General features: G+C 41.0%; 30 protein-coding genes, 1 non-coding gene and 2 pseudogenes across 40 annotated transcripts; 16 read left to right on the forward strand and 17 right to left on the reverse strand.

The window, feature by feature from the left end:
* Positions 1–842: 842 nt before the first annotated feature.
* LOC102711136 (probable nucleolar protein 5-2) lies at positions 843–4,642 on the reverse strand. Its single transcript, XM_015835209.2, has 10 exons — positions 4,555–4,642; positions 4,374–4,458; positions 4,217–4,258; positions 3,555–3,734; positions 3,317–3,481; positions 2,840–3,040; positions 2,447–2,746; positions 1,971–2,171; positions 1,745–1,879; positions 843–1,460 (listed from the first exon to the last, which is right to left on the reverse strand). Exons 2-10 carry the CDS (start codon positions 4,449–4,451, stop codon positions 1,170–1,172), a joined length of 1,593 nt encoding a protein of 530 aa, XP_015690695.2. The 5' UTR covers positions 4,452–4,458; positions 4,555–4,642; the 3' UTR covers positions 843–1,169.
* A 3,683-nt stretch (positions 4,643–8,325) lies between these two features.
* LOC102711412 (probable nucleolar protein 5-2) lies at positions 8,326–12,196 on the reverse strand. Its single transcript, XM_006650017.3, has 10 exons — positions 12,105–12,196; positions 11,917–12,001; positions 11,770–11,811; positions 11,021–11,200; positions 10,782–10,946; positions 10,311–10,511; positions 9,928–10,227; positions 9,423–9,623; positions 9,197–9,331; positions 8,326–8,958 (listed from the first exon to the last, which is right to left on the reverse strand). Exons 2-10 carry the CDS (start codon positions 11,992–11,994, stop codon positions 8,563–8,565), a joined length of 1,698 nt encoding a protein of 565 aa, XP_006650080.1. The 5' UTR covers positions 11,995–12,001; positions 12,105–12,196; the 3' UTR covers positions 8,326–8,562.
* A 4,744-nt stretch (positions 12,197–16,940) lies between these two features.
* LOC102722946 (zinc finger protein CONSTANS-LIKE 13-like) lies at positions 16,941–19,698 on the forward strand. The gene is made up of 4 exons (XM_040521947.1): positions 16,941–17,672; positions 17,790–18,023; positions 18,685–18,974; positions 19,110–19,698. The coding sequence occupies exons 1-4, from the start codon at positions 17,082–17,084 to the stop codon at positions 19,201–19,203; spliced, it is 1,209 nt and encodes a 402-aa protein (XP_040377881.1). The 5' UTR covers positions 16,941–17,081; the 3' UTR covers positions 19,204–19,698.
* A 21-nt stretch (positions 19,699–19,719) lies between these two features.
* On the reverse strand, positions 19,720–21,515 carry LOC102699390 (divinyl chlorophyllide a 8-vinyl-reductase, chloroplastic). The gene has a single exon (XM_006651313.3). The coding sequence runs from the start codon at positions 21,324–21,326 to the stop codon at positions 20,082–20,084; it is 1,245 nt and encodes a 414-aa protein (XP_006651376.2). The 5' UTR covers positions 21,327–21,515; the 3' UTR covers positions 19,720–20,081.
* A 3,918-nt stretch (positions 21,516–25,433) lies between these two features.
* LOC102699673 (inactive beta-amylase 9) lies at positions 25,434–27,448 on the forward strand. Its single transcript, XM_040522800.1, has 2 exons — positions 25,434–26,209; positions 26,303–27,448. Exons 1-2 carry the CDS (start codon positions 25,526–25,528, stop codon positions 27,143–27,145), a joined length of 1,527 nt encoding a protein of 508 aa, XP_040378734.1. The 5' UTR covers positions 25,434–25,525; the 3' UTR covers positions 27,146–27,448.
* A 1,116-nt stretch (positions 27,449–28,564) lies between these two features.
* Positions 28,565–33,617, reverse strand: LOC102699947 (tubby-like F-box protein 6). The gene is made up of 6 exons (XM_040521967.1): positions 32,080–33,617; positions 31,468–31,555; positions 31,242–31,371; positions 30,640–30,819; positions 29,804–30,278; positions 28,565–29,107 (listed from the first exon to the last, which is right to left on the reverse strand). The coding sequence occupies exons 1-5, from the start codon at positions 32,437–32,439 to the stop codon at positions 29,810–29,812; spliced, it is 1,227 nt and encodes a 408-aa protein (XP_040377901.1). The 5' UTR covers positions 32,440–33,617; the 3' UTR covers positions 28,565–29,107; positions 29,804–29,809.
* Positions 33,618–46,914: 13,297 nt separating this feature from the next.
* LOC102711681 (superoxide dismutase [Cu-Zn] 1) lies at positions 46,915–50,128 on the forward strand. Of its 2 annotated transcripts, none has more exons than XM_006650018.3 (8): positions 46,915–47,045; positions 48,077–48,164; positions 48,259–48,360; positions 48,479–48,574; positions 48,771–48,802; positions 48,907–48,982; positions 49,685–49,738; positions 49,847–50,128. In XM_006650018.3, the coding sequence occupies exons 2-8, from the start codon at positions 48,089–48,091 to the stop codon at positions 49,867–49,869; spliced, it is 459 nt and encodes a 152-aa protein (XP_006650081.1). In that variant the 5' UTR covers positions 46,915–47,045; positions 48,077–48,088; the 3' UTR covers positions 49,870–50,128. The 2 variants fall into 2 exon arrangements, with proteins under 2 accessions (XP_006650081.1, XP_015691168.1); XM_015835682.1 differs by lacking the exon at positions 46,915–47,045 and adding an exon at positions 47,052–47,143.
* Positions 50,129–51,316: 1,188 nt separating this feature from the next.
* Positions 51,317–51,388, reverse strand: TRNAP-UGG. The gene has a single exon. It is a non-coding gene; the product is annotated as a tRNA-Pro (tRNA).
* Positions 51,389–58,868: 7,480 nt separating this feature from the next.
* LOC102700228 lies at positions 58,869–65,524 on the reverse strand. Of its 2 annotated transcripts, none has more exons than XM_015834202.2 (5): positions 65,155–65,524; positions 63,546–63,655; positions 63,104–63,475; positions 61,504–62,227; positions 58,869–59,833 (listed from the first exon to the last, which is right to left on the reverse strand). In XM_015834202.2, the coding sequence occupies exons 1-5, from the start codon at positions 65,372–65,374 to the stop codon at positions 59,760–59,762; spliced, it is 1,500 nt and encodes a 499-aa protein (XP_015689688.2). In that variant the 5' UTR covers positions 65,375–65,524; the 3' UTR covers positions 58,869–59,759. The 2 variants fall into 2 exon arrangements, with proteins under 2 accessions (XP_015689688.2, XP_040378105.1); XM_040522171.1 differs by lacking the exon at positions 58,869–59,833 and adding an exon at positions 60,946–61,411.
* Positions 65,525–76,799: 11,275 nt separating this feature from the next.
* On the reverse strand, positions 76,800–78,671 carry LOC102711955 (probable E3 ubiquitin-protein ligase RHC1A). Of its 2 annotated transcripts, none has more exons than XM_006650020.3 (2): positions 78,588–78,671; positions 76,800–77,878 (listed from the first exon to the last, which is right to left on the reverse strand). In XM_006650020.3, exon 2 carries the CDS (start codon positions 77,820–77,822, stop codon positions 76,974–76,976), a length of 849 nt encoding a protein of 282 aa, XP_006650083.1. In that variant the 5' UTR covers positions 77,823–77,878; positions 78,588–78,671; the 3' UTR covers positions 76,800–76,973. The 2 variants fall into 2 exon arrangements, with proteins under 2 accessions (XP_006650083.1, XP_006650082.1); XM_006650019.3 differs by having other exon boundaries at positions 78,511–78,669.
* Positions 78,672–86,226: 7,555 nt separating this feature from the next.
* Positions 86,227–90,106, forward strand: LOC102712427 (SAC3 family protein C). Its single transcript, XM_006650021.3, has 8 exons — positions 86,227–86,540; positions 86,747–86,847; positions 87,373–87,594; positions 88,283–88,504; positions 88,646–88,731; positions 88,923–89,019; positions 89,644–89,736; positions 89,850–90,106. Exons 1-8 carry the CDS (start codon positions 86,303–86,305, stop codon positions 90,003–90,005), a joined length of 1,215 nt encoding a protein of 404 aa, XP_006650084.2. The 5' UTR covers positions 86,227–86,302; the 3' UTR covers positions 90,006–90,106.
* A 579-nt stretch (positions 90,107–90,685) lies between these two features.
* LOC102712705 (nucleolar protein 56-like) lies at positions 90,686–93,590 on the reverse strand. Its single transcript, XM_006650022.2, has 8 exons — positions 93,306–93,590; positions 92,983–93,197; positions 92,551–92,708; positions 92,173–92,360; positions 91,836–92,088; positions 91,577–91,725; positions 91,355–91,495; positions 90,686–91,268 (listed from the first exon to the last, which is right to left on the reverse strand). The coding sequence occupies exons 1-8, from the start codon at positions 93,508–93,510 to the stop codon at positions 90,940–90,942; spliced, it is 1,638 nt and encodes a 545-aa protein (XP_006650085.1). The 5' UTR covers positions 93,511–93,590; the 3' UTR covers positions 90,686–90,939.
* A 3,809-nt stretch (positions 93,591–97,399) lies between these two features.
* LOC102700513 (nuclear/nucleolar GTPase 2) lies at positions 97,400–102,161 on the forward strand. The gene is made up of 11 exons (XM_015834410.2): positions 97,400–97,704; positions 98,134–98,267; positions 98,612–98,741; positions 99,083–99,243; positions 99,373–99,474; positions 99,573–99,677; positions 99,760–99,888; positions 99,975–100,115; positions 100,603–100,703; positions 101,079–101,136; positions 101,425–102,161. Exons 1-11 carry the CDS (start codon positions 97,452–97,454, stop codon positions 101,707–101,709), a joined length of 1,599 nt encoding a protein of 532 aa, XP_015689896.2. The 5' UTR covers positions 97,400–97,451; the 3' UTR covers positions 101,710–102,161.
* A 5,695-nt stretch (positions 102,162–107,856) lies between these two features.
* Positions 107,857–119,452, forward strand: LOC102700789 (chromatin-remodeling ATPase INO80). Its single transcript, XM_015835408.2, has 22 exons — positions 107,857–107,936; positions 109,161–109,245; positions 109,366–110,150; positions 110,225–110,425; positions 110,549–110,659; positions 110,936–111,318; positions 111,427–111,535; positions 111,626–111,706; positions 111,943–112,109; positions 112,196–112,321; positions 112,476–112,637; positions 112,716–112,773; positions 113,237–113,467; positions 113,609–113,755; positions 113,946–114,500; positions 114,728–114,985; positions 115,250–115,357; positions 115,795–115,889; positions 115,981–116,137; positions 116,667–116,867; positions 117,806–117,934; positions 118,626–119,452. Exons 1-22 carry the CDS (start codon positions 107,859–107,861, stop codon positions 118,896–118,898), a joined length of 4,500 nt encoding a protein of 1,499 aa, XP_015690894.1. The 5' UTR covers positions 107,857–107,858; the 3' UTR covers positions 118,899–119,452.
* Positions 119,453–129,859: 10,407 nt separating this feature from the next.
* Positions 129,860–130,716, forward strand: LOC121053792 (annotated as a pseudogene).
* A 3,786-nt stretch (positions 130,717–134,502) lies between these two features.
* Positions 134,503–135,305, forward strand: LOC121053793 (annotated as a pseudogene).
* Positions 135,306–136,322: 1,017 nt separating this feature from the next.
* On the reverse strand, positions 136,323–142,140 carry LOC121053794. The gene is made up of 3 exons (XM_040521585.1): positions 141,174–142,140; positions 136,729–136,997; positions 136,323–136,667 (listed from the first exon to the last, which is right to left on the reverse strand). Exons 1-3 carry the CDS (start codon positions 141,568–141,570, stop codon positions 136,323–136,325), a joined length of 1,011 nt encoding a protein of 336 aa, XP_040377519.1. The 5' UTR covers positions 141,571–142,140.
* A 927-nt stretch (positions 142,141–143,067) lies between these two features.
* On the reverse strand, positions 143,068–145,096 carry LOC102712973 (acyl carrier protein 2, mitochondrial-like). The gene is made up of 2 exons (XM_006650023.2): positions 144,765–145,096; positions 143,068–143,464 (listed from the first exon to the last, which is right to left on the reverse strand). The coding sequence occupies exons 1-2, from the start codon at positions 144,987–144,989 to the stop codon at positions 143,288–143,290; spliced, it is 402 nt and encodes a 133-aa protein (XP_006650086.1). The 5' UTR covers positions 144,990–145,096; the 3' UTR covers positions 143,068–143,287.
* A 4,601-nt stretch (positions 145,097–149,697) lies between these two features.
* On the forward strand, positions 149,698–151,062 carry LOC102713251 (protein EARLY RESPONSIVE TO DEHYDRATION 15-like). 2 transcript variants are annotated; one of them, XM_015834822.2, is made up of 3 exons: positions 149,698–149,820; positions 150,086–150,408; positions 150,531–151,062. In XM_015834822.2, exons 2-3 carry the CDS (start codon positions 150,096–150,098, stop codon positions 150,686–150,688), a joined length of 471 nt encoding a protein of 156 aa, XP_015690308.1. In that variant the 5' UTR covers positions 149,698–149,820; positions 150,086–150,095; the 3' UTR covers positions 150,689–151,062. The 2 variants fall into 2 exon arrangements, with proteins under 2 accessions (XP_015690308.1, XP_015690309.1); XM_015834823.2 differs by lacking the exon at positions 149,698–149,820 and adding an exon at positions 149,835–149,903.
* Positions 151,063–154,289: 3,227 nt separating this feature from the next.
* On the forward strand, positions 154,290–156,524 carry LOC102713530 (ribosomal RNA-processing protein 17). Its single transcript, XM_006650025.3, has 4 exons — positions 154,290–154,612; positions 154,688–154,793; positions 155,848–155,965; positions 156,065–156,524. The coding sequence occupies exons 1-4, from the start codon at positions 154,431–154,433 to the stop codon at positions 156,343–156,345; spliced, it is 687 nt and encodes a 228-aa protein (XP_006650088.1). The 5' UTR covers positions 154,290–154,430; the 3' UTR covers positions 156,346–156,524.
* A 683-nt stretch (positions 156,525–157,207) lies between these two features.
* On the forward strand, positions 157,208–172,726 carry LOC102713808 (protein ABERRANT POLLEN TRANSMISSION 1-like). 2 transcript variants are annotated; one of them, XM_006650026.3, is made up of 22 exons: positions 157,208–157,536; positions 157,661–157,772; positions 157,879–158,175; positions 158,498–158,760; positions 159,929–160,139; positions 160,693–160,863; positions 160,938–161,015; positions 161,794–162,039; positions 162,427–164,538; positions 164,791–166,570; positions 166,783–166,886; positions 167,416–167,775; positions 167,873–167,991; positions 168,553–168,817; positions 169,053–169,277; positions 169,455–169,594; positions 170,185–170,257; positions 170,459–170,560; positions 170,675–171,034; positions 171,218–171,385; positions 171,540–171,924; positions 172,339–172,726. In XM_006650026.3, the coding sequence occupies exons 1-22, from the start codon at positions 157,388–157,390 to the stop codon at positions 172,455–172,457; spliced, it is 7,839 nt and encodes a 2,612-aa protein (XP_006650089.1). In that variant the 5' UTR covers positions 157,208–157,387; the 3' UTR covers positions 172,458–172,726. The 2 variants fall into 2 exon arrangements, with proteins under 2 accessions (XP_006650089.1, XP_015690856.2); XM_015835370.2 differs by lacking the exons at positions 157,208–157,536; positions 157,661–157,772; positions 157,879–158,175; positions 158,498–158,760 and having other exon boundaries at positions 159,977–160,139; positions 160,698–160,863.
* A 14,441-nt stretch (positions 172,727–187,167) lies between these two features.
* LOC102701069 lies at positions 187,168–191,739 on the forward strand. Its single transcript, XM_040521589.1, has 8 exons — positions 187,168–187,617; positions 188,030–188,098; positions 188,189–188,312; positions 188,773–188,969; positions 189,060–189,304; positions 189,388–190,177; positions 190,265–190,363; positions 191,257–191,739. Exons 1-8 carry the CDS (start codon positions 187,168–187,170, stop codon positions 191,323–191,325), a joined length of 2,043 nt encoding a protein of 680 aa, XP_040377523.1. The 3' UTR covers positions 191,326–191,739.
* Positions 191,740–203,040: 11,301 nt separating this feature from the next.
* On the reverse strand, positions 203,041–205,886 carry LOC102701624. Of its 2 annotated transcripts, none has more exons than XM_015834797.2 (2): positions 204,303–205,886; positions 203,041–203,189 (listed from the first exon to the last, which is right to left on the reverse strand). In XM_015834797.2, the coding sequence occupies exon 1, from the start codon at positions 205,719–205,721 to the stop codon at positions 204,315–204,317; it is 1,407 nt and encodes a 468-aa protein (XP_015690283.1). In that variant the 5' UTR covers positions 205,722–205,886; the 3' UTR covers positions 203,041–203,189; positions 204,303–204,314. The 2 variants fall into 2 exon arrangements, with proteins under 2 accessions (XP_015690283.1, XP_006651383.1); XM_006651320.3 differs by lacking the exon at positions 203,041–203,189 and adding an exon at positions 203,863–204,140 and having other exon boundaries at positions 204,303–205,884.
* A 4,015-nt stretch (positions 205,887–209,901) lies between these two features.
* LOC102701905 (U4/U6 small nuclear ribonucleoprotein PRP4-like protein) lies at positions 209,902–214,328 on the forward strand. The gene is made up of 5 exons (XM_015834902.2): positions 209,902–210,698; positions 211,606–212,059; positions 212,771–212,968; positions 213,051–213,132; positions 213,895–214,328. Exons 1-5 carry the CDS (start codon positions 209,977–209,979, stop codon positions 213,984–213,986), a joined length of 1,548 nt encoding a protein of 515 aa, XP_015690388.2. The 5' UTR covers positions 209,902–209,976; the 3' UTR covers positions 213,987–214,328.
* A 7,067-nt stretch (positions 214,329–221,395) lies between these two features.
* Positions 221,396–222,534, forward strand: LOC102702181. Its single transcript, XM_040522794.1, has one exon. The coding sequence runs from the start codon at positions 221,431–221,433 to the stop codon at positions 222,325–222,327; it is 897 nt and encodes a 298-aa protein (XP_040378728.1). The 5' UTR covers positions 221,396–221,430; the 3' UTR covers positions 222,328–222,534.
* Positions 222,535–223,557: 1,023 nt separating this feature from the next.
* LOC102714080 (beta-adaptin-like protein C) lies at positions 223,558–229,580 on the reverse strand. The gene is made up of 15 exons (XM_006650027.3): positions 229,323–229,580; positions 228,057–228,254; positions 227,826–227,939; positions 227,485–227,735; positions 227,262–227,397; positions 226,724–226,903; positions 226,546–226,638; positions 226,081–226,292; positions 225,904–225,967; positions 225,656–225,835; positions 225,259–225,351; positions 224,769–225,166; positions 224,461–224,650; positions 224,175–224,378; positions 223,558–224,045 (listed from the first exon to the last, which is right to left on the reverse strand). Exons 1-15 carry the CDS (start codon positions 229,407–229,409, stop codon positions 223,749–223,751), a joined length of 2,697 nt encoding a protein of 898 aa, XP_006650090.1. The 5' UTR covers positions 229,410–229,580; the 3' UTR covers positions 223,558–223,748.
* Positions 229,581–240,590: 11,010 nt separating this feature from the next.
* Positions 240,591–244,427, forward strand: LOC102702459 (protein IQ-DOMAIN 14-like). Of its 3 annotated transcripts, none has more exons than XM_040522669.1 (6): positions 240,591–240,872; positions 241,569–241,707; positions 241,826–242,143; positions 242,377–242,634; positions 243,488–243,619; positions 243,715–244,427. In XM_040522669.1, exons 2-6 carry the CDS (start codon positions 241,624–241,626, stop codon positions 244,405–244,407), a joined length of 1,485 nt encoding a protein of 494 aa, XP_040378603.1. In that variant the 5' UTR covers positions 240,591–240,872; positions 241,569–241,623; the 3' UTR covers positions 244,408–244,427. The 3 variants fall into 3 exon arrangements, with proteins under 3 accessions (XP_040378603.1, XP_040378606.1, XP_040378604.1); XM_040522672.1 differs by having other exon boundaries at positions 241,829–242,143; XM_040522670.1 differs by lacking the exon at positions 240,591–240,872 and having other exon boundaries at positions 241,341–241,707.
* Positions 244,428–244,766: 339 nt separating this feature from the next.
* LOC102714357 (probable diphthine methyl ester synthase) lies at positions 244,767–247,141 on the reverse strand. The gene is made up of 7 exons (XM_040522673.1): positions 246,895–247,141; positions 246,673–246,797; positions 246,338–246,567; positions 245,776–245,815; positions 245,438–245,529; positions 244,995–245,201; positions 244,767–244,858 (listed from the first exon to the last, which is right to left on the reverse strand). The coding sequence occupies exons 1-6, from the start codon at positions 247,042–247,044 to the stop codon at positions 245,014–245,016; spliced, it is 825 nt and encodes a 274-aa protein (XP_040378607.1). The 5' UTR covers positions 247,045–247,141; the 3' UTR covers positions 244,767–244,858; positions 244,995–245,013.
* Positions 247,142–249,323: 2,182 nt separating this feature from the next.
* Positions 249,324–252,494, reverse strand: LOC102702742 (protein TIC 62, chloroplastic). Its single transcript, XM_006651323.3, has 9 exons — positions 252,032–252,494; positions 251,594–251,706; positions 251,454–251,507; positions 251,260–251,344; positions 250,719–250,824; positions 250,517–250,603; positions 250,340–250,437; positions 250,142–250,251; positions 249,324–249,686 (listed from the first exon to the last, which is right to left on the reverse strand). Exons 1-9 carry the CDS (start codon positions 252,492–252,494, stop codon positions 249,621–249,623), a joined length of 1,182 nt encoding a protein of 393 aa, XP_006651386.2. The 3' UTR covers positions 249,324–249,620.
* Positions 252,495–261,654: 9,160 nt separating this feature from the next.
* Positions 261,655–264,161, reverse strand: LOC102714629 (50S ribosomal protein L6, chloroplastic). The gene is made up of 3 exons (XM_006650029.2): positions 264,040–264,161; positions 262,644–262,952; positions 261,655–262,162 (listed from the first exon to the last, which is right to left on the reverse strand). The coding sequence occupies exons 1-3, from the start codon at positions 264,072–264,074 to the stop codon at positions 261,826–261,828; spliced, it is 681 nt and encodes a 226-aa protein (XP_006650092.1). The 5' UTR covers positions 264,075–264,161; the 3' UTR covers positions 261,655–261,825.
* Positions 264,162–265,727: 1,566 nt separating this feature from the next.
* Positions 265,728–266,759, forward strand: LOC102703024 (uncharacterized protein At3g28850-like). The gene has a single exon (XM_040522363.1). It carries the CDS (start codon positions 265,826–265,828, stop codon positions 266,432–266,434), a length of 609 nt encoding a protein of 202 aa, XP_040378297.1. The 5' UTR covers positions 265,728–265,825; the 3' UTR covers positions 266,435–266,759.
* A 1,497-nt stretch (positions 266,760–268,256) lies between these two features.
* LOC102714901 (E3 ubiquitin-protein ligase DIS1) lies at positions 268,257–271,864 on the reverse strand. 2 transcript variants are annotated; one of them, XM_006650030.3, is made up of 4 exons: positions 271,727–271,864; positions 270,080–270,311; positions 269,315–269,701; positions 268,257–268,875 (listed from the first exon to the last, which is right to left on the reverse strand). In XM_006650030.3, exons 2-4 carry the CDS (start codon positions 270,275–270,277, stop codon positions 268,555–268,557), a joined length of 906 nt encoding a protein of 301 aa, XP_006650093.1. In that variant the 5' UTR covers positions 270,278–270,311; positions 271,727–271,864; the 3' UTR covers positions 268,257–268,554. The 2 variants fall into 2 exon arrangements, with proteins under 2 accessions (XP_006650093.1, XP_040378571.1); XM_040522637.1 differs by having other exon boundaries at positions 270,080–270,314.
* A 2,209-nt stretch (positions 271,865–274,073) lies between these two features.
* LOC102715189 (mitochondrial fission 1 protein A-like) lies at positions 274,074–277,889 on the reverse strand. Its single transcript, XM_006650031.1, has 5 exons — positions 277,690–277,889; positions 276,461–276,590; positions 275,437–275,558; positions 274,871–274,934; positions 274,074–274,404 (listed from the first exon to the last, which is right to left on the reverse strand). Exons 1-5 carry the CDS (start codon positions 277,780–277,782, stop codon positions 274,286–274,288), a joined length of 528 nt encoding a protein of 175 aa, XP_006650094.1. The 5' UTR covers positions 277,783–277,889; the 3' UTR covers positions 274,074–274,285.
* Between the last annotated feature and the right edge of the window lie 2,515 nt (positions 277,890–280,404).

Raw genomic sequence — 280,404 nt, forward strand, 5'->3', positions numbered from 1 at the left:
TTAAGAACAAACTGCAAATAGAAAATCTAAAGGTAGTTTTATACGACAATAACGCTTATATCAAAGCACAAAATACAACTATTTGTATAGCACATGCTACCTTCAAATGCAAATAGTACTTCAGACAAGACATGCTGTGTAACCTGAATATAGCAATGCACCAAATGGCCATCCATTGTACAACTACTGCCTATTACTACTAATGTTACATTATCAGGCAAATGGCTTGATTTAGCTATGGAATTAAATTGTGCTCATACCTGAAAAGAAACAAATAATTTGCCTAGCTATACAAAACAAAAAAATGACTTAGGTTTAGGAAGTATTACATATCATAGAAATGAGAATTCATATTTTTGGGATATGTTCTCCCAAATCAGAGGATCAGAACTCCAGATTCATGCATCATGTGAGGAAGGCAAGCCTGAGATTATGTAAAAGGGGATAGAAAGGTTGGAATCAACAAAGATTGGGTGATTGGTTGGATTTTTCATAAAGAAGTCAGAATAACATTTGCAAACGAAAAATATTTTGTAAATAAAAATATTATATACGTATTTCTATCATCTAAAAGTCCAGACTGAAAATTGAACGTCGGGCAAAAAGACTAGAGAGCTGCAAGGCCCTTAGTTTTGGAAGGTTTCTTAATATTACTATTCAGTGTGACATGATGACAGATGTCCACCGCTCACAGGCCCGCATATCATCCACCACAACACTCATACTTTACGTTAAGAGGATCCCAAACCAAAAAGATCACTTCATATTCAGAAGAAAGAACATAATTTTACTGCAATGAAGTAACCTTAACCACCATTGCCTCAACAAGATCTGCGCAGCCAAAAGGGGAAGAACTTTAGTTGAAATATAATGAACAACCATGACAAGCTTCCTAATTCAAAAACTTGGTTGCTGCTTCAATCCAGTTCAAGGGTAAACAAGTCTCAACAGTGGTGCCTATACTACGGCTAATCGGCATGGAATAGACCGGATGTTCCATTTTACAGAACAGCTGAGTTCTCAACCCAATGCAAAACACTGTCCTCTAGTGTATCCCTCATTCATCAGTCATCACTATGCTTCTTCTTCTTCTTCTTTTTGTCTTTCTTACCGGACTCTTCAGTTTCCATGGCAACATCCTCAGCATCATGTGAATCAGTTTTCTTCTTTTACTTCTTCTCCTTCTTCTCACCTTCAGATGCGGCCACAGGTGGCTCCTCGCCCTCCTTGGACTTCTTTTTCTTTTTCTTGCCGCCATCAGCATCTGCCGACTCCTCGATCTCTTTGGACTTCTTTTTCTTCTTTTTCTTCTGACCCTCCTGTTCACCATCCTCCTGGATGGTCTCCTCTGCAGGTGCAGGCTCCGCCTCATGTTTCCTCTTCTTTGATGCACCTTCAGGCTTCTTTGGTGTTTCTTCAGTAGATTGTCCAAGAACCAGATCAGCCGCAGGATTGTATGTCTGACAAATTCAAGTGCAAAACACCAGAATGAGATGAGTTCTAAATTACATATACTAACACAAGTAAAATGAGCGCCTACCAGAAAACTATTAACAGATACTCGCCTATGTATATTGTAAGCAAAATATAAAAGACATATTGCAGTGAATGGGAAAATCATTAGGTACCTAGCAAAGCACTACAGTCTTCACAACTACTTTTCTTGATATAATTGTCAAGATTAACAGAAAACATGAAGCTTCCTCAAAATATTTTAAAGAGAAAATAACGTGATACTACCTACCTTGGCAGCAGTGATTAAAGCCCCAGCACCCTTCTTCCGGTCCTTCTCATACACTTCTATCTTGGGCTTTCCCTTAGCGGAACCTGCAGACCTGCCAAGTTCTTTACCCTCAAGAACCCGAAGCCGCGTCTCAAGCTGCTCAAATGGATCACATGTCAATCCAATGACTACCAGGTCAGAAAAAATATTGAGGACAAAGAAATGGTATTTCCACCAAGTAAAATACCTTTACTCGACTCTCAAGACCAATGGAGTTATCTCCACCATCACCAAGCGCATCGTAACGAATGGCAAGGGCAGTTTTTGCAGCAAGAGAACGGGAAATCTTCCCCTTGTGCTTTGGAGCTGCTTGGCCAATCAAGGATGCATGGTAGATGAGACCATATTTTGGTGTGGCATGCTTTGTCTTGAGAGCTCTGAACAAAGCCTGGAGAAAGATTGTGTTAATTTCCTTCTGAGGAAGGCAAATTCTAACAGCTTGCAAAAAATATTTTCTTGAAATAATGGCATTCATGGATATCAACACAACATAAAAATGCAGTATCATAAATTGTACTTATCGCTCAGACCTAGACTGGAATATAAGAAGACAAACAAAGTAAAATTACAAAAGCGCCTATTAAGTTTCTACTTCAAATGTTTGTCGAGAACTAATCTGAGCAAAAAAATCAAATCTTTCAAGGATCATAAATAGAAACTAACCTTCTCTGCACCAAGTATCTGAATTGTGCTACCAGGCTGCTTTGCCAGATTTACCAAACTGCCACCGTGTGCAATAAGTCGAGCACCAACCAATTCGCCCACAAGGGCAGTCAAATTTGGTGCGATAGTGTTCATCCTGCTTCTCAGATAATCAAACAGCTGAGCTCTGTACTCAGAAAGTGCCAACACTTGATCACACAGCTCCCTGATATTTAGCAAGTCAAGTTCACTAACTTCTGTTCCCATGGATATTACTGCCACCTCTTTTAACTGTGATTCGACATCATCATCTGAAAGTATCTGAAAAAAAAAGTATTTGCTTCTTATTGAAGAACCAGTGGTGTGCTTACTGCATAGTCACAGCCATTACATCCAGATACATCCAGAATTTACCTCAGAGAAATCAAGGTCAACTGCATTAGTACGATCGCCCATCATCTTCACAACTTTTGCGTACTGTATGTTATCAGCTACAATTTTGGTGAGCTCTGGGAAGTGCCACCCATACCATTCACGAACTCTCATGGCATAAGTGTTAAGCTCCTTGTCAAGATCATCCAATAACCCAATGGCCTGAATGATCATAGTATCAACCTGCATGTCCAGAAACAATAAGTAATTACCTTATCATGTCATGGAGGGGTTATGTACAAATAAAAATAGTAAGACCTCTTGAATATATAACCATCATGATGCTGAAAAATTACTCGCGATATGGAGCTAGATATAATGTTAACAGAAGCATGGAAATGAAAAATCTTAGTATGCATATTAAAATAAGATTATGATGTTGAATCATATGACTAAGGATCAGGAAGCACTGCAAAACATGAACGATAAAAAGGAACATTCGCATAAAAGGAGACTCACCTTTTCAGGGCTGAACTTCAGCTTATATCTAGACAAGCTGTGTGACAAGCCAAGGCTCATTGGACCAAGGTCTTGTGCACCCAACCCAGATATAAGTTCAGTAAGCTGGTTGCGTAACCCTCTCATGAGCTCCATCACAGCACTGTTATGAAGGCAGTCAATTTTCTGCAGAAGACGTCAAATTATAAGTGTGATCAGCAGTTCTACATAAATAAAGCCACCAAGGAGTCTAACTAACCAGCTTCTCCTTTATAGCATTTCCAAGTTTAGAGTCAGCCACAGCTAATGTTTCACCCTCACAGTGCTTCTGCAAGAACTTGCGCAAACCCTTGGTAAGTTTGCTGTCAATAATGAGGGTTGCAGCAGAAAGGGCATCAGATGTGTTCTCAAACTTGTTGAAAGCCTTCAGCTCGACAACCTAAATATAGTTAATGGGTTTGATCAGGAAAGAAAACCAACTGAAAAGAATAACAACAAATAGCATTAAGCAGACGATATGGGTAGCCTCATTGCAATTCCCAGCAAAGTAGCATGGCTTCCGTATGTGACATAAACTCAATGTGCAAACACAAATTTATTTCCCAAGACTTTATAGGCATCGAACAGACAGAACATGTACAGTATATAAGACCGAACTGACCATCGCCCTCTTTCTCTTCCCCAGACGAATAACACATTCAAAACAAAATTGCAGTTCAAACATCGTACAATTGGTTGGTGCTTTTTTTTTGGAAAATCACTTCGCATCTATCAAAATCATAAATCCACAACTAGCAAGGCAATCGGCTAAGCTAAAACATGTGTACTCACCAACCTACTGAAGTCATGTGCCCTCGCTTGTCTTGACTCAATCAATATGTGAGAAATCGTGTATTAACGGTATTAAAGAAAAGCACAAACCTTTCTCGCCGAGTCGGACGTCGTGAACTCCTTCCACAAATCCTACAAAACAATAGCAGAAAATGCTCGGCACGGTTAGCCCACTGCACACTCCACAGAAAACAAAAAAAATAACAACAAACTCAGAGCTGAAGCGGCGTTCGCCGTGAAGACTCACCTCGACCTTGTCGAGCTTGCCCTCGTCGAGCACCTTGAAGAGGGCGAACCCCGCGGGCGTCTCGAACAGCACCAGCATCTCTCACCTGGCCAACCCCAAATCAGAACCCAAGATCGAAGGCGAGCAGCCAGGGGACACACGGAAGATTAAAAACCAAAAAAAAAAAGGAAACGGCGCAAACCTTGGGTCGATTCGACTGCGGCGAGATGGGGGAGGGGGGGGGAGCACACGCCGCCGCCGCCGCCGCCGCGGCGAGGGTTTAGCGCGAGGAGCTGGGCTGCGGCGAGTCGCGCGGTTGGGGAGGGGGGAGAGGTGCCGGCGCCGCAAGGGTTTTAGGGCTGGGTGCGCTTTGGGGAAAATTTATAGTGGGCAGGAGGCGAGAAATGGTGGCCCATCTGACCGTTGGTTTGGCGAGGCGGAGATCGTGGGCCGTTGGATGGATCTCGGTCTCAGGTTGCAGCTGCTTGATGACTAGGATTACGACACGACGACACACGCGCCGGTATGTGTATCGGCTTGCAAAAATGGGGAGTGTGTGTGTGCAGAAATTGCTTTTTTTTATTTTTTGGTTTATGTTTATGTTTGTAGGTTAAAATTATTTGTATTTGCTATTAATCAGACCTTTCATCTTCTGATGATACCCTGGCCACGACGGCGAACTCCACGTTTTACTAGTGATGGAGTGAATGGAGGGAGCAGCAGTGTAGTCAAGGGAAAAAAACATTTTGGTAAAATGGCATATACAGACCTATTTATTATTCATGTCTATTATTATTTAAAATAGTATGATCGATTCAAATATTACTTGTATTAATATTTATATAACTATTTATTTTGTTAATGTTAACTAAGCATATTATTTTGTTTGAAAATATCATTATGAAATTAACCTCATCAACACAAATACGGAAAGATAACCATATCAACTCGTTCAAATTGTATCTCTCATCCACACATGTTACATGATCACTATAAAAAAAAGTTAAACTAATCCTTTTGATAAAAAATAGAACCAAGTCATCCCATAATAATGTATTGCCCGAAGTTTTCCTTCAAAAGCCAAACGATGTCAGCCTACGATGACCGCCTTGCATTACTCACACGGTGTAAATGAATGATATTAAATTGTCGCGTTTCACAAACTCCATATATGTATGGAGACTTACTTGATTTTTACATACCTTGGCTTTTTTTTTCCAGACTCTATATATGTCAATTCCACTAGTTGACCATGGGTTAATCGTTGGTTTTATTTTAAAAAAATCTTATTGCTCTTGGCATATTACTAAATGGCGTGTTTGGTTAGAGTAGCTGTCACAAGGATTTGGTACTCTATAGGGATAAGGCTAATAACTCCTTCGTCTGTGCAGAGAATATATGCACCCCCATTTTTTGGTTATGTTTATAAGTTTAAATTTAAAATTTCAACTCTAAATTTGAGTTGTTTTTTCACCAAAACTTATTTTTCCGTCTTGGCTTTTAGATTGCTAAGAATATGTATATAAAAGTTTATTCACAAATTATTTTTTATTTGTAAATATGTCATTTAACATTTTCTACGAAAAACATAGGTTTTGGGTGGAGGGACGAGGAATTCTCTCATTTTTAACACATGAGGTGGGATAAGAATTTAGAGGGAATTTAAGATCAGTGTCTATCTCAATCCATTAGTACTATTTCTCTCAACTTCTGCCAAACAATGGACTATGACAAGAAACCAAAATTCCTTCTAAATCTCACTATTAATTCCCCATCTAAACTCTTAGTTCACTTCCCCAAAGTTGCCAAATACGCCTTGAAAGTTAGAAGCATTTTACATATGAATTATTTCGTTTATGACAAAGATAGCAATGGGTAAACTACTGAATACGCTGTTCTAAATATCAGTTTTGTGAAGTTTTGCATCAAGTTTGAAAAGTAATCTTTTAATGAACATGCATTTTGAAATGTTTTTTCTTGATTTTGTCATAACAATGTATTCTCTTCCGTCGTCATTGTCACTTCACGCAAAAAAAATGTCGAAATTTGTTTCTTTTTTAAATTTTCATTTTCTTATTTGGAGCAAAATTTCAAAATAAATTAGTGTGTATTTTAGCCACTCTAATATATTTTGTAACTAAAACTCAATATTTAGTGAAAATGTTTGTCATTCTGTAATATATATGTAATATATAAAGTAGTAGCAGTATAATTAAATAACGAAATGGACATATAGAAGACCAATATAGAAACTCGAGGACGTGAAAGGGATTGGATACACTCAATGGCATAGCGCAGTGGACACATTAGCGATGAGAGTACGCCACATATTCATGTGTGACATGCAGCTTGTGTTCAAGGAGAACATCGTGGGGCACACCTTATTCAAGGCGCATCTATAGCCAGACGTGCATCCATTTAGATTTCTTTGACCACGTGATCTATGGTCTATTTGGGTAGGCACATGCACTGGTAGAAACTGTGGGTTTCTCTTTTACTTTTTCTATCCAACGAAAAATAGAGGACAACAAAGAGGCGGGTGACAATGCATTTTTGAGACCGCATGCGTGAGGATCAAACTCACAACAGGTGTTTACAAGTGTGCAACACTAACCTTACGCTTGTGTGTGTTTTGTACATATAACAAGTTATTTATTTCCTAATATATTGCTAGAGGGTATCTAGATGTACTAAAATCTTAGTGTATAACTTTAGTACCTTGAAATATATAATACCTATAAGGTATTAAGTTCTATACGTTACCTTGAGGTCTCTTTTTAAGTATGGTTTAAGAAGTTTATATTGCAACTTATATTATAGCTATAATATAATTACACCAAAACCATCATAACTACAGATATATTTGGAAGTTTCTGAAGGGACATATTAGATGCAAAAGAGGGGGGAAAAGGCTGTGTAACAAAGAACACATACGAAGATAACAGAAGACGAGAAATGAAATGAAACTTTACCCGACAAAAGTGAAAACAAAAATTACAATTAATCAGTCGATTTCTTCTCGATTTTCAATATACCTACAGTATTGACATGATAGCTCCACAAGACAGTCCGCTGCTTCTCCGATTTCTTCTCGGTCCTTTGATGTGATGTTTTTGAAAGAAAAAACTTTTAGGGAACTAAACATACCCTCTATAGTCGTAGCTATATGATACGTTTGTCGAAAATCCAACTATTTATTACTTTACATAAGACATGGGCACATGCTGCAAAGCCAATTAGGCCATGCCTACACCACTACCCTTATTTCCAATTGGTCATGCCTGCCCATTAACCTTATCTTTATGTTTCACTGTTTCCTGAAATCAAGAGCTCCAAATGGATAGGTGGCATAGTGTTGTCTCTAGGGCTAGGCAAGTATCACAGTGTGGGTCGACCATTGCTTACTTGACATGTTCCCCTTCGAACGAAGCCCAGCCACAAAGATGCTCATTTTTTGCTTTCCCGCGAAAAAAGGTAAATGGTATTATAAATGAAAAGTAATTTATAAATAAAATTTTTATATACGTGTTCTTAACAATATAAAAATAAATGCTAAAAAATAATTATGCTAAAAAAACTATCAATCATCTTTAAGATTTAAGGTTAAAGATTTAAATTTTAACTTCTAAGTAATAAGTAAAAGAAAAAAGATGAGTGTTAGATCTCTTAACGGTTACCGTCAAGTTGCTGTAAATATATTTGCGCTTGATAAGTTGGTGTGACAGGTTAGTGCAATTATATTTGCCAAGACGAAGATGTTTTGACCTTGCTACAGCTGCAGATACAATCTTGTTGAAAATGTTAATCAAAGAGTGGAGTCACCCATACAACCATGCACGATGCATGTACAGTGCTGCCTTGACGACCAAACAGATCACTTGAAAGTTTAGAATCAGAAGAAAGAACATCAGTTAGCAAGAACCTGAAAGACCTCAACAGCAATTGCAAGAACGGGAAGTTGGCCAGCCAAAAGGATCAGAAATTTTAGTTCACATAGAATGAGCAAGCATTATGTGCTCTCCAGATCCAAAAATCAATCACTAGGCACTTGCATCCAAAATTCACATAGATCTATGAGTAAACAAGTCTCAACATGATACCTATACTACAGCTAACCGGCATGGAAAACCCGGAATGTTCCATTTTACAGAGCAGCGAATGTTCAATGCAATGCCACTCAAAGATGGCATGCTCATCTCTGGTGTACCACTCATTCATCGCTATGCTTTTTCTTCTTTTTCTTTTTGTCTTTCTTACCAGACTCTTCGATTTCCATGGTAGCATCCTCAGCATCTTGAGAATCAGATTTCTTCTTTTTCTTCTTCTTCTTCTCACCTTCTGCAGTAGCCACAGGTAGCTCCTCGCTCTCCTTGGACTTCTTTTTCTTTTTCTTGCCGCCATCAGCATCAGCCACAGGAGACTCCTCGCTCTCCTTGGACTTCTTTTTCTTCTTTTTCTGACCCTCTTGGTCACCATCCTCCTGAATGGTTTCCTCTGCAGGTGCAGTCTCCGCCTCATGTTTCCTCTTCTTTGAAGCACCTTCGGGCTTCTTTGGTGTTTCTTCAGTGGATTGTCCAAGTACCAGATCAGCCGCAGGATTGTATGTCTGTGATAAATTCAAGAGCAAAACACAAGGTTGAGATGAATTCTGAATTGCATACACAAGTAAAGAACGCCTAACAGATGCTTGCCCAAGTAAATATATTGTAAGTAAGATATACAAGATGTCTTTACAGTGACTGCAATAAACATTAGCAACACGGCAAAGCACATAGTCAAGAATAACAGAAAATATGAACAAACCTCAAAACAATTTCAAGAAAAGAAAATGTGATACTACCTACCTTGGCAGCAGTGATTAAAGCCCCAGCACCCTTCTTCCGGTCCTTTTCATACACTTCTATCTTGGGCTTTCCCTTAGCGGAACCTGCAGACCTGCCAAGTTCTTTACCCTCAAGAACCCGAAGCCGCGTCTCAAGCTGCCCAAATGGATCACATGTCAATCCAATGACTAACAGGTCAGAAAAAATATTGAGGACAAAGAAATGGTATTTCCACCAAGTAAAATACCTTTACTCGACTCTCAAGACCAATGGAGTTATCTCCACCATCACCAAGCGCATCGTAACGAATGGCAAGGGCAGTTTTTGCAGCAAGAGAACGGGAAATCTTCCCCTTGTGCTTTGGAGCTGCTTGGCCAATCAAGGATGCATGGTAGATGAGACCATATTTTGGTGTGGCATGCTTTGTCTTGAGAGCTCTGAACAAAGCCTGGAGAGAAAAGCTGTTAAGTTTCTGTTGCGAGTAAGGCAAATTGTAACAGATCACGGAAACAAATAACTTGTAATCCTCATATTAATCGATTTCAGCACAACACAAAAATACTGAGTTGTGCAAATGCGAATTATATACTTACCTCCCAGACATAAGACCAAAATATAAGCTCAAACAAAATAAAAATACAAACACCACCTATCAGGCATCTCTTCCCCATGTTTCTGGAGGACAAACCCTTTTAGCATTGAACAGTCTGAGTGTAAATTACAATTTTCAAGGATCACAAATAGAAACTAACCTTCTCTGCACCAAGTATCTGAATTGTGCTACCAGGCTGCTTTGCCAGATTTACCAAACTGCCACCGTGTGCAATAAGTCGAGCACCAACCAATTCGCCCACAAGGGCAGTCAAATTTGGTGCGATAGTGTTCATCCTGCTTCTCAGATAATCAAACAGCTGAGCTCTGTACTCGGAAAGTGCCAACACTTGATCACACAGCTCCCTGATATTTAGCAAGTCAAGTTCACTAACTTCTGTTCCCATGGATATTACTGCCGCCTCTTTTAACTGTGATTCAACATCATCATCTGAAAGTATCTGGAAAAAAAAGCATTTGCTTCTTATTGAAGAACCAGTTGTGTGCTTACTCCATAGTCACAGCCATTACATCCAGAATTTACCTCAGAGAAATCAAGGTCAACTGCATTAGTCCGATCGCCCATCATCTTCACAACTTTTGCATACTGTATGTTATCAGCTACAATTTTCGTGAGCTCTGGGAAGTGCCACCCATACCATTCACGAACCCTCATGGCATAAGTGTTAAGCTCCTTGTCAAGATCATCCAATAATCCAATGGCTTGAATGATCATAGTATCAACCTGTATAACCAGAACAAAAATAGTGTTTACCTCAGTTATCATGTCAAGGAGGGGCTATGTACAAACCGAAATAGTAAGGCCTATTGAATATATAAGCATCACCATGCTGAACAAACTAATTTCAAATGGGAATTTGACCTAAAGCTAACAGAAGCATGCAAAGTTACAAAATATAATGATGTTGAACCATATGACTCAACCAGGGAGAATGAGGAAGAAGGGAATAACATGATCAATAAAAAGGAACAGGAGCATAAATAAAGGACTAACCTTTTCAGGGCTGAACTTCAGCTTATATCTAGACAAGCTGTGGGATAAACCAAGGCTCATTGGACCAAGGTCTTGTGCACCCAGCCCAGATATAAGCTCTGTGAGCTGGTTTCTTAACCCTCTCATGAGCTCCATGACAGCACTGTTATGAAGGCAGTCAATTTTCTGCAAATGAACTTCAAATTATAAGTACTACAGGTGGTTCTACATAAACAACGCAACCAAGGAGGCTAACTAACCAGCTTCTCTTTTATAGCATTCCCAAGTTTAGAGTCAGCCACAGCTAATGTTTCACCCTCACAGTGCTTCTGCAAGAACTTGCGCAAACCCTTGGTAGGCTTGCTGTCAATAATGAGGGTTGCAGCAGAAAGGGCATCAGATGTGTTCTCAAACTTGTTGAAAGCCTTCAGCTCGACCACCTAAATAGTTAATTTGTTTGGTCAGGAGACAAAATACTGTGTAAAGAACAAAAATTATATTAGCATTAACAGGAAGATATGAAGAAGCTCATTGTAATTCTCAGTAAAGTAACATGGGTTCTGCATATGACATTGTTCTCATATAGATTGAGTTCCCATAAACTCAATGCGCATAAAGAAGCAATGTTCAGCAGAATTTATTTCTCAAGTCTCTGTATTGGCATAGGACAGAGTAGGTACAGTATAGAAGACTGAACTAACCATTACCATCTATCTATATCTCTCACCATACGCAAACACATCCAAAACAATACTGCAGTTCGGAAAACTGTAGAATTAGTCAGCTTTTTTTGGGGTTTCTGCATAACACATTCAAAACAATACAGGTAGTTCCGAACACCGTAGAATTAGCCTCTCTTTTTTTTTTTTGCTTCTGGAAAATCACATATCCCCACTGGCAAGGCCATGTCTAAGTTAAACTTGTGGAACCTAGTGAAGCCAAGGGCCCTCGCTTATTTAATAAAAAAAGAGAAACATTTTTTTGCCATGTAGAAGAAGAAAAACAAAACCTTTCTCGCCGAGTCGGATGTCGTGAACTCCTTCCATAGATCCTACAAAGCATGACCAAACAACGTGCATCGCAATCGATTAGTCCACTGAACACTCCACCGAGAGCCAATCCAAGAGCTGAAGCTTCGGCCGCCGCGAAGACTCACCTCAACCTTGTCGAGCTTGCCCTCGTCGAGCACCTTGAAGAGGGCGAACCCCGCGGGCGTCTCGAACAGCACCAGCATCTCTCACCTGTGGCCCAGAACCGCAGGCGCAAACCCCCAAATCAGCTTCGGTTCATACACCGAGCAGCCGGCCAGGGGACACACGAAAAAGAGGGAAAAATTGCGCAAACCTCTTTGGTCGGCGTACGCCTGCGGCGGCACGGGAGGGGGAGGGGGCAGGGTGTGGGGAGCTGGAGACGCCGCCGCCGCCGCCGCCGCGGTGAGGTTTAGCGCGCGGCGAGACCGGGGGGGGGGGGGGGTTGGGGGAGGGAAGGCGGGGCGGGGAGAGGGGTTTAGGGCTTGGGCCTGTGGGGTTTTTATACGGGTAGCGAGTGAGATATGGTGGCCCATCTCACCGTTAGTTCGACCGGGTGGAGATTTTGAGCCGTTGGATGGATTTTTAGGTCGTGGGGGAGGGTGCCTGCTGGGTTAGTAGTAGGCTAGGCTGCCTAGCTCCTGGCCCGCGCCAGCGAACCCGCGAGGGATGCGGCGGCCGGCAGGGGCGCACGGCGGCGCGAGCTGTATCCTTCGTCGGTGGCGATGGGCCGACCGACGGCGGAGGAGAGGGCGAGCGCACCCGCTCTCTTTGGACAACTTTGTTCTAACATTCTCGTACAATCGTTGTTTTGTTGTTCGGTGGATAATCGAAACTGTTTATTAACTATTACAAGATGATTAATAGATGGAAATTTTATAGGTATATTCCTAATAATCTAAACGTATTGGTTGAAAATTTAAAATATGATAAAAAACACAAAATGTAAACTATAAATATAAGTTTCAGAATTTAAAATTTAGCTTATAAACGTAAGTAAGAAGATAGGAATATAGTTTGCAAATCTTCGGCTAAAACATGGATAATGAGCTTTGGTGAATTAGTCCCCATCAAATTGCAACTTAGGAAAAACATGTGAATGGAAAAGACGTAGGAATTAAACCAGAAGTTATCTAATCTCATAGAACTAAAAACACAAAAACATAGATAGAAGTCCATGGATTACACTGCATGGAAAAATAAGCCAAAAGCACTGGGCTGATGTGGTTTGGAGCTAAAAGTAACCTTACCATTTCTTATCAATTCCGAATTTTGGCAAGTTTTTGTATGGCCGAATTTGATGAGGTGAAGTTGTGTTTGGATTGAATCCAAAATAGCCAAAGTTACTATTGAAGTGGCATATTCTTTCTAGGCTTGCCAAATTAGTTTCAATCAGAAGGACAACAAACACTATTAAGGTCTTTTTTGTTTCAGCTTAAGATTATTGTAGTGTAATTTATAGAAATAAACTAAAAGAAATGCTCGGACTATTGTAATAGCTTATTATAATCTAAAGCCCAATTTTTTGTAATCTGATAATCTCCTATACGGATGCTTTATCCAGGTTATTAGATGGCTAAATGCCCAATACCCTCAGGAGCTTTAAGATAATTACCTATATTGTCATCCATTATCTAATTCAGTTTACAGTAATCTAGTTTAATAATCTAGCTTACAATAATTCTAGGTGGAAACAGACAGAGCTTAAAATTACCAAATATTGCTAAGACCAATTTAGACCACAAATCAAAACGTTGTCGGTGCAGGGTGTAGAGGGTGTAGAGAGGACATCGGCGACCGCAAGTTGTGCAACGGTGGCGAAGCGACAGGCTTTGCTGGCGTGGGCATTGGATAGCTGCGCCTTTGCCGGCGCGGAGAAAAGAAGAGCAACGTGGATGGATGACAGTCGCATATGGGGATGAGCTTCTTGGGCGACCATGTGCGATGCCTCATGCGTGGATAGGCCCAGGAAGGTAGCGACCATGGGCTGATACACTGGTGGGCCGGCGTGCGGATAAGGAAGGAGGTTGTGGTGGGTTGGACCATAAGGAAAGAAAGAAGAGAGGAGGAGGAGGAGGAGGAGGAGGAGGAGGAGGAGGAGGAGGAGGAGGAGGAGGAGGACCGGTTTTAAAAAAATGATTGTGTGATTTTTTAAAGATGTTTTGGAGAAGAATATTTGATTGGATTTGAGTTCAAATTTAAACTCAATTTTGATACTTAAGCTGTGTGGAAATTGGAGAAATATGTGATGACTGGAGATTATAAGGATATTTGAATTCCAAAATTCAACTCCCAGGACTTGAAGGATTTTTAGAAGTGGAGGTGACAAACATTCAAATTACAAATTTGGGACATGATTTTAGATAGAATTTGGAGTTAGGGTGGGAAGGATCAAATCGAGATCTTGGTACTTAGTTCATTAAACTCACACAAAGAAACAATATTTTCACAAATAGGGTTTTTATTCAAATAGTTTTTAACGGTCCAAAATTGGCATGTTATATATGCTTGCATCGTCGGATTGAGAGAGCAGGTATTTGGAACCATCGTCTTTGACATCTTGCAAATAAAAAGTATGAATAAGGTCTTTGGAAATCGCTACACTTGAGTGCTTGTTATCCGTCTACCATGGAGTGTTTTCCTTATTCAATCGTATTGCACCGTCGTCAACGCATACTACCGTGTAACATCAACAAAGTCATTACTGAGAAAGTTCTAATTTAGAACCCGAACCCGATTTAGAACCATCGATTCGTTCCAATCTTGTTTTGTATTTTAGATCTATTAGTATGCAATGTTTTCATATAATATCTTTCATACGAGAGAGTTTTGTTACTTTATATATTCAATATTGATATTTATTTATAAAATAAATTAAATCTACGTATATTTGTATTTTCAATCGAATCACGAGGTTTTTTCTTCCTCTTTCACGGTGTACAATCTACACCATGTCTTGGTGATGCACCATGCTTCGCAGTGCCAATTTTAATCGACCATTGTAGGTTGCTCCCTGTTGCATGATCTTTTTTCCTCTGTTCCTTATGCAGGTTTCTTCCTCATCTGCAAAATTGGAATTCAGACTCTCAGAAGCAGCATCAATACGTGTTGATCTCCCCAACAAAAATAAAACAAAAAATCTATGTGGCCAACAAATCTACGTACGTGTTGGCCTCTCTCTGGAATAGAACAAAAGAGGGAAACTAGAGAAGAAAAATCTCAATTTGTTTTTGGCCTCTTCGAAATAGAACAAAAACTATCTAATTTTTGGGTCTCCCTTCGAAAAAGAACAAAAGAGGGAAATTAGTGAAGAAATTTTATAGGTACCCATGCATTTGAACTCTGGACATATAATGCATACATGCTTAATTGTGTTCTGCGGTTCGTACGTGGTCCTATAATCAAGATTCTTTGCTAAGAGATGAGATTTTGATTCAGAGCTTGATTTTCAAATAACAGCGGAGATTTCTTACTTGCCGAGCTATTGCTGCTGATTACCAATGTAGGTTTTGGCGTAATATTAACCGCCACAACACTTGGTCCCACTTGTCATTCTTTGAGGCTATATGGAGAGTACTAACATGGTAATAGCTAGCAATGTTTTGACTTTAACCACTAATTTAAATATAAATTTAAATTTAAATGTTTGCTTATAAGCACGACTGGAACCGAAAAGATGGGGGTGTCATTAACTACCTTTGGATTGAATTAATGATGCCGCCTATAAACGAACTCCTCCGTGCATTATTTTTTAATTATTTAAATTTTTAATAAATAATTTTATTATTACACCTCAAATGAAAATATTTTTAATATAAAAACCTTTTATTCATGCCACCAACAACGAAATAGCAATACAACTCTATCATAACAAGCCTTACACGTCAATCATTATATATGGTGACAGTATTGTTTTACCATGCCAATGTTGATGGCGTAGCGAAAAAGTTCATACAATAAAAATACTTTTTAAAGGTGAGTAATAAAATTATTTATTAAAAATGTTCAAAAAATTAAAAAAAATCACCGTGCCTCCTAGTACCGTGACACCATCTCGCTCGGTACATCGACGGCGTTCTCTCGTCTGACAGCTCAACGCGATCACCACCACCCGAAGCCATTAGAGCAAGTTCAATAATATAGCCAAATAATAGTTAATAAATACGATAATTATTTATAAAACATATACTACCATATTCTACCTGTCATATGGCAGTGAATGCGTGCGTCGTGGACTGGCAACGCACAGTGCGGTGGTGGCATGCGAAGGAGACGGAGTCGATGTGTGTGAGTTGCACACGCGTGCGGTTTGTGGATGATAAACGGAACTTGGACTCTCAAATATAGGCACAAATAAGGAGATACAGCAAATTGCTAAATGTAGAAAATCATATGGTAAACCATTGAAGAGTGTTTTTTTAAATTTACTTAAAAAAAGATGGAGAGTATGGATAGAAAACTCTTATGAGATGCTTTACACCGTAAACCTATATCATTCCTCGTATATGAAACGCGAACCCGTTGATTAATATTTCTTACAGTTTGTTGATTAATAATATTTCATAATAAAGTTTTAAAGTCAGAGATAGACTTTGAAAACACAATACTTTATTTGCGTCAAGTGGAGTTCAGAAAATCTGTGTTTCTACTTTCTGCGAGACCGGAAACCATCGCTTACCTCACCCCGGACGTCATCCACGGCCGCCTCCGATCACCAACTGCCGCGACAGCTGCGCCGCCGTCGCCGTCGCCGTCGAACCATGGAGAAGCCACCCGCTTCTCCCCTCCCATCACCTGTCATCCCCGATCCTGAGATCCTCCCTCCCCTCCTCGGCAACTCTCGCCGGAATACGCCTCGACAGCGACTGACCACTCATCGCCATCTCATCTCCCGCCGCTGCTGCTGCCACCAACCAGCCTCGCCGCCGGCCGACACTGACTCGCCGGCCCCACTCCCCGGCCGCCGTCTTCGTCGTCGTCGGCTCCAACCAACAAAGGTCTCCCAAGTTGCGGTCGCTAAGCTCGTGACCTGACACCTGTCCGGTGGGAGGCCAGACGGGGACGAATCGGGCATAGCGAGTATCTTCTTGCTCGCTGGTCTCTCCTGTCCCTTTCGCCATTGCCAATTCGTTTACTTCTCTTTCCCCTCCCCATCTTATCGCGCAAGCAACGAGGCGTCATCTCCTTTTCCACTTCTTAATCATCTTCTTCTTGTACGCTCCACTCACCCACCGAGCTTGACGCTGCTCTCTCTCCGCGGCGCGGCGGCGGCGGAGTCGGAGTCGTCGGGAGGATGGATCGAGGTGACAGGGAGGTAGCTGAAGAGAGGGTGGATCAAGAACCGGAGGTGGAGGTCGAGGAGAAGGAGGAGGAGGGGTCCAAGGCGGGAGAGGCCGACACGGGCACGGGCACGGCGGCGTGCGACTACTGCGGCGGCGCGGTGGCGGCGGTGTACTGCCGGGCCGACACGGCCAGGCTCTGCCTGCCGTGCGACCGCCACGTGCACGGCGCCAACGCGGTGTGCTCCCGCCACGCGCGGGCCCCGCTCTGCGCCGCCTGCCGCGCCGCCGGGGCCGTCTTCCGCCGCGCCGCCGCGGGCGACTTCCTCTGCTCCAACTGCGACTTCGCCAGGCACCGCGGCACGGCGCCGCTCCACGACCGCTGCACGGTGCAGCCGTACACCGGGTGCCCCTCCGCGCTCGACCTCGCCGCGCTCCTCGGGGTCGCCTGCTCCGACAAGGCGGCGGCGGCGGCGGCGGAGGGGGGAGACGGCGGGTGGTGGGCCATCTGGGAGGAGCCCCAGGTGCTCAGCCTCGAGGACCTCATCGTCCCGACCACTTCCTGCCATGGATTCGAGCCTCTCCTCACGCCATCCTCCCCCAAGGTTTTAATTTCACTCTTCTACTGTTCACCGTCCGAAAAATTCACCCAAATTTCTTGATCACCTTATATTGACCCCCATTTATCCGGCTTAATTCTGGCTCATTTTCTACTCCAAAAGAATCAAAGCTCGTCGGATCTGAAGGTGAGTGAGGAGATCATAAGACAGCTAACGGAGCTCGCCGATTCGGACGGTGGCGCGCTCGTAGAGGCTCATCGTGAGGCGGCAGAGCCGGCTGGTGATCAGCAGTTGCCTTCATGGGCAACATCACAGCAACAGCACATCGCTGGACATGGCAATTTTGGTACTGAGAACACCAATGATGTTACAACCATGCCGACACCTGGCTATGAGGTTTGGCCCCCTCAAAACTTCAAGTCTTCATTCAGTGCACCTGACTGAAATTTTGTCTACTGTTTTCCAACCTGTGGATGTGCTTATTAGCTATTTGCAATTGTTCACCAACCAACAAGAATCTATGCTGATTGTGTACCACATGTGATGAAGTTGCTCCTTAGCATGATTTGCAATGGCCATTAGTCTGTAGCTATGTTGATGGGGCATATATGTTCTATAGTGCCAAATGTCGGCAACTCAAGATACGTCCCCTTAGTCATCAGAACCCCTCAATTATTTCCTGTTTATCTTTTGAGAGAATAAGCCCCAATTTTGACATTGACAAGAAGAATGATCTCATTCTGTCGTTTTCTCCTATATTGTGATATTCATGTAAGATAACTTCTACACTTACTGATACATGGATAATCTTTTAAACCGGGACAAGGATAGTACTAGTATTATTTAGTAACACACTAACACAGTCCTGTCCAGATTGTGGGAACTTTAATCTAAATCGAAATTATCCATGGAAATGCAGAGTAGGACAATAGGTCTACTTCAGCAGACAAACAGCTAAGAGCTATAATCATCCAAATCTGCACTATTTTTCATCGTAAATTCTTTTGTGCATAGTATTACTTGGAGATCTAATAGCGCCAGTTTATCTGTCTGTCAGAATGCTGGATGGGACAACAGTGATTACCATGTGCTAAATGATTCATGCAAGATCGAGTTCACATATGAGCAAGCTCCAGTCAGCTCAGCTGAAGCATGCCTTTCATCATTCGTTCAGATATCTCAACTTTGTCCCAGCATGAGCAATGGTGGCAACATGGAGGACACTCGCCAGACAAATCCTGAAAATGGCACACCAATGCAAGTCCACCCCAAGAGGCCTGAAATAGTTCCTTGCCCCGACAGGAACTCCGTCATTTCACGCTATAAAGAAAAGAGGAAGACAAGAAGGTGAAACAAGCTTGTGGCGTCACATGACATTTTTTTTCTCTTGAAACTTCCTTGGACAGTTACAAAGGATTTTCTTTTTGGGATTTGTCTGTGTTCCGAGTTCCTATCTAACTGTCTCACAATGGATTCTTGCAGATTCGACAGGCAGGTCCGGTATGAGTCTCGAAAAGCTCGAGCTGATAGCAGGCTGAGGATTAAGGGCCGTTTTGCGAAAACGAATCAGATTTGAGCCTTAATATATTTTGCATCTTGTACATGAGAATACTAAATAGGACCAAACCATAAAGTACAAGAAAATCTCAGTATTTTGTATGTACCCAGCAACCCACCCAGTGGCCACACTATACCGAGGAGAATCTGTTTTTTATGTACCCAGCAACCCACCCAGTGGCCACACTATACCGAGGAGAATCTGTTTCATCGAACTCAGTATTATGAAGTCAATGATACTTCTTACATGCAAAGGGTATTGACATTATGGTTGTTTGCCCACAGCTTTACTGCACTCTATCTCAGTGTTACTGCAAGGAGATTTGCTCTAGTCCAACAAAAAGTACCTACCAAATCGTTTTTCACTGTTGGATTTAGCTGAATAGGATGTGCACTGTTAGATCAATAATCATAAGTGATTTGGTACCTCGAGAGGTACCTCGAGATACTTTTTGTTGGACCGAAACAAATCTATATTGCAAAAGCTTATGATGACCAGTTTAATTGTGTCACATTTGAGTTGCAGATTTGTTGACATGGAAAAGGACCGTTGTCTATGATGAACTTACGTGGAATTGCATGTCAATGGCTGGATTGCATTTGGAGTGTTTACAAATCTGGAAACCGATGAAATTGCAGATACGATATTAATCTCCTATAAAGGAGTCATCTTTGATTTATGTCTGATTTGAGAGAGCAAAACTAACACCCTCCTTTCAAATTGGACGACACATTGTATGGTACAACTGAACGGCTAATGGCGTCTGAAACATCAAGAACTCGAAGCCTCATTCACCTTTCTACAACACTCGAATCACTCATGGACGATGTGTAATTTACAAGCACCTTGCTGGGTTGCCAAGAAAATGGCGATGGCAACCAAGAAGGCGAGGAGGCCTAGAAGATGGTCTGCTCACCGAGCTCCTGCCCGGCCATGCCCTCCCTGATCACCCGCTCGAAGAACTGCTCGAGCGTGTCGTTGCCGTAGCTCGGCGTCTTCTCGTCGCTGTACTCGCCGGTCTCCGGGTCCAGCACCAGCATGCTCTCCGACGCGTAATACCTCCCGATCTTGCCGAACTCCGCCGCGTCCTCCAACCCCGGGAACACCTTGGCGAGCCCGTCGAGCACCCAGATGGCGGCGTCCATGATCTGGATCGGCACCTTGATGAACTTGGGCTCGCGCCCCAGCAGCCGGAACAGCATCTCCCCCTGCTCCAGCGGCGTCAGCGCCTTCCCCGGCCCGCCGATGGGGAGGATCTTGTTGGCCTTGTCCTCGTCGAAGATGCAGTCGGCGATGTAGGCGGCGAGGTCCTCCTCGCTGATGGGCTTGCAGGCGCAGAGCTTCCCGTCGCCGAACATGACGTAGGGCTGGCCGTTCTTGACGGTGTCGACCTGGCCGCCGAGGGACTTGAAGAAGGCGGTGGGGCGAACGATGCTGTAGGTGAAGGACGGGTCGCGGGACGCCTCGGCGGCGAGCTCGTCCTCGAACCTGAGCTTGGCGCGCTGGAACTCGAGGAGCGGCTTCTGGACGCAGACGGCGGAGAGGAGCACGAAGTGGGCGGCGCCGAGGCCCCGCGCGGCCTGGAGGGTGTGGAGCGTGGCGCGGTAGTCCACGCGCCACGAGTCCTGGACGCCGCCGCCGCGGCTGGCGAGGCAGCACACCGCGGCGTGGATGGGCCCGTGCGTGGACAGGTCGGCGAGGAGCGCGTCCGCGTCGGTGACGTCGGAGAAGACCACGCGCGCTGGGGCGAGGTCGGCGACGACCTCCTCCGGGCCGTTCCGGCCGCGCAGGCCGCTCCGGGAGCGCGCTACCGCGACCACGGGGTGGCCGCGGCGGAGGAGCTCGCGGACGACGAACCGGCCGATGTAGCCCGTGGCGCCCGTGACGAGCACGGTGGTCTCCGACGGGGCCATTGAGCGGAAGGACCGCGCCGATGCCGCTGCAGCTGCCGGTGCGGCAGGCGGCGGCGAGGGCGGGACAGAGGATGCGACGACAACGCCGCCCCGAAGGCCACCCTTTGGGGCGGCAGCGCGGAAGGAGACGAGGCGGTGCACCGGTCGAGCAGAGGCGGAGCTAGTGGAGGAGGAGGAGGAAGAGGCGGCGGCGGCGGCGAGGTGGGAGGAGAGGAGGAGGCCGGCCATGGCGGGGCGGGCAGGAGGCGTTCGACGGAATGCGGGAGACGGAGGGCGACGTGGAGGCCGGCAGGATCAGGAGGAGGGGAGCCGGCCGGCGAGCGTTTGTGGTGGTGGCGTCGCGACCAAATCCGGGAGCGTGATTGCGCTGACGTCACTTGATCTTTTGGACAAAACGATCAAACCAAACCAAAAATTAAATAAAAAAGCCCAATAAAACTCAGCACTGGGCTTTAAAACTTCCCAGCCCAATGGGCCTCCATGAGAAGAATGCCACAACAACATTGGGCCCATCAGGAGCCCATCTTAACGACGCTTTATTAAAGATCAAGTGACTCGATGCCCCACCGAACAAAACCCTAGCCTCTCCTCCTCCTCCTCCTCCGCCGCCGGCATTGGCGAACGATGCTTCTCCAATCTTTCTTTCCGTCGTGTTCTTTGTTTCTCTATTTAGGTCGTCCTGGAACCGCTGATCTTTCGCTGGCGGCTGTTCTCGCGGTGTTTCTCCCTCTGATTTTCGTGTCATCTTTGAGGTGTGGCTGATGATTACCACCCTGTGTCTTGTGTGACGAGTGACGTTCTGTTGTTGCAAGGGAAGTTCTTTGATTTGGGCTTTGCTGATCGTTCATCGTGATTTCGATCGGACTTTTGAGATCTTGATGAGTGGTGGTGGTGTTGGTTTTGGCCGGTGATGACAAGCTTATGGTATGAGCGTCAGTAACTAATGTGCGCATCGGGTAGAGAGATAACCCGAGTTACTGACGGCCAAGATTCATGTGCCAAAATGCTAATCTGAGGCTAAACCATCATCTCCTTGATTAGGCCTGGGCATAAAAAATCGAGACCCTTAACTAGGCCTGGACATAAAAAGACCCAGACCGAAAGACCGAACTGAGAAGACCCAGACCGAGAGACTAAGACCGAGAAATTCGGTCCCGGTCTCGGGTGAAGGAGGTGAAAAACCGATAAATTCGGTCCGGTCTTCGGATATAGGGCTCGGTACCCGAAAAGACCGAATTTATCTTGTTTTAGTTTATTGTCTCCTTGTCCTTGGTTAAACTATGGTTGAATTGTGATTGGACTTTGGTATTTGTGACTTGAGATTCTGTCTGTACTTCTGTGAATTAGTTAACTATGAATTGTGTTGTCTAATGAATTGTGTTGTGAAATATGAAATTGTGCGATGAAATTTTCTGTGATTTTTGAACTTTATTAAAATTTAGGGCACTTCGGTCAGAACCTAAGACCGAACAAGACCGAATTTCTCGGTCTTTCATTTTTTTCAAAACCGATCTTCGCTAGAGACCAAAGACCAAGACCGAATTTCTCGGTCTTTCATTTTTTTCAAAACCGATCTTCGCTAGAGACCAAAGACCAAGACCGAACCGAAACCGAACGCCACGCCTACCCTTGACAAACAACTAATTGACCCCGTCTCAATGTTCATATCTATCGAGCGTAAGGACTCTCGAGCTGTAGTAGTTTGCTACCTTTGCTAATTGGGAGCAGACAACAATGAGCTGTAGGATCATATCGTGTCGCAGCTAGCACGCTTCCTAAGATTTAAATTTTACTCCCGGTTTAATTTTACTTAGAATTATTATAAAGACAGATACTGGACACTTAATTATTACTATAAGCTAAAATAAGATGATTCTAGGGGCGCTGCCGTGCTGAGTCCTTGGCCACTTAATAATTTAGAAAAACATTTTTATACGAGCTTACCAGTTTACAATAATTTAGACTACGGATTATAATAAGCTAACACAATAATGTAATTATTTATTTTAGATTATTTTTATAATATATATTACAATAATCCGAAGCTGAAACAAAACAAAAATTTTTGTTTTTAAATCGCTAGGCATGTTTATATAAAACCTTTATAAATAAAATGATGGGAGTTGTAATAGTTACAAATTACTAGGAGCAGACTCCACATTGATGTTAGTTGCACATCAACTTAAGAACAAGTATAGCCAATTACTAACGATTAATTTATAGTCAATCTAATAGCCAATTTATAGAATAGTTACTTATAAATATCACTGCATGGTCTTACATGTGATATACATATTTTCTCTTGCAGCCCGTGTGCAATTGGCTACAAATTTGTAGCACACCTCTCTTCTCTCTCATTTCTTATCTCTTTAAAATATGTTTATAGCTGTCTTATAGCTTGCTATTGTGCCAGCTCCAAGTACAAAACTCAGCACGGTATAAAAAAATTGTTCTTCGTCCAAAAATATTTACTTGTGTTTGAAAATAAAATATTTACTTATGTTTGAAAATAATCGTCGTAAAAGATAAACCAAGCCGTCACGCCCTCCATGATCAGGTCGTGGGTGAGTTGTTCACGCATTGCTGATTGCTGGTTGATTACTGGTGGCGTAGATTGGCATCTCAAGCTCTGCATGGTGCCCGAATCCTGAATCATGATCTGTCTTTGCTGGAACTGGAAGGCCATAGGTTGCCACCGTGAAACGGCCTCTTTCGCTGTCGCCTGGAACATCTCAGCCGTCACCACCATCACCGGACCCCAACAGTTAGTTTCATTGTCCGTGAATCATACGTAGGTAGTTCTGATCCTAAAGATTAGCAGCTTATCCGGAATGGAGGATCTAGCGCCCATCATTATCCACCGAAAGCATGAATTATACTTTCTTTCTCTTCTTTCTTCTGCATTACCAGTTTTTGTTTGCATTGTTCTTCTCTCTGGTTTGTCTCACTTATAGTTTCTTTTTCATGGGCCAGCGTTTGGTAGAGCATTATCTTATTCTTTCTTCTACATTACCAGTTCTTTTGCATTAATTTCACTCTTCTATGTCCTACTTAAAGTTAGTTTCTTTTTCATGGGCCAGCAGCATTCTTAACGGAAACTGAATTTTTTTACACTTATATTTTCAGTACAGGAAACTATACTAGATAATAATAGCAGGTACAAGCCAACTATAAAAATATTATAAAGAGACAAGAGAGAAGAGAAATATGTGGGCTACTAATTTATAGCTAGCTACAGCACGGGTTTCAAGACGCAATATGTGTATGACATGTGGGACCATATATTAATGTTTTGTAGGTAACTATTGTATTGTATGTATTGACTATTAGATTGACTATAGATAAGTTGAGGGGTTGTTTGGATCCATGGACTTTTTCGTAGTCAGTTATCATATCGTTAATTAGGAATATTAAATATATATTAATAATAAAACTAATTGCATAAATAAATACTATTTCATTAGACAATTTTTTAAGCTTAATTAAGTCACAATTAGCAAATGTTTGATGTAGCATCATATTTACTAATCATGAATTAATTAGGCTCAATATGTTTGTCTTGTAAAATAGTCTAGAATATAAGATAAATTAATTAATAATCATATTTAATACTTCTATTACTTCGATACGACAGATACTAGAGAATCATAGGGATTATGAGACGAGAGCCGGAGCCACGGCTCAACGGCTGCACCTGCACGAAACCAATTTCGCGCCTTCTTCTGACCAAACGGCTAAATTCCTCAGACCGAAACAAACCCACGTGATGATGCCAAGCCGAGCCGAGGAAAAAAAAAAAAGCCCAAAACCCACGCGAGCCGTCGCCCAATCGACGGCGCGCGCGCGGGGCCGTCGGTTTTGGCGCCGCGCGGCCACGCGTCGGCGCTCGCCGAGTCAGCACCACGTCCTCCAGCCAGATCCGCCCCCCACCCACCTCTCCCACGGTATGGCCGCGACCGCCACGTGGGCCCCACCCACCGTCCAATCCGCTGCGCGGCGCCTACGTGGCGGCAACCGCGTCCCTACGGTGCCGCCTCGCCTTATCCATCCGCAGTCACACCCGCCGGGCCCACGCGTCATTTGGTGGACGGAGGGTGGCAGGGGCCCACGCGTCATTGGGTCGAGGGGGAGCGAGCGGCGGAGGAATTCGTGCACGGTGAAAAAGGAAAAAGAAATTAAACGCGAGACCACCTGGTGCGCCCTGCATTATTGCGGCTGCTGGTCGCCGCCACGTGGCGCGAGCACGCTGGCGTTGGCGCCCTTTTTTCCCGGTTTTTTCCTTTCCTTTTTTTCTTTTTCTCTTAGCTGTGATTACCTCACCCCGCCCAATAAATACGCGGCGAGCAATTGAAAATTCAGTAGCACCAAACCAGTGAAGAACACAAGCATCCGAGCAAACGCGATCGAGTTAGGTGTAGGAGGCGACCATGGAGGCGGTGTTGATGCAGCAGGCGGCGGCGGCGGCGGCGAGGCGGCCGTTCGCCGGGGAGGTGGTGGTGTTGGGTGGGAGGCGGCCGGGGCAGGTCCGGCTCGGGTTTTCGCGGCGGCGGTGGTCGGGTGGGGCGGTGCGAGCGAGGCTGGGCCCCGCGCGGGCGCGCCTCGCCGCCGAGCGGGGCGCGGAGGCGGTGGAGGAGGAGGAGGAGGAGGTGGCGGTGAGGCTGTTCGTTGGGCTCCCCGCGGACGTGGTCTCCGACGGCCACGCCGTGAACCGCGCCAAGGCCGTGTCGGCGGGGCTGCGCGCGCTGAAGCTTCTCGGCGTCGACGGCGTCGAGCTGCCGGTCTCGTGGGCCGTCGTGCAGCCCGGGTCCGGCGACCGGTTCGAGTGGGCGGGGTACCTCGCCGTCGCCGACATGGTCCGCGACGCCGGGCTCTGCCTCCGCGTCTCGCTCGACACCCACGGCTCCGCTCTCCCCGGCTGGGCTGCGAGGGCAGCCGCCGCCGATCCCGACATCCTCTTGACCGACCGTTCCGGGAACCGCCGCGAGGGGTGTCTCTCCTTCGCCGTCGACGAGCTCCCGGTTCTTGGCGGCAAGTCGCCGCTCGAGGCCTACGAGGCCTTCTTCCGCAGCTTCGCCGCCGCCTTCCATGACTTCTTGGGCTCGACCATTACGGTAAGCAAAATCAACAGAACTTCTTCTTGCCTTCGATTCACCCCCAAATGTAAAAATTGACGTGTTCCTTACCGATTTTCATGTAATCTGTAGGATGTGACGGTGAGCCTGGGTCCCAACGGCGAGCTCCGGTACCCTTCGTATCCGCCAGGGAGCGACGGCTACTCCGGCGCCGGCGAGTTCCAATGCTACGACAAGCACATGCTGGCGCGGCTGAAGCAGCACGCCGTGGCGGCGGGGCAGCCACTGTGGGGCTTGTCGGGGCCCCACGACGCGCCACGGTACGGCGAGTCGCCGGAGACCTCCACCTTCTTCAAGGCCCACGGTGGGTCGTCGGAGACCGCGTACGGGAGCTTCTTCCTGTCGTGGTACGCCGGGGAGCTCCTGGCGCACGGTGACCGCGTCCTGGCCGCGGCGTCCAGGGTGTTCGGCGGAGAACCCGTCGAGCTGTCTGCGAAGGTGCCGCTCCTGCGGTCGCGCCCCGCGGAGGCCACCGCGGGTCTCCACGGCGGGTACGGCCCCGTTGCCGAGATGTTCGCGCGCCACGGATGCACGGTGATCGCCTCAGGCATGGACGGCGCCGCCGGGCCAGCCGCGGAGGCGCTCCTCGCCCAGGCCAAGTCCGCGTGCGCGGAGCGCGGCGCGCGCCTCGCCGGCGAGAGCGCGTCGCTCGCCGTGGCGCGCGACGGCGACGGCTCCCCCGCCGCCTGGGGCGGCCTCCTCGCCGCCGAGCGCACGCGGCCGTGCCACTTCACGTACCAGCGGATGGGCGCGGACTTCTTCTCGCCGGACCACTGGCCGCTGTTCGTGCAGCTGGTGCGCGCCATGGAGTGCCCCGACGAGGCGCACGAGGACGACCTCCCCGGCCGGTTCGCCGTGCCGTCCGGCGGCCGCGCAGCAGCGGACGCCACGGCGAAGCAGGCGCAGGCAGTGTAAGCCGCCGCCGCCGCTGGCTCGCCGGCGTCTCGTAGCTGTGCTGTACATATGTGCAGTAGTAATTACAAGTACTACTGTAATTACAGCAGTACAATTACTACAAATTTATCAGTAGGAAATCAGCGGTAAAATTCTTGGTGTTTAGCTGAGAATTATGAGATGGGATGTCCCTGTATTAGTGGGGGTCGATTGTATTTTGTCAAAATGGTATTTTGTAATGATCTTTATGATCGCAATTGAGGTTGTATTCTAGTGATGCTATTGCAGTATTACTACCTCAAGATGAGACAATTCTACTCCCTATAATATTCTTTTTTACCATGACGTTGCAATGCTTATACGATGATGATGATTGATGCATAATTGTATACGGAATCTGTATGATTAGCTCGCGTTGGAAATTGGATGACGAGCTTCTTATCCTGAACTGAGATTAGGTCCAACTAAATATTTCTTCATCAGATAACAAATACACGGTAGTTTTGAGTATTATTATGACGGTCTTTCAGATACATCTGGATACAATTGTAACCAATATCTATGACTTTCGAGGAACCAGTAGACATTGTAAAAATGTTTTAGTCAAATCGGTACATGATTGGCGTATGATATATCCAAAGATGGAAACCTGACGCTTACCCGCATCATGTAACCGTGATCATGCAATCATGCTTAGGTGGTGTTTAATATTAATTGAAACTGAACGATTAATGGATCATCTCCTTTCTACGATAGCTATTTGAGTATATAAAACTAAAATTAACTATTTCTTCGTCCGTTCAACATGAAATATTTCTGCAATTTAGATCTTATACTAAAATATAATTATCCGATCACTACTAACAAAATCCTTTCAATTTACCTTACATACCGTCCTATCTTTGTACATTCCTCATTTATTAGGGCACGATACTACATTTCTTATTTATTAGGGCATGTTCAAAGGTAGAGCTCGTTGTGGGCTCTATCTCAAGCCACGTCAGCAATATGAGTCTATTTTATAAAGATACGTATAAAGATAGAGTAAGGTGTGGTTTCTTCGTTAATGAAAAAAATATTTTTTATTAAAGATAGAGTAAGGTACGGTTTCTTCGTTAATAAAAAAAATATTTTTTATTAAGCTAGTTTCCTTTTTATACGTTCTCATGCAAGAAAATTTCTTTTAATAAATGCTAAGAGTCGACTCTAAACCGTTGCCATGCATACCAACAGCTTTCCTTCCCTCTCTTTCCTCCACATCACCAAATTTGCGTACGTGACGATTTGAGAAAGTCAGCTAATAGACACCTTTATACATGTCCTTAAGGTACATCTTAGTATTTTTTCAATCTTAAATCTTAATCAATGCTAAAACAACCAACAATACTTATAATTTAGAAGGAAGTTTTAGAAAGAAGGTAGCGTAAAATTAGACGAGGAACTTTTTTTTTTTCAACAAAAGAAGCGTGCCAGCAAAATCCAAAATCCTCTATTGGAAACGAATAGGCCTTAATACAAGTCAGAATGTGAAGTTCCTCTGTGTTTTATTGCTATCATATCAGAGCTAGTAACACTCAAAACTAACAACAAATCACAGCCCACAACACTGCCTTTTGACACTTTGTTCTCACTTCACAGCACTGCAGCCTCTTATATATTACATTAATTTAAAGGACTGATCAAGTTGGGAGGGAGAAGGAAAAAAAAACTCTCTAGGTTTGAATGAAAAGCCGACACCGGCTAAGAATGTGTAAATAACTAAGGAGAAAAACCAAGCTAGAGGGAGGATCACAAGCCGGGTGTCAGATAGATATCTGGTTATGTACACTGCAGCATCATTTGGGGCAGCAAATTCAGGAGATGGGCATTTTTTTTTTCTGTTTAACCAATCCTAAGAAAGCCTTGTGCTTTAATGTCAAGAGTGACTCGTGCACGCAGCGCCGGCCCAGCTTGGCTTTCATGCTTCCACGATTCGTCCAGCGCCTGCAGGTACATGAAGCCAAAATCTTGATTAGGATGCATAAATTTTGATTATGATTTAGCTGCATGCCTGCAGCTATACCGGGACAGTGATGGAATGCAACTGCACAACTGCAGCTTAAGAGATATTTGTATGCCCAGGATTATTTGTTCTTCGTTTCTAAAAGAAATATGATTTCCCGGGGGAAAAAAAATTCTACTACATTGTTTAGGCGACCACTTGTTCTAAGCTAATTATTAAGTTTATTTCTCAAGATGCTTAATTTATCCCTATACTCGGTGATAACTGTTTCACATTTTAATGTCAAGATTACAGAGTACTCTAAGGTGAAAAACAGTGTGGTTGTCATCTGGTGCAAGTTGCACACATGTGTTGCCATCTACTTTCTTATGATGTGACATATCAACAGAAATGCTCTATTTGCATATGGGCAGAGAGATGAGTTCAGAGATGCCTCAGACTCAGAGCCAGCTCAGACAGATTTTGGATCAACTACTCGAGTAGTGCAACTAATCTGACTATCTAGTGCCAGAATTTTGGAAGGTTCTGAAAATGTGCATCAGCTCTCATAAAACTTTTGAAGAAACTATTAGGCAAACTGAAGAGCGTCTAGAAAAAAGCCGATATTAAATGCCATTATATCAAGCAAGGGCAGAGTAATTAACCATGTGTGGCATGATAGAGAGAGAAATGATTACCTTGTCTCATTCACAGGCTATTTTGGTGTCAAAACTGCTCAGACAGATGGCAAATGATTGAAATGCTGATATTGGATAACGGTAGTCCATGGTGAACAAATCCTTTCCAATCTTTCCAAACTGGAGAATCACCTTGTCTTGCTCCTGGTTAGTTGGCCCATTTTCGTCAGACGCCACTAGCTGAAAGTTTTTCACTGAGGCAACAGTGACTCGTCCACGAAAGTTGAGGCACCAACACTGCAGCTGTTCATGCCACCTTGGAGATTTATTCCTCAGCACAAGTTTTTCTTCCTTCTGAGCGGATATTTGTGAAGTTGCACTATCAATCCGAGCTGATTTTGATCTGAAGAATGAGATCGACGGGAAAGAGTCGAGGCCACTAAGAGGAAATTCAGTCTGTGTGGGAGCTTTCCCGCCCTCTTCAACAGCTGATGCAGGGATGGAATCCATAATGCAGTTCATCCTTCTTGGACCTCTGTGACAAGCATGCAGCAGGAAAATAATTGAACTTTCATCATAGTAAGTATTATAGGCACACAAATCCAGCTTTCACCACGTAATGTAGATCAACATCAAAACGGTAATGCTCATGATATTATGACTGCTGTCTCTTCTATATTCATCTCTAGCGTTCAATTAACAACAATATCAGGGAAATGTCAAGTTATCACTAGTTTAACAAAAAGAAAGAAAGAAAATCTGGAGATAGAACATTGATCAACCAATACAATAATGAGGACTGAAATTATTCCACTACGAAGAATTCCAGCATTCCAGTAACATGGGTTTGATGACTACATTATTTACTCCACATAACAAAAGTGTTGATTACATACCTTGCACCCAAAACATTCAATTCGTACGAAATATGTGAAACTGGATAATTCCCAGCAGGAACCCTGGGAGAGACTTGGTTCAGACCAATCACACGTGCAGACCGACTCTTTGAAACAACAGCTCCATCATATGGTGGATGAGCGTCATAGACAGTAAACTTGGTTCCCAGAAAGTTTGATCTGTTAAAACGAAGTTGGTTAGCTGATTCTTTAAATGATTGTTGTAGATTATGTTTGATCTGTAAATAAACAATGCACAACAAAACATTAAGTTTAAATAATGGTACGATTAGACATCTGAGAACATGACTGCTTTTCCTGTGGAAATCTCTTAAGAAACAAGAAAATTGTCATCCAAATACATAAACTTTTTCTAAAGGCCAGTTGAATGAGCAGTTCTGATGTGAAATCCATAGCACATTATTTTCTCGTACTTTCCGTATTCTAACATGTAAAGCAAAAAAGAAAAGAAAAATGTCATGTGATGCTTTTATCTCAAAGAAACCTGTACTATATCTAAAGGCCTTCCTTACACTGACTGCTAAAGAAACTAGAAACAAATTTAGCTTTCACTTTTCAGTGATGAAATCTCAAAAGATCACCTTAGCTTGCCAATATAGGTATTGCTCCCCTTTGACATATCACTCATGTCAAGGGAAATCAGGTAGTCTGTGCATGTGGGCTTTCTGCATTTGCGTGCAGCAAGTAGGAACTTCCCATCATCAGCAAGTGCTGTAAAAGAAAGTTTCCAAAAATAGTAACCATATATCCATTATATGCAAGCATAGTTGTACTTAGCCTACCAAGTGGGGTGGGTAAAAAGCATACCTTCTGTGAGTCCAAGATACAGATAATATGTCTGAGTAGCCCGGTTTCTTCTTATGAAACATTTAAGAGTGCCGTCCCTTGGGCCAGGCTGCGCATCATGTACGGTAGAGAAAATTAGGACTGATAAAACACTGAAATAAATTCATTAACCAAACATTACAGTACAACAACCGGTTTGGAGCGATTTCACAGGAATTTTCGAGGAATTGAACCGTTTCCTGTGAAAATCACGTAAAATTCCTATGTTCTCAAGGAGCCCTAAACCTGTGAAACACCGCGTTAAAAGGGAAGCAGATTCATCGGTTAGCATTTTTGCATCTATCACATCTTCTTGATACACAGTTTGTTCTCTAGCCCAAAACTAGAGAAATTATATAAGAGTGACACCTTTCAAGAAACAAAACATACTAGAAGGCTATGTTATGGTTCACAACTTCCATCAAAAAGTTGATTCACTGCTTGCAATCCATTACTAGCAACCCGACATAGGGGTTTCATCCTTCACTGCTCCTAAAGACTAGTAACAATGAATCTTCAACACAATGAGCAACAATTCTTTAGCAGTCATACATTGCGAAACCGGAATTCAGATTGATCGAAAGCGGCGCGAACCTGCTTGAGCGAGATGGGGAAGGTGAGCTTCCCGGACGCCTCGGGGACGTGCACGATCTCCTTGGTGATCCCCCTCCAGCTCCGGCAGACGCCGGCGCATGCCACCACGTCCCGGCGCGACGGCCACCACCCCTCCGACTCCTCGATCCTCACCAGCACCTCCCGCAGCAGCTCGGGCGGCAGCTGCGCCCAGCAGCTCTGCTGCTGCTGCTGCTGCGCCGCCGCAGCCTCCACCGGCCCCACCGCCGCCACCCGCGGCGCGTGGCCGCCGCCGGCGCGGTGCGACCGCGACCGCAGGTTGTGCCGCGAGATGCTCCCGAACTCGTCCCGCATCTCCTGTATCAGGCTCCTGAACGACATCCTCTTCCTCTTCCTCTTCCTCTTCCCCAAAAAAAATTTCTCTTCCAACCAAATTTTTTTTTCTCAAATCTACGAGCAGCGAGAAATCCGCTTACAGAGTTGCCATCACCATTTCGATCAAATCCTCAGGACAGACCATGGCTGAAGAACTAATGGTGCCCTGAGCCCGACGGCGCCATGGCATCGCCGCCCGCACCGGAATCCATCGATTAGCCCAACAAGGCACCCGAACCGAGCTGGAAGACGACGTGGGGGGACCAAATATGGCAGCACAAAGGCCTCGAACAGAGGTAGGTATCTCTACCCGGTGGATCCCAGAATCAACCCAAATCCAAGAAACCCACCACCGGCAAGCAAGAACTCACGAACTCAAGCACCCAACATTCTATCTAATCTAGCCTGCCCAAAGCAGGCACCAAACCGAGCTCCAATTCCGCACAGATGTTCCTGGCTGGACGGAAGAGGAGAAACAACAACAAGAACAAGAAGAAAATGCAGAGGCAAATATTCCAAGGAACGAAAGGCAGCAGCTTTTTGGGGTGAGGAGGAGGAGTAGGTGCCTTGGGAATTTTTAGGTGGGGGTGGTGGTGAATGAATTGGGTGATTGATAGGTGGAGGTGGTGGTGTTGTAGGAATGGTTGGGGAATGCTACCGATGATTGCTGCTCCTACACAAAAGGGGGAATGGAGTTGAGAGCTGGTAGGATTAGGGTTCCTCCCTCCCTCTTGAGTGGCTGAAAAAGATGGGCATCCCTCCCTCACTCCATGCACATATACACCATCCATGTATCCATAATCCATTCATCCCACTCCAATTAATTAACCAATTAATTAGAACTAATTAATACAGTATGTGTTTGAGTACTAATACTAGTAGTAGTGAGTACTAGTGATTAACCTACATGAGAGGGTACACAAACTGGGGCAAAGAAAGAAACAAATTATCAATAATTTGTGGGCATGACACTCTGTCCCAGGGTCACTGTCATGCCACTACTATAGCCAAAGGGGAAGAAAACATCATTGCCCAAGCTTAAGTAGTACCACTCATGATTGATTGCTTCCATCTTTGTGCTAATCAAAGCCATGGAGTGCAGGACACTTGACTGTACCTGCCCTCTCCACGAGTGTGAGTGAGATTAAAGCGCAAGAAAGGAGATACTACCTCCTCCCGCCCATAATAATTTTATTTTTCGATTTCTATCTAAAATTTAATCATTTATTTTATTTAAAAGATTTAAAAAAACTTAAAAGTTAGTCATGTATAAAGTAATATTTATATTTTATTATATAGTAACAATAAAAATATTAATCACATAAAAATTTTAAATAAAACAAAGAATCAAAATATTATATCTAAAACTGAAAAATGATCTTATTTTTTCTTTCAGATACATTCTGCCAGTTTGGACAGGAAGAACTGTTGCTGTCATCCCTGCATCATTCAGATCCTTCACCTGCTGAAAAAGAAGAAAAAAATGCAGTACGAGTAGGCTGGTTCTTTTCATGTTCAGGTGAAAAACATGGGATGATTTATTGGGCTTTTTTTTTTTGCAATTTTCTTTCACCTCACATGTGTTTGTGGTCTGCATCAAATAACGGGAACTTTTTTTTTCTTTTTGCATGCATCAGCCCTTGCTTATGCAGGCAGTGGTACCCATTTATGCGGAGAATTGAGTAAGTAAATGACCGGTGTTACTCCATCTTATCCTAACCACAAGCTATCACTGGTCAATAATAGTATATACAGCAAATTGACTGTGCAAATATGTTGTGCTTATGGCATGATTTTCTGAGCTCATGGGCGATGGATTCTCACGGGGCGGCCATGCCTTTTCAAGCTCTAAAACATACGGTTTTTGCAAAAGCTTGTTTGGAAAACGTTTTTACACATTAGCTTTCTGACATTTAATTCATATGTTTATGCTCTCGAGAAGTGCTAGTATATGGTATTATTAGTTGAGTTAAGCTACAACCAATAAGCCATAGAAATATAAAAAAGACAACCAAAAAATACTTTATAGGTAAAACTTACGGTTGTATTATTAATGGCTTAAAAGGCAATAATTAAAAACACACTATGATTGAAAACCTCAAATTATATATAAAATTAAGTATTAAAAATTAATTTTTGGCTTTAACTGATGAGTCAATAAACAAATAATGATAGGCATAAACTTAGTTTCAACCATTGTCCACATCCACAAGCCGTAGGAAACGGTACCTAACCATTGTCCATGTCTAAAATTTTAAATTTAGCCAGGCAATTTAGGGGGCTAAGTGCTCCAATAAATTAGTTCGGGGGAGCAAAATAGATTTTTTTCTAAAAGATATACCTATAAAATCATAATTTTTACTATCTCCATCTTAAAATAAAATTATTTTTAACCATTCTTATTTGTCCCAAAATAAGTTCATTTTTTCAGTAATCATTGGACTGAAGTTTGCAAAATTAAGAAATTAATGTATTGAGAATCGATAAATAGGAGATAATTATATTATATTTATTAAAATAGAGATATTTTAATTTTTTAGCTTCTATATTGATAGGTTTATGATAAATGAAAATAAAGTTATTTTAGGACGAACGAAGTAGCCCATTAATTTTTCTTCATAATTTATCAGCTTTAGTGGATGTGCACGTGCAGGCAGATCATGGCCGTAGTTAAGACGATCCGTAACCCCAATCATGCGGTGTCGGAGAAATGGGCCCGAGGGTATCCTCCAAGCTCGAGTGGCGCAAGGCGACGATGGGACCATCTACTAAAACCCCTTGGGGAAAGGAGGTCAGGCCCTGGCAATGTCGTGCGCCCTTGGGAGGTCGGGCCCGGAGGCTGGCTCGGTGGGTGGACGCCAGAGGGGTCGGGCTGCTATCTACTCTCCTCAGCACCTAGGCCACCTGCTGCGAGGCCCACTTCGCGGCAGGCCAGGCGCCAGAGCCCAACCACCGTATTTATTGCGATGGGAGAGCGCCTGGCATGCCTTGCCGCCATCATGATGGGCACGTGCATGTGTCGCATTAAATGCAGCGTAGGCCCACGCCTCCGCCTCTCCTAGGAAAAGTGGGAGAGAGACCGGACCACCTGACTGTGCTTTGACATCTCTGCTGCGACAGAGGTGGCATGTCTCCCTCCGTTACCATCGCATTAAATACAACGAACGGCCGTAGGAGAGCCGCGGCGGCCCCCCGTTCGGACCGTTAGGTTCCAAGGAGTGTCGCCCCCTTCTACCTACCCCTGATAGATGGGACTGGACAAGAGCGGTGTGGAGCTGGGTTGACTAACGACAGGCAACCGCAACAGCCCCTAGGAGAATGATCACCTGTCAGCCGTGGACATAGAAAATAGTGGCCGTTGTGGTGTCCACTTGCAGTATAAAAGGAGACCCTGGCCAACAATGAAGAGGACAAGGAAAACATTCTCATATAAGCTTGTAAGACATTTACTCTCATATTGTGCAAGCAACAAAAGTAGAGCATTACGTCTCCCGGTGGCCTGAACCTGTATAATCCCTCTGTGTTGATTCGAGGGGGCTCGACCCCCCAAAAACCTTTAGTCCGCTAGTTCATTCGCTCGGACAAGGCTTTTGGGCCCTGTCCTCACACCCCTGAGCCGAACTCACTAAGAGGGTCCTATGTACTCCCGCTCCGGTATGCGGCATGCTACCCCTCCGTTTTCGTTTTTAAATAAGTCAATTTTTTAGTTTTTAGATATAATATTTAACCTTTTAATTTATTTAAAAATTTTTAATTAATATTTTTATTAGATAATAAAATAGGAATAGTACTTTTAAGTGTAACTATTTTTAAAAATAATTATAAATTTTTAAATAAGACGGATAATCAAACGTCTGACGTAGAAACTAAAATATATAGATCCTTGTGATGCAGAAAGTAGGATAAAAGAAGATGTCCCAACAGTAATATATACGTTCTTTTGACGCAGAGAGGCGAGGCGAAGATGATAGCAGTGCATCAGCCGCACAGTGCTAGCTAGCGGTGGGAGGCAAGCATGTTGCGTGATTTCAATGCTGGTCGGAGTGCTAAGATCTTCTCCAATAGATATCTATAAGCTATCTATAGGATGTATTATATAATTTTTAATAGAAAAAAGATAAAAGTTATCTCTTAATCAAGAGATATTCTCTTGCATATATTTTAATGTCAAGTGAGAATAAATTATTAGGTCATTTATATTATGAGCTATTTGCTAGGAACTAGACCATTGAATAAGTTGTCTTTTAAAATGGTGATTGTTGGAGGTGGCCTAACTTCGAAGGGGCAGCAGTCTGCAGACAGTGCAGCAATGGATGTCGTCCCGAGGCAATTTGTGGGCGCCGGACCCGTGTGTCGTCGAAATGGTCAAAAACCGAGGAATCCCCGACGCAACAGCCAGCCAAACAAACCATCCGGACAACGGAAGGACCTGAGCCTGACAAGAGAGGCCGCGGCACCCACGCTACGTCACGGGCTTTATCCATTCCTCCTCTGCAGTTAACGCTGGTTTTCACGCAAGTTCTCCTGCCGCTTTCATCGCCAGCTACCACTGTCAAACATGCTCCTACGTGGGTTTGTCTTGAATACTATTGTTAGGCCGTTGAAAGTGAAGTGAGCTGGCGAGTGGTTCTAGTGCTCCACGTCAGTTCGGATATGACCGCGCCCTCGTGCGAAGTCACTCGCACCCTGCAGAAGACACACGTTCCTTGTCACAGGTGCCGCTTAAGCAAAGTGCGTGTTCGGTCCCTCTAGCCCCATCCTCTTTCGTTGTCCCCGAGCACCGTTTGCCCTCGTGCTGTCCCGACCACCATCACCTCCGCCGCCCAGATCTCTCCCTCGCCACGGTTGCTCGAGCTCCGCCAACCACCGCCGTTAGGATGGGAGGGGTGCTGCAGCCCACCGGTGAAAAGGGATGGGAGAGGAAGCGGCGGGGACGAGGAGAGAGGGTGAGCACAAGCTGAATTGCCGATGAATGGTTAAGCTCATGAATTTAGTGGTGAAACAACGACGACAAAATAATCTAAGCAAAATCTAACTAAAAATGATGACAACTTCTGAATATATATATGACTAGGAGAGTTCTAGGATTAGCCTTAGGGGTGTCCATACCTTAGGCTAGCCCATGACTCAATAAGATGTGTGGCTTATTTTTGATGATTCTGGATAGTTCAAGAGAAATTTTTACGTGAAACCAAAACCATCTGAAAATATACTATACAAGCTTTCCAACAAATACTTATGAGCCCTAAGGTCGCGTTCAGCCGAAGTAAAAGAGATGTTAGTTATCCGACACGAAAAATATAGTAATAAATTAGTATATGATTAATTAATTATTTAAAAATATAAAATATATTAATACGATTTTTTAAAATAACTTTCCTATAGAATTTTTTGCAAAAAAATAACCGTTTAGCAGTTCGGGAAGTGTGTGGGTGAAAAACGAGAAAATCTAGGACAAGGAAGCGAGCAGTTGAACATTGCCTAAGAAGTCTTCTGGATCAACGACAAAGTCCATTTGAAGTTGGCACTATCAGAAGGTCCAAAATCGAATCCAAAACACGTGAAACTTTTATCTTTTGTCTTACATGAGCCAAAAGTGATGTGTGGATTTAGGATTATACTTGGAGAAGATCATGATTTGGTCTCAAATCAAGTTTATCAATCAACCACTCATTACATATGTTCACTCCTTTTTGTTTCACCCATGCCAGTAGTTTTGCAAATAATAATACATACAATTCATGATAAACATCATTTGTTCAAATATATTAAATACAATCTAATATAAAAAGCATGCACAATTGATTTATTAATATATAACGTAGGTTTGGTCATATCCAAGCCTATCATTTCCTCATCAAGATGGATGATTGGTGAGGCTGTGAACACGCCAAGCTCGAGTGAGCCTGCCTGTCTAGGCTCGAATCCGACACAAGCTTGGTTGAGCTCGAATCGAACCTACCAAACCATTGAGCTCTTAGGCAGGCTCAACTCGAGCTCGGCCTGAGTATATGATAAACATATTTTGTTGATACTTTTTTAGAAAAGAATTTTTTTAAGTCAATCATATTAAATAAATTATAACAATATTTAAAGTTAATATATTTATTCTTAATCTACTACCTCAGCAAATAAAAAAATAAAAAAAGCATATATAGTTAAGCTTGTGAGAAGCTCGAGTTTGGCTCGAGAAAGCTTGCGAGCTTTGATTATGCTTGGGCTCGGCTCGTTAGGAGCTCGAGCCAACCTCAAATCGAGTCCGAGACTAGCCAAGCTCAAGCAACTCACGAATTTCGAGCATGGTGGTGAAAAATGGGGACAAAAATGGTCCATCAAGACATCTCAAAAACAAAAGTCTCCACATATGAGACCGAAATTGGACGCGAGGTGAGGGCATACCATTTGTTTTCATTTTGTCAAAATTTAACATAACAAAACTTTGGTATTACTAATGCTACCAACATGTGCGTACGGACGAGTTTGCTTACTAGTTTTAGTTTGGCTTGGACTTTGATGCGTGTGTGATTCCGGTGTTTTGTGTTCATTTAGCCAATCGTAGAGTTTCTATATATAAGTTCATCTCTTATTTTTCTAAAATAGATTTTTTAACTTTGTAATAGATAATTTTATCGTTTACACCATTAAATAACTATAAAAGTCAAATAATCTTTCATCCTTTATCAAAAATCTCTAAAAGAGCACCGCCATACACTTGCATTTCCATGCTACCAACATCTACGTACGGACGAGTTTGCTTACTAGTTTTAGTTTGGCTTGGACTTTGATGTGTGTGTGATTCCGGTGTTTTGTGTTCATTTAGCCAATCATAAAGTTTTTATATATAAGTTTATCATCTTATTTTTCTAAAATAGATTTTTTAACTTTGTAGTAGGTAATTCTTTTGTTTACACCATTAAATAGCTATAAAAGTCAAATAATCTTTCATCTTTTATCAAAAATCTCTAAAAGAACACCGCCATACACTTGCATTTCCATGCTACCAATATGGCATTATCTTTCCTGGCTTGATGGTCTAAAAGAGCCCAAGCATTCTTGCAAGTTAGTAGTACAAGATTCCATCCTCCACTGTATCTAACATGAATCATTCATTCTGCATAATAAAATTGTGCGTAATAAAAAGGACGTACACAATTTTTTTTATAAGAGCAAGATCATCACCTACTTGACCTGCATGGGGACAATTTAATAAAGAAGCTTTGCGAATTAAAGAAGCGAGACAAACATGTGAAGCCTTTTCCTTCCAAAGAAAGAAAAAAAGTGTTGCAACAGTGCATTTATAACAGAAAAAAGGGGTTGCACAATTGAGTGGTACACATACATACCTTTTCCTTGCCTTGTTGCATTTTCTTACCTGTGTTTGTGGATCAAAAGGGGCACACTCAAAGAGGAGGAGTTTAACCGAGAATATTGCCACTGGTGGTAGTATATTACTCCATGATCCATGAAAAAGTGTGGATACACATTGAGTGTATCAAGGACTTAGGTAGGCAGGCTAGAAGAAAAGAAAGCAACAAAGTCCCCTTTCTATTTGAAGGGGCGGGTTCGCCTGTGTCATCACACGTCAATCTAATTGAAAGATATTGGATCATCTTTATAAATAAATATATAGTATTAGTTAACATTATACTTTGTCGGAGATTGTTAACATTCCACGTTTAGTTTGTTGTGACTATTATCAAATATCAAAATAATACTACTTAGGTTGCATTCTGGAGCACAAACGCATGGAACTAAATTTATGATGTTTGTTAGAGGACACAAACGAATAAATTAAACATTGAAGATTCGAAAATGTTGGTTTCAACAGAAAAAAATCTAAGAAATACCAAAGAAAAATGTTTTTATTTATTTATTTATTTATTTTTTGCAAAAAGAACACGTCCAGTTGTGGTCTTTGGGTTGGATTGGAAGGAAAATGCAACCGATTCATAAGAAGACGAGGAGATGCAGGTGCAGTGGTGCTATTGCTTACCCTACGACCGAGGTCGCCCAGCCGTTTCGGTTGGCGAGTCGTCTTCATCTTTTCATCTAAGGTGGTGTTTAGTTGCCAAAATTTTTTGATAAAAATATCATATCGAACGTTTGACCGAATATTAAAAGGGGTTTTCGGACACGAATGAAAAAACGAATTTCACAGTTATCCTAGAAACCGCGAGACGAATCTTTTGAGCCTAATTAATCCGTCATTAGCACATGGTGGTTATGGTAGCACTTATGGCTAATCATGGACTAATTAGGCTCAAAAGATTCATCTTAAGATTTCTTTCATAACTGTGCAATTAGTTTTTTGGTTTATCTATGTTTAATGCTTTGTCTAGGTATCCAAAAATTCGATGTCATGTTTTTGGAAAAAAATTTAGAAACTAAACGAGGCCTTATTCGTTTGCATTGCCAGCTGATGCAGGAGGCTGCAACCGGGTGAGAGCGAGCGAGACAGGGCAAAGCAGCGAAGAAGCTGCTGCTACGGCTGAACAAACCTGGTACGGCCATGGCCCCATGTTGATGTCCTTCTCCAACGCATGCAGCAGGTGCCTGACAATACAGCAATAACCAAAGCCGTGGCTATCCCAAAGTTGCTCGAGGAGGTTCTATGGTATTTGTCAGTTAAGGCTGATATGTCCAATAGTCAGAGGTGTAATTCAGATCTTTCCTGAATTTAGGATGATTGAATATGACATACCCTATCAAGTTACAAATTGGATATAAAGAAGGGGATTTATACGAGGGATGAATTTAGAGGATGGTTGTTTGACTTGTTCGAAAAAAAAGCTAAACGTCATAATTACAAATAAAAAATAATTTATAAATAAACTTTTTATATACGTATTCTTAGTGATCTAAAAGTCAAATCTAGAAAATAAACTACGGTAAAACCCTCCAAAACTACTCTAAATTTAAGACTAAAAATTCGAAATTTGGCTTATAAGCACGAGCAAAAGCGAAAAGATGGTGCTGTCAGACTAGGAGCTGTGTTTTTAGGCGGCTGGAATTCTCGGCCGCCATCGGACCAACCGCAAAGATGGGATCCGGTTTCTCTGCATACCGTAGAGGGACACTGTTCATGTAAGTGATACAGTGATTCAATAACATGAACAACGTTGGAACTCTGTTGAAACACTGTTCATTGCTGCAGCAAATACTGTAGCGCCAAATCTCATCCATCTATTTCGATCTAACGGTTGCGAGATATACCAAATACACATCACTGTTGGAGGATCTCATCCCACAACGATGTATAATACGCTGACGCTGGAAGAAACATCATGTACGCTAAACAGCTACATGAACGACATGAAAGATCCAGACCGTCCGTTGTCGATCTAACTACTTGGGCCACCGGTGCATTTTTCTTTGGTGCTGGTACTGCAGCGCACGGTGGCCCATGATGCCCACGGGATGGTTAGGGCCGGGCCGGGCCCCCGTGTGCAACTTTATGTTGTTGCCAAGATCCGATTCAAGAACACAGTTGGGCCGCCCTACCCTCCCTGGCAGAGAGAGAAGCTGGAGGCCAGCTTGGGCCTTGGGCCTCCTCCTCTCTGCTCTCTTCTCTTTCAATTTTCTCAGTGAATTTTGACACAAGCCGCCAAATTACAAAAATATCATCCACCATGTGTAATCTTGGCTCCAACCTTATCATCCAGTATCCTCGACTGTTCTCTGTCACAACTTCCTCCTCTAGTTCTACTTACAACTCACTATTGATGAAGATTAACTCCAAGTCCTAACAAACCTACACACCAATATAGCGAGCCAAGCATTTATGGGGATAGATATGCAACCTCACATATGTAAGTCAATAGTAGATGTAATGGTTACAAAACGTAATGGTTTTTGAAAGGCCTTCATGCCTAGAGAGGGTTAATAGATGTTACGTGAAATTACAAAAACTTTGCAGCAGAATTAGCACCGATCAAATAGTTCGGGATCATGCTTAATAGTTTGACTACACACAATGTCGGGCAATTTGACTAGTTCCGGACAATCCACAAACATTCACCGACTGCATAAATCTCACACTAACCTATAATACATAAACACTATCAGATTTTTGACTAATAGAAAAACCTGAAAACTACAAGAAAATAGAAACTTTGACGGCCATATGATTTAATATTTGGAGATCCCAACAACAATAAATACATAAAATAAACTACTTAGCCAGAGGATGGTATGAACGAAGATAGTGAAAAGGTTCTTCTTGAGGAGAAAACGGTCCATCGAGGCTAGGTAGAGCCCTAGGGATTTGGGGGCCACAGTATTTTAGCGGCTCTAGTTACAACCCATATGAACTTTATTTTTGAACTTAGGCCATTAAAACTTTTTGAAAGCTTTGTCTATAGGTTTATTAGAACAGATCTAATAGTAGACTATAAGTCAGGTATAAACATATTCTAAAAAGATAAGAGATGAGAAAGAAGAGCAATGATCTACTAATTTGTAGCTAGCTACAACACGTGCTACGCAGTGTATGTATGACATGTAGAACCATGTATTAATGTTTTGTAGGTAACTATTGTATGAATTGGCTATTAGATTGACTATAGATGAATTGGAGCTAGTAATTGGCTATACTATTGAACTTGCTGGTAGAGTTGCTCCTAGCGTTCCAAATGTAGGGCCCCATTTGCCTTTTGCACCGGGTCCTCGAATTCATAGGTATGGGTGGCCTAAATTTTCTTGGCCTTCACAACCGCGCATATGGCTTGAATTCCCAGATTTACATAAAAAATATTGTTTTGTCATCTGCTACTGCAATTGTTTTATTCGTCATAAAATATCATAACTTTCTATGATATAAAATTGTTTTGGAATATGGAACCATTTAGAGAGCTTTCGTTGTGAGGTTGGCACTTGGCGCGGAAAACGTAGTAATAGATTAATAATTAATTAATTATTAAAAAATATAAAATAGATTAATAAGATTTTTTAAAACAAACAGTTCGGAAAACGTACGCGCAAAAAACGAAGAGATAAGTTAACTTACATGGGTCATCGAACGCGGCCTTAGAAAGATAAGCAATCTTGAAAACATGTTAGTTAAGAGTACGTGAACCCAAGTGCTTGCAGTAGTTGCAGGGCATCGTTGCCTGACGAATTAGCGTCTGGTTAATTTGAGTAGGGAAAAATTGAGAGAGAAAACAAAGGTTTTTCTTTTCATCCCTTTCTTTGTCGTTGCCGACTTCGTGCGTTGTCGGCTCAGATCCGAGCATCCAGTTGGCCCGAAACACCTGTTGCGACCTTGGAATTGGAATTGGATCCATTGGCTGAAGAGAGAGAAAAAAAAAAGAAAATTCAATCGTATTCAATTTTTTCGGTGCGGTAGGTGAGCGTGCCGAAGATCCCTTCCACACCATAGGTGTGCTCGGTTTGAGATAAAAAGTGAAAATATCCGTTTTTTATAACTATTTAATAGTATAAATAATAAAATTGAACACTAAAAAAATATAAACGTAGGGTGATGAACCTCCATTTAGAAACAGTTTGCAAAAATAATGCTTATTAATTCAAAGAAACATGTGTGTAACAGCTGAGAAAAATACGAGAACAAACACGCAGCCAAACTACATTAGTACATCATAAAGTAGTGTCTAAAACTGGTCCATGAATTAGACCCTTGTCTTTTCGCTCAGTATACTTGTGTTTATAAGCTAAAATTTAAAAGTTTAAATTTAATTTAGAGTTGAATTTGTTTTTATTTTAGTTTATTTTTTAGTCTTACTTTTAGATCGATAAAAACACATATATATATACCTATAAATTATTTTTTAATCGTTAATAAGTTGTTTTGCTTTTGTTTACTAAAACCTAAACAATGAAGCTGGTCTGCGTATAACAAATGGATTATACTCCTATTTTAAAATGAGATCATTTTATTAGTTTTTATCATGTAACAAGATCAGCTTTGAAGCTATAATTATATTGGAGTTTGTAAAGGTATGAAAAAAATATATTAGAACTACATAAAGCAGAATTGGATGGCAGTTGTAATATGATTTGGTAAAGATTTTTTAGGAGAATGGAGTACCTACGTGTCCTAAGGGCATCCACAATACGAGTCAAAAGAGGTTTTTAACTCTATATAGACCACCTTGCCATTGTGAAAAGGTGTTAGAAAATATAATAGGATGAGCTACATTTAGCTATATGGACTACTCATATGATTTAAGATATATTATTTCTCTCCTCTCTTGGTAGAGACCTAGAACTATTGGATGTGATTTGTGGGTTTGCTATTTTTGCACATTATGCAAATTAAAACAACAATGGATCATCTACGTGGGTCTTATCTCTATGAACTAGGTAGTCAATATACATTAGCAATGTTCTAAGACGCGGGATCAAGAAATAAAGTACTTTTGGGGTGCGTTCAGTTCCTAAAAATTTTTAGAAGAGATGTCTTATCAACGCGTATGGTCATACATTTGAAGTAGTCTAATTACAAAACAAATTTTAGATTTTGTCTGAAAATCGCGAGACGAATCTTTTGAGTCTAATTAATCCGTCATTAGCACATGTTGGTTACTATAGCACTTATGGCTAATTATGTACTAATTAGGCTCAAAAGATTCGTCTCACGATTTGCCTCATAGCTATGTAATTAGTTTTAATGTTTATGTATATTTAATTGTTTATTTAGATGTCCATGTTTTCCGGAAAAGTTTTTAGAACTAAACGGAGCCTTGGTAGAGGGATTTTGTAATGTGTTTTTCAGCGTGTTCCATAATTTTCATGTCTGTACAGTCGTGTTCTAGAGTCTGTTCTTAATGGCTTCGATAATTTCCAAGCACGTGTGTAGACGATGAGCATGCATGTGCAGAGAAAAGATCGAACACACTAACTGTAGCCAGAAGATGATTGCAGAACATAAATATGCTTATAAAATATATACTCGTACTTCTCTTTCAAAATATACCTACATGGTTAAGTTAAACATCTAAACTTTGACTATTAATTAAAAATAAAAACATCAATCACGTAAGAACAGCGGTGGATATAGAAAAACACTACTAAAGGGTCTAACGAACTAAATAGTGTATCAACCCTCTTTTTAATTGATATTTGATATAAATTTTAGAACGAGTTTAGTAAGGGCTCCACTGTTCTAATGTGGCAGTGGGGCTCGAGCTCTTATACTCTCATGGTAGATTGACCCCTGCTTAATAATAATAATAGTAGTAATAATAATAATAATAATAATAATAATAATAATAATAATAATAATAATAATAATAATGTTTACTAAAATTATTATTAAAAACTATCATATTACAATATGTATTTCCTCCATACCAAAATGAAACTACCCATACCACTTTTTTCTTCAAAATCAAGCTATTTCTACACCCAGTTCCTCATCGTAACTAATCACAAACATTCTCTGTTTAATTTTCTACATACATCTCTTCTCAACCATGATAAGTTCACAACCTTTATTCAACCATTTCTACATACTTTCTTAATCTCCGTGCGTAGAATAATACACTTTGTTTAAAATAGCATCTCAAAGACCGCATCCAGAACCAAAGATATCTATATTCTAGAACGGAGACAACCTATAATTTCACTTTTACAACTAGTTATGCAGAATTTGAATTTAAATTTATTTGCATTAATTTACTAATTTTTCATTATAATTTACTTTACATCATTTGCATTTAAATTTTTGGACGCGTATATAAAAGTTTTATGCACGGAATATTTTTCGTTGGCAAGTAAGTAGTTTCACATTTTCTCTGAGAAAACGAAACGACCGGAGCAGGTGTGTTCATCTATGTGAGTGTGTGCACATTATCTTTAAATTTACTCCCAAAGTTTCAAAATCAACAAACCAGTTAATTCATAATAACTTCATTTAAAAATGTAAAACTTTCTAATATTTTCTAGATTTATATAGATGTTAATAAATATAACCATATATACCAACAAATCAATAGATAAATTTAGGTACAATTAAAATGTCAGTAATATAAAACGTATGGGTAGATCCTAGGCAACCGGGATGGGTCTGCGCGGAAAAGCAACGCTACTCCCTCCGCTTTTTTAATTAACACCAATGAATTTTAGATTCATGTTTAACTTCAACATAATTAAAAAAATATTGTGTTATAACTTATCTATTACTAGATTAAATTTAAACATGATCTATAATTTTATATATTTACAAAAAATTTAAATAATACGAAGTGTTAAACATATATTTAAAAATTAACAACATTAATTAAAAAATCGAAAGGAGTACTATCTGAGTCTTGTCTTTTCCTTCCGCTTATATTTATAAACCAAAATATGAATATCAATCCTAAATCTAAAATTATTTTGAAGTTTTCCATCGAAGTTTTGATTTTAACCTTTATTTTAAAATGTTTATTTACCTATTATCTTTTGTCTGCTCGCCCGACTGACGTCAGCCTGCTGGCCTTTCAACGCCTACTACAAATACGGAGCACCACCTACCCCCACACACCAGTCCACCCACGCACCGCACAAGAGTAGAGAGAGAGAGAGAGGAACCTTCCAGAAGCGCCAGATTCCAACGCACGCAGGCCTCCTCTTCCTCCTCCTCCTCCTCCTCGCCGCCGGGGTCACCTGAGGTAACAAACCCACCAACCCCCCTGCCCTGCCCTCCTAGCTCGCGCTCCTCCGGTTTCGCGTGGATCTCGGATCGGCGGCGGCGGCGGCGGCGGTGGTGGTGGGTTTATGATTTGTCTTCCTCCTCTCTTCCCTGGTTGGGGTTTCGCTCGCGTTTGGTCCCCCCGGGGGCGCGGTGGTTCGCCGCGTCGTCTCCGGTGCTCCGACGCGATGCGGATGCGGATGCCAAAGTAGTAGTATTAGTAGTAGTAGTTGTTGTTGTTGGAGCAATCGGTGGGACGGACGATTCGTCCTCCGTTGGCTCCCTTCGGTCGCGCGTGCGACTGATGCGATTTTAGTCCCGTGAGAGCGCGTCGTCTGATTGGCTGTGCCTGAACGACCACTTTTGCTTTGAGCGATGAATGATGCTGCTGCTGAGGAGACGGTCTCGATTTGTAGTTGCTCGTACTGCTGCGGGCTTTTGCGATATCCTGGGGGCGCATGATTAAGCAGGTTTCTGTAGGTGTCCGGCCATGATATGTTGAGGGGAAAGGGTGGGCATAGATCTGGGAATGCTTGGACTAGCCAAGAAACAGGTTTCTGCGAGTTTGGTGCCTTCGTGTACAAACAGCGAGCTTGTCCTCCTTATGCAGATCATTCCTGGGTATTAGAGACATTTTTTTTTCGGAATTTTAAAGCAGATCTAATGGTCCAAAATTTGAATGATAGGAGGTGGGATTTTCTGTCACATGATGTATAGGCAGCCCCTTTTTTGTTTGTCTGGGATCAGTGCCAAGTATGATGCGATCTTTTGTTTGCTCAATGATGCCTATTGTTTTACATGCTTTAGGAAAAACATGGATGATTGGGACATAATGTTGTCACTTGTCAGTGTGGCTAATAGTGAAATGATCGTTTTGATCTTCAGTACAAGGATGGGACGTAGTTGGATTATGTACTTTTGGTACTTGGTTGGGTTTTAGTACCTCTAGGCTACTTCTACTTCTACCCCATGCTAAGGAACTGTTGTTTACCTTGTGAAATTTGTTTACAGATCACATAAACAATGGTGAAGGCTGTTGTTGTGCTTGGTAGCAGTGACACTGTTAAGGGCACTATCTCGTTTGTCCAAGAGGGAGATGGTACAATTCATTAGTCATCGTCTCCTTCATGATTGACTTGAAATGAATTTTAGTCCCTGCATTAGTGAGATTTACTGGTCTGTTTGATTCTTAGGCCCGACCACTGTGTCTGGAAGTGTCTCTGGCCTCAAGCCTGGTCTCCATGGATTCCACATTCATGCACTTGGTGACACCACCAACGGCTGCATGTCAACTGGTAATTATTATTGTTATTATCACATATATTTCTTTCTCATTTTCCTATATGTACTAGCACAATTGATACAAGGCATCATCTATTGAATTTTCTACTTATGGTAAATTTCATAATGTAGGGCCACACTACAATCCTGCTGGCAAGGAGCATGGCGCACCAGAAGACGAGACCCGTCATGCTGGTGATCTTGGAAATGTCACAGCTGGAGAAGATGGTTTGTTTTTTTCCCTTTATTCTGAATTCTTATTTTCTTCCATACCAGTTAATGGGCCTATGGGTGGTTCAACATATGCTCTGACAGATATATAATGATGTTGTGTTCTTGTAGTCCTTGACTGCTACATCAATCAATTCGTAGTAATAATGTATTATTATTCTTATTACTGAAGAGTTTATTTCTCTGCTGTCAGGTGTTGCCAACATCAATGTTGTTGACAGCCAGGTAACCTGACACTCCTGATAATCCCCTTATTATTCTGATTTTACCCTGGTCTTTTCCTATTTTTTGTTAACACGGGTACATGGGTGACAATTTATTTATGGCAGATTCCACTTACTGGACCAAATTCAATCATTGGCAGAGCCGTTGTTGTACATGCTGATCCTGACGATCTTGGAAAGGGTAACAGACAACTGTTTATGCTCATTTATGTTCTATGTGTTTATGTGCTCCTTTTCTTCTCTTTTGGTAAGGAAGGATCTCTATTCTGTTAAGTCTGTTATGACAACGATCACTTTCTATTGAATGGATAACATAAATATGTTTAGTAGTCAGAAAAGTAGGACTGCCTTTGTCTCATCATACAAGGCAATGGTTCATGTAGTACTTTTGTGCTTCTATTAAGAGTTTAGATCACTATTGGTTGGTGCTCTAATCTAGTGGCGCCCACCTTTGATGAAGTAAAACATTACCTTCCTGATTCTTTCTTGTTCTTTTACATGCATTAACATTGTATTTGGGCACATTGTTAAATATTTCTGCAGATGATAACATTGTATTCAACCACATTGTAAAATATTTTCTGCGTACGATAACATTGTATTCAGCCACATTGTCAAGTACTTTCTGCGTACGATAACAGTATATTCAGCCAGACTGTTAATTGTTGCTACTTATTGTGGCAAGATTAATTTACTTGTTGAAACAAGGAAGCTACTAGCACATTGAATCAGCTGTTCCTGCTATGCCAGGCATTGTTTGACTTGAATCTCCTATCTGTGCACTTCATCGTAAACCCATACTTTCTTTGCTGATATATATCCCATTGCAGCGAGCCAGTTATTAGTGCAGCTTACTCACAATCATTGGTTTTTACTATTTTAGGTGGGCATGAGCTGAGCAAGACCACTGGAAACGCTGGTGGCCGTGTTGCTTGCGGTAAGTTTCGATGGCTGTACACTCCACCCCACCCGAAAATCAACTTCCTGCCATATTTTGAACTTCTCATTTCCTTCATCTTCGCACGTTGTTTTCCATTTACTCCAGGTGTCATCGGACTCCAAGGCTGAACTCTGAAGGTTGCCACCTTCATGTTGCCAGCAGCAGACCGGCCAACGTGAACACTCCCTCAGATCCGGTCGTTCCTTCCGTCTTTCCTGAGTGGCTAGCTACTCTAAAATAAGCACCTGGTCTCTACGCATGGTTTTGGTGTTCCCGTTCTGTCGCCCCCCCACATCACCCACTGAACTGTGTGTTGTGTTAAACCTTTAAACTGAAGTTTACCATTTGGAAATTCGATCTGTCACTCGGTGGGCTCTCTTCTCGGAACGTCGTTTGCATCGATCTGTTGCGTTTGTTGCCTCGTTTCCTCCCTTTTGCTTTTGCCAGTAACCCGCAAAAGAATCACCGGTTGGTGAATGGTGATGCTTTTTAAAATCGGCCATCGTCCTGTCGTCGTTGCGCTGCCGGGGTGACGAAAGAGAGGATATCGTATCGTGCTCTCGCTGCCGGGGTGACGAAGCGTTTTTCTGCGGACATATAACAGCTGTTTGGGCTACCAAAATTTTGGTAACTTCAATAATGCTGAGACAACATTTGGCATACCTTTATCAAATTGGAGAAGTATCCTACCTTATCAAATTTGGGCATATTTTAACATTGAACCAAACCAACCCTTTTTTTTCTTCATCGGGCCAAGCTACTGGTTGTGTTATTTTATGTGTGATGGATGAAAGATAAAATATTATAAGATTTTTAATATCTATTTAATTATACAAACGATAGAATTAACTATTATGAACTTAAAAAATCAATTAAAAATTTAATATGATAAAGTTATTTTTTTAAAGAAACCTCATTTAGTAATATCAAAAATACATCATTTAGTATCACCCAAAACTATGGTTGTTAGGGTAAATACCTATCGGGTATTGGTGCCTTAGACCCATAAAGTTTCATAACATCAAAATATATTCGTCACGCGTAGGAAAATTTCTCTAGATCTATACCCACTTGGGTAAACCTTACTCGTCGAGTCACCCATATACCTGCAACAGTTTAAAATAATCTAAATTACATAGTTTTCATATAATATATTATAATAGACACTAGATATTTAAGACATCACATTCATATAGTATGGTGAAAAATGTATGGATGATTTAAATATTTAGAGTTTTAGTTAATTAGGCTAGATTAATTTGATATTAGGCTATGGCATGCATTTAAACTTACGGGTATTTATGGGTAAACGGGTACGGGGATCATAAGAACATTTTCATACCCGTGTATTTATCGGATGAGTATTTGCCCAATTACTTAGGCACGAGTAATATATTTAGTTCATACTCATACCCTAATAAAATAAATATCAATTAGGTCTCGGGTCCCCATGGCCATCGCTACCCAAAACGCAGCTGTTTAGCAGGTTGTGACATCCAAATGAACGCAGCATAACGTGCACAGTGCAGTTTAAACGGGTCGAATAGAAAAGACACCACAAAAAAAGGATGGCCTGGGGCATTCCGAGAATCGAACTCGGGACCTCTCGCACCCAAAGCGAGAATCATACCACTAGACCAAATGCCCTTGTGTGATGCATTACAATTTCCAAGCTACATAAACATTTAACATCATTGTTTTGCATTAGTTTCGTTTAATTACTTAGATGTACACAATTAGCGCGTGCACCAGGTCCACACACTTGGATTACTGTTTTGATATGAATATAAGTGCAAAGCATATAATTGCATAACACGGGTTACTGTTTGATTAGACCGTAGATAAACATGAGAATTTTCGGAAAGATAAAGACTCGAAGAAAACTTCGTTTCAATAAGATCCAATCCTTTGTTTCAAAGAATTATACATGAAAATTACTATAGGACTGAAATACTACAAAATTCCTATACGTTTTCTCCAAATTAAAGGAGACCTTAACCTTACAAAATTCCAGCTGAAAATGCATATATGTGTTATATTTGTGGGTATCAATATTTGAATCATGGTAACTTTCGTTTACCGATGGGGTTTGAGAAAATGAGCTGGTGGCCGCTCAGTTGTCGGATCAAATCGGCATGAATCAATAAACCTCTCAAGTGAATCAATCAAGCCTGAAAAAAAATGATCTGAAATTCATTTTTGGGTGCTTTCTCTGTTTATATTTTAAAGATGTTTTGGTTATGCGTAATTGATCAAATGCATATTATTTATCTATACGACTAGATTTATTAGCATCCATATAAATCTAGGCAATATTAGGAAATCATATTCTAAAACAAAGATATATTTTTTTTCTTCAGGTTTCACTAGTTTTTGTCCATAGCCAAGCGGAAATCATGGTTATTGATAAAAAAAACTGCTCAAAAGTGATTTTCAGTTGGGTAATGGTTTTGTAAATTAATCATTCGATAAATGTTTAGTTTAGTTAAGTTTGTGATATGTATAACTTTATAATAAAATAGAGCCATTTGGTTAGTTGACAAAAATATAGCAAATTTATTAAGACGATCTGTTCTAACTAGAGAAGATTATGTTTAGGATGGTAGTCTACTCTAGTAACGGTCGTTGCCTTAGAGCTGTACAGGATAAGACTTGTAGTCCAAGAGCAAAGCCAATATTCTTGTCAACTTGGCTACCCTTCATTTGTTGGACGCACGGCAAGAATCACTCAACCTTTGATGAGCCAGGAACCTTCAGCCGTCAACCGTTAGTCAAAAAGAAGAGCGAAAAAATCACGCGAAAAATGGGCCAATCCTGCACTACCCTCGTGCGTACATGAGATGGGCATTGGCTTATACTAATTAAATTATTATTATGGCATCGTGCCAGCCGTGGTAAACTAAAAATGCCCAGAAAAATATTTGCATCTAGAAGGGCATGCAAGCACAAGAAACATTTCTTTCTCGCTCTGAAAATACCTTGTGTGTGTGTGTGTGTTTTTTTTTTTTAACTCAAAATATCTTGCGTGCACACGTGACTCTACTGACCCCGTCCATATTTTGGTGAAAGTATATGAAGTATAACGAAAACTGGCTAAGAGTTTATATAAATTTTACTAGGAGCAACTCAAACACTTCTCCGAGACGACGGAAATCCACATTTCCTCTTTCTTTGCAAGAAAAACAAATTATATATTTCATTAGAAAAACGGTTTAGTATGTTCGAATCAGGGCCGCAAAACTTCGTCAAAGACTTGTTCAAAAAAAAAATTCAGACTTGAAATTCACGAAACTCAGTCTCCAGCTCCTATTTAAGTCCCCAAAACAAAATTGTGAACCTTGGTCCTGTTGAGCAATAGAGGAGGGATCTATTATATTGAGTCTTAGGAGGCCGGTATATATAGAAGTACATGAGAAAGAGATAAAAAAATAATTACAGATATATAAGAACTCCACATAAATCAATCCTATCCTAATATAACTCTAACTACGTATCCCAACCAAGCCACTCGAACTACCAACAGTGCAAGCCCGTATTGCAAGCAATTGTGCAGGCACCAAAATTAATCAACTGCACACCATCACCTTTATCTTTTCGCTTATGCTTACACTAGCTTATAAGCTAAAATTTAAAATTTTAACCTTAAATAAAGTTGATTTTGTGGTTTTTTCATTGCAGTTTATTTTTCAACTTTTCATTGTAGTTTTTTTTTCACATGAATGAAACAGATCGTTTTATTCAAAATTATTTTTCATGTGTAAATATACCATTTAATTCTTTTCTATAAAAAAACAAACAATAAACCCCATAATTCAAACACAGTAGGACCATGCAACAACTTTGTGAATTACCAGCAAGTACAGTCACTGGAACAGTTCCAGGCCCATGACACCTTTTGCTTGCTTCTTCCTAATCGAACCAAAGATAAGGCACATGCTGGGCAGAAAAAAAAAAAGAAAAACGTACAACGATGGGACGGCGTAGTCCAAAGGGAAACGTAACCTTCCCATCGCCTTCTAGAAGGCAAGCACTGCACTTGCACATGGCCGGCGGTGGCCTTCTAGAAGGTGGAGATCGGGAGGAGGGAGAGAATCAAAATCAGCTGGCACCCTGTCTGTCTGCGTCACACAGCCTGCTGTTTTTCTTCTGCACTACTACTCCTGTGTCAAAAAAATTAATTCTTTGTTTTCGTATCCAACGTTTCACCCTCCGTCTTATTTAAAATTTTATTAAAAAATTAAAAAAATAGTCATACATAAATTACTATTCATAATTTATCATCTAATAAAAATAAAATATTAATCGTAAATTTTTTTAAATAAGATAAAGAACCAAACATGGTAGGTAAAACATGAAAGATTAATTTATTTGTGCTATCCAATTACGCATGCATATCCATCTAATAAAGGGCTTTGTACAGTTAATATGCACAGTGTCACGGCCGGTGTCTTCGAGATAACACATCCGCGAGGCCTCGTCTTTTTTCTATGTTATATTTATAAGCCAAAATATAAATTTTAAATTTAAAGTTTGTTTTAGGAATTTTTATTATAATTTATTTTTTACATTTAATTTTAAATCATCAATAATATATATATATATATAAAGTTTTATTTATAATTTATTTTTATTTCCATGATATGATATATGAAAACAACTTCACGAAGCTACCCAGAATCATCTTTTAAACTACATTTCAACATTTCGGCTTTTTATAGAAAAGCAGTGTGTACCAAACGGATCGAGCATTTTAATCACTAATTAAACACCTACCATGAATAACTTAGAGCAAGTATAATAACAAACTACAAGTAACTAGAAGCCTATGGGGAGATGAGAAAAAATAAAAATAAAGAGTGTTGGCTTTCGTGCAAAAACTAGCTGCCTATGTATTAAATATATAAGTGAGAAATGTAGGAGAAAAATATTGAAGCCAATTTTATAGCAAGTTTAACAGAAGAGTTCACTGCTAGTTCTAAAATCTTTTCGTGTCATTAAGAGCTAATATATAGCTAACTTATATAATAGTTATACACAAACATATATTATATCATCAATGTATGGTCCATCTCTCATATACAATCAAACTGTCTCTCTCTTCCATGTAAATATAAACTTTTTCTCTCTCTTTCATGTAAATATAAACTTGACGTTGCATATTTTTAAAGTCTACTTACCTCACTTATTGTACTTGGTCTATTGTACGTGTTGGTTATAATAGGAGATTATAGCTCATATTTGGCTATACTATTAAAGTTGCTCTAAAGCTAGTCTCAGTGAAAGTTTCTCATAAGAATTTAAAATTCATTAAATGATATGACACATAGGCAAAAAGAATGATGTGACTTAGAATTGATAATGAGAGAGGGGATTTGAGCTTTATGGGAGGATAAAACTTGGTGTACGCGGTTAACTAAATCATAAAACTAGATCGAAACATCCACTAAGATTAATTCATTTCATCATTACATATTTAATCAACTTATACTGGTCACCTAAATGTAAAATTTAATTGATATGTTAGCTATGAAGCTGTAAAATAAAATTTTGCATCCATGACGCTTGTTTCACGCATAAATATAACCCTATTTAAAATCGGACGATAGAATCTCGAATTGAGAATGACCTAACTGGTTCGCAGCTGCGGCACCAAAAACGGTGACTGATAATAACTATTCACCAGGATCGTTTTTTTATTATCATTATTTATCCGGCAAAACGTACATGCATGTGCACGTAGTACTACATATAGAATAGAAATACAATTATTCCTACTTGGACAAGCCAAGTAGGCTTCTCCACGTGCGTGCGTGTGTGTGTGTGTGTGTGTATATATATATATATATATATATATATATATATATATATATATATATATATATATATATATATATATATATATATATATATATATGCTCATATGCACACGTACCACCACCCCGCAGAAAACTTGACCGAAAGAAAAGCACAAAACCATTTTATTACCAACCAAATCGATTCGACCTCTGATCTCTTTCATGGCCACCGTGCGGCCGCCGCAGCCTCCGGCGCCGCCGTCCCCGGCGGTGGTGCAGGCGCCGGCGGCGCCCCCTCCGGTGGCCGCCGCCGTCGCGCGGGCGCAGCTGCCGTACTACCGCCATGGATGGAAGGAAGGCGTGGCGGAGTCGTGCTGGCCGACGGAGGAGGCGAGCGGCGGCGTGATCGACCTCTCGTCGGACAGCGGCGGCGGGGGATGGGCCGACGACGGCGACGAAGACGACGGGTGCGGCAGCTGCGTCGACGGCGAAGAAGGCACGGCCGGGGCTGGCCGCCGCCGCCGCGACGACGAGACGAAAGGGAGCCATCAGCTCGTCAGCTGGTGGAGCCGGGACAGCAGCAGCAGCTGCTACCTCTGGCCGCCGCCGAATGCGACCAGTGCAGGAGCGGAGGAAAACGGTCACGCCGTCGCCGGCGGCGAGCGCGACGGCGACGGCGACGACGACCCGGCGGCGGCGGCGAGGCGGCAGGAGGAGGACCGCAAGTTCTGGGAGGCGTGCCTGGCGTCGGGCCTTCCGTGAAGAAGGCTAGCTAAACACGCTGGCTACAAAGCTGACAGTTTCAGAGACGTATGTCTGTATTAATTTTTTTTGTTCCAGTAAATTGGTTTAAATTTCTCTGCTTTTTTAAATTTAAAAAACAGTTTCAAACGGTAACGACCTTTTTGGGAGGCTTTTTTAACGATGTTGCAAGCTGAGGTCCCTTGCTTAATTAAGCTGAGGTACCTCGCGCATCCGAATACAATTATGACTTATGAGTCGGGTGGGTGCGTGGGGTGATGGAAAGAACAAGGTGGTTACCTTGCTTAAGTTTGCTTTGGAACTAACCTTGCTGATACGTAGTGCGTGAGGGCAATCGTGTAGGGCAGATTGTTCTCTCCTCTTTTCTTTTCTTTTGTTATTTCTTTCCCTTCATGCACGAAAAGTACACTATTAGGAAATTTGTTGATATGTAATGCGTGTTAGCGTTGTGTATCCAGCTCGTCTTCTTATTCTTTTTTTAAAAAAAAAACTACGACTATTATTTCTACCTATGAAAATAGAGTTAAAGAGGCTTTTAACTTTTTATTATCACTCTTTATCAGTGAGTTTCATCCTACTCACAATACTGTGTGAAAGATAATCTTCGCTTATAGTGCAGAGTGACAAATCTATTATCACTCTCCCGTAAAAATGACAAGTCATTAAATTATATATCTCCCGAGCCATACTCAAAACCATAGTAGATTTTTATGAATAAAAATCCAGGACAATTCCGCGCATGTAGTCATATACTACTTGAACAAGAACGGTTGAACACTGGTTGGTCAGAAGTGGCAACGTGCAGCCTAGTCGTTGCTCCCATGACTCCTTCACCCACCGGGGCGGATGCTTCTTTGATGTTTCTGAATTGTTGCAACTGCACCTGGACATCTTTTGGTCTGAACAACTGGTAATCACAGCAAGGATGCGACAGAGGCGTCGGATTTACGACTCAAAACGTACAATGAGATTTGATATTAAGAAAAAAAACAAACCTTGGATTTACGTCATTATGCTATGCAAATGATGCAAGGGTAAGTTGAAATGAGCACGCTGCTTTGACCATAAACACTGCGCATGTAGGATCAGGTTACGTCGGCGCACACTCTCCCAGCGATGAAGATGCATGAAACGCAGAACCTCGCATGTGATGTGAGATATATCACATGCACATTTTTCACAGTTATAGCTATCGACAGCCTTACCTAGAACAGTACTGCAACCTAACAACTTGTACAATAAGCCACTCAGGAGCTGTGCAAATGCTGGAAAGTGTGTTTGTAGTATCAGATTATCAACTGGTAATAAAGAAACACATAGTAGGAAAAGATAGGATAGGATAGTACCATCCAAACGGCGTCAATTTTTGTGTATCACGGAAAGTGAAGCATCCTGGGGACAGAGTTGCTTGTGCCCTCCAAAAGAGGCTGGGTTCCTCTCACGAGCATGGATGATGGAGCCCCAATCAAAGAGCTCTCGCAAGTTGCCAACTCACCACAAAGCAGAAAATATTCTATGCATATCTGCTGGCTATCGCAGAGACGCTCAAATCACAAGCCCTGTCTTGAGATGTCGGTCGCCTGGATAGGACAAACCGCACATCGCTGTCGGTTGGAGATACTATTCTCCTATTCAGATTTCAGGGTCGACCAACTTGAATGACATGAACTGGCTACTAGAAAAAGGATGCCATGGACTTGTATCCGGCAAAGGTCTAAACAAGTCAGACAGATAACAGTCAGCACCAACAAACAAGCAGTTGAGCACTGCAGAATAGTACTATCTCCATGTATCATTACATATATATGCTGATATATATAATAAATATAATTATTGTTAATTGCTATTTTAGGAAGAATTTTTTTTACAATCTTTAGAATTGGTAGGAAGAGCTAACTTACCCTGTAATTTAATTTATTTATGCAAGAAAATTAGCAGAGAGGACATGCCAAAATCACTTTTATTCTATTTGTCATCAAGTATCACTGTTTATTCCATTTTTGCTATGCTTTTTCCATTGATGGCTCACCATTCAATTGGACCCTAATATAAGTTTTCTGCATTTTCTTGATTGGAACTTCCTTGTTCAAGCCTTGAAATTACCTCCCACTACCTACAACTAGATGTTGATAGTTTCTTTAATAACTTATCCGGTAGAAAAGCCTTCAGGGTTTCAACTGATTTCACGCCACAATTGGAATCAAAAAAAGGTTACTTAAGTGTTTGCTTGCTTTATTCTGCACAAAGGCTAGTAATCTATGATATAGCTAGAGTTTTATATCTGAAATAGGAAGGTAGCTTACACATATGTTTTGTTGGTTGATTCTGTTAGGCCATCAATCCAATATCTCCATTTCCGAATAATTGACAGCAATGACTATCTTGCTCAAACTCTAGCCAACAGCAATTTCTATATTATTACGTTTGGTATATTAATAATCGCATTGTTTAGGTTTATTCCACATTATATTTCCATGATAGTATCGTAGAGTTCCAAGTATATATAAATTTTTTGTTGAAAAAAACAGCGGTGAAAGTGTGAAAGTTTAGTCAACATTGCCAATTATTTAAAAGTAAATAGTATAGTTTAGTCACCTGCAATGGCTGAGAGCACACACTAGGAGCACAAATGATTTTCAAAGACGAAGCAAACCACTGGGCAAAATCATCATTAAAGCCACCATGGTTCTGCTATATTACTGATGATTCAGGCATTGGCATGAAGACTACTAGTAGACTTACCAGGCAGCTTTTGAGAAATTCAATGGATACTTGAAGAATTTCATAGGATTCTGTCCAAAGAGTCTTTTCTGCTTCTGTTTGAAGGGTCTCAGTCTCTCAGCAAATCTTTAAACAGATTCTGGCATTGATAGGCAGCTTTTCCAAAGAAAGTAGAATGATTGATTGCTCAGTGTACCAATCAAGAGACAAACAGTGATACTGTAGTACATCACACTTCTCTGCATTCACAAATACAAGTGAGAAATCATCAACATCAGAGATGTAAAGAAATTGTTACCCATGCTGCTGATATCTCCGTGTATGCTCCTAGATGAATCTTCCTGTATAGACTAAATTCTAAATTTAGCTGCATAACAAGACTTGAAGAATATCTGTTTCTTAATGTCTAAAGTGGAATAATAACATGATATCCCAGACCGCACCCATTCCCCTTTTGTGTTTCCAGTCTAGAGGAAATCTTGCTCATTGAATCTCAACAAAAACGCCATATCTTTATTGATCTGCGGCATGATTGTACAAAGCAGCACAGAGTTTGTGAACCGATTAGGGCCCGCCATCATTACGGCTTTGACCACGACCACATCCCCTTCAGCTGCATTATACATGTATTTACACGAGGATCACCAAAGAAATCCATCTAAAGTTTTTGACAGCCGATTCCATTTGCAAAATGGTGATCCAAGCTTTTCAGGAACTTCACCATCTTGGGAGAAACATCTCTACAGCAGTTGCATGCACAGGTATACAAGTGATGTAATGACCCACCAGTAAGATGATAGGCTAGAAGCTGATACTGCATCATGTTATTAGGGCAAATGTGTTAGAAAGTAACCACCATAGAGGCCTTTAGATTGAGAAGTGAGTGAAGAAGTCATCAAATTACATAGACAAAAGCTGGCATTCTTAGGCTCCATTTGGCATTACTGTGGGTTATGATAATATCGTCTGGTGTAGCTTTTAGACATTTTTGCCCCCCATAGTTTTGCTTATTAGCAAACAAAAAATAATTTATGGGTAAAACTTCTATATACATATCCATAGAGATCCAAAATCAAATGTTGTAAAATAAACTACAATGAAAAAAAACCAAAAAATCGACTTTAGAAATTTAGTTCTAAAATTCAAATTTTGGCTTATAAGCAAAAGAAGAAGCGAAATGATGGGAGCCTTTTAATTTATTTTGCAAGCAATACAGTTATTGTGTTCTGAAAATATGGAACAATTGGGATAGACATGGCATTTTTCCCTAACCAAAATTTATTCTGCAAAACAAAGTATAACGATCATTTCCATGACAACATAAAACAATTAAGTAGTGCAGCATCGCAAGCACAGAAACTACAAACTAAGCTTTTAACAAAATAACTTGTATATTTTTGTACTTGTTTCATTCTATCCAAGGAAGTTCACTTTATACACTACATTCGTATTTGAGGAAAATATTTATTATCCTAAAAGGGAACATAAGAATATTGTTTCACATAAGTTTTAGTTGATGTAAATAAGACATGTTTGCTGATTTCACAATTCCAGATGGTGTTTTGTGGAATTCTTGAAACATGCTCTACCGGCAAAAAGGAAAAATCAATCATTTTGGAAACAGGACAGTGTTCCTTGTCAGGATTTTTGTTTCATGGATATGAAACAAGTGGTCATGATTTTTCAATATAATTTAGGCAGGGTAGCCTACCTCAACATTCATCCTGCACTAAATAAAGTGTCAGGAGTTAAGACCCATCACAAATTCAGTTTGCAATGGCAAGGGATGTACCATCACCTACACTAGTAATGGCAAAACATCTATATCTGACTTTAGTTACTACTACTGAAAAGAAATTTCGAGGAATTTATATCAGTAGTTCAGCATCATGTTGGGAGTCGGAAAGACACTGATTTCAAAATGCCGAATTTCAGATGGTACTCAATTCAGTCATGTGCCCAAGTTGTCAGATGTCATAACCAGTCCTCAAGTTTTAAGGTCTATAAAAAGTTACAGAACTGGCAAATCCCTCAAAAGTTCTCGAAAAGGATAGTTTTTTTCATGATTCCTGGCCTTGTTATCCAATGCTCAATTAAGAAGATACAAAAGACAGAGGTAAACAAATAACTGTCTCTGAAATTCTGCCTGCAGGTCTTATGCAGTCCAAAATAGTTCACAATATCAGAACTTGAACAAAAAGTCAAAAAAAATATAGCAATGTCTATCTCCCTATAATTCAGCTGATGAGTAACAACTAACAAGCTTTGTTAATTATTACACGATTAGTGAATTCTAGAGGCTGTTCTTTGTTACTTAAAAACAGTTGAACTCCCCACTTCCCCAGTATGCATATGAGATCCAACATTCCAACCAGCATGCTAACTGTACAATCTATAGTTTCAAAACTTTTGTTCAGACTTCATGTTACAACATGTATACACTCTATGGATATATTATTGACAAATCAGGGAAAAGTGACTTACAGGTAGATGGTGCGGGTGATATTGACGAGAACTTGTAGGGATGCTCGAGTGTTCCCACACTCTCACTTGGTGGCATTGCATGAAAAACAACAGCAGGAAGTGGGGACAATGGGATCCTCGGATGAAATGACGGCGGATCCACATATGGACCTGAAGCTTCATAACTGTTTGGAGAAGCTACGGGCGTCACATGACGGAATGAAGGATCCATGTGAGGAGCTGAATGGTGTTTAGCATCACTATGCAATTTCTTGCGTGTACAGCTAGAATCACAACTCACAAAGGTTGGCATGCTGTGAAGAGGAGCAGGAGCAGGGGGCAAATGCTGCAAACCCTGATGGCTTAGGTCATGGTGGTGATGGTGGTGGTGACTGTGGTGATGATGGTGGTGGTGACTATGATGGTCGTGATTGTTGTCCTGGTGGGCTGAGTGTGGTTGATTATAAGGTTGAGGAGCTGGACTTGGTGAATGTGTACTGCCTGCATTGTTCAGTGAATGCTGAAGATAAGAAGACAGACTAATCTGTTTTACTTTGCCAAATACAGTGTGATTCAGACCCAAATTTCCTGAAGAAGAATTTTTTAGTGTTTGAGCCAACTCTTTCAGTCGTTGCAATGACGGTGGTTTTCTATCTGCCCCAACAGCAAGGAGAACAGATGTTTGAACTATTGTAGGAGGGGCAACTGTCGAACCATCCAGATTTGTCAATGTAACGTATAAGATCTGCATTCCAGAAAGAAAAAAAAAGGAGTTATCACCAGGAGTTAAGAAAAACATGTTAATCGTGCAATACAATGGTAGAAAAGAGTTTGAACAAAACATAACTGTAGGCAGTAGACTTTCTGCACTTAAAAATAAAATCGTAGTTACAAATTAACAGTATCAGAATTCAAGTGTTTGTATCTGGCTATCTGCTAGCATGGAAATCAACAGAAAGAAACACACTTTTCAAACACATGTTTCTTAGGCTCTTAGAACATTCAATAAGCATAGCACACAAATATTACTGGTAAAAGAAACAGTGATGATAAGTAATTTGTTGTGATCTCTTTGGTCAGTAAGCTGGTTTTTTTTCGGATGTTGTTGTTGATAAACGCACCAGGTTGCACATTTTGTATTAGAGGGAAAAGGCTTAGGATAAAAAGGTGTTAATCAGCAATGACCACAAGCTAGAGAGAAAAGGAAAAGGCTAGGGAACTCAGATTACACAAGAATTGGTTGTGCGACATGACATCATCATTGCTAGTATTTCTCGCAGCCTTCCAATGTGCGCCCTCTTCTATGATAGCTAACAAGAGTGAACTTTGAATTGATCAAGTGACAAACAGTAGCTGCCTAATCCATATCGAAGGTTTTTTCCCATTGGCAGTAGATAGAAATCAAGTTTCCGCAGCTAAGGCCTAACAGAAGTAGAAAGCTAAGCTGGTTTTATGGGTCATCCTAGTTGTGGTCGACTCAAAACACTTTATCCTAGAAATTAGGTTTGTATTGACCAATTTGATTGTAGTGAAGAATAAGAATCTCTCCCCCAAGACAAGATTGCATGCATAATGCTTTAGGCTAGGCATATAACGAACTGAAAGGCGGAGAAACACATACCTCAAGTTGACTAAGAAATAACCCAGATTTCATCTGGGCCTTCAATTCACTCACTTTGTTTTGTACCACATCAATGGGGAAGTTCAACGAGAAGTTAAACAAGGCATCGGGCTTCTGAGGAACAAAAGCATTTTGTGGAGGTATAATGGTTATAGCACCAGGAAACCTCAAAATCTCGAAAGAAGAAGAATTCCCGAATAGAGATGGCGTCAACTGAAGAGTGGATTGTCGTATCACCAAGGACATTAAATATGACCTTAGGATGCTTAACTCAGTGGTTGATATGGTAGAATTGCTTGGATACGGCCAGACTCCAAAAGTCACCACAGTCCAGTTTGATTCAGAGATGGAGTCGAACGAAATTACAGAAACCTGAAGTAACAGTCGCAAAAAATGAATACAAGGGCAACAGTAATGGATAACAAGAGAAAGCAGCACATACCGTAGAATTTCCGATGCCTATCTCTTCAAAAATATCATACTCGAGTTTTGGTTTATTTTCGCGGAGCTCCGAAATCATCCTTTGCAGTTTGAAGCTTGCAACCACATCAGCTGCACAAATGTGATACATAAGAATTGGAAAAATTATCGCTTCATAAAAGCTAAATGCATGCGAGCATTAGACAAATGGAGCAAGTGTCAAATGATTTCCTCGAGTAATGATTTGAGAACTACTCCGGTGAAAGAGAAGAATAGGTATCTTCGTATATTATAGGGCCATTTTAAAACCTGTCCTGGTTATCTTGGTAGCATCTACAGTATATTGTGAGAGTGAAACTGAAGAATTGGTATTGTGATGCACAACAGCTACCAGTGTATACCAATCTCTTTGGATGGTAGGGTTGTGATTTACATATTTTACAGCAGCACAAAGTGATGTATCTGTTCATTGGTTACATTATGGTCTTATCTCTATACATTAGAATCAGGCGATTAGGAGGCCACATGTTGCAACAGATAACTAGAATCCACATCTTTTCACTTCGGCTTATGCTTATAAGCCAAAATTTGAATTTTCAGCCTTAAATTTGGAGTTGATTTGGGGGATTTTTCATCGTTGTTTATTTTTCACCTTGGCTTTTAGATCGCTGAGAACACGTATATAAAATTTTTATCATAAATTATTTTTCGTTTGCAAATATGTTGTTTGGTTTTTTCTGTGAAAAAGCCAAAAGATCACCCTCTAGACCTATGAATTTCTGTTTGTGTTTCTTTGGAAAACAACTAGCATTCATCATCTAAACTGCTCCCAGAATCTACCAGATCACAACCTCAGATCAACTGATATTCTACAGTCTATAAAGTCATCAAATTATCCCTTCAAATATCAATCACCACCATTCCAGCAAGCTGACATACAATGCCCAGTAAGAAAATTCAGTTCCCGTGAATAAACATCAATTGGTGCCTCAACCACACAACCATCAATAACAATGCTATAACCTCAAACCCACCAAATTACATGCATAGTTTCCAATCAACCAACCAATTTGCAACACACAAATCAAGCACACAGAATTCCTATATTTACATATTTAACGACCAAACATGCAAGCACCCCTAATTTGGCAGTTCAACCCAACCAAACCACAAAATGTGTGCAAGTATGTCCACACGGCTCATAACAATCCTAACCAAAGCCTCTGAAGGAGCACAGAGCAGCTGAAATTAACTCAACGCTATGCAAACAACGGGAATTGTACGCCCACGCCACAAGTCCACAAGCTTTGCAAAGTCGCCAGCTATCAACCCCCCCCCCCCCCCCCCCCCCATGCCCAATACAAATCGAAGGCATCGCAAAGCTCATCTGAATGAATCCACCGCTACAATCCCAACCAAACTCCTAATTCAGCATGATGAACTGCAGTAGATAACCTGCATTCCGCATCAAACACCCCAACCCGCCCAATTAATGAAAATTCACCACCGCTAGTGCAATTCAATTCCCCTCAAGAGGATAATTGGGTACGGTTGAGCTAGTAGCCAACGCAAGTAAGGGGTAAAAAAAGTAGAGCACGCCCGTGAGCGAGCCGCACGGTGCAAGCACTCACCTCCACCCCACCGGTCCTCCCGCGCCACCCCGCGCCGCCGCGAGAACGGTGGCAGCCAGAACAGCGCCGACAGCACGACCGCGGCTCCAAGCAACACCGCCGCCACGCACCTCCACCACCTGCGCCGCCTCCTTCGCTCCTCCCCTTCTCCCACCATCCCATCCCGCGAGCCGCCGCCCCCGCCCGCCGAGTCCGGCGTCGGGTCCCCCGCCTTCCCCATCACCTCCACCCCACACACACACGGCGGGATCCGGTCACCGCCGCGCCTCCGCCTCCCCCGCCATTGCTACCGCACCGACGACGCCAATCCAACCAGCGACAGCGAGCGAGCTCGCGAGCGGCTAGGGTTTCCGCATAACCACAGCTTCACCCCCCCCCCCCCCCCCCCCCACTCCCTCCTCGGCCTCCTCTCGCGTGCTCCTCCAATGGTGGACGAGAGCGAGAGCGAGAGCGAGATGGGGGTGGATGCGCGTAGCACGCGTGAGCGCACGGGACAGTATCACTGCTACTACTGCCGGCGAGTTAAATCTCTGTGGCGGCGTGCGGCTCGACCCAGCCCGGCGCGACCACACCGCCAATGACGCATGGGTCCCAGACGGCGTGGGACCCAGCTGTCGGTGAGAGGGGGACGTGAGGGGGTCGATGACGCCAGCATGGGGGAGGAGGTGGCGGCCGAGGGGTTGAAAGTTTTTGACGAATGCGGGGTGGACGTGGACCGTGGCGCGCCACAGCGACGATCCCCTGCTGCGTGTATCAATGCGCTCACGTGTGGAATTTAATCTTACGAATTGAATCAGTGATTGTGATGTGTTTTTTCTCTGTTTCATAATGATAAAACAGATTATGTCTTCTTTTCAAAAATATCAGTTTGACACCAGGTTCTGTATCTTGAAATCAAAAGTATTTCAAGGTCTCGACATAAGCGAAATTGTGAGAATTTTATGGGAAAAAAATGTTTCTTAACGTAATTCGGTTAAGTTTCATGAAACCACGGTATGGAAATTTTAAACCTAATTAATTCGTCATTAGCACATATGAGTTACTGTAGTAGTTATGGATAATCATGCACTAACTAGCCTCAAAAGGTTCGTCTCGTAAATCCCTTCCGATTTATGTAATTAGTTATTTTTTAATTATATTTAATACTCTATACAAGTGTTCAAAGATTCGATGTGACACGTAAACGTGAAAATTTTTGGAAACTGAACAGGGCCTAAGCCAATTATAAGCCTCACAAGAGAAAAATAAAAAATTAATGTTTATTGGCATTCACGTTGCTCCGAGATAAATATATTAAATACATAAATAAGAGAAATATATATGAGAAGAATATTAGAGCCAACCTGGTAGCTAATATATTGTACTCCTTCCATTCTACAGTAAGCGTATTTTGCATTGTTTATATTTAACATTTGATGGTCCGTTTTATTTAAAAATATGATTAGTATGTTTATTGTTATTAAATATAAAATGACTTTGATCCTAGTTTTGTGTGTGTAATTGCGCGCACGTACGTTAGATCGACCCAGCTTAAATACGGTATAACGGTACATTCGGCTCCGTCGTTTCCTAACTTATGCTCTTTTATCTACGTAATTGTATTTTTTAAATGTTTAAATGATGTATTCTTTAAAAATAAAGCGATGCTTTGAAAACACATCAATTATTTTTAGATTTTTTTATAGCTAATATTTAATTAATCATATACCAACGAGTCATGTCGTTTTGCGAGAAGTGTTTTCAAACCGTCGAACGTATTCTAAGTTGTCCTCTTAAGGTATTGTTTGGATTAACTCCAGATGTCGAAAGGTAGCAGGGGAGAATTTTAATAAAGTTAGGTTTTCTCAATTTTTGGTTTCGGATAATTTTCCATGTTAACTATAGTTCATTAGAACGTACTTTTGTGAGTTAGTTTGGAAGAACTTGAGATTCCATAAAAAGTAAACCGATTAGAAATGGTGTTGATTGTTGCGATAAACGGCATATTTATAAACCAAAAATAATTTACAAATAAAGTTACTGATATAAAAGTCAAGACAGAAAAAACAAATTGCGATGAAAAAACTCTAAAATTAACTCTAAATTTAAGATCAAAAAATTAAATTTTAGCATATAAATATAAGAAAAACGAAAAGATTAGGATAAAAAATTCTCCATTTAGAGCCTAATAAATCATTGCAGCAGTTCTCCATTTAGGGGTTCCTGGCATTCCTCTCCAAAAGTCGTGATACTCGTACCGCTTTCCACCAACGTAACAAAAGATTTTCGAGAGAAAATATCTGCTGCGGGAACGACCATGAGACCCCAGAGGGACCGGGAAAAGGGAATGCAGGATGAATTTTCATGCCAAGAAGCAACACGGAATTACGGATCCCTACTGCTGCAGGCAGACGTGGTAATGGACCAAAATCCTTAAATTCTTTCACAACCTTATTTAATATTTAAAAATTTTATCTCTAAATTCTATATAATTTAATTTTAGCCCATTTTAAACACAACCTTTTGATTTTTTTAGACAAAAATGTGGACCCATTACCACCCATATCTGCACGAACGTAAAAGGAACCACATAACTAATAATCAATTAGTATTATATGCATTTCAAAGTATTATTTTGTTGTCCTTTTGGTTTTAAAATGACTTTATTTCAAAACAATATTATTTATGTTTTATTATACTTGTCCCAAAATAACTTAATTTAGAAGCAACCATTGCATCACATTTTACAAAAGTATAGAGAATAAATACATTTAAAGTAGATAAAGCAAAGAATATTTGTATTGAGATTTAATAAAGTGGATATTACTATAATCTTTTTTGTTATAATGAAATATTTAAGGGCAGAGGTAGTAACCGAGATCTGATAGCACATATAGGGTCTGTTTGGTAGAACTCCAGCTCCCAACTCCTAACTCCAAACTCCAACTTCAGTGGGAGCTAGCTCCACTGGGAGCTAAAGTTGGTCTGAAAGTGTTTGGCTACTTGCTCAGCTCCAAAAATCCTGAAAGAGAGGATAGGAGGTAGATAGACAATGATACCCTTGTGTTTTTTCACTGTTGGCTTTATGTAGTATTAAATATGTACTTTTTCATCAAAATTTCAGCACAGTGGCTTATTCTAATGTTTAGTAATTTTATAATAATACAAAAATTGGTACTTGAACAAATTGATACTCAAGTTTTTGCATGACATGTATTTAATAATATAAATGTCTACTAATAATAACTAGAAGCATTGTCATCAAAAGATAAAGCAAAAGACCATGGAACAACATAAAATATGGCATATGTCCATCATCCTGCAATACGACCGGCTAGGTCATCACGAAATGCATCCATGGATACATCATTTTGACCCTCAGTGGATGTATCCGATGCATCTTGAGAAAACACATATCTCCTAAATCTAGATGGAATGGTAGGCACATAATCTGGATTCCTCTCAAACCTATGAAAATGCCTATCCGGCGGCGCATCATGGTCACGAATGAAATTATGCAATGCCATTGTTGCCGCCACAACCATCTTCTGTTTCCACATTGGAAAGCTAGGCATTTTGAGTAGAATCCGCCACTTCATCTTTCATACACCAAAGCATCTCTCAATGATGGTGCGCAAACTGGAGTGTAAGAAGTTGAATTTTTCTTTCTCACCACTCGGCAATGTACCTCTCCGAAATTCTGGTACATGGTATCTTTGTCCCTTATATGGCGCTAAATACCCTGGGCGATTTGGATAGCCAGCATCGACAAGATAATATTTTCCTAGAACACAAATGCATAGAAATGTATCAATTTATACTCATTTGAAAAGGAACAAAAACCAAGATATAGCACATGTTATTTACCTTGTGGAGGATGAGGAAATATAGTTAAATTAGTTTGAAGTGCAGTAAATAACACAGTTGTGTCATGTATTGACCCAGGTTGCCCAATAGATGCAAATTTCTCAATTACTTCATCATACCCAGGATTAGATAAGTGGGTATTTGGACGATTACCATCAGCTACTTGCTCAACAAAAATCTCACATACAACTCTAGTGTTGTAGTCATTCCAATCAGCAGAGTCCATAGGCATTTTAACACCCTTCGAAGGCACATTTTGAGCCATGCCTGTCATCCACTCACTCACACTAATCTTTTCTTCAATACTAACATATATCATAGGTTCAAATTTACTACTTAACATATATCATAGTTACTACCCATACAGGACATTAGCAGAAATTAAAGGGATACAAATCAGTTTATTTTGCATGATAACATGAGCTAGCAGCATGAAAGTAACATGAGCAAAAAATGAAATGTACAAATCCATACATATGTTTCGTGTACTACAGCCATAATAATATATTGTCATTCTCCCATGATTTTAACAAACAATCAAGCAATCAATCCCAAGAAAAATTAACCAAAGTTAAGCAATCAATCACCAGCAAGCAATCAATCCTTTGCAGCTAGAGTCTTTCAAGCTCTCTATCTATAGCAGTAAAATTACATTAAGGTTGCAATTGAACTAAAGGCAAAACAAATTACAGAGAGCCCTCCAAGCCTCGAAACCAGATGGCATTTAGGTCCTTATAGTTCTAATAATCCTTGTGCTTCAACACTAACAAAAGACAATATTTTTTAGGACCTTGTGACATACAAGGGTGGTAAAGAACAGCAATAGAGGCTCAAAAAGGAGACACAATTTTTTTTCTTCTCTTTTGGTTTAAACGTAGCAAATCAGTAGCACCAGTACTCTCTCACAAGTCTCTCATACACTAGTTTCAGTGATAAGTATGAACTTTCAGTCATATACAAAAACCAAGACATATGTATTTTCATGTGCTAAATCTGAATGAAAGTGGTTTGCTAGGTTTTGGGGATAGCTTGCATACAGATCTGGAGAAATACCGTAGCAGCTGCTGTGGTCCAAACTGTGGGGCTCTCACCGTGGTCCCGTCCACACCGAAAGCTGCTGTCGTCGTCGCCTGCAGGAGAAGGGAGGGAGCAGCTCTGCCATGCGCCGAAAGGAGAAGGGAGCCGAAAGGAGAAGGGATTGAGGCCGAGAGGCGAAGGGAGGGAGCACTGGAGCAGCTGTACGTACCGCTGTGCACCGAGAGGAGGACGGAGGGAGGGAGCAACTCTGCCGCCGGTGCCGTCGCAGTCGCCGCGGCGCGCCGTCCCTATCGCCGCCGCCTCGCTTGTTCCCTCTCTCCGCGATACGACCGGATAGGAATACCCGTACCGGTTCAGCTGGATAGGGGTAGTGCGGTGGCATTTTGCTATAATTTCGGTGAAAGAGGATGGGTAGCGCTGTAATTATTTTCAGAGTGGAGCCGTGGAGCCACGTTTTGGCCGCTCCACCTCGTTAATATAAAACACTGGAGCGATTCACCCCGCTTCGCTCTAACTTTTGGTGAATCTAGATCGTTTGGCATAACTCCAGCTCTAGATAAATTAGAGTTGGGAGCTGGAGCTGTGCCAAACAGGCCCATATTACGGAAAAATTTGCAGAAAGACTTGTAGACTCGTTTTTGACGTCATACGTCATCACGATGGTTTCGGGTGTACAGTGTACTAGTAGTTTGATCGTCAGACCTCTGCCTAATCGTCCCTGTCCTTTAGCCGTTCGATCAAGATCCTACGGCTTGGTCTGCCGCCGGAACAGCTATTAGCTGCCGAGCTAACCGTTGCAAGGTACAAGGTAGATACACGACTTATTTTGTTTGTTTATGACGATACTTTGAACGAAAAATACTATACTGTTTTATAATATAATGTTAGACTCTTTTGTTACAACGTTTGACCATTCGTTTTTATTCAAAAATTTAGTAGAAATATAAAAAATAATAAGTCGTGCTTAAAGTTCCTTTGATAATAAAGTAAGTCGCAAACAAAATAAATTATATTTCCATAGTTTCATAAATAAGACAAATGGTTAAACATTACCAGCAAAAAAGTTAAACATCTTACACTATAAAACGGAGGAAGTACATTATTTATGTGAAAAAGATATATGACACGGTTACGATACCATTTTAGAATAGTACACCAACACAGAAGACTCATGACTCATGGACAAATCCCCATCTTACTGACAGAATCATCACGTCAAAATGAACGGCTCGTATCCATCTCCTTCCCGCTCGCGTTCGCATGTGCCGCCACCGATTCCTGCGCAGCTCCGCCCCCGCCCGATCCACGCCGCAACTGCCGCCACCACTTCCTCCGTGCCTCCACCGCCCTCCACTCCCCGCACGCATAGCCCAGTCACACCGGTGAGGCGGTGACATCGCACGCCAATGCCGCCCGGTGAGGCAAGGCCAAGAAGTTGCGACAGCGGCTGTCTCGAAGCCATTGCTGACAGCATGGATGACACTGGCAACCTGAAATTACAAAAGGTAAGCAAACCCCCGTGGTTTCCTCCTCTTCTCAGCCTCCTCGTCACCATCGCCGGATGCGCATGCTCTTGGTCGTTTCGAGTTATTCAGATTTTTTTTGTTTTCTTATGTCATCCGTTTCACTTGTAGCTCGAAACATTTCCAGATATTCACGATCCGTAAGTGTGCGGCGCCGGCCGCTCAATCGATCGGTTTAATTCGTTCTCGTGTTCGATTTTAGTTTTAGGTTTGCTGCTCAATCGAATTAATTCCTGATCGATGTATGTGTGTTTTTGTATATTGCAACTATGGAAGGATGGAGCGGCTGTGGCCGAACTGGCGGGACCTGTTTATCGCCGCCACACGAACTTTGACATGGACAAGATACTCTTCTAGCTGCAGAGCTCATGTCTCTACCTCAATACTAACATGTTTAATTGCATTCTAGATAAGCGAACATGTCAAGGTGACTATACTTTGGTGCTAACTTTATTGATGCATAATTTCATCATTCAAATTTCTGGTGTCACTAGACAAGCACTGGCCTTCCCTGTACTGCTCATCCTCCTCTACCTCTTTCAGTGGCAAGGGGCCCTTCTGGGCCCATGAGGCATATTTGGTTTTATAAATCTGAACTGATGGATTGTATTGTACAAGTACAGTCAGAATTGTAGCTAACCTTTTGTGATGTTTTCCTGTATGTTGTTGGAATTTGCTGCTTGGTCATTCGCTGCGTATCTTTAGTATGGTAATGTTCCTCAAATCATTTGACCTTGTATGAACTTAACAGCTATGATGATTAGTTCAGATATTAATTCCACTTCAGCTATCGCATCGTTATATTTAGTAGGCATTTATTCGTCATTACGCAGGCAGATTCAGGTTTATATGTTTTTAGAGAAATATGAAACATGCTCGTTCCCTGTACTTAAGGATGAACTAGAGTACTTCTGTATGGTTCTTGACCTCTACTTCAAATATAACATCACGGTAAGCATCTAGGCTTGAAGTCATAATATCTAATATTCTTCTCTATGTATAAGTTCACTGATGAATGAGGAGATTTTACACTCATTTATAAAAGCTGGCTTCTTTTGTTGTTTATCTCGTGAAATCATAGCCACAAGATTATCTTCAGTAAGTAGTATATATGCATATTAATAATAATTCATTGTCCTAATTCCTCAAGTATCATCCACGCAAGATTTTTAATCTAGAAAATCAAATAAAGTAAAGCTAAATCATTTGTCTTCCAACACTGAACCACCTTACTATCTTCTTTTCTTATAGATAGGATACCTACGTCATTGTTGTTTTTTTTTCAATTTGACCACAGGATTGACATATCCAGTTATGGACTATTATGTGTACAGTGTACTGAGATGAGATAATGCAGTGTGATAGATTTCACATTGCAAAATTCGCTTGCATGCTACTGCATGTTAATAAGAAACGATGGAGTCCATTTTTCATGTAATGTACATGGAAACAGTTGTCTTTGTTTACACGGTAAGAAAAACGAAATTGTAAAAGCAAATATTTCCAGTTCATTTCTCACAATATTTCTGGTTTCTTTGCCTTACTGTTGATATATATATTCCTGTAAGCTTGCAAATTACCATTACTGTGTATGTACAAATATATATATATATATATATATATATATATATATATATATTCATGTGTATGTAGAAATATCTCGTGACATGAAACAAATTTGCATGCTTGAGTAACAAATTGAATATCTGATTATGACCTATTACTTGTGAATGCTTTTGATGGATTGCTATGCAAAATATAATTTTCTTATTGAGATTAAGTTTAAACCTACACTATGTTGTATGGACATTAATTTAAATGGTTCTAATATATTACTAATCTATTATTCTTGTGAATGGACTATCTATCTTTTTACTATTTACTATTATAGTAAGCAAGCGATGTATTGCGTATATTTATAAACTCAATATAAAACTCTAATTTACAAGCAAAAATTATGTATGGATGGAAAAGGTGCATCTCTCGGAGCACGCGTTGTATTCAGATATATAACCAACAACCTAAGTGATTTATGGACAACACATCCTGATGAAGTACAACGTAAGAAGGAAGAATCTACACTAAGAAAATGTGAATATCATGCAAGGAAGAAGGCTTAAGCTAATAATCCATATCATGGTACATTGAATCATATGTAGATACATGTTTTCTTAGAATTCATGTATATGTATGTAAATAATCAATGTAATATTAATTTCTGATGCTACAATGAAAATAGATAACAATGCAGTCGTAGAAGCAATACTGATATAGTTGACACCGTAGCATTAGCACGGACACATTACTAGTTACTAATGGTAGTAGTGCACTAAAATTCAGATCTAATTGTGTACTTTTATAAGTATATTAAATATTTATTCTAAATTTTGGTAAGATATATTTATCAATTCATCTATTTTAACATAATATATGATACACAAATTTATCCCAAAGTTATATATTTTAGTTTCAGTTTACCCTATAGAATTTCTACTGCACATACTACGTAAAATCAGATCATCAGATCCGTTGGATCTAAAGCAATGAACAAGTCACGATCATTCGATGCTTCCTTAAAAAATCAAAGACCTAATAATGCGTAATTACTTTTGAATACGAATTTACCAGTTTTGATACAGTAATCATTGCTTAAAACCAGCGTCGAGCCACCTCCGGCAACCTTGTTAACAACCAACCAGCGTCGAGCCACCTCCCGGCATCCTTGTTAACAGCCAACGCGTATTAGTAGATGCACACTTCCCGTTTGAAACAGATACACCTCTCAACTCCAATTTATCTAGAGCTAGTTATGTTAAACGATATATATTCTAATATTTTTAAACAGAGTTTAGTCGAGCTGCTCCTAAAAAATAAACTTTAAGGGGAGCTGGGTTTTAATTGCTCCACAGGTTCACTCCACGCCAAAAGACCTACTGCCCTCGAGTTTTAGATATAATTATGTAAAATTGCCACCCATCTACCCCTAATCTATATTATCTTACTTGTACGATTATTCCTATGTGACAAACAAAATGACCATATAATTATATTGTTCTAATTCTAAAAAATAATCAGTATTAATTACGTTCAAAAGAAAAATAATCAATTTTATGGCTTCCATCATAAATACAACATAAGTCACATGGTTATTATTATCAAACTACCCCCTAACCTCTCTTTCAAAGAGGTCTGGAGATAAACAAGGTACCAAACATTTTTTAGCTACTCTCCAACTGCTGGGGCACTTAAGATGGTGTTTGGATCCAAAGTTGTTTTTAGTTATTGTCACGTCAGATGTTTGGACGTTAATTATGAGTATTAAAATAGACCGATAACAAAACTAATTACATAAATAAAGGCTATTTCATTATACAAATTTTTTAAACCTAATTAAGCCATGATTAACAAATGTTTACTATAGCATCACATTCGCTAATCATGAACTAATTAGACTCAATAGATTCGTCTCGCGAAACAGTTCAAAGTATTTATTAATAGTTTATATTAAATACTTTTTATTAGTGTTTAAACATTCAATGTGATAGGGACTTAAAAAAAAGTTGAGTGAAAACAAACATCCCTAAATCATTCGAGCCTGTACGCATCACGTACAACGACCCACTCGTCACGATACCCAGCCCGCACCTGCAGACTCGTGGCACTAACTAGTTGAGAATGACAATAAGAAAAAAAAAAAGAAAAGCCACAATAACTTGTGATCAACTGGTCCCAGCTCACAGGAAATGAAATGCCTGTGCAATTTGGACACTGACAGAGGGGGCATAACACAGAGAGTGAGGACCATGTGAAGTTTCCAAGCGATAATGCACTGTGCATAGACAAGGACCTGCCTCAAGAAACCAGCATGGATGGATCAGGACAGGAGGGCCATCACCTTCCACATGAATGAATTCAAATCAAAATCCCAGGCTTTTACATCACAACCTCCATGCTGCAAAATGGAGCAAAAAGTCCGGTAGAGATAAGCTCAAGAAACTACAAGAGGAGAGAGAGACTAGTTATCTTAGACATTGTTTAGTTGCTAAAAATTTTTAGTAAAAAGGGTCACGTTGAACGTTTGACCGGATATCGGTCGGGGTTTTCGGATACGAATGAAAAAACGAATTTCACAGTTCGCCTGAAAACTGCGAGACAAATCTTTTGAGCCTAATTAATCCATCATTAGCATATATTGGTTTCTATAGCACTTATGGCTAATCATGTACTAATTAGGCTCAAAAGATTCATCTCACAATTTCTTCCATAATTGTGCAATTAGTTTTTATTTTTATCTATGTTTAATGCTCCATTTAAGTGTCCAAAGATTCGATGTGATATTTTTAGAAAAGCTTTTAGAAACTAAACATGGCCTTAATCTAGGGAGCATATGAGCATATGGAGTAGCAGTAAGCAAGAAAACATCGGCTGCAGGTCAATTTCCAGTTGCCAGATATGATGGACGCCCAGCCAGTTTTGTGAATATTTGGCATGACAGTGTTGTCATATAACCTACCTTGTTGTTTCGGATAACTATCCATGCCTTGGCACACAGAAAATGGGATTTGTCCAGACCAATGATGCCTGCATCATTGACCAGTTCTTCACGTGAGGCAGTGCTCCTATTGGTTAGTAGAGTCAACAAGACAACAGGTAATATAGTTCACCATGACTTAAGGGAAATCATGTACTTAACTAAAGAGAGATTCCAGGGCAACAGCACAAGTGGTTTAGCAGTGCATTTGACACCGGCAAGATGCCATTGCACAAGCACAACAATGCAGCTGTTCATGGACAACTTTGTGTACAGATCAATTCGTGCCTACACATTGAGAAATCAGTACCAAGATGACAAATGTATTCAAATAAGACAGATTTAATAGGAAACAGCACTAGAAAAAAAAATCTAATAAATGTGGGGATCCGCGCTAATCATAAAGCAGTTTAGGCAACCTTCCAAAATGCAAGGCAATGTGGCAAACAGTTATCAGTCCAAATATGCCTGCATAGATAACACAAATACACACTCTAGCATAAACTACTTGTCTAGCTGAAAGGTCAAACAATTTGCTTCTATATTATCTGGTCACACTTGTGAACATAAATCCCTTAAAATGGCACAGATCCAACAAAAAAAAAAGTAGCACCAAAGTATACATTAAGCAAATAATAACCTTTTCTAGATATATAATCAGTATCGTGCTAACGTTAACCTTTTATGCAAACAAAGTAGTAAAAGAAGATATGAAGTTGTGGCAAGCTAAAAAGGATATACTTGGAAGGAAAACCATTCCATGGTGATCATAACAAGCCATACATTACAGGTAAGACAGTAAGATGCCATGCATAACACCCATCTTATGAGCATCTTCGATCAAACAGTATTGAGAACTCCAACCAGATTACCAGACTAATCTAACGAGAGCTCGATGATCGGAAAGGCCATAGGAATGAGAACGGATTCCTTCTCCTTTGACGTCCAACACTGCTTCTCCCATTGCTACTTGAAGTTTGGCTTTGGTTGGTTGATCTTGTGCGTGAGCAGCTAGCACCAGCAGTGCTCTGTGGTGGCAACTCGTACCGGCAAACGGGGCAGGAGTTATGCTGTTCCAGCCAAGGAACTATGCAGTCAGAGTGGTACAGATGCTTGCATGGCATCTCCCTTGCCTCAGACCCCAGCTCAAACTTGTCCTTGCAGACAGGGCAATGCGAGTCTCCGGTAAGATGCCGCTGTGTGATCTTCACAGTTGGCATGGCATCAATGGAGGACTGAGTGGCGGGCGGCGGACCTTGCCGGTCATTCTGAGTCAATTGCTCAATAAGATCATCCAGTCCAGGTCCAACAAAGTAGTCTGCAATGTTTGCCCTCCGCATGCCAACGCCACGACGTCCGTTGATGAACACATCAAAACCATTGTCTTCTGAGAGATGACCAGGGATCTGGCCACGGAAGAGCAGCCATGGCCCTGATCCAAACTCCATCTCCAGGTCGGGAAATATGTTTGGCCTGCCTCTCACATCGACTTCCCGATTCGCTCCTGCCATGCCATGTCTCATCACCGCAGAGATCGCCTCCATGATCCCGAACCTTGGGTCGCGATGGAAATCAGGATCCATCCCAACAAAGTGGCTCATAAGAGCCTCCACATCATCCATTTCAGATACAAAACCTGAATCACAATAGGGACACTCCATCCTCCGGCCACGCGGATTCACCCGCTGTCTACATTGGTAGCACCAATACGATTGCCTACCTCCTGACATTTCTTCGAATTAACGTACTGCTTCACCAGAATCCGAAGGTATGGTAGACCTCCACACTGCAAAAATAAATCTCCAAGAACTCAGCACAGCAGCTCCACTAGTAATTGACATAAGCATATCATTTCAATGCAGCTTAACCCAACAAGACTGAAAGCATGGAAGTTCCACAATAGTTCCAAGGTAGACAAGTCAAAAGGACGCACATGGGCATCCACCATCCAGTATCAGTCCATATCACTGAACTGTCAGGGATTATTACTACAAATTATTCATCAATTATCACAAATACGCCTAATCCGAAGTAATCATTCAATGATAATCCTCCTACTACACGATCCAAACTGTTATCTTTTTAACTTTTTTTTCAGATACGAATTCTTGAACTCCCAATTTCATTCACCCCATTTCCCTCTTTTAGAACAAGGTATGGATTATCTCACAGGCTAATGGATGCTTTGATTCTATTCTAGGCTGCCTATTCCCAAAAGAGATCAAAGGGGATCAATTGCACTACAAGCTGCAACCAGGCTAAAATCCAAGAACTGGCTAAATCCCAACAACTAACCACTCGCCCGCAGATCAGTTAAAGTTAAGACTAAAACTCTAAAAATAGCCACCTTCCCCACAAGATTCACTCCATTCAAAATCAAAAAAGAAAAAAAAAAAAGAATGAACGAAAACAACTCACAAGGCTATGCGGCACAAGAAAAACCAATTCAACAGGAAGACACGGATCAGCGGCTTCGGTTGGTTCGATCACGGTACCAGCTGTAGGAGGAGGGGAGGAGCGGGGCGGGCCCGGGCGGGGGGAAAGCGATGAACTCCACCACCAACACAACAGAAGAAGCGGAATAATGGAAGAACGGAAGGGAGAGATGGATCCAGAGAGACCAGATTATATACCCGCTTTCGAGTCTCCGTGGGCCCCACCGCCCCCGCGGTGGCGCCCAGGCCGTGCTCCTGGGCCCACCTGGCAGCGGGTGTGGCCTCGGGGGGAAGTGGGCCCCGCCGGAGGGGTTGTGGCATCGGGTCCTCGGTTGCTGCGCCCGCGCGCGGCCCCCATCCCCCGTCACTTTCCGCGAGATGCCCTCGCCCGCGCGCGCCCGGAGAGAGCCACTGTTACTGACATGTGGGGCACGGTTCGTGGTGGGACCACGTGTCAGCGTGGGATTTGGCTGGGATGGGCTGGGGATTCTCTGCGTCGGGACGGTGGGAGTGGGAGTTGGGGGTGAGGGATTTTTAAAATATTGGGAGCCACGGAATACGAGGCTAGATCGGCCGTCGGTGGGCGGACGGACGGACGGATGGGGATGCCCCGTCACGTGGTGCCTCGTTAAGCTGTCGAGGAAAACCCGGGGTCTGGACTGTGCTCGTGGGTGTAGGAAGGAGGAGGCAGAGAATCAGATAATTGCTATTTATTTTGGTGTAGTCAAATTTTGGTTTGCCTGTAATGACACTTTTAGTTCTGGTTTTACTGAAATATCATTTTCAAAACTAGTGTGATATAGTAAAATATAGCTTTATTCATTTGATATAAAAGAAATGGTTTTTCTCTAGAGGGCAGGTAATCAACTAATTCAGTTGCTCAAATGGTGGGGGTTATTGAAGAAATATTTTTGTAAAAATAAAACATATAATATCAAATAAGGGGGTGAGTCAAGCCATATAGTTATTACAAACCAAAATACATATAAAAATAAAACAAAATTATAGACGCACCAATGCACCAATCTAGCATAATTATAAGGGCTAAAATATTATTTGACCACTTCACTTGATTACCATTCTAACGACAATAGCACCCTCACAATTATAAAGTTTAGGTAAGGGCTTTCAGTTTTGTTTGTTGAGGCTGAACCAAACACAATAGTATGCCAGTGATATTTCACACAATCAACCCATTATCTTGGCATGAACATTGAGGATAGTTTTAACTACCAAATCAGTAGTGGAACAATAATAAAAACATGCACATAAAACACGGTGATTTACGTGGAAAAACCTCCTCAGAATGAGGAGTCAAAAACCACATGACTAACGGTCCACTCTAAGCTTCCACTGTAATCAACGATGGGTACAAATAGAGTCTTTTCTAGAACATCTAGAGGCATGTCACAATAACAATCATAACATCAAGTTATACACTTGGCATCATTAACATCAACCATAGTAACTAACAAGAGACATAACAAGAACAAGTAGAGAAATGATGGATTCTGTCCTCTTCGGTTCTCAACTGAGATCTCCCAAACCACTAATACAAATTGCACGAAACTTGGCATAAATGATGGTCTACAAGTCCCTTCCAAGTTATCCAAAAACCAGTTGAATCAGACACCGCTGGATCCCTCAAACTGATTGATTACTAACTGCTACACAATATGTAACTGAGGAGGGCTTAGAGAGACTAAATGTTCCAGTTATCAATGAGATCATCAACATCTGTCACCGGTTATATCTCATTGACATCATGGGATTTCAGTACGACTGGTGTGAAGAGATTATTGCCCAATTCTCTGCTACAGTCTACTTTCAGAGCAATGAGGATAACACTATGCACTGGATGACCCGAGGGAGATGGTACAACATCAACTACAAGGACTTCGTAGTTCTCCTTGCTTTTGAGAACTATAACATGCATGAAAAAACACGGTTCATAACAAGGATGTGCTTAGTGACGGACTTATGAGCCGCATGTACATCCCTGGAGGTCAGCCTGTGCTGGGGACAGTCAAGGGGCTCAAGTCCAAATACATCTACCTCAACAGGATGTTGCGGAAGACTCTAACTCCTAAGGATGGTGACGCCAGTCACATCAATTCCTTGTCCAACAACATCCTGAGAAAGATGATGAACATAGACACCTTTGATGTTCCCAGGTTCATCTGGGATGAGATCTATAACACCTCTGTCTCTCACAGGAAGGGTTTGGGCTACTCACCTCAGATCATGTTCTTGATTGAGATTGTCATTAGGATTGAGTTTGTGAAGAAGGTGAAGCACACAAGGTTGGGTCTTCGCCTGGATTAACCCAACTACCAGTCTGGTGATGACAAACAACAAGGAGGATCTAGTTAGGCGGGTGGTTCTAGGGACCCAGAGATCCCTACTTCTTCCAAGGGCCGCTCCAGAGCTTCAACAGCACAAAAGTCCTCATCCCCAACAAAGTTCTTAAAGAAGTTGTTGTCACGCCCAGAAATTCCTCACACGAATTTCTGAACTTACTTGTGTATTAAAATCCCTGTCCAGGACCAGCCAGGGTACACAAAAAGACAATGTTGATTACATAACCATCGTTCTTAGAAACAACTGAAAAAACACTTATTCTAACGAAAATGCAGCGGAAAGAAAGGTAGACTAGCTCCAGCGGGTACGGCTCCAGTCCACAGGCAAAGCTTCAACGGTAGACCAGCTCACTCCTGAGAGTCACCTCCATCGGACTCAATTTCTAGCTCTGGAGGGGGAAAATTGGGCAAGGCAGAGTACAAACCACCGTACTCAACAAGTAGCACAGAAAAGAGGGTAATAAATGATGCATAAGGATCATCAAGGACAGACTTAGGGTTAGTTGCAATAAAGCAGCACTTAAATAAATAACAGAGAATAAACAGAATAAAGGTAATTAAATACGTTAAAGGAATAAGTAAATAACAATTGTAAAATACCACAACACTGTCCAACGTTACACCACGTTGCAACAGGCCCAACCACTACTCAACGTTACACCGCGTTGCAGTAGTCCCAAGCGAAAACCAGTTTACTCAGGTCATTAAAGGTTCACTAATCACAGTGAAGCTGGGAGTTCGCCCGTAACCGTGGGCACGGCTATTCGAATAGGTTATACTCTAATCAGAGGTGTACTACTGTACCCACAAGACACGACTCCACTACACTTGAACGTGCGCCGATATACCACCATGGTATATCGGAAAGGAGACCGTGATAGGACCCGTCACATAACCCTCCCTATTTAATCGCACCGTACTTCAGGTTTCACCCCCTCCTTTACACCAAGTCGGGCAGTCCCCTCCTTTACACCAAGTCGGGCAGTCCCCTCCTTTACAACACGATTGCCTGCCCATACTCCATCACGCCTACCCTTGCCTTGGTACGTCAAATAGTTCGAAGCCATGCTTCAAATCCCACCTTACCCATTTCGGCATGTGGTTAGCACTTAATTACTTCCAGGGTTTCCCATGAACCGATCCTTAATTGCCATGGGTGCGACTCTCAAAACCATGCACCCACAGCCCACCATTATCAATATTTTAGTTGACATTAACCCGAACCGGGTAATGAATCATTATTACAACTATTCAGAACTAAACATGATTAAATGTGATCTCATGAGCTACTTGTTCTAAGCACTGCTAAGCATTAACCTAGGCCTAACTCTAATCAAGTTACCCTTGGTCTAGCATGAATAAAGTTGAATAAACAACGGCATAATAATAAGGTTTACCCGAAAGATAAAAACAGTAAATACTTTAATTAAAACAATGCATATTTCAATAAATAAAGCGGGTAATTTGCAATAATGGGTTCAATATGATCAAAGATGAGGACCACTTGCCTTGCTCTGGCCCCTGGGGTACTTCGGCGACGATCTCGAAGTAAACCGGCTCTTCCATGGGGTCCGAATATAAGCGACAAAGCACAAAAATAAATAAAACAGGCACAAACTCTAATAAAACAGTAAAAGAAAGTATTTTTAATGGATTCTTGATAATTTTATGAATTTAATGAAATTTGAATGGACCTAAACGGAGACTAGATGAATTTACTTATGAATTTTAGAAGTTTTCTGGGTTTTTTTAACTAAACAGAAAAGTCCTAAATCAGTACCTTTGGATTCTTCGTCCACTTTATAATATTGATTAGGGCTTGAATACGCACTATATATGTAACTTGTAACACTATTATCACTAATTAATATAGTTATGCACCACACTCATCGATGTTGCTACTCTACATGTGCTTTTATTTATAAATCGATCGCATGACTCTTGTCAACTTGTAAAAGAAAGAAAGTAATAATATTGTATATAGCTTTGAAAAGTTGTGTTGACATCTTTTAAATATTATATATATTACATACTTACAAATATGCAATTATCACTTAAGTCTACTTAAAATTTATTCCTGATACTTATGTTTACATACTAGCAATTTGCATGTGCGTTGCTAAGATAAAATTTATAATATCTTTTATGTCATGCTAGTAATGTGTCTGTGCTAACACTATAGTGTCATAATATATTTGATAATACATTATAAAGGAATAGCATTTAAGTTATCATTTTCAAATACAAAGTGCTCAATTATGAAATATAATTTAGCATGAGTAACTCGTAAAGCAGTACATGAGTGATTATTAGCATGAGTAACATAAACAACTAGCTATGTGTGATCATAAAAAATATGATAGCTATAGTATTATTTGCTACTAAATAATATATGTCATGAGATGCCAGAATTATTTATAATATACTATAATCATTGGTTTTATAACAAATGTCACTCACCTATTTATAACATACTATAATCATCAGATTTATAACAAATGTAACAAAAGTGACCATATATTTCAAATAACTCCACATTTTATAAATATCAAGTATATTTAATTTTTCAAATAATATTAATTATTAAATTCACATAACTCATAGGTTTCACATAACTCAACGTCTTTTCTAACATTAATTTTCGATTTGAGTTTCAGTCAAAAAAAAGACAAGCAAGTACAGTTTGGAAAAAAATAAATGAAATTATATTCTGAATTTGGAGTTGACTTAGTAAGTTTTAAATAAAACGCAACACTGTGGTTGTGTTATATGTGTATATATAGCATAATTATAGGAGTTATATAATGTATAAATTTATATTTTATGGGAAGCAACGGTTTTATCTATCATGACATATACAAAGTTTCTAATACAAGTTTATATTTCATAGAAAGTTTCTAATATATTTTTTCACTGTAGGGTAGATTAGATTATACATACGCATATATATTAATTAAATAATTTAATTTGGACCCAAACAAATTGTTTATTTATTTTATGAATGGCTTAGATATTGTATAGGTCCAAAATTTAGCGGCTTCTAAAAAGCCGGACGAGGTAGTACAAATACTATTGTGTCAAAAAATAGCCCTCGCAATCACCTGTGAGTCAATCTAAATACACACGTGTTTATAATTTAAATAATATATGTACGTATATATTACAAAATTTATTTTATACTCGTTTCTTTTTTATTTGACACTGTTGATTCATTCGTGTTGATATATACATATAAAAACCCATGTGAGTATTACAAATACCACCGTGTGAAAAGTATCTCTCGTTATTTCATATTGTCAATGCAAATGTACATATAAATATTAGATTTTATATATATATATATGGTACATCATTAATTAATATCCGCTCTATTTTTATTTAATGTCGTTGATTTAGGGGTCTAAGGTTGACCATTCATGTTTGAAAGTCCATCTGGCCCTTAGAGCGTGTTTTGGATGATTAATAACAATCCTAGTCAAAGCATGTGTGCGCTAACATTTTGTGAATGCAAAGAAGTTAAGAGAAGTTTAACTCATTTTCAGAATGCGCAAATTCAATTTAGACGAGAAGTGATCCATAAGGCAAAGGCGAACGGAGTCGAAGCGATAGAAGTCATTTTTCTTTTTTGCTTTGAATCGTAGGACAATCTGTACTATTAAGAAGGGTCACCAAGTCAATACATGCATCCATGAGTGAGCAATGAGTGGTAGAGGCTAGAATAAGTGTATTTCCAGAGAGCCTGGACCGGACAGTCCGGTAAGTGCCGAAAAGTCCGACCCTAGGCAGAACCCAGAGTATAAGTGCTGGGCAGACGGTCCAGCCCCTGGGTCCGGACAGTCCAACCCTTGTAATTTTAACCAGTGACTACCTGACGTTTGACAACCCTATATATGTCACCTCGAAATTCTAGCCGTTGGTGAGGCTTTTAGTTCAAACAGAAGGGTTCCTAGGTGTGTTCTAGCACTTCCCAAGCCTCCTTTTATTATTTATAATAGTGCATAACATTCTAATTTATTAATAAATATATGTGTAGGATGACTATGAGCTGAGGAGACATTCATTGATACATCTATTGGCATACCAAGAGAATGAGTGTGAAAGCAACATACCTATTGGCTCACGAGATATCATTAAGTGTATTGCTAACGCTAAAGGATAGATTTAATAAAATTGTTACGTTGTATTAGGCATGGTGTTACCGAATGCTTATGTTTTTCTATATGGATGCATTTCGTTCACAATATAAAAATATTATATTTGATGATACCAAGTTAAATGTATATATGTAGATAATACTATTTGTACTTTACACTGTAATATTTGATATATAAATTGAATCGATTTTAAGTCTGATTGCATTTTATATGATAATAATAATTTAATAATTGATATAGTTGGCACCATAGCGTTAGTATGGGTACATTACTAGTATTTTCAGTTTGAATCTCGAATCCACTCAAAAAAGTCTGCTTTTTTTTGACAAATTGGTCTTTTTCACAAACTTTTCTCAAAAATAGGTCCTGCCAAAAACTTTAACCAAAAGTAGGCCTTTAGGTCAGCGCCACTGAACTTGGCGCTGAGATCGTCCATAAAAACACTAGGCTATGCCAGCGTGGCGGCCAAGCACTTCGCCCTGCGAACGTGGCACATAGCTCAGCGCCAATACACGTAGCGCTGAGCCGCCCAACTGCAGTGCTAGGATAGTTGGCGCTGAGCTCTAGTACATAGCGCCCGCCCAGGCCGGCAGCCCTCTTCTTTTCTTTCTCCTCAGTTTCTAGGGTTCAAGAGTTCATCGGTTTCCTCTCTTATCCCCTCACCAAATCTCCTCAAATAGGTGCCAAATCAAGGGGTTTTCTCCGGGATTGAGTTGGGGATCGTTTGGCAAGGTAAATCTCCTCCGTAAACCCAGATTGTCCCCCTGATTTGATTGTGTATTTTGCCGTATTTTGTTATGACATTGAATTTAAAAAAAATTGATTGGGGTGGATTATTATTTGGATGAAGTGGGTTTGGATGTAATGTGGTAGTGCCATGTTCATCTTGCTCCTAGTAGGTAATTCTCAATAGTCAAATTTTGAATTTAAATTTGGATGGCTAGGGTTTAGAATGTGCTTGCAAACTCAATTGAAAGAATATTTAGGCAAAATACAGGAGTATGAAATTGTAGTTCCAGAGTATTGTGTATTTTTTTTGAAACTTTACAATTTTAATTTCGGAATAACTTGATATTATTTGGATTGTCATGACACAACCATGAAGGAGAAATGCTCTCAATTTGTATATATTGGATTAACAGATTAAATAAGTAGAAATACCTGTGTGGTGATCGTCTTCAACTAACCTCCAAATTACCAGACTACCCCCCGAGCTCGAAGCCACCGGCACGCCGCACGCCTCAAGGACCAGCTGGCGGCCATGGATCGCCGGGACATGGCGGCGAGCCACCGGGGCCGGAGCTCCGCGCGTGGCCAGGCCTGGGGCCGAGGCTGGCGAGGTCGTGGGGAAGGCCGAGGTCGCAGCCGCGGCGCCGGCCCCTCCCCACCACCTCCTCCTCCTCCCTCCACCTCGTCCTTCCCTGCGGCTGGCGCCACCGCGGCTGATGCCGGCGGCGACGCCCCGCCGATCGCGGGAAGCTGCCCCGACATGTGCCCAGGTAACGCGGTTCGTCAAAACCTCTCGTGCTCACGCCCACGCTGGATGGCCGGCTGGCTGGCTGCCCGTTCGGCGAATGCGGATTGCTCCCCACCGGGCTGCTCGCGGCAGCGACGCGCACCACCTGTTCGACGAAAGTTCGCGGTCGATTTGTCCTAGTCGGGTGAACTGCTTGGCGTCTCTGGCTGACTACTTTTTCTCTTGCAGCGAGGGAGAGAGCGCAGAGGGAGCGGTTGAGGGACCTGGCGGTGTTCGAGCGGGTGGGCGGCGACCCCGCGCGCACGTCCCCTTCCCTCGCCGTGAAGAAGGTGAGCCTCCATTTTCTCCATATTCACGTGGAGGCCATTCCTGATTCTTGTAGTTGGGTTGCTTCATTACTGGTCTTTTTTGGTGCGTATCTGCTTGGATTGTTCTCCCCATGCAAATGATTAGGTAGAAATAGCTTGCATCAACTAGAATAATAGTAATACAATGAGATTTCATGTTCTGCACACTTGAGGTGAAACTGTTGGAACTAGTTTACTTTCCACTCCAAACCTGAGTTTGTCAAGTACTCAAGTTGACATTAATTGCATGTAAGATATGCACATCATCAGCACAAGCTAGGGAAATCATAAAGACTGTAATATAATGAATCTTTACCGACTACATACTACTAGAATAGCCAATTTACCACGTGAAAACATTGTTACAATTAAAAAATTATGTGGCAGTGTCCTGTGATTTGTTCATTGGAATGACTTCTTGTGCTCTATGAATTTTAAGAGAATCAGCTAGCTATTTGAAATTTTTGTGAATCTCGGTTCCTTTTCTAACACTTGGTTTCCTGCTAGTTTTGCAGAACTATCTCTTCCACAAGTGTACAGGCATCAGATATACGTCCCCTCCCAGTCCTGCGAGAAACAATGGATTATCTTTTGCATTTATTGGATTCCTCAGAGCATCAGTTTGGAATAGTTCATGATTTTATATTTGATAGGACAAGGTCTGTGAGGCAAGACCTCAGTATGCAGAACATAGTGAATGACCAAGCAATTCAAATATATGAGGATGTGGTACAGTATCAAATATGTTTTTATCTTGTTGTATACTTTATGGAATTTCTTCCGTTCCATATTATAAAACTTTTTGACCTTGCCTAGATTCATTTATGTGCTACTAAATCTAGACACACATATATAAAGTATATACATTGATACATAAATGAATTTAGCAAACCCTGAAAGTTTTATAATATAGAATTGAGGGAGTATTTATTTGTCTGGTTTCGATTGTTCTTTCTGCAATCTAACTTTTGGCATTATAGGATTGAACCCCTTTTACTCTATTACAGAACTACTCAACACCTTTTCTTTCTTTTCCTTGTAAGGTTATGTTCCCATCCTTTTTAAGTGCAGTTGAAGCCAGAGAACTCACCCATTCAAACGCTTATTAGATAGAGTAATACTGGATATGCATAAAACGGTGTTAGATATTCTCTCCTTTTATCTCAGATTTGGGAAAAAATATGTTTCTTTTCCAATTATGCATTGATTAGTTCTTTCAGCCATTTTCTACATGGCATCTGTGGTAGCCATAGCCACTAAGTGGTCTTTTGTTCTTTAGATGCTGCTATCTTTTATTGTTATGCTGTCGGATGTCATTTTGTTATGGTGGAGGAACATAGTTGCTTCAACTGCAAGCATATGTTAAGATTGTTCCTCTTTCACAGCTTTATCTGATGCATGCCCCTGCCTTCTGCAGATAAAGTTTCATATTATATCCCATCAGATACTTGCTAGGAATTGCCAGGATTCTGATGCTTCTTCCCTGTGTTACCTAAACATGGAGCAGTTGATGAAGTGCCTTATTTCTCTGTATGATATGTACGATGTAATTCACAAGAGCAATTCACAGAGCAGTAAAGAGACTGAATATTATTCCTTCTACGTGCTTCTACATTTGGGCTGCAAGATACCCAAAATGGTTTGCTCCAATTTTTTGCCTTCTAAATAATCTAATTTATGTTATTGCCCTGTTCCAAATTCTTTCTCGTTACTCTAGCTAGTGAGGATAAGACTAATTCCACTTAAAAATGGGTACCCCCAAATTTCTGTTTGTCTCCAGGTAGATTCACTCTCTTTGTGGTATGGCCATTTACCTACTTCAATTGTACAGTCAAAGGAAATGATATTTGCTAGATCTATATTAAGGTAAATATTATGTATATTATTTGTATCAACATGTAGGACCTTCATGTTTGTTATGCGCCTAGAGCCTTCATGTTTCTTAGGTCTTCTTTGTGTGCAGTATAAATTATATGATTTGGGTCAATTCATATGTTCTAACTGTTGGGACTCATCATTTTAAACTTAACTCATATAATCTTCTGGTCTTCCTATAGATACTACAACCTAGGGAACTTCAAGCGTTTCTTCTGCATCATAGCAGCTGAAGCAACTGACCTTCAGTTGCGTCTGTTAGAACCTTTTCTCAACGAGGTAAGCCTGGAGGACGGCAACTTTGACCCTTTAAGTAAGGCCCTGTTTAGTTCCAAAAACATCACATCGAATCTTTAAACACCTAAATAAAGCATTAAATATACATGAACATTAAAACTAATTACATGATTATGGGGGAAATCGTGAGACGAATCTTTTGAGCCTAAGTAGTACAGGATTAGCCATAAATGCTACAGTGACCAATATGTTCTAATGATGGATTAATTAGACTCAAAAGATTCGTCTCGCGGTTTTAGGCGGAATTTGAAATTTGTTTTGTAATTAAACTACGTTTAATACTTCAAATGTGTGATTGTACGCGTCGATGTGACCTCTCTCCTAAAAATTTTTGGAAACTCAACGCAGCCTAAGGCGCACTCCTTGCCTTCTCAATGGAAATTTGAGTTATATCTATAACAACCGAATTGCTGCATTCTTAGTTAAATTTTTAATTGCGTTCTGATCCTTTCAATAAGAATGAGAATTAGCTAGTTTGTGTTATGCTACTGATTGTTACCAAAGACTGAAATGTTGCTGGAGTTTGCTTATTCACAAGCTTAAATATTGCTGGATATATTTCCTTCTGACGTATCAATCTTTACTTTTCCTGCTTTGCTGCCAAAGGCCCGTGTTAGGGCATTAATGTACTTCAATCATAGTGGCTACAAACTTCAACACCACCCTTTGACGCATTTATCGGAAATTCTGATGATCGAGGTACACCACCCTCTTGACACATTTTCACAGGAGTTGCTGCATTTAGTTGCAGTTTTGGTAAACCGTTCTGAAAGTATCCACTGAATGCTGATTCTTGCTTGGCAATTTTTAAGGAGGTGGAGCTGGAAACTCTGTGCAGACTATGTGGACTTGAAATTAGCAAAAACGAAGATACAAAAGCTTTTGCTCCTAAACAGGCTAGTTTCTCCCTACCAGGATCCATTCCTCAAAGTAATGGCATTTACATCTCGAGGGAGAGTCAAAGGTGAAAAAAAAAGGCATTGTAATAACGAATATAAAAGTACCCAACACGGAAAGTAATTGATCTCAGTAAAAATATTATGGTTGATATCAGTACATTTTTCTTGTATTCTCTCCAAATGTTTCGTTCTTCAAATGTAATCATTATCCGCTTTTCACACTCAATATGCTAATGATGTCGGCATTGTTGGGCTGCGTTCTTTTCTTCTGGTTATTCTCATAATTTTCTTCAGCTTTTAGACGTATGATTTTTAAACTAGTAAACACTGTATTTTTTGTAAAATGTTTATATATAAAGTTTATCATAACTTTCTAAAATTATACTTTTAACTTTGTAACAGTTGATAAATTTATCGTTTACATCATTAAATAGCTATTAAAAATCTGATGATCTTCGGTCTTTCATCTTTAGCTTAAAAAATAACCCAGCCTTGGTGAACGATTGACTTGATTCTCGTCCTTGCATATATGCTGCTGTCAGATTTTTGTTTTCTGCGGATGCAAAAGTAACAGTGGATTTTGCGGCTTCCAAAATTTCCAATAGGTTTCAGCATCCAAAAAAATTTGGAACAACCTATCTTGCTTAATCTAATCGACAGGGTTCATGCTATTCTGAATAGTTCTGCAGCTCACCGGAGAAGGGCCTGGACGCCGGCGGCTGGAGCTCAGACAAGTTTGCGGCGCCGTGTTTGTTTGAGGACGATATGAAATCAAGGGCAAATTTTGTTATAATAACTGCCGCCATATTTTGCTCCCAGTAATCACGGAGCACCTGTCGCGCCACAAAATTGCTAACAACGAATGACCAAAAGAGACGGCAGGACAATTTCATAGTTCAGGATTGCTTTTGTCTGAAGGAACTAGGAATATCTAGGTGTTTCAACTCTTGCTCCCAACAACACTAATCAGATGCATCAGCCATGCAATAGGCAAACTGGTCGGTCACTCCTCGTCCTCGGCTTTGGACTTTTTCTTCTTTTTTTTCTTCCCTTCGGTGGCCGTCTTTGGTTCGGCGTCCTCGGGGACTTCACGGTTCTTCTTTTTCTTCTTCTTGGGAGTACCATTCTCTTCAGCGTCACCATTGGCATGTGCTGCGCCGTTCACCTCCTCCGGAGGCTCCTCCAGCTTGTGCTTCTTCTTCTTTTTCTTCTTCTCGGTTCCAGGCTCAGCTTCTCCATCGTTGGAAGGCTTATCCAGATCCATTGCATCACCATCAGCTTTAGACTTCTTTTTCTTACTTTTCTTGGCAGAGGCATCCACCTTTTCATCATCTGGACAATGTATGCACAGTTTTATAAACGACAGTAATATGTAGCTCAATGTTAGAATGTCCAGCGACGGAAGAAAACCAACTTACCATCAACATCATTTGTCATACTGTCTATTGCAGCTTTCATCACATCAAGGTTTTTACGAGGTGCAACACCCTTGTCGTAGAAGTCCAATCGCTCCTCGACTTGCTCGCGCAACTTTTGCCCGAAGACTGTGGTAGCTGAATCTGAATTCCAAAATATAGCAGCCAGTGCTGTCAGTGAAAGCAATAGTGGACATAAAAATTGGAAACAGTCCCACAACTAACCAGAGTAACAATCAATGCGTGATGCAATGGAGCACTTGTTCGCCAGGTACCTAGCCATTCTGCCTTTGTTCTTGGTTGAAGCACGGCCAATGAAGGATGAGTGGAATATAAGGCCGTATTTTGGCGTATTCCCTCGAGTTTTCAATGCCCTGGAAGACAGTAAAGAAGCATAAGAGATTGCTTTGCCTATAAGGTCGTAAACTAGTTTGGAAAAGTTACTTGGAATTAGAGAACTACCAAGAAATCAGAGTATTTGTACCTGAAAAGTGCCTTTTCAGCACCAAGTATCTGGAGAGTGGAGGCAGGACACTTAGCAAGGTTTGAAAGACTGCCAGCATGAGAGATAAGGCGTGCTCCAACAACTTCACCAATTAATGATGTTAGATTTGGCGCAATATCATTCATCTTGGTAACAAGATACTCATATAGGTTTTTGCGATATTCAGACAGATTCATGACTCTTTGAGCAAACTGCTTCACATTGATCAAATCAACTTCCGAAAGATCCTGACCTGAGAATCACAAGAATCAGTACCCTGCAAAGTAATTACTATATTATATTAGAAAGGAAGTCAACTATAGCCATATCTCCTTACCCATTGAAGCCTTTGCTGCTTCGACAACTTCTTTTGCCTTGTCTTCATCTCCAATCAGATCAGCTAACGTTGGAATATCTTTTTCCGCCAACTCAGATTTGTCCTTAATATAATTAGCAAGCTTAGCATAGATGTAGTTGTCATTGACAATTTTGACCAGTTCAGGAAAATGCCATGAAAACCATTCCCTGCAAAATGGAGGTAAGAGAGCAATCAATCTCAAGGGACCAAGGTACCCAATATTATAACCTAAAGTACTCAAGACCTCAATTAGAACAGATGAGCGCAAATACCATTGTGTGGTAAACCAACACAATCATGCATGTCCACAACAAAAGGTGCATCGGATTAACCAAAACATGAAAGAACAAACCGGACCTCACTCTCATGGAGAAGGAATTGATGTCCTTGTCAAGTGTATCCAACAGAAAGATAGCCTGAATCACCATGTTGTCGACACGGTTCACATTGAACTTCACCTTTGCCCTGCTGTAGCTATGCCCCAGACCGAGCTGCGCCTTTTCCAGGTCCGATTTCTAAAGCAAGTCACACAAAAGAATAATAATCAGACAGGTTAAATTTTCTTTTCTTTGAACTTAAGGCGACCATGTATGACATTTTTCATTGAACCTACGCACTTCGCGTGCTTTTTTTTCTTCAAAAAAAACACCCACACATGCATTTTAGTCACTATGATGATATCAAGCAAATAAGGTGTGCAACAACTGATGACACACGAACTAAACCACAATATGCTCGTAATCACAAATTGAATGCGGAAATGGTGGAAATCTGGAGTATTGTCATCACCTTGAGCTCGCTGATGAAGCGGTCGAAGTGGAGGCGGACGCCACGGAGCAGCTCCTGGACGAACTCGTTGCTCTGGCAGGGGATGCCGGTGACCTCGGAGATGTGGGAGCCGACCTTGGGCTCGACGACGCCGAGGCTGTACTTGGCCTTCTTCCCCTCCTTGGGCTTGGGCAGGTTCAGCTCCAGGAAGCTCCTCAGCTCGTCGGTCATGATCCCTGCACACGCACGGGCCGTCAGAAATGCACGAATCCCCCCCTTCCCGCCGCCCCTGGGCGGCGACGGCCTTCGGGTGTGGGCGGCGGGCGGTGGCCGCCAGAGAGAACCTTCGGAGATGGCGTTGCACTGGTTGAGGGCGTCGACGGCGGAGGAGAAGGGGGTGAAGGCGGCGAGCTTGACGGCCTTGCCGAAGCGGTCGAGGTCGACCACGGAGGCGCGGACGGCGTCCACGCTCTGCCCGATCTCGTCGATGCCGTACGCGTGGAAGAGGCCGTAGCCGGACGCCGACTCGAAGAGCAGGTACAGCGCCATCTCGCCGGCGGCGGCGGCGGCGGCTGCTGCTGCTGGGGAGGCGGCGCGAGGGGGGTTAGGGTTTTAGGAGAGCGAGGGGAGGCGGACAGCGGCGCGAGGGGGATGATTTATGGCTCACGCTGGGTTCTTCGCAGCCGTCGGATTGCGAACAAGCCACTAGGTTATTATCATTTTTTTCCATTCTCATTATTATTACTGGTTTTTTTTTCCTCCACACGTTGCAATTGTTTGCAATATTCAAATGGAGGAGACTAGGGAAGCCCCGATGTCAGGGTATCAGATATCATAGACACATGTGTATCAATAACAAGCTACTAGACTATCGCGTTCTAAATGGAATTATATTTTCTAATATTCTATTTGTTTCGCATTATAAGATTTTATGATCTTGTTTACATTTATACGTACGCTAATAAATCTAGATACATATACAAATATATACATTGATATATGGATAAATTTAAACTAACTCGTAAAGTCTTAAAATACGAAATGAAAAAAATATTTTTTAGAGTGAAGTGCACCAGCGGTCTCTAAACTTGTGTGGACGTGTCATCTAGGTCATGAACTCTCAAAAGGCATTTTTAGGTCCCCAAACTTGTCCGGGGGTGTCATATAGGTCCAAACGGGCTTCAACCCGCTCCATCCGCTGACGTGGCACGCCACGGTAGCGCCTATGAGAAGGGATAGAAAAGAATAAGGAGAAGAGAGAGGCACTGACACGTGGGACCCATATGACACCACCAACATATAGCGCGCCACCGTGGCATGCCACGTCAGCGAATGGAGCGGGTCAGAGCCCGCTTGGACCTATATGACACCGTGGACAAGTTCGGGGATCCAAAAATGCATTTTGAGAGTTCAGGGATCTAGATGACACATACACATAAGTTTAGAGACCTCTGGTGCACTTTACTCTATTTTTTATTCCAATTAGCAACATATAACACAGTAAAGGTCGGTTTGGGATGTTGTTGCATTGTGGCTTTGTTTCCTAAGTCGCTAGGAAAAAAACAAAAACCATAGACTATGTGATACTGTCTCAAAAACTTGAATTAAGATTTAGTTCAATAAGCTGATTACATCTCCCAAGAATATAATATCATGCTAGAACGACACAGCATGCCATTTGTCGATTGGATTCGACCAAGCATGCTGGTTAAATACCAACATATTCAAAAGGCAATATACAAATGTGTTTTAATTTGTATTTTAGTTGGATCACGGAGTTATAATAGGCCTTCATCTATTTGAACATGTGTTAGTTGCTTAGAGCACGTATAAAGGTGTTTAATAGTTGACTCTTTCAATCGTCACGTAAGCAAATTTGGTGACATGGATGAAAGAGAGGGAAGAGAGAGAAACTTTGTTATCATGCATGGCAATGGCTTAGAGTCGACTCTTAGCATTTATTCAAGGAAACATTCTTGCATGAGGGTGTATAAAATGGAAACTAGCGTAATAAAAATATTTTATTACATTGATGTAGAAACCACACATGACTCTACCTTTATATGTATTATTATAAAATAGACTCGTGTTGCGGACGTAGCTTGAGATGGAGCCAACAATGGGCTCTACCATTTAACATGCCCTTAGCGCACGCAATCATGGGTATGCCAACAAAGGGTGTCTGTTTTGACCCCCTTTTTTTGCATCTTTCCTGTAATAAAATCGAAGTTTAGTGCATTTATCTTAAATAAAGTGTTGCTAAGCATTGGAGTATGGCGAAGAGAGAAGTACGGTATCAATATTCTGTATGAATCCACTCTAATTACTCTAGGTATAAACTTAACAATATCTACCTGATATTTACCACCATATATGGTGATGCATGTATGTGTATATTTACTAGTAAAGAGTCTATGTATCGTAACATGAATAGAGTGCTAGAAGATGAGTAAAGAAAGAGCATGGTCAATAAACGTAGATGAGTAAGGCGGTCAGGCAATAATAGAGGTAGGCAATGCACAAAAAACCCTAGCCAAATAGAGTGAGAGGATATATGAGGATTATGATGGGAATGAAAGAAAACCTTAGGTCAATGCTCTTGATGAAATCCCTTTTTTCTATAAAGTTCATATCCACTAAGTGTAGTTAATGCTAATTCTCTCTTTTCTCATGAAACCATATTATCTCAATTGTTTTTAGCCTTAGAATGATATATCAAGAGTATAAATTGCATCTATTCACATCACCTTGATCGTTTTTAGCTTTTCGATGATTCATCAAGAGTATAAAAAATAAACACATGAAAAATCATATAGTATGTAAGAAAAATTTAGAACTCATAACTACTATATTATCACACGGCTCTCCCATAACAACGCGCGGAGTATCTATCTAGAACAAAGGTTGCTAGTGTGTTGAACCACGAATCGACTATTAGTTTATATCATATAATGATATGTATCGTAACTAAGGATTGGTGGAGTTTTATATGCCGTACAAGTTAAGACGAAAAAAATGTCTTAAAGCAGGTGAACCGGTAAAAAAAGGTTAATGTTAGAGGTGTGAACCCACAATGTGGACATGGTTCAAATTTGGTTTGGGCTCAAGGTTGGATTCAACCACAAGGGTACACTACATGTATATAGAGGAGACAAGAGAAACACGATATATGCTATGAAAATGGCTTGACAATACTGCCTTGAGTAGAATGCATTCCTGCTACGAGCTCTATGGTGTCGTGGATTTATAGTCAAACTTTGTTGGGAGTATTAGCCGTAACAACAATTTATAGATCTAGAACCATGATTGCGGTAAACGCAAAAGTAGCAACACAATGGAGAATTTGATGGTGATGAGTAAGCATCACATGTTTGGATGTAGGAAATTTGTTTTTTTATTGGAATGAGAGGATATGCAAGTTATACGGGCAACGATGTCAACCATGATGAGTATAGAAGCCAATCTAGGTAGCCTCTGAGATGATGAAACATAGTGAGTAATGGAGATGATGAAATACGGTGAGTATAGAACATTGCCAATTTATTAAGATACCGTAGATAGTAGGGAAATGTAATAGGCGCAAGTGTGCATTTGTGATTAGTGTATAGAAGGCATAGCTAAGCTAAAAATTAAATTTTAAATCTTAAATTTGGAGTTGATCTTTGGGGTCTTTTATCGAGTTCTATTTTCAGCCTTTGCTTTTAGATTGTTAAACCCACGTTGAAAAGTTGTATTAGAAACTACTTTTTAACTATAATAGACTATTTCACTTATGCATAATTTTAGCTAAACTATTTCACTTATGGTTAATTTCATCAAAAACAATAACAGTCATGGACTTACATAGGAAATGTCCATTGGCTAGATGATACATATGATATGACAAACGTCAGTGTGTGTCCATGGCAAGTCGTCAACACTTAAGAGGGTATACCGACTTTGCACGCGACCCCCTAATATCCTACTAGTGGTTGTTTTATTCATTCTTAGGAAGCCACCTGCAAAATCATCTCCCCGCTCATGATCAGAAACATTTTGCAGACGGGCGTTAAAAGGGACCACCTGTAAATATGGCCAACATCGTTAGCCACCCATCCAACGGTTGCCGACGGACGTTTGTCACATCACATGTATCGCATAGCCAGTGGACGTCGTATATACACCGTCCACAAGTTGGGCACTAGGGGTTTAGTTTTCTAAAATTTTCAACCCAAAATATATACTTTTATTAATTTTTAATAAAAACATATATATAAATAAATAAAATCCTCAAACGTAGCGGCAGGCTATGGAGCACCAGCCCAACACAGTACACAAGCCGGCCCGGCCCACAAAAGCCCATCCCCAATCGTCACAGGTGCACGTGCGACGCACGCAACTCCGACCCTCCGCGCCGCCCTGCACAAACAAAACCCTAGCCTCCCCATCCCTCGTCTCCTCCTCTCTTTTCCCGCACCACCGCCTCCTCCCTCCTTCTTCCCTCCCTCGCGATGGCGAAGAAGAAGGAGAGGGCGGTGAACGTGTCGGGCAGGCCGCGGCACTCGCTCGACGTCAACCGCGCCAATGACAAGAAGGGCGCGGGCGGCGGCGCCGGGGGCGGCGCCCGCTCGGCGGCCACGGTGCGGCGGCTCAAGATGTACAAGCAGCGCCCCCTCAGGGACAGGGCCGGGAAGATCCTGAAGCATGACCTCCAGTCCAAGGAGCTCCCCAACACCCGCATCGAGCCCGATCGCCGCTGGTTCGGTGAGCATCCCGAACACCCCCCCCTTTCCCCCCGCATCGAGAGCCGATAGCTGATGAGGAAAGGCGGCGACGACGTTTTTTTTTTTTTTGATTCGGCCAGTAATTCGACACCATTGGAATGCTGTTAGTTAGTTATTTTGCTGGAATTATAGCTCATGGGCAGAGGTGAAATTTGTTTGGTGAACTGATATTAGACTGTATGATTGCGATGTGCTGTTCAATTATGGTGGCTACTGGCTACAGTGTGCTGGGTTAAACCTTTTTGAAATGTTGATAGGGTATACTTGATTGTTGATTATGACTCTTTGCATGATCAAAGATGCCTTGAACCCATTGCGGTATCTATGGCTTCCTGGTTGTTCCACATTTAATTCCAGTGATTTAACAGAAGTTGCTGACTTCTGTATTATCTGCTTTTGGCACTTACAGGAAATACACGGGTCGTTAATCAGAAAGAGCTTGAATTCTTTCGGGAGGAACTCCAGAGTAGGCTTTCCAATAACTACAATGTGATATTGAAAGAGCGGAAGCTTCCGCTGTCACTATTGCAGGATCATCAAAAGGTAAAACATCTGTTGGCCACTAACCTATGGAAAATGCTGGGTGTCTAGTCTATTTTTTGACACTTAAGGCTTGATTTTTTTGGCTAAAAACATGGAACCTCTCGTTTTCACTGTGGTATAGCACTGTGGCTGCGTTCGGCCACCCTCATAAGATAACTAAATCCTCTCGTTTTCCGTGCGCACGCTTCTCGAACTGCAGTTGTTTTAAAAAATCATATTAATCTATTTTATATTTTTTAATAATTAATAAATAACTAACCCCCTCCCCCCATACTACTGAACGCGGCCTATATCAATGTATGGTGTGTTGCACTTATATATGTTTGCCCGTGTTGATGATACAGCAAGCCAGGGCGCATCTTCTTGACACTGAGCCTTTTGAGCATGCCTTTGGACCAAAGGGCAAGAGGAAACGCCCAAAGCTAACAGCTCTTGATTATGAATCTCTATTGAAGAAAGCTGATGATTCTCAAGGTGCAATTCGTATTTATATACCAAGTATTTAAATCGCTTAAAAATTTTAGTTGCATGTAATTAGTGATATTTATGAAGAACACAACTGTCTTTAAGTTTGAACTCCAATTGTGCAACTGGGATACATTTAGTTCATGCTGCATTCATGTTCCAAAAATCACCAAATTTTAATATGTAGGCCTTCTTCCTGTTCTGCTACTTAAAACCACTAATGCTGGATGAAGAATAGTTACTGTTGGCCTTAAGTCTTCCGTATTCTATGCAGTTAATTGCATGAGCTTGTATACTCTTTTTATCGAGAATAGCACTACCAGTCTTAGTAAATGCTGAGTTCTTTTTAGGTGCATTTGAGGATAAGCATGCTACAGCGAAGTTGCTGAAAGAGGACGAGGAAGATGGCTTACGAGACCTAGTCCGGCACACAATGTTTGAGAAGGGACAGAGCAAAAGAATTTGGGGTGAACTCTATAAAGTTATTGATTCTTCAGATGTTGTCGTGCAGGTCAGTGTTGCAACCTTTTTGTCATTTTAAAAATACTCCACTCTGTCAAGCCATCCAGACATATATGGTGCCTTTTTGAAATGGGCATTTAATTCTTTGTTGCTTAATTGCTTTTGTTGTCTTGCTTAGGTTTTGGATGCCAGGGATCCAATGGGTACTAGATGCTACCATCTAGAGAAACATCTGAAGGAGAATGCCAAGCACAAACACTTGGTGTTCTTACTAAATAAGGTATTGATAGGTCCTGCAACGTTGCTGAGTGCAAAAGATTGACTACTTTTGTGCTCATGTATGGTGTGGCCCATTGATGGTATATATTATTTTTATAGTGTGATCTAGTACCTGCTTGGGCCACAAAAGGATGGTTACGGACTTTATCAAGGGACTACCCTACCCTAGCATTCCATGCAAGCATCAACAGTTCATTTGGCAAAGTAAGCTAGCAATTTTATTTTTTCCCCTGGAAGAAGACTACTGCTTTATAAATGGTCCCTTATGCCTCTAGATCTCTTGCAGGGATCACTTCTTTCAGTACTACGACAGTTTGCACGCCTGAAGAGTGACAAACAAGCTATATCTGTTGGTTTTGTTGGATATCCCAATGTTGGGAAGTCATCAGTTATCAACACATTGCGCTCCAAGAGTGTAATTCTCTCTTCTTTTAATGGCTTTGTAGATGGCATCTTTCTGGTGAACTTTCTGAGTATTTTGTTTTTATATTATATCCAAAGGTTTGCAAGGTGGCTCCAATTCCTGGAGAGACAAAAGTGTGGCAGTACATTACTCTGACTAAAAAAATCTTTCTGATTGATTGCCCTGGAGTTGTCTACCAAAATAATGATTCAGAAACTGATATTGTTCTTAAGGGTGTGGTATGTATCTTCACTTGCACTCTTTTTGTCTTCTCCTTATAGTTAGATTGCACAAATCCAAGCATTAAACAGTTCACTACTTTGTTTGTTTTCACCTTGTTGCTACTTTATGCACGGCTGATATCTGCAGTGCTTTTTTATCGAACATTATTTCAACATAAGAGTTAGAGGTCGGCTTGCTGCTGCCTTGTCTTGGGCCAAAGGTGTAGTGTATAGAAGTTGCATGCTTGCCCCCTGATGCTTAAAAAAACCACACATTGGACAATCTGAAACTGTTGACATCCAAGGCAATCCAAGGATAGTGTGGACTATTTCTTCATAGTTGTCTATTGCCCTTCAGATCATTTTCCACAACCACATATTGGACCAACACCATTTTGAAGCATATTTATATGGATTTCTGTCCTAGTTGATTATCAAGATGCTACTTTTATATACTTTTCTAGATGAGCAATTTCATTTTTCATGTATATGCATTTGTCATCAGGTACGCGTGACAAATTTGGAGGATGCTTCTGAGCATATTGGTGAAGTTCTGAGGCGAGTAAAAAAGGAGCATCTTCAAAGAGCTTACAAAATTAAAGACTGGTATGCTTCTTTTAAGATCAAATTTATAGTTTCATTTTAGCAGTTCTTCTATGCAGACGTGGGGCATAACGCTTATTATTTCCACATAAGGCGCTCACTACTGGATCAATATGTCAACATAGTTGGTCTACTTTTGTTATTTACCATCAGCATGGACAGAGTTGACATATTTCTGTATGACAATATTCTGTTATCTCATAGCATGTTTGCTCCTTTTATTGGTAAGTTCATGTGCATGAAGAGGATGCACTTCCTTGTTGGCACTGAGAACCCTACACTGTAATTAGTCTGGCGTTACTGTTTTGGATTGAAATTAACAATTAACCCCATTGGAGACAACCCATATCTTATGCTGGATGTGTTGGCTTTCTGCAGGACTGATGATAATGATTTCCTTGTCCAACTGAGCAAGACCAGTGGAAAGCTACTCAAGGTATGGTTTAGCATATAATCTTTTGGTTTTGCTGTATATCCATCAAATGTATTTTTCTTACTGCAAGGCATTATGAGATTGGTAATCAGAGAATCATAATTGCATACTGATTTATGTTATTGTAAAAAAAAAATTTACATTCTCCTGTTTTGGATCAAAATTTATGAGCAGTTTATCTATAGATGACTCTACGCAAAAAATCCTATAGAAGATTGACCAACAATTACTGATTGTATAATTCAAATAGCAGCGGGCACTGTTAATGTAATTATGCCTTTTGATTCTCAGGGCGGGGAGCCTGATCTTACAACGACGGCCAAGATGGTGCTTCATGACTGGCAGAGAGGCAAGATTCCCTTTTTTGTGCCTCCACCACAAAGGGGTGAAGATGGTCCATCTGAAACTACTGAACCTGTGGAGAAATCTGACGAGGAAGGGGTGAGTAGTGACAGGACAGCTGCTGCCATGAAAGCGATAGCGGGAATAATCTCATCACAGCAGCATATGAGCGTACCTTGCCAAAAGGAATTTGGTGTAACTACTGAAGATAGCGAAGCTGAGCAATTGGATTAATCTTCAAAAGGCTAGTAACCCTGTCCAATAAAGAGCAGGGCATAGTTTTACCAAATACCTTCGAGATACGCCTCTAACTTTGTACTAGTACTGTTTCTGTCTGGGCCTTTGTCGTAGACCAGATCGAGCATTTTGGTAGCTTGATGAAAACATTTTATTCAACTGTACTTAAACAAATCCATGTCTTGATGCATTAATTTCGCAAGGTCATTAGTATCTGCATGGGTCAGAAGTGAAATGCTCTATTTCGTTGCCCTTCATCTTTTGTGTTCGCGTTGCCTGAAGTGCTCAGGCCACAAAAGGTATGTGCAAGTTTAGGGTGTGTATGTTTAGGATGGATTGGAAGCCTTTTGCTTAGCATGCAAATCGGAGCATGTTCTTAGTAAGGAAGTCCAATTTTACTTGTAGCACTTGTACTTCATGAATTAGCCATGTGATGTCCCTCGTCATAATCCCAACTCTTGTTGCGTGAGGTATATCTTTCCTAATTGTGTGCAGTGTTTTAAACATTATTCTCCTTGTGGGCAGCCTAGACATTGTTCGTTCTGTTTTATAATGAAAGATATTTGATTTTTTTGCCTGTAATGTTTAATCATTTGTCTTATTTAAAAAATTATAGAAATATCTTTTTGTTTTGCTTGTAACTTACTTTATTATCAAAAGAACTTTAAACACGACTTGTTATTTTTTATATTTAGACTAAATTTTTTTATAAGACGAATGATCAACGTTGGAACTAAAAAATCAAACATCTTATATTATGAAATGAAGGCTCATTGTGCGTGGTACAGATGTTCCACGTGTCGTTGCACGTAGTTCTCCTACTTAGCATACCAGTGACCTGCTTGATATGCTTCTAATTTAGGCCTTTGCAAAAAAAAAAAAATGCTCCAACACACAAAGGCTTGATAGATCCACTCCACTCTATTGCAGCTGTACAGGTCCTTAGCCTTGAGGTTCAAGGCGTGTCAGTCAGTTTTAACATACAACTAACAAGACACAGACACAGACAAAATTGGTTAGGTCGTAGTCGATCGGTCTGCAAGTTCATGGGACCAACTGATTGCTCCACGGTTTTGAAAGATAATTAAACAATTAGTTATATATTCAATATATGTTTAGTGATTAAACCAAGGATAAAAAAATTACCCAACTAACCATATTAGAAATAATCTAGATAAATCGGACCGAAGTGGGACAATATAAGATTATAACTAATAAGAATAAACCAAGCAATAATATTTTAATGCAAACCTATCAATCTGATAAGTTGATGTTAATATTTAAAGGCAATAGAATGATAACTCGTCGACTAGAACTTCAATGAAACATTGAAGATAACTTACCAACTTAACAAAATCTCTTTAATGAAATACATTTTAATATATTGGACTTAATAGAGGCAATATGAGACTGGTAATAACAAACAAAAAAATATTAAGTTGATAAAAAAATGATGTAGCTTAAAAAGTACAAATAAGATAATAGCAATCGCACATAATGTTTAATAATCTTATGGCATGGTGATCCGAAGCCTCACCAAACCATCTGCAGGAGGAAGCTTTGGTCTCCAAATAATCACCAAGACAAGCTCTCTTCCCAACTGCCCACCAAGGTTCTTCCCGCTTGGGCAAAGAGCTAGTTCCTCCAATGAACAAAGCAACCCCACAAATCAAACTTGGTTTTCACTCAATTACCTCTATCCTTATGGAGTTGAGGAAGAATCTTCATAAACTTTCCCAGACGTTTAATTGACAAGACAACTACCTCATAGAGTAATAAGCTTGGTAGCGAAGCCTTAGTGATGATCTCCAAGTGCTCAACACAAGCCTAGTCTTACAAACTCTCCAAATCACAAGTCCCAACCAAATCTCAAAACTAGATCTCAAGAATCAAGGTTGTCGGCAATGAGAAACCTAGAAATTCTTTAAAAGTAGGTCTAAAAAAACGACAACTAACCACTTAAAACGAGGATAGGGGGTTGAATACACACACTCTCTACCAACTAGCTATTACTCACAAACACAAGAGGTTCCGATCAAGGAGGACCAAACTTTCAGTCAACACTCAGAGCCAAACAGAGAAGGAGTATCAAAAATTTCGGTCACAATTACCATAACTTTCGATTGCCCCCTCAACCAAACTGATAACTCAGGCCAAAATTTCCTGTCTAGACTCCCGGCCAAACCAAGAACTCTGATTGGAACCTCCGGTCACAACCGCCATAACTTCTAGTTTGACCTAAGCATTAAACCGGTTTTCCCCATGTGAGTGCTATGCATTGTCTCTCTAAGGACCAAAGAAAGACTTTGAGCACTTGGAAACCAACTTTGGCCTTACACATGAACCCTTGTTAGTAGTGTGGTTTTTCATATGATCAAAAATCAAAATCAAAATTAAATTAAGCCTTCGTTAGTCCTTTAGCCTTTGCAATCATTTCTAGGGGTCATCAATCGACACATGATTTCTCATAGGAATTAATAGTTGCACTTAAGCTCAATAACATCATTAGTCTCCTAATTGTTTGCCATCTATCATCTAAAACTTACTAGGGCCTAGACCTAGATGCATTTTTTTCAATTGCTATTACGACTACGGATAGTAGATTAATACATGTATTATCAAATATACTTTCAAGATACCTCGAGATGTAGGAAACATAATGACACTTTTTCATGATCATCATCGTATCATTAATATACATGATTCAATATGTGTATGTGAGGAGGTATCACATGATACTACCTACAATAGTGAAGTATCATTGGTGCTACCTCGGTTATATTGAGATATATCTATCATTATATTTTTTTAGTATCATCATGTATCATTGATATACTCATAAAAAAATGTATCATTGATATACATGGTAAAGATATATACACGATGAAAATTCGAGAAAAAAGAAGAAGAGAATAGAAACAGATCCAAATTAAAAGAGCTAGGCCCACCTCCTCCATGAGCAGCCATGCCAAGCAAAACAGTCCGGTCGAAGCATGTGTCCAAGGGTAGTCCAATTCAACTAATGGTTGCATATATGGGACAAAAGGCCTGTAGCATTGTACACACCACATCTGCGTCGCATGGTTGCACTTACACCATGACTAGGTATGTGAACTAACACCACCATTGGATATGAAAACTCACATGCCACACCTGCTCTCTCGCCATAGAGCGCATACTGTTCTAACGGTATATGTACAATAGCAACTCCGATACACATAATTTTTAAAAAATTTATTGACATTTAGATCCTTTTGAATGGTCAATGAAACGGATCCGAGGATAAGTGCTACAAAAGAGTTTTCCCATTTTTTTAATCATCCATAACTTCATTAAAGCTAAAATAGTAAAGTAGACTACCAAAAAAGATCATAGTTCGAAAATTGCAATTTCTTTATGGACAACCTCTATTACAACTGCTCATACTTGCTATGTTTTTCACACATCTCCAATGCTCTATGCACTACTTCTGAATGCGAAAGCGTGGGGGCCTTAATAGCTACCAATTTTGCTAGCATAATTTTCAAAACCAAGAATCTTGATGGTGCATAAGATCCAACTAGAGAGCGAATCATTAATGTGTTCCATATGCTAAACAAGTTTTTATGGTTCTCAATGCCTAAGTTTGTGCTCACAATAATTAATGCCCAGTAGTCAATAGACCATCAATCTCTAGAGTTCGTGCATTAGTGGATGATTAGACTCATTACAGTCCTGCTCTCTATGGTGAGATAAGACCTGGATATATTGATGATGGTGAAAAATGCTAGTTTTTTTTGCATGGGAGTTACATCATGCACCGGTGGGGGCAAGACTTGTTGTATTCCTTATGTGGATGGTGAAGCGAAGACCCTAATATGGTGGCTGCAATGAAAAAAATGCTAGATTTTTCACCTAATAGTTACATCATGCACAAGTGGAGGGTAAAGCTTCGTCGCAATTCTCCTATCGCTGACGAGGTGAAGACCTCGATATAATGACAATGGTAGAAAAAGGCTATGGCTTTTGATTGGGAGTCACATGGGAATGCAGATATGATACAAGGATTTTAGGGGGGGGGGTCAAAAAGTGGAGAGAAATGATAAGAGGGTTTTGGTTGATGGCAGATGGGTAATTTGCTCTTAATTTAGCTGGTATTCCCATATTTAGTTCGACTGGTGCTAGTTAGGAAGTGGAAAACCCCATTTCCTGTGTCTTGTGAAGCTCAGTGGAGCGATGAAGGTTGGTACTAATCCAAAGAAATATGATACCTAGCAAAGTTTCTTATTCTCAAGAGAAGCTAAGGGCAAACAAATTTTTGGTTGCCCGTATCCCTCTGGCCTGGCTCATCTCTCTTATCTAGGCTGAGTTTGGCCTGTCTCTAGACATACATATGCACATGTTTGGTTGCCTGTATTGATTGAGCCCAAATATGGTTAGATAGTTTTTGGCTGTCTACAACAAAAGGTTGCATGGAGGAGATGTTATTTGATTGGAATAGACACATCCTAAGTATAAATACTTTCTCTTGTGAGTGGTGAGGTTCCTTGATTTAACCTCTCCCCAACACCTAATCTAAGATATTCTTTATTTTTAAGAAAAAGATCTAGATAAAAAATTAGTATGCGGAGTAGCTAGAAATTGCAGAGGGCACTCAAGAACAAATAGTAGCAGTAGAAGCTTCTAAGAATGAAAAATGGAGATGCATGCAACAAACCAAGAACAGAATTGAAGTGCAAAACATGACTTGGCAATAGTTCCGATGAAGAAAACAAAAGGAGAATCAAGGAAGGGAAAGGAGAACAAGAAAAAAAATAGATGCCTACATCTAAACGTAGGTTAGCCCCGGCGGGAGACACGCACAACAGCAGATTAGGACCTTCCTCCTCTTGTCAGGCGACGACATGCTCCGTGTCAACATGCTCTTGGCAACCCTCTTCGCAAGAGGTTGCAGCGACCATAGCGACGACAGAGTGGCCCTCGTCGTGCTCTTGTGCACCGGTGTCGTGTTGTCCTCCCTGTTCATCACGCTTCTGCCCCCACCAATGACGACGGCCGAGAGGCGAAGAATCAATGAGACAGTCGGGCAGCGAGGCGACAACGAGGTGAAGGCGACGACCCGTCAGATCTGGGCAACAAGGGGACAACGAGGTGGAGGCGACGACCTGTCAGATCCGGGACGACGAGACGACAATGAGGTGGAGGTGGTGGTCGGGCGGCGAAGCGACATCGAGGTGAAGGCGACGACGTAAAAGATGGCGGCATGCTGCGAGGAGCTGTGAGTAGTGGGTGAGGTCTAAGAGTGACGACCCCAATGGTTCGGCCTTACATGCGTGGGTGCAACGCGGTGCATCTGTCGAGCCTGGCTGAGCAACGAAGCTGGAATCGAGCGTTTCCACTCAACCTGGCTTGGAAGAGTTTTTTTTGGCATGCGTCGAGCTTGGCTAGGAAAACAATTCAGGCCACCAAACAACCACAATTTGTATCCACAGATACAACCAAAGTTTGGTGCAACTGTGCAGACAACCAAACAACCCCTATGAATCATTCTCCCAAAGCTTTGCCAAGTACTAAACTCTAAAAAAAACCAAAATATGGGCCTTTTCACCAGTTTGAATACAAAATTTGGGCCTATGAGTAAAAGTTGCATACTTGCATGACTAATAGTAAGATTTAACGAGAAAAAGAAACTAAGAAGAAAAAAAAAAGCCCGCGTCGCCTTAACTAACCCACCGAGCGAGACCGGGAAAAACCCTCTCGCAGTTTCGCTTTCCCTGCTCCCCCCTCTTCTCCTCGCGTCGCTCGCTGCGCCTTCCCTTTGGTCTCTCTCTCTCTCTCTCTCTCTCTCTCTCTCACCAAAGCCAAAGCCACCATGCCGTCTACTACTACTACTCCCCCTCCCCACCACATCTCCCCTCCGCCCTCCGCTCCGTCTCCTCCCCCCCTCGCCCCGCTCCGCTTCGCTCCCCGAAACCTAACCCTAATCTCGACGCGTCCCTCCTTCTCCGCCGCCGCCGCCATCGACGCGGGCCCCCTCTCCCGGCTCCACCGCCCTCGACCCCTCCCCCACACGGGGCCTCACGCGCGCCGCCGCGGCCCGAGGGGTCTCCTCCTCGCGCTCGCTCGTGGCGTTGGGGGGGGGGGGGGAGGGGCGCTAGGGTTTCGGCATGGACCCGCGGCGCCCTCCGCCGCGCGGGGGCGCCAACGGCGGCGGGCTCTCCTACTCGACGCTCTTCAACCTCGAGGTGCCTGCTCTCTCTCTATATCTATATATATCTGTATGTCGATGCTTGGTGTGGTGGCGGTATCGGGTTGGGGGCTTGGCGTGACGAGGGGGGTCTGGGGAGGTGGGTTTTGCTGCTCATTGTCGCTGGGTTTTGGAGAATTCTCTCTGGGGGCTGTCTCGTTCGTTTTGGTTTTAGGCTCAGTTCGGTCGAGGTTTTGCGTGAGGTTCATAGTATTGGTTCAGGAGGTTGGGAGTTCGTTAGTTGTGGACTAATGCAGTTTACCTTGCACTGGTGTTGCGATCGTCTATTGTAGCTGTTGTCCTGTGTTACTGTTTTGTTGGTTACGAGTAAAGTGAATGTGTGCCGCGTAAGCGCTAGCAGTATCTGGTTGTTTCCTGAGACTGGTCCAGTAGTTTGCTTGAACGTCATGGAGACATGGGCTAGTTTAGTGGCTTGGATTAATCGAAGTTTTGCACATTTCAGATACTGACAAAGCGATACAAGTACCGCAATCATCTGTTTTGTTGTGCCATTTATGTTGTTACTATTGCTTCTAGTAATTTGGTTGTTATATCCATGCAACACTTCCAATATCGCATGCGTGATTATGATGATCTTGTTTTGATGCGATTGCATGCGATTTCATTTTCAGAATTTTGTTAATACTTTGTTTCATTCGTAGATGAGGATTGCCACTTGCTGGCATCTTCTGGAGTATGTTCTTATGCTATCTGTTGTGACTGTGGACTGCTTGGCCTGCAGCATGCTGCATTGTTATCATTGCTCTGACAGTTTTGTTGTTTTTTTAATGGCTGTTTGTTTTTATCTTTCTCCATATTTGTGATCATGCATAGCAAAGCTTATCTGCCGCATGTATGGTTCCTCATGACTTTGTTGTTCTATCGTATAATACTTCTGGTTTAAATTTCTTTTATTGGATAAGGCTATGAATTGGTGCCTGCAAGAGAACATTTGTTTATTATATCATTACATCTTTTAGCTAGTCATCCTTTGTTTTTGATACTATTAGTGGTATTGTTGCTTGTCTATCTGTTTGGTCTATATGGATACAGGTCTCTTGAGTCTTGACTAGTTGACTTTGGTAGGGTAGAAAACTAGAAATATGTAGTATCATATTTTGTCTTTATGAAGCTCGTCTTCCCATTCATGTTAATATGGTTTACATGAGATCAATTTACCCTCCATTCTGATGACTAGTTTTTACATGAACCACTGTTGCAGCCTTTGCTGAACTTTAAGGTTCCGTTGCCGGAGGATCTTGACCGCCATAGGCGTCGTAGTCCAAATGGGAGTATGAGTAGCCAAGGTAAGTTCTATTTAAAACCCATCTCCTAGCATCCACACTACATCAAGTTGTGTTCTCTTACCATTTTTTTACATATATCTATTTCCACATTTGTTTTTCTTATGCAACTTTTCCTTTTAGGACAAGGGTCCTTGTCAGATCAGTATAACGGTATTAGTGATGCTTCCCATGGGTTAAATCGAAAGCGCAAACATCATCTAGATGGTGCTAGCGATGATGATGACACAGATGCCTATAGTAACCAAATAACTGAGGAGCACTACCGTACAATGCTGAGTGAACATGTTCAGAAGTACAGAAGGTCTAAGTTTAAGGAGGATGTTTTTGGTTCTGATCCTCCTCAGGCAATAGTTCCCCGGAAACACAAAAATGGTACTGCGAGAGTTACAAAGTGCAGAAGTGATACAAGGAATGTTGCAACATTGGGTGGGGCAGAAGCCACGGCCGAGTATAATGGGATGAAATATATCAATGCACATGGTGGTTTCAATAAGCTTGTAGCTTCACTGGATTCTTCCTATTTAGATATGGGAGATAATGTAAGTTACATAATCCCAGAAGGTTACGATAAGTTGGCACCATCCCTTAATCTGCCTGTTTTTTCTGATATACGTGTGGAGGAAAATTTCTTGAATAGCACACTAGATTTACGAACTTTAGCGGCAATGCTCAGTACGGACCAAAAATTTGAGACAACCAATCGTGGTGGATTAGCCGAGCCTCAGCCACAATACGAGTCACTCCAGGAAAGGGTAAAGGTGCAGAAGTTTGCTCTTCAAGTAACTGAGGACCCCTTCGCAATTCCAGAAGGAGCAGCTGGGAGGATACGGAGGTTTATTATTTCGGAATCTGGCAGTTTGGATGTTCACTATGTTAAGGTCTTGGAAAAAGGAGACACATATGAGGTTGGTTTCACCTGTTCAAATATTGATTGTACACTTTTTTCTCTATATACTTAGAATCTATCCTATAAATGCAGATTATTGAGCGTAGTTTGCCAAAGAAGCAAATAGTAAGAAAGGATCCTTCTGAAATTGCAAGAGAAGATTCAGAAAAAACTATTAAACTTTGGCATGCTATTGCTGTTAAAGGCATTCCAAGGCATCACAGGAATTTCATGGCTTTACTGAAGAAACGTCAAGTAGATGCCAAACGCTTCTCTGACAATTGCCAACGAGAGGTGTTGCACTTTTCTGTCTTGTTCTCAGCCAATTTTTTTTATTTTGGCACACTCTAGTTTGTGATCTTGCTGAATTAATAGGAATGCTGCAACTTTACTGAGTTTTGTGTTTAAAATGTCCAGGTAAAGCTCAAAGTAAGCAGGTCACTGAAACTGATGAGGGGTGCTGCCATACGTACACGGAGGCTGGCTAGGGATATGTTGATATTTTGGAAGCGAGTAGACAAGGAGCAGGTTTTTAATCTCTTAAGCTTATTGGTTTTATTTTCAATGAAACAATTTTGAAACTATTACCTTTTTATTATTGAAATACTTCAAATTAGGAGTTTATATTGTATATTTTATTTGTATTCAAGCCACTTTAATTTCTATTTACATGGTAAAAATATAAAACTTAGCACCAAGTCTGATATTATTTTGCATAGCACATGGTTTTTTGCTGATTTTGCTTGTGCGATCTTATGATGGGAGTTATCTTTCTTTCTTTTTTTTTGGGGGTATATTTCACAGTATGAATTGAGGAAAAGAGAAGAAAGGGAGGCAGCTGAAGCTTTGAAGCGTGAAGAGGAGCTACGTGAAGCAAAAAGACAGCAACAGAGGCTCAATTTTCTCCTATCCCAAACTGAGCTTTATAGCCACTTTATGCAAAATAAGGCTAGTGAATCAGCATCACCAGATGAGGGATCTGTCCCTGAGCCAGATGAAGAAGATCCTGAGGAAGCTGAATTAAAGAGAGAGGCCTTGAGAGCTGCACAACATGCTGTCTCCCAACAGAAAAGGATGACAAATGCGTTTGACAGTGAAATTGGCAGGCTCCATCAATCATCTGACTCTGGTATTGCAACAGATGATTTATCTACTGTGGAACCTAACAAGATCGATCTATTACACCCGTAAGTTATACTCGATTGTTTTGGTTGTCCTTGCTCACAACTGAGCATGTTAGAAAGAATGAAGGATATTTTCTAAAACCGGTTGCTTTGGGGCTATCTTATTTGCAGCTCAACAATGCCTGAGAAGTCGTCTGTGCAGACACCAGAGTTATTTAAAGGTGCACTAAAAGAATATCAGCTAAAAGGTTTACAGTGGCTGGTTAATTGTTATGAGCAGGTACACTATTAAACAGTTAATGCATCTGATCATTGGTGTTACTTTGCTTCTAGTTCACTACTTCACTTCTATATTTTCTATTTCTTGCAGGGACTAAATGGTATTCTTGCTGATGAGATGGGTCTTGGCAAAACCGTCCAGGCTATGGCATTCTTAGCCCATTTGGCTGAGGTTGGTGGATTTTCCTTTCCTGAAAGCCTTAAATGTCTCTTTCTGTTGGTTCATTGCTTGATTTAATGCCCAATGAAGCAATCTCATTTGACCTTTGTGCTTGATCGGTTGATTCATGACTTAATTTATCATCATGTTCTGTTTCTTCCTTAAGAATCATCACACATTCTGTCATTTTTTGGTTCTAATGTTATCATGTGTGTCTGGCGTTTAATATAGATGTATATGCCATGCAGGACAAAAACATATGGGGTCCCTTTCTAGTTGTTGCTCCTGCATCTGTTGTGAATAATTGGGCTGAAGAGGTGATCAGATTTTGCCCTGATCTAAAGATACTTCCCTATTGGGGACCTGAAAGGATGGTTCTTCGGAAGAACATCAACCCCAAACGCCTTTATCGAAGGCAAGAGACATTTATCATCTTCATTTGGGTTCCTTTCTTTCAAAGGCTCATAAAACTGAACATGTGACTTTTGCCTTTCTCCACAGAGATGCTAGTTTCCACATTCTTATTACAAATTATCAGATACTTGTGAATGAAGAGAAGCTTTTGCGGCGTGTTAAGTGGCAATACATGGTTTTGGATGAGGCTCAGGCTATTAAAAGTTCAAGCAGGTAACCTGCCATTCATCTTGCAAGTACTTTTGTTTTGCTGAAATCCAAAATTTTGTGGTGCATACTATCTTCATTTGTTCACTCTGATATTTTTTCATTCTTCAAGTCCCTTAACTATTGTGTTGTATTTTATTGTTTACTCCCTCTGCTGCAGCCAGCGGTGGAAGACGTTACTGAGTTTTAACTGTCGAAATCGCTTGCTTCTCACCGGAACACCTATACAGAACAACATGGCTGAGTTATGGGCGCTTCTTCATTTCATCATGCCTACTTTGTTTGACAGCCATGAACAGTTCAATGAGTGGTTCTCAAAAGGGTACTTATCTACATTACAAATATACATTCTTTATTTTACTCATCATCTTTATTGCTTATTATTTCTTTGGCCTGGCAGAATTGAGGGTCATGCTGAACATGGAGGTGCTTTGAATGAGCATCAGCTTAGTCGACTGGTAAGATACAGTCCCTACTTTGAATGGAATTCTAGTGCGTGGTTTAGTTAATCTTTTGAAGAGTCTTGTCTGAGGCTAATGTGAAGTTTAGAGAAGTCTTGAATTTCTCTCTCCGTCCCAAATGTAAGCATTTGTAGATTGTTTAACAGAGATTAAGGTTGAGAAGAAAAGACTATGGTGCCCCTTAATAAATGAGGAACAAATGGATATGTAAGGGTAGGTAAGGGTAAAATTGAAAAAAAATTAAATGGGAAGTGATTGATGGGACAAGTAGTACTATGAACAGTGCTAGAAATGCTTATATTTTGTCACAAGATTCAAATCCCAGAAATGCTTACATTTTGGAACGGAGCGAATACATGACTACATGACAGAATACAGATGCTCAAATTTTCCTGTTTCAGGTAAAGTTCTGTATAGCTCTGGTACATTTTTATGGTTAACATGTTCTTTGTCTCCACAGCATGCTATACTAAAGCCCTTCATGCTCCGTCGAGTTAAGATTGATGTCATTGCGGAAATGACCAAAAAGAAAGAAGAGATTGTGCCTTGCAGACTAAGTTCTCGCCAGCAAGTCTTTTATCAAGCCATAAAGAATAAGATATCTCTTAACGAGTTGCTTGATGGAAGTCGTGGCAGTCTAAATGATAAGAAATTACTTAGCCTGATGAATATTGTGATGCAGCTACGAAAGGTAAAAATAGTACAACCCCTTTCATGTGATCAAATTACTTGACTTAACTATTATGGTCCCTATAGTGAATTCGGCTAATGTTTACTTTTTTCTGTTGTTTCTTGTTGGATTTCCTTCTGATGTGTTACATATCTCATTTAGGTCTGCAATCATCCAGAGTTGTTTGAGCGTAATGAGGGGAGCTCTTACTTTTACTTTGCTGACATCCCGAACTCACTTCTTTCTCCTGCGTTTGGCGAATTGCAAGATGTGCATTATGCAGGCAAGAGGAATCCCATAATGTTTGAGGTACAATTTAACATATATTCAGAATTTTCTGTTTTTATTTAGTGCAGCCATCTTCTTGTGTTCTCCTTTAGTAAATACTACCCCTTCATAATATAAGGGATCTTGGCAATGCAAACGCATAGCCAAAATCCCTTATGTTTTGGGACGGAGGTAGTACTAAACTAATGGGCTTCTTTCTGAACCTTTTCAGATTCCGAAGTTAGTCTATGAAGGAATTATCTCAAACATGGAAATGACTCTGCATGGTTGTGGATTTCCATGCGGATCTTTCAACAGGATGTTTAATATATTTTCAACAAGTTACATCCATCAATCAGCTTTTCCAGAAGCTATTTCACCAAAAAATGCTGTCCTGTCATCTGGTGCATTTGGTTTTACACGTTTAATAAATTTGTCCCCACTTGAAACTTCTTTTCTGGCCACATGCTCGTCATTCCACAGACTAGTGTTCTCAGCAGTGCGATGGAACAAGAAATACATGGATGAGCTTGTGGATGCATTCCTTGATTCAGAAAGTACTGACCTCGACTCCACTCATAATGATGTAACAAAAGTTCGTGCTGTTGCTCGCTTGTTGCTGTCACCTACAAAAGCAGATTCCAGTTTGCTAAGAACAAAGATGGAGACAGGCCCGAGTGATAGCCCATATGAAACGCTAGTGCTTTCTCACCATGAAAGGCTTGTGTCAAACATAAGACTTCTTCGTTCAACATATGCTTTTATTCCACCTGCTAGAGCACCACCGGTAAGTTCATTTATTTTTTGTGATGACTTGTTTTAACCCCTTTATTAATTTTATGCTGCATTGAGCTGTATGTATGGAGTTGTCTTACAGTATTCTCAGGCAGCTTTAGTATTAAAAGTACACAGAACTGCAATCTTGTGTAGGAAATTTACTTATTTATCTACACATGCTATCAGTGTACAATCGGTGCTATTATTGAATGACTCTTGTTACTCTTTTCCTTTCAGATAAATGTGTGGTGTGCAGATCGAAATTTTGCCTACAAGTTAACTGATGAGATGCATGATCCATGGGCCAAGAAACTATTTGTGGGATTTGCTCGTACCTCTGAGTTCAATGGCCCTAGAGAACCAATCAGCCCTCATCCTCTGATACAAGAATTACATACTGATTTGCCATGCCCTGAGCCGATGCTACAACTACCTTATAGGATATTTGGGTCATCTCCGCCTATGAGTAATTTTGATCCAGCTAAAATGCTTACAGTAAGTGTTCTCTGGTTTGTTCTGTTCTTGACGCTAAGCTATGACCTCAGATTTTTTTTTTTCATCTGAACAATTTGTTCAGTTTTATGGTTGTATTTTCTTAATGAACTGCTCAACTGCTTTGAAGACCTCAGAGATTTATGGAAATTTGAAGAAGTTTGGTTCATACACCTTAATGAAGGACTAACGATTTTTTTGCTTTTATTAGTATACTTTTAGCTACAATAGTGACCCCTTTTACTAACATGGAATGCTCACTGACAGGATTCTGGGAAGCTCCAAACCTTAGATACTCTACTGCGGCGCCTCCGAGCTGAGAATCATCGTGTGCTCCTATTTGCTCAGATGACTAAAATGCTGGATATTCTTGAGGTAGTTATAGTCACTTTATGCATGCCCACTTTGCATATTAAGTATAATATCGCCGAAATGTTATTGAGTTTGAAAAAGTAAATAAAACAAGTGACTTTTACTTGCTCCTTTTACTCGTAAGTTATATGTAGATATTCTCTAAGTGCCCGGAGATAAGTTCTTTTATTGAATATGAATTTTCTTTTTTTGCATTCTGCAAGTATACAATAGTACAATCTTTGGTCAAATATCATATCACAATACAAAATACTTTATGCTTTGAACTGAAGCATGTTTTGTAATGTCTACCATGAGATACTGTAGATATCCTGTACTCCTACTGTGTATTCGTAATCCTTACATTATGGGAATATTTCGCGGGCCAAGGTTCTTGTAGCGGTTGGGTGTTGAACCACTTTCTAACCGCCTGACAATTGTATGCATTGTTTTTGTTCCAGGACTACATGAACTTCAGAAAATTCAAGTATTTCAGACTTGATGGGTCTTCGGCAATTTCTGATCGACGGGACATGGTCCGAGACTTCCAGAATAGGTAGATGCATTAGTTGATAAATAATTTACTAATAGGAAGATCTAATGCTATACTATTCAAACATGACTTAACTGATTTTTCTTCTGTGCAGGAATGATGTATTTGTTTTCTTGCTAAGCACGAGAGCTGGGGGCTTGGGTATTAATTTGACTGCTGCTGATACAGTTATATTTTATGAAATTGATTGGAATCCAACACAGGACCAGCAAGCAATGGATAGAACACACAGACTTGGTCAGACAAAGGAGGTAACTGAAACTTCCTTTATAAATACTTTATCTAGCCATAGTACTATGGTTATTATTTTATAATTTTCTGTGGCACTCTAGAATCTTCTTAAGTAAGAAAAATCCATTAAACATGTGCATTTAGAATATGTAATGATGGGATATCTTGTTCTATACGATAAACTTGTTTTAATTGTTCTTTACTTTTCGGAATGCTTGTTTAATTATGTTAGAATGCTTATTCAGTTGCCTTTGGCTCACTAATTTGCCTAACTTCGTTTAGTGTGTTAAAATGCTTTTTATAGTGCATGTCTCAATTTTCTTTTGGAGCATTTTTATGCCATTTACAGCAACTAATTTTAGTTCTATTAAATAGCATTGGCACTCGGACAACATTGGGAGGTTACAGAACAGCTCTCATTGTTTTTGCTTTTTAGAATATTGGCCATTTTGTAGCTATTTATACATTATAACACTATCATTTGAAATTTGAAAATCAAATATGTGCAAGCTCATTTCCTTGCATTTTCTTTCAAAATTGCTACTGTAGGTAACTGTGTATAGACTTATATGCAAAGACACAATAGAGGAGAAGATATTGCAAAGAGCAAAACAGAAAAATGCAGTGCAAGAGTTGGTCATGAAAGGAAAACATGTCCAGGATGATCATCTGATGAGACAAGAGGATGTTGTTTCATTACTTATTGATGACACACAGATGTCACACAAATTAAAAGAAATATCAATGCAGGTAACTTTTAGACCATTTCCATCTTTTATTTGGCACATCACATCGTTTTCATTTAGCCCATCCATATTCTTGAAATGATGATAACATACATATCATCATGATCGGAATTTAAGGCGGATGTAATCTGTTTTTGCCTATCAACCAGTGGCATGCCTTAAATTGATTATTTTTTCCCATTTAATTGCACCTGTTTAGCTTATGCTATTCAAACTCTTTGAACAGCTGCAAATTGCCTTGTTATTATTCTTGTCAAGATGTCTGCGAAAACTTATCCCCCCATTGGGACAATAAATCATCCATAGGGCCAATCTTTTTATTACTAAATTCAGTGCAAAAGCCTTACACATTTTATAGAGTTAAGACTTGATCCATGATTGATTAATTCCCAATTATCTAGGAGTTTATATAGTGTATTATAAAATAACCCTGAGAAAACAATGTACAAAAAGTATGAAGCCTATATATCCTGCTGCTTTTCTCCCCTGAGAATTTGCCTAGTTCATTTTATTGTTTGCATTAAAAAAACCTAGGTATGTATGAGTACTATAAAACCAGGCCTTTCATTAGTTTATGTCAGAGTCTGGGCTTCCAGCAATTTTTTCTTGTGGGTATTGTTGGTACTGTACTGTAACAACTGTTAAACATATGTTATGTTGTAGGAAGTAGAAGAACAACAAATCTAACCCATGTTATGTTATAACAAGCAGAAGAAAACAAATCTTGAATTAAAATTGTTGCATTAAACTGGCATGAGGTTCTGTTTTCTAACACTGGTTTTAGAAGTTTATACATTACTTGAATCTGTTTATTTTTACCAGAATGTCCATTGTTTTTTTATAATGAAATATTGAGTATGACATGAATGTGTGCAACATGTTTTATTTAAATTCATGATAATAAGTCGGGTGTTAATATTCTCATTTTCGTTTACTCTTTAGGCAAAGGACCGACAAAAAAAGAGGCGTTCAAAGGGCATCAAGGTTGACAATGAAGGAGATTTGATGCTTGAAGAGTTGGATGATCCTACCACAGGGGCTGCAGAACAAGATAACACATCAAGCAAAAAGGTGAACACAAGAAATGCCTAAGCATGCTACTTTGATAGTAGGAAACTGTACACATAAATCTGGATTTCCCTGAACGATTGTTGTCCATCACTACATCCCATGTACAAATACCACCCAAAGCCATTCAAACATTAATTTCGCAATCCTGGTTTTCAAATTTTAAGCTAAGTGGAGCAAAAGTTCAAATTTGTGGAACTATAATTTCTACTGCTTGGAATTGATACATTCATCCTTGTTGAACCCAGTCCAAGGACCTCTGTCATATACAATAGCATGTATATATGAGTTCAGCTGTAGGCTATATTGGTTATCTCGAGTTTGACTTGAATTATAACCCATCTGTATTAAAAAGGAACAACTGTGATATGGATTAGGCTGCTTTATCTAATCCAAGAGAATAAAAAACAGAGAAATTAGACCTGTAATAAATTTTACCATTGAGAATTGAGATTGTCATATTTGCTTCCATAGTACCTTACCACTTTTGACACCTTCGGTTTGCCATGTGAGTGTTCTTACTATACCTGCTTACCAACTCTGTTTGGTGGTTTTAAGCATTGGATATTGGAAAATTGGGAATGTGCAAAAAATAAATTAGTAGTTGTGTGTTTCAATGGATGCTGATCCATCCTGTTTTATTTAGTCTTGGATGTGCAAGCTTTTACTCATGGGACTGCTTAATTTTTTACAGAGAAAAAGTTCGCAAAAGAAGCTTTCAAAGTCACAGGGTAATGATAGTGTGGACAAGAATGTAGAGGCCGAAGGTGTTGGTGAAGCAGAGGATGAAGACAATATTGCTGCTCCAAGGCCTAAAAGATCGAAGAGACTGATGAAGAACGTTAATGACGACAAGGAGTCGGAACCAACGACTGATGGTGACAATCTGGCAGATCCAGCTGAGAATGACATATCTCGTGATGACGATGATACGGCAGAGGCACAAGATCAAACTCCTTCAGCCTAATTGACCAACTGACCAAATGGCACGGCTAGTATAATTTATCGTGCCAAAAATTATGACAACGGCATGGTTCATTGTCCAGAGGAATCATCTCTGGATCTGTCTGAAGGTGCCACACAGTTCAATAAGTGTTTATGTGCACATCTTTTCCGGAAGCCCGGGAACTAGGTGACTGTAAATTCGATAATGTTAGACGGCATCAATGCAGCGGCGATATCGGTTGCTGTCTTAAGCGTAACATGAGCTCCTCCAGCTGTTGCTGCTGCCGCGGATGTCCGAATTGTGGAGTCCTGACCGCTGATATCTGTGATGCTGGCCGTGGCCCTTGTGTAAATAACTGTGAACAATGTTGCATCACATATAGAAATATTTTTGCTGTGTAAAGAGGGTAGGTTACTGTATTAACCATAAGTTTTGTATTGATAGCTGAAAGAGAACATAGCAGGAAACAGCTGCTGTGCATCCAAATTGAAAACATTTTCGATCCTTTGTGAGCGTCTATGCTGATCTCTAATTTGTCACCAACGTAAATTTGTATTTAGCAAAATTGTCTTGGCAATTAACATGACGTGGTTTCGAAATAATGTAACGTATTCCACGTTTAATGTAAGTTGATTCATCAAGTTCTAAATATAGGTCACTCACTCCCTATGACCCCACACAATCCATGCTCCTTTTTCTCTCTCTCGCATCCTTTAAAATGCAGGAAAAAAAACCATTAAGCAAATGAAAGGGAAAAAACACTTTAAAATGCACAAAAAGCCTACAACTCATGTTCATTTCAATCGAACTAATTAAAGAAACGTGTATTAATCTCCCCTCTTTTTCTCTCTCTCTCTCTCACCCTCACAACCTCACCTCTAGCACCCTATATAAACTCGCTTCCTCCATTTCCACACCTCTCAGAGTCTCAAAGCCTCTCTTCTTCCTCGCCGCGCGCTCTCCTACTTACGATCACCAAGAAGCACCAGCTCGATCCATCTCCCGCCGTTGATTGACCGTCTTGTCCATCTCGATTAGATTCTGCTGGCAATGGCTGACCTAGACATCGACGTGTGCACCGCTGGCTGCCGTCGGGGATTCTCAGTGACATCGGCGTCGTCGTCGTGGACAGCGCTGAGCTCCGGGGCCTTGCCGCCGTCAAAGACATCGCCACCCGTCTCGCCGGTGTCCTTGGCAGCAGCATCGTCACCGTGGATAGGACCCGTCACCACCACGTTGTTCCTCCATCTAGCGCGCCGCCCAAGGCCAGCTCCCTTCCACGCCGCCACGCACCACCGCCGGAAGCGTGGCCCTTGTCGAGCAACAGCGGCGGCAGGATGACGCTCGACGTAGCCGTCCCCCTGCCGAGTTTTTCTCCGGCCAGGCAGCGGCCCCCTCTAGCCGACTCCAACCTGCCGCCGCCTCCGGCGAGGCGGAGCGCCGGCACCGGGGTTTTCTTGCCGCGCACCGTGGCGTACGACGGCACGACGCCGAACAGGATGACCGGTGGCCATGGCGACGTCGTCAGTAATGCAGCCGGCGTGAAGCCACCGCCGCCGCGCCATAGCAAGCAGCATCCGCGATGCTGGCCAAGCAGGCAGCCTCGGCTTGCGTAGGAGCACGGAGTTGCGAGTGCGAGGGGTTCGAGCAGGCGGCCATGGCAACTCCACGACCTCCACGTGGGCGCGAACGCCGCGCCACCTAGCTTGTGCGCCGGCATCGCGCTTCCGCGCGGCGGATGGGTTTGTTGACGACAAATTAAACAAAAATTAGCAGTCTTGATGTATGTTGAGCTAATTATATATGGACAAAGGAACATGGAAGGATATAAATACAAAGCACTAAGAGGGGCAAAAGAATTCTCAAGATAACTAAGACAATATAAGTCACATGCCTGATCTCATCAAGTCAACATTGAACAAGCCCGATAATGTCTACCATCGACAACCATGTCTGAGTTCTATAGTTGTATACTATCTTCTTCGTGTTATATTATAAGACTTTTTAGTCATGTTTAAATTCATTAATATATATATATATATATACGCAAAACATCCATATGAATTTAGGCAAAGCTCAAAAATCTTACATTGTTTAACAGAGGGAGTACTAAATTAGTTTTTTTCTTTCCATATGTTGTACTACCTCTGTTCATAATATAAGATGTTTGACCATTTTAGTTGTAATGTTTGACCATTTGTCTTATATATTCAAAAATTTAGTATAAATATAAAAAATAATATGTTGTGCTTAAAGTTCTTTCAATAATAAAGTAAGTTACAAACAAATAAATGATATTTTCATAACTTTTTAATAAGATAAATAGTTAAACATCGTAAAAAAATCAAACATGTTTCATTATGAAACGAAGAAAATACCAATTAGTGAGTGATATACTGGTAACAACGGCTCCGACCAATAGCCGTCATCATCAGGGGGCCAAACTTGTATAAATTCATGTGCCTTTCGCCTTGCTACAATCTCGCTGATACCTTGTACTGGATAAACTTTACGCCTCCAAATACCGTAATCAAGTATCACATCGACAACAGCGCAGCAGAAAGAACCCAACACTGTGTTTTTCCTCTTCCAACCAGGTCGGCCAACTCATATGGCCAACAATTCCGTGCCCCACCACTAATGGATTATTCCCTCCGTCCCAAAATAAACCAATTTTTTACTTTTTACCTTCAATTTTTGACTCTTCGTTTTATTTAAAAAAATTTTATGATTGATATTTTTGTTTTTATTAGATGATAAATCATGAATAGTACTTTACGTGTGACTAATTTTTTCTAATTTCCTAAAAATATTTCAAATAAGACGGATGGTCACATGTTAGACACGAAAACCAAAGAATTCATTTTTTTAGGAGTAGCTTGGATTTTATATATCCTGTCAAATCAATCAGATGAATGTTTGGACAAATCGCTTGAATAGCCTTCTTCTAGGGAAAACTTGGTCTACAACGCCTAGTTCACTGGATCAATCACAGCAAACTTCAAATATCTGGTTTGGAACTCACAGGGTATATCTACTTTGATAACATGTTTGGACACATAGCAACTTGTTTAGTGTATAGCTCCTGGCAATTTCTGCAATAGAATTGGTGGGCAAAGGGAAACACTTGCAATAGGAAAAAAAAAAGAAAGAAAGAACCGTATCTTGAGTTTTCCTGGTTACCGCGAAAATTCACAAACTGGAAAATGTAAGGCTTCAGGTCCGCCTAGTGATTAAATATTTGAAAATTTTAATTCTATTAATCAAATTTAGTTACTGGTATTAGATGATAATCTGAAAGCATGCACGCAAGTCAAAAAGTCCATACACGTCCTCCCTATGCATTGCGCACGTGTTTGACACGAGAATAAAAAATCAAACGTTTGATCCATAACAAAAGTGTAATGCTTCTAGCTCATCCAGGTGAGTTTGGTATCACTCTTCTATAAGAGCAAGTACGAAGCATACACATATGAATCTTAGGGGCAGCGTCGTGTCTAAAATATTTAGTTAATAGTTATGTCTGAAACATTTAGTTAACTAATTCCTCTATCTAGGTTTAGAGCAACACTTAGAATGTTTTCTTTTCTGTTATTCATATTGCTCAATCGACTTACGAATACTCCCTCCGTCGCTAAATATTTGACGCCGTTGATTTTTTATACACATTTAACTATTCATCTTATTCAAAAAATTTAAATAATTATTAATTATTTTTGTATCATTTTATTTATTGTTAATATACTTTTATGCATATATGTAGCTTTACATATTTTGCAAAAAGTTTTAAATAAGACGAATAGTCAAACGTGTATAAAAAAATCAACGTCGTTAAATATTTAGGGACGGATGAAGTACATTTTAACACATTTCATTACCTTTTGCATGAGTAACAGGGAGAGATAAAAAGAAAGATATGCATTATATTCCAAGTATAGAAGTTCTCACTCGCCCATACATGTGCATGGTGGCATAAATGTGATATGTGTGTTGTGTCCGTCCCACAAATTATACTCTCCTGAAAACACATTTTCATTGCCAAAACACCGTTAAAACAAACCAAACAAAACCTTTGAAGTAAGAACGGCACTAAAAAAATTCATTTTAGTAATGAACGAAAAATGAAAGAATTATCATGTCCCATCTTAATCTCTCTATGTAAACTCCGCCATTCGCACACCCACGTCTCCTGCATATATAGCTGCAACCAACGAGCTCTAGAAACACTGGATTCAATTCGTCTAGCTCTCGTCGCCGACCGACCTTCCTCTTGCTTAAGCTCCACAGGCTATCGGGGTGATCAAAAAAAAGCCAAACAACATATTTAGAAATAAAAAATAATTTATAAATAAAAATTTTATATAAGTATTCATAGCAATCTAAAAGACATGACTTAAAAATAAACTTCGGTGAAAACCATAAATCATCTCTAATTTAATGTTAAAAATTCATATATTGGCGGCAATGGCAGAGGACTGCCGTGCGTACGGGCACGAGCTACCACGCCGTTCTACATTAGCTACATGCTACCTGTATGTTTATATACTCACTCTAGTTAAAAATATTTATCATTTAGGATAAGATTTAATCAAACTTTTAAAATTTTGATCATGATTATTTCTTAAATGCTTAGTTTAAATACAACACTGATGAAGTTACTAGATTCTCCTTGAAAAACACTAGATAATATCACAGACTTGTTATATTTTATAAATTTATTTTAACATAAAATTGCTCGTTAGAATTTTAGAAATTTAACCAAATCTTGTCCTAAACGACAAATATTTTTGACTGGAGGGAGTACATGCTAAAGTGCATGAACGATGGAGATTTCGTGAGCATGTGAATGTATGTTCTGATATGCCTTTAATAGAAAATGTTTGTCTTAATATTTTGCAATTAGTTTATTTTACTGGATAGATATGACAGACAAATAAGCATTCATAGCAGCATTAGTTTAATATGAGTACATGATAGTAACCAAAGTTCTTGTTGTGCTTAAATAGAATTTTTTTTCCTGTTGAAATTAACTAGTTTAAAGTGAATGTATCCTTCCACAATTATATGAGGTGGTACAGTGTAACAAATATCTGTAAAATATATTGACAAAGATCTGAGCCACTTACATCGATAATAGACTTCACATGCTATATACATGTGCACTAGTCACACACCTTAATAAAAATCTGACAACGATGATTTTTATGACATCGTATAAAGAAGAATGGAGCTAGTACATAGTACACTTATTTCACCTGCATTACAGCCAATTTTTCATGGATTTGATCCATTTCTCAATTCTCTTTTGAACTGAATATAGTAAGGAAAAGTCATTTTGACAACAGAGGCACAAATCATATCACCCAAGTTCCTTTCTTGTCCGTAACAATTGAAAAAAATGAAGTGGAAATTATCTTGAATGGTAATCTAAATATAGTACTATATCGAACAAATTATCAACGTAAAAAAACACATATAGAAGGCATCAAGTAAATAAAGCAAAAAAAAAACCTAGAATTAATTGAGCGGAAAAAATCATAAATTCGTAAAAAACATATAGAAGGCATCAAGTAAATGAAGAAAAAAAAGATACCTAGAATTAATTGGGCAGAAAAATCATTAATTGGGAGATATGTTCTTTGGATAAGATTAAAAACATGCCTATTAATATCCTGCCCTCTATAGTCCACCACTATTAATTCCCCCCACCTGTTTATATATACTCCCCCATGACCCCATCTACACCTCAAAGCGTATCGATCTTAATGCTTTAGGCTCAAGTGCTCAAGCTAGACTCCGGCAAGTGGACGATGTCCACCGGTGGCTGCCGTCAGAGGTCCTAAGGGACATTGGCATCATCGAGGATAATCCTACATGTGCAGTTGAAGGGCATCACCTTGTCATCGTCAAGGACCTCGTCACTCGTCTCACCGGTGTGCTTCTTGGCAACACCGCACAAGGAAACCAACACTGTCTAGGTGTTCCTTTGTCGGCTACTGGTAGGTTGGATAACTCTTACCAACGACTCCATGCCTCGCCGCCAACAGAGGTATGTCCATTTAGGAGCAATATTGGTATGATGGTGAATTTGGCGACACCTATTGTGGCGCTACCATGTTTTGCTCCGACGATGTGGCCACCGCCATTGCTGGTCAGCGCTGGTGTCCCGCCTCCTCTTTTTGAGAAGTGGCCAAGCGGTGCAAGCGGCACTGGGTTTTTCTTGCCACGAGCTAGGGCATACTACAACCGCAAGATCAGGATGCCCAAGGCGACGACGAGGCTGACTGGTGTGAAACCGCCTCGTTATGCCAAGCGTCATCAAAGGCAACAATAGAGACACTAAGAGGAGGAATAGTCTGCCATGAGTAGCAATAGGCTGCCACCATGGAAGGTGAACCCAAATGTCATGCCGTCTGATGCCTCCACCGAGCTTGCGCTCCGATAGGAATGAGTTTATCTGAATCTCGATGAAATTGGTGATGATGATGAGATCACCACTTATGCGTTCCTTAGTTTGGATTTTACATGTCTTGTAAACATAATCTCTTGAACTTATGATGTTATCAAGCTCAAGTCATAAAAATGAGGATAATTGATCATGATGAATAAGTTAAACCTATAACTATAAATATGTGGTTTCTCATAAAGTTGTAATAAGCGTGATGATTTATTTTGACTAAACAAGTCTAAATTATTAGAACAGTACCTCTTATTAGAGGATATCTCAGGCTCCACTCTTAAAGTCTCGATGCACTTTCCAACCCTCGGGTCACGCGGTCTAACTATAGTTGACTAGTCATATAGCGAGGTTTGTGCATGAAAAGGCAGCGCCAGCAACATATAGCAACCAAAAGACGAATGACATTTAGTGATCCTTGTTACTTAGAAAATCCAGAAAGAGAGAACGGTCAAGACATTCCAACACATCAAAGATGAGCTTGTTATCACTCTTGTAAACAAGGATGAAGAACACATCGTTCATAACAACAATGCCATGGTTCATGTTTGAAACACTTAGTTAAAATATTCTTCAGTTTGGGTTTGGACCCAATACTTCAATGATAAGACCTTTCATTATAGATTTTTTTTGCAATTATTGGGTTTATATACTGTAGGATACTTTCAGGTCGTTCCCCTTAAAAGATTGATTTTACATATCTTGTCAAATTAATTAGATGAATATTTGGATAAATCACTTGGATAGCATCCTTCTAGGGCAAAAATGCCTGTAACGTCTAGTTCAATAGATCAATCGATCACGCCTAACTTTAAATATTCAGTTTGAAAGACATAGGGTATATCTACTTGGATAACATGCATGTTTGGACAATCATAGCCCTTTCTTAGGGTATAGCTCCTGATAATCTATCGGTATAGCTAGCACGGTTTCTTCCTACCTAGCAATAGGCAAAAGAAAACATTTGTAATAGGAGAACCAAAAAGGTATTCATATCTTTAGTTCTCCTTGTTACTTGGGAGATTCACAAAGTGGAAAAATGCATGGCTTCTAGCTAGTGCATCAAGATGGATTTGGTACACCCTTCGTCCCATACAAAATAAATCTAAGAGGGAATATGACTCATCCTAGTATAATGAATATGAATATTAATACCTCGAGGTACCGGTACCTCACAGTACCAAATCGTTCTGATCGTTGGATCTAACAATGCCCATCATGCTCAGCTAGATCCAATGGTATGAAACGATTTGGTACCATGAGGTACCGGTACTTCAAGGTAAATTTTGTTGGACCGAAGCAAATCTCGTGACCCAAACCCAGGAGGGAGTATCACTCTTCCAAAAGAGTAAGGAAGAAGCACGATCACATGGATCATAGTGGCAGTGTCATGTCTAAAATATTGCTTAGTTATGTCCGAAACATTTAGTTAAGTAATTCCTCTATCTAGGTTAAAAACAACGTACCTCTGACACTGTTATTTATCTTTTGTACAGGAATAGGGAAAGAGAACAAAGAATATATGAATTGAAAGGTCGCAACATATTCAAATCCAAGCACCCATATGGGTGTCCGTGTGTGGGGTGACATGAGTGATAACTACTGATTATGTGAGCATATTGTACTCTCCTCTCCTGAAAACAAATTTCATTGCCAAAAACACACATCAAACAAAACCTATAGGAAAGGCGTAAAAAATGTTTCATTCGAATGAACGAAAAAAGAAAGAAGGAAATTAATCCCCCGTCTCATCTTGAATTCACCTCTCTATATAAACTCCGCCTACGTACCCCATCATTGTTTGCACACCTCTCCTGCAGTAGCTGCAACTCTGCACCTGCAGCTGAGGGGGGCCGCCATTGAGGAGCTCATCTTGCTGGTATCCTTCTTGGCGGTGCCATGGAAGCAAACCATCATCATCACCATTCACCAGCTTGTTGCTCGCTCCGGCGAGGTGGCAGCCACAGCCGCTAGTCACCGGCGTCTTGCATGCCTCCTCCTCCTCCGGCGAAGCGACCGGGCCGGGTGGTGCCGGAGGCACTGGGGTTTTCTTTCCGCTAGCTAGTGAGGGCCGGCGTGCAGTACTGCAACACCCGCAAGAGAAGGATGAGGTCAACTGGCGTGAAGTCGCCTCGTCATGCCAAGACAACAGATCAGCGATGCAGATCGAGCAAGACAACAGCAGTGGCACCACGAGGATGAAGAGGCCACCGTGAGGAGCAGCAGGCTGCCGCCGCGGAAGGCGAACCCGAACGCTTTCATCCGCCGAGCTTGCACTCCCACGGGAATGGGTTTACTGAATCCTAGGGATCGGAGTTGGTGATGCTGATGATGATGAGATCACCACTATGCAGTCCTTAGTTCATAAATATGAGAATAATTAATTGATCATGAATAAATTGTACATATAACTATATAAGTATGTGGTTTCCCATAAATGCGTGATATGTGTGACTGTTTATTTTGACTAAATAAATGTAAGCAATTACTTTTATTTAGCAGATATTTCGGAGCTTCACTTTCAATGCACTTTTAAACTCTAGGGCCACGTGGTTTCACTGTACTACCTCCGTACCAAAAAGACTTTATTTTTCGATTTTTTTTCAGCGTTTAATCATCCGTTTTATTTAAAAAAATTATAAAAGAAAACTTAAAAAATTAGTCACGTGTAAAGCAGCGTTCATGTTTTATCGTCTAATAACAATAAAAAAATATTAATCATAAAAAATTTAAATAAAATAAAGAGTCAAATATTATATTAAAAACTGAAAAATAAACTTATTTTAGAATTGAGGAAGTAGTAACCTAGCTAGGTTCCCATAGGATGATAGCGCTAGCAACAGAGCAACCAAAAAGTAATGTTATTTAATCCCTAGTTACTTGGAAAATCCGGAAAGAGAAGATTGTCCAGATTTTCCAACGCGTCGAGATAAGCTTGGAAAAGTATTTTAACCCCTCTAGGGGATATCCCTTATTTCTTATATATGGTTCAAATAGTTATGAAAAAAAAAATCAATCATGCATGTAATGCATGCTTGGTACGGAAACAAGCATGTCAACATAATTTCAAATTCGGTATATGTGAAGCTACACGAATAAATTCAAACAATTGGACGTCAAAAAAACATTTTCTATGGCTTTTATTTTTCTAAGAAAATACAGGTTGGGTTTTAGTGTCTATGTTTGTTGTTTTCGTATTTGATTCAAAAATTTGCATGGACGTGTTTTGATTTCTGACTCTAAATACGATTTAAATATGATTCCGGATTTTTCATTCAGAATATGAAATATAATTTACACAATATATTTAAAATTTTTATAATGCATTATGACACCATTTTGTGCTTACAATTCCACCTTTCTTATTATTGGTCTTACTACTAGTGAGGTAATGGATTACACCAGCCGTTAGATTGAAGTCCAATGGACTATGCAAACAAACTTAGAAGCACCTTAAAAATGTCCACATGCAGATATATCCGATGTATATGTATTGCCAGGTATATCTCCTTACAACATGTAGCCAATAGCTAGTACCGTTACTTCCATGATCCGATGGGAAATGGTAGGTTAACAATAGGGCAATAAAAATAAATCATATATTTAGTGATTCTAGTTGCTCGGAAAATCTGGAAACGCTAGGCCTTTTCCGCGCATCAAGATAAGCTTGCTATCACTCTTCGAAAGTGTAATGAAGAAGCACATAAATGAATGGCAACGGAAGCGCAATACGTTCGAGACACTTGATTAAAAAAATCTAGCAAGATTTTTTTTAAAAAAAAAAAAACTTTGACCTACGAGGGTTAAGATGGCGCCCCTGGGCATTAAGCGTAGCATTCTATCAAGATTTAGACCCAATACATTGCAGCCTGTAGAAAATTGTTGTTTTCACCAAGAAGACATTGAAGATATTTACATTCAAATTTCTATTTATATATTGCTCGGTTTACTACTCTACTTCGGAAGATGAACAGTGAGATAAACCCACTTTGATACAACAGAGGGACAGAGCACGCCAACCACGTTGATTTCCTTTTTCCCCTTATTTCTAACGATCTCAAAAAAAAAATGGAAATTACCGTGTGTCGTAAACCCTAAATATAGCAACTTTCAGTTTAGCTTGTTTCTAATGTGTTGTTTCCTTTCAGAATACATCTAAAATTGCATTCTCAATACCAAAAACAAATTAAGAAACCGGGAAATGAAGCAAAAATCTAGTTAGGTAGGAGGAAGAAAACCAGCCCAAAAACTGCTCATGTTGATGAGAGCAACAAAATATATTTAAAAAAACATGCCAATTAATTAATCTCCTTCCTGTCTAGTCCTATTCCTCAACTAGCTCTCTCGTGTCTATATAAACTCGTACCATCTCCACAGCATCTCAAAGCCTCTCTTCTTCCTCGCATCGCATCGATCTCCTACGTAGTTTGCAACCGGCGAGCGAGCGAGCTAGAAGCACCACCGGCCGCTTCCTGATCGTCTTGCTCGAGCTCAGCGAGCGAGCGAGCTAGCTTGGTTGCCGGCAATGGCTGAAAGCTGCTGCACGTACATGCACGAGATGGACGACGTCCACCGGTGGCTGCCGTCGGAGATCCTCGGGGACATTGGGATCTCTGAGTCTGACACCGCCGAGCGCCGCCGCGTCGCCGTTGTCGAGGACCTCGCCGTGCGCCTCGCGGGTGTTCTTGGTGGTGGGGCTGGCGAGATGGCCGCCCCCTGCCACCGTCCACAGGTCAGGGGTGGTGGTGCAACGGTTAGGGGTTACCATGCCCTCGCCGGCGCCGGGCGCCCGAGGAGGCCCGGCGTCGCGCCTCCGCTGTACGTGCCACTGCCGGCGCCGGTCGCGCCGTGGCAGGTCATGCCTAGTGGTCCAGAGAACACCACCATGATTCTGAGCCCGGCTGCCGCCGGCCCGCAGCCCAGTCTGGCACCGGCGGCGAACCACCCACATCCACACCCGCTACTCCGTGGTGGCGCGGCTGGCGCCGTCGCCGGAGCAGCTCAGCCGGCGACGACGCGGCGCAGCGGCGGCACGGGCTTCTTCTTGCCGCGCACAGCGGCCGCCGATCCCCGCCACGCAAACCACCACGCGCCGGCGGCGGCAGCGAGGCCCCATACCAACGTGCCACCGAGCCAGTGCCGGGCACAGAGGCACCGGAGAGGCAACGAGGCGGCGGCAGCCATGGCGAGGAGGCAGCAAGAGCTCAGGCAGGCGATGGCTGCGAACGTGGCCCAGATGCAGCAGCTCGCCGTCCCCGGTGCTCCGGCCCCCTCCTGTCCGGACCTCGCGCTGCCACAGGAATGGACTTACTAATACATGGACATGATGACCTGCCAGAATGTGACATACACAAACATTGCATTTGTAGTGCAGCGAAATAATTCTTTTCAAACTCAAGTGAAGTGTCACGGTGAAAATCGTTTAAGGCGAATTCTTGACGTTGTACCAAGAGCCAGGAATAAAAAGGCTGAAACTTGTTGCTGTTTTCAGTTCAGATAGCGTCTCTCTCTCTCTCTTGTGATTTGTACATTGTACGCAGACATGAGTACCTATTAACCCCAATTTTAAAGAGTGTATATATATATATATATATATATATATAAACAAGAGAGAGTAGCTACGGTGAGTTGCAACTCACGGGTTGCTCCGTGAGTCGGGGTCAAAAACATATCAAATCATCTCTAAATTTCGATTTATATGGTTCACTAGATTTTTTATATCAAAATCTTGTAGCATGCAAAAAATTTTATTTTTGGAGATTTTTAAGTATTTTTTGAGATTTTTAAAAGTGCTACATAACACATTGATTATTTTATTAATATAGCAATTTTACTATCTTCGAGAAGGTACTAGAAGGTATCACTATTCTCTATGTAAAATTTACTTGTACAGTGGTATCTTTTGGTACCTTCTCGAGGATAAAAAAACTCATATATATATATATATATATATATATATATATATAATTGTCAAGCTATAAGCAGGAGATTTAAATGTAGATGCAAGAGAATCCAGCATACTTGGATGCTACCCGCTGGATCTCCATTTAAAAAGGGGGAAGACGAGGGAATGCGGGAGGGAGGATAAAGAAAAGGGTTGGATCCACCCCATGCTACGAGCCAATAAAAGAAATCAAATCACTTAGATAATGTATATAACGTAATCTACGTATAAAATACATATAAAGTCTAATTCACCCTATTTAAGTTAGGTCTAATCTAGTCGGCCTATACCGACTCGACTTGACTATCCATCGGGTTAGACTCGAGCTTAAATATTAAAGCTTACCTTAAAACCTAAAATTTATGAAAAATCTACGAAAACTGAAAAAAGACTGGCTCGGCATGAGAAATCCTGAGGGTTGGTCCTAGCCTCCTAGGTCGGGCCAGGCTCTAGTCTGGATTCTTTTGCTGTGCTTTTTCCATGTCCGGCATGGGTTTTAAACAGACCTCAGTGAAACTCTAATTTGAAAGGCATATATAGCTCCAAAAATAGTTGACTGAGTATTGCTTAAATGGTTAGACTTTTTTGGTGAAACTTGTCCACCCATTTTAGTTCTAGACTTAAATGAGTATTCATAATTATGGCTAATTAGATTTTTTAGTAATAGGTGATGTATCGACAACAACGAGACATCTATATATAGAGTGACTCCATCAACATGCTCATGCTTAAGATGTGTCAACCGGGCATCTGAAGATGCTCATATGAGTTGAGTAGAATGTATACGTGTGTATTTATAGAAGTGGATATATGTTATAAGTGCCCACATTTGTGCCATGTTTTGAGAAAAAAAAAGATAACATGCTATTTTCTTAGCTAACCTCTATTTAAAATAGTATTTGGACATCAGACATTATATTTGCTTGAGGATGTGTATGAAACAATCAGGTTTTGTCTAGTAAGTGCGTTTGCGCACATCCCTGCTCCCGTGTGAATGCATTGCCACGTTCACGCAGGTAACACAGGGAGATCGATCTTACGCGTATCGCTCGGTAGAAACAGACAGCAGCCCAAAATGCATTTATCTCTTTCTCAACCTTTGAGCCTATAAATTGGCCCAATCAAAAATATAAATATATACATAAATTTTGTCCGTACTAACTTTATACATGCAAAGTTATACATATAAATTGATTCTATGGTTAACCATAGACTTCCTAAATATAAAACTTTGTACATATAAATTTGAATTGAATTAAAAAATAATTGAAAATGAAAACAAATATGCAAGCACACACGCTGGCATAATAAAAAAAGAGAAAATTTTACATGCCCTTATCTATGGGAAAGACTCGTCAGTGAAGTCTAGAGATGGGACTGGGTTGTGTTTTCATGGACCGACTCAAAGCACAATGACCTGACATGGCAAAAAGCACGACGGCCTAGCACGAATTGGGTCGGGCCACCACGGCACGACCGTGGGCTAGGCCTAAGCCTAGAACACAAGCACATTGGGTAGCATGGTGCAACATGGTCATTGGGCCATGCTTGGGTCGGCACGGCCTGAAAAAGGCACAAAACATTCACGCCAGATCAATTTTCTTTCTGGACTGTGCTTCTACAATAGGCTGATTTTCTTTTTAGGCCATTGGTCGTGTCACCATGAGTCCATCAGTCACTGGGTATCATGTTCACGCCAGATCCATGTTTGTTGCAGCACGTCTGTCTTGTAGACATTGTCACGCACACACGTACGCAACCACTTTATCGATCGGGTGATTCCTCTAATTCAGTGCTTCGACACACCACGACATTGGCGGCTTGATGCTTTGACCCATGTGTCACGCCATACGATATTACAATACATCAGTAGATCAGGCAACTAATACTGGACCGTGACATTACCCTCGCGTATTGGCTCAACACAACACGGTGAGCAGATCGTGCTGAACCGGTACGATTCATCTGGGCACGAAGCACGATGGGTCAAGCCGTGCTAGCATGGCATGCAAGTCCCACGCCAGCTAGTCCGTGCTCGCACGTTAGTCTTCTCAAAACAACCATTGCCGCTCGGTGAGGCACAGCTCCTGGTCAAGCATTTGTGGATAGGACTACTTAAAAGAATTTATATATTGACTTACCCTGGTTGCTCAGAAAATCAGTAAGCATTAATGTTTTTAGCATATTAAAATAAGCTTGATATCACACTTCTAAAAGTGTATCGCTCTAGCAAGTGTAAGAAGCACATATATATAAATCACAATAGAAGTACTCCGTCCAAAGCACAAAATTCTTCTCTTTAGGTTGGACCCTAATACGTCGTTGTAGTTTGTAGGAGACTCTTATATTGTTTTCGCTAAAATACATCGAAGATATTCCCTCCATTTTTTTATATGACGCCGTTGACTTTTAGGTTCAGATCTTTCGTCTTATTTAAAAAAATATATAATTATTAATTATTTTGTTATAATATGATTTATTATCATAGGAACTTTAAGTATGCTTTATAATTTTGTATATTTAGGTATAAATTTTGAATAAGACGAACGGTCAAATATAGATTCAAAAGTCAACGGTGTCATATAAAAAAATATGAAAGAAATATTTATATTAAAATTTGTAGTTACTGTTGCTCGTTTTATTGCTACATTTCAGAAGATATGAACAATGAACCCATTTTGACACATAAGAGAGGCCGGCCCAGAGCACACCCACCAACCACGCTGGTTTCCTTTTTAACAGTGGAAATTAACATGTGCGAAAAAAGAATCTAAATATATCAGCCTTCAGTACTTCAGCTCGTTTCTAATGTATTTCCTTTCATATTACATCTAAAATGCATTCATAATGCCAAAAACACTTTAAAAACACGGGGAAATGAAGCATAAGTCTAGCTAAAACCAGCCTAAAAAATGCTTATTTTGATAAGAGCAACGAAATATATTAAAAGAACATGTGAAATATTCTCTTTGCTGTCTAGGCTATTCCACAACTCTTCAGTCTCTGTATAAACTCGTACCATCTCCTCCATCTCCACAACGTCTCAAAGCCTCTCTTCTTCTTCCTCGCATCGATCTCCTACGTAGTTTGCAACCAGCGAGCTAGCTAGAAGCACCACCGGCCTCGCCGCCGCCTCGTCCAGCTCTCGCCGTCGCCGCCGCCTGAAAATATATCGTCGATCTTGCACTCTTGCTCAATCTCAACGAGTTAGCTTGTCACCGGCAATGGCGGACAGCTGCTGCATGTACATGCACGAGATGGACGACGTCCACCGGTGGCTGCCCTCCGAGGTCCTAAGGGACATTGGGATCGTTGACACCGCCGAGCGCCTCCGCTTCGCCGTCGTCGAGGACCTCGCCGTGCGCCTCGTGGGTGTTCTTGGTGGTGGTGGTTGTGAGATGGCCGTCACGCCCTACCGGAGCCCTCTCCCCTCCTGCCACCGTCCACAGGTGGGTGGTGGTGGTGGTGCAACGTTCATGGGTCACCATGCCCTCGCCGACGCCGGCTGTCCAAGGGGGGCCGGCGCGCCTCCGCCGTACATGCCACCGCCACTGCCGGCGCCGGCCTCGCCGTGGCATGTCACGGCGAGTGGACCCAGGAACGCCACGGTTCTGCGCGGCCCGGCCGCTGTCCTGCAGCCCAGGCTGGCACCGGCGGCGAACCACCCACATCCACACCCGCTACTCCGTGTCCGTGGCGCCGTCGCCGGAGCAGCTCATCAACCGGCGACGACGCGGCGCAGCAGCGGCACGGGCTTCTTCTTGCCGCGCACAGCGGCTGCCGGCCACGCAAACCACCACGGGGCGGCGAGGGCCCCCACCAACGCGCCAGCGAGACGGTGCCGCGCTCAGAGTCAGAGGCAAGGGAGAGGCAGCGAGGCGGCGGCCGCCATGGCGAGGAGGCAGCACGAGCTCACGCAAGCAATGGCTGTGAACGAGCCAACGAGGCGCGGATGCAGCAGCAGCTCGCCGGTGGTCCGGCGACCGCCCACCCGGAGCTCGCCCTGCCACAGGAATGGACTTACTAATGCATGGCGTCAACTGCACGCGGAAACAATGCATTTTCCAGTGCAGCGAAATAATTCTTGTCCCGGACTCATGTCTCAGCGAAAATGCTTTAATTCGAGTTTTCTTGCCGCAGACTAAGTCACAGTGAAAATGTTTCAATTCAAGTTCTTGACGTTGTAGCAAGAGCCAGCAGTAGAAAGTTTGAATCTTTTCGCTTGTCAGTTCACGTAGAGAAATTAGGCATTATGCCACTCCTAAATGTTGGTTTTCATTACAATGTTACTCCGTGGGTGTGGGTTGACACATTTAAAATGCCTATAAAACGTTGTAGACCATTTGTTTTGTCATTTTCTCCCATCCAACTAATTTCACTTGTTTTTCTTACCCAAACGGACAAAAATGCCCCTGGGGCGGTCGGTGAAGATGCCGACAGTGCACGGAGCAAGCCGCGGTTGAGCTGGCAGCGGTCGTCTCGACGGGAGATCATCTTGCTGTCGTAGCGCTGCTCCTTGTGGTACGGCATCAGCCGAAGACCTGCGCGGACGTTCTTCATGCGGTGGCGGATCTTCTTCGTGTTCGATCACGGTGGCGCCACGGTCGGCGACTTCCACCTGGCGGATAGAGAGGCCGGTGACGGAGGTGAACACGTCGACGGCCCAGTTCACCTGGGTGGCGTCGTCAATGCGGCTGTCGACGGCTCGGGAATCAGTTTTTTAACACACGGGTGTATATACACCAATTGTTTGCATGTCATCTAAATAATCATAAAAAAATATAAAAAAAATTTAACAAGATAGTTTAATATGAGTTATATCACTTCACCAACATGTAAGTTTAAATTTAACTTCTACAGGTTGTAGCAAAAATAACAAAAACAATTATGAATATGCGTATAGACAGTTTCAGTTTTTTTTTTGCTACAATTTATAGAAGTTAAATTTAGACTTGCATGTTTGTGGAGTGATATAATTTATATTTATCTATCTTATCAAATTTTTTCATATTTTTATAACTATTTAAATAACATGTAAACACACCTAAAAACTATTTCCCCTGTCGACGTGCTTTGTCGGCGTCCTTGACCCGCTGGTGGTAGCGCTTGGGGCTGACGTGCTTGCGGCCGGTGTCGAACAGGTGGGCTGTGCACCGGGCGTCGTCGCCAGGAGCTCGAGGAGGCTGAGCATGGCCGGCGCACCTCGCGCGTTGTGCACGTAGGCGAGCATGCGCAGCTCCTTGTCCGGCGGGAGGTGTTCGAGCGCCTGGTCGCTGCGTGCGTACGCCACCTTCTCCTTCCGGAATAGCATGGTAAACACCGGCCCGGCGATGACGGTGCTAATGATGCTACCGACGACCATCGCCATGAGCGCCTGCTCCGCCCAGGTCTGCAAGAACCACGACGCAGTGATGCCATTGTGGTAGCTATACTAGCTAGAGTAGGCTTGCTGCTTGCCTCGGGAACACCAGCCCTAGCAGGAGGCTCGCCGGCACCCTGTCGAACCCCGCGTGCTCCGGGTAGTTGCCGATGAACGAGACGGCGACGAGCAGCAGCACCAGCTCCCAGTTTCCGATGCGGTGCCGCCCCGCGTTGCGGCGGTTGATGAACGCCACCATCGGTCGGAGCACCGCCATGGCGACGCCCACCTTGAGCAGCACTAGCATGCCTCTGTTGGCGGAGACACCGATGGACAACGGACGAAGAACTTGTTCGCACACTGCTCACGTCCGGCACGGCAGCAGCAAGCAACACGCGTAGAAGAAAAACTTCAGAGAAAGAACAAGCAGCAAATTTTCAGAGGAGAACTAGAAATGCGAGAGATTGCGGGGCAATTTTCTGGTGGTTTTCATTCAACTGAATTAAAAAACTTGTTGCAAAGTAAAGCTAAACTCCTACTTATACTTAACACAAAAAATAAACGAATCCGAGGCTAAAACGTGCCATCCCACGTTCCGCGAATCTCTGAATTCTCACACACGCACACACGCCTGACGCGGTCACCTGATCTCCTGATCAGCCACCTTATTCGCATCTGCAACAACTTTGCCGTGACCAAATCTTCCTCCCGTTAAGCTCCAAGATAACTGGTCCGCGTGGGGCCACAGCTGAAATAAACTTCAACAATCTCCCCCTTAATTCTGCCGTGGCCCAAGGAATCGAACACCTAGCAGGTGTCGTGCCGTTGCCAGCCTTGCTGCCGGCAACCCTTTTGTTAATGCGTCTGCCCGCTGCTCCTCAATCCGGACAAACTGAACCGTAATTTGCCCACCATCAACACACTCACGTATGAAATGATAGCGGGTATCAATGTGCTTGCTTCTTCCATGGAATACTGGATTCTTCATCAATGCAATAGCAGACTTGTTGTCGACGAACAACTTAACTGTCTTCTCCTCCACACCCGCCACTTCACTTAGCAAAGCTCTTAACCAGAGCGCCTGACATGCTGCCGCCGTGGCGGCCATGAACTCGGCCTCGCACGACGATAAGGCCACAGTCTTCTGCTTCTGTGAACTCCATGCGACCAAACTTTGGTTGATGTAGAACGACATTCCACCAGTGCTGCGCCGGTCGTCCATATCGCCGGCAAGATCACTATCTGTGTATCCTACTATCTCAAGCTCATCACCTCGCGCAGCATACACAAGACCACAATCAATGGTGCCCTTCAGGTACCTCAGAATTTGCTTCACTGCTTTAAAATGCATCACCGTGGGTCGCTCCATGAATCTGCTTGCCAGCCCCACGGCGTATGACAGGTCTGGTCTTGTGTGTAACAAATACCGGAGACAGCCAATTACACGCCGATACTCCGTTGCATCCACTTCTTGGCCATCTGCATCCTTGTGCAAATGTATCTTGGGGTCAATTGGAATTGATGTAGGGTTGCAGTCCGCCATGCCAAACTGTGTCAGCACCTTCCTGGCATATGCAGCTTGCTTCAGAACAGTACCTCCTTCACCCTGCTCCACTTCTATTCCCAGATAATACGTGAGTCGACCGAGATCGCTCATTTCAAACTCCCCCATCATTTGTTGCTTGAACACCGCGAGCTGGGCAGGATCTTCACCAGTCACTATAAGATCATCAACATAGACACCCACAATAATGTTACCGAGTCCTTTTCCTCGCGTGTACACCGCCTGCTCCTGTGTGCACCGCGTAAACCCCAGTTCCTTCAGACTTCTGTCTAGGCGAGTATTCCACGCCCGCGGCGCCTGTCGCAGACCATACAGTGCCTTGCTCAATCGAAGCACAAGATGCTCCTTCCCTTTCTGGACAAATCCTTCCGGCTGTGCAACATATACCTCCTCTTCAAGTTCACCATTGAGGAACGCCGACTTGACGTCGAGGTGATGAACCTGCCACCGGCGAGCGGCAGCAAGTGCAAGCACGACGCGCACGGTGTCGAGTCTCGCCACCGGCGCGAACACCTCATCAAAATCAATTCCTTGTCGCTGCACATATCCCTTCGCCACGAGACGAGCTTTGTGTTTGATGATTTCTCCGGCAGTGTTCTTCTTGAGTTTATAAACCCACTTTAGCCCGATCGCCTTGTGTCCGAGCGGTAATGTGGCAAGTCTCCACGTGTTGTTCTTCTGGATAGCCTCCATTTCTTTGTTCATGGCATCTTGCCATGCTGGGTGCCCAGCAGCCTCGCGGAATGCCGACGGCTCCTCCGTCTCCACGAGCAGCGCACCGAGATCGTCGTCTTCTTCAGTTAGTTCCACTCGGGGAGCCACCTGCATGATCTCAGCCATGCTCCTGAATCGCACCGGTCCACCGGTACTTGTCGAGCTGCTTGCACCGTCCGGCGACGTCCCCACCTCGGCGCTATTTATTGGTGGCGAGCCAGGTGTGGACGGTCCAGGCGCATGCGATCCCGAGCTGCCTGGGGTTGTCGGCGGAGTGGCTTCACCACCCGTAGCCGTCAGAGGTGTCTGCCCCGCCGGGATCGTGTACGTTGGCCACGTCAGGGCAGGCACACGCACTCCGGCTTCCTCGACCTCCGTGAACTCGACGCTGATTGCTTCTCCTGCAGTAGCCGCCCACTGCCAAGGCACATTTTCTTCAAAAATAACGTCGCGACTTACATGAATTTGTCCACGACGAGGGTCGAATAGGCGATGTGCCTTGCTGCCTTCTTCTACGCCGAGATACACATAGGGCGCACTTCTGTCATCGAGCTTCTTGAGGTGCGGTGCAGTCATCTTCGCGTGCGCCGTACAGCCGAACACGCGTAGGTGTCCCAGCTGCGGCTTCTTCCCCGTCCACGCCTCGAACGGGGTTCGATGCCCCATCGACTTTGTCGGAAGCCTGTTGAGGAGATACACGGCGTGTCGCACCGCCTCCCCCCACATCTTGCCCGGGACTGACATCCCCTTGAGCAACGATCGCGCCATCGCCATCACCGTGCGATTTCGCCGCTCAACCACCCCGTTTTGCTGGGGCGAATATGGCGCCGTCAGATGTCGCTCGATCCCTGCCTCCTCGCACAACTGTGCAAAGAGTTTTGACAAGAATTCACCGCCGCGGTCAGACCGCAGCGTTTTGATGCGTCGCCCGGATTTGTTCTCAGCCATCGGCTTGAGCTTGGTGAAGGCTTCTACCACCTGGTCCTTCGTCTTGATCACGAACACCCACATCCACCGAGTGTGATCATCAACAATTAAAAAGAAATAGCGATTACCGGCTGTGGTGCTTGGTGTGATCGGACCACACAGGTCCATATGCAGCAGTTCGAGCGGCTCCTCCGCCCTAAAGTGCGCCACCGCCGGGAATGATGCCCTGGCCTGTTTTGCAATCAGGCAGGACTGACAAAGTTGATTCGGGTGACAAATAACCGGAACGCCGCCGACCATCTCCTTGTCCGCCAGCAGCTTCAGAGCTTGAAAATTCACATGCCCCAACCGTGCATGCCACAACCACGCCGGGTCGTCAAGGCTGGACAGTAGGGACACTGGGTGGGCCAGCTTCAGCTCGATCCGATACAGGCGATTCCCCGTGCGCCTGACTTTCATCACCAGCCGCCATGGATGCTTGTCGAACACCTCAAGGACGTCATCGTCCATGACCACCCGGTGACCAGTCTCGGTGAGCTGGCCCAAACTCACCATATTGCATTGCAAGCTGGGAATGTAGTAGACGTTCTGCAGCAGCCATTGATCTCCGTTCCTGCATGAGAACAAAATAGAGCCCTTCCCTTTGATCTGCACCATGGATGCGTCGCCGAATTTTACCCGGCCGGTGATCGATTCATCCAGCTCACGGAACTTGTCCCAGTTGCCGGTCATGTGGTTGCTGGCCCCGTTGTCGAGGAACCAGACGACGCTCGCCTGCGCCCCGGCTTCTGCCATGAGCAGGCTCGGCCAAACATGCTCCTCATGTTCAACCAACCCACTCACCGCGCACTCCGACTCGTCCACCGTCACCGCGAGCAAGAGTGCAGGGTTGGCATCCTCATCTTGCGCCAAGTGGGCTTCTCCCTTCTTCTTCTTCGGGAGAGGGCATTGGTTGGAGTAGTGCCCGTACTCTTCACAATTGAAGCACTTGATGTGGCTTTTGTCACGGCCACTGCCGCCATTGCCACCACTTGAGTTGCCACGCGGCGCGCCGCCACGTCCGCTTCCACCGCGACCTTTCCCTCGGCCACGGCCGCCCTGGCCGCGTCCTGCCCCCTCACCGGAGGTCTTGCCCTTCTGCGGCGACGAGGAGCCCCCGTCGTCTTTCTTGAAACGTGCCTCCCACTCAGCCTGAGTGAGCAGCACTTGGCCGTCGGCGGTGACCCCGCCAGCAGCCCCCTTCTTCCTCCGAACGCGCTCTTCGTAGGCCTTGAGTCGGCCTACAGCTTCTTCAAATGGCATGGATTCAATATCATAGAATTGCTCGATACCTGCGACAAGGCTGACGAACTTTTCCGGCACGGTGTCGAACAATTTCTTCACCATCGCAGCATCGCCCAGCGTCGCACCCAACGCCGAGTGGCGTACACTGATCGCGGTGATCCGCCCAGCGTACTGGTCCAGGGACTCGCCCTGCTCCATCGCCATCGCGCCAAATTCGCCTTTCAGAGTCTGCAACCGTGCCTCACGCACGCGATCAGCACCCACGAACCTTGTCTTCAGGCAGTCCCATACCTCCTTTGCGGTTCGCTTCTTCGCCACTTGCATCAGCAAGTCTTCCGGCAGCGACTGCAGCAAATGAGACTTTGCCTTCTTGTCTCTCTTCTGATCGACGACCGCCCCGGCCGCCGGCTCGATGGCGTCCCGTACGCCCTGGTCCTCCATCATAGCCTATACGCGAATCGCCTAGCTGGTGTAGTTTGTCGCCGTGAGTTGCGGGTAGAGGAATGCGCTTCCCGAGCTTCCCCTCGCCGGATCTTGCGACGACGGAATCAAGGCCATGGTGTCAGATCAGCCCTCAACCTGAGTGCTCTGATACCACTTGTTGGCGGAGACACCGATGGACAACGGACGAAGAACTTGTTCGCACACTGCTCACGTCCGGCACGGCAGCAGCAAGCAACACGCGTAGAAGAAAAACTTCAGAGAAAGAACAAGCAGCAAATTTTCAGAGGAGAACTAGAAATGTGAGAGATTGCGGGGCAATTTTCTGGTGGTTTTCATTCAACTGAATTGAAAAACTTGCAAGTGCAAAGTAAAGCTAAACTCCTACTTATACTTAACACAAAAAATAAACGAATCCGAGGCTAAAACGTGCCATCCCACTTTCCGCAAATCTCTGAATTCTCACACACGCACACACGCCTGACGCGGTCACCTGATCTCCTGATCAGCCACCTTATTCGCATCTGCAACAACTTTGCCGTGACCAAATCTTCCTCCCGTTAAGCTCCGAGATAACTGGTCCGCGTGGGGCCACAGCTGAAATAAACTTCAACAGCCTCTTCATCAGTCCCAGGGGCATTTTTGTCCGTTTGGGTAAGGAAAACAAGTAAAATTAGCTGGATGAGAGAAAATGGCAAAACAAACCGTGTGCAACGATTTAAAGTGGCATTTTAAATATGTTAACCCACGCAGTGGCATTATAACGAAATCAACTTTTAGGAGTGGCATAATGTCCTATTTCTCGTTCACACGTAGACTACTGGCTCCCATTGTTTCACGTTTGTGACTGTTTATAAACCAAAATTTAAATTTTATAACTTGATTTTAAACATGATTTTGTTGTTTTTTCGTCGTGGTTTTTTTACAACATTTGCTTTTGGGTCGCCATAGACACGTATATAAAAGTTTTACCCATAAAATATTTTTCATTTATAAAAACATGTTTTTGTTTTTTCTTTTAAAAAGCGAAACGATTTGACCCATTATCTCTCTCTACAGTTTATGATATGTGCCCTGTACATAGACACGAATACTACAATTATTAAAACGTATTTAGCCTTTTATTTGCACCAAATCAAGGTTCAGGATTTCACCAGGCAGTTCGGAAATTATTTCCAAATCAATGTGAACATAGCACCGATTTTTCATACGAAAATAATAAAGAAAAGCATCTGGAGACTCTTGGCATGAAACGACATTCGATATTCAGGGAGAGGTTATCTTTTGAGTTTTTAAAAGAAAAGTTCAATCGGCATATTTACAAACGGAAAAGGTTACGAATAAAAGAACTTTTATATACATATTTATACCGATTTAAAAGCCAAAGCTAAAATATAAACTACAACGAAAACCTCCATATCATTTAAATTCAAAGTTGAAAATTTAAATTTTTGCTTATAAGCATAAGCAAAAACCAAAAGATAGAGGTGGAAAACTCCATACAAGATGACAGGCTGCCTCCTCAGAATCAGGTATTATTTGGTCCGGAAAAACCACATGGAGAAGCAAAAATTCAAGACATTAGCATTTGGTACAATGCTGAAGAGAAGTGGCTATCATGCAGAGAGCAGATGCTTTCCACCTTAGACAACGGCTCCATGACAACAAAACATATAGGGGCATATATGAACTTAAAAAGTACAGCACATAATCGATTCGCTCATTTTGCTTGTGGGTGAGAGGCGATGAAATCAACTGCAACTTTAATGGAGTCGATCTTGTCAGCTTCATTGTCAGGTATCTCAAAACCGAATTCTTCTTCCAAAGCCATGACAACCTCCACTGCGTCCAAACTATCTAGTCCAAGATCATTCTTGAAATGTGCATCTGGTGTGACCTGTAGGGCGTAGTAAAGAAACTGGGTAAGGATTTGACATGAATTAATCCGTAGCATGCAAAGTGAAGCTTTAAAAAGTATCCATAGGGATCCATCTTAAGTATCATGAACTAGAAGCAACTCAAACCTTGAGCAAGAACAAAGGCACTGTACACAAATTCCAGGGGTCAAAACACCCTAAATAGAATGCTGCAGATGATTAAAGAGTAGAATCACAGCATCAACAAATACTTCAATAGGATGCCCAAGTTTTTATATCTTCATAACAAAGTTGGTAGTTGGACTGATAATAACAATATTCATTTATTATGGTTGTAACAAGTGAATAGAAACTAAAGTGTCGAAAGTTCAGAATAAAGATGGCTGTTAACTAGTTAGTAGTTCATAGCAGGAAAACATGAAATAGACCCAAGTAACCTTTGGAAAACTAGAAGGTTGACAGCATTAGATTTAAGAGCTAATTTGAATGATTTCAAGTTCTCACAGATTGTTGCTGACTTACTGCAATTATTGTGTATAGAATATTTTATTTTGTTAGACAGAAGAAACTCCATAACCACGTCACAATGTTTCTCACTTCGATTGATTTATTAGATTTACTCAAAATGAAGCTAATACACCTTTTTATAGATTTGCCTAGGAAACTATAGTGTTTATTTAAATAACATTAGTCCTTAAGAAGCTGTTGTAAATGATGAAGCTAACAAACAATTCTCAAGAGGTAAAATGGGGCGAATCTTGGGTCTTCAAATAACTAGTGGCTACGGTGGTGAAACCCAACTTCCCAAGTTTGACATCCCACTTGAAGTAGGTTTGTTTGAGTACAGAGTTAACAGAAAAAGAACAAATCCAAGCAGTTTGCTCTCATCAAATGAACTAGAATGATGGTTTCCGGGATTAAAAAAAAATGAAAAGGATTACAGTTACACAAGTGCGAGCTGCTTATACCTGTTCTCAACGAAAAGTAGGGCTGGAAAAGTAGAAACCTACCACCTCAACCAACATAACATTTGTTCTACCAATCAGCTGTCAGTTCAACCCAATTCCCAGCAAAAATTAAGGAACAACTGCTTTATCACCTGTTGTCTGTTGTCCGTATCAATGTCATCGCAGGCGCACGTAGAAACGGCATACTTAAACCCACAATGCAACCAGATCTGCTGGAGTCCTCCCCCGCAACATCGAAATGCCACCCCGCCGCAAAAATTTCAACCTAAATCGAGAAGCAATCCACTCCTCGATTCGATTCGGCCAGCAGGAGAAGGGAGGAGGAGGGCGGGCATGGTGCAGCCAGTGATACCTTAGCCGGGTCGTCGATCTTCTGGAAGTTCCTGACGACCTTGACGATGCGCTCGGTGACCTCGGCCTTGTCCAGGAACGACCCCTTGGCCTCCTCCGACGACATCCACCGCCGGCCCCACAGGGCCTCCCGCAGCGCCGCCGCGGGCCTGAGGGACGCCGCCGAGGAGGAGGGGGCCACCGCCACGCGGAGGCGCCGCAGGAGCAGGCTCCTCGCCCCGGCCATTCTTGAGAGAGAGAATGGGAGGAGGCGCCTCGTAGCTTCGGGGTGGAGATCGGCGGCGGCGGCTGCGGCGGCGAGAGAGGGGTTTGCTGCGGCGGCGGAGAGTGAGCAGCAGGGGAAGAAGAGCTCGATGGGGTTTCGGGCCCTTTTGTCCTTGGGCTTCATGGGCCTTCATTTCACTGGGCCCTATGTTGAGGAACACTGGATTGGGCCTGGAATTGAACAGTTAGAGTGGGCCTGGTCCAGTTCAGTTGTTTGTTTTTCAAAATAGAATTGCAAATGGAATTTAGAGTCTTCGTTCTAAACGGGTTTGATTTAGTCAACAGTTGAGGTTTCGTTATTGAATTGAAAACCTCTTTTTTTTAACTAGCAAAAATACTTATGTTGAACTGGGTCAAGTTAATTTTAATTATGTAAATTAAAATAAACTTTAAAAATAAGTTTTAAAAATAAATTGTGCATCGAGCCATAAATAGTAAATTATGGTCCACATATAATTGATTTGCGAAGCATACATTGTATCGGGAATATTTAATTAAGAATAGTAAATTATGCTTAATATTCTAAATAAATTGAATAAGATGGGTGGTCTTTCGATAGCGAAGAAAGATATTTAGGCACACTAAACCCTGATATGTTATTTTTAGCCAAGTTCTCTGAGTCCTAATCTCATTTATTTTTTTATTTGGTGTAAATATTCGATTTAAACGGTGCACAATGATGGCTACTAATTACATTTTAATTCCCAGATTGTTTATTTTTTTACAATGAACGGTGGTAAGTGGTGGTGGCATTAAGACTGAAATCCGAATTGATACAAATTTCATGTCCTGTTCAGCTGAATCATCTACTTGTTTTCTTTTTAATAAAATAGAAACAAAATTCTAGTGCTATTTTTATTTTTGTTGTTAATTGTATTTATACTGAGAATCTTTTAAAAAATAAAGGTAAATTATGTCCCAACTTTACTAATGGTATATTTGTATTGAATATAAAAACAAAAAAATGCACCGGAACGTAAAAGGCTAAAACGAAGTTATAATACAACTCCATTGGGTTTCAAACCCAGGGTCTAAGGGCATAGTAGCTTATCTAAATTTGATCATCCATATTGTTATTTGGATAAGAATCTAAAATAGATTCTCTTTTTATAATAATTATTACTCCAATGCATCCTATATATATTTTATTAATATTTTACAACCACTTACGCTCATGTTATTATTGCTATCTACTCTTAAGATTGAATGTTAAGGTACGAAGTGATAAGAGAGAGCATACAAAGATGGAATATCTCTTTCCAATATAGATAATTATCTATTTTAAAAGATGATAAAGCACCTATTGGAGTAACATTTTCCCCTTATACTCTACTTTCAAGATATATAATGAGACAGAGTACCGAGAACGCTCTAAGGTTCCATATGACAATCCCTCATTTATTGGGCTATAAAGTCTTTTTACTACTATCGAGTGAAAGTCCTATTGAACCAACCGATTCGGTCACAACATTTCGAGCAGACGTATTGACGAACAATGAAATCGTTCTGTACTTTTACAATAGTAGAGATTTACGTAAAAATCTAATTAGCGTACTTGCCTATCATGTTTAAACCATCAATACCGTCGAAGCTCCTATGAATGACTGAGAATCCATGAATTGCAAACCCAATTGAGGCGAAACTTACGTGTATATCCAACTCTATGCACTTGCAAAATGTAAAACATCACTGAAATGGTTTAGTCGATTCAATCTATACCTACACCCTTATCTTTTGTCTTTCAATTTATACATCTTGTCAAAATTTGAATTTTGCAACCTGATTTTAAAGATGTTTTGTAATTTTTAGTGTACTTTATTTTTTTAGCATTCGCTTTTAAAACATAAATAATACAAATACTGAAGTTTTGCCCTTTTGTTTCTTATATGCTGATTTATACCTGATCAGCCGTATGCCAATCACACTGCTAATGGCCATCCTAACATTTGCACGGACTACAAATCATTATTTGGCAGAGTATTAGAAGGCAATTTTAACATTCCTGTAAAATTCACCATTTGGGAGAGCACAGGAACTATGCCCTTTTTAACATCCGTGCAATTCACAAATTGGGGGAGAGTATAGAAGCTTCTTGACGCAAACAAGCCGCGAGGTGATTGCGTGAATGCAGACACGATGCTAGCTTCAATCATTCAACTTGGGTTATGATATGCATGTGAACAGCAAAAGGGCAATGAAACAATCATTGCTCATGGGCCAACACAACCGAGAGGATAATCCCTATCATCTTCTTTCATTTCTCCATGGGGCCACACAGGTGACCCACCAAAGCACGAGATATTTCCGCGATCTAAATTATCTCATAAGATTAGTCGCTCCCGTTAATACGTTTTTAAACGGTTAAATGGTATTTTATATACACATGTTTGTTGAAAAATTCAAACAAACTTATTTTCAATTACAAATATTTAATTAATCGTATATCAATTATATTTCTTATTTTACTTGAAGAGAGCTAACCTTTACTTTCGAAAAGAACGAGCCTTCCGAGATGTTGGATGAGATATGTGCTCCCTACTTACCGTTCACGGACGCAAACGCGAATCGCGGGCGTTCGATTAGACGGCGGATGGTTTCTCTTCGCTTTCGCGCTCGGCCCGGCCGTGACGACGCATGTCGCCTCGACGCTGGCTGACCTCCATGTGCGCTGCTGCCGAGCTCGCGTGCCTTTGGGGGAGCACCTTTCGGTCTACGAGTGTATAGATAGGGGCTGACCTTGTTAGTTGTATGTCATATTAGATGTTTGGATATTTATTATAAATATTAAATGTTGGCTATTTATAAAACTAATTATATAAATGAGAGCTAATTCACGTGATAAATTTTTTAAATGTTTACTATAGCATCTCATAGGCTAATCGTGAATTAATTAGACTCAATAGATTCGTCTCGCGAATTACTCTAAATTTTATTAATAGTTTATGTTTACTAAGTTTTATTAATAAATATCCAAACATACGATAGGACACACCCCCTTAGCTTAGAATTTTAAAGGGCATGTTTGGAGAGCTTTAAATTTTAAGAAGTAGCTGTTTGATATCTAACTTATGAGAATCTGAAAAAGCTCTGAAATCCAACTTCTCTGGCTTTTAGCCTTTTAATTTATTTTTTATAATTTATAACTATAGATTCTCGGAAGTTGTTGATCATTTAGGATAACTTCTAACATACCTCCCCAAAACAGGAGATGTCGGCTGCTGCCTGATCCTACTCTATATAACCCGGACGATTGCAAACGATATATTATAAAACAACTAATTTGTAAAAAAAATTATATGCGTAGTAATAGTGATCTAAAAGTCAAAAGTAAAAAAATAAATTTCGGTGAAAAACCTAAAATCAATTTTAAAGTTGAAGTTAAAATTTCAAATTTTGGTTTTTAAGAAAAAATAGAAACGAAAACGTGTGATTGACTGATGTCAATTTTCCTCACAATCATGACGTGCTTACTGCACTTTAATGCTGGCATTAAGCCTGTGGTAGTACGCCTCAGAAATTCAGTCCTATCTTTATATTGGAAAGAAACTTAATATTCACTGAACCATATTATTTAAAAATAGTAGCATTTGGATCATCTAAAGCTTTAATCATGACCATTCGTGTGTCACGTGCATTCACAATTCATGCAATGTAGTTGTTGCTATGATATTTAACATGCATTAAGCTAAATCACCTAAAAATGATAGCTATCGTATCTCTATCGTGTTTGTTCATAATCATCCGTGATAATTCTTCATCGGCTGCTACATGCTCAAAATATTGTTCTTCTATGCATTAAAATACATTACAAGTAAACATATTTTAGATTGATTTTTTCAAGTTAACTTAGAATATTTCCAAATTTTGCGCTGCAATGTACGGGACATTCACAAGTTTACACCTACGAAGGCCCCCTTTTATTTCCCATCGAAGATTATGGCTTTTCACGGACATGCCTATTAAGCTCACTTAAACAACTACTGCATGAAGATCATCATCTTATATCTATATAGAAAATTTTAACTTTATTCTAATTAATCGTATCATTTACGGAGTATACTTTTGAATAGCTTAAAAAATAGATAATTCACTCCATCGAAAAACCTCGTTAGAAAAGAACCTGATGCAAGAGTGCAGAGATACTGCACAATCTGTTCCCATGGTAATACGTGTAAATCGCTATAGAATACAACCACACATAACAACGAATTAATATATAATTAATTAATTATTAGCTATAAAAACTTAAAAAATAGATGGATATAATTTTTTAAAACAATTGTTATATTAAAAAGAATGTTGTTTAACAGCTTAGGAATGACACGTACCAAGAACGAGAAAATCTAGATTAGTTCGGATAAACAACATGGTTTGAGTGACCCAGCATCATTTTCACTCCACGAATTTCCGGTCCACTCCACTCTGTACACTAGCACGCTGCGGCGCAGAGCTCGCTCCACGGCAATTCCGTCGCGCGTTGCGCGTGGGAAATTGACCGGCCGGAACCCGGACCCGGAAGCTGCCTCGCTCCTCGCGCGCCCTCGCACTCGCACTCGCACTCGCAGGCTCGCTGCTCGCACCGCGTCCCCGGCCGGCCGGCCGGCCCGCCTCGCTCGCTCGTAGCTTCCTCCTCCTCCTATCCGCTTCCCTTCTATAAATCCATCGCCCACTGCTTCCCCCACTCTCCAGTCTCCTCACTCTTCACCAATCACTCGCCCCGCTCTCCGTAGATTCCACGGGTACCTCTCTCTCTTCCTGCTCCCGCGTCGCCATCGCCCGAGGATAAAAAGAAGGTGAGCATCCGCCTCGCTGCTTTTCCCCCGCTTCAGATCTGTACGATTCGTGTGTGTTGGCTCGTCAGATCTGTGGAGAAAAGGTTTGATTTTGAGCCGAGTTTGTAACTGATCTCCCTCGATCCGCGTTGCCTGCCGCGAGTTACTTGTTTTTTGAGTAAAGATTAGGGCTTCTTTTTTTTTCTTCTTGCGGCGAGATCGATCTCGCGCGCGGTTTTTTTGTGTGTTTGGGTGTCTGATCCGCTTGATCTGACCTTGACGACAGAGGGGGAAGCATGAGCGCCACGGCCGTGTCGTCGCTGAACCCGGACGCGCCGGTCTTCATCCCGGCGGCGTTCCGGCAGGTGGAGGACTTCTCGCCGCAGTGGTGGGACCTCGTCAAGACCACCGCGTGGTTCCGCGACCACTGGTTCCACGAGCACCAGCAGCTCGACGAGATGGCCGACTCCCTCGAGCTCCACGGCGAGGACGTCGACCTCGCCGGCCTCCTCCCCGACGATGCCTTCGACGACGACGAGGACTTCTTCTACGACCAGGCCCAAGACCTCGCCTTCGAGCCTCCGCATCCGCCGGCCGCTCCCAAGACTGGTACGACTAACTAACTCGCTGGCCTCATCGGCTGCATCAGCTTGCGATCAAAAGAGATAAAAAATTCAGATGAGAATTTGAGTGAGCTGAGCTGAGTGCCATGTCCATGTTTTCGTGCGCAGATGCAGTGCTCAAGGCGCTGAGCCTGGTCTCTCCCAAGGCCGGCGACGCGGCGAGGGGGTTCCGGGAGAAGCCCCGGCACTCCGAGAAGCCCACCAAGTACGCCGGCAGCCCGAGGAGCGGCGGCGGCGCGCCCCGTGTCATCCACCAGCCTCGCTAGGCTGCCATGGCTAGCTCCTCCCATCTTGATGGGGGGAATGCAAGAATTGAGCAAAAGCCTGCGTCTTTACGCCGCAGTGTTGCTTGCTCCCGGCTGCTGCTGCTGTTGCTTTGGTCTACTCAAGCCTGGGTTTTCTAGTATAGTAGAATTAGTGGTGCCTTTGTATAGTATAAACAAAAAATGACCCTAAAAAGAGTATAATATGAACAAAAATGCAACCTTTGTTTAGTGTTGCCTTGTAAGTTATGTTCATTTAGAGTTTGTCTAGGAAAATTCCAAAAAGAAGTGGAGGAAGAATGTAGTGTGCACTCATGTTAATGTTTCTGATGTTAAATAGCAAGCAGCCTAATGTTCAATATTCAGACAATTTCTCATCTGCTTGGTGTTGTTTGTTGTCAAGTGCCACTGATCTCCTCGGATATACTGCCAGATCATTCCCTGGGTTCTTTGCGACTGAAGCTGGGAGCATGATTCATTCATCACTACGGTTGATTAAGATGTCGTTTCGAACGAACATGTTTGATGATGATACTGACCACTTTGAACTTGTATCCTAATTGAATGGAGTCAGAAAAGGTGAGATGAAGATTTTTCCTGGCTAACTTTCTTCCCATCCAATTCTTCTTGAAGCTAAAATTCTCGACTTTGAGGCAATTTACTGCAAGGAAAAGGCAGACTATTCCTGTAGCACAATCATGTTATCCCAACTCCCAATTATCCATTGCAGCCATTGAAGATTAACACTGTAACTGTAATGTGTCAAATGACTACATCAAGCAGGAAAGGTTTACCGATCCACATCGGGTCTGTAAAATCGACGACGCCCCTCTCTTTTTGATTATGCTTATGGTATAAACCAAAATTTGAACTTTCAAACTTAAATTTAAAATTAATTTTAGGATTTTTTTTACTAAAGTATATTTTTCAGCCTCGACCTTTAGATCACTAGCAATACGCATAGAAAATTTTTATTCTTAAATTATTTTTCGTTTGCAAATATATTGCTCGGCTTTTTCCATAAAACACCCAAACAATAACCCTAAAAGAGTGCCAATAAAAAAGTATATATATTTTGTTAGTAAGTTATAAGACTAAACATGTCATAAGGTGCTAGTTTGGTCAAAATTATTTCAATGTTTAGACTTATAGTTTAGACTAAGGTGGGACCCACTGAAATAATTACACTCATCTTCGAATAATGACACCATCGTTTTTTCACTTTTGCTTATGATTATAGACTAAATTTAAATTTCTAATCTTAAATTTATATTTTAGAGTTTTTTATTATAGTTTATTTTTCAACATTTGCTTTTACATCGTTAAGAAAACATATATAAAAATTATTTATAAATTATTTTTCGCTTATAAATATATGATTTGACTTTTTCCCTGAAAAACGTAAAGATGAACACCCTTGGTATCACCTCATACGCCAGCCTGCCAATTGATATAGGTGAAAGTGTCATCGGATGATTTCAAACTATGGAAACAGGAGCATATACAAGGAGCGTTGCTAATCTAGGCTCTAGCGATCATTTTCTGAAGATCAGCTGGTTCTTCCGACCCTCGTCAGTTGCCCATTGTTTCTTGTCCCCCGCCCCCCCCCCCCCCCCCCCCCCCCAAGCTTCCCCAGCAGGTGTATCACGAACTAACCCATATCCATACCCAGTTTTACTCGTACCCATTTAAAAAAATATTCATACCTAAATTATATGGATATTAACCAATATGTATGGTTAACCAAAGAGTAATAGAAGAGACATAGGTGAGTCCTGCATATAAAAGTTGATCAAAAATGATATAAAGTTGCTCTTATACATAATAAATCATTTCATTAAATTTCAGTCAAATTTGATGAATTTTAGAGTGTGAACGTGAGTTTAAAATATTAGATCGGAATTCATACCTACTAAATATGTATGAATAAAACAGGTAAAATGAGTATACATGCAATTTTAATGGGTAATTATTTTTTGCCCATACCCTATCCAAATACTAACATATATATATAATATGAGTATTAGGTGGATAATGAATAACCGGTGAGCCAGCGGCAAGAGTGTTCTTCCTATGCTGTTTCAGCCTTCAGGCATGGGCGAGCGGCGTTGAGGCGGCATGGACACAGCGATCCCTTCATGGCTTCACATACTGCGGATCTCCGGCCACCGCCGGAGCGATGAGCAGCAGAGCAGGAAGGGCCGAAGGCATCCCGTTGGGTTCCTGCACACCGTTGGACAGATTTTGAGCGGTCCAGATATATTACGGTCCAGATAGAAATGTTTTTTACTTTAAAAAACTGCAAAACTAACCTCATCAAGTCCAACCGGTGGACACGTGGTATAAAACACCCTTTGGTTGGATGGGGCAGATGATGTATGGTGCGTGGAAGACGGCCGTTAGGAGAGTGGCGGAATTTTGCAGCGACCCCTTGCCACTAGAGTGTTTTATCAGTAGCCAGAGCCGCTTGCAAAATTAGCGCACTGCCTTTTTATATAGCCGGCTCCTTATTGCTGATAAAAAATCCTCCCAGAGAGCGTTTTATACGCAGGGCAGTTAATTTTACGATCTTTAAAAATAAAAAATATTTTAAAAATAAACTTAATAATAATAAAAATTCTCCAATTGGTAGCGGTATGAATTGGGCCTATTAGAATTTGGCTGGTCCAGAATTAGGACTAATGACCATTTTAGCGTTACAAATTAGGCCCACCGAATATTGCGGCCCATCAGATTTTATGTTGTACCCCGTTTTCTTATAATAATAGTTATCAGTCTAGGTTAGAGATGTCACCATTTGAAGCTTTGTACGGTAGAAAATGTAGAACACCTCTTAATTGGACAGAAACCGGAGAAGGACAACTCATAGGACCACAAATTGCTCTGATACCACTCCTGTAAGGGCTCGATCCTGGACTGAATCCAAGCGTCCCTTGAGTCACGTAACCGCCCAGGAACTTCACTTACGTGCAGAATGATACAAAAACAGTACTTCGGTTAATTATATAAATCGACAAGGTTTTAATACAACTCCAACTAAACTAAAACACACATGGCGGTCATACAACCTTACACCTTACAAGCAAAAGACGCAACTCTGCACCACAGGAACAACCTGAGCGTAGAGTCGATCTAAAAGTCGAAGCCTTCATCTTCGTCCCACTACTATGGGTTCTCAAGCTCTTCGGCTTCACATGCAACTTCACCCTGACCAATTGGAGCCAAAAATATGCAAGACTGAATACACAAGTACCCACAAGCCAATCACAAAATAAACCAATCTTTTACTTTTATCTATAATGTTTGACTCTTTGTCTTATTTAAATTTAACAATTTTGTTTTTATTAGATGATAAACTATAAATAGTACTTTACATGTAACTAATTTTTTCAATTTTTTAAATTTTTTTAAATAAGACGAATGATTAAATGCTGGACGTAGGAACCAAAAGTTTGTTCAATTTTAGAACGCAGGGAGTAATAAATTTGGTGATCGAGTTCTTTTTTCCTTTTACAAGGACACAACTGCAAAATTTTCTCCCATACCCGCAGGGTATAACTGAAAAGTATATATACATTTGAGGTTACAATTGCGAAATTTTCTACAAGTAAACCGGAAAGATGAATCACGCGCCCTGCACGTGACGTGACCCCTTGTAACCTAGCTGTTCCTTCCGCCGCCGCCCGCCGCCGCCTTCGTCTCTCCCCCGAGAGAAAGAGAGGGCGAGGCGGCGAGCTCCGTAGCCATGGCGTGGGAGGAGGAGGAGGCGGTGGAGGAGGAGTACGGGGAGGAGATGGAGGGGTCGGGGTCGGAGGCGGAGGACGTGGTGGTGGGGCAGATGCCGACGGTGATGGTGCCGAAGCACATCAAGAAGCGCTCCCTCAAGAACAAGGCCCTCTCCGTCTCCCTCGATAAGAAAGCCCTCAAGTACGTCCTCTAGCCTTTCTCGATCCATGGTGAGGAAGGTTTTCACTGAACCGTGTGGGTTCTTTCGTGTGGTAGGGATTTCGTGACCGGGTTTCACAAAAGGAAGAAGAAGAGGAGAAAGGAGGCGCAGAAGATTTTGCAGGAAAAGGAGAGGCGGAAGCGAATCGAGGAGCGCAAGAGGGTGAGAAAAAACCTCTCCCTCTGAGATAAACATATACAGTTTTTTTTTGGCATTGTTTCGGTTGTTGAAGATAGAGCATCTCCAAGAGAATGATAATATTTTGCTATTAGAAAACTTGTATTGGGTTCATCAAAAAAATATTGGGCATAAAAATTACACACTCCTCCAACAGAAATCTAAAAATGAATAACTTGTATTAAGAACCCATGTTTTTCTCCAAATTTAGGATACAAGTGAGCTAATTTTAGGTAATTTTAGGTATGTATAAATATTAGGAATGTATTTGGAGATATATTTTCTAGCCCAATTCCTAAAATTCAGTTTTAGAGATCAATTTTAGACAACTCTTGGAGATGCTCAATGATCGAAAGCAAAGTTACCCCATAGAACCACATTTGTTGCCTATCTGGTTATTTTTTGTGAGTTCACTTGTTACTGGCGATTGTAGGATCCTAGTATTCGTAACTGTTTATGAATGCCAATTAGAATGCGGTTTGGATTTGTGACTGTTTATGAATGCCAATTAGAACGCGGTTTTGATGAGTGCAACACTAGGAGACTTTAGGAAGACATGAATAATCGCACTGAAAATAATTTAAAGCTGAATGGGTGTATGCTGATGCTCTTACTTAAACATGATTCACCTATGTTAGGTTCATGTAAAATAATAGATACTGCTAGCGTATTAATGGATAAGAGAACTGTGAAGATTTGTTAGGATTGGTGTATTGAAATTGAAAGGAACGAACTTGCAGTTACTCATAGCACATGATGCAGTCTTCAAAGCTGAATTATGTCCTTATTCGTGCTCTCTGTTATAGTTTATGGATACACGTTTTATGTGTTTTTTTGTTCTGTATGGAAAAGTATCATTAAACTCAGATCTTGTTGGTTGACTGATAAAGGATCGACCAAGAAAGAATTGTAGGGATAACAATGTATGGCAAGGCCTTAGTGTGGTTTCAAGTGGATTATGCTCAACCGTGCTGTAGCTCAGTAGCTGATTTATAACATAGACCTGTAGTTTTAACTGAGTGATCTCATTTTGTTTCAGAGAAAGCAAGAGAAAGAAATTGCTCTGTACGGTAGAGTCCTATCATCAGATAATGCTGACGGCGAAGATTTTGAGAATGATGGCGATGAGATGGAAACTGATGATTTGCCCGCATCTGGTGAGAACAGAGACCAGATTTTATAACAGCTCCTGTCATGCTACATTTTTACGACCATGATTCCAATCCTATCATTCATATGTTGTTATGTTTGTGTAGAAGTGAGAACATATGAAGACGGCGGGACTAAAATCACAGTCACGACGAGCGAAATCACTCATGAAGAAGATGATGATGACCTTGGCCCGAAAAGGGTTGCCCCTGCATCTACGAGCTACGCCAGCAAGAGTCCTGGCATGGCTGCCAAGAAGAGTACTAGCCTAGGTGTTAAGAAGAAGCCATCGAAGCGAACCTTCAGGAATAAAAGTAAATCGAAAAGGGGTGACAAGAAGAAAGGTGCTGCTGCGAAGGGTAAACAGAAGAACAGAGGGAGGAAGTGAGTGATGTTTTGTAACCACTGTGTAGAAATGTTTGCGCCTTTGGCAGGCCAAAGCTGCCGTTTCTTTTTTTGTTCTAGGCACAGTGGATTTGTACTTGGTCCTGATTGATCATCCTAAGATAGTATGCTCAGTTGTTAATTTGTGCCAGTTTTGCAATATCATGTTTGAAATTAACCCAACAGATTCGTCAACTGTTCAGATTGGAATGAATCTGATGGATGAGGACCAGGTTTTTGTTACCGCGGTCACAAAAATTAGGGGTGATTGGTTGGTTTATATTTTGCAAATAAAAAATAATTTATGAATAAAATATTTATATATGTGTTTTTAACGATTTAAAAGTTAACGCTGAAAAATAAATTACGGCAAGAAACTCTAAAATCTACTCTCTAAATTTAAATTTAAAGATGAAGCTGTACGAGATATTTAGACAAACATTAAAAATCTTCGTAAAATTTTGTTCAGATTTGTCACTATTCACCGTGGTAACCTGGCGTTCTGGCCAGTGTTTCCAAAGGAGCCAGCCACAAGCTCAAGCATCCCAAGCTCTCGCGCACCACCACAGCAATGGCATGGCTGTGGCTTGCCGGCTTCCACCCTCCGGCGGTGGGGGAGAGGAGGTGGCACGGCGGTTACGCAGGCCTCGGCTCGCCGGCGGCGGGGTTGTTTATGAACTTCCCTTTTTTTACTCTGTTTTTCTTTTTTTGGGGGGGGTTTCAGAGTTTGAGACGTGCGTAACCACCGTGCCACTCCCCTTCCTTTGCGATCTTCGTCTCCTCCGGAAATGGCGCGCCACCTCCTCTCCACTCCTCTCCCTCCCCGCGTCTCCTTCCGCACCATTACTTTACTCCCCCCATGCGATCCCTTCGCTTCGCTCCGCTCCGCTCCTCCCTCCTCCAATTTCCACCGATCGGATCCGGTACCACCGCTCCCCCAAGTTGTTGCCGGAGGCGATTTTTTTGGTGTGTGATGGTCGACGGGTGAATGCAGCAGCGGCACCAGCGGCGAGGAGGAAGGGGCAGCAGCAGCAGCAGCAACGACGATGATGGTTGGCCTCGTTCAGCTGCTGGTGGCCTTCGTCGTCGCCTGGGAGGCCATCGAGCTGGTCCTCCGCCACGGCCTCCTCCTCTCCGCGCTCAAGTTCATCCTCGCCGCCGCGGTCGTCGTAGCCGCCTCCTGCCTTGCCCTCCTGTACGCTCCCACCTCCCTCAATTCTATATGACGGTGGATTGTTCAACATTTCTCTTCAAGGATGATCAATGTTTTTTTTTTCAAAAATGAAATAACCTAGTATGATGCTTTGATCCCATTGCAGGTTCCTTGCCAGGGCTGTGGCCTGGGTTCTTCGACACACGGCCAAGCTCTCGATCGGATGCCGCTCCTTTGGCTTCAATTATCTTAGGGACATCACCATTAATTCCCCAAAGGTACCCTTACATGCTTGCTTAGCTTCATCAATGTACCCTTGGCACTTCATTCTGCTGTAATGCTGATGCGGATATGCGAATGATTCTCGTGTGCTTCGCTTTTCAGGGTGTTGTTGATTCCATTTGTATAGGTGAAATTAGACTTGGCCTGCGAAGACCACTCACCCACCTGGGATTTACCATACTAACACATGGCCCTATCCTGCAACTACAAATCTCTGCCCTGGACATTGTGCTCCGGCAACCTGCGAAAAACGCAAACAAGAAGAAACCTCCCCCTCGCAAATCAACCTCGACCTCACCGGCAAAGGCAAAAGGAAAATCAAAAGGGCAAGCGAAATGGAGGCTTATAACAAACATTGCCAGTCTTTTGTCGCTTTCTATAGTGGAGCTGAGGCTCAAGGTACCACCTTCTTGTCAACTACATATACTTAATCCGATAGATTATAAATGCTGATAAATTGAATTAAATCTGTATGTTTTCTAATTTTATGTTCTGATTGTATGAACAGGTTTTGTGTTGAAAAAAGATCATCTATTTATTACTTCTTAATTTTATGCACACCTTCCTCTCCCAATATATTTTCCACCTACTTTTTGCAAATCATGCTGTTTATCTGGGGACATGAGGGTTTAATACAAGTCACAGTAGCTTGAAGTTCTGTTGGATGTTTGTTTGTTTGTCTTGTATATTGTGTTGAAGATTTGATAGTAACTCGTTGCAGGCTCCAAAAGCTGCTCTTGGCATCAAGGACCTCAAGATTGATTTATCAAAAACGGGAGGGTTGGATCCAATTCTTAATGTTGAAATACACATCTTGCCTTTATTTGTGCAAGCATTAGAGCCAGATGGCATCGACAACAGTACATCAGTATTTAGCAAATTGGATTGGTGGGTCAGTGGACAATATTGTTCAGCCATGGACACAGCTGACTGTAGCTCTTTCTTGTTTGAGGATATAGCACTCTTGTGTGATCTTCATCAGAGGTAACCCCTTAAAGCAAAGCTTTGCAAACATTGTTGACCACTTGACAAGTGACCAATCTACAACTAAAAAATTCTTACAAAAAAAGTGAGGTTCATTTTGATAGATAAACACTCGTGAAGGTAATGGTTGCTTAGACTGAAAATAGGCAGTGATTGATTATTACTGCTTAACATATCTGTGTATGCTTGATGTAACTCTAAGGCTGGGCAACATAAGCTGTGATTCAACTTAAGCTACTAATAGTCATTACAATGATATTTTTGCCTTATGAATAACACTTATCCATGTTTGATAATCTAGTTTTCTCTCCTAGCTGTCCTTTGGAACTTGATAGGTAAGCTTGAAACAATATGTACATTTTCAATCGCCTAGTGTTTACTAAAAATAAGGATAATTAATATCACAAGGGTACACCAAATTCCATCAGATTTATACATGTAAAAATATCTTTCTGTGCCTATGTCAAGCTTACGTTAGCCATTGTTTTCCAGCAAACCCAGTTGAACTCATTCAATCAAGTAACTGCAATTGATGTTTTGCAGCTTTTGCCTTGCTAGTTTGCTTTGAAAGAGCAAAAATTGAACTATTATTTTAAAGGTATTAGCATAGTGCCCAAATATTGCAAAAAATGATAAATAAACTATATGAGCCTTTTTTAATAAAAAAAGTAGTTTATATCTAATAGTGGTTTACATGACCTCATGAGATCAATTTACCTGCATATGCACATGTTCAAAGAATGCCATTTTTATTTTAGAAAAGAATAGTCTTGCAAACAACATAAACATATAAATATACAAGTGTACGCAGCCAAAGAAGACCCTACATAATGGGGATGGGTGTAGAACACACGAGTATCCCAAACTCCTCTGTTCATCAGAGTAAATATATGTCTGCTACTGTAATACAAGTGCCAATCTGCCTTTGCTTGCTTTATCTCATCTCTTACACCTATATATATAGTCAACCAGTATCCCAAACTCCTCTGTTCATCAGAGTAAATATATGTCTGCTACTGTAATACAAGTGCCAATCTGCCTTTGCTTGCTTTATCTCATCTCTTACACCTATATATATAATCAGCTACTCTATTTTCGCCCATTGGACCTCAATTCATGACATCCATTTGAGTCTCTGCCATTCTTATCATTATTGATAACCCTTTAGGGGTAAAGGCATTGGAGTCAAGAATTTGGATTTGATATCTGGCCCGGTTGTTGTGAACTTGGAAGAAAAGCTATTCACCAAGAAGAAGCTGTCTGCTTCCACAGTTGCTGACAAGTCAGACGAACCTGCCACGGATGTTAAGTCAGCTACTAAATCTGAAGGAAGCAAACTTTCATCATTCAATAAGAAGATTGATTTACTTCCTGAAAAGGTTGTATTAATTTCCTGTAGCACCACAGTTTTTATCTTTCTTTTTGTTATGCACGGGTATTTTCTTTCTCCATATATGATTCTCTGTTAGGTTCTTTCTGTTTCTGACCCTATGTAATTTGGTCAACAAATGGGTGCTAACATAATGCTATTGATGTTCACTTTGTGTAGACACAACCCTGAGTAATACTTTAATCATGTATTTCTTTTGGATTATTTACTGTCCTTCACTTGTAATACTATCAATGAAAATATAACGTCCTCCTTTGAATGATCAAACTGGCATTGCCTAGTTTGTAAATACTCAGACTAACAACTTTCAAATGCAAACATCTTGGGGTTGATATCATATAAGAGTTAACATGTAATCCATACACATATTGTAGCAATTGTATTCCAGGGGACATTCAAGTATTTTGTATTGATGGGGCTTCAGAATCTTCTTTAATATTTTGTTTTGCCAGTAGAGATTGTTCCTTAAGGCTTAATCTTTTGTTTCAACATAAGTTTCCTGCTGAATTAGCATTCACTAAAATGTAATTGTTCTTTGGAAGGTTAGCTTCAATATGTCCAAGCTAGATCTGAAGTTTTTGCCAAAGGACCATGGCCTCTCGATCAACAATCAAATTGGCAGCATCTCCGTAAGACTTGTGAAATCACAACTGCACAGTGACTTTGGGGAGGCAGCACACCTTCAGCTGGCAACTAATGTGTCTGATATTCATGTATGCATCCATGTTTTCATTTGTTTATATAAGCTCTTCAATTTAGATTACATCGTGGGTGTTTTATTTTCCAGCTTCTAATGGATGGTGCCACGTCTGTATTAGAGGTTGTGAAAATTGCAACAGTTGTCTCAGCAAACATTCCCATTCAGGTCAGTCTGATGTGCTATAATGTAAATATATACTATTGTTGATCCAATATTTTTCTCGAGAAATTCCTGTAGGGTCTCAAACTCTCAATTCTATCTTAGTTGTACACTTGTACTTGCTACATTTTCTGGAGAACACTTCCTTAACAAACTGATAAGAATTTCAATTCAACACATTTTTCTTTATGTTCATTAGTTTCAGTGTGCACAGAAGTTGCATCAATCGTGAAATGCATCAGTGTTGAATAGTTTACCTTTTTTTTATTTTTGTTTAAGGTATTACTTTCAGATAGTTCCGTACTCCCTCTGTTTCAATATAGAAGGAATATTTTGTTTTGTTAGGACAAGACTTTGACCAACGAGTGTTTTACTAACATATCATTTATGTGATACAAAAGAATAATCATAAGAACATATTTTTCAACACGAATTTAATGCCATTGATTTTGCTTCACAAAAAATACATTATAATTGAATCATTGGTCAAAACCTTATCTCAATGAAACAAAGTACACCTTGTATTTTGAAACAGAGGGAGTATTTAATTAAAGTACACAGTGGTCTTGGTATATTAGCCTCACATTTGTTGCACCCATACATATGCATGCTCCCACTCCAAGTGCACAAAAAGAAGGAAGTTGCAATGATTAAGTTTCATAGGGAGTTGATTAAATCATACTTTTGGTGTATTTGTTATAGCAAAACATTTTCTGCACCTCTGGTTATTTGGCATACAGTTTATTTCTATGGTAATATGTGCTGATGCTTTGTCTTCTATCAGTCAACATCACCAATTCGAGCTGAAGCTGGTATCAAAATTAGTGGCAGCCAATGTAATCTCATTATAAGCAGAATAAAGCCATTGATTCCATTAAATTCAGCAGAAAAGAAACCCCTTGTTCTTAGTGAAAGTTCAACACAAGAGAAGACACCCAAAGAAAAGTTAGCATTGGATTTGGTATTTACACTCTCAGCACCTGAGCTGACTATTGTGCTCTACAGTCTTGATGACATACCACTGTACAATGTAAGTTCCTTATCGTGCACTCTGATCTACTACCTCTGTTTTATAATGTAAGATTTTCTAGCATTGTCTAGATTCATATGTATGCTAAGGAATATAGACATATATACAAACAATATACATTGATAAATATATGAATCTAGACATAGATAAAAAGTCTTACAATATGAAACGGAGGGAGTACCATTGATTTGTATTCTTGAATTAAGCTTTTAGTTGCATTAAACTACTGTACATTTTATAGTTTACATGAATTCACTCAATCATTAATTTCACTGGTGGTGTATTCTGTTATTCCTGTTCCAAATAATGAACCACACCAAATTGATTCACAGTCATTCCTTACCTAATAAAATGCTAATATCATCCTGTATGTTCTGGATGATGCAGTGTTGCTTGATGTCTACTCATATTGCCGCAAGTAAGACGGTAAACCAAGGAACTGAACTGCATGCAGTGCTTGGTGAATTAAATTTGCTTGTTGTTGGAAAACATCAGCAGTCAATAAAAGAACGGATCTCGAGCACCTTATTGCAGATTAGCCGCACTACTCTTGATCTGGAGCAAAAGGACCCAAGCAAAGATAATGGCTTGGACAATCCAAAATCTGCTCTTTCTCTCAATGTATCTGGAATCAGAACGAACTTCTGTTTTTACTATCTTGAGCTACTTTGTACCACTGCAATGTCTTATAAGGTATTTTTGAAAAGCATTCACCCTCCTAAGAAGCGACCTGTACAGGGCACCTCTAAAAAATCTAGCAAGAATGCTAAAGCAACACAGATAGTCAAGATTAACGTCGAACAGTGCTCTGTTTTGTATATTGGTGAAATGAGACTTGAAGATATGACTATAGCAGATCCCAAGCGTGTTAATTTTGGTTCACAAGGTGGCCGTGTTGTGATAATCAATGATGCTGATGGTTCCCCAAGGATGGCCTATGTCAACTCAACCAGTCATCCAGATCATAAGCACATTAATTTTTCTACTTATCTTGAGATTAATCAAATTGGTGTATGTCTGAACAAGGAAAAGCAATCCATGCAGGTTGAGCTTGGAAGATCCAGATTAACACATAAAGAAGACCAACTTGATGATAGTCCTGCAGAGGAGGTTACGCTTTTCGATGTGCAAAAGGTGAAGTTCGTCCGGCGCTCTGGTGGGTCAAATGACAGTGCAGTCTGCGCGCTCATAAATGTAACAGAGGTAGCAGTCAGGTGGGAACCTGATCCCTATCTAGAATTACTTGAAGTAGCCACTCGACTCAAATCCATTCTGCACAGGATCAAACTCCAAATTTCTGCTACTGAGATAAAAGATGATGCAGTGTACACAGATACTTTGACAAAGAAGGATTCACTAACAGAACATGGACAGCAAGAAAAGCCTCAGAAGAAACGAGAATCAGTTATTGCTCTTGATGTAGAATCTTTGAGAATTTCAGGTGAACTTGCTGATGGAGTTGAAGCAATGGTTCATGTTGGCTCCATTTTTTCAGAGAATGCAAAGATTGGTGTTTTGATTGAAGGAATACTAGTTAGTTTTTGCGGTGCACGAATTTTCAAAAGCAGTCGCACGCAGATATCACGCATCCCAGTTTCCATTTCAGACAGCCTACCTGATAAGAAATTGCAGTCTGCAGCTACATGTGATTGGGTTATTCAATGTCGTGATGCCTATATATGCCTGCCTTTTAGGTTGCAACTGCGGGCTATAGATGATGCAGTTGAAGATACATTGCGGGCTCTTAAAATTATTTCTGCAGCAAAAACGTCCATTTTATTTCCTGAGAAGAAATCTAGCAGTAGCAGCAGCAGCAGCAGTAGCAGCAAAAAGAGCAAATCAAAATCAACAGCATTTCGGTATGTAAGGGTCATGGTACGTGATCTTGTAGCAGAAATTGAAGAAGAGCCTATCCAAGGTTGGCTTGATGAGCATATCCATTTAATGAAGAATGTATTTAATGAGTCCACAGTAAGGTTGGATTTACTTGATGAGCTTGCTTCACCCAAACACAAAGACTCCCCCAAGGCAAAATTGGATGGCTCTTCTGAAAAGAAAAGTGACTGCCCTGAGGTTGATGGTGATGCACCTGATGTGTGTTCATTTGAAAAACTCAGAGAGGAAATATATAAACAGGCATTTCAATCTTATTACTCGGCATGCCAGGAATTGAAGGTGTCAGAAGGGTCAGGCTCATGTTCTAGTGGCTTCCAGTCGGGTTTTAAGATGAGTACTCGCAGATCATCAGTTATGTCAGTCTGTGCAAAAGATGTTGATGTGAGCCTATCAAAGATTGATGGGGGGGATGAAGGAATGATTGGTTTTGTTAAAACTGTGGATCCTGTTTGTGCAAAAAAGGATATTCCGTTTTCCCGGCTGTATGGTAGCAATTTTACTTTGAAAGCTAAATCCTTATCAGTGTACTTAAGAGACTACTCATTTCCACTCTTTTCTGGGACCTCTGCTAAATGTAAAGGACGACTTGTCCTGGCTCAGCAGGTTAGCATTTGATGCCACTCCTTTTTTCACTTACAGAGACCACATTTTTGCGCAGTTTGCTCACCCATCGACAGTACAAAAGATGGTAACTAGGTCAAATTAGGTATAGTTGCAATTGCTCCCTTATATGTTAAGTACTCCACCATGGTGCCTCCACTAGAGGATCATACTTCCTACACAATTTGTATAAAATATTTTCTGGTTATTAACCATCACTCCAGTTATAAATGTTTCCTCTTTTTATGGTGGCAGGCAACCACTTTCCAACCTCAAGTTCGACAAGATGTTTATGTTGGGAAGTGGTGGAGAGTAAATCTGTTACGCTCTGCAACTGGTTATACACCACCGATGAAAACATATGCTGACCTACCGCTGCATTTCCAGAAAGGAGAAGTTTCCTTTGGAGTTGGGTACGAGCCAGTTTTTGCTGATGTGAGCTATGCTTTTACCTGTGCTCTACGTAGGGCCAATCTAGCTAAAAGATGGTTTTTTGAGCGACCTGAACCCCCTAGAAGAGAACGCAGCTTACCATGGTGGGATGATATGCGGAACTACATTCATGGGAAATTTCGCTTGGATCTTGCTGAAACAAAGTGGCATCTCCCTGCTAAAACGAGCCCTTATGAGAAGCTAGATCAAATGTTGCTCACATCTGACTATATGGAAATATGTTATGTGGATGGTTATGTCAGTCTGTCTTCAAAGTACCTAAAGGTGTACCTAAGCAGCCTAGAGAGCCTCGCAAAGAAATCCAGTCTGGAAACTCCATATCATGAAGCAATACCTTTCCTTGAAACCCCCTCCTTTTTCATGGACATTTCGATTCAGTGGGGATGTGATTCAGGTAACCCAATGGATCATTATTTGTTTGCTCTTCCTGTGGAGGGAAAACCGCGGGACAAAGTTCTTGATCCATTTCGCTCAACTTCTCTTTCACTCAAGTGGAGCTTTTCACTTAAACCTTCTACAGCTGAACCTGTGAAGCATCAACAGAGTATTCAAGCAGTTTCAAATAATTCTCCGACCGTGAATGTTGGAGCTCATGATTTAGCCTGGCTAATGAAGTGGTGCAACCTAGTTTTTCTTCCCCCGCACAAACTTAGACTGTTTTCCAGGTTTCCACGCTTTGGAGTTCCTAGATTTATACGGTCTGGAAACCTACCACTTGACAGAGTTATGACCGAACAGTTTATTCGTTTTGATGCTTCGTTATTGCAGATCAATAATACGCCGCTACAGGCTGATGATCCTGCTAAGGGTTTGACACTTCACTTCACAAAGTTTAGGCTTGAAATTGCTTTCAGTCGTGGGAAGCAGATATTTACATTCGACTGCAAGCGTGAACCTCTTGATCTTGTCTACCAGGGCATAGACCTTCACTTGCTGAAAGTCTTTATCAACAAAACTCCTGAACCATCAACTTCTAAGGATGCTCAGGTAGAAAATAAGAGCCTGCCTATGAAAGCTACAGATAGTCCTGGCAAAAAGAAAACCAGTTCAACTGAGAAAATCCGAGATGATGGATTTTTTCTGTATTCTGATTATTTCACAATACGAAAGCAAACTCCCAAGGCTGATGCTGCTAGATTATCTGCATGGCAGGAGGATGGCAGGAAAAAATCAGATATGCCATTGGTTAAGTCTGAGTTTGATGGGGGGGATGAAAGTGATCATGCACAGTCAGGTAGTGATGAGGAGGGATTCAATGTTGTAGTTGCTGACAGTTGTCAGCGAGTGTTTGTGTATGGATTGAAAATTCTATGGAATCTAGAAAACAGGGCAGCTATCGTCTGTTGGGTTGGTGGTTTAACCCAAGCATTTCAACCTCCAAAACCATCTCCTTCTCGCCAATATGCCCAAAGAAAGATTCTCGAGAAAAAACAGTCAGCTAAAGAAGCTGAGGTGTCCAATGATGGCACTCTCAACTCTCCACTCGCATCACAACCATCAGATCCTCCAAAACAGACCAAGGGTTCAGAACCACCTTCCAGCGGATCCAGCAAGCTAGAGTCAACATCAAGTAGTGACACTGGTATGCTTTTGTACATGCAATCCTCTCTCACCAGTTCTTTTTGTATATTTGTATTTTTTTTATTTGTCGAGGACTAAGATGGTAATTTATTATGAAAAAGCATATTATTGTCGCACGGTTCAATTTTCAGCATTGCATTAAACACTTGCAGATGTTGGTAATTGCATTAATAGTTTTGCTTAGTTTGACTATTAGCTTAATTTGTTATGTAGCAATGAAGCCCTCCAACAGTACTGATTCTGAAGACGAAGGAACAGGGCATTTCATGGTTAATGTTGTGCAACCTCAATTCAATTTGCATTCAGAAGAAGCAAATGTGAGTATACTCTTGTCAGCACCTTTTCTTTTAGAACTTACTCTTGCCAGCATGTTTCTCAGATTATATTTCAAAAGAACACTTATTTGTTTTGTCATTAAATGTACATCTTCTGTCACTTCAGTCATAAGCTTGCCATTCGATGAATAATCTTTATCTTCAGTCCTCTAGCAACTGCTGGCTAATGAAAATATTCCAAAACATATTATTGTCGCACGGTTCAATCTAGTGATACGTCTAGTAAAATGCTATGTAAATTTGAACACAATACTTCAATCCCTGTTTATAACATGTTCCTTTCAAATTGGGCCTAAAGGGCACAATTCCGGATGACTCAGATTGAATTTTAAAAAAAAATGTCAGTAGGCGCTACTTGCAAGCTAATGGATTTAATTGCAAGGTCATATGTTTGCTATTCCTTAATAGTATCATGGTGTTATGTATGGCAGGTTTCATATTTGTTAATTACACCTAATAAATTTTAGTAGAACTGCTGAAATGACTTTGCATGTTCACTAATTAACATCAGGGTAGGTTTCTGCTGGCTGCTGGTAGTGGGCGGATATTAATCCGTTCATTTCACTCAATTGTACATGTTGGTCAAGAAATGTTTGAGAAAGCACTTGGTTCCAGCAACATATCCATTGGAGGAGAGACCAGGCCTGAAATGAGTTGGTCACGTTATGAGGTTTCTGTAATGTTGGAGCATGTTCAGGCTCATGTCGCTCCCACTGACGTTGATCCTGGTGCTGGTATTCAGTGGCTACCCAAAATCCACCGTAGATCATCTGAGGTTAAACGAACCGGTGCTTTACTTGAGAGGGTATTTATGCCATGCCAAATGTATTTCCGCTACACAAGGCACAAGGGAGGAAACCCTGAGCTAAAGGTTAATGATTTCATTTTGATTTGCACAAAACTGTGAAGATATATTAATGGCATGTTTAGCTACATGTTACTTATTTAATGAGATTTTGGTAATGCAGGTCAAGCCACTGAAAGAGTTGGCATTTAACTCGCCAGATATAACTGCTGGTATGACATCACGTCAATTTCAGGTTATGATGGATGTTTTGACTAATCTTCTCTTCGCAAGAACCCCAAAGTAAATCCTTTACCTTGCAATGCTACCAGTATAGCATTTGTGTACTATTGACACTATTCAACCCAGTTTTGGCATCGGTGGTTTCAGTGTTTAGATTTCATATCTGCTAATCGTTGATTATATATATCAGTGATTAGAATGAGTAAAATTTATTCCATTAGCATCTTGACATATTATATTCCAATTTCCAAAGCATATACATCACTAGATATGATAATATGAAGTGGTTATATTTGGAAGAAACCTTAGGTAGCTCCTAGACCTCTTGATTTAACGCAGCAAAATGCTCATCTTAAAATGAATGGTCACTTCCTATCGAACTGTGTTCTGTGGGTGTATTATTATCGTAACCAGGTATCTGTGATTTAAAATGGAAATGAAGCTATGGCAGAATAGGGTTATTAATCCTGTATAAATTCATGCCTGCCATGATTTTCTTCTTACAAGAACAAGTGTACTGAAAAATTTTATGTTCATAAAATCATTTTGGTTTCTGTAAATTGGATTATCTATGAACTTCGATAATAAATATTTCAGTTACTAACTATATTCTATTTTCAGACCTCAGAAGAGCAACCTTTCCTATCCCCTAGATAATGATGACGACGATGACGACATTGGAGAAGAGTCTGATGCAGTTGTACCAGATGGAGTGGAAGAGGTAGAATTAGCAAAGATTGATGTTGAAATAAAAGAAAGAGAAAGGAAGATACTTCTTGATGATATCAGAACTTTATCTGTTGGTAATGAAATATCTGCTGATGAGACCCAGACCCCAAAGTCTAATGATGCTACATGGATTGTTACTGGATCAAGAGCAAGTCTGGTACGCTGTAGAGCAACCTTGGTTACCGTTCTTTAAATCCAAATTTGCATAAAGTTATTTTTGCTGCAATAGATTGTATTCACTTGTATACTTTATTGGACAGTTAATGTCTTAGTTCATATTTTCTCTACAGTAATGAAATAAAATTGAGGATCCCATTATCATAATGTAAATTAATAATTTCCTTTCTATGTCATTTAGAATTTATGGTAATGATTTACATAACCTATACCAGGTAAAATTTCTGAAGAAGGAACTCGTGAATGTTCGCAATGGTAGGAAAGAGGCATCTTCTTTGCTGAGAGTTGCTATGCAGAAAGCTGCACAGTTAAGGCTAATGGAAAAGGAAAAGAACAAAAGCCCTTCATTTGCCATGAGAGTTTCAATGAAGATAAACAAGGTTGTCTGGAGCATGTTAGCAGATGGAAAATCATTTGCTGAAGCTGAGATAAATGATATGGTAATTTATTCCATCTCCAGTGAAGCATAATCTTGCTTTTATCTTCTCATGGTACATAGGAGTATTTAGTTCAATTTTAATGTGGAGAACAACATCGCTAGTTTCTTTATCAATTAGACAGATTCACATTCCATCCTGTTCTTGGTACTAACTCCCTTCTTTTTTCTAAATCTGCAGATTTATGATTTTGACCGGGACTATAAAGACATTGGCATTGCTCATTTGACAACCAAGTTGTTTGTTCTAAAAAATGGACTTACTAATGCAAAATCGGATACTGTTCTGTCACCGTGGAATCCACCTTCTGAATGGGGCAAGTAAGGATGCTATATTTTCCCATTGCATGGTGTATTTTGGGTGTTCAACATATGATATGTGCATCATCGTTTTTATAAGAGGAAATTCTGTCATAAAAAGTAGTAAGCATCTAATTTTGTCATCCTGTTTCTTTTAGTTTCCATCCTCACACTAGATGCTTCTTTCGTACTGTAGCATTACATTTTGTCATCGAGTTGGTATTCAGGGGTTTGCATGTTTCCGGTAACAGGAAATAGGTGCCATTCCACAAAGCAATCTTAAGATACCGCAAAATTATATAATAGTTAGTTACCAGACTGTGACAGTGCATTGGCAATATGTGCCAGTTCTATCTTTTCATTGATTAAGGTGGCCAGGAGTACAATCCACTATGAAACTTCTGCTTTGTTGAAAGGAAAGTGCAAGCTAATTCTGCTGTCCTGCTTGATGGGGCATACTTACAATAAAGGGATGGTTAGGCATAGCATGATTGGGTTCTGAACTTTGTTCTACAGCTTATTCCTATATCCTTTCATATATTCTCCTTCATATATTCATTCAACATATATATTCTATACTGACCAATCTGCTTCACTAATTTTGAACTCAGAAATGTAATGCTGCGTGTTAATGCTAGGCAAGGGGCTCCTACTGGTGGTAACTCAGTAATAGAGAGTCTCCTGGTAATTTAAGTTTTTTCTCTCTTATGACTAACTCCTACTGTTTGTAATTTCTGTGGCATTATTTGTTCTGAGGGCTGAGGCTATGATTCTATATTTTCTTTCTTTTATAGTTTTTCTTTTATATCAGATCCGGATGTATGAATAAGTATTGATCCAGTGCAACAGTGCACTTTAATGGTCCTTTTATCCCCATTACTATAGGTTGACATCTATCCGCTGAAAATTTATTTGACTGAAGCAATGTACAGAATGATGTGGGGATATTTCTTCCCTGGTGATGAACAGCATCCGCAAAAGCGGCAGGTTAAATCATTTCATGTTCTTTGTGCTATGATTTTCCATTCTTCAGTTATGCACCAGTGCTTCCTCCATTGTTGCTTATCTAGTATATTTGTGTCATTTCTTTTTCATTACTAGGAACTTTTCAAAGTCTCCACAACAGGAGGGACACGACGAAAGAAAAGCATGTCTGTTGCTGAAACGAACAGTCCCAGTAAACAGTCATCAAAAGACTCCACGCTTCCACAAAAGCCTGAACTTCGAAGGACATCTTCATTTGACAGAACATGGGAGGAAACTGTTGCTGAATCTGTAACCAACGAACTTGTTTCACAAATTCAGAGTCAGTCGAATGAATCTCAAGATGCTGCTAAAGACGCCAAGTTAGTACGATCTGCTCGCTCTACTCGTGAAGAGAAGAAAAATATAGAGCCTAATGAGGTGAAGCAAACTAGACCACAAAAATTGATGGACTTCCATAACATAAACATAAGCCAGGTCAGCATATACTTTGCTGATTTCCTTTTTTGTTTTTTCCACAACCTGCTAAAATACAGTACACAACCTGCTGAAAACCTGAAACAACAGATTTTTTTATTTTTTTTTAATTTTGTGTCCCCTAACTGAATGAGATCACTCTTTCATCTGTATAACATGAATCTAGTTTCTATGATATTCTAGGTTGAATTGCTGCTCACGTACGAGGGATTGCCGTTTGCTGTTAGTGATGTAAGATTATTAATGGATACCTTTCATCGTGAAGATTTTACTGGAACATGGGCAAGACTGTTTTCACGAGTCAAGAAACACATTATATGGGGAGTACTGAAGTCAGTAACCGGCATGCAGGCAAGTCTGTTTCTCTTTGTAAACTTCTGAGGCTAAAATAAAAATTTTCTTTTAAATGTTAAGGAATTAAAATAGCATAGCATGCAAAATCTCGTATGAACTGAGTTCTTGTGTGGAGTTAACCCTTTGACTAGACATAACTTGTCTTTTACAGGGTAAAAAATTTAAAGCGAAATCCACTAGCCAAAAAGAGCCAACTGCAAGTTTAATTGCTGCCAATGATTTTAATTTGAGTGACAGCGATGGCGATGAAGCTGGTGGTTCTGATCAACTGCCGGCCTTCCTTAAAAAAACTAATGATGGAGCTGGTGATGGCTTTGCCACTTCTGTTAAGGGATTATTCAGTTCACAGAGAAAGAAAGCGAAGGCATTTGTCCTGAAGACTATGAAAGGAGACGCTGATCATGATTTTCACGGTGAAAGGAGTGAGAATGAAATTGAGTTCTCTCCATTTGCTCGACAATTGACTATAACAAAAACAAAGAAGCTTATACGACGGCACACGAAGAAGTTTAAGTCCAAAGTTCCTAAGAGTGCAGGTGAGATTTTTTTTTTTTGAAAGGAGAGATACTAAATTGTTGATAAGCTGATTCTATCTGGCAACTTTAAATAGATCTAGGCAAACAAAAATGACTTATAGTTGGTTGTCGCTTAAAATTGTTTGTTTGAAAGAGAAGATTTCATTGCGCAGAATATGCAGTACTAGACTACCAGCATAACCATCTAGTCATCATTGGAGCCACTCTTTTTCTTAACTTGCTTAATAAAAACATATATTCATGCATTTGTTAGTGTATGAAATTCAGAAAATTACATCCCCACATACAAATCATGCTATTTTGTCAGACTTACAAAATTTCTTTCTTATAATATATGCTAGAACATGGCGTATCTACTTTTCCTGAAATAATTCAGTACCTGGGAGGTATGACTTGTCTAATCTTCTTCTTCAGCTACTCTGCAAGAGCACGGATTGGAGCTGCCACCTCGCGGCCCTACTGGGAACCAGACAGACTCCTCTTCTTCCGATGATGATGATTCATCACCAGCGGAAACGAGTCCAAAAGATTAAAGATTAAGCCAGCACTGGCTCACAACACTTTGGTGGTAGCTCTTTCAATACCTGGCTTTGAGCATAGTAAAATGCTTCAGACCTCCAGTAGTTCCAGCTTGATTTGGACATTTTGGTCTGTTCCAGCTTGATTTGGACATCTTGGTCGATGGGTTAAGAGCTATGAAGCATTTGAATATTGAAAAGATTATGTAGGAGTATTTTCAGCAATTTTGCCCACATGAATTCTTGAAATAAGTTCTAGCAATGAAGGCGACAATGTTTAGACCGGTTTATGGCCCAAAATTTTTTTGATTGCTAGTTCATGGACATAAGTAAACTAAGATTTTTCTGAAGTTTATTAACCATGGTATATTTTACCCTTTAGCTATGTTTTTTAAATTTTCTTAATACTTTTGATCGAAGAATGTTACTAATTTCTTCTGTTGCACGAAGATAAAGTAATCCTGATTTGCCACACATAAACATGTGTTAATGTTTGCCTTAGTTTTCTCAAACAAACTACCGATTGTATATATTTGCATTAATTGTCGCAATAATCCACAACACTTTATTCAAGTACAAGTCAAAACTGAAAATCACTATTTCGGTTAAAAGCTTTCCAAAAATTTAGAAAACACACTGTTATATAATTTATTAGTCTTAACTTCATCTATGATAGATATAAATATGAACTTTATCTATCATAGATATAAATATGAAATTGAAAAACAAAACGAGAAAAGGGAGAACATCCACCTAGGCTAATGGGTCTCTCCGCGACTGGCCCACACTTAGATAAGTAAGTAAAAAACCGGATATGTATTATTTTAGAAAAATATCCATTTCGTACTAACTCGTAATTCAGGTCCGTCCATCTAGCTCAACTCATTAGACACGTTATTTTAATTCTTAAATATGGTATTTTACTAAAAACTACATGTAAAACACAAGTATTATCTTTTTTATTTTATAATTAAATTATGAAATATTAATTTGTGATTTTAAGATAGAGACAATTTTGTATTTGTTAGTTCTAAATTTAAAATTTGTTCATTTTGAAAAAGAATAAAATCCATAGTAATAAAAATAAAGAGTTATAACTTATTTTATTCAATATGAATGGTTAAATATGATATTTTTATAATAATATAATGCGCTTTATATTATGATAAATATTCGTAAACATAAAAAATGTGATCAACGTGTCACACACGTAGGCCTGAGAATCACTTCTCAGAACGTTCCGGTGCAAGACCTAAATCTCAGACAACCGGGGCGTGTCAATCAGTTTGATCCTGTAACTTGACAAGATATAAATATGGAAAACAGTTAAACCTAAACCACTATCGACTGAATAGCCGATACCGCTTTAGGACCCTAGCCGATACGCTAGATAATCGGTTTTACATGAATTTCATAATATTGTGTAAAATATGACATATCGGCTGAATTATGAGTAGATAATCACTAAACAATCTAATTGACTAACTTATCTTAAAAGATTAGACTTAATCGAGACAATTTTAAGATTAGTCAGCCAATCAGACCAACCTAGCACTTATCACACATGCAGTCAGCAGCTGATAGAACATTAAGCATGTGACTCAAAAGTAAAACTGGATTGCTATACCAACTACTAGCATAAAACAATAACAACTAACTGCATACATACTCACGCTAGACCCAGAAGATCAGACTAGACCAAGGCAGTTCATATCTAAGCACAACCATGCATGAAATCAGTATAATATTGCAATGTGCAAGTAATCAAATACCAAACTAGCGTAATCCATTAACCTGCCTACTAATCTTAGTAGATCAGATAAGCTTTTATAGGTAGATCGGACCAAACTTATATAGATAGGACCAAACCGAGATAGTATTCAGTCATGCTCGATATAACTATGGAAAACATAGAGATCTATTAGCCTAATAGATAAGCCGATGAACTACTTAAAATAATGCTAGCTAAAACTCCAGCGATAAGCTCTCACGAGCACTTGATTCGATTTGTTAATACAGATCCAGCCAACTAGATTGATCGGACTAAACCAAGGCAGAATCAAGTTGAACAGATTCATATTGACAAGTCGAATAAACAACTCGTGAGGACTTGATCGAGAACCTATCACTACTTCAAATCAAGAACAGATCAAAAGCAACAACAAGCCTCAGATAAACCGTTGAACAACTAGACATGAGATCGAACTAAATCAAGACAGTCCTGTTCTAGCCGATTGACGGGTTAATAGACACGAACTACATTGCGAAGTTGACAAACCTTGCGCCGAGAGCTCGCTCTTGTCAAAAAGTTAGTGATGTGCTGAAGATGTGTATTGAACTGATTATTGTTTTTACAAAGCTTCGGAATACCCTATTTATATCCCAGAAATTAACTAACCTAACCGGATATGGATCCATATTAGCAACTAACCTATTACACACGGACTATAATTAAAGATAAAATCCTAAACAAACTCTACGACACGGATAAAACTAATTTACACAAATTGTGATTAATTCCGAATCTATCTATAATTATCCGTGCCCAATCGGACTCCAATTTTTATCCGATCCAGACTCTATCGGCTGAACTCGAGTTGTATTCTGCTTGGTCTTCCGTCCGATTGCCTTGCTTCCTGTCCGATTCGGTCTTCAATAGCGAATTAATCCATACGGCTATTTGCCAAAATCTGGCGTAAACACGTACTTGTATCAATTCTTCATATTTGCTTTGTATATGTATTTAATAATATTGAAGGATTGTTGTGGTTACGGAGGGATTGAATATAGACACAATTTCAACCCTTTCAATACACTACAAATTCTTTATCTGTCGAATCATACCAAAAGAAAGTGCTAGATCAAAAGATAAGAAGAAAAACAAAAAAAACTACGTCTATTTGAGAAGAGTGAGTGTCTCTTTAGTACAAGGGATTAAGAGCATGAATTAGAAATTTGAACTGAATTTAAATGCAGAAAATAAAGTGGAAGAAACTTATGTGTCAAAATAAACTTCACATTTCATTACAATGAAATGAAGTTTACACAACTTGTTTTTCAAACTTATAGATAAATGAAAGCCCTTTCCTAGTGTTAATGCCAAAATGGTAAAATTTCTTAGTGAATTCGGATAAGGAAAGGTGCAATCAACCGATGAAAATCTTATCCGGAAGAGTCCAGGAGTAATCGTAAAGACCAAGGCATGACAGATTAATTTTATCTATTAATTACAGTCGGTTTAGGAATTTTGCTTTATCTCTAGAGTTAGAGTTTGATCAGAACTTGTCATTTTCTTGTATCTATTAAGAAACATGTATCGTATCTAATATGAATTAGAGTTAGAGTCCGATCAGGACTTGTTATTTTGTTTTATCTATTAGAAAATGTGTGCCGTGTCCAATATGGACTAGGATCCACCCATGCATATAAATATGTACGCCCGGGGTCATTGTAAAAGCATCTACATCTACATAATATAGATCAATTATTCTCGGCGCATCGCCACACTCCTACGGAGATTTCATCACCGGTGTAACTTGGCACCTGACACAGGGTTGCATCAATTCGATCTCTGGCAGAGGGGTAAGTCCTACGTTCCATTGGCTAGATCAGAACTGTCTCGGTTCGGCCCGATCTTCTGATTTGCTTGTACAGTTGCTAATTATCGTATCAATTTCAACTTAGGTTACTTTCATATCTTGAGTTGATATGGTCGACCACTTTGGACGATCTACGTTGGTTTGATATTTGCTCTTTGACATATTCAATCTAATATTATCTCGATTCGGTTCGATCTATTAGATTGTGTTTATCAAATGGTTTATATCAGATCGATGTATCTTGCTCATTATTTTATCGAAGTTCCAGCCGATAAGTTATCATTTCATCGGCTTGATAGCGATCTAGATCTATTTAGTGTCTATCCTGACATTGCTATGCATAATTATGAACTGTCTGGATTTGGTTTAATCTTCTATGATTATTTCTGATAAGCTAGGATATATATTTTATAGATCTTGATCCGTTATCAATTAATTATAGCCGATGATCTTTGTCGATCTACATGTTCATTATACTTGTATCACTAGAGTAGTCGATTGACTTACTACATTATTTATACACTAATCGGCTTTATTTATTTAGATCAATAGTTGTTTATGTTGCATCGGCTCTATTTATTTATACACCAATCGCTCTTGCGTCGCCACAGCCACGCCCTCTCGGTCGTCGTCGCGCCACCTGCATTGCCGCAAGCCGCTAGCGCCGTCATCGCTTAACCGCTAGCGCTGTCTCGTCGCGCCTCGCGTGTGTGCTCGCTGCCGCCACGGCCGAGCAACGCCCCTCGTCGTCGCGACGCCGCTAGCCGCCCACCGCCATTCACCTGTCGCCGCCGCCGCCTCCCATAGCGTTGCCGCCACGCGTCTTGTCGGCCCGTCATCGCCTCTCCGTGCCGTCACCGTCGCCGCCTTGGGCCCCGGCTGCAATAGGTCGCCACGCCCGTCGTGCACGCATGTGCGCCGCCGCCTCTCGCTGCTTAGCGTTTCTCGCCACTGCTTAGCCACTACCCCGCAGCACGCCCGCCCCCTAGCGCCGCCGGTCGCCACCTGCCATCGTCAGTTGTCTGCCGTCGTCGCCTCGCGCCACCAGCCACCGCTACTGCCACCTCCCACCGGCCGTCGTCGAGCTAGTGTTGACGTCAAAATATGAACGTTGACGTGTCACACACGAAGGCCTAAGAGTCAATCTTAGACAGCTCCAGTGCATGACCTAAATTCTTAGAATGCGCGGGTGTGCCAGTTAGTTTGATCCTACAACTGACAAGATATAAAAAATAAAACAAGCCGATCGGCTATCGAGCCGATAGGTAACTAATAATCCGGCCGATCAGATGTTGATGCTATAATAGTTAGTTGATAGGATGAACGATCGGTTGTAAAAAGCTTGGATCGGCCAGAAACTCAATAAAAATAGAGTTTGAATTAAATATTAGATTAACGTAATCCACCAAGTTACTTATTAATCTTAGTCGATCGGACGAGCCCCTATAACCAGATCGAACCAAACATACATAGATCGGACTTAACCAAGACAGTATGCAGTTGAGCACGATATAATTATAGGAAACATGAAGATCGACAAGACTAATAAATAAACCGATGAATTACTTGGAATAAACAATGAACCATGTGTTACGATCGGCTAAACCTAACTTGCATGTAGTTCTCATAAGCCGATGCATCATAAATAATTACCGATCCAATAGAATCAAGCTGATTGGTATAAAGATAATGCAATAAGATAATCAGCTACTTTATTGATGTAAATATAATGAATATGTAGATCGGCAAAGATCATCGGCTATAAACGACTAACAAACGACCAAGATCTATAAAATATTTAGCCTGGATTGCTAAGAATAACCATAGAAGATCGGACCCAACCGAGACAGTTCAAGATTACGTGTAGCAGTGCCGATGATCGATAACTTATCGGCTGGTATTCCGATAAAACGATGAGCAAAATACATCACTCTGATATAAACTATCTAATAAATGCAATCTACTAGATCGGACCGAACCGAGACAATACTAGATTGAATGTGTCAAACAGTGAATATCAAACCAACATAGATTGCCCAAAGTGATCGACCAGATCAACTTATAGCACGAAAGTGATCTAAGTTGAAACTGATACGATAACTAGCAATCGCATAACTAGATTAGAATATCGGACCGAACCGAGACAGTCCTAATCTAGCCGATATGATTACCATCGCCCGGCGGAACGTGGGACTTACCCCTCCGCCGAAGATCGAAGCGATGCAGCCCCGCGTCAGGTGCCAAGTTCCGCGGAGTTGAAACCTCGGAAGAAGGTGGTGATGCACCGAAAGTAGTTGATCTAATTGTGATGTAAATGATTTACATTGACCCCGTTCATACATATTTATATCATCGGGTGGAGGCTAGGCCGTGTTGGACACAACATACAACTCCTAATAGATAAAAAGAAATAACAAACTCCTATTTAGACTCTATCTCTAACACACAAGTCCCGATTGGACTCTAACTCTCTTAGAGATAAAGAAAAAAGTCTAAACTAACTCTAACTAATAGATAAAATTAAATTACACAGACTCTGATTATTCCCGAATCTATCTGTAACGTTCTAGTCCCAATCGGACTCTATTTCTTATTTGATCCATACTCCATCGGCTGAATCTGAGTCGTATTCCGCCTGGTCTTCTATCCAATTGCCCTGCTTTCTGTTCGATTCGGTCTTTAATCACAGTTTAATCCATAGCAGCGATTTGCTAAAATCTGGCGTTAACAGCTAGCCACCGCCCGCCGCCCCTTGTCGGTCTGCCACCGGCCGAAGCCGTCATCGGCCGTGCGCCGCAGCTAGCCGTCACCCCATCGCTCGCCGCTGGTCACTGTCGACCGCCGCCGCCCAGCTGCCCTCTCCCTCCTCCGCTCTGGCCGAAGCCGAGCACTCCTGCCCCTCCCTCCTCTGCTCTCTCTATGACCGATGGGGCCACCCACCGATCACCACTTTTCTTGGGCCGTGGGCCCCACTGTCCCTTCCTTCAATGACATGTGGGCCCCACCAAATAGTCTCTCTCCTCCATGGGTCTGCTCTGTCATCCTTCTCTTCCTCCCTCTCTCCCCGCTGACCCCGCGTGTCAGCAGCTCCTCTCTCTCCCTTGAGCTAGCCTGTGGACCCAATCCACGATGCCATTGTCCTTGAGTCACTGTCCAGTGGGACCCAGATGTGAACCTTCTCTTTCCTTGCTGATGTCATCCTCCAATTAATTGCGCAATAAGTCAATAAGGTTTTCTGTTTAGCTTAAAAACCCAAATAAACTTCTAAAATTCATAATTAATCCATCTAGTCTCCGTTTTAGTCAATTCAAAATTTATTAAATCCAGAAAAATGCCAAGAATACACTAAAAATAGTTTCTTTCTCTGTTTCAATAGTTTTATAGCTTGTTTTTGCCTGTTTGCTCTGTTTGTAGTAGGTTTTCCGCCCGTCACCGCGCCGATCGTCCTCGAAGTTGTCGCTGAAGTTCCTTGTGGGTCAGCAAGGCAAGTGACACCCATCTTTGATCATATTGACCCAATGTTTACAAAATTTCCCGCTTTACATTCAAACATGCATCACTTTATGCAAATTTATTTTATTTTATTTATTTACCTATTGGGCAATTACCTATATTCGTTGATTACCATTTGTTGTTATTGTCATCCCAGGGTTAATTTGACTAGAAATAGACTTAGGCAATGCTTAGCCATGCTTAGTTCAACTAGCTCACCTTTTATCATTTAATTACTATTAGACTAGATAGACCTTCCATGGTTATGATCATGATTAATTGCCCCATGTGGATTAATAATAACTAAAATACTGCTTATGGTGGGTTGTGGGTGCATGGTTTTGAGAGTCGCACCCATAGCAATTAAGGACCGGTTCTCGGGAAATCTTGGAAGTCTTACACGTACTAACCACAAGCCGAGTATGTGTAAGGTGGGATTTAAAGTGTAGCTTCAAACTATTTGACGTACCAAGGCAAGGGCGGGCGTGATGGAGTATGGATGGGACATCGCGGTGTAACGATGGTCTTTGCTACTTCCGGATTCACCAAGGCACAAGAGGGGACTGCCCGACTTGGTGTCATGAAGGGGGTGAAAACTGAAGTGTGGTGCGATTAAATAGGGAGGGTTATGTGATGGGTCCTGTCACAGATTTCTTTCTGTGGTATCGTGGTGATACACCGGTGCACGTTCAAGTGTAGTGGAACTATGTCTTATGGGTAAAGTTATATACATCTGAATAGTCGTGCCCGCGGTTATGGGGCGAACTGACAGATTCACTGGGAATAGTCAAACCTTTAATAAATTGATGAACTTGGAACTGATTTGACCTTGCACAACGTGGTGTAACATTGGGCAGCGGTTTGGGTCTGCCGCAACGTTGTGTAACATTGGGTAGATGGTTGACCTTGTCGCTACGTGGTGTAACGTTTGACAGTGGTTTGGGCATGTTGCAACGTTGTATAACATTGAACAGTGAATGATTATTTTCAAATACTTTACTTTTTATTGACTTCTTATTCAGTCTATTTACTGTTTTGCTAAATAAATGTTGTTTTGTGCAAATTAACTTTAGCCTATCCTTGATATCCAATTGCATTCATTATTCTCCTCTCTTGGGTGTTACTTACTGAGTACGGTGATTTGTATTCAGCCTTTTTTAGTTTTTCCCCCACCAGAGCAAAAGCTAGAGCCTTTGTCAGAAGAATGTAGTTTCGAAGGTTGAAGTGAGGTTCAGTCTATCGTCAAGAATGCCTGTGGTATGGAGCCGTCATCACCAGCTGAAGCTGAAGATTAGATGGTTTAGTTTGTTTTCTTTTTTCCGCTGTATTTCGATAGACAATTGTTTTTTATTTGTTTTTTAGTCATGGAACTGTGTATTAATTTGTCATAGTGTATACCTGAGCTGATTCCTGGATCGAGATTAATGCGTACTATTGTTAAGAAATTAGTATAAATTTCTAGGCGTGACACCCTTGCATGCTCGCAGCCTGGCTGAGAAGCAACGCTCAAATGGAGCGTTCCTCCAGAGCCTGGCTAGGGAGCACTTTTTGCATCCACTCCATCTAGCTAGAACCTCCATGCAGTCAACCAAACACTAAAAAATTACATGTGTAGGTGCAGGCCAAGCCTAATACAGGCAACTAAAGACCCCCTTAGAGGTGTAGACACACCTTACACAAGGTCTAAAGAATTTATAGCCCTTCTATCGTATCTCTGTGGCTTTGATTTGAGCCACATCAGTCTGCCACACATTGCGCCACAAAATCCAACTCCCTCCATGATCCACCACTAGTAGAGATGGCAATCGGTCAGATCGGGTATAGGTAGAGCAGGAACATACCTGACCCGATACCCGCACTTACGTACCCAACCCGTACCTGAATTGATTCGCGGGTAAAAAACCGAACCCAGACCCATACTCAACGGGCGTCGAGTACCCGGTAGGTACCCGCTGGCTACCCACTTCCTCCTCCCCCGCCTACTAGATACCGTCGCCGCCTCGACCCTTGAGCCACCGCCGCCTGGATGTCAGCGCCTGCCAGGGGACGCCACCGCCCGCCCATGGACGCCACCGATGGTCGCCCTCCGTCGTCTAGATGCCGCCGACCCGTGGACGCCGCCGGTGGTGGCCCATCGCCGACTAGGCGCCGCAGCCCCGTGGACGCCGCCAGTGGTCTCCCGCCGCCGCCGCCTGGACGTCGATGCCCGCACGTGGAGGCCGCTGGCCGCCCGCCGCTCCTGGATGTTGCCGCCCCGCTGACGCCGCCACCACCACCGTTGGCCGCCCGCCGCGCTTGGATGTCATCGCCCCGTGGACGCCGCTCTCTCGCCCCCACGAACGCCACTCTCCCGTCCACGGACGCCGAATCTGGAAGAGAAGCTGAGAGTGAGAGAGATGTGAATATGTGATGCCGCCGTCGCCGATTAATGAGAGAGTGAGAGGGTAAGATGGATGGAATCAGTTAGGTTTTTTGGTATATATATATATATATATATATCATTTTGTATATGGGCCAAATGGGCTATAACGGAAGAAGTCTATTAAACATTCTCTATATACTTTTTGGGTCGCGTACGGGTTATCCACGGATAAAATTTAAAACCCGATTGCTACCCACTATATAGTCGGATTACGAGCGAGTATGCCCACGGATAAAAAATAACACTCATACCCATACCTGTCGGGTCGGGTATCTATGAGTACCCATATTCTCGGGCACAATTGCCATCCCTAGGCGCCACATGGGCCGGGGAGGCGATCCCGTGCGGCTTGCGCACGCGCGCCCGAGCCGGTGCTAGCCACGCTATGGGCCAGCACCGTCGCCCGTGCGCTGGGCTGCCCAACGCCTGAGGCCAGGCCACTGGCCACCACATCGACACCCGACGCCTGCTCCTCCCTTGGGCTGTTTCATGAGAAGAGGGAGGAAGGGAGAGGCCGGCCGGCCCCCCGGGCCTCCTGCCTCGTGACACCTCCTCTCTCCTTTTTCCCTCTTCAAGCGCGCGCCCTCTCTCTCTCTTTGTGCGAGCGTGTCCAGGTTTCTTCTCTATTCGCCTGTTGGCACGGGAGTGAATTCTGTTACTCTCGATTAGAACTTCTCTCGTATATTACATGTAATCTAAATAATTATATTTTCTAAAATAAATTATGAATATATCACTTTATAAACATGTAAATTTAAGTATGACTTCTATAATTTAGTGGTGAATCTACCCTCTACTCCACCACTAAGTCTCTTTTATTTTTTTAAAAAAAAATAATTAAGACATATATATATATATCAAAGTATTTTTATTAACTCCAATTTAATAAGATGCTGATGATTTTTTTAATAAAATCTTATTGCAACGCAGGGGAATATGTTATTATATGTTTATAAAAAATAACAATTAAACTTTAAATAGTATATGTATATTCATAGTTATAATTATTATTTTTGTTGTAATCTATATAAGTCATATCTATTATATATAAAATAATAGGAAAAGAAGTCTCCACGTTATTTCTCACGGGCTAGAAATTCTGAGATTAATCGAAAGAAAATAAGAGAAAAAAAAAGAAAAAGAACAGTTTTTTAGTCGGACTACACAAGAGATAAAAAAAAGAAAATATCTTTTTTTAAGTCGGACACGACGTAATGTAAAGTAAAAAAAAAGAAAGAAGAAAAACGGTGGTGGGGCCATAGATACCACCGGCCTATTAGGACTGTGATCTAATTGAAAAAAAAAAAAGGAAAGAAATGCTCGGACGTAGGTCTCATGGTGACCAGATTTTGAGGCCTACACATTGGACCTCCAAATTATAGAAAAGAAAAAGGCCAACACAAAATTAAAGAAAAATCCAGACTCAATGTAAAATATATCCACATGAGCATTGATCTATCTTTTCCACGTCAATGCATGGATAAAATCAGGCCATGATTTTTTGTTTTTTGAGAAAAATCCAAATAACATATTCGTAAATAAAAAATAATTTATGAATAAAATTTTTATATATGTTCTCTTATGATCTAAAAGTCAAGACTGAAAATAAACTATCATCAAAAATATCAAAATCAACCAAAGTTAAACTCAAATGTTCAAATTTTGGTTTATAATCATAAGAAAAACAAAAAGATGAGAGTGCCAATTTATACGAGGAGAATGTAACAACCGGCAACAAAGGTATTATTTATTTCAACTTTACGTTTGCCTTCGAGGCTTAGAATCTATTATATTTTATAAAGTATTACGTGTGCTCTCGTGCCCTAAAAAATCCCACATTGAACTTAGGAAAACAAAACAGAATTAAATTAGAAATACATTTTTAAAAAGGAAAAGTAAACAAATATTTCATGTAGAAACAATTTAGAAACATCTAAAATTCATATTTAAAATGAGCAATGTTAACAGAAAAACAATCCGCGTGGAATTACACACTATAAGTATCTAAAGTTGGATTAAAAAATAAAGTTATGGATAAAAGAGCTTACGAAGGAGTACAATATAGAAATACTGTATTGTAAAGAGAAAAAGTTCATGTGGAAATGTAATTTATAAATATCTTAAATTGAGGTTACAACTAATTATTAATGAGAAAAGAGTTTATGCATGAGTAAAGATTAGAAATATTTAAATCTAGATAAAAAGTATTTGACTGATGACTCTTTTAGGAGCCACATATTAATCCTACAAGATAAAAATAAGTAGATATTCTCAGGGGCGGACTTAGCCCAATAATCGAGTGGAGCACTTTATTAGAATGTATCAGAATGGTTAGTGTGCTCAAAACTTTTTTCTTAATTATACATTAGTAATACACTAAGTAGTAGTAAGTAGTAAATTGAAACGGGGTCATAGGACCCACTCAATATGCTGTGCAACCGCCCTTGGATATTCTCACGTCAATTGAAAATTCTTGAGTTCACGCATTAAATTAGATCTTCAAACCTATACTAATGTGATAAAAGAATTTCTAGATAGGTGGAATAATATCATTGACAATACTGAAGTAATACCACTATTAACTTAAAGATAAAGATAGAGACAAGAAGAAGAGAAACAAATATACCATAAAATTTCTATATCTTTGACTTATTGTATTATTAAGAGAATACTAAAGCATCCACAATATAATTACCATATTATATTTAGAATAGTATATGTATAAATTTGATCAATTTATATCAGAGTTTAAAATACAATAATGTTTAATATTTTTCACAATAAAATATTAAATATGCTATGATGTAAAGTAATTTTATAATAACGTGAACCGCGCAATCGCGCGGGCCACGATGCTAGTTTGAACTATTCTTTAAAAAATTAAAATTTTTAATTATTTAGATAATATGTAATAGATAAAGTGATATACTCAAAGTTTAGAATTGTTTCCCTCCTCGCACGGTAGTCGGTAAGTAAAAAAACGAAAGACAAAGGCATGCGTTGCATATTTGCACGTACGTGCGTGGTCGCTGGTCACAGAATTTCAGATCTACATGTTAACCAAACTCAAGAGAAACAGCAGAGATTAACTTCAGTTAAGTTTGCATGCACAGCCACAGCTAATACCCAGATACCTACACCTACACGCATCGATCATATCATTAGAGAGATGCGATCAACAAAGCGCTAGGTTGTGTTCAGTTTATAAAATATTTAAGAAAAACATCCCATCAGACGTAGTCTAATTATAAAATAAATTATAGATTTCGTCTGGAAACCACGGGACGAATCTTTTAAGCCTAATTAATTCATTATTAGCACATGTTTGTTACTGTAGCACTTATAACTAATCATGTACTAATTAGGCTTAAAAGATTCATCTCACGATTTTCTCCATAACTATGTAATTAGTTTTAATGTTCATCTATATTTAATATTTTATTTAGGTGTTCAAAAATTCTACGGGATATTTTTTAAAAAAGTTCGTCGTAACTAAACACGGCTAGATATATACACGCGCGCTACCCCTCCGGCTGCTACATGGATCGGAGTACTACCTTTTGCTTTTACTTTTGGGCAGGATGCGGATCAATCAGATGCATTCTCCGCTGGGACGACCGCTTGGACGCATATGCTACGTAGTATGCGTGTACCGGGCCGTTTCATGTGGCTTCGCAGGCTGTTGCAGCTCTCTTTGCAGACTGCAGAGATCAGTGTCCAGCAGAGAGATTCTAAACACAACGCAACGTCTAGTCCATGAATCCGATCGCTAATTCGCTATATTATTGGTACATCATGCATAGGTCATTCGGTGCATGCAATTTCTTTCGGTTTTCCTTGCGGCTATATTAAAATGTTGCCCACACACTTAAATTAAGGGTGCATTGGCATTTATTTACTACGAGAAATATTTTCTCTATTTTATATTATAAAACTTTCTAATAAATCATACATTTATATATTTTGTATATGTGCTTAGATTTATTAGCACACATATAAATTTATAAGGCTTATAATATAAAACGGAGGGAATACTAATTATTTATAACAATTTGGGAAAATAGCGTCAACTCTCTCCGAACATACCTTCAATTTGATACAAGGTAACAAAAAATAATAATGGTTCATAATCATCAAAAGACCGGGCGCCCCAAAATACCCATGTACCAATCGACAGCTGATCAGCTATACCGTGACACATGGATTCCATTTCTATTCCCCTGCATGCATACGAGTATGCGACCTTAAATTATACTATTAATTATCCCCAGGCTGCATCACGCGAAAAACCAGTTAATTAATTAATTATCAGCCAATACACTTATATAATCGCATGATCACCATTAATTTCAAAAATTGATGCCAATATAATCTTAAGTAGCAAATTTGATAATCCTAATCACTCTTCCGTACAGGCAGCATACAGTCACCGGGTGGTGGTAAGATTACGTCCCCTTCTCCCTCGCAGCTTTTAGGGTTTCTAACCGAGTAAATTTTATAGGTGGTTTGATCCAAAACTACAGATTTAACGTATATTTTCATAAAACTATATATTTAAGGTATTATTTCATAAAACTATAGACTTAACATCAATTTAATCGTAAAACTATAACTCTTGTAACTTAAAGAAAAAAGATAATATTGGACTTTAAAACCTGAAGCTCTTTAATAGTTTCATCACTAAATTTATAGTTTTCTGAAAAAATACTGCTAAATCTCTATTCTTGTGTTACACAGCCGTAAATCTATATATATATATATATATATATATATATATATATATATATATATATATATATATATATATATATATATATATATATATATAGTTTTGGGATAATATAATCAAAGTAGTTTAGTGAAATTTACTATTTCTAACCACATGCTCGCCTCGCCTCCTTGGTCTAGAAAAGCACCTCCCCTTCCATTCTGACAAGATACCCTCACACCACCGGCCGGTTCACCTCTGTTTTCTTTTGGTTCGTCTTCCTCTCTGCAACGGCGTACCATTTCCTTCCCATCTAGTCTCACCACCCCTACCCTTTGCCTTCCTCCACCTCTCTGCCATAGCGTACCGAGGAGGGGGCCGTGGCGAGCAGCAGCAGTCGCAGTACTAGTCTGGGCGCGGCGACCCTGCAGGCCGGTTGCTCCACTGCCGGGGTAGGAGGCGGCCGAATCGTCTTGCCGTCCTTGCGGACGCTGCCGGCCGGGGATGACGGCGTGGCGTCCGGGGCCTCCACGGCACGAGGCCCCGCTGGTCGTCTACAGAGCAAACACGGCGACGCCGACACACCAGGGGGAGACGAACCTGCTCGGTGCAGTCGTGTACCGAGCACTCTCCCCGGAGCCGGCTCCGTACAAGACGGTGCAGGTCGCAACCCTGGCTGCCGCGCCGGCGCCGTCCACCACGGCACTATCGAAGGAGTTCGAGCACAAGATCATCTTCGTGCCGGATACCAAGCCGGCTCTACCCGCTGCAGCCTCGAGCTCGCCATCTGGTGAGGCGGTAGCGGAGTCGTACGTGGGGCTGGCGCTGGCGTTCTCGAAGGAGATTGCACACCAGGCTAGGCGGAGCTACGGGCCGAGCAGGAACGGGGTGATGATAGGGGAGAACGGCCACTTCGTCGTCAACGTTGCTTTCGACAACAAGCTCTTCTGCCATGTACATGAGCTCTCCCTTCTTCCTCCTCTTCCTCCTCTATCTGTACGTGTTGCCGCTGCCTAGTAGCACTGATCAGATCCGCTACTTAGGAATGTGATGTCCAGGTGTAAAATGATCAGATCTGCTACAATCACCCCCATTGACATACTTATCAAACCTTTTTTGTTTCAGGCTGTCTTAAAATAATAAACTGGTTAATATTATTGTATTTCTTATTTTCTCATAAAGTCTTATTTGATATGTATGTGAATTTCACGAAGATACAAACCGTAGTACTCAGCCAACATAATTTACTTGCAGATGTAAATTTGAGTTGTATTTAAAAGGGATGCACTAATATTATATGTTTCAGATTATTCTAGAAATATTTCTTAATATTGTTACATTTTGGTCTATGTTTTTATTTTTCTAGAAATTTACTAATGGAGGTGCTTTGGATGAATGGCTTTGTCTGATTCAGAAGCGCTATGCCACTGGAATGGTAAGTCCTGCAAAGTTTTTAAAGCACTCAAACAATTATAAGTGTTGCAAATGACTTTGATATCAACCCTGATCAGTTGTTGACTTCCAGTCAACATCTCTTAACAGCATACAGAATGCTCTGAGGGATGCTCACGGGGCGACACATTACTGTGTTGTTCATGATAAGAATCGTTTTGATACTGATGATCACTGTTCCTGTACCGTGCCTGTGGGTGAGTTTTCTTTTTGTTGCACCTTTGTTTCTTCTCTCATCCGTATTAGTTTTCTTAATGCTTCATATACATCTTCCTATGAGCAAGGAAAAGGTTACTCCAAAGTTTTTCGCAATGGTTTAACTTTTAGAAAAGATAACCTTTGTTAGCATGTTTTTTTCAACAAGGTACAATCCCTCACCATATTTTGAAATTAGGTCTTTGTTTATTGTAATACACCTCAAATCGTCAAGTGGTCTGTATTTTCAGTGAACTGAAGTACTGCCGTATAATTGTTATGCACCATTATAATCATGACGTGATCTGTTCCATGGCATTTGTCTATGAAATCTGTGGCATTCATGGCTGTATTTTTTCTTGTAATACACCTAATACTACCATGCTAATCTTTGTACTGTTTTATTTCTTTGTTTCTTCATATTCACTAAACTAATTGGTTGAATCTTTCTACCATGATGAGGTTTTTCTTGTAATACACCTAATACTACCATGATGAGGTTTTCCAACACCGTACGGCGGCTTACAAGAGGTATATATATGGGTAAAACCCTAGAATCCGTCGAAGTCCCCTCATCATCGAACATTGAAATTGCTGTGGAACTGGATAGCTTGCAACTTGGCTCAACCCCTAGGGCCACTGAATTGGTCAAATTTCAGGTATACCTCGTTCTGAATCCATTACATTTACAGCATTCGCAAACAACTTGCATTTGACCCTCAAATGGTTTTCTGCGTTGTTATATGTAGGTCGGTTTCGTAATGAACAGACAAACTATAATGGTTGACACAGAAAATGAGGACTCAGTTTCATCTGTAATTCAACAGGCAATGCTAAAGACAAGCTATTGGCCAAAGGATGTGTATTACACATCCTCTATGGGTATTCTGGACTTAAGAAAGACAATGAAGGAATCGCACCTAAGCAAAGGTTCACTTATATTTGTGAATATCAGAAACCGAGGGGGTGGAGAGCCTCCTGCTGATTGCGAGTGGTGTGTATTCCTTTCTTCAGAGCATATATTAGGATTTTGTGTGTGCCATATTGACTTTTTTCTGTGTGTTTGTGTGACTACAGGATTTTGGAAAGACTGCTAAAAACTGATAAAGTTCCACTACTGGATCATATCCGTAGTGTGAAGGGGCATGATCCATGGATTAAATGGTTTGAAATGATCAAATTACCTAGATCTCTGGTAATACCAGGAGAGTGGGGAGGGGTTCTTTTGCATGATGAAGCCTCCAAACTTGCAAGGATGTTGACCCTTTGTCTTGAAAGGTGTCATGCTTCCGGACATTGTTTTGGAGGATTTAGTATAAGTGATGTTTATTATCTCGTGTCCTATGGAATAATTGAGATTAATGCCCCCTGGATAAACTTCTCAAGTGATAGTTACATTGATGACTGGTTATCAGTAAAGGAGATCATTGATAATCACTATAGATACGCTCACCAGGCCACATATAAGCAAGAATATCCGCTGTACCTGGAGAGCTATGTAGGAAGGATATCGTGTCTTAGAAGAGAAGATCCATTGACTGGACGTTCTTGGAGGAACAGGGCTGTGCTTTTTCAAAACATTTGTTTTGAGTCATCAGAGAAGAGAGTTGAAATCATAGAGGGACTCGTTGGTTTTTTCCGGGAAAGGCATTCATCAGACAGAAATATGATTGTTGATGTGTTGGACAATTGTGCTGTGTGGAAATCAGAAGTGAGACAAGTGCCTCTTATGAGATCAGCCTTGGAATTTGCTGTACTGAATGATCTAAATGACTGGGTTCCTGCTAATCAATATTTTGAGATGTGTGGATATTCATATATCTATTTTTGCCGGTGCTTCTTTGTTCATTATACGAAGCCAGGAAAGGTATATGAAGTTCCTTATTCTTCTCATAAATTCTCAAACAATAGATTTGTAGGCATGTAGTGTAAAATTTGTATCTATTTTTTTTAGATCGACAGAAAGGAACTGGATACTGCTATAGGTATACGCCTGCCGTATCACCTCACAAGCGCTCAACAAAGACTATTGGTGGATTATGAGTTGGAACAGGTAAAGGCATCATCTCGTTCAAGCGCTTCTACAAAGTTCAGTGTGCACCATATATTTGGACATGGTTCTATCGGGAGCGATCTTCCTGCCCCGGAGAAAAAAGGGAAAAAAAGGAAACGGTCTTTGGCATGACAAGGTATCGTGTTTTTTCAAGATGACCAAATTGCGCTGGCACAAATTTGCTTTGTTGTGTTCTAAGTTTTTGCATGAAAGTTGTATTGTTAAAAGAGGGGATGGTAAAGATTTTTTTGATTGTGAGGGGGCAACCTTTTAGGAATCTAAAATTTGTATTGTTATATACATTGACCTGCAGTTATGGTTGATAACAAGATTCGTTAGGCTTCACCTATCTTTTTAATATGAACCTAAATTGTGATAGAAATGTCCATATCTGTGCACTGTCTTGGTGAGTTTTTTTTTTCTCTGCATATTTGTTTTTTGCATTAATTTTTGTGATAGAAATGTCCATGTTTGTTACTCACCATGAGCAAACAAAAGCATAAAGTTTTTCAGCAAATGGTTTAGATATGAATCAGAAAAGATAGACTTGTTCGCATATTGTTCTTCATAAAATAGAAAATATCATGTTCTGAAATTGGGTTTTTGTTTAGTGTGATGCATCTTGGTCATGCATGCCTTCTACTTTTACAGTGATCATTAACCACTTTCATTTGTTTATTATACACTATCACTGCTATGATGCTATCATGTTATATTGTTATATGTTCTTCATGCTTGTTTTGCAAATCCTCTTCTTTAATCTTCTATCATTTTTCTTGTGATTCCACCGTGTTACCGAAATATTCTCTTTCCCCTGCTTTTCCCCTTCATACTACAATAAATGACTAAGTTGTTAGATTGTTGCCGCTGATGTGGTGCTCTCTTGCTTTCAGGTGCAGTCAAACCGACCTGCTATGCGCATCTTGCTGTGGAGGTGCGTCGCTTCCATTGGAATCAGATAGTTCCCCTGGCAGCAAGCTCAAGCTGTGGAGGTGTGTGAACATCCCAAAGATCAATCAGGGGAACGCCAAGGACATCATACATACATAATTACCAGAACTTGCCATGCTGGCGATCGAGGAGAACCGGAGAGATGTGGCTGATGAAAATTCTGATGTTTTTTTTTAAAAAAAAATTGGTTGATGACTTGACTTCTTGATTTTGAGCTGGTTGCTTGTAGTTTCTGCTGCTCGTAGTAGCCAGACTGTGACTTGAGCTTTTGTGGTCCTTGTTCTTCAAACAATGCAACTATGCAAGCAATTTAAATTCCTAGGGCCAATTGCATATATGCCACTGACTTAGAAGCGGTATTGTAGATTTGCCATTATAAAACATGTAACCGCATGTTTGCCATCAAAAACGATGAGAGCACAGGATACCTGCCATTGGATTGACAGATTAGATTAACACCGTAGAAGGTGGTCAAGAAGCCTGAACCATTCCTACAACATAAGCAAAAACAGAGGAATCTTTCAGTAGATCAAGGAGAATTGGTTCACAAACCATATCTGAATGCATGCAAAATTAACATATCTGAATATGTGCACTATATGCAAAATTAACCATTCCTACCGCTGCCCTTTGCTGCCACCACCCGTGGGGATTAGGGTTCTTGAAGGGAGATAGATCGTGAGATGCAAGGTGAAATGTTTTCTCCTTTTCATGAATTATTTTTATTCTTGAATTGCACTATATCAAACGGCAGTGGCAAACAGAAGCAACGGGGACCAAAACCAGTGGCAAATTTGTCATATCTATTTTTTTTAATGGCTATTCCGATTTAGGGGGTGAAACCGGCGGTAAATTTGCAAATTTCTCTAGTTTTATTATTTGGTCCATGTGCTTTATATGATCCTAGCACAATATCCATGCTTTGCCATCGGAATAAAAAACATTCCATATAAAATCCATTAAAATACATGGCATATACATGTGTCATGTATAGATAATTTAATGGACGGTCGGGTTCCATAAAAATATTTTAAATATTATTTGATGTAATTGACTATGTACCAGGAGAACACAATAGACTGACAAAAATAGAAATAATCCATATTTCTAAGTAGCTAAAAATACTATCTGTATGCACGTGCGTAGCAACGAGTGATTTTTATCTATACTATTATAAAAAACGGTAACGATTTTGATATGCTTTTTGTCCATTGGTCCCATGGGCCAAGAAGGCCGCGCGTGGGCCTCCAACAGCCCACACACCACACCACTTCCTGCCCGTCCCCTCCGGTGAAAAAGTCTAATGTGCGCGCGGTCACTAGCAACCCTTACGTATACCCTATATATATATACACACACACACACAACACATTTCAGACATATAAAATTTATATAGGTAAATTTTATACATATAATATATATATATATATATATATATATATATATATATGTCTAGTTGCAACTCACGGGTTGCTCCGTGAGTCGAGGTCTAAAAATATATCAAATCACCTCTAAATTTCGATTTATATGGCTCACTAGATTTTTCATATCAAAATTTTGTAGCACGCCAAAAATTTCTATTTTTTGAGATTTTTAAGTATTTTTTGAGATTTTATATATATAGAGAGACGGGGGTACACGTACGTACGGAGAGATGGGAAGTGATCACGCGGGAGGGGGTCTAGCGACCGCGGACACATTAGAACCCCCTCCGGTCGCCTCGCACCACTCCCCGCTGGCGCATTTAACTTTTTACGGCTTTATAACAGATTTATCACTAGAATTATAGATTCAACACGTCATAAACACTTAGTGGTAAATCTGTTTTAACCTATCGTAACAGTGGCAAGAAGTTAAATTTCTCCTCCCCGCCCGTCTCTTGCCGCCAACGCAAACTCCCCTCCCCTCCGGTCGTCTCACACCACACCACTCCCCGCCCGTCGCCTCAGTATCCCCTCTGGACGCCTCGCCCCGCACCACTCCATGCCCGCCTCCCGCCGTCGCGGCGAGCTCCCATTTATTGGTTGATTTATCGGTTAGCCGATATTTAGGAAAGGATATAACCACCGTAATCATATCCGTAATCTATCTCTAACTCTAAAATTCGTAACCCTCATGGGCCGTAACTGCGATCGGTGGTTACGGGTCAGAATCGGATTAGGAAAAGCCCCCGAGACTCACCAGTGCTATATAAAAGAAGGAGAGCCCACGGGGATGCTCGTGTCGCTTATTCTCGCAACCAGAAATTCGAAATCAATCTCTCCCGATCAGAGACGCGCTGGAAGGGTTTCGTGCGGCAATTCCAAGGCAGTGTCGTTGGAGACCCGAAGGTCGGAGATTCAGAACAGATCATCGGCGATCTAATCTCGCCGGAGACGAAGGAGAGAAGACGGAATTGAAGGAAAGAAAAGAAGGGAATCAGATGGCTTCATCTGCAGGTTTATTTAGTTTTCCGCATTTGAATTAATCGGTGATCTTGTATTGATTAGGGTTTAAATTCTTAATCTATTGTTTATGATTGAATTAAATTATCTAACATTGTGGTATCAGAGCTTTCCTACTCGTACTTGGTCCCATATAATCAATTTTCGTCCTAATTGATTGTTGCAATCGGATTAGGGTTTGAGTTTATGACACTGGTTGTTTAACATACAGTGTAATTGATTCGAATTCCAATCCGAGAAATCAACTAAACCCTAGATCGAAAACCTCAAAATTCATTCACTAAAATCAATTCGATTCGATTGAATTTATTGAATCGAAGAATTTACCGGAGTGGAAGTAGTAATCGTCGTCGTCGTCGTGTGGACCTTGGTCACTGCACGGTGTCGTCGTCGTCGTGTGGACCTTGGCCTCGCCGCCGTGCAGGCTTCACCCCGCGCGTGCGCGCGCGCGGTCATCGCCGCCGCCGTGCGGGCTTCGGCCTATGCGCGCGCGCTGCTGCCTCCGCACTCCTCCTCTGGCCGCGCCGGCCATGCCACGCGCGCCGCCACTGTCGTCGGGCCTCGGCGCCGACGGGAAACGGCCGGCTTGGGCGCTGCCGCCTTCGGGCGCGAGCACCCCCCAAGACGGCGGGCGACGGGCCGCGCCCTTTGGCGCGCGCCCTCCCCGCCGGACCGCCGCGCCGCCGCCATCCAGCGCCTGGGCGCTCGCCGCCCGCCGTCGGAGAAGAGGAGAGGAGAGGGAGGAGTCTGAAAGGGGCTAGGGTTAGGTTTTCAGCCACTGGGTGGGTTAGCCTCGCCGCGCCGAATCTCGGCCGTCCGATTCGATCGGACGGCCACGGGCTGATTGCCCTCACTCCTGGGCCGCCGCCGCTTGTGGGCCGACTAGGCCGCATGGGTCGGTGCCCCTACGCGCGTGGGCGCTGCCTAATGGGCCGACCTCTTGTAGGTCGGCCCGGTAATTGGATGGGCCAAAAATTTAATTTAATTTTGTTTAAATTATTTTTAAATTTCAGAAATCAATTTATATCTTGTTTGGGCTGTTTAAAATTGCTAAAAAAATTGATAAAATATATTTTATTGCTCAGAAAATTATTTCTAGTCAAATGGAACCAACGGGAAGTTTGCTAGAAAGAATTTATGATGTGAAGTTATTTATTGACCAATGTTATTTATAATTTCACGTAAATTTAAATTTGATTATTTCTCCCTTGATTATTTCTGCCCAACGGTGATATAATTAAGGATTTATTTCATTATTTTCTAAGTCTTTTCTGTCCAACGGTGACTAGATTAGGAGAAGCATTATATATAATATTTTTTTATTTTGATCAAATGTTTTATATTATAAATTGTCATCTGCAGCTTTGTCACAACTTAAGAGGATTGAGCCATTTGATGGGGCTAATTATGCTGAGTAGAAAAACAACATGCTCCTGAATTTGGGGCTGTTGGAAAATGATCTTGCACTCAGAGAGGATCCACCTGTGGAACCGAAATTGGCTGATTACATGGATGAGAATGATGAGGAATACATCAATCTCAAGTGGGCTTACGATGAAAAGTGGTCCGCTTGGGAGAAATCAAACAGAGTGTCCCTAATGTACATCAAGAGCAACATCTCTCCGTCCATTATAGGGGGGATTGCTGACTCTGACAATGTTAAGACATACCTGGCCAACATTGAATCAAACTACAAGGCGTGTACCAAAACTTATGCCAGTACTCTTATCATGAAAATGGGATCTTCTGTCTACGATGGAAAGAAAGGCATCCGACAACACATCATAAAAATGTCACACATGGCTCATCAACTAAAGACGATGGACATGGAAATTTCGGAAGCCTATCTTGTCCATTTCAACCTGAACTCACTAAACTCTGATTATGATCCGTTCAAAATTCATTACAATACTCAAAGAGAAAAGTGGACCATTTTAGAGCTTATCTCCCACGCAGTGGAAGAGGAAGAGCGTCAAAAGGCCAAATGGCAGAAACATATTGACTAGCTCAATCTCGTCAACTCTAAGGAAAAGAGAAAGTTCCATCAAGGAGAAGCCTCTGGATCAAAGAAAAAGGGCAATCCATCTCACCCTACGAAACAAGGAGGGAGTAAGGTTGCTCAATCAACTGCTCAACCTTCAGCTGGACCAAAATTCAAGAGTCCTCACTGCACTTTCTGTGACAGTGATGGACATTGGCACACAGACTGCTCCCGCTTCAAAGAGTGGTTGGCCCGTAAAGGTATAAATGAAATTAATGAAATTTCCAACGTTAATGAATCCATATATGTTGAGTTTTCCCGAAATTCTTGGTGGGTTGACTCAGGTGCCACTGTGCACGTTACTAATTTATTACAGGCATTGAATGACGTCCAGACGCTAAGAAAGGAGGAGCACACCCTAAGAGTAGCTGATGGAGCGGAGATTGAAGTGGAGGCTGTTGGAGACCTCGCACTCAAGCTTCCAAGTGGTTACAATTTAATACTTAATAATGTCTTAGTTGCTTATTCCGTTAAAAGGAATCTTATTTCAGTTAGAGTCCTAGCAGAGTCAGGATATGACTGTTATTTTTCCAAGAGAACTTGTTACATTATGCATCTAAATAAAGTAATTGGCCTTGCCTTCGTGCGAGACAAACTCTACTTGCTCTCTTTGGATCATACTGTGATGAATGTCATAAATGTCTGCAATGATAAAAATGAGACTTCATCGAAATTGTGGCACTGTCGCTTAGGCCACATTTCTAGGGGGAGAATCGAACGTCTCATTAAAGAAGAATTATTACTCCCCTTAGATTTTTCTGACGTTGATCATTGCATAGATTGCGTTAAAGGAAAATTTGCTAAATCAATTAAGAAAGGAGCCACTAGGAGCACGAGTCCACTAGAAATAATTCACACTGATATTTGTGGACCGTTCCCAGTGACATCTGTAGATGGTTTTGATTTATTCATCATATTTACAGATGATTACTCCCGTTATGGATATATTTACCCCATAAGCGATCGTTCCGAATCTCTCGAAAAATTCAAAATATTCAAAGCAGAAGTTGAAAACTAGCACAACGCGAAAATTAAAATAGTGAGATCGGACCGTGGTGGTGAATACTATGGGAAACATGCTCCATTTGGGCAAAGTCCTGGTTCATTTGCTCAATATCTTCAGATTCATTGGATTATTGCTCAATATCCCATGCCTGGGGAGCTTCAACAAAATGGAGTGGCAGAAAGACGCAACCGCACACTCATGGAGATGGTGCGGAGCATGCTTAGTCACTCTAACTTATCAAATAAATTATGGATTGAGGCATTAAAAACGGCTGCACACATACTAAACAGAGTTCCAAGCAAGTCGGTGCCGAAAACTCCGTATGAATTATGGACCAGAAGAAAACCGACATTGAATTATTTGAAAGTGTGGGGCTGCCGTGCAGAAGCTAAATTATTCAACCCCCAATTAAAGAAATTAGACCCCAAGACTATGAGCTGCCATTTTATCGGTTACCCGTTGCATTCTAAGGGATATCGATTTTACTGTCCAGACCACGTCACTAAATTTGTAGAAACCAGACACGCTGTCTTCTTGGAAAATTATGAAACGGGGAGTTCACAGGAAAGGGAAATTAATCTTGAGGAAATTCGGGTGTGTTTCTTCTCCTCCGGAAATCCAAGAGAATAATGTCCCCATTTTTCATAATGTACCACAAACTGTAGTTCCCACTGTTGGCGCTACGGCTACTGTTGAGGAAAATATCGAAGCCCATAAAAATAATGAGCTCCAACAGAGTCCTGTGATACATAATGAAGAAGAAATTCCGCAACCTGATCCTGAACCGTCTGTGGTCAATAATGAAAATCAAGAATTAAGACGATCACAACGGAACAGGAGATCTGCCATCTCTGATTATTATGAAATTTACATGGGTGAAGATATTGGTAAGGTAGACGACCCCACCTCATTTAAAGAAGCCATAAGCAATCAAAATTCATCCAAGTGGATTCAAGCCATGGAAGATGAACTCAAATCAATGAGCCAAAATAAAATGTGGGATCTAGTAGAAATTCTTAAAGGAGTAAAAACAGTAGGCTGCAAATGGGTGTACAAAACTAAATTGGACTCCAAAGGAAATATCGAACGATTCAAAGCAAGACTTGTGGCGAAGGGTTTTTCGCAGAGAGAAGGAATTGATTACAACGAAACGTTTTCTCCTGTCTCTAAGAAAGACTCATTCAGAATTGTCATGGCGCTAGTGGCACATTATGATTTAGAACTCCATCAAATGGATATGAAAACGGCATTTCTAAATGGCGACTTAAATGAAAATGTTTACATGGCTCAACCAGAAGGTTTTGTTGTGGAAGGAAAGAGCCATATGGGATGCAAACTTAAGAAATCCATCTATGGACATAAACAGACGTCAAGACAATGGAACCTTAAGTTCGATGAAATTATCAAGAAATTCGGATTTAAGGAAAATAAGGTGGACAACTGCATTTATACCAGAATTAAAGGTGGGAAATTCATTATACTAGTACTCTATGTAGATGACATTTTATTAGCAAGCAGTGATAAGAATCTGCTGCGCGAAACCAAGGAATTTTTGTCATCGAAATTTGATATGAAAAATCTCGGTGATGCATCATACGTTTTGGGTATCAAGATTGACCGAGATAGGTCCAAAGGGGTGCTAGAATTATCTCAGAAATCATATATTTCCAGAATATTGGAAAGATATAATATGAGCAAATGCTCGACATCACCTGCTCCAATTATGAAAGGGGACAAATTTGGTTCATTCCAAAGTCCGAGAAATGAATTGGAAGAAAAAGAAATGACTAAGGTACCGTATGCTTCAGCTGTCGGAAGCTTAATGTATGCTCAAGTTTGTACACGACCAGACTTGGTGTTTGTAACCGGGATGCTTGGCAGATATCTGTCCAAACCAGGTATGGACCACTGGAAGACAGTAAAGAAAGTATTGTGTTATTTGCAAGGAACTAAACATTACATACTCACATATAGAAAATCTGATAAGTTTGAAGTTACAGGCTATTCGGATGCTAACTTCGCAGGGTGTCTACATACCAAGAAATCTACTTCTGGGTATATATTCACTCTTGCGGGGAGGGGGCATTTCATGGAAAAGTACTAAACAAACACTGACTGCATCGTCGACAATGCAGGCAAAATTTGTGGCATGTTATCACGCAACGGGGCAGGCTGTATAGCTTAAAAATTTTATCTCGGGATTACAAGTGGTTGACAGCATTGAAAGACCACTGGCCATATACTGCGATAATGAGGCCGCAGTTTTCTATACGAGTAACAACAAGTCAAGTGAAGCTACCAAACACATTGACATTAAATACCATGTTGTGAAAGATAGAGTACAGGATCAAACAATTAAAGTTGAATACATAAACACTAAATCAATGCTTGCGGATTCGTTAACCAAAGGCTTACCTCCCAATTTGTTCAAAGAACATGTGGCCAACATGGGATTGTGTAATGACCTTGAATATGATCCTGGAAACCAGGGCAATTAAGTTCAATCAACACCCGCTTAATTAATCAAGGGTTTATTTGTATGATATTGTGAACTGTAAGTCTTGTCGTCTCAATAACGCTAAATGTTGTTGTGACATATTGCTTTGGGGAGCTATATTATATGATGGACTCGTAATTAACCTTTAAATCAAGGGGAGAATGTTGGTTGATTTATCGGTTAGCCGATATTTAGGAAAGGATATAACCACCGTAATCCTATCCGTAATTTATCTCTAACTCTAAAATTCGTAACACTCATGGGTCGTAACTGCGATCGGTGGTTACAGATCAGAATCGGATTAGAAAAAGCCCCCGAGACCCACCAGTCCTATATAAAAGAAGAGCAGCCCACCGGGATGCTCGTGTCGCTTATTCTCGCAACCAGAAATTCGAAATCAATCTCTCCCGATCAGAGACGCGCTAGAAGGGTTTCGTGCGGCGATTCCAGGGCAGTACCGTTGGAGACCCGAAGGTTGGAGATTCAGAACAGATCATCGGCGATCTAATCTCACCGGAGACGAAGGAGAGAAGACGGAATTGAAGGAAAGAAAAGAAGGGAATCAAATGGCTTCATCTACAAGTTTATTTAGTTTTCCGCATTTGAATTAATCGGTGATCTTGTATTGATTAGGGTTTAAATTCGTAATCTATTGTTTATGATTGAATTAAATTATCTAACACCCTCCCCTCCGGTCGTCTCGCACCGCCCCACTCCCCGCCCGTCGCCTCGGCCTTCTCAGCCACCTGTACGCCAAGCCGAGTCGGCGAGCCCGCGGCAGCATTCGTGGGCACGCACTCGCTCAGCGTCGCCAGATCCAACAACTGCCGCGTCCGCTCGTCGGTGGGGCTCTGCAACCACTTTTGCCTCGCCAGGGCGCAGTGCTTCGTTGACCCCCTCGAGCTCCAGCACCGTAACGCCCGGCTCAACGGTCTCTCCGGCCGCCGGTAGCGTCCTCCTCCGGGCGCTGCTGCGTACTAATCTACTGAAGCTACAGGTCTACCACCATGACATCAAGCAACCTGAGCGCGCCTATGATTGGATAGATTTTGAGTATTGATTCCTCACAGCACAACATGATTAGTTGGTTTTGGACTTCAAGTCGGAGGATTGGGCAATGTTTTGAGTGTTGAGCCAGATTGTTTGTCTCGATTAGTTCCTACTTTACTACTTATACAGTTATATGTCATAGCGTTTTTAAATTGAGCAGTCATATATGTCATAGCGTTTTTAAATTGAGCGGTCAATGTTTTAGCTGTGCCCTTTGTGTCTGATGCGACTTTTACCTTTAGTTAAAATTTATTTTTGTAGCGCATCCGCGGTGTGCGAGCATGTTCTTGGCGTGTTTCCTGATCTGGGGTAAGCCTCTGGCAGTGTTCGCTGGAGCTCGTTAGTTTAGTCGATCGTGCTGCTCATCCTGTAGCTTTTCCCCTTTCCTCTATGAAAAAAAAAAACTCATAACCATATTTTGTGTTGTTAGCTTAGCTGCATATGGGATTTCTTTAGGAGAGTTTAGGTACAGCAACAATATATTTCCGTTTTTGTTTAGTTTTTACTTATTTCAATTGTGCGATTGAGGATTTCCTAGGTCTTTGTAGTCTTAATCTTGCTAAGGTTTCACAAGCATTCGTTGATTGAGTTTTTATATTCTTGATTTTGGTATACTAATTGCATTACTCTGGTTCTGGTATTCATTAGGAGTAGGGTATTGTTGAAGAGAAATGAGTCTATCTTCAATTAAATTACAATTTGATTTCTCAATATTGCATTTAATTTATTCCAATAGTTCAGCTGTGCTATAAGTATATAGTACATTTACTAATGCATCTACTTATATACCATACATATTTTGTCCGCAATTCATTTTTGTACATTTTCGTTTTGATCTATGGTCTTGCCAGGTTTTGGGCAATCCTCTACTTATAACCATACGCGCAGTTTCCAGGTGAACCTGCAAATGGAGAACTTGGTCGGTACCTGCAGAATCCATTGGCTATGGCTGCAACACTCTGTGGACCTGGAAAAGAGATGCTATCATGGAAACCGCACCCCCTTGAACAGTTCCTTACTCCTGATGAGAAATATGAAGTTGTTGAGCAAGTTATGGTTGATGCAACAAATCAAATAGGCTTCGATGTTAATCTTGCTGCTAGCCATGAGTGGCATTTTTCAACTCTACAATTTGTTGCTGGTTTGGGGCCACGCAAAGCTTCAGCTTTACAGAAAGTATTGCTACGTGAGGGATCCATTTTTAGTCGCAAAGATCTTGTGAAATCTCTGGGCAGGAAAGTACTCATGAATGCATCTGGCTTTATTTGGGAATTTGAGCTACCTACTAATTCACTTCACACGTTCTTGAATTTTGGCTTCCGCAAACAAGTAACGCATACCAATGGAAATTCATATAGTGTTTGTTTCCAGAGAGGATAGAAAGCTTAATATCTCTTAAATATTTCTTTCAGCACAATTGATTTTAAATCATGTCACGCAGAATGTATATTTTCCCGTTACAACGCACGGACACTTTTCTAGTAAGTATGAAAGTATGGAATATTAATTATAAGAAAGATTGTAACATCGTCTTCAGATCAAATTAAAATCTTATGAGCCTAATCAAGTTTGCTGGTGCTCTCCAACTCTAACTTTGGAAATAATTTGTACGTGCGTGCATTCCTTAGATATTGTCAGGTACAATTTATTAGCTAATTCTTACTGTTAGTCATAGACGAAACAATCTCAATCTAGATATGTGTTGACGTCAATATTTTCTCTCATGAAAACACCAAATGGTCGATACAGTCATACGGCATACATGCATAAACTTAGTAGCCTAGCACGCCACAAGACAAATAAAACGTTAGTGCTTGATCGATCAGATTGAAGCTTCCAGTAATTATGATCACGATTTGCATGTACGTACTATTGCCAAGTGGAGCTTCTGCCTAATTAACGTCATGATTAGATTAATTGGATACGTTATTAGTTTGGTCTCTTGCTGGTAGAATTCTCTATAGGAAAAAAATCAATATCATTTAATTACAATCGCTGCTGGGTTGGGCCGCTCTATGGGTCGTGCTCCCCTAGTGCCTGCTCGCGTGTCCGCGCACAAGCGCCGCTCATGGGCCGCACACCCGTGTGCCTCGGCCTGCCTCACGCCTTACTAGGCCACCGCAACCGAGCTGGGCCGCACGAGCGCGCAAGGGCCTCGGCCGCAAGCGCTGCTGGTCGCCGCACGTCAACAGGCCAAATCAGCTCAAAATATTCATAACTTTTAAGGGCTTATTCAGTTTAGAGGAATTTCAAACCAAAGAAATAGAAAAAGTGAAGGAATAGAGAGGTATGACAACACCAATCCATAGTAATTTTTCCAAGAGGTTTAAGTGGATAAAAATTTTCCTACGTTTTCTCTCTATGTTTTGTAGGAAGGAAATTTTTCCTCTGATTTTCCTATGGTTCATTCTTACGAACCGATTTTTCTATGGTTCATTCTTACGAACCGAATGATTTAAAAGAAATTCAATTCTTAGGGGAATTGGATCCTTCGGTTTTCCTTCAAAACGAATAGGCCCTTCAAAACAAATAGGCCCTAAGTAGTAAAGATTTGCCTTGTCCACTGGCCAGCTCAAAAATGCTTCTATAACTATTATATATTCCCTCCATTTCATATTATAAGACTTTCTAAATTTATCTAGATTAATATATATGCTAATGAATTTAGACACATATACAAAACATATAAATTGATACATGGATAAATCTAGACAAACCCGTAAAATCTTCTAATATAGAAACGGAGGTAAAACGGAGGTAGTAAGTGAGAAGTGCTTCCGTCGTCTATCGATAATCGAATCGTGCGGCCATCACTTTGACATAAGTTGCGCTCGGTCCTGTAACAAAATATGTCATGGTCCAAGTCGTACGAGGTCGTTATGTATAAATTGATGGATAACCATCATCTTCCTCCACCGGCCTCTTCTTCTACAATACTCGATCTGCAGCTAGCTGTACTCGTATTTACTATGGCCAACAGGTCATCAGTGGGAAATTCAAATGATTATCTGATGACTATCTGATGATCTTACATCTATACATGATCAGTTAAAGTTGAAGTAGCAACAGACCTAACAAGAGGCATATGCGCCGAGAAATCAAAAGTGCAAAATCATATACAGTCACCTCAACAATCAACTAGATAAAAGATCACCACGAATATTACTAACAAAGACCCCAAAGACAAACTTTTGAAAATAAGGAGGAAGAACAGCTGAGCATAGCTAATTAACCTCTTCTACTAAGTAGAGCATCGAGAGAATTGAAAGAATCTGTAAATCAAATCGCAAGGAACTTATAAAACACTTTCTTCGAGGGTTTGCACGATTTAGAGAAACAAAAAGGGTAAAGTTACTGCCGATTCTAAGTACTTCCTCCGTCCCAAAATAACTTAACTATAAAAGCAAAGTTATTTTGGGGCGGAGGGAATAACATGCAAAGTATAAGCACATCAAACCAACATAATAGCAAGCAATCACAGCTAAGAAACAATGCATGGGACATGACATGTCAGGCATATCACAATTCTGATAACCATCAAGTCCAAGATAAAATCGTGTTTCTTGAGTGCACCAAGAGCAACAAGCAGCCACATCTAGGTTGACAAACTAAAGGAGTTTGAAATTTTGAGTTCAGAATCTGATTTCATAGCGCCAGCAGCAGCAGCAGCAATACAAAACCTAGAAGCAGCTTTGCAAAACAGCACGACGGCATGCAGAATCCCTACGCTACCAAGAAAGCAGCCTAGCAAAATGAAGACTGCTCCAGCACCACCGAGATGCCCACCGCTGTCAAACAACATAAACTTTATAACTTAGAAGGATAGCAATTTCACGCTAGCTGAGTTTATTCCTAACTTATTAAAAGGCAAAACCAGCAGTGTAGAATAACTAACAACAATTTGATGGGCATGGATTACACACCAGTTGAAGCTAAATTAGTAGAATTACCTGACCGCGATGTCAGTTGAGTGATGACAACTTCCTCTTGGTTGCAATTGGGCACCCCTCATCACGAATGGGGTGGAGAGACAGATCCTGAATGTGTTTGGAAAGATCGAAGCCCAAAGGAGGAACGACCTCATCATCAGGACATGGTGAGAGGGTGATGGCCGAGAGGAATCTCTTGCTGTGCATGTTAATGGTGACCATGTACAGCTCGTCACCTGCTTCATTGAGCATGAAAGAGAGTACACCATCATCTTCATTGGGAATCAGAATGGGGCAAACCGGTATGCTCCTAGGCAACCTCGCATTCTTGAAACCCTCCATCTCCCACAGACTTGCCACCTGAAGTTCCCCATCTTTCAGCCACTGCTCGGTTGCGAGGCTCAGAGTCCACATTGTCACCGTACTGTCTCCGGGGTGGCCTGTACGGGGTTCTGCACTGACACAGACGAACTTGATGGAGTCCCCTTCGCAGCTCATTGTCCGGCATAGCTCAAGATCACCCCTCAGGTGGAACATGAGGTCAAGCCGGCACTCCGGAGGCAGCTGGATGTGGAAGAACTGCACATCATTGCCGTCTGAGAGCACGTCCTCGCAGCGGCAGAAGAGGGGGCCCTGGGCGAGGTCAGCCCAGAAACACATGCCTCCGGACGAGAACACCTTGTCGGCGTGGAAGGAACCAGGCATCTCTGAGGGGAAGAGTGCATTCTTGAATTGCCATGGCGTGTCGTAGTAGCTGGAACGTATGGTGCACGGCGATGGTATGGAGAATGGCCGCGGCGACCACAGGCAGAGGACATTCCGGTAGTCGTATTCCCCCGTCTCCATGTTGAACTCCCAGTCCTTCGCCACGAGGGCCAAGGTGTATGTGTATGTACCAACACGGCTGCGCAGAGAGTAGCCAGCACTGCCGCGCACGGGGAGAGGCCGCATGCTGCAGTAGGTCCGGCATGGGTCCGGCAGGCCCGCGACCATAGAGAGCGACTTGCTGATGGCGTCGTAGACGAGATAGTAGCGGGAGCCATCCGCGAAGCGCGAGTTGAGGACGATGAGGCCATCGCCCGCGGCCTCGACGTGGGTGGGCAGGTTTTCCGGTCCTTCCGGAAGGTCGAAGATGGGCAAGAGGGCGGTGCCGGGGGGGAAGCTGGTCGGCTGCTTGGCTTTCGGCACGGCGGGGGCGAGGCGAACGGAAATCTCCGACAGATTTGGGGGCTCAGCGAGGCGCGCGAGGAGCACCAAGCCCTTCATCCTAGAGGCGTTCTCGACGTCGTTGCGGTTGCAGCTGCCGTCGCACCCGTAGGCCTTCCAGTCTGTGCACTCCATGATCGCCCAATCCGATTCTTTCCGGACGGCTTCCCTGTCGATACGAACGGTGCGATCCAGCAAGACATAGGAAGGTGCAAATTCCTCCCTGCTAGCCATTGATGAAGGCGGAGGCCGGCGGGGATCTGGGATTTCTGGGGAGATTGGTTATGGCCGGCCGTACGGATGGAGGAAGACGAGTCGGATTGGGGATCTGAGTTGTGGATAGATCTAGCCTAGGGTAAGGGACACGAGAAGAGGAAGAGTCGGACCAGGTGATTCAGGCGAACCACCCCTGGACAAACCCAACGAGAGAAGAACACGTGGACCCGGTGCCCTATGCATTTTATTGCTCCGCTGCTTAAGGACGAGTTATTTTGGCTCAAATAAACCTAACTTATTTATTCAGGTAAAACGAGCTCATTAGCATATGATTAATTACATATTAATTATTTTTAAATTTTTAAAAATTAGTTTTTTCCTGGTTTAATGTAACTTTCTATAGGTTTTTTAATGTAAAATGTAATTAATCATGTGCTACTTAACTTTTAAAATTAAGATATGAATGTTGTATCAATATTTTTTTTCTGACATCATTCAGGCCCTACCAAATACTTTTTCTACAAAATTGTACCCTATTTGAACCCCGCTTACCCTCCCAACCCATCTATTCCTTATTTATTAAGGTGTGTCATAATCGTTTGTTCCACATCTCAATTCATGCTAAATAACATAAAAATACTTACTTTTTTGGACAGATATAGTATCTTATTAATTACATATAAATGTTTACCATATAACAAGAGCCTCACACACGAGTTCATCTTTTGCCTTCACGAGGGTATCTAGGGCTCCTTTGGGATGCATGATTTTAAAAATATAGGAATATGAAAATGCAGGATTAGATTGCCCTATCAACTCAAATCGTATGAATGGGAGAAATACATAAGAACTGGAGAAATATTTGTTTGATTATAGCACAGAAAAAACACGGGAATTGAAAGAGAGATAGTCACAAAAAAATTTTTCTAGAGAAAGTCTAAAAAATGTTATTGACAAACGTCTAATAGTAAGAAATGCTATTCGAGTGTGAGTTCTATGAAATGCCATCATATAAATGACTTTGTCCAAGAAATGCTATCGACGTTAGGGTTTCATCATTTTTCTATCGTTAAATACATTGTTCATACTATAGCACTTAACGGAAAAATATTGACGAAACCCTAACATGATGGTATTTCTTAGACAAATTCGTTTGTATGATAGCATTTTGTAGAGATCGCACTCGTTGATGCCATTTCTTAGAACCAAGTGTTTGTCATGGGCATTTATTAGATTTTCTTATTTTTCTAAGATGCTGGATAATTTTCTAAAATACCTATGTTTTGAAGTATTACTAAGAAATTTTGAAGATATATTCCTTTGTTCCAAAGGACCATATAGGATTTTTTCCCATAGAAATATAATACTTCAAAATTCCTCCAAATTTATTTGTTCCAAAGTAGTATTTCGTGTAGTTCATTGATTGCATCGTCGTCACATGAGCCAATGCACAATGTTGATGTATAAGAAACGATTCAACATAAGTATCGAATATAGGTTGAAGAATTTCCATGGCCTTGTAATTTGCAGCTACATGGTCTAATATTGCAACAAAAATTTTATTTGTAATGCCATAATCATCAACAACATTCACAAAATTAAGTACAATATTATCAGCATTAGATGAAACATCAATTAGTTTTAGCGGTACAATCCTTTTATTTAATTTAGTTGTCAATCATTATCAATAAAATAAGCAATTACACTAATATAATTACTTTTAGCTCGACCACTCCAAATGTCGGATATGTTGCTAATAGAAATGTGCATGTACTAAACATTTGCTTCAATGCGTCACAACCTTCCTCATAAACCCTATTCAAATCTAGAGCCATGATCTATTTACTTGAAATCTACGATTATGAGTAGTTTTAATATAATTCTCAAATGCGCTACACTCACCAAAGTTTGAGGCTAAATCTTGTCTAGCAATTAAACAAGTTAGAGATACTCATGCTACCTAAGAATCATACTCCCATATACGTGCTATCTTATCAGGATTTAGTAGCAATTGTTGTTGAGTTGGATTCCTTGTTTCTTTGCACAATCCTCAACATGTCACTTCAAGTGCCATGTTCCACCAGAAGATTTTCTAGATAATTTATAACTAGATATTCTGCATTTTGTGAAAGTCATTCTCGATCTTGACCATCACTAGATATTCTGTAGCTAGATATTATGTTGCTTCATGCTTGAGCCAACACGGTTGGGCCCAACCCATTTAACCATTTCTCAATCTTGACTCATGCATGCAAGTGGTTTACCCCAAAATGCTCTCACACGAGGAATAGAGATATAGAGAGAGGTGAGAGAGGAAGAGAGTTGTGTGTCTCTCGGATGGGCCCACTAGCACACAGAGGGAGGGATATATGTAAGATATGTGCTCGTTAGGTGGGCCCGAGCAATAAGAGGCAGCAATCCCATTGCCTACATAAGTACATAGATTCTCATTTGATCATTTCGTACAGACCATTATCGAGGAAGCGGTCATCATCGCATGCATGGGTCATCGTCACATGCCCTATACATCACCAGAAGAATTACCCTACTGGACAATGTACTTCGACGGGTCTCTACGGATGTCAAGAGCTGGAGCTGGGGTGGTGCTTATCTCTCCCAAAGGGCGAAAAATTCAAATGTGTCATCCAATTTCACTTCCTGATGTCACACAACATTATCAAGTACGAGCACTACTCCTTGGGTTGCAGTTGGTTGTATCCCTCGGGATCAGGCGACTGCTGGTGCGTGGAGACTCCCAACTTATGGTCAACCAAATCATGAACGAGTGGACCTACATCAACAACAACATGCAAGCATACTGCCAGGAGGTCCACAAGTTGAAGGAAAAATTTGACGGACTCGAGCTGGTTCACGTCTTACGACATCACAATGAGGTTGCCAACGAACTAGCAAACCTCGGGTCAAAACACCTCCAAGTATCGTCTAACATCTTCGTGGAGCACCTCATGGAGCCGACGGTTAAGAAAAAGACGGAACTAGAGGAGCCAAGTGAAAAAACTGAAGCAAACAATAAAGATAACGTAGGCGAGCAATCGGCCAGGGAAGATAACGCCAATGACCGCACGGTAGCTGCCATCACGGAAGATTGGTGGATCCCCTTTTATCAAATTCCTAACAGATAAAGAACTCCCGACTGAAAAAGCAAAAGTTGAACGAATCAAACGCCAAAGTTACTATTACTTTGTCTCAAATGAAGAACTCCTACGACGAAGCTCAACCAGCGTCCTCATGCGCTACGTGCTAGCCGACGAAGGTAGACAAATTTTACGATCAGTACACTTAGGACTATGTGGCAATCATGCTTCCGCAAAAACACTAGTCGGTAAGGTCTAGAGACAAGAGTTCTTGTTGATCGTTGTCTTCAACGCCTACAAGTTGGCCAAAAAATATGAATGGTGCCAATTCTTCATAAGACAATAACACGTACTGGCTCAAGAGCTACAAATAATCCCAATCTTTTGGTCGTTCGTTGTTTGGGAACTCGACATGGCCGAGCCCTTCAAGCGGGCACCAGATGGCTTCATTTATATGTTCGTTGCCATTGACAAATTCATCAAGTGGATCGAAGTCAAGCTAGTCGCTGCAATCGACTCTACATACAAGAAACTTCATACGGAGTATCATCTACCGATTTGGCACTTCGAAACGTATCATTACGGACAACCATAGACAATTTATCTCTGAAGTCTTTTAGGATTTCTATGAGGAACGTGATGTCAAGATCTGCTACGCTTTAGTGACATCAAGATCTGCATACATAAAGTTAGTATACCTAAAGTTTATATGCTCAAATATGTCTATTCTTTATATATATATATATATATACACACACACACATATACATATACGTGCATATATGTATATGACCAAAATCGATCGTGCGTCTCTAACTCGCGCACGCGGGCGTACATTAGAGCAAGTTCAATAGTATAACTAACTATTAGTTCCAATTTATCTATAGTCAATTTAGTAACCAATTCATACAATAGTTACCTATAAAGCATTAATACATGGTCTCATATATCATACACACTATGTTAGTCCATGCTACAGGTGGCTATAAATTAATAGCTCCCTATTCTTATCTTTTATTTTAAACATTTTTATAGATGGCTTGTAGCCTAACGCTGTACCTGTTCTTAGACCGACCCTTCGCGGGGGGTGCGGCCCCCGCCAGTCCGCCACTCTCTTCGTCTCCGTCGCCACCTCAAAACCCTAACCCTAGCTCGCCGCCTCGCGCGAGCTCTCCCCCATGGAGAACCCCAGGCCACAGGCCCCTGCGGGGACCCCGCCCATGGCTCCCCTCCCCGTGCCCCCGCCCATCGCCCCCATCCCGGCCCCGCCTACGCGGGCCCCCGCGGCCGCCGTCGCCTCTACCTCCGCGGCGGGAGGAGTGGGCGGCGGCGAGGCCGAGTACGAGGTGGTCTCCGACGACCACCGCGCCGCGCGGGAGCGCCACGAGCGCGCGGTGCAGGAGCTGCTCCAGCGCCGCCGCGCCTTCGCCATGGCCGTCCCCACCAATGACTCCGCCGTGCAGGCGCGCCTCCGCCGCCTCGGCGAGCCGGTCACGCTCTTCGGTGAGCGCGAGATGGAGCGCCGGGACCGCCTCCGCGCCCTCATGGTCCGCCTCGAGGCCGAGGGCCATCTCGACCGCCTCCTCCGCGCGCAGGAAGAGGAGCAGGGTTCCGCGGGTGCTGAGGAGGAGGAGCAGATCCAGTACCCCTTCTTCACCGAAGGCACGCAGGAGCTGCTCAAGGCGCGCGTGGACATTGCTCAATACTCGCTGCCCCGCGCCAAGGCCAGGATCGAGCGGGCCAAGCGCCGCCATGACGATCCCGACGAGGACCCTGAGGCGGAGGCCAACCTTGTCGTGAAGCAAGCGGAGGATTTCGTGCTTGAGTGCAGCGAGATTGGAGATGACCGTCCCCTCACCGGTTGCTCCTTCTCTCGAGATGCGTCAATGCTCGCTACTAGGTACGGCCGCTTAATCAGTCCGTGGTTTTCTTAAATTATTGGAATTGTGCCGGCTGAAAACCTGTTTGATTGCAATAGATTTATCAGATCAATTCTTAGTTTGGGTTTGTTAACTCTCTTAATTTGCTCTACTTTAGCATATTAATTGAGTAAAAGCTATTTTAAATCTTGACTGGCAATGACTGAAAACACTCTGAATTGCCGCAATATATGGCAGGCTCCTGTTTTGTCAAAATGTGTACCCTGGTGCATAGATCCATGTTGGCCTGCTTCAACAGTACTGTCATGATTGCTTTGTATTGAGCCAGGTGTAGCTAGCGCTCATTCAAAATTGCAATTATAGTACTTAATCATGATGTGATACATAATTTTTCTTGTGGTTCTGTAGTAAGTTTTTTGGTTTTGGTTGAACTATAGGGCTGGATGAATCAATATTTTTTTGGTTAGTTGTATGATCTATAAAACTAGCGGTTTATTATTTCACATTACTGGGAAGCTAGTATTTTGTTTCTCTGGTCAGATGGATGATGGTATCCTCCATATCAGTTGGCACCTTTTTGAGCAGGTCATTGTCTTCACAGTATATTGGATTGTTACAGATTATTAGTGTTCCAAAATACACTAGGTGTGTGGCATGGTGACACCTAACTCCTACTTGCATATGGGGATATCTTTTGCAACAGTGGAGTATCCCTAATGTTCAATTGTGATGTTTAATTCAATTTTACTGGGGTTCATGCACATGGTAATTATGGTAAACTAAGTTGAAAAACTTATGTTTATTTTTTCCTTGTTTATGTCATGTTGGATACCTATTTCCTGAATCTTGACCCTGAATTAGCTTTTTTGTTTGTTCTTCCTCCCTTTTCAGTAAATAATGACTGTTTGGTTCTCTTTGTTTTGTTAGTTCATGGAGTGGGATGATCAAAGTGTGGAGTATGCCACAAGTAACTAAAATTGCAACTCTGAAGGGTCATACAGAACGTGCAACTGATGTTACCTTTTCACCAGTTGACGGCTGCTTAGCAACAGCTTCAGCTGATAAAACTGCTAAACTGTGGAAGACAGATGGGTCACTCTTAATGTCCTTTGATGGTCACCTGGATCGTCTTGCTCGCCTTGCTTTTCATCCATCTGGAAAGTACCTTGGTACAGCTAGCTTTGACAAGACCTGGAGATTGTGGGATGTTATCACAGGAAAGGAACTTCTACTGCAAGAAGGGCACAGCAGAAGTGTGTATGGAGTTAGCTTTCACCCAGATGGTTCTTTAGCTGCATCTTGTGGCCTTGATTCGAATGCTCGAGTTTGGGATCTAAGGTCAGGAAGATTGTGGGGCAATCTTATGGGACATGTGAAGCCTGTAAGTTCATAGCATCATTTGAGTCCTTTAAAAGTACCATTCATGTCATGCTATTATGGCTATTTATTTCTTGCTTTTGATTACACTTATTACTTTAAGCAAATGTTATTGCTTTCTTATCTATACCCCTTCAAAAGAAGGTACGCCCACAGAAAATTTTGCAAATTACCCTGAACTTCTTAATATCAAGAAACAATTAAATTTAAATGGATAGTGGCATGTTCCTTATAGAAAAAGATGTGTAACACATTTTATGGAGAATATGTTTTTATTTATTTTATGCAATATCAATAAAACCTATAGTTTTGGTATATCATGTGAGGTTAGCTGCCACGTGCAGGTTCTGTACTGTAGAAGCTACAGTTCTTTTGTATCTTCGTCAGATCATGGCTGTGTACATCCTGGCCATTGGTCCAGTCTCTGTTTTACTACAACTCTATGCATGGACTGCTTAGAATATTAAAAAAACAACTTTCAAATAGTTGTTAAGAAACTTATTAATTTTATAACAATTAATCAATTAAATATCATCACATTATCAGGTAATTAGTCCATCGCATATTAATGTTTTAACAATAATCAAGCTAGCGTTTAATGTACCCGGGGCAACGCCCAGGGTACTCGCTAGTTATTATATATTTTTCTATCCGTAGGAAAGCGTGGGCATTCAATTAGTTCTAATAAACTAACATGATTTTACTTTCTATTCAGGTCTTAGGCGTGAGCTTCTCCCCTAATGGCTATCTCGTTGCAACTGGAAGTGAAGACAATTTCTGTCGAATATGGGACTTGAGGAATAAAAGAATGTTATATTCTATACCGGCACATAAGAGTCTTATCTCACATGTCAAGTTTGAACCCCAAGAGGGTTATTATTTAGCAACTTCGTCCTATGACACCAAAGTAGCGGTATGCCTAACAATAATGCACAATTTGGTTTATTTCTTTTATGTTTAATTTTCTCATCTCATATATCTCTTCCTTTTTGCAGCTGTGGTCAGCTCGGGATTACAAACCGATCAAAAGTTTGGTGGGTCATGAGTCGAAGGTTACTAGTTTGGATATTAGTGGAGGTAACCACTTGCTTAAGTACCTTATTTATCTTTACTATGTTCAAATTATACTTGAGTATCCTTTTCTTTTGATAATCACTAATTTAGCCCTTCTTTTCATTTGTCTATTCCTAAATTTTAGTTAGTCATCCATCATTTGATTATGCTAAGACTTCCCATGTGCACTTGTGCAGCGCATTTAGATATTCTTAGCCAATATCAACATTGTAATCTCTAAACTAGCTGCAGTTGTTTGAGCAGTAATGCTGCTGTGAACTGTAAAAACCAAAATTATTAGTCTGTGTTACTGCAGCTCTGCAAGATATGCATTTAGAACCTTATCTATGCCATGGTGAACTTTCAAGGTAAAATTGCACATGTATTTGAAAGTTCGCGATTTGTATCTCTAATAATGTATTCTATGCAACCATTTGTTTGTTTGTACTTGATGGTATATCCATCCTGTTCCTTTCATCCTTTGTTGAATATGTAGTATTGCCAGTTGTCCATGTTGATTGTTCTTTTCCAACTCTGTTCTCCCATAACTTATTTCTTGCTGAACGTATCAACAGTCGATCCTTATTCCTAAAATATGTCATAGTTAACTGTATGGATCTGCATTTTTAGATATTTAAATGACATGTTTATTCTGTTGTCTCACTCTTCTCTTCTCTTCTCTTTTCTTTTCAAGAGAAAAGTGTATTGTCACGTCATCTGCTTGCACAAGATTTAAGCATGTCATTACTGAAATTCTAATTTGTTGTTTGTTTACATCTTATGCAGATGGACAGCAGATTGTGACTGTGTCACATGATAGAACGATCAAGATTTGGTCCTGCAAAAGCAGGGCACAGGATGAGATGGAGCTGGACTAACGCATTGAATTAACCCGTTGTTAGCACTCTTCCGCGCTTTTGGCAGAAACATACTGTCGAGCTTCTCTTGCAAGTTGAAACTCAGCATCTGCATGAAGCCATCTTGTAGCGCCTTGATAGCCCTTAGCCTGTGAAATGTTTCATATGTACCTCCTGCATGTACTATTTTCATGCACATCTTATGTGTACAAAATTTTGCATAGTTCTAGCCTTAGCATGTGTTTATTTTGGCAGGTTATATCTAAGGGAAATAGTTAAACGGGGTCATCACTTGTCTTTTTCATAGCAAAACAAAATGACATATTGGCAAACGGAAAATAATTTGTGAATACAATTTTTGTATGTGTTCTTAGAGATTTAAAAGCAAAGGCTGAAAAATAAACTATAATAAAAAAATCCTAAATTTAACTCTAAATTTAATGTTAGAAATTTTAAATTTGGTTTGTAAGTATATGCAGCAGAAGCGAAATATATTTTTAAACCATCAATCTTTCATATATCTAAGCTCTCATAAATGCATCATTGTTTTGTCCAAAGGTACACACTTTTGATTGATTTCTATACACGCTATAAACATTTCCGTCGCAATTAGTTTAACCTACTACCATGAAAACATGCTTGTGACAGTTTGCAAGCCTCATCTCTATTCTCGTTTTTTTTCCTGTCGTTTTTTTTTCCTGGTTGTGTGTAAGCCTTTTTTGGTAGCTGCCTTAGCCCCTCGTCTCTAAAGTATAGGCTATTTGCTTATAGTTCGTAAGACACTAATGGGTAGCTCCATGCCTAGGGCTTACTCTCCATCCGAAAAATGAAAGGCAATATGATTGTTTGTACGAAGGAAGTAGTGGTTATAATTAGTGATGATAGGTAGTAGGTACTTTGACGGGGCTGAGTGATCGATCATGAGAAAACCTAATATGTGTCAGACGAATGTAACGGCCATCCATCCTAGATGTGGTTTCTCCTACTTAATGATAAGTTGTATCATAGATGACGTGATCATCAATGATAGGTTACATTGTCCCACTCGCTCTTAGGCCATGCACGGTGCTCCTACATGGCGAGCTCGCCCATGCACAGTGCTCCTACGTGGCGAGAGGTCATGCACAGTGCTCCTTCGCCAGCGCGGCATGAGCCGTCCTCCAAGCAGGGTGCGCGTCGTCTCACGGAGGGACGGTAGCTTTGTCAGCTTTGTGAGAGAAGAGAGAGAGAGGAGAGAGAAAACGAAGATTGTCAGCTTTGTGAGAGAAGAGAGAGAGGAGAGAGAAAACGAAGAAAGCAAGGAGAGAGCGTCGGAGGGAGCATGCCCGTCCACCGCCCCGACGAGCCGCTGGCCGGATCCACCACGACCCCGACGCGCCGCCGGTCGGATCCGTCGCCTCGACGTGCCGCCACCTGCCGTCCCGACGCGGTCGCCGGTCGGATCCGCCGCGGCCCCGACGCGCCGCCCGCTGGATCTGCCGCCCCGACGCGCCGCCGGCCGGATCTGCCATGGCCCGACACGCCGCCGACCGGATCTGCCATGGCCCGACACGCCGCCGGCCGGATCCGCCGCCCCGATCCGTCGGCACCGGAGAGGGGAGAGTGAGCCGGGAGAGGGGAGGAGAGAAAGAGGGGAGAGAGGGAAAAAGAGAGGAGAGCTGACTGGGAGAGAGGGGAAAAGGTAAGTAGAAAAGGTTGTCAACTTTTTTTCGTGGGACACTGTGAGAGATGTAGCTTCGTCCTACGTGGCATGTTTGGGCTACTCAATCGTGGAGCTTGCACTGTGCATGTCCTTACATTTGAGATTCTTATTCGTGCTTTTGTACGATTCCATTGCAAACTCAAGGGGTATAAACTATTGATATCCATAGGCATGATCCATTAGTTTATCATTAGTTTTTTCTTCATCTATGCCATACCCGCAAACTAATTCAGCTTACTTAAGATTGGCAAACATTCACTTCATATGATAGGTAATAGAAAGATACTACACAGGCTTTATAGGATTTTTAGATTTTTTACCTGTTGCCCTAGTATTCTTACTCTTCTATCCATAGGTATTTTATATAAGTCGGATTAATACTCTAAATCGGAGTTTTCTTTATAGTACAATATGCAGTTGTCTAGATATGCATGACTTATTTAGACCTCCAATCCCTACATACATAACATGCTCTTTGTTTTATGTCGTCTTCGACATTGTGTTTTTATCCAAAAGCAGGTCGATTGGTAAATCAAGTAGTTGCTTAAAATAGGCCATATATAAATAATACATAGACAAACTTGTATATTTTTCTTTGATAGCCCCAACATTATTTTTATTTTTGAAAAAAAATGTTACTGTGCAAACAACATTATTGGTGCACTCTCAGAATCATGCGCCGCCAGTGGGATACACCATACACGACGTGGATGACCTAATTCCCACCTTTTCTATACATAAGCCTTCTCGTACGTCCATTTGACGCACATCTCAGTTTGAATCAAATTATAAATTGTCAGTTTATTCATATTTGCAGTGTGGAATCCGATCAGAGATGTGCAAGGCTTGGATGCTGATTTGGAAGACTGAAATATTTCTTCTGATTTTTAGGATAACTATTTACTGATGTAAATGTAATTAGCTCATACAAAATTAAAATTATAGTTTAAAAGGAAAAGAAAATATCGTTTAGCTGTTTCAAAAAAAACATGTGCAAACGTGCAGGCAAATTGAAAAAAAAAAACGTTGGCCAAGAAAGCAGTCATAGCCTATAACGAAATTGGGTTACCATTGCCAGCTAAACCCAGCCCATCAAAATACGGCCGCAAGGATAGGAACAAAAACCAGACTTCTGTTATTTGGGCTGGCAACAAAAGAGAAAGAGGTTAGGCCAGATTTGGCCTGAAGTTTAGGAGAACATTTTGAAATGACTTTTAATTAAAACAATTGCTGAAATTGTATTATTAAAAAAATTGCCCCTGAAAAATCTAAAACAATTCTAGAGAGTATAATTAAACATGGAAATTTTAATAAAAGTATCTTCAGACCATACTGTTTTAAGAACATTCTAACCCCAGTTATCAATTTGATTAGATATGTCAGTTGTGACCTTAATTAAATTAGATTACTGACCACTGACATGTAGCCCAATAACACATGCGTCTCACATGTTAGTGAGCAGTACTGCAGAGTATCTTGACTTAACCTTAATTATTTATTTATTATGTGTTAGATAATAATCTAGTAGTTGGGCCGGTGGGAAAGGGAAAGAGAAAGAGGCCGGGCAGATTTTGCCCAAAGTTTATGTCACACCCGGAGTTTTGTCCTAAGCTTAAAATCGTAAAAAGAAATCCGTAAATAACAATTGGCTTAATTAGCTCAGGAAAAATCCCTCTAAAAAACTTAATTTAATTAAATCGAGGCTCGCAAATCGACTAACTAGATTTAAACTCAAATTACAGAAGTATAAAATTTGGCCAAACAAATTAATTTAAAATTCGGTAAAAGTGGGGTTTTCCTTTTTTCCTCCTTTTTCCTTTCTTTTTCCCTTCCTTCTTAAATTGGGCCAAAGTCCAATTTTCCTCCCCTTCCTTTTCTTTTTCCTTTTTCTTTTTCCTCTCCTCCTTCCCGGGCCGGCCCAGCCGAGCCGGCCCATCCCCCCCTCGGCCGGCCTAGCCAAGCCGTCCTCTTCCCGCGCCTCCTTTCTCTGCCTGGGCCGCCGCCGCCGGCCAAGCTCGCGCGCCCGCGCTCGCCCGCGAAGTCCGCGCCGCCTCCCTCCGCCTTTGCGCCGCTGACAGGCGGGGCCCACCTCTCAGCGACCGTGCCCGCGCCGGCCGAGTCCGAGCCCGCGCCGCGCCGCGCCGCGACGCCGCCGCGTCGCAACCGCCGCCGCCGAGTCCTCGCCGCGCCCGACTCGGTCTCCAACCATCGCCCCGCACTAGCCGGCGTCCCCGCGCTATAAATCCCCACCGCCGGCGCGCCGCCGCTCACCTTTTCCCTCTCTGCCCGAAGCTCTCGCCGCCGCCGCGCTGTCCTCCTCCGCCGCCGCTCGATGTCGCGTCTCGCCGCCGGTCGCCACCGTGGAGCGCTGTCACCACCTCCGCCCCGCCATCGCCGACTGGTTGCCGCCCCTGTCGTCGCCGGTGAGCATCCCCAGCGCCGCGCATCCTCTCGCCACTCGGTCGCCGCCGCGCCCGACCTCCTCACCGCCGCCGATCGATCTCCACCGCCATCGCCGACCGACCGCGCCTACCCGCGTCACCACCTCCGCCTCGACCTCGCCGACTCACCCGCATCGTCGCCGCCGCCGGTGAGTGTCTCCTTCCTCCTCCCCTCTCTCTTTTCCTTCCCGGCCGACCGCCACCGAGTCACACGCCGTCGTCGGACGTGTGCGGTGCTCGTCGTCGCCGCCGCCCGCTGATGACGTCGTCGCCTTCGTGACGCCGCCGCCACCCGCGCCCGTACGCGCCCGCGCTTATCGCCCGGTCGTTGTCGCCGCGCCAGACCGTCGCCGCCGCTTTGCCCGGCTGCGCCGCGTGCGCCGCTGTCTCGGTCGTGCGCCGCGCGCCGTCGCCGGACGCCGGTCGTCGCCGTCGCGTCGTCGCCGCCGTGCCGCGCGCCGTCAACGTGCGCCGCCGTCGGCCGAGCTGCTCTCCCCGCTCCCCTGCTCTCTCTCCCTCTGACCGACGGGTCCCACCCGTCAGCCGCCGCCGTGGCCCTCCTCCCTCTCTCCTCCCGTGGGGCCCAGCTGTCAGCCTCTCCTCTCCCCTCTCTCCCACCGACAGGTGGCCCCCACCCGTCGGCCCCTCCTCTCTCCTCGCTGACGTCAGCAGCCCCATTAATTGCGCAATAATTGATTTAGGACTTTTTCTGTTTAGTTAAAAAACCCAGAAAACTTCTAAAATTCATAAGTAATTCATCTAGTCTCCGTTTAGGTCCATTCAAGTTTCATTAAATTCATAAAATTGTCAAGAATCCATTAAAAATACTTTCTTTTACTATTTCAGTAGAGTTTGTACCTGTTTTATTTATTTTTGTGCTTTGTCGCTTAGATTCGGACCCCGCCGAAGAGTCGGTTTACTTCGAGATCGTCGCCGAAGTTTCCCTGGGGCCAGAGCAAGGCAAGTGGCACTCATCTTTGATCATATTGAACCCATTATTGCAAATTCCCCGCTTTCTTTATTCAAATATGCATTGTTTTAATTAAAGTATTTACTGTATTTATTTTCTTCGGGTAATCCTTATTATTATGCCGTTGATTATCCAACTTTATTCATTGCTGGACCAGGGGTAACTTGATTAGAGTTAGGCCTAGGTTAATGCTTAGCCGTGCTTAGAACAAGTAGCTCATGGGATCACATTTAATCATGCTTAGTTCTGAATAGCTGTAATAATGATTCATGACCCGGTTCGGGTTAATGTCAACTAAAATATTGATAATGGTGGGCTGTGGGTGCATGGTTTTGAGAGTCGCACCCATGGCAATTAAGGACCGGTTCACAGGAAATCCTGGAAGTAATTAAGTGCTAACCACATGCCGAAATGGGTAAGGTGGGATTTGAAGCATGACTTCGAACTATTTGACGTACCAAGGCAAGGGTAGGCGTGATGGAGTATGGACGGGCAATCGTGGTGTAACGAAAGCCTCTGCTGCTTCCGGATCTACCAAGGCACAAGAAGGGACTGCCCGACTTGGTGTAAAGGAGGGGGTGAAACTTGAAGTGCGGTGCGATTAAATAAGGAGGGTTATGTGACGGGTCCTATCACGGTCTCCTTTCCGGTATACCATGGTGGTATGTCGGTGCACGTTCAAGTGTAGTGGAGTCGTGTCTTGTGGGTACAGTAGTACACCTCTGATCAGAGTATAATCTATTCGAATAGCCGTGCCCACGGTTATGGGCGAACTCCCAGCTTCGCTGTGATTAGTGAAACTTTAATAACTTGAGTAAACTGGTTTTCACTCGGGACTACTGCAACGTGTTGTAACGTTGAGTAGTGGTTGGGCCTGTTGCAACGTAACGTTGGACAGTGTTGTGGTATTTTACAACTGCTATTTACTTATCCTTTACTGTATTCAATTATCTTTATTCATTTTAATCTCTGTTATTTGTTTAACCGCTGCTTTATTGCAACTAACCCTAGCATGCCCTTGATAATCCCTATGCATCATTTATTACCCTCTTTTCCGTGTTACTTATTGAGTACGGTGATTTGTACTCAGCCTTGCTTAATTTCCCCCTTCAGAGTCAGAAGTTGAGTCTGGTGGAGAAGACTCTCAGGAGTGAGCTGGTCTACCGTCGAAGCTTTGCCTGTGGACTAGAGCCGTACCCGCTGGAGCTAGTCTGTATTTCTTTCCGCTGCATTTTCGTTAGAATAAGTGTTATTTTCAGTTGTTTCTAATAACGATGGTTATGTAATCAACATTGTCTTTTTTGTACCCTGGCTGGTCCTGGACAGGGATTTTAATACACAATTAAGTTCAGAAATTCGTGTGAGGAATTTCTGGGCGTGACAGTTTAGGAGACAATTTTGAAAAGACCTATAATTAGAATAGTTGCTGAAATTACTTTTGTTTGGTCTAAAAACTCTAAAATAGTTCTAGAGTTTATAATTAAACATGAAGAATCTAATAAAATTATCTTCAGGCCAACTGTTTTAAGAACGCCCTAGATTGCCCATTTAATTAGCTGTGTCAGCTTGGCGTTATTAACTGGTACTACCTCCGTTTTGTAATATAAGATATTTGATTTTTTTGGTTGCAACGGTGATCATTCGTTTTATTTAAAAAATTTAGTATAAATATAAAAAATAACAAGTCATTTAAAGTTCTTTTGATAATAGTAAGGACGCGTTCGGCATCATCACAAGTTAATTTAACCTCTCGTTTTCCGCGCGTACGCTTTTCGAACGGCTAAACAGCGTATATTTTACAAAATTTATATAGGAAAGTTGTTTTAAAAATTATATTAATCTATTTTATATTTCTTTAATAATTAATAATTAATTAATTATATACTAATCTCTTAGTACGTTTTTCGTGCTGGAATAAGTTAACTTATTACCCCGAATACCCCCATTAACTGAACGCGGCCTAAGTCACAAGCAAAATAACTGATATTTTCATAATTTTTAAATAAGACAAATGATCAAACATTACATAAAAAAATCAAACATCTTACATTATGAAACAAAACAGAGGGACTACGTGCTAAACGATAACCCTTGGTCCAAATTCGAAACGTTCAGATGTAACGCACGGTCAATTTTGCTAGCACACCGAAACGTTCAGATGTCACAGCCTTGGTCCAAATTCGAATCGGACTCGGAAATCGCGAGCCCTAATTCGAAATTTCGAATCGGACCAGGAGCAGCCACGCGTCTCCCTGCCTATATATGTTGGGCGCTCGCCTGCGTCGATCCATGCAGTTGCAGCGCTTGATCAATTTCCCACAAACGCACGCGCGCTCCGGCGATCATTCATCCATGGCAACCCTTTTGGAGCTCGCCGTGCTCGGACCCAACAAGCTGCTCATCTTCTCGGAGGTCGCGGCCGCGCCGCAGCAGCCGGCGGCCGTCACGCTCCGCCTGGTCGTCCAGCGGGCCTACCGCTCCTGCGGCGACGTCGACACCATGGAGGACGTGTCCTGCCGCGTGCCGCTCCGCGAGCTGGTGGAGGCGGCGGAGGGGGCGTTCGGGGAGCTGGTGGAAGGTCTGGAGGAGAAGCACCCGACGCTGCGGGCGGAGGTCGTCGAGGCGGAGGTCGCCAAGGCGGCGGCGGAGCGCGTGCGGGCGCGGTGCGAGGGGCGCGCGGAGGAGGAGGTCGCCGGCATCGAGCTCCGGGCGCACGTCGTGTTCGTGGCGGTGGCGCGCGACGTGCCGGCGGGGGAGGAGGAGGAGGACGAGAGCGGGAGCGACATGGATTTCAGCGACGTGTGCGGCGGCGACACGGGAGGTGACTGGGGCTGGGGCGACGACGACGCCTTCCTCAGCGATGACGACGAGGAGGACGGCGGCGGCGGCGGAGCAGCGCAATTCACGGCGCGCCCGTACCACGGCGCCCTGCTGCGGGAGGGCGGGCCGAGCGACGGCACGCTGCTGCTGTCGGGCTTCGTGACGCGCTCCGACGGCCCTGAGGTGGACGACCAGCTCGAGCTGACGCCGCGGGACATCTGCCGCCTGGTGCGCATGGCGCTCAAGGGCGAGGACATCGAGCGCGACGAGGCCTACCAGCGGGGGATGGACGCCTGCGCCTCCGCGCCCGTGTCGCCGGAGTCGCTCTCGGCGATGCTCGACGAGGCGCTGCAATCCGTGGGCCGTCAGCAGCAGCAGCAGAACGAGCCGCGAGACGGCGTGGTTCGCCGGATGCGCACCGGGTTCTGACGCCGACGTGTGATCCAGTGCAGCGTGCAGAAGGGATGAAGAGCGACGCGCAACGCCATTGTCCTTTTTTTTTTTCTGTTACTGTTCTGTGTTGTTTCGAACTTTCGATGCTGTCTCCCACCTCCATTTTAGCCTATTCGTTTGAAAGAATTTGCAAAGGAAAATTATAGAAATATAAAATCATGTATTGTATATTGTAGCAACCTTCGTTTTAAAGGAATACACCTAAGAAAAACTATAGAAAAATTTCCTATCTCTCCGATATTGAGGACAAAACGTAGAAACAAATCCACTCCAACCTCATTTTCACAATGCTAGAGAAAAAAATTCCTGTGATTCTCAATGCACATGCATTCTTATCCTATTCCTATATTTTTTCTATTCCTACAATTTAGAAATATTATGAACTGAATAAGCCCTAAGACTAATGCAATAAATTAATATACATAAAAAATAATTTGACCCATGGATAACTCTAATTATATAACTAAGAAACGGATAATATGAAACGGACATAGCAGTAAGTTTTTTTTTCAATTGATCGTAAGGCAATGTACAATTTGTTAGTAAATCAAGTGCATCGAACCTTGTTCAGTTAGTAGTTTTTTGATCTGTTACGGGCAGTTTTCAGCTGACATGGTCATATGCTGCCCATGCTATTTGCGAGCTGCAATGCATTACCAAATTCATAAATTATGAAACGCTAGAGCTAAAAGTTACATACGTAACCCATATTGAATCAGTTGACTAAATAAGCACACATGTACATAGCACGAAATGCTTAAAAGAAAAATTACACCACAATAGCATACAATTCTGTCCCCTAAATATATCATTGACTTTTTAACACATATTTAATCATTCGTTTTATTTAAAACTTTTTATAAAATATGTAAAGCTATATATACGCATAAAAATATATTTGACAACAAATAAAATAATATAAAAATAATTAATAATTATATTATTTTTTAATAAGATGAATAGTCAAAAGTCAACCGCGTTAAAGTAAAGGAGAAGTAAAGGAGAGAGTATCAATTTTACCGATACTAACTACGGAAACAAGTGAGACAACATAGAGCAGTTGATCACTAAATATCTGTACTGCACCAGCCACTCTGAAGTTTGGAGTTTTTTGGCGCTACTTATATAGTTATATTCCATATGCTATGGCATAATAAAGGTTCAGGTCCAAGAATGCAAGATATACAAATTATGCAAAGACAAAATGGACATGTTAAGTATTTTGTCGTGAAAAACTTATAAACCAGGAAACTAGCAGAGTTTAAATACAGTAATCTAATACAAAAACAACAAATACAATTCACACCAGCTCCTGAAAAACAATGCCGCATCCACACCTAGAGTAGTAGCTCATCAACTGATCAATTTGGAAGGAACAATGGTCTTCAGTTTGGTGCTCACTTGAGAAGAGACTCCATAGCTTCAAAGAAGAGGGCCACCATCTCCTTGTTTGGCGTTTTGACCGCACACTTCACGCCAGGAACACCAACTGCGGCAGTAAGCTCTATCAGGAAGGGAATTCCACGCGGAATCTTCGCAGACATATACAGAACATCCTTATTGGCATTTTTCCTCTTGGCAATAAAGAACACATTAGATGCTGCAAGGTGTTCGACGGTCGCATCTATGCTGCTGATAACAGAAGCCGGGAATTCTTTAGAAAATTCGTTGTCATCAGGCAAAGATTTCCAGGCCTGCAAGATAAACACAAGATATTTTAGAAACTCTGCACACATTCTGAGATCATCCAAGCAAGAGAAAACCATTGAGTTAATTAAATTGACTACTGAGAATGACGCAATATCACGCCTATTTGCTTTTACCTCAAGAAAACTTGTCCGTTCCATTTTGCCATCTTCACCAAAGAAGACATGCATCGGAATTTTGTCATTGAAGTACCACACAGGTTGCTGATTATTTTTCACAGCAACCTGCAGCAGCGAATTTGGTGCTCCAGGGGAGAGATTCTGGAATACCACCATAAGTAGTAGTGTCCTAGCCGAGGCCCCAGGTTGCAGTGGAGGAACCTTACTCATAGAAGAACACCACATTCAGTACATGTAATTGAATTTATTTTGAAAAATAAGTGGTGTAAAACATAGTTGGCACCTGAAGTGGACCACCGGCAGCAAGGCCAAAGGTATTTTTGTTAAACTGAATCATGAATCCATCTAGTGCAGCTTGAGTGCCATTATCAAAAGATATATCGTAGAATATTTGGCCATCACGTCGTACTAGTTGTGCACTGATCTGCAGTCCTTGGCCAGTGGTTGATGGCAACAAGACAGGCAGTGGAGGACTACAAAAGGAAAGAACAAGATAAAACCAATATAGTCAAAATCCTGTGAGCTAGTCATATAAAATGATTAGATGAATATGCCACAAGAGACCAGCAAAAACCATAAAAATATACTCACCCTGAAGGTGCTGTTGGTTCATCAACAGGAACAATTGAGTTATCCATACCCATCAAATCACCAAGAAGGTCTGGCATTGGAGCAGGAGCAGCTGGGGCTCCAGCTGCTGGCTGCTTCACTGGGACGTTAGAAGATGTGCCAGCACTAGAGGAAGGAGATGCCCCATCAACTCCCTGAGATGGTGACTCCGAATATCCTGTTTCAGCTGTATCAGCAAACTCCTCATCATCAGCCCTAGGTGCAGTTTTAACACGGCTAACAAATGCTTCTGGAGGCTTGTGATAAACTGATGAAAGGGTAGAAATATTGGCTAGCAGATCATCTAGGAGTGAAGAGTCAAGCTGGTTGGAATCATCACTGATAACAGGTTTCTCTGCCAAAACTACATCTTTTGCTGCCTGCAGAGAGCCAAACATATATAAATGGTAAGACTGCTATCTAACAAAGCATCGAACAAAGGGGGAAGGGTGGAGGGGTTATGATATGATACCTCAGGATCAGTAGAAAGAAGTCGCCAGTATATATAAGCTCGGTCACGCAAATCGGGATTATCTGTTTCAACTGTTGCATTATTGAGAACAGCCTACATGATATAGTTATTGCAAATTAGACAGTGAACAGGATCTTTGTTGCAATAAACAAAAAAAAAAGAACTAATAGCAGGCTAATCATGCTTATTGAAAGAAGCAACTATTCATTGCATAAATTGATCAATCAGTTAAGAAAATGTGTATATATTGTGCCTTTTCATCAATACAAAAAAAGTGAAAGTCTAACCACTATTTTCAAGGCAAATCCACATTATAACAAAAAAAAAACCCATATTCGACAACCTCTAAGCAATACCAAGTCCATAAACGTATAAACAACCAGCTAAGAATTGCAACCTGTATCATCTGTTGTGGCCCCTCGGTTGGCTTTTTAAGGAATAACTTGACAGTAGCTGTTAGTAACTGCAATTGAACTAATGCTGGTTCTTCAGGGAATGTTTCCAGGAAGCTCTCAAGAAGTTCATCAGCATTGTCAATTCTTTCAGCATATTCTCCAATAATCCAAATCATTGATGCCTGAAAAACAAACATGTAAGTGAAGAAAAATGCAATAGATGACCTACACAGTTTTCATAGGATAATACCTTAGCTTCTGGTTCATCTAAGGTGTCTAGACTTTCACAAAGTGTTGCAATGATCGACTCATACCTGCAGTTTTGGCAACAAAATGATTAATTTGATAAGTGAAATTATTGAGCAAATCTGAAGAGTTCCTTCGTTACATAATATAGAACATTGACCTATCATGCAATGGTACTCACGTATTAGGGTAGCGTCTGAAGATGTCCTTAATAACAATTATAGCCTCCTGCACAACATAATTAACTTTTATCTTAATCAGCTCAAGCAAAACACTGATGCATCTTTCAGCGGCTCTCTCCAACTTAATTGCACATCTTCCAATAGCGCGAACAGCTTTACGGACAAAGTCAACATCCACCTCTGTGGCATACTCTTTGAATTCCAATAGAACCTATAGAAGGAGCTGTGTTAGCTTCTTGAATGAAATTTTCAGGTGGAAAAACATATGCTCCAGAAGGAGTAATGCATTCAACATGGTTAGAAAGTGAATGCATTTTTTAGAAACTGATGTAACAATGTATTTAGCCTTTCTTCCAACAATACAAGAGCACTTCTGCTAAGCAGAAAAAACTTAGTTAAAATTAGCCTCACTGCAACCAAGATATGGTAGAAACAACAACATAAAAGTGTAGAAGATTTGGTACCTGATCTATGTTTCTGTCCGACGCAAGCTTTATCATAATCTCTAACTTTTCCATCTTAACATATATTGGGTCATTGTACTTGCAAAAGAAGACCTATTGCCAGAACAGTCTGTTTGGTTAATAACATATTTGCATGATTACTGTAAATGAGTGGTTCAAATGAGGAAGAAAATGTCACCTTAATTTCATGTGCGAGTATTGTAGGCCTTTTCTGAACAATCAGATTAATGTTCCTTAACGCTACATACTGAATCTCAGGCTCTGCTGACAAAAGTGTAACAAGAGGGGGTGCCATTTTCTTACAGAGATTCCGGACAACATCAGTGCTAGTAATGAGCTCCATTTGTAAAAGGATTATCTGCACACAGGAAAGAGTATAGCATCAACAAAAGTTTCTGTCTGGTATAAAAGGAGATACAATACTACAATTGCTAAAAACATCATGCTGAATGAAAAGGAACACATGTAAACGAAAAAAACAAACAGTAAATGCTGCTGACAACTTGGCCATGCATTGTTTTTTCTAATTTGTTTATCCCCAAGAAAACAAATTCTGCCACCTATGCACTAAGGACTTCATCATACCAATAATATTATAAATAAGCCTTTCAGGTATGTACTCAATACTATCATAATATATAAATGTAACAGAGAGCACAATAACCTGTTTAAAACCATTGTCTTTTCTAATGCAAGTGAATCAGGCAATAATTTACCTTTACAGCAGAAAGAACAACAGCACAGTTTGCATGTTGGAGACGAGGTGTAACTCGTTCTACTATATTTTCTGCTTCCCTTGCATCTGCTGCTTTGTACCTTGACAGAGAATCCAAAATGAAAACCTGGCCCCATCTGCAAACACACCAAATATATTAAGTCAACTAAATTTTTAATATCCAAAGAGGTTAAAAATGCACTACAGAAAAAGTTGCATCATACTCTGTGCATTCATTCAGAGCAGTCAGAAGCTTTGACAACGTATGACTGGTGATTTCAAATATTGGACGAGCACTGCTGTCCTGAATCTCTGCAAGCGCAGCAACAGCATTGGCAACTACCATAGGATTATTGTCAGATATTAGGTCCTTAAGGGCCTCAAGGAATCCTCTGTCCTCAACTAGCTCAGCATTTATATCATAAAGCTTAGCAACACAGATAGCTGCAGTCTTCCGCACATATGGATCATCATCCTGTGGGGGCAATCCAAAACCCAAACATACAATTAGATGAAATGGAAGAGGTCAGCTTAACTGAAGAATGCTTTATAGACAACAAAGTACCTTGAGGCATCTTTGAAGAGGATCACAGAGGTACTCTGTGATTTTATCCACACGGATGCAACCCATTGTCCTCACAGCTAAAGCCCGAATTAGTGGATTTGGATCTTGTGAATCCTGCAGAAGTTTCGTTTCATCAACCATCTGGTCAGTTTCTATGAAAAGGTCATGTTTATCATATCAGCATTTTTTTCTACATAACTGTTTGTTTGCAAGTATGGTTATAGTTATTACCTTAACAAATGTGTTTACAGCAAGTATGGCAAGGTCAGGTTGACTTTTAGCATAGTTAATCAGATATAAGTATACTAGTTTCTTCAGCTCCAAGTTCTCGGTCTGCATGCAGTTCACAACATCGGTAAACAAAGATGAAACATCTTTTCCAACAGTCATAGCAGCAATAACTTTCTTGACAGCATCTTTTCTCTTGTCCTGCAGAATATATTTCCAACAATAGCTCAGATATCAGAAATTGCAAAAGGCAGCTTACTTTATGAATATCAAAATAAGTAAGAACTTGGCGTGCAAATGTTAGAACCATAATTCTGTTCCTGTATGCACGAAACAATATTTGTTTGCTACCAGTGCACTTACGGCACATGTACTAAATTACTAGTTAACAGGGTGCCTAATCCAATTTGTCTTGCAACCTACCGCACTTCATCTCTCAACTAATATCATAATGAAGCATAAATGCACACTTTCAAAACTAGCACAGTAGTGCAGAAATGATCTATGCGAAATATCAATATGTTTATTTATCTCCCTGAGCTTTGTCATAGGGATCTATTGCATGTATTCTTTCTCTCTTTTAGCAAATAATGTGCATTTCAAGCATTCATGCAAAATGTATTCCAACTAAGTGAAAATGTTGTTACTTACTGTTCAGTGCACAAACATTCACAACAAACTTTGATGAAGGATAAAACCCTTGCAGAAGTTTGAACAACAAGATGTGTAAATTCTACAGCAGTCAAGTGTCCAGTTTAAATAACTTAGTATATATCGGCACCTAAAATCATGCAGTGTTCACTAATGACGTATGTTTGAGGTAAACAAATGCACACCCGCATATGTTTCTCTACTATTAAGCTCCCGCTAGTTCATCTGACAATGCATTAGACAATCGCAGCATCCAAATCAACGTCTTCTAGTAGAATCTCCGAAATGGATCAGAGAACTCAGTCCATTCATGGGTCATCAGGTAGCAACAATAACAGGCAGTCGAATTCCGCGCCTAAACTTGCAGACTACAATTAATCCATTCATTCGTCCATTCCTCCATGACACGGCGGCGCAAAATCCAATCCTCCACGCCACGCATAGCAACACCCCGTTGGGAAACCAATCCAAAACCCGCAGATCTACGAGCGATCGCGGCTGGACGTCCCCCCGCGCCCCCCGCCCAGATCTGGATCCGGACGAACCAACCCCCCCGCAGGGCTCGTGAATGAAGAAGCCAAGGAAGGAGAAGGGAGAGAGAGAGATGTGGCGGTGGACCTTGTACTGGGAGTTGAGCTCCTCCTTGAGCTCGGGGATCTCCCCCTTCTTGGTGGTGGAGAAGTACTTGGAGTCGTGGCCGCTCATCTTCTCGCCCACCCGGCGAACCCGAGCCAGCCCGAGCGCTCGCCGCCTCCGGCTGCGGTGCCGGGGTGCTCGACGATCCCCGCGCGCGGTGGCGGTGGGTGGCGCGCGCGCGGTGGGGCGGTCGCACTTGGTCGGCTCGGCGAGGAGGAGGAGGGGGGTGAGTTGGAGAGGAGAGTACGGGAGATTTGAGAGATCGGGGGAGGGGGAGGACGACGACGATGGACGGTGGAGATCTGATCAGCTCGGCTGCTGGATCGTTTTGGTCTTTTGTTTGACGTTTCTCTTTTCTTTTCCGAGTTATTATGGCATATTAGACAGTGACTCTAGAGAAGGGTAATTTTTTACTCATATATTTTTTTTGGAAATGTCTAGGGCATTGTTTATTTTAATTTAGGATTACTGTAATCTAGATTATTGAGATAGATTATAGATTACTACTATAACTAATTTAAAGTACCTAAGAATAGTGCGTATTTAGCCACTCAATAATCTGGAAAATACATTCTTAGAGTAACTTGTCAGATCATAGTAAGTTATTATTGTGGCATTCTAGAGTGACTCTAGACTTTGGAGAGGTGTGGTTTTTTTACTCAGATATTTTGTTGAAAAATGCCGTGTTAAATTGTAGTCTATGGCATGTGGGACTTTTGAATTGTCTTTTATATAAATCTTAATAGAGAAAATTCCTTCCATGCTTTTGAAGGTTTAGCTCCCTTTCATATCCCTAAGTTTGATTCATTCCATGCATATGAAGCTCTTGGGACTTTAGCCGGTTCCTTTCACATCCCTAAGTTTGATTTGTTTCCTTCTATACATATGAAATTTGATTTTGCACCTTCATATTCGCTTCTGTTTATGCTTATAAGTAAAATTTTGATTTTTTAAACCTTAAATTTAGTGTTGATTTTGGTATTTTATTGTAGTTTATTTTTAAGTCTTTTTTATAGTTAAGAACATGTATATAAATATTGTATTCACATATTGTGGTTTATTTATAAATATGTTATTTGTCTTTTTTGCGAAAAAAGTGAAACAAAGACCCTCTTGATTTCTTACATACCACTTCCGTTTAGTAAACCAAATGCATAGAGAGCCATTCATAGTAAAGAAACGTTTTCATATGTGGAACAACAAAATTATAATTCTCAATGTAAAAAATGTATGTATGGTAACTTGAAATCAATGAACCAATGAGCCTCTACTTATGGTCACGCAAAAAAGTGCATTTCCTTTTGAGAAAATTGTAATTTTAACAACCGAAACAACGCGTTTTGTAATCATAGAGATACGGAACGTTATCTTCGTAAAAATAACCCTCAGAACATTCTCATGGCATTAGGTGATAATCTAATTTAAATACATGTATTTGATTAGAAAAGTATCCGTATTATCTTTACACCGTCTACTCCAGCAGAGGAAATCTGCGCTGTGCTATAAAGATCTGTATTAGCTCAGTGATGAAGCACACGAGAGATAGGCAATGGCTGCATCCTGCATCTGCGTGGAACGTCGCGCGATCGGCTGGATGATATTCTCTCTACGCGTACGTGAACCAATAAACCAGTGTATACGGTGTAAGAGCAGTATGGATACTTTTCTAAGTAAATACATGTATTTAGATTAGATTATCTCCTAATGTTATGAGAATCAAGTGTTTGAGGGTCAATTTTTCGAAGACAACGTTTCGTGTTCTATAATTACGGAACACGTTGTTTCGGTTGTTAAAATTACAATTTTCTCATTTCTTTTTATACATAAATGTTTTTCTATTCGATGTCACGTAATATCTCAAATTCACGACAAGTGTACATTGTAGAACTATCACCTCCAACTTTTCCTCTAAACGAGTTTTAAAATATATGTGTGTCCGTAATTTTTCCATATTACAAAGTTTGGCTATGAGATTCTTAGCATGTTGTAGATATGCAGAACAACTTGTTAGAAGAATAATAATATATGAGATAGAACTAAAAATTAGAGTACATGCTTGAGCTAGTATATAAACCCCGTTTTACATTAAAATCACTTTATAACCATCTCAAAAATGAATGTAGTATTATTCATGTTCTATAAATAATTTTAAATCTAAGATCTTGATACAGTTTTCAAGATTCTATATTAACCAATAATATCATAGAAATTTATGTTTTATTTAAATATTTTAGGACATGTGGAATACTTTTTAGACCCCGTTTAGATGACAAATTTTGGGATAAGTGTTACGTCGGATATTTGACTGGATGTCAGAAGAGGTTTTTGGACATGAATGAAAAAACGAATTTCATGGCTAGCCTAGAAACCGTGGGACAAATCTTTTGAGTCTAATTAATCCGTCATTAGCACATGTGGGTTACTGTAGCACTTGTGGCTAATCATGGGCTAATTAGGCTCAAAAGATTCGTCTCAAGATTTCTTCTGTAATTGTGCAATTAGTTTTTTGTTTTATCTATGTTTAATGTTTTATTTATATGTCTAAAGATTCAATATGATGTTTTTAAGAAAACTTTTTGTGAATTAAACAGGGCCTAAGAGCATCCCAACAGCTCATCTATCACATCCTCTATCTTGAAAATAGAGAAGACTACAAATTGAGCTACAACAGAACGATCATCTTATCATTTATTTTTAAATGTCATCCATATTAGAAGAGAGAACCTTCATATTTAGATGATCTCTCTCCATCCTCCAAAGAGATATGAAGGATGTCATATATTGATGATCTAGTGGAGTACATAGAGATATGAAGGATGAAACTAGTTTAGATGATCATCCAAATAAACATATGAATGACCAAATTTAGATGAGTTGTTGGGATACTAATCAGAGTAATGAAATTACTGAAATGGTGGTCAGCGTGGTTTTCAGCGTTGGTACCTGTACTTGGGCAGGTGAGTCGTACGGACGGATGGATGAGCGGAACACCACAGCCCAGAAACGATCTTGGGCTGTCCTCTCATCCGGCCTATACATCGACCAGCCCATTCCGGCCCACTTACCATTCTTGAGATTAAACATTACCCCTCGGTCTCGCACTCCTCTCTCTGTCGCACCAACAAGTTTAAATCGGACCGCTCGGATGGACTCAACTTCTTCTTATCCAGACTTTTGATATAGAGTAAATTGTGCTACCCATGCATGAATAACATGTAAATCGTCCGTTTCAGTGCACAATCGTGTCTAGTGCGTGCAAACAAAACCAAAAAAAACATACTATGTCTAATTTCACTAAGTTAGACACTGATTAGGATTACAGATGGGCTCGCATGTCAAGATAATGTCATATACATGTGCACATGCTCAATCAATCAAACATAGAGTAAGTAATTTTATATATAAATAAATAATTTATAACACATAAATGGGAGTATAAAATAGATAGAAAACACTTGAAAATAAAATAAATGCAAAACATACATAAAGGGTATTTGTACATATGACATCCCTCATGGCTCCTTATGTGCATGTGACATAATCAACTTTAACTTAGCATGATTTGCCACAATATATTCTTTTAGACTTGGTTCGCACGCACTAAGCAAGTTCATGCATCATAATAATCATTTTACTAGTTTATGTACTAAATTACACCCACCTAACAAGTCTGCGTACCACCAATTCAATTTACTCTTTCATATATCAAAGATTTTTTAATTTAGAAATTATCTTACCAATCATAGAATTTCCATATGTTAGGAAACACCTTTTCAATTATAATTTTTTTTTCTATATATTAGACTTTATGTAAAGATAAATATATAATTTTTTAATTGTAAAGTTTCTACGAATATGTAATGTATATCTTTAGATATAAAATTCAATCATATTTTTTAATCATGTTGTAAAACACAACACAATGAAGTTCATGTTCAACAACATGCCACAATTTTACTAAACATAAGATCGATTAAGGCTTTACGTCACTATTGTTGGATGCCCAAATAGCAAATCACTAACAATATATCAGAGATAAATCTCTGTTAAATAGAAATAAGTATATGATGTTCTAGAAATATTTTATTAGCACCATGTCTTTATGTAAAATAAGTAAATTTTTTGATTTGTTCCATGATGCATAATTGTAGAATATTTTTTAAATCATTGAAAGATATGTGCACTTTTTGATAATAACAAACTGAAAACACAACTAATGAAAAATATCATCAGTAGTTTCACTTTGTTAAGAACCGTCATTTATTTTTTAAAACTACAAATAACTTGTGCGATAAATATTTCATAGGTATTATATGATCACTTAATGTTTAATTTGAGTATATTTTAATGTAATATAAGAATACACGATAAGTGTTTTATATGCACATAAGAAATTTAGACTTCGAATTATGTGTTATCTGAGAGTTGCACAAATATTGTGTTCCTTTGATATATACAAACATTAACAACATTTCATTTATTATAAGAAGAAGGAAAGTTGTATGTGATACAACTCATGTTCGTATTAAGTGGTTTTCATTGAATTTAGTTTTATAGACTTTAAATTTTATATTAATATTAGATAATGTGAATAAATAAATTAATTAAAATTAAGCTTGCAATGTATGAACTTGATATTGTAGTGATTCTTAAATTAGTTTATCTATTTGTTGTTGCATTTTTTTTCTGAAATTAGCATTAAACTTGGTCTATAATCACCATCCAAACTTGAAAATTTGTAATTTATTACAATGTGGTTCAACATATAATTAATTGTACAAAATTACAATTGTCACCGTTGACTAGTGGTTTACTGCTATTTTCTCAGAGTGTGTTTAAATAATCAGATTGATAAATCTTTGATAGATAAACAAAAATACGAATGTTTGGTTTATATATGATAGCATTTAAAAGAATTTATAATATCTAATTTGTATTATTAAATTGAATCATAGTGTGGTACAGTAGTTACTGTAGTATAAAAAGAAGCATAGGAAGCCATTTTATAAACTTGTTTTTTGTTTGTGATCTGCTCATGGTTGTGGTTCACACCTGGCGGTAGTGGCTGGTTGCTAAATGTAGGTAGCTGCCTGTATATAGTGCCAAATGGTCTCAACAGTGAGCGATACTAACATGTGTTACTGTAACAATACTGTTATAGAGTCTCATTGCTTACATGTGCAGGTGTCGTCTATCTCGCATAGCATGGTATCCATGTGGTGGTGTTCTTTTCTCCCTAGATCTTTAGATCATCTTATTTTGTGATAAGTATTTAAGGATATAAATAACTGAATTAACTAATAAAACATTAAAAACCACTTAAATATTATACAAGAAATTTTTGTATGATCTATTTTCCATAAAATTTAAAGATCGTGCCAACGAAAATCCAAAATGCTTGGGCATGACTGAAGACCCTAACACCCTTATCTTTAGCTTTTAAATTGCTATAAACCCTATATAAGTTTTATTACAAATTATTTTTCATTTGTAAATATATCGTTTCACTTTTTCAACCAACAAACCATAAGATGACGGCTCACGACAGGCAATATTAATTAGTATATTTTTCTTCAGTACCGCTGTTTTCTGTTTTTCGTGTAAAATTAATTGCTCTATTAATTAAGAACGAAAAGACTAGACACTGTGAGACACCATGGACGTGTCTCATGGACGGATGGATTCAGAGAAGAGAGCCTGGCCACTGAAATCGACACAGTGCCACTCCCTGATTGTTTGCAGATCGGCAGCAAACACGCATGTGTCCTACGGTACAGAGAAACGACTGCAGCAGGGAGGCAGCCAGCCAGCCATGTGTGTACCCTGTGGAGGTTGGGGAGCATAACGGCCACACACCTCTACAGATCATGCACTTGCCATCGAGGCATCCATCGATCGATCGCCCTCCAGAATGCAGCCATTCTTTTTGTCTGAAATCTTGTGGCTTTTCATCTACACATAAATCCAAAAAAAACGCAGCATAAATTCAGTAAAAGCTCAATTAATTACTCGCCCATTGCATCTTAGATCTCATGATTTCTTCGTCTGCATGCTCTCGGCAGCATTCCTTTTAGCCTCGAGTATGTGTTTCTTGTGGTTCTGAATCTGATCTAATCATATCGTTAAGTAATTAAGGAATTAGGCCCGCTGCGTTTTCTTTAAATTCATGTGGTTATAATGACTTGGAGAGTACAGACAGCTATGCCCGTGGCGAACTGATCCACCGAATTAACCTGCAGAATTAACGTTCTGTCCAATCTTTAGCTTCAACTCGGACAACCAACGAGGGACACGATGGCTGAAAACGCCCGTACTGTTTTTGACCCCCTGTCTCTCTGCATCCTGATCCTCCCATGTTAAATTGTACTGCTACTACTTCTACTGTTTTACGTCAAATTTTCAGTTTTTAGGATACGATTTTTAACTCTTCTTTTTATTTAAATTTTTTCTACGATTTATTTTTTATCATTATTAGATGATAAAACATAAATAATATTTTACTCGTTACTAATTTTTAAAATATTTTTAATAAAATTTTTAAGTAAGACGGATGATCAAACGCCCGACACAGAAACCAGAAAATGCAATTTTTTGGATGGAGTACCATGCATCTGGCTGAGCTATCAGTTACTAGAGGTTAACTCCTGCTGCCACCAAAAAGATGAAGCAATCAAATGGTCTTTTCGTTGAGACGTCAAAGATATTTGTGGCACCCACTTTTGACTATATATTCCATCGCAGATTGACGTACTGATGTAATCTTGGTTTAGCAACCACTGATCAACTACAACTTGGACTACTAAGATCATTAGGTCTATTAGCTAATTAACGATGAGATAGAGCAAGGGCACAGTGAGGAGACAAGATCCGGACACGAGTGTTTGCTCACGTAAATTAGTCAAGTTTGTTTCTGAGATCCATGCAGTCTGCTGAGGAATTTGAAGTTTTGAACCTTAGGTCGGTCTTAACCAAGAGATTAGCTAGCCCAGTCTCACACTGAGTGAGCTGCAGCTAAACTGCCTATACATAGTAGTAGCTGCCTAATTACATTATTCAGACAATCATTGTGAAGGTACATGCAGTCCTTGGGAGATCTGTCCAAGCATGCAGTAACAGAAAGTGTACAATGAGGAGGACAATATATAAGTATGGTATTAACAATCAGTAATACACAGGGCTATGACTCGTAGGCTGCATAATTATCTCAGCATTTTAGTAAGATTACTAGTATTAGCAGGGTAGTATGATTACCCATGCTTGCTCGTAGAGTGTCCACTGTCCAGTGCAACTCTGGACGCAGAAAGTAAAAACCTGCAAAAAAAACTACTACCCCTACATCAACTGACTGGTTAAGATCTCAATGGAGGCTTAGCCATTAGTAAAAACGCTTCTTCCAGCTTAATTAGCTCCAAGTCAACCCAAGTTTGCCATTGGATCTTGGAGCCAATCCAACTTAAAAAAAACCAGACCGATTTCTATCTATCCACTTCGATCGGTTTCCATGCACTGGCTGGCTGGATAATAGTACTACATTTCACATTTTGGCTGTCAGCTGCATATGCAGAAACTTTGGCAGGGAGCCTGCCAAAAGTCTTGGTCCCTTCGACTCCTGCACACATGCAAACAACTCATCAGCCCAGAGGTGACCATCTCTGCAGAAAAAAACTGCAACTTGTTCCTGGGGATGTTTGTGCCTGCGAGATGAGATGTTTGTGACTTGTGAGCCTGAGCCATATCCTCTCTCACAGAAGAGTCACAGGTTTGGTGTTGTGGATGCAGAATTGCAGATGCAGGTCTTAACACATGTGCAAAAGCACAGTGACTGGAAGTACTGAACTTATCGAATTCTACAGTAGTGAAAGGGGTAAGTAAAATAAAGCCTGTCTTGCTTCTAAACCAGCTGATGATCCATCTGGTCTTCTTCACAGTAACTGGTAATGATATGACAGTACATTAAGTACAGTATTAACGTACTGTGATCAGTAGTTTACCATCTGAGTGATCATTGCAACAGTTTTACAGCTTATGCCTTGACGAAAGTACAAAAAGGCGGGTTTCGTGTCAAATACTAGTACTATGTGCAAAAGCACAGTGACTGAAGACTGAAGTACTGAACTGATTGAATTCTACTGCAGTGAAAGGGATAAGTAAATGAAACCTGTCTTCTGATCTGAAGAAACTGATGATCCATCTGGTTAGTGGTCACTCACAGAAATTACCAATGATCTGACAGTACATTAAGTATCGGCAATGTACTGTTATCAGTAGTTTACCATCTGATTGATTATTGCGACAGTTTTTACAGCTTAGCCTTGACAAAAGTGCAAAAAGGCAGTTCATATGACCACCCTAAATGGCCCAATAGGCTAATAGTACTGCACTACACTGATCTGCAGCAATGCAAGCTCAACAGGACATAAACATATTCACCAAACACTGGCCACATTATGCAATTACACTGTTACTTTACTTCCTATTGCTCTGCATAATCCAAGATCTACAGTTGAGCTTATGAGAGGGGTGGACTGAATTGGTTGTGGCATATATACTGGCATCACTAGCATGTCATGTCTGACGGTTCCTCTCGTGCATTCTACTGATAGTATTATACTACCAGAAAAACTAATCTCAACCATTGATTAAAAATAGTATTTTTATACTTTATTAATTAATTGATTAGTAGTATTTTATAATATATTTTTTTGGCAACAAAGATCACAATAAAAATGATGATATTACCCCTTCAAATTTCTACTGCACCTAATATTGTTGGTAGTATAATTTAATCACGGTCGTTCGATAAAAATAGATCAATGGTGTCGATTAAATTCTACTGCCAGTGGAATACACTGGAGACGGACCCCATGCCTAAGGCAGTGGCAGCATTTTTTTTCCTTTCTGGATGTTAAGATGGCTTTAATAATTGTTCAGATAGCTAGGCTTTGTGTGCATGAAAGGCTGGCATGGTCTAATGGTTTTCTTCTCCTCCTCTCAGTGGACAGTGGAGGAGCATGGCCTGCCCACATGGTTACTGGCATTATTGCCTTGCCTGCCTTTCTTTCCATGCAATGCAAACCATGGTGGATTGGATCTGAAGGTCCAATCTCTGTCCTGTGGAAAACAGGTCAAATGGTACTATTTTCTTTGCTATCAATTGAGAAAAGTGTCCCTTTAGGGTTCATCACATATTCCTGTCCGGCCAGGAGGTCACCCTCCTTTGTGGATAACAGAGTAATCATCCACTTACATTACACCTTTTGGTGATGACTTTAACATCATGGCCGATCATAAATCAATGTTATGGATTTACTGAACAATAGAAAACACATCATGACAGTGATTATAAGGGCAAAACCAATAGTATAGCCCAACTACTGATTATAAAATTACCATATTAGGTACTACCAATCAAATATATAGTACCTCATGTAAAAGTTAACTAGAGGATACATATTAAAACATTACCCTAGCTCACCCCATTCTCTAACAAAGTTCATATGAGCTCAAGCTGTAGTTAGGATCAACTACCTGTTTCTCTTTACTCTCCTCCAACTCACTATAAATTTCCAGCTTATCATAAATCATATAAGATGGTAAGACTGTTTCTATTGTCCTATTGTACCCGCTACAAGTCATTACCCTAATCGAAGGTTTTACTCTAGAACGAGGAACAAATGGAGGCTCCTTCGGAACCGAGTGGAAGCGCCAAAACCCCATTTATAAAAGCTAATACTTTTTTTAACAATTATAAAAGAATGAGTTATTCTTTCTACACGAATGTGATGCTTTCTGTGACATTTTAAAGCAGACATGGAGCCCAAGAGAGGAGGGGAGGGGGGTTGTCCGAAAGCAATTGTTGGTTTCCGGCTTTTGGGTGTTTGATCGGATCTTCAGACAGCGCTCGCTGTGGCGGCAGTGCGCCCACAAACGACTTTCATTCATGCGTTGCTTGCTGCGCCCTTTTCTGCCTGCCTGCCTGACCCCTTTTAATTTTGTTTACTTCTCAAGTGGGCACACCCCACCCCGTTCCGTTTGTTTCTAATACCAATGATGCACTCACTGCATCAACGGGCTAAAAAAAATTACCCACTGTAGTTGTAGTACTAAAAATACGAGCACTTCTACTTTGTTTAGCAGATATTAAGTTTGAGAAAAAAAAACCATCTTGATAAAGAAGAAATTGATGTGGATAGAAGGGTAGATACGAATAACATAGGACAAAAATTAAATGGTGGTTGATGGGATAATTGGCACAGCAAATAATGTTAAAAATACATATATTTTCGTATAAGATTTAAACATAGTGATATTTATATTTTTGGAGCAAAGTAAGTCCATCCAAAACAAATTACTTCAAAAATAAACTTATTTTAGGGACAAAATGGAATAACTAAAAATTACCTTATTTTAGAACGTAAAAAATATCATACAATTGCGTCTTTTTGGATTGGAGTACACAAGAAAGGGTAGCTCAGCGCAACCCTTGTTTTCCATAAAATATCACTTACTAGTACTAGCTCTATTTTAAAATATAAATAATTTTAGATTATTTAATATGAACTATGAATATACTAAAAGACTTTCTTAGTCACTTCAATTATTAATTTTTAAAATGATTAGATTTTAGAACTCATTGGAGTGATTGAATAATAAGAATCAATAAAAAAGGTGGTCTACATTTAAATATTAAAAATACTTATATTTTAGAACGAAGGAGTATTGTTTTTGTTTATGTACCAAGTGACAATCTTTGTGTTTTTCGTACAATCTGCAAGGAATACATGTGTTCTGAATTTCTGAAGTTCCATGTCTCACTGTAAACAACTCAGCACAGTTAAGCTCAGGCCTTGTTTCCAAAAAATTTTTCCAAAAATATCACATTAAATTTTTGGATATCTAAATAAAGCATTAAATATAGATAAACCAAAAAACTAATTGCACAGTTATGGAAGAAATCTTGAGACGAATCTTTTGAGCCTAATTAGTCCATGGTTAGCCATAAGTGCTACAGTAACCAACATGTGCTAATGACGGATTAATTAGGCTCAAAAGATTCGTCTCGCGGTTTCTAGGTTAGCCGTGAAATTTGTTTTTTCATTCGTATCAAAAACCTCTTCCGACATCCAGTCAAACGTTTGATGTGATGTTTTTGCCAAAAAATTTTGGCAACTAAACACCACCTCACATGAAGGCTAGAAAGGAGGGTCTCGAGGTAAGCAAACATGGCAGATGGCGCAGGGCGTTTCACACCTTGCCAAATCTCAAGGGCTCTTTGCAAATGCTCCATCTTGTATAAATTGAGAGAGAGAGAGAGAGAGGTCTTGATTCATGTGGGGTTCTCTCAGATGGTGAGCATGGCCTGCTGGCTTTCCACTGCAAATCGGTTCCTCCCACATATGGCAGGCAGAGCATGATCTGCCATACATGAGCATCCTGTCTGTGTCATCAGCTCCACACCACAAGCTGCTAGCTGCTTGAGGCCTGAGAGTGAGAGTCTCCGCTAGCACCACTGCCGTCCAGTTCATCTGCCAGGTACTCTCATCTTGGCACTTGATCTCAGTTCTTCTTCTGGTCTCAAGACTCTCATGGTTGATTCATTTGATTGTGTTTTCACTTTCCTCTTCTTCCTGCTTCCATTGTGCTCTTTGTTTCAGAGTAAGTTCAGATGCAGTGCAAGTTCATGTCATGTTTGGTTGTTTGTTTGTTTGTTCAGCTGCCATGAGATGTTTTTCAGATAGAAACCCTTCACATTCTGCACAGCAAAGTAATGCTGCGATTTGTCGCATCAAAAGTAGGCATTTCGGGTTGGTGTTTTAGCGTGATTTGTATATGGAAATTAGCAGGTGACACAAGAAAGCACCCAGCTAACCACTCACTGGCTTAGCCTCGAAATGGCTCCCACCGAATGATTAAAAACTGTTAAGCATGAGATTACTGACAAACGCATCGACAAATCCTCAAATCGAATCCAATGCAGCAGTCCTGCTCTGAATTATATTATGTCTTTTTTTTTCCGTTTCTTGATTCCTTCGTTTTGCGCGGACACTGTCACATTGACGAACAGTGGCTTGTGTTGGCAGCAAAGCGCCCTCGTCCTGCCGCAGCTTTCGTCAACATTTCCTTGGATCTTACGATTGAGACATGCGAGCTGCTGCTACTACTCCTACCAAATTTTGTTTCTTATTATCCACTGCATTTCTGGTAATGGTGATGCGTTTCTTGCTTCAGATTTCGCTCGGTTCAGACACTGTCGAGTTGTAGTGACTCCGCTGCTTCTTTGGACATGGAGAGGAAGAAGAGGGGATGGTTCGAGCGCATCAAGAGGCTCTTCGTCTCCGAGCCGAAGCAGAAGGCCAAAGTGGAGAAGGTTTGCATTGATTCTTGGCACAAAATCTTGCCGAAATTTGGCGAGAATTTGTTAATACTTGATTGGTTGATCGATTGACGATGAGTTGAGCTGACGAGGTGGTGGTGGTGGTGATCAGAAGGTGAAGAGCAAGAGGTGGATGTTCGTGGGGAAGCTCAAGACGCAGAATTCGTTCGCGCTGCCGGCACCGGCGCCGGCGGCGGCGGTGGAGGAGGAGCAGATCAGGCAGGCGGAGGACGAGCAGAGCAAGCACGCGATGGCGGTCGCGCTCGCCACGGCGGCGGCGGCGGAGGCGGCCGTCGCCGCCGCGCACGCCGCCGCCGAGGTGGTCCGCCTCACCGGGAAGCCGGCGGCATTGGCGCCGGCGACGACGCCGACGCCGTCCAGCCACGCGCACGCCGCCCTTATGATCCAATCGGTCTACCGCGGATACCTCGTAAGTATAACAAACAACCTCCATAGCAAAAAAAAACACAAAATTTTGCTTCGAAACTGCAAAATTTTGTGCCATTTTCAACTGATTTTGCAGCAGATTGATAACCATAATGTGTTCGTATCAATGCATAGGAGGATTTATGCTCTGGCCAAAAGTTACTAGCTTTTTTTTTTCTTTTGCTGTTGCTATACGTGAACGTGAATTTTCTTTTATAAAAAATTAATTATTTTTAGGCGAGGAGGGCGCTGCGTGCGTTGAAGGGGCTGGTGCGGCTGCAGGCGCTGATCCGGGGGCAGGCGGTGCGGCGGCAGACGGCGGCGACGCTGCGCGGCCTCGAGTCGCTCATGAAGATCCAGGCGCGGCAGCGCGCCAGGGCCTCCGCCGCCGCCGGCGACCACCCCGCCACCCCACCGCCGGCCGCAACCGACGGCATGGACGCCCTGCTCCGGCGAGGCCGCGAGCTGTACTACGCCGCCGCCGCCGCGGTACACGTAAGTTACTACAGTACTACTACTGCTGCTGCAGCTGCTAGTCGTCGTCGTCGTCGTCGTCAAGAACGCTTCTCGCCAGCAGCTGGTACTTTCCATCGGGTAGTGGCAACGTGCGAATGATTTGGCCCCGCACATGCGCGGCATGTGGTGCTGCCACCGAGAAGGGTGGCGGCAACGGCAGACGGCGACCCGGCGCGTCACGTCAGCATCTGTCGTGCGCGCCATCATCGCCCAGGACAGGACGGTCCGTCTCGCACACATGCACATGCATGTGGTCGATTCCTTCCCGTTGCTGTTCCTTCTTGCCACACTGCCCACACACACACTCACACATCACACAACATTTTTTTTTGCTTTTTGCACCATCGGTTGCTGTCAGCTGGGCTCTTCTTTTCCTACTCATCGGCTGCAATCGCGTCAATGTGCTACTACAATTTCGCATATTTCGGTCGGGGAGCCAGTGAACGAGTTCCTAAAATTTTTTCACATCGCATTAAACTTTTGGACACCTAAATAAGACATTAAACATAGATAAACCAAAAAACTAATTGCACAGTTATGAAAAAAATCTTAAGACGAATCTTTTGAGCCTAATTAATCCATGATTAACCATAAATGCTACAGTAACCAACATGTGTTAATGACGGATTAATTAGGCTCAAAAAATTCTTCTCGCGGTTTCTAGGCTAGCCGTGAAATTCGTTTTTTCATTCGTGTCTGAAAACGCCTTCCGATATTCGGTCAAACGTTCGATGTGAGGTTTTTAAAAAAATTTTGACAACTAAACAGTAAACACCACCTGAATGAACTGTCTACTACTGGAATCTGAATGCGGATCGGTGGATGGATGCAGGAGCAGCAGCAGGGCAAGGGGTGGGACAGCAGCACGCTGTCGAAGGAGGAGATGAGCGCGATGAGCCGGAGCAGGGAGGAGGCCGCCCTCAAGCGGGTCCGCGCGCTGCAGTACGCCTCGCTCCACCAGAGCGTACGTCACCTGCTCCCACGATGAGGTCTCTGACAGCAGCGGGCCCACTCTTCAGTGGCTGACCAGTGGTTTCCGTTTTGATCGGTGGCATGCAGGAGAAGGCTGGGGTGAGGAGGCAGCCGATGAGCAGGGAGGAGATGGAGACGCTGAACCAGCGGTGGACGTGGCTGGAGGAGTGGGTCGGATCGCAGCCGTTCGACAAGGACATCCCCGTCGCGCACCAATCTCCAAGCAGGGACGGCACCGACGACCTCCCCTCGCCGGCGCCGGCGCCGGCGGTGCTCCGCTCCAGGTCCAGGGCCGACAGGCTCGCCTGCGTCGGCGACGACGACGACGGCGGCGGCGGCGTCGACAGGCAGCTCGGGTACTCGGCCAGGCGGTCCTTCACCCGCGCCGGGAGGCGCACGCCGGCGAGGGACGACGACGCGCCGCCGCTGTTCCCGGGGTACATGGCGTCCACGGCGTCCGCCAAGGCCAAGTTCCGGTCGATGAGCACGCCCAAGGAGCGCTCCGGCGTCGCCGCGGCGGACGCCTACTCCGAGCAGTGCTTCCCGTTCGCCGACCGCCTGCTGTCGCCGATCCCCTCCATGTCGCCGATCCCCTCCATCGCCAGCGACATCGTCTTCGCGAGGTCCAGCCGGCCGTCCGCCGCGCAGCGGTCGCCGCGGGTGAAGGGGCCCATGACGCCGACGAGGTCCCGCTCCCGGAGGTCGCCGGGACGCCACAGCTTCGGCTCCGAGGCCGCGCTGCACCAGCTGCAGATGGAGCAGTACACCCCTATCCGGTGAACAAAATAGCAAGCCTGTCATGCAACGAATGATAAAAAGAAAAATTCATGTTTTTTACTGTTCATCCTCTGCAACTGAAAGGCTTCTTCCCAGACTCAAACTGAGCTGTGAGACTAAAGAAAGCAAAAAGATTGATCTGAAACACAGCGCAGAATATTGGACAACACAATCGTCCAGGTTACCATAATTCATTCATGGGTTTACAGTTGTAGCTAATGTTCCGGTAACCGGTTCTTGATGAGTAACACTATCTCAAGGTGATTTTACATGAACACATTCGAACATGAGCTCACACAATGTAAACAAGGTTCAACACTTGAGAGCACTCAGTATCAGTGTCAGGCAAAAAATATAGCTGATCCCAGTTTAACTTACACACGAGAAACCAAAGTGTCGATTGAGGGGAACTATAGGCCTGGCCACCTGGGATCATATATCCAGCTACAAGGCCCTGATTCAAAATGCGGGGGCAATGAGTACTGGGCCAACATTACCCACAGAATATAAGGTGTAGAAACTGCTTTGCAAGGAATGAAGCATAAAAGTATTGATCATTTTTTTCATTACAATAAATGAGTAAAACTCACATAAAAGCACATCCATTCATCAGGACTTGATCATGTAGAATTCTATCATCTCTTCTTCCACAGGATGCGTCTCTCCCACTATGATGAGGCAGTGAAGGGGCAGGCCAAAATCAACATCTAGTAGTTTCTTCATAGGTCCAGCGACGATCTTTTGATCATCACTTCCAAGGCGAGCAACGCCTATGCATAGCGAATCCGCACCATATGCTGGAAACAAGTGATCTTTAAGTGCTAATCTCAAACTAAGAGCCACTGTCCTATGAAAATTAGAACATCTAAGCACCGTTAAAACATCTAGCAATAGTTACGCTGCAGGGCATCATTAAGTCTTTTTATAGACTGGCCTTGTTAAGACTTTAAATAGATAAACTCATGTTTTTGAAGTGCATTTTTTCAGAGAGAGCTGACATGGGAAAATTAGTTCAAAGGTTCTACAAAAGTACCAGATCCCTCACGCAGTTCCTCCACCTCCAAAAGCTGACTTATTGCAGTGTTTACATTCATGAACCTTGGTGGTTCATACACTTTCTTTCCTCTGAAAAAAAAATGAGCAAATTAATATAATGACAAAAGAAAGATATATTCTAAATGGCAATGAAAAAGATTCAACTGATGATCCATCATGCAGAATATCAAACAATCTTGGAAGAAAGAACATAACAATGAGAACTTCCAAGAACTTAGAAATGAAACCTCTAGCATAGCGAATTGAATAATTCTTAGAGGAAATGTAGTTCAGCAGGGCAGATTATTGAGAGTAGACAGGAAATTATGCAATTACCTGCATAAAGACTCGAGTGTTGGCTCCTTAACACGAATATCTGCATTTAATAATAGAACCAATCAATTTATCTTTAATAATGATAACACTGAAACCACTCACGGTAACAAGGACAAAAGTGAAAGTAGTGCAATAACTTGCAGCTCCAAATCTTTCTCTTAAGGACTATTTTTTATAGAAAAAAGAGACGGTCAATAAATATGATGTTTACATATTATTCTAGAATATGAAGTTCTGCATGTAGAAAACCACCATAGACATGTTTATTGGACAGTTCAGGATCAGCTGTTGCTAGAAGTAAATTACAGGAGATACTAGTTATTAGCAGTCAATCCAGATCACCGTGATATAAACAATTTTACATGTTCAATATTCAATAATTATTCCTTGTTACGTTTTAAACATTGATTGCATTTACCAATATAAGAACCAAGATCCAAAACCGCAAATATAAGGGAAAGCTAACTGCTGGCTTACTTCATTAATAATGATGAATTGCTTACTTAAGAATTTCGAGTTTTGACTACTAGTACTTTGTAATGGTCAAGCAAGCATGACGAACCTAGTAAACAAAGTGTGTGCAATCCAAGTCGTCGATTGTTCTGAATCTTCTCATAGAAACTGTCTGGTCTCCATGTCTCTGTGAAGAAAGGTATAGAGATGGTCTCTCCGTAGCGGTAAAGTTGCAACCCACAAACCCCAACTGCGTTCATGACAGACGCATTGTGGATCACCTTCACTTCCACCCCCATGTTCTTGGCACGAACGACCAGATCAGTGTGTGTAGTTGCCCTGCAATTTGGCATTAAAACAGAAATAAGCCGAAAGGTTCTTGCACATGAACAAGTGCTAGAGCACATTAGCACAGCACACAAAGGCTCTCAAAGCAGCCATTACCCAAAAGGGTCGCCGACGACGAGGAAGGCGACGTCCGCGTCGGCGGCCTCGCGCAGCATCTGGTCGGCGCGCTCCTCCACCATCTCGCGGTCGGCCACCGTGATCTCCTTCTCGTACAGCTTCTCCTGCGCAGGAGAACGGCAGAACGGCGGCGCGTGAGCGGGGGACTGGCATTTGGTCGAACAGGTGGCGGGCATGGGTCAGGGGGAGGGCGGAACGCACGAGGTTGGAGAGCGCGGAGGGGTCAAGGCCGAGGGAGAGGAGCGAGGTGTAGGCCTCCATGTAGACCTTGGCGCAGCGGCGGACGGCGTCGAGCCCCCGCACGGTGATGTCGCGCTCGTCGCCGAGGCCGAGCCCCACGATGTACAGCATCCTGTTGCAGCGTTTGCTGCTCTCTCGGCGAGCTGGCGGCGGGCGGCTTTCGGCGGGTCGGAATGGGGAACTCTCTCTGCTGGGCTTTGGGGCTCTGGGCTCTTTTCACTTCGTTGTTAGTGGTCAATTTGCTAATTTGCATTCTCAACTAGTTTTATTCTAGAGCTTTTATAGTAACGTCTATGTGCTATAAGATAAAGTTATTTCTCTATATCTATGTACTTATTTTAATCAATTATAATTACGGAAGATACGAAAACTAGGGTTATCTCGCTAAGTGGCTAGCGCGGTGCTATAGAGGGACACCGAGAAGATCATGATCGAACCATCATATCAGGTACCAAGGTAACAAGGCTAGGGTCGGGTTGCCGAGAATAGGTCGATAGCCCAACGCTCAGCACCCGCTCATAGGGCGTCTGTGTAAGGGTAGGTGCCCCTCTACAAGAAGAGGCTGCAGAGCGAAGGCCGCTTGTACAGGTATGCGGTTTAATGTCGTGATATTAATTAGGATAAGAAGGCTCTGTATTATTTGGGGAGAGGATAACTTCTCTAACTTTAAGTGGCTAATACGAGGATCATACATCTTTATGGGCCTATATGCTAGTGACATACTTCACATGGCAGAATGTCAGAGTAGACACATCCGAGGGGCAGGTGAGAAATGTAGTTGAAGGTGCATACTCCCATTAGTCAATCACGTCCTCATTACTTGTTAGAGTCATGTGTAGCTGAATGGAATACTTGTCTCTGTGCACACGTTATTGGTCTTAGCATTGGCCATATATAGGGACAAGATGTATCTATTAAATGACTCACTAGAAAACACCTGTAGCATTAATTAGGCTAAAGTAGTTGCTATATCCTCTTCAAATTATAAAAGGAGGGTCATGCCTAGAGGGAAAAAGGGAAAGAGACCTAATGGTAAACCAAAATCATACTAAAACCACAAAGAGTAGGGTTTTAAGTCTCTGTGCAATCTAAATATGTATACTTTTTTGACTCTGATCTCGATTGACACTGCCAGCTCTATTCACATCAAATACGACCCCTGCCATCATGTCCCCTAGGCCGAACCCAAAGGGGTTTTCCACGATCCCCGCTAGAGAAGTTACTATGCGATGATAACCATTTTTCATTTAAAATTTTCATCTATATTATTTTATGAACTAATTATAACATCGTTGCAATCATCTCCACTTAATTTATTAATAACCCATATTATTGGCATAGAGGGAGTAGACGAGTAGTTCTTAACTTCTCATATTATTGACATTTAAAACAAATTATGTTACTGAATATGTATAAGATAACAAATAGACTATCATTCATATTATTACGATGATAAATAATAAAATATTCGAGAGTGGTCATATGGAGAAAGGCTCATAGATCTTCTAGCTAGCACCACAAAACTGGTGGGCTAGCCAACGCAGTTTCAATGCTCACTTTTTTAGAGCTTATTCAGAACATAGGATAGGAAAATCATACGAATATGAAAGGAATTCATGTGAGAAACATAGGAACGAAAAACACAAGAAACTGGAAGGAAGAATCATTCGGATGGACATGAGAACATACATAGGAAATATACAGTAACATCTTATTAATCATTTGAATAGGCATGCAAATAATTGATACTGGCATACTACTATTATTCTGTTCTTGTTTGATAAGCTATTTTGTATTGATTGATTGCCTTGGGCATATGCAAAGGAATCGAAAAAAAGAGCTTGAAGTGGATGGAATTTTCCTATGTTTTCCCCCTAAAACCAACCATGAGGGAAACTTTCATTTACTTTTCCCGTAGGCAGCTAGTATGATCGGAATGATAGGAAAAGAAAATTTTCCTATGAACAGTACTCCTCCAAAATCCCATGAAAACCCTGAAATCCGAATAGGCCCTTAATAAATTTCGATACAAGAGTTCCTCGTCTAATATCCAACGTTTGTTTCTTAGTGGTCATATATGGACCTCATGGTTAGCTTGGGATTAGCATGTTAATGAAAGAATTTGAACATTTACACACTAATTGTTCTAGATTTAGAGAAAATTGGTCAGATACGCAACAGGTATAATTGGTGCAGAATATAACTATATAAGTAACAAATTGTGCATATAATTCAGTTAGTTATCAACATTTCAGTAATATGGAAGTATGAAACCTCCATGGTTGGCTTGAGAATTAGCATGTTATTGAACGAATAAGATTTACACTGTAATGGTTATAGATTTTTAAAAAAATTGGTCAGATACGCAACAAGTATAATTGCCACCAAAAATCATCCCCAAACAAACAACTCCGAGAACACAATCACATATCTGCTGATTCTGCTTGACTCATGCCAACTACAATCAACGTGGTCATGAGGCTAAAAATTGCTAAATCTCATTACTTGAACAATGCTAATTATGCGTTTCTTTATTTATTTATTTTAAAAAAGAACTACAATCAGCCTATGCTGCCTCTATGAAATTTCACTAAAGTACAATACTATGCAAATAATACAATGCAGCAGCGTGCGTGAGTGTGAGCTATTATTGCCTATACAATTATTACAATGTATACACAGTGCTACTAATTTGATTGAACAGCTCTGAACTGTTCCTTCCATTTCTCTGGGTCGCTCCCAGGTCCTTCGCCCTGAAGTAAATAATTGACATGCCCGTTCAAAAGGATAAATAAATTTCATAAATAAGGAGGCAAGCTACTTCATATGCAGTGAGATATCTTGGAGAGAGTAACAATTACTCTCTCTGTCCAAATATATAAGAGATATTTCCCTATTTAAAAAGATTAAGGATAAGGAGAAATGACTACTATACCCTTATTAAAATGAGTGGTGGTTTGAATAAGAGGTTAGGCCCCAACCAAAAAAGAATGAGAGGTTAGATAAATGTATGATCAGAAGAAATTTGAATGAAAAGTAAGAACAAGTTGAAACCTTAAAATCTCTTTTATATTTGGACAGAGGGAGTAGTAGATAAAAGAGACAGCTTTTGTATAACTAAGTTGAACCTAACCTTTAGACAAAACCAAATTTTATGTCTCAAAAAGAACATGAGGAATGCCAGAAACCACTTTGGAGGCGTGAATACCTTCACTGAGTTTATCTCATATATTTGTCCTTCTGTAAAATCAATGTCCAAAGCTTGGACACAAGCTTCTGCCACAACCAGTCTGCTTGCTTCTCCCACAAGCTTGTCGCCTAATAGGGTCAATGATGAGAGGTACAACCATACAAGAATAACATAGGTTAGCAACAGCAGAAATCCACAAATAACAAAAGAAGTTACCTTGGCCCATGACAACTGCCCGTCTTTCTCCAGCGGTAGCTTTAAGAAGTGTGTTAAGGTCATAAGAAGTGTAGGGTCCATCAGTCAATCGTCCAGGTCTGCAGTGCAGATAATATCGTGTGAGAGGAATATATCCGTTATGAGGCCATGAGAAGGATTTATGTGCGCAATATACACCTTATTATGGTGAAAGGTATGCCTGAATTTTGGACAAAGTCCTCTGCCATCTTCTTGTACTTAAGCACACCAAAGAGATTCATGATACTGAAAAATGCATTACACGAGTGAATGTTAAATTTCTGACACTTCAAAGACTAGTATGACAATAGGAAGTTCAACTGTAAAATACAGGTTTTTTATTCAGAAATCTGTGGTATACCTCCATGGTAGTTCGTTGTATTTAGTAACACCGATGGATGACACCAAAACCAGTCTCTTGACTGTCCGTGGCATGGCGCTCACTAGATTTCTGATGCCATCCCAATCTAGAAACAGAAATAAAATGATATGTACTCAACAAAAGTAACAGGACATTGTTTGCTCACCATTGCATATATGATATTTACACATCATGGACAATACTAGATCATAATGCGTCACAAAGATAGATCAGACTCTATACATCTATGGACCAGGTATGACTTTCAATAGTAGCATGCATTATCATGATCAACTTAAAACACATGTTTAACTCTGTGAGTGGGTGAGCCAAGATCTCGAAATATGATTAGCAATTTCCTAGCACTCTGCAACCGTTGACAATTCAATTCTTAGTTTCTACATAGCACAATCAAACACTTTTAGGTTTTTAGGCTCCTTAAGTATTATTTCCCTGAGATTATTCATCACTTTTGCATTTTCATAGAACAAAGAAACTTTCTTTTGAAAAACTTCATTGAAGAATCTTAGGCAGTACTTACCTACACGTTCAGGAGTGTTATCTCCATCCCAGCGCTTTGAAGGGAATGCTGTAGTTCCAGTAGTGCAGATAACATGCGTAACTCCCTGTGAAAAGAGATCCCTATATTTTGATTTATTCAATCATGCATATATTAAAACCCAACAGACCCTCTACTATTTCAGCTTCAGAACAACAAGAGATAAGAAAACAAACCTCAAATATTTCTGGATCCAAATCCGCAGCATCTCGTGTGTCTGCCTTGTAAGTCTTCCATGAAGTAACAAATCAAATCATATGAGCAAAATTTGCAAGGGAGGAAATATAATGTTCAAGCTCTCTGGATGTAAGATCACCTGAAATACACTCTCATCTTGCTCGCCGAATAGGGTCGCTGCCTTTGCAGGATCTCTTAGCAACAACCTTGTCTTAATGTTCCTGCTCAGCAAAGATGCCACCACCAACTGCCCTGCAAGGATCTGCATAATCAATATCATAGACAACTGCAGAGCAGATAGTTTTCAGACTGGCCTAAAATGCAGATCACATGCAACCTTTTTTTTATATATAATTGTTCTAGGACAACTCTTAAGAGCATCTCCTAAGAATTTAGGAGCAAAATTCACCCGATTGCATGACATTTTGTACAACAATGTGCAGCTCCATTAGGGAAAAAAAAACATTCAATATCTTACTCAGAGGAGCATATGTAACCTTGAACTACCATCATGGATTCATGACGAGCTTGACAGAACTATACTAACTCGGGATAGCAGAGATGTCAATCTCCTTACCTACGCCGCCGGTCCCGCCGACGACGAGAACCAGCTTGGACGAGGCGTCGGCCGCCCCCTCCGCGCCGGCCTCGCCCGACCCCACCGTCCGCCGCTGCTGCACGGCCTGCGGCTCCTCCGCCACCGCCGCGAGCCGCCAGCTGCAGCGACCACCCGCCGCGGAGGACGCGGGCAGCGAGCAGCACGTCGGGGCCGCTCGGCCGCCGCAGGGTAGTAGGCGCGTGGAGAGCGCGGCGGGAGTAGTGCTAATGCTTAGGCAGGCCATCGCCACCGCGCGGGTCTCCCTCGCGCGCTCGTTCGAGCGGGGGCGGGGAAATACTGGTGGCGTGGGCGAGGGCGAGGCCGCGGCGGCGGCCACTTGGCGGCAGCTGGGCCAGGCGGCAGGCGGCGCGGTGGCCCGTGTGGTCCGGGAACCGCGGCGCGGCTCAGCCACAACCCGGCGTCGCCGCCGATGAGGCCGCATCCGACGGGCGATCCTTCTCCACGTGGTGTAGCTGTGACCGTAGATGGGGAGCAAACAGACACGTGGAGTTTTTTTTTAACTACTCCATCCGTTTTACGATGTAATACTTTTTAGTTATATGTTAAATCTAGTTAAGACTAGAAAGTTTTATAATATAAAATAGATGTAGTAGCAGGAAACCGTGTTGCGACAGAAATAAACAAAACTATAAAAACTATAAAACCCCAAGGCTCCTCTGTGACAATGTTGAGGATTAAATGACCTCTAAATGAGCCAAATATAAGGGTAAAAAATACACAGAAACAATATAGTATTTTATTTTATTTTATTTTATTTTCAAAAAGGTTGGAAAAGTTTCATATCTATGAATCCAGCTATTTAATTCAGTGTCATATTCAATACAACGCTAAGAAAATTACAAAACTAAATTTTAGAAACTTCAACCATATCCAAATATGTGTAGCATTGGTTGAAAATATTAGTCATATCAATTTAATGATAATTTTATTTTATATTATTAGAAATATTGATTTAATGTTAATTTTAAAAGTGACAACTATTTGCCTTTTACTTTGGGAAGATATTTTTATTTTATTGGTTGATTATTGTTTCTACTGATAATGAACTTTTGTATGTGCTTATAGACACCTTGATCGGGTATATATTGTGAAATATTGCATAGTTTAAGTAAATCTAAACCATTCTAACATTCTGATTGTGGAGATTGAGCTGGTGCCAACAAAAATTATTATTTTCAAGAAAACATGAATTCCTATAGTAAAAAGCTGTAAGAATATTTACAAATGTATCCTGCATGATTAGGGCCGCGTTCGGCAGCTAGGGGGTAAGTTAAGTTATCTCTGGCACGAAAAACATAGTGATAGATTAGTACTTGATTACTTAATTATTAATTATTTAAAAAATATAAAATATATTAATATGATTTTTTAAAACAACTTTCCTATAGAAAATCTTTATAAAAAATACACCGTTTAATAGATCGGGAAACGTGCGTGTGGAAAATGAGGGAGATAAATTAACTTGAGGGGGGCAAAGAACGGGGCCTAGGCATTGTGATGGCTAAAATGGCTAGCGTTGAACGAGCTGCTCTTGGTGCTATATGCATACAAAAATCATTAGCAACGACGAAGAACTACTCATAATAATTGATTATGTTTCTGCTATGAGACCTTGAGCAGTGGATCAAATAAGGATATTAGGACTATAGGAGAGATCACGGTCAGAGTGGCAAGATGCATGCAATGTACTACTAATAGGCTGAATGGGAAGTGATTAAATGATCTGTTTTCTTATTAATTGGATTGTCTTTGGTTTTGTGCAAATGGGTTGCTATTTCAAATGGTTTGGATTAGAGTGACTATTAGAGTGACTATGGGGACAAATGAATTGCTATGGAATAGATATATTTGGTTGGATGATTTCATGTTCTAAATAGATTTGATCCGTGAAGGGCAAATATATCCCTTTAATTAGGTAACCAATAGATAAGAAAAGACACATGTAGAAATTGATCAAAATTTACACAAAGTTGCTCTTATACACAATAAGTTACCCTACCAATTTTTTAGCCAAATTTGATAATTTTTATAGTATAAACGTGAGTTTAAAAATTTTAGGTCCGAGTTTATACCAACTAAATGGGTACATCCATTAGGCCAGAGTGGATTGGACCTATTTTAGCCAAATGATTTGGTACGGATTGGACTAATGTTGAAGTTAGATTGCTCGGGGTTAGTTCTAATGAAGAATAATTGGTGTGAGTTAATTTGGTGGACTGCCCATTAGCAGTGTTAAGACTCTATTTGTTTCAGCTAGACATTTATTGTAATATTGATTATTGAGTTGGATTATTATAAGCTAAAGTAGAAAGAAACGACAAATGTATGTAGTTATTTTAAAGTACCCAAGTATAGTACTCAAGTATAGTGGGTCTTTAACCATGCAATAAAAAACATTTGGATGAGCTTCTCAGACTATAGTAATATGACATCTGGATTATAATAATTTGTTTACAATACTCTATCTATTGTTTCAGCTTACTCCTAATAAATTAAATTATAATAATTTCAAGCTGAATAAAACCATGCTTAACTCATGTCACGGCGGAGCGGGACCGAGAGCCACACGAAACAAATCAATAGATGATCTTACGCAATCACACCCAGAAAACAAACCAAATCAATACAATATTCAGTACTAAATTATTGACAGAATGACAGCCCCATTATGAAAGTACCAATTCCAATCTCAGACGCCTCCACTCGATCATCTTCCTAGAGAGAAGACGATGACTCACCAGGCAACGAATCGTGGATACATGCACAAGCACAATACCTACTCGGATACCACATGCAATAAACCGATGATGCCTTAAACAAAATATACAACATAACTGGAAATAGATTCGTACTTGATACATACGAGGTGTATGTACAGTAGGACATAGCTCTGCAGGAGGACTTATTCCATCAGCACGTATGCATGCAAAAATATATATCTAGCTAGCTCAACGTGCGTACAGTACGTGGGAGTGAATTTTAAACTATTGAGTTAACATTTACTCATCTATTACATGCTATCTTAATAGTTATTAATTTTTTTAAAAACATATATATTAATATAATATAAATCACTCAATAAACATGTGAGTTTAGATATAACTGTTCTACCGTACGTTAGTTGCATGTATCATTACATGGTTGCATGCATGTTCAGTACGGGGCTCTGCCCTCGATGTTGCCCGGCGGGGTCGTAGTCGCAGGTGATGAAGACGTCGGTGTCCCTGTCGCGGACGACGCCTGGATCAGCAGCCGATCGATAGCCGTTGTGGCGTGCCACACCAGGTAGGTGTAGTGGCCGCACGAGCTCCCACTCGCGCCACTGCTGCTGTTGTGGTCGTAAAACCACCTCTCCGCCGCCCAATTAAGCGCCCACCGCCGCGGCCGCCTACGTGTCTCTCCCGGCGGAGGCCTCCGTTCGGTAGAGGGTGGGTTAGTTATCCGGTGCGAAAAAAATAGTAATAGATTAATACACAATTAATTAATTATTAAAAAATATAAAATATATTAATATGATTTTTTAAAATAACTTTTCTATAGAAAATTTTCATAAAAAATACATCGTTTAGCAGTTTGGAAAACGTGTACACGGAAAACGAGGAAAATGATAACTTATGGGTGCTTGCCGAACATGGCGCGTAGGCCTAGTCGGATATGTACAGGTGACGACATGTATGAGAAGAAAAATGATGTGCGTGGGCCCGGGGATGGATGAAGTTAATCGACAAAATCATTATTCATTTTTATTATAAGTAGGTATGGAATCCATAACATTAAAATTAGACCCTGAGACCGCACTATACTTTTAGTAAACTTTTTAGAGTTGATCTAATCTCCAACTTTTTACTTTATTCTTTTGGATCTTGATCGTGGCACATGGACGTGTGAAATTATCTAATATGACTGTATCATTATTGAGTTCTAGATAAATATTTTTCATGAGTCACGCGTGCCTATTTCAATAAAATATAGAGTAAGTTGGCTGGTTATTATGGGTAAAATGTGCATTTACTGTAACAGATTTTGTAAAAAGTGTGATTTTGGGAAAATGAATTTAATGGGATGTGTGCATATGTATTTATTGTTGCATCCACTATTTAATGATATAAATAGCATTGAAAATATTCTCATACAATAAGAATTTGGAGTTAAATGATTTTGAAACAACTAGATTAAAATGTTTTATGTATATATTTATCAACATGTCATGGTTATGAATAGGTGTAAAACATAAACATTTGATAACTATCATTAGCCTGATTTAACGTTTCTATCTTTGAGCAGTAGTGATATGACTTAGTCTCATTGTGTTGCATGTGATAGGAAATGCTTGCTTAGTGGTAGCTTGTATACAAATAGAGCTCTCTTAGAGTACTTCATCTTACTTCCCTAGAGCTAAGAATTAACAATTAATCTTGACCATTAATTTATTTTAGAGTAAAGTGCATCCACAGTACACGAAGTTGTATGGTGGGTGCAAATAGGTACATCAACATGTAAAACGTTTGTTTCGATACAACAACTTGCGTAGTCCGTGTAAACAAGAATAAAATTAGCCACATAATCAAAATAAATTACATGGCGCAGACGTGGATGCCAGCTCCAAATATTTATCTTTTTTGCAAAAAGAAGTCCAAGACGTATATTTTTCATGAGTGCAGTTAAAACGCCACAGCACTATGCCGAGAATCCAACTCACCATAAACCAGAGGATCTGCTCCTAGAGGTCTTAGGGATGGTGCCATGACGGTCGGCCGGACAGAGCACCACCAAACAACGCCGTAATGCAGCCTGGCGCCGATCCCTAATCCCCAATTGTAGATCTGTCCCCGTCAGTCTGTTGGTGATAATAACGTGCTTCTTGCCAGAAATTTAGGTGGGGTGGTTAATAGGAAAATCAAGATTAGGTTGTTTTGTGCAAAACAATATCTCCATGCATTCTCGTCACGTCGAAGCTGATGCAATTGATGCATAAGCGCCATGACAATCATTTTGATTGCATGGTCAATTTTTGTCTTGGTTTACATAGACCCCACAGGTTGTTGTTGTTCCGAAACAAACGTTTTTCATGTTGATGTAACTATTTGCACCCACCATACAAGTTTGTGTACCATGGGTGTAATTTACTCTTTATTTTATTTATTTTCACATCCTAATTAATAAAACACATCGAAAGTATTAATATGCATAACCATGATTTCCAAATTTAAACCATGCAAACAAGTAATGTGCAACAATTATTGAACTTTATAAAAAAAATAAATGATGGTTTTAAATCCAAAAAATTATACACGAGATAAAAAATAAAATTTGTTTGAATTTTGAAATATTTGGATCTTTTTGTCAAAACATGATATTTTAAATAATTTCCACTTAAGATTTACATGCATATAACTCCGAGGATTTTAAATTACCTTTTACACATACTAATACTAATTTAAAAAAGAAGACAATCATCTTTAAATTTAAATATAATTCAAGTTTGTAGTATTTAAATATATTGGCAGTTTAATTCAAAATTGGTACATTTATTTTTATTTAACAGAATTACAAATTTTAATTTCCAATTAAATAAATATTCATGCATTCCTTATGAGTCCACAACAATTAACTTCAATAGCATTTAAATTATAATAAATGATGTTTTAATACCTATGGGGTAAGAGTAACACTAGCACTTGGACTTGGATCAATGGGCAATGGATGGTGTAAAATACTTTTGGTGTACCTTAAAATAATCCATATAAATATAATTAAGTCTAGCGTCATATGTATAAATAAATAATTTATTTTAAATGATCGAGTGTACTAACATGGTACAAATCTATTAATGTTTGAATTGATAGTTAACCTCTGAATTGATAATTCTTCACTCTTAACTTAACATAATTTTTAACAATCTTTATGTCAAATAAATAGAACTACTAACTTTTTCTTCTTTTGTTGTTTTGAAAGAAAGTTTATGTAGTGTGAATCGAAATATGAGATATGACTATTTTATTTAATAGGTTCACATCGTACTCCTCTTTAAACCTAGTACATGTTTTGCACACAACATCCTGACATACATCAAAGTTTTTTGTGTCATTAATTCATTATCTAAAAAAGTCTTTCTTGTAAATTGTGTTTGGTAGATTGTACTATGACATAATCAACAGGGTTCAGTTGGCCTCTAATATCTTATTATGCTACTAGTTTACTAAACAATCTTCTATATTCCCATGATCATAACACTCTTTGTTCTATTAGAGAAGAACATCTCTCAAACCTCGAAATTCCAACTAAGTTCTGATCAAAATCGAGGGAGTGCCATTCTATTTAACATATCAGATCCTCGCATACACAAACCAAAACCAAACCATTCACGCTGACTCCATGATCAACCTGTATGAAGCTGCCTTGATTTAGATGAGCTAATTAACGTGATTCACACTTTCCAGCTTGATCTGCAACCAACAAGTTCATGCATTACCAGATGAGAGAGAGAACTAAATAAACAGCCGGCTGCAGTCCTTACATTACAACAATAATGTCGATGTGCTAGGCACCAGCATGAACCGTAAATTAAGCTAGAAAGTGTCGACCAATTCTCAGCAACCAATTAGGATTCAGCAAAAATATGTACAAAATATTAAACGCCTATCGATCAGTATCAAGAACGAGCCAATAACCGAAGTTTAGTTTTTTTTGGTAGCTTTTCAATACCATGTGCAGATGAAAACAATTTTCTTCTGCACAACCACTCAAAGTAATCCTGGTGTTCACCATGTTAATTCAATCATCGTTAGAGCAAGTTTAATAGTATAGCCAACTACTAGCTCCAATTCATCTATAGACAATCTAATAGCCAATTCATATAATAGTTACATACAAAACATCAATACATAGTCTCACATGTCATACACATATCTCTTTCTCTCTCTCCTCTCGTCTATTTAAAATATGTTTATAGTTGGCTTATAGCCTGCTATTGTACCTACTCTTATAGGTGTGTTGCTTAGCACCCGATCGAGCATCTAAATTCAACCATGGCAGGTGGACCAATGGAACTCATAGTACACTATGTTAGTTCCAAATAATCCTTTTTATGGGTTATAAGTGTTTATTTCAATAAAGTCAAGATATAATGTAATTTAGTGTATTAGTATTATTCACATTTAATCCCGACATGGATTATCTACATAACTCATATATAGGGATTTATGTGGTGAAAGTACACATTCAGATATTCAATCCTTGACAGTATGTTGGATGAATAAAAGAAACATATTTAGAAGGTAATATATACTCACTTAGTAAGATTCTAACTAACTAAAACATAATATGCAGGAAGGATAAAACTACCGCATGTTGAACTTTGGAGGTCAATATTTGGCCAGGTTAGGTTCGAAAGTCAATTTGGGATATTTATGACTCATCAGCTAAATGCTCATGCTTTAAATGTGTCAACCATCTTTTCTACAGGAAATATTCATTTTAATTTGATTTTATGTGTGGTTATCTATTTATATTTAATTGTTTCTTGACATCGAGAAGTTTAAAGGGAATAATTTACAAAATTTATAATTTGAGTACATACAATGACAGATTTACTACCAACACTTATAAATAATCCTTCATCTCTCTCTCTCTCTCTCTCTCTCTCTCTCTCTCTCTCTATATATATATATATATATATATATATATATATATATATTTGAAACCTTTTATCACATATGAGCATAATTCATATCTGAAAATAATAGTATCCAGTCATAAAACACGAAACAAAAAATTTCTACACAACACGGGATCAATCTATTTAACACCTATTATCTATTAGCATACTTATTTATCATCTATTAGCATATCAATCAACTATGTTGCAATTTGTTTTCTCTTAATAATAACTTGTTGCTTTTGATTATTTTTCCATTGTATCTAACCGGTTAGTAACAAGTTCCTAATAGGAAGATACAATGAATAAAAAAAATACACCGTTATCACAGTTAGCTTGCATGTTAGGAAATAATTTAGCCCAGATTTAAATTTCGATTTAATCAAATCAAATCTTCCACCAACTTATTCAATTGTATCCAAAAGTTTTGGGTATCTTTAATGTATTGTACTATAACTGAAAGTGTATCTAGGTCCCTAATCGATTTTGATGATTAATGACAATTCACTAGGAAAGACTAATCGTTTATTTATTTAGAACCTATAAAAAACTTAGTCCTTCAGATGTTGGAAATCAAGCAATACCGTGAAGAATCGACACAATATTCGGTATAAAATAAGTTGTGCTTTAAGTTGTGGTTGTGTTGAGTGCTACGAAAGTTGTGCTATTAAGATGGATGTTGCTTGAAACTCAGGTTTGAAAATAAAGTGCTCAAAAGTCTTTTGAAAAGAGTGGTTCTTTAGAAAATTCTCTTTTACAAAATTCTGGAATTTTCAACCGGCCGGAGTATCTGACAGTGGTTGGAATGTCCGAAAGGGCTAAACTCGGTTATGTTTGAGAAACTTTCAGAACATTTGACAACCATTAGAATTTCCAATGGACCAACTCGGTTCTGTTGGAGAAACCTTTGGAACGTCCAACAGCTACTAGAATGTCCAATATGCTAGTCATGGTTCTCGTCGAAGAAATCATCAAAATGTCCAATATTATCAGCTAACATAACCTGAACCATGCCTGATCGGAAGTACATAAGACGATCGAAATATCCGATCTGAGGAATCTTGAGTGCCCCAATGGACATATTAGAGGTGGAGGTATAAATAACTCCACCCATCCCTCAAGTGAGCTTGCATGTCTCATTGCACATTCAATGCCATTGGCTTGAGCTTCTTGATTTCACTCCTTGAGCCTTCATTTCAAAACTCCTCCTGCGGTTGTTGCATTGATTATTCTTGAGTGAGTGAGTGGGTTTGTGGTGGATTTGGTGTTTGTTTTTCATTGCGTACTTTTGAGCACTAGTTTTTTCAATCCTAAGGAGTTCATGTTGCATTTATTGCTTTTGAGGTTGAGGACCACTAGACAGCTAGGCTTTGTTCTTGAGCCACTAAATCTTCTTGTGGTTGACCAAAGAAAGTTTGTGAAGGTCATATCTCACCTCTACAAGAGAAAAGATAACACTAGTGAAGGAGTCGTACATGTGTATGACCTCTAGAGAAAAGGGTTAGTGAAAACCTAACCCTTTGTGAGCTCTTTAATGGAGAGTAGGATCCTTAAGGTAACTTCTTCTCTAACTCCCGATTTACTTGTGACTTCACTTGTTTAGTTTGTATCCTTGGAATATTGCTAGAAGTAGTTTTCCTTTCACTAGATCTAGTCTTTTGTTTATCTTAAGTGCTAGCTAACTGTGTGCATCGGATAATCAGATTAACATTAGAAGCGCCGCAGGCATACATGCAATCCATGCCGATGTGGTGGCGCCTCGGTCAGGCTGGAGTTACATGAGGCAATAGGCAGTTAGGCTGAAGATATACAAAAATGTAAAGGCACATCAACTGCATCATCATGTCTGTGCAAGTGTTGCTGGGTGTTCTAAACAGCATTGCAATCACACTATGGATGCTCGTAAGTTGTAACCAAGACATGGGTTGATGAAAACAGGTATCATCTCTACAAGTCGTGAAAGAGTGAAACAACATGTTTTTGCCCCCACTAGTCTGGTTTCTTCTTCACAAAATATGTGAGGGGTTACATAGGAAAAAGGTGAAATGAAGTATGAAACAAAGTACATGTAACAAAGACTCAGGCACTCAGGTTTCTACTTCTTCTTCCCAGCCTTGCCTTCCTTTCTTCTGACGAACTCATCAGCGTACCGGATACCCTTCCCCTTGTATGGCTCAGGTGGCCTCCACTTCTTTATGGAAGCAGCGAATTGTCCGATCTCACTCTTGTCATAGCCACTCACAATGATCCTGGTGTTCTCCTCCACCTTAACTTTCAGGCCTTCAGGAACAGCCATCCGAACAGGGTGCGAAAACCCCAGGTTCATTACAAGATCTTTACCCTCCACCGCTGCACGATACCCGACCCCGACTAGTTGAAGCTTCTTATCAAACCCCTTTGACACCCCTACGATGATGTTGTCCGTCAGGGTTCTGCATTGAATATTTGCACCGGCATTTTTAGAGGAACAAGTATAGAGAGAAGCAAGCAAGATCATAAATTCATAGCTTCTTATTGGCATATCACACCTTTCATCACTTGACCCCCCTAAACACCTGTACTGATTATAGTTACCCCTTAACAAAGCTGGGTATTCTCCCAATTCAGGTAATATGTTGGTACTCTTATATTCAGATAAAGAAACTAAAGGAGAAACATGTTGTGATGCAACTTATTTTTAAGGCACTGGTGGCATCACAATTAAAATACCCATGAGCCATGTGAATCCTATGCTCATGGTGCTCTTGACTGCAAGAAGCAATGGCTCCAATATGATGAGTTGTGACCAGAACTGACTGATCCTAAGATACTGACTTTTGGAATACTAGGAAAATATGTGGAACACAAACAATAAGACAACGCAGCATATTACGACCTGTGAACCAGAGAAAAACGTAAGCAAAATCGTCTAACCTGAAAAGGCCATGCATCTGGTTTGCCCTTTTGGTCTCCACAGTCTTGGAAACTCTCAGCTTACCAGATTCTTCTTTCACCACTTTTACTTCAGCTGGGTAGTTTAGTGATAACTCCCCTAATGGACCCTTTGCTTTAACAAACTGCTCCTCCAATGTAAGGGTCACATTTGATGGCACTTCAATCGGTTTCTTTCCTATTCTAGATTCCTTGCACTCCACTGTTTTTCTGACAAAACCAACTCTGCCAGCAGGGATAACACGAAGACGAATCCCTTGTGTCTTTGCAACAAAGCCAGTCCTTGAATTGCTGATTTATTAAATTGCCATATTAGTTTGACAACTTAACCAAAATTGTCATATTAAATTGCAAATAAATAAATGCCCTTTACAACAAAAAATTGCATCAATTTAGTTTGGTAAAACAGTGAACCATTATGGCTTAAATTCATAAAATAGTTACTATCGAGAAAGATAGGATCCAAAGACCAAATGAGAAATCTACAATTTCAGCTCCTGCCTGAACTTGTACCAACATGGCTATTTGTTCAGTGTTCAGTTTATGAGTGGTGGCATAATGCCATAATGCACTGATCCATTCAAAAACTTTTTGACAAGTTATATCTTTCAATCAATATCACTCTGGAGCTAAATTTTCAAAAGAAATATAGAGCCTAGGTATTCATTTGTAAACATGGCCAGATGTTTCTAAAGAATGATGCTAGAAAGTAAAATTTCACGATGAATCATTTACTGTAACTAGGGGTGGTAATGGACTCAACTTTTTTTGCCTATAAAAAAATAAAGGGTTGAGTCCAAAACAGAGTGAGCTAAGATTTATAGAATTTTGAGCTAAAATTTTTTAAGGGTTAAATAGGGTTGTTTACCATCCCTAACCGCACCACACCACACCACTGATGTGAAGTTTTAAGGTTTCAGATATCGAAATGGTATACGCATACTTTGCCAGGTTACCAACCAGTGATTCATGAAAGCAAAACACAAGGTGCTGCCCTCATTGAACTAACGGACTGGAAAATTATCCAAACCCTTCATGCAACTCTTTTAACATTTCTCTAAGATAGTTCGTCAAACTCAATCCACAAATGCCGGTGCCATTTCAGATGGCTCCATCGACAGCTACAAATAACCCTCCTTCAGGACACAGCTTACTACTAATTGCAATTCTCCTGCGAATTTAATACGGCCTATTGGCACACTACCAAGAACGCTGGGTTACCCAGTCCCGTCCGTCCAAATTCCCCCATTTCTTGGCGGAGGAACAAGAAACCAAATGCTGGTTCGTTCTCGGCAGCGCTAGTCTCCGAGGCAGCGCTCAGCAAGCGAAGCAAGCAAGCAGGTGTTGTGTATCGACAGGGAGGAGGAGGGGGCGTTACCAAGGGAGGTGGAGGGAAGGGGAGAGGGACGCCATGGACGCGCTCGTAGCCGCAGCCGCAGCCGGAGGCTCAGGAGAGGAGAGGAGAGCAGATGCTGCCTCCGGTCTCACCCGCAGTGCAACCTGCCCTCGCGCGGCGCGACCTCGCGTTATCCACAACGGAAAGGAAGGATCGACGGGGCGATGGGCTTCAGGCCCGATACCTCTCACACGGGTTTCGGCCCATGGGCCATGGACGATCTATATATGAGGAAAAAAAAGTAATTATTTCCTCTAAAGAAATATAGTTTGTAATAATTCTAGAACTGCAACGACAATTCGCATTTTTATGTAGGTGCTGCTACTCGAATCTTCCGGAGGTAGACCCGAGCCAAACGGTTTTAGCTCTAAGAAAAACATGAGAGAAAGGTTCGAGCAATTCTGCTCAGACAAACTCTAAAGTTAGTTAGGAGCTAGAGCAGGTACAATAATAGCAGCAGGTTATAAGCTAGATATAAATATATTTTAAAAAGATAAAAGAGAAAAGAGAATAGCAGCGAGCTATTAATTGATTTATAGCCAGCTGCAGCATGGACTCCAAGACATATTGTATGACAGGTAGGATTGTATGACACGTAGAATATGTTTTATAGGTAGATATCGTATGAATTAGCTATTGGTTGGCTCCTCTGAGCTAGTGGTTGGCTATACCTTAGAGGAGTACCAAACTGGTCCACCAAAAACATATATATATATATAGGGATACAGTATAAGTTCATCTCTACAAAGATCAATGAGGCTTCTGGTACATGTTTGTTTGGTCTTTTGGATCAAAGAAAAATAAAACTCAAGAAAAAACAGGAAAAATGCAGGAACGTATGTGTCAAATAAAGAATTGAAAACACATAAATTTACATGGACGATCGTTTAAAACACATGAATTTTCCAACACAATAATCTTCGTGACACCTTCCCATCATCTCGTTTCGTTGTGTCCGACCAAACGTAGGAAGAGCAAAATGAGGTTTAGGTAGATACTATTTTCTTTTCTGATTGCCTCAATTCGTACGGAGCAAACCTTATTACAGTAACTTTTCTTTCAAGAATTTACCCCCCCCCCCCCCCGTTTTCTTTGGAAATTCCATCAATCATAACATACCCTAATATTACTATTTTGTTTATATAATAACTAAACATTAACTATTATAAGCATTAAAATAAAATTATTTAATTTTATAGAAAACTTATATAGATAACTTTTGAAAATAAACGCACCACTTAACCATTCAGTGCAAAACAGCAAAAGGTTGGGTAATAAGGATAGTGCCAAAGAGTATTACAGTATCTCACGCTTGCATTAACATCATCTTTTTAGTAGATAAAATTTAAAATTTTAACCTTAAATTTAGAGTTGATATATGAATTTATCGTCATAATTTATTTTTTTAGCATTTGTTTTTAGACCAGTAATAACGTGTATATAAAAGTTTTATTTATAATTTGTCGTTGAATTCTCATCTACGATATTATTATTGCACTTAATAATGTTTCTACTAATGGAGCCACACACTCATCACATGCAAGTTTGCAACAGCTGTGTGTAATCGGGTCCCAAATAGCGATTAATATCGCTGTCGAAGTGTCAATGGTAGCCTCGTCGTCATCGTTAACTCCGATTCACAAAAATACAGCGCCGCGGTGCGCCACCAAACTCACCTTCCTTCCCCTCTCGCCTCTCGCCGGAGTCGTCGCAGCCTCGCCGTCGACTTATCCCCACCTCCCCGGCGGAGGAGGCAGCCGGGGAGGGGATGGACGAGCTCGGCGGCGGATCGGTCGGGCCGTTCTCCAAGAAGCCGACGCATCTGGCGCGGTCGCTGACGTACCACCACCACCCCTACCAGGGCCAGGGGCGATCGCCGTCGTTCAGGGCGCGGCGCCAGCAGCAGCAGCAGCAGCAGCAAACGAACGCGGTGGTGCTGTACACGACGTCGCTCCGCGGCGTGCGCCGCACGTTCGCGGACTGCTCCGCGGTGCGCGCCGTGCTGCGGGGGCTCCGGGTGGCCGTGGACGAGCGGGACGTGTCCATGGACGCCTCGCTCCGGCGGGAGCTCCAGTCGCTGCTCGCGGCGCGGGGGCGGGCCTTCTCCCTCCCGCAGCTCCTCGTGGGGGCCCGCCTCGTGGGGGGCGCCGAGGAGGTGCGGCAGCTGCACGAGGTCGGCGAGCTGCGGCGGCTCCTCGAGGGCGCCGCCGGGCAGGACCCGGCCTTCGTCTGCGGCGCCTGCGGGGGCGTCCGCTTCGTCCCCTGCCCCGCCTGCGACGGCTCCCGCAAGGTGTTCGTCCACGAGGAAGGATGCGCCCGCCGCTGCGGCGACTGCAATGAGAACGGCCTGGTACGCTGCCCCCATTGCTGCTCTTGATCGCTTACGCTTATCTGTGTACAATAAATCTTTCATGTTAATACTAGTATACAAGAAATTATAGGTAGCAGTAGAGGGAAGCAAGAAAGGATGAACAATATCTAGATTTTTCTTGCCCTATGAAATGTATGTGATTGCGTACCAATCTGTGGGTGCTGGGATGTTCAGTGTTTGGGGGATTAGAGTTTATGGATTCTTGGTCCTGTATTCGCAAAACCGGAAGAACGACAAGCGAATGTGTCTTTTGATGAAGGATTTGTCATTTGAGCATGTATTGGTTTGTAATTTGTATGCATTAAAAATGTATAAAATATTCTGCAGTACAGAGTGCAGTTAGTTTCATCAATGTAAATATATGGGTTTGGTATATTCAGAATCCCCTAGTTTGTTCCCTTACTTTTTGTGTTTTCTTTTACCTCCAAGGATAATAATACATGGCTAGCTGCTTTGAACCATACAATTGCGAGGTGATCTAACACTTTTCTTTTCCCTCCTATATATATCTTGGTAGCTATTAATAATAAGACAATTTTTTTGGGCAAGAAGTGATGTGTAGTTCAATAGCTCAATAATTATTACATAGTGGCTGTGTTCGTTTCGCCCCGTTGAGATGAAATGCTTCTTGTTTTCGTTCGCATGTTTTTCAAACTATCAAATGATATATTTTGTGTGAATTTTTTTATATAAAAATTATTTTAGAAAATCAAATAAATCTATTTTTCAAATTTTTAATAAGTAATACTTAATTAATCATATACTAATTATGTTTATCGTTTTCCGTGTTGCTAATTAGCTTTTGCAACAGCCTGTTTCGAACGCAGCCACCGTATAATAATGGATTCGTGGTGCTTAGTGGTGTTATCCTTTTTTCCTTAGCCACTGCATAATCATTGTGCTGTTATCCCCTCATCAATATCAGTTCAGTTTCGTCCAACTATTTGCTAATTACTTTCTTCATATAATAGCACTCAACCAGTTTTGACAATGCTAGCCCTTTGAGCATGCAACATGATTCTCCACTTGAAAGGCTTTGGGTAAAAACATAGATGAGTCAGCGTTCAGGATAACTAGGAGTAGAACAGTAGAGATTGTACATGTGTCCTTTGTACCTAGAGACTCGAACCCAAGTGAGCATCAATTCACAAGGGAACAATCCAGACATTTTTCTAGAAACTTTCCAAGGTAATTCAAACTAGCCTCTCCAAGGTAAAATTCTAGAAACGTTCTCAAAAGAAAACGTGAAAGCCATCAAACCAAACACATCTTACGCTCATCTCTACTTTACTGAAGACTTAATTAACATACCAAAATTTGGTAGAGTTGATTTGGGCATCCAACAAAACAATTCCTTAACCCTTGTGAGCAAAGCTATAGTGAAATCCTTCAGACAAGGTGCTACGGCATGGTAGTACGGCGGGTGCAGACAATTGAAGGGGAGGCAGTAATGTACGGGCACAGCATTATTGCTCCTGTACCGTACAAACAGTGCTACTCCAGACATGATGCAGATCACAAATTATTGATACTCCCTTTTTTTACTCAGCACTTCATTTTATCTTTTATTAATCTGTCAGTTTTCCTTTTGAGTGTTCAAGGTTTTTAACTCCAATTTAATATTGCACACCAAATTGAAACTTTATTTGGAGAAAGCCTACAATCATTCTGATATTCACCCTCCACTTCAAGCATTTCACATGAAAAGCAGTGGCACATTCTTCATGACATTTCATCATGATTTGATTTGTTGTAAAGATAGCTAGAAAAATGCTGAACGAATGAGATAAAGAGTCCAATACAGTCGGAAGCTACAATCCTTTACATCTCATAAGTTGCCATTAAATTTCCCTATACGACAGAATGGCAACTCTTAAGCAGTTCAAGGCAAAGAGAAGATTGCCATGAAATCTACAACACTACCACCCTGCTTTGCATGACACTCATCAAGCCATCCACAGGCACCAATCTAACTGGAGATGATAGCTAAAACAAAGCTAATAATATAGTACAAGTCCTTGGCTTTCGAGTCACGTCACAGCCTATGAATGGATATGGTTCTTGCAATGTAATACATAGGTTCATGCTAGGGTAAAAAAACGATGAAACAGATCATTTCGCAATTTTCACTGTTCCTTCCAAATTCTCCCTGTGACCCGCAATTTGAGTTCCTTCCTTTCTCCACCAGAGAAGAACAAGGCCATGTTCCGCTGGATGATAAGCCCATCATAGCTATCCCGGACCTTCCGGTGGCTGTCTCTGATGCTCCGGGGCACCCCTTGCCAGATCATTTTGCGGCCAGTACCTCCTACCTCCAGGCTGTAGCTGTAGTTCTTTGCTTCCAAATCATCACCCATGAACCTCAGGAAGGCGATGTACACAGGTGCCATTCCAAGCTGAAATGCTTCAAAATGTAGGCAGAAGTATTGGCCAAAGCAGCTGAAAACCTAGATGAAAGCATTAAAAAGTATTTAGTCCATGTTGTTCAATGGAAAGAACAAATAAGGAAACATCACAATTTCCTATTGCGTCGAGAAAAGGTTTGCAGAATCATGAGGCTGTCGAAATGTTATTATCATGCTGCAGAGCCTCTTGGAAATGGATGAAGATGGATCTTCACATGGAGTGTCTTTATAGGTGAGGATTATTTTAGACCAACAACTATGCGACACAATCAGCGTCCTTAGTTGACATGAAAAGTATAGACTGCAATCATATTTGACAAGTGAATCAATGTTTATTTTTACAGAAACATCAATGAAACTCAGTGGTGAAATATGGACTATCTTTGCAGACAAGTGAACCAATCTTTGCATAAGTAAACATAAAGTAATATATTTCATTATAGTAATTATTAATTTGCATGCTGAAGTTGGCGAGGGGTACCGTAAGCATCCAGGTGGCATTCTCAACTTCATGAGGATTCGACTTGACATAGCGATGGTTGAAGGTGCAGCCATTGTGCATGTCAACCTTGTGATCATCTTTCAAGTGATTAACTAAGTATGGAATGTCCCCAGCAACCGTGCATTCAGATCCCGCATATGGACAACTATAAGGCCTATATTGGCACTGCAACTCATGCTTCAGCTTGCAGTAGTAAGGATAAATGCCTGAACATCCAAAGTTCTGGTATTTGCATGGAAGTTCAAGAGACGCAGCAACCTTCTCAAGAGCAAGGCACCTAATATTACCCAGTTCATGCCTACAAGTTGGACAGCGATTGTGAACCCTTGGTTTGCATCCAGAGCACAACGTATGACCATTAGAGCACTGCATGAGCCGAAAAAAGAGTTGGTATTACAACATAGCAAAACGATGTGCATACTTTACATACTATTTAGCTAACTTAATTTTGGGCGCTAAGTATACAGGTAGCAATTGGGTAGTGCATCAGAATATATATGTGGAAAGAAACTGAGAATGACCCTTTTAAACCAAGAAAACAACAATAACAGCATACAAAACGTTGTTTCAAATCTTCTAGAGAATTTTGAAATAGACCAGACTAAAAATATGAAAACAGTTTTCAAGATAGTAAAGGCAATTTAATCAAATTCATGTTTTGTTACCCCGAGTGACTTTCATAGGAGAAAATATCATTCTTTTAAGTACAACAGTTTCAATTTTAATAGGTGGTATAGGGTGCACCTGATGAATGGGAGGATACATTGCACTCAGGCAGACGGGGCATTCCAGCAGTTCACGTACACTGCTAGAAACTACCACATTTGGTTTTGGTGAATGCGGAACGGGATCACCAGCAAGTTCAGTAACATCAAGCACCTCAGTCTTTGGAGGATCAATTACCTCAGAACTGGAATCATCAATATAAGTAACTGAGGCCATAAGTGCACTCTAGAGAAGTAGAGATTCTAGGAACCTGCTAGGAAAGAGAATTATTTGTGTTATTAGCGAGTTAAAAATAAACAATAAACCAAATGCTTCAATACTTCCTTTTTAAAACCAATTCAACACTTCCTATTAACAATATCATTAACAAAAGCCATTGCCTCCTCAAACCATGTTTCGAGTACAGCCATTCCCATACAGTCACATAGTATGATTGGGAACTGTTTAAAGGCTTTGAAGGAGATAGGACCATAAAGGAGCAGAAATCAAGAAGGCACATGGCTAGGGCCTCACATGTGCATCACAAATGTTGACCAGTCAGGTCTTCATACTGCATATCGCCCTATGCAACAGATATGTCATGAGTGTCTATAGTGCCCGTGATGTTGTGTATGCTTTGTATTAGGAAAGTTTAGCATACCTGCTATAAGAGAAGTGTAAATATTGAGAAAAAGGTTAGTGTGTGGACTGCATTGTTCTTTTATTCATGGATTTTTTTAGAGGTTTTATTTGTGTATTTGTAGTTCATGCAGTTACATCAATTAATATTTAATACTTTCCTTTTTCTTTACAACCATGGCTTCTTTTGAGGAAGAAAAGGGTAGCATTTATTAAAATGTAACATAGAAAACAGTACGGATAAACCCTAAAGGCTAAAGCCAGCAAGTACTGTTTACAGTACGTTACTGCGAATAAACAGAACTTCAATTTAGCTTCTCAAATCAGCACAGCTACTTTTACTAATAACAAATCCATCTACTGTCATGAAGGGAACAGCAAGAAAATGCGGGAGAAGCAGCACTCGCTAATGACTAACATAATACTATCCACAACCAACACTTTCATACTGAAATCTGAGCAACCAATTGTTCTCCTCGGATCAACACACCATTACCCGAGCCTGTAAGCGCACAAATTCGTGATACAAATCTGAGTAACACAATGACGGCAAATAGGTAGGTTACATTACATCCATCACCACCATTACGCACACCATCTCGAGGCCCCATCCATTAGTAGCCATTGTACAAAAGGATCGTCCATAGATTGGCCAACATAAGAAATGCCAAGAACCCACGCATAGCTCATCCAACCAAAAGCTCAAAACCTCCCTCGATCGAAGCACACGATTCACAGGAAGGATAAACCGGCTTTCTCAGGTACGCGTATCACCGTGGCACGAAGCCGCATCAGATCGACAGGCAAACCCTAACAAAGCCTCGGCGCAAACCAAGCAACCCCAACCAAAAACACCCCGGCCCCAACCCAGAACCCCTCCGCCTCCGCCGGCATTCGAACCAGCTCCGCCGGATTCAACCCATCAGCCGCCCTTGGACCCGAACGGGCAGCTCCGGAAGGAGCCCCAACAACCCAAACCATCCCGAAAAGAAAAAAGAAACATTCAGCGGGAGAGAGCACCGAGAGCTCGAGATCGGCAGCCCATACCTCGGGGCCGACGTGGCCGGGTAGTAGAAGGGGAGCGGAACGGAAAGGAGCCCGGGCGCCCCCGGCCTCGCACGCTCCCTCCCTCCCTCCCCGGCGGCGGCGAGCGGGATGGCGTGTCGCCGTGACGAGAGAGAGAGAGAATGAATTCGAATGGATGCCTCTCTCTTTTTCTTCCTCAGTTTTCTCTCTGGTCATTTTGTTTTGTTTCCTAGTGGTAGACTAGAGTAGTACCAGTAGTCTGCTCATTTTTGTCCCGTGAAAGTGGCCGAGCTTTTCTCCGCCTTCTTCCTCGTGGCGTTTGATTGGGCCCACTGCCCCCCTCCTCCTTCTAGGGATTCGGCCTTTCCTTGATTAATTTAATGGGGTTGACAGTTAGGAGTAATCACCTGATTAACACCGCTACCGAACTAGGCCGCGTTCGGCGGTGGTGGGCGTAAGTTAGTTTATGTCCTGACGTAGTACGTTAGTATATAATTAATTAATTATTAATTATTAAAAAATATAAAATAGATTAATATGATTTTTAAAATAATTCTTTCATTGAAAATTTTTATAAATAATATACTAACAAATTTTTATAAAAAATACACTAACAAGCTGCCGAACGTAGCCCTAGTTGTACTCGTAGTGTAATTAACTACAACTAGTGCTGATACCTGGGTCAGGCCGTAGTTGGGCTGGTCCAAATAGGCTGACTAAGCCGCGGAAGGAAGAAAAAATGCAATCGTTTAACGATATATATTCGTAAACGGAAAAATAATTTAGAAATAAAATTTTTATATACATGTTTTTAACTATCTGAAAGGCTGGAAAATAAATTATAATAGAAAAACCTCAAGATCGATTCTAAATTTTAGGTTAAAAATAAATTATAAATAGAACCAAAAAGATAGAGATAAAAAAGTCTATTGGTCTTTCTTCAACTATTGGCTGAGTCTGGTCCTCTGGTTTTACTAGCGACGGTAAAACCAAATACTACATCCATCCCTAAATATTTGATGCCGTTGACTTTTTTATAAACATTTGACTAATGTCTTATTCAAAACTTTTTGTCAAATATGTAAAGTTATATATATGCATAAAAGTATATTTAACAATAAATGAAATGATATGAAAATAATTAATAATTGTGTAAATTTTTTGAATAAGATGAATAGTAAACGTGTATAAAAATTTACATACCCATATACATGTCTGCGATATAATTTTGTGGCTATGGTATACCCATTATTCATGACGGGTATGAAATCTTGTCTATACCCATTTACCTGCAAGCTTCATGTACCTATGGGTTTACCCATTTACTTATCACTATATTACATGGTTTAACCAATATAAATTGTATATACTACCTATATTTTATATTGTAAGGCTTTCTAGTCGTCTAAATTTATTAATTGATGAAATGTATATAATTTATATATATGTTTAGATTCATTAGCATCGATATGAATCTAAACAATACTACAAAAGTCTTACATTGCGAAAAGGGAATAGTAAATAATTTTACTCATTAACTATAAATGACAATGTTTTTAAGCAATTTAAAATGAGTTTAACTTAAAATGATTATATCATAATGCAAGATATAAATTAAACTTTAACTTAACCATACATTAAAACATTTATAGTATAGTGAAATTCACGTCTAAATTAGATTTGGTGGGTGAACAAATAAATCAGGCATGTGTAGTCATACCATGTCAATTTTCCCATTGGCCATGGGTTCCGACCTAATAGTATACCTATGGGTATAAAATAAAAAATATATCTAGTTGTAATATAGTTTTTTCTCACGTGTAAATGGATAATTGGTGCTGCCACCGGTGATGGTGAGTTGTTCTGACCCAATAGCATACCTACAGGTATAAAATAAAGAATATATCTAGATCTAATATAGTTTTTTCTCACGGTTAAATGGATAATCGGTGCCGTCACCGGCGATGGCGAGCTGCGGTAAGGGCAACGGGAGGCAATGAATCCTGCCTGCGTGCAGATCCCGTGACAAAGAGAGAACGAGCAGTGGAGATTAGAAGGGAAAGAAGAGTGATTATCTGGAGAGAGAGATGACACACGGGTCTTCTTTTTTTTTTTGGTGAGTGTAATGCTAGAATAACATGTAATCACGAGTTCACGACTTAGACTCCCTGAGTAGGTGCCATTTAGAACAAAACCGCCGTCCAAACCACCCATTCCATTTTTATGCCAACTTTCGGTGAAATTTCCAATCGCTGGTGGAAACTAGATATGCTATTTCTTATTTCTCATCAATTAAAAATTTACTCCACACATTCTGACTTTCTGAGGCAGAAAAAGGATTGCAATACAGGTACTGGAGCAAACCAACTCAATCACAGAATCCTCCTCATCTTCCATTATGTTAATATATAGAGATGTCTCTAGTATGAACTCATGGCACGGTTTGTCTCGCATCCAAACAGGACTGAAAAACGGAGATGTGAGTATACATACGGTTGCAAGAAGTATGAAAGCAAGATGCGCATCTTTACATCAGTTTCCTGCCCATCTTGACATCTTTATTCACTTCACGTGGGTTCCTCATTTCTTCCTGGAAGAAGATGAAGATGACGATGATGAAGCAGCAGCGATGATTCCCCCAGCAACAAGCCCCACAAGTCCAAAGGCTCCAGTAATAATAGCCATGCCAATCATACCATCTACATTAAAACCAGTCAGTAATGTCAATCCCTCAATGATACAAGTGTCAAAGATCACAGGATAGTCACAAAAATATTTAGAGGGTACTTTTTATCTTTTTGAAATGGGATAAGACCGACCTCTATACTCACCAGATGTACACAGACACTGTTGCGACACCTGGGTTTTGTGATCATTTAGGATCGAACCCAGGTGGCTACGCTAGTCAACTGAGCAATGCCCTGTTTCCATTTAGAGAGTGCTCGGATACTTCTTTTATATTGTGAAAATTCATATATAATCAAGGACCTAAGTTATCATTTTTTAATACTTCTTCTATGTGTGCCCTGCTGATGCAGTAACTAAGGACATTTCACTAAACAAATGTCATATGTTTGGTGATTATTAACAGTGTGAGATGAAAAAACACTGCAAATTCATTTTCCTAGCCTGGAAAGGGATTGGATGAGAAATAATATACCCTACCTCTTCTGGTTTTGTCCTCAACAAGCCTTTGTAAAGTGAGAGCTTGCCTCCAGTCAGGTTGAATCTGTACACGGTGAAAATGTGCATTCATTAACATTAAATTCATGACAACCTCAAGAGTTTGACAAGAATTATGAAACTAATTTATAGGTAAAGCAAATTTACAATGAACCACAAAGTCGATCTCAGATGTCTATTTGATAAAAGAGACAAAGACACAATGTTCAATTCAGCAAAGGTTGGTACCAAATCTGAACTAAGTAGAGCAATCCTACAAAGCAAATGGCATGCCTCTGTCATAAAAGCTTCAAATCTTGAGTGGACAGGACAAGTTGAGTACAAATCATTCACTTGTTTTACTCCTACATCGGGATTTTGAAACTAAACAAATGATCCGCTGATAAAAATGCAGTATTATGATAAGCTTAAAATCAGTTAATTGTGCTGATGAGCGAGGAGGTTACCACCAGAAAGGTTACATCAGTAATTAAATGAATGTCATATCCTCGCCATCACTAATGGTAACAACAAATAAAAATAATTACAAATATATTCAGTAATCAAACCTCTAAGCATCTTTCCAAAAGCTGTCGACTCCTTGTGTAATCACCAGTTCTGTAGTGTCCAACAGCCAATAAGTAGAGCTTCTCCCTTGTTTGCAGTGGACTGGTAGACCTGTCCAAAGAAGCTGCCAGTGCCAGATGCCAACAAAAATCATGAGTTTTCCTGAGTGAAAGCAAGACTGACAGATACAAGATCTGAATGCCAACCGAACAGAAAAAAGGTTACAGGAGATTGAAAAATGGTTGATATACAATAAAATGGAAAGAATGGATAAGGATGCCATTGTGTAGGTGACAGTGTCATGAGGTGCCATTTTGATTCAGAAGCAGAATCCCATCAATTGAGTTTATTCAGAATGCATATTGAAAGTCTAAAAGGAGCATCGAAATGGATATTCATGTGGGAGGACTCCTCTTATAACATGTTAAAAGCCATTTGATGTGGTCTTCCAATTAAAAAGGGGGTCCCCATAGACAAAATGTTAGAAGATATGTGGCTCAACTCTTGAAATTCAAATTTAAGGCTGCGAAACATCACCAGAATTACCCTTATGATTTCTAGAGAGCTCTGTGTTTCAGATTGACAATAACTGACTTATATACCACCTCTGGTCATGAAAACATCTTGATTTGGACATGCAAAGGATCAAACTTTTAAAATTTTGAGAAGTATCGTTTTAAATGTTTAGATTTAGACTAGATACATGAAAATCACATGTAGATTTTTCAAAAAAAAAGGAGATTCATAATATCATAATCACATTGGGTCTACAAGCATATTCTAGAGAAATTGTGGTCAGGCGCATTCTGGAGAATGCTGATATCATAAGCCAAATTTTTTCGTGAACAAAAAGAATATAATTCAATTCCCACGGGGCGACACACATTATCATGGTTCATAGAATTTTCAGAAAATGAGGGATGGCCATTCATATGTTGCAACCAGCACTCAAGCCATTCAGTTGTAAAGTTCATTAACAAATTCCAGACATTAAAAACTAAAGGGTGTACTAGTGTTATGCGCTACCTTGAAGCATTCCAATGCCACGGTTCACATCCTCAGGCTGTCTGGAGTGAACAAGTGCCCACGAAAGCCTCATGAGACTCTCGTTCTTCTGTTCTTCATTCGCAGCCTCTGCAACCTCATTCTCGCAGCCCTACTCAAGAAGAAGACAAGCCCGCACGGCGTGGCATCCATTAGACCAGACGGGAGCATCTATAAGACGCAAGGCAACTGGATACAGGCATACAGCAGCATACAACTAGGGATGGCAACGGGGCGGGTCGGGGGCGGGTTGGACAAGAACGGACCTGAACCCGTCACCCAACTTCTATACCCGAACCCAAACCCGAATGGAGAAGTGGGTCAGAATCCATCCCCGTACCCGACCCGACCGGGGACCCGCAACCCGACCGGGTGACCCGCTCACCCACATCGAATAATGTCTCACTTCAATCAACACAAGAAATAAAAGACAATAATAAATTTAACAAGAAAAAAATTGAATTGGATGGATGCGCGGTACTGCAGTTGAGTGGATTGCAATAACAATGATGGATTCAACAAATAAATGATTTGCCATGATAGAAATGTGGGCTTAGGATTAGGCTTTTGCATCTTATATAGGCTGTAATTTAATGGGTCATAGTCTAATATACCCCTCTCGGGTCACCACGGGTCATCCGCGGGTAGAACTCCATCCCCGCCCCCTCACCCGCCCAAATGCGGGGCTCCAGACCCGGTTACCCGCGGGTCAAAATTGGGACCTGTCCCCGTACATGTAGGGGTGGGTACCCAGCCCCGCGGGTGAAATTGCCACCCCTACGTACAACTGAACTGAACATATTGTTCGTTTAGGCCTACAATTAATCACGGTAGCAAAAAAATGGAGGCAAAATTTGTGATTCAACAGCAGATATTTACAGGCGACAATAGGTAAATAAAACAAACAAACAAACGCAAACTCGGAGCAGATGATAGCACGAGCGCAGAAAGAGCTAGGGATTTAGCGGTCTAGGAACCCCTCAAAAATCCCCCATGATTCACCGACAGCTAACAAGCCGTGTATGTAAACCTCCATCCGATTCGCGAAAGCGGCTCACATTTCCACAGAAAATCCGTCGCCATAACGAACCGACCCACGAAGAGGAGGGGAAAAAGAGGGAGTGACCATATTCGAGCGAGCGAGAGCCAAGGGTTCTTCTCGACGATGATTTGGAGAGGAAGGAAGCGGAGAGAAGGAGGGGGAAGCTTACGGCGATGATGTCGCGGTCGCACCAGGGGAGGGTGTCGCCGCCGCGGAAGATCGAGCCCACCGAATCGAAGAACTTGCCTACGTGCGAATCCATGGCGCTCCTTCTCTTTTTTTTTTTCCTCTCCCTTTCGGTTGGGTTTTTAGGGGGGCCGTTTGATCCGCCGGACGCCGGGCGCTGTTTTTGCAGGCAGTCTGTGAGCTTGGTGGTTAAGCTGGCGTTTTGATTGAGAGAATTTTTGGGAGAAATGTCACGCTAAATATTGGACCGAATGTCGGAAGAGGCTTTCGAACACGAATGAAAAAACGAATTTCACGTCTAGAAACCGCGAGACGAATCTTTTGAGCCTAATTAATCTGTCATTAGCACATGTTATTTGCTATAGCATTTATGGCTAATCATAGGCTAATTAGGCTCAAATGATTCGTCTCAAGATTTCTTTTATAACTGTGTAATTAGTTTTTTCATCTATATTTAATGTTTTATTTAGGTATAAAAATTCGATATAATATTTTTGGAAAAAAAATTTGCTAACTAAACAAAACAAAAGGGAGAAGACGCCGCGTAACGAGCGTCGCCATCGACGCATCTGGCTGGCATGTGGGCCGGTCGTGAGTTACGCAATCCCGCGCAACGGCCACGCCCTGATCTGAGGCCCCGTTTATTTCCCTAAATTTTTTTAAAAACATCACATTGAATATTTGGACATCTAAATAAAATATTAAATATACATGAACATTAAAACTACTTACACAGTTCATGAGAAAATCACGAGAGAAATATTTTAAGCCTAATTAATATATGATTAGTCATAAGTACTACAGTAACCATCATGTGCTAAATAGACTCAGGCCCGTGTTCGATGCCCCACTCCAAGTTAACTTATCTCCTCGTTTTTCGTGTGCATGCTTTCCGAACTACTAAATGATGTATTTTTTGCAAAAATTTTCTATAGAAAAGTTATTTAAAAATCATATTAATCTATTTTATATTTTTTTAATAATTAATAATTAATTAATCATGTATTAATCTATTACTACGTTTTTCGTGCCAGGGTAACTTAACTTACACTCTTCCAAACGGACACGGCCTCAAAAGATTTGTCTCGCGGTTTTAATCTAAAATTTATTTTTTTAATTAAACGACGTTTAATATATTAAATATGTGACTTCGATGTGAACTATCTCCCAAAAATTTCTGGGAAGTAAACACAACCTGAGCTGAGGAGTACCGACTCCCATAAAAAAACGTAAAACCATTTTTGTCAGAAAGAAATAAATTTATTTCTCGTGTAATCATTGCATTGAAGATAAAAAAAAGGCATTGAATATACATTAAAAATTAGATAAAATATAAAATAACTGTATTGGAATTTAATAAAGTGGTATTATAATCTTTTGCTATTTTGTATTATTATATGTGTGATAAGTGAAAAATAAAGTTATTTTGTAACGACCTTAAGGTAGGTTCCATTAGAGCTTGGCTTGAGCTCGAGTAGGTGTCTTAAGCTCGCAAGCTTTATTGAGATAAATTTAAGCTTTATTTAATAAAAATATTAATCAAATAAGTATATTATATACATGCATATTAATTAGATGCTACTAGTTGCAGTTACTTCCTGCACGTTTCCTGCACGTGTGTATTGTATATAAAATGAATTGTCCATCTTTTCCTATAAATTTAGGTTTTTAAGTGCAATGCATGCAAATCAACGAGTGTATAAAAGAAATTGACCGTCTTTTCTTATAAGTTTAGGCTTTTAGGTGCAAATGTCTAGGAGATACAACTTAACACGATATCAGAGCCAAAGGTCTAGAGTTTCCCTAGGAAAAAAATGGCTACATATTTCATTAAAAAAGTCATTTTTATTAGATCATGTTATAATATATTTTCTTTTATCCATAGTAAAGCATAGAAATTCAACTAGTTAAATAAAAAGGAATTAATGAATGTGGTTGCTTACCTTCTGCCCTTGTTCACTCTTTTTTATGCCAAGTATTGCTGCATTGCATAAAGTGACTTCTAGTAGAAGGTGTTATATAAACATGTAAATTAGTTCGTGAACCACGTGCTTATTAGAATATTTATTTATGGTTAATCGGAGAGAAGAACTACACGAAAGTTCTAAAATATCTCTAATCCAAAGTTCTCTTAGTTCTATCATTCCTTTAAGTAACAGACATGTCGACCCTACCTAGACTAGTATCATCTTAGATTGGCTATGTCGCATCACATAGGACAAAAATTGTGAAAGATAAATTACATGGTATTTAGTACTTGAGAGAGGTATTATCGTAGTTTTGGGGTTAAAGAACCAAAATTAGATTCAGGCTATAGAGACATAACATACACAATTATTTTAATAAGAAACACAGAAGCCTTAAAAGACCCTACAAAACCTGACCCGACATAGGAAAACCCGGCGTTTAGGCCGAGCTTGGGCTTAGCATTTGGGTTGGCATCTGACTCAGGGTTTTGTCAGGCCCGGCCCAGCCCAGCCCAGCCTAGTGTTTAAACAGGTACAAAGAGAACCGATCAGCTTCATATCGAAAGAATAGGCGCGTATAAATGAAGAAATATAATCTTGGCTATATCTTATGGAACCAAATGACGTGTTCTATCGTTAAAGCATAGTGGGCGATAGGAAAAGAATTTCTAAGATCCTAACCCTAAAACTTCAATTCCATGCAGCATGTCACAATAATCATTCTTCTTTAT

The sequence above is a fragment of the Oryza brachyantha genome, chromosome 3 (genome assembly GCF_000231095.2).
Source record: "Oryza brachyantha chromosome 3, ObraRS2, whole genome shotgun sequence".
NCBI classification, from domain to species: domain Eukaryota; kingdom Viridiplantae; phylum Streptophyta; class Magnoliopsida; order Poales; family Poaceae; genus Oryza; species Oryza brachyantha.

Bases quoted from the DNA above. Each gene is read 5' to 3' on its own strand.
- LOC102711136 (XM_015835209.2), bottom strand. From the start codon at position 4,451: ATGCTGGTGCTGTTCGAGACGCCCGCGGGGTTCGCCCTCTTCAAGGTG. The intron at 3,735-4,216 runs GTTTGTGCTTTT...AACTATATTTAG, and splicing joins CGTCCGACTCGGCGAGAAAG to GTTGTCGAGCTGAAGGCTTT. The intron at 1,880-1,970 runs GTATTTTACTTG...CCATTTGAGCAG, and splicing joins GTCTTGAGAGTCGAGTAAAG to CTTGAGACGCGGCTTCGGGT.
- LOC102711412 (XM_006650017.3), bottom strand. From the start codon at position 11,994: ATGCTGGTGCTGTTCGAGACGCCCGCGGGGTTCGCCCTCTTCAAGGTG. The intron at 9,624-9,927 runs GTTAGTTTCTAT...TTTTCTCTCCAG, and splicing joins AGATACTTGGTGCAGAGAAG to GCTTTGTTCAGAGCTCTCAA. The intron at 9,332-9,422 runs GTATTTTACTTG...CCATTTGGGCAG, and splicing joins GTCTTGAGAGTCGAGTAAAG to CTTGAGACGCGGCTTCGGGT.
- LOC102722946 (XM_040521947.1), top strand. From the start codon at position 17,082: ATGGATCGAGGTGACAGGGAGGTAGCTGAAGAGAGGGTGGATCAAGAA. The intron at 18,024-18,684 runs GTTTGGCCCCCT...TCTGTCTGTCAG, and splicing joins TGCCGACACCTGGCTATGAG to AATGCTGGATGGGACAACAG. The intron at 18,975-19,109 runs GTGAAACAAGCT...GGATTCTTGCAG, and splicing joins GAAAAGAGGAAGACAAGAAG to ATTCGACAGGCAGGTCCGGT.
- LOC102699390 (XM_006651313.3), bottom strand. From the start codon at position 21,326: ATGGCCGGCCTCCTCCTCTCCTCCCACCTCGCCGCCGCCGCCGCCTCT.
- LOC102699673 (XM_040522800.1), top strand. From the start codon at position 25,526: ATGGAGGCGGTGTTGATGCAGCAGGCGGCGGCGGCGGCGGCGAGGCGG. The intron at 26,210-26,302 runs GTAAGCAAAATC...TGTAATCTGTAG, and splicing joins TCTTGGGCTCGACCATTACG to GATGTGACGGTGAGCCTGGG.
- LOC102699947 (XM_040521967.1), bottom strand. From the start codon at position 32,439: ATGTCGTTCAGGAGCCTGATACAGGAGATGCGGGACGAGTTCGGGAGC. The intron at 31,556-32,079 runs GTTCGCGCCGCT...CATGATGCGCAG, and splicing joins TCCCCATCTCGCTCAAGCAG to CCTGGCCCAAGGGACGGCAC. The intron at 31,372-31,467 runs GTATGCTTTTTA...TTTCTTTTACAG, and splicing joins GTATCTTGGACTCACAGAAG to CACTTGCTGATGATGGGAAG.
- LOC102711681 (XM_006650018.3), top strand. From the start codon at position 48,089: ATGGTGAAGGCTGTTGTTGTGCTTGGTAGCAGTGACACTGTTAAGGGC. The intron at 48,165-48,258 runs GTACAATTCATT...TTTGATTCTTAG, and splicing joins GTTTGTCCAAGAGGGAGATG to GCCCGACCACTGTGTCTGGA. The intron at 48,803-48,906 runs GTAACCTGACAC...TATTTATGGCAG, and splicing joins TCAATGTTGTTGACAGCCAG to ATTCCACTTACTGGACCAAA.
- LOC102700228 (XM_040522171.1), bottom strand. From the start codon at position 65,374: ATGGGGAAGGCGGGGGACCCGACGCCGGACTCGGCGGGCGGGGGCGGC. The intron at 63,476-63,545 runs GTATGTGCTGCT...CTGTTACTTCAG, and splicing joins TAGGCATCGGAAATTCTACG to GTTTCTGTAATTTCGTTCGA. The intron at 62,228-63,103 runs GTATGTGTTTCT...TCTGGAATGCAG, and splicing joins TATTTCTTAGTCAACTTGAG to ATCTTATACGTTACATTGAC.
- LOC102711955 (XM_006650020.3), bottom strand. From the start codon at position 77,822: ATGTCAGGAGGTAGGCAATCGTATTGGTGCTACCAATGTAGACAGCGG.
- LOC102712427 (XM_006650021.3), top strand. From the start codon at position 86,303: ATGGATCGCCGGGACATGGCGGCGAGCCACCGGGGCCGGAGCTCCGCG. The intron at 86,848-87,372 runs GTGAGCCTCCAT...GTTTCCTGCTAG, and splicing joins CTTCCCTCGCCGTGAAGAAG to TTTTGCAGAACTATCTCTTC. The intron at 89,737-89,849 runs GTACACCACCCT...GCAATTTTTAAG, and splicing joins CGGAAATTCTGATGATCGAG to GAGGTGGAGCTGGAAACTCT.
- LOC102712705 (XM_006650022.2), bottom strand. From the start codon at position 93,510: ATGGCGCTGTACCTGCTCTTCGAGTCGGCGTCCGGCTACGGCCTCTTC. The intron at 91,726-91,835 runs GTACAAATACTC...ACTGTCTTCCAG, and splicing joins GCTGAAAAGGCACTTTTCAG to GGCATTGAAAACTCGAGGGA. The intron at 91,496-91,576 runs GTTAGTTGTGGG...TTTGGAATTCAG, and splicing joins ACGCATTGATTGTTACTCTG to ATTCAGCTACCACAGTCTTC.
- LOC102700513 (XM_015834410.2), top strand. From the start codon at position 97,452: ATGGCGAAGAAGAAGGAGAGGGCGGTGAACGTGTCGGGCAGGCCGCGG. The intron at 99,475-99,572 runs GTATTGATAGGT...TTATTTTTATAG, and splicing joins TGGTGTTCTTACTAAATAAG to TGTGATCTAGTACCTGCTTG. The intron at 100,116-100,602 runs GTATGTATCTTC...ATTTGTCATCAG, and splicing joins ATATTGTTCTTAAGGGTGTG to GTACGCGTGACAAATTTGGA.
- LOC102700789 (XM_015835408.2), top strand. From the start codon at position 107,859: ATGGACCCGCGGCGCCCTCCGCCGCGCGGGGGCGCCAACGGCGGCGGG. The intron at 114,986-115,249 runs GTAAGTGTTCTC...GCTCACTGACAG, and splicing joins ATCCAGCTAAAATGCTTACA to GATTCTGGGAAGCTCCAAAC. The intron at 117,935-118,625 runs GTGAACACAAGA...AATTTTTTACAG, and splicing joins ATAACACATCAAGCAAAAAG to AGAAAAAGTTCGCAAAAGAA.
- LOC121053794 (XM_040521585.1), bottom strand. From the start codon at position 141,570: ATGATGGAGGACCAGGGCGTACGGGACGCCATCGAGCCGGCGGCCGGG. The intron at 136,998-141,173 runs GTATCGAGCAAT...GGACGTGAGCAG, and splicing joins GTTCGTCAGCCTTGTCGCAG to TGTGCGAACAAGTTCTTCGT. The intron at 136,668-136,728 runs GCAAGCCTACTC...TGGTTCTTGCAG, and splicing joins TGGTGTTCCCGAGGCAAGCA to ACCTGGGCGGAGCAGGCGCT.
- LOC102712973 (XM_006650023.2), bottom strand. From the start codon at position 144,989: ATGGCCGGGGCGAGGAGCCTGCTCCTGCGGCGCCTCCGCGTGGCGGTG. The intron at 143,465-144,764 runs GTATCACTGGCT...TACGCCCTACAG, and splicing joins AGATCGACGACCCGGCTAAG to GTCACACCAGATGCACATTT.
- LOC102713251 (XM_015834822.2), top strand. From the start codon at position 150,096: ATGAGCGCCACGGCCGTGTCGTCGCTGAACCCGGACGCGCCGGTCTTC. The intron at 150,409-150,530 runs GTACGACTAACT...TTTCGTGCGCAG, and splicing joins GCCGGCCGCTCCCAAGACTG to ATGCAGTGCTCAAGGCGCTG.
- LOC102713530 (XM_006650025.3), top strand. From the start codon at position 154,431: ATGGCGTGGGAGGAGGAGGAGGCGGTGGAGGAGGAGTACGGGGAGGAG. The intron at 154,613-154,687 runs GTACGTCCTCTA...TTCGTGTGGTAG, and splicing joins CTCGATAAGAAAGCCCTCAA to GGATTTCGTGACCGGGTTTC. The intron at 154,794-155,847 runs GTGAGAAAAAAC...ATTTTGTTTCAG, and splicing joins GAATCGAGGAGCGCAAGAGG to AGAAAGCAAGAGAAAGAAAT.
- LOC102713808 (XM_006650026.3), top strand. From the start codon at position 157,388: ATGATGGTTGGCCTCGTTCAGCTGCTGGTGGCCTTCGTCGTCGCCTGG. The intron at 162,040-162,426 runs GTAAGTTCCTTA...TGGATGATGCAG, and splicing joins ATGACATACCACTGTACAAT to TGTTGCTTGATGTCTACTCA. The intron at 171,386-171,539 runs GCAAGTCTGTTT...TGTCTTTTACAG, and splicing joins AGTCAGTAACCGGCATGCAG to GGTAAAAAATTTAAAGCGAA.
- LOC102701069 (XM_040521589.1), top strand. From the start codon at position 187,168: ATGACGGCGTGGCGTCCGGGGCCTCCACGGCACGAGGCCCCGCTGGTC. The intron at 188,970-189,059 runs GTATACCTCGTT...TGTTATATGTAG, and splicing joins CTGAATTGGTCAAATTTCAG to GTCGGTTTCGTAATGAACAG. The intron at 190,364-191,256 runs GTAAAGGCATCA...TCTTGCTTTCAG, and splicing joins TGGATTATGAGTTGGAACAG to GTGCAGTCAAACCGACCTGC.
- LOC102701624 (XM_015834797.2), bottom strand. From the start codon at position 205,721: ATGGCTAGCAGGGAGGAATTTGCACCTTCCTATGTCTTGCTGGATCGC.
- LOC102701905 (XM_015834902.2), top strand. From the start codon at position 209,977: ATGGAGAACCCCAGGCCACAGGCCCCTGCGGGGACCCCGCCCATGGCT. The intron at 210,699-211,605 runs GTACGGCCGCTT...TTGTTTTGTTAG, and splicing joins GCGTCAATGCTCGCTACTAG to TTCATGGAGTGGGATGATCA. The intron at 212,060-212,770 runs GTAAGTTCATAG...CTTTCTATTCAG, and splicing joins TTATGGGACATGTGAAGCCT to GTCTTAGGCGTGAGCTTCTC.
- LOC102702181 (XM_040522794.1), top strand. From the start codon at position 221,431: ATGGCAACCCTTTTGGAGCTCGCCGTGCTCGGACCCAACAAGCTGCTC.
- LOC102714080 (XM_006650027.3), bottom strand. From the start codon at position 229,409: ATGAGCGGCCACGACTCCAAGTACTTCTCCACCACCAAGAAGGGGGAG. The intron at 226,293-226,545 runs GTACCAAATCTT...CTCCTTCTATAG, and splicing joins CGGACAGAAACATAGATCAG to GTTCTATTGGAATTCAAAGA. The intron at 225,968-226,080 runs GTGAGTACCATT...CCAAAACTGCAG, and splicing joins TTCAGACGCTACCCTAATAC to GTATGAGTCGATCATTGCAA.
- LOC102702459 (XM_040522669.1), top strand. From the start codon at position 241,624: ATGGAGAGGAAGAAGAGGGGATGGTTCGAGCGCATCAAGAGGCTCTTC. The intron at 241,708-241,825 runs GTTTGCATTGAT...GGTGGTGATCAG, and splicing joins AGAAGGCCAAAGTGGAGAAG to AAGGTGAAGAGCAAGAGGTG. The intron at 242,144-242,376 runs GTAAGTATAACA...AATTATTTTTAG, and splicing joins CGGTCTACCGCGGATACCTC to GCGAGGAGGGCGCTGCGTGC.
- LOC102714357 (XM_040522673.1), bottom strand. From the start codon at position 247,044: ATGCTGTACATCGTGGGGCTCGGCCTCGGCGACGAGCGCGACATCACC. The intron at 246,568-246,672 runs GTAATGGCTGCT...GCCAAATTGCAG, and splicing joins GTCGTCGGCGACCCTTTTGG to GGCAACTACACACACTGATC. The intron at 245,202-245,437 runs GTACTTTTGTAG...ACTTGTTTCCAG, and splicing joins GGAACTGCGTGAGGGATCTG to CATATGGTGCGGATTCGCTA.
- LOC102702742 (XM_006651323.3), bottom strand. From the start codon at position 252,494: ATGCGGCCTCATCGGCGGCGACGCCGGGTTGTGGCTGAGCCGCGCCGC. The intron at 250,604-250,718 runs GTATACCACAGA...TGCATTTTTCAG, and splicing joins TACAACGAACTACCATGGAG to TATCATGAATCTCTTTGGTG. The intron at 250,252-250,339 runs GTAACTTCTTTT...TGACCCTATTAG, and splicing joins GGCAGTTGTCATGGGCCAAG to GCGACAAGCTTGTGGGAGAA.
- LOC102714629 (XM_006650029.2), bottom strand. From the start codon at position 264,074: ATGGCGTCCCTCTCCCCTTCCCTCCACCTCCCTTG. The intron at 262,953-264,039 runs GTAACGCCCCCT...TTAATAAATCAG, and splicing joins CCTTCCCTCCACCTCCCTTG to CAATTCAAGGACTGGCTTTG. The intron at 262,163-262,643 runs GTTAGACGATTT...TATTCAATGCAG, and splicing joins CAGATGCATGGCCTTTTCAG to AACCCTGACGGACAACATCA.
- LOC102703024 (XM_040522363.1), top strand. From the start codon at position 265,826: ATGGACGAGCTCGGCGGCGGATCGGTCGGGCCGTTCTCCAAGAAGCCG.
- LOC102714901 (XM_006650030.3), bottom strand. From the start codon at position 270,277: ATGGCCTCAGTTACTTATATTGATGATTCCAGTTCTGAGGTAATTGAT. The intron at 269,702-270,079 runs GTGCACCCTATA...CGGCTCATGCAG, and splicing joins TGTATCCTCCCATTCATCAG to TGCTCTAATGGTCATACGTT. The intron at 268,876-269,314 runs GTACCCCTCGCC...GCTTTCATCTAG, and splicing joins ATGCCACCTGGATGCTTACG to GTTTTCAGCTGCTTTGGCCA.
- LOC102715189 (XM_006650031.1), bottom strand. From the start codon at position 277,782: ATGGATTCGCACGTAGGCAAGTTCTTCGATTCGGTGGGCTCGATCTTC. The intron at 275,559-276,460 runs GTAGCGCATAAC...TGGCACTGGCAG, and splicing joins TGGCATTGGAATGCTTCAAG to CTTCTTTGGACAGGTCTACC. The intron at 274,405-274,870 runs GTAGGGTATATT...GTTTTAATGTAG, and splicing joins TGAGGACAAAACCAGAAGAG to ATGGTATGATTGGCATGGCT.